The 288,358-nt window shown below is 37.8% G+C and overlaps 1 protein-coding gene, 1 long non-coding RNA gene and 1 pseudogene across 2 annotated transcripts in view; 1 reads left to right on the top strand and 2 right to left on the bottom strand.

The window, feature by feature from the left end:
- The window catches only part of DACH1 (dachshund family transcription factor 1), a 477,329-nt gene extending 454,963 nt beyond the window's left edge, over positions 1 to 22,366 (bottom strand). The window contains exon 1 of the mRNA XM_055542628.1: positions 21,352 to 22,366. Coding sequence (XP_055398603.1) covers positions 21,352 to 22,184 — 833 coding nt within the window. The 5' untranslated portion in view covers positions 22,185 to 22,366. The remainder of the gene's footprint in view (positions 1 to 21,351) is intronic.
- Positions 22,367 to 40,997: 18,631 nt separating this feature from the next.
- Positions 40,998 to 227,002, top strand: LOC129624562 (uncharacterized). The gene is made up of 4 exons (XR_008701011.1): positions 40,998 to 41,111; positions 213,802 to 213,858; positions 223,890 to 224,061; positions 226,718 to 227,002. It is a non-coding gene; the product is annotated as an uncharacterized LOC129624562 (long non-coding RNA).
- Positions 227,003 to 244,177: 17,175 nt separating this feature from the next.
- Positions 244,178 to 245,831, bottom strand: LOC129624234 (testis-specific Y-encoded protein 1-like; annotated as a pseudogene).
- Between the last annotated feature and the right edge of the window lie 42,527 nt (positions 245,832 to 288,358).

Raw genomic sequence — 288,358 nt, forward strand, 5'->3', positions numbered from 1 at the left:
AGCCCTTCTTGTCTTTCCAGAGAAAAGTCTCTGCTCTGAATCCTAGCACTGAAAGTTACAAAGAAAGAATAAAGATTTGAGAATCTAAAGAGAATGAACAATTTAAAACAGAACAAGTCAATGTACTTAAAATTTGTAGCAGAACTAGTGAATGAATTTACATCCATGAATTTACTTTATTTCATTTAGTATTGTTTGTTTGAAAAGACAAGATTGTGAGGAAATAGTTCAAATCATGCAAGACAGGCAACCAGGGCCAGAATGGGAGGCCATGGGAGAGCTCTGTAATGAGTCCACTAGAAGGGTCAACGATAGATGGACATAAAGCTATAGAAACATCAAGGCATGTGCTACTTGTTCAACATATATTTGATGTAATTTAGCAAACCACCATTTAAAATACAGAAGTCATTGAGAAATACTATATATAAATTCTATTATCTTCTCTCTTGAATGAATAAGAAATGACAGTGTTGTTCCTGATTTATGCCATATATCACTTATGCGAGACTTTGATGAGACACTAAACAGTAACAGAAAAACTCAAAATATTTAGCTCTTACCACAATGAATTCCTTATTTTAACTGTAGATATACTGAAATAATAAGAGTCCCTTCATTTTCCTCACATGATACTTACCTGGTGAAAAAAACATTATTTCCCATACTTGAATTAAAGTGAATAGATGTAAATGAAAAAAGTGATGCACTTTCTCCAGCAAGGAACTTGCACATTGCAGCAATGTGCCAATCTGATAAACGACAAGTTTTTCATACAGAGTACAAAGATGCCAAAATACCAAGTACTTTTTTGTGTGTGAAAAAGAAATTAGGGGAAAAAAAAGATCTAAAGACATCAAAAAGAAGGGGAAGCTACTTGAATGGAAGAAGGTATCCAGATGGATAACTGAGAATGGATGAGGAAGTTTATTCCTAAGAACAATAAATGCAGGAAAACAGATACCGCCTTAAACTGCCCATGGCTACCTCCCAGTTTAAAAATGGGAAGAGTTGTCACAAACTCTGCCTATAGTAGGCTTTATCTCCTAATACAAGTTATGTTTAAATCCCAATTACACGCTCAGATGAATAGTTTTCAAGCTTTCAAAAATAACGTATTTATATCCATTGGGAGTGATAACCTCTCAGCAATAGGAGTGGCTTACTCAGAATGGCTGGCCACTCTAGTATTTTTGCTCGGAGAATTACATGTACAGAGGAGCCTGGCAGGCTACAAGTCTAGGGGTTGCAGAGTCAGACACGACTGAGCAACTAACACTTTTTTTTATACTTCGCTCAGTCGTGTCCGACTCTTTGCGACCCCATGGACAGTAGCCTGCACCAGGCTCCTCCGTCCACAGGATTTTCTAGGCAAGAGTACTGGAGTGGGTTGCCATTTCCTTCTCCAAGGAATCTTCCTGACCCAGGGATCGAACCCAAGTCTTCCGCATTGTAGACAGACGCTTTACCGTCTGAGCCACCAGGGAAGTCACTTACTCTGACAGTACTGTTCAAATGGAACCATAAAACAGGAACAGAATGGGAATTAGAATGTGTCAAAAAAGGACTGGAACTACAACTGAATTAAACCCACTTACTCAAATATTTTCTCCCCACAGTTAACCATTGATCTAAAGGCATGGATTAATTAAATTAAAATTGCAATTATTTCAAATTTTATCTATGAGCAAAATTTGACCTTATCTATACAACTTGTTTTGCTGTAATTGTCCATTGATGGTAATGAACTAAAGAACTTTTAAAATACACTGTAACAGATTTTTAAGAAATAAAAAGGGAGTAAGAAAATATACTTTGTACTTGGAAGGACATACCACAGGCTTCTAACATTTAGTTAAAGAGACAATGAAAATTAATCTACAATGTTAATGAATACAAAATTTAATGTCATGCCTATATTTCTCATAAAGAAAGAAACTCTAACTGGCTTACCCTACATCTTTAATGTTAAAAAAAGTTAATGTTTTCCAATGAAACTACTAAATTGCTACAGATTCACAGAATACACTTGTTATCTCTTGAATATTTTTGATAAAATTATATTATTGCCATTATTTTCAAATAACTTATGATCTTCAAACTTCAGTCTAGATTAGAGTCATTAGTTAATAATTATTTGAATAGAAAAATAGAAAATAAAACTCCCAAAATGAAACTTCTTGAGTTCTGTTCACTCTACTTGCTATGTAGTAGCTAGTATCTTTACCCAGGTACTAGTCAAGTCAATTGACTGCTCTGACTTCCTTTAAAAGCAGGTAGAACCTACCTCTTATGGCTATTATGGGGAGTGAAAGTGATAACATCTAGCAAATAGTAATCACTAATAATAGTAACTATAATTTTTAGTAAAATGGTAATGCTTTAAATTGCATACATATATACTCTTACTTTTTGTCTGGCCTCTCAATTAAAATTTTTAGGTACTTCAAAAATTATATTTTTATGATCATTCATAATTAATCGGATAGATTAACTTCAATTAATAATTTGATTGAAATAATAAAGATAAAATATCAATCTTAGTAAATTAAACATGTATGAAGGAAGATTCACAAAGTTTAAATATTTGTGCTTAAACTACTGTAAGAATATGGGACACATTCCAGAATTTAAGACATCTTCTATTATGCTGAAGAACTAATGTTAAATATACTTTCATTTTGTTTTTTATTTCTACATAAAAATCTAGAACATATATACTGTATCCATGCTTTAATTTCTTGGTTATAACTAAAACACTCCAAAATTAAGAATCTCAAAAGAGTATTTTAATAAAATTCAATAATACCCAAAGAAAAATTCTATAAGAAAGTCAATTATATTTGTAATGAATGTCCACCATGTGCCAGAAAGTACCAGAGAATTTTAACAAGATAGAGACAAGATAATAGCCTAGAAAAATCATGGGGAGGTAATTATTAGTCACCAGAAATTAAATTCCTTCAAGTTTCAAAATTAATTGATGAGTTCAAGAAGTAATGAGATTTTCTATCAGCAAGCATCTCCTTAACTGTATTTAAAGCTGTTAACAGCAGATCACAAACATTTCAAAACTTTAGCTATTCATACATAAAGGAAGAATGCTGCAAGAGACATCCACCTGGATTTCCCCTCCACTGGTGAATTTTAGACATGCAATGTTTTTGTAGACAAATGGCAAGGAGAAAATCAATCAGATCCAATTTCAACAGCCTACTAAATTTCACAATATAACAATGGAAGAAACAATGTGTGTTACATAATTTACAAAAATGTCAAGACGTGTCATAAATCTAAAGACAAAGCAGAACAACAGTATTCTGAGATAGAGAACATTATATTATATTGATGAGTTCACCATATATTTGGCAGACACCAAACTTTATGATAAGATGCTTGAATGCCTATCCCAAATTTATTTTCAAAACAGGAGACTCTAGAAAATAGCCATTGGGAGGATTTTGAGATTCTTGGTAGAGAATAATTATAAGTTATGTATTTGGTTAAAAAATCCTACAGACTTAACTAAAATGGAATGCTCTAGGCAATTTAAAAAGAAATCAAAGATTCATAATACCTGACTTAGCACAAAGAAAAGGAAGAAAAACCTGATGTAAACCTCACAGAATCTCCTGCTTTCATAGAGAATTGCATAGCAGTTACTGCAGATATTGGATGTCATACTCCTCAAAACAAAATAAGTTATTTCCTTTGCAGATGCTATGGCTATATTTCATCTTTTCTTCCCTTTTAAAGATTCTGTCATGTTAAACTGTTACTTAACATATGTTTGAAAGTTAATGCCAATAAAAATTTAATAACCTTATATTATAAAAAGGCTGTAACTTTTCAGAATTCACAAATTCTCCTTTTAAGAAAGAAGATTTAATTGTTATGATTTTACTGTTACTCCCTTAAAAAGAGAAGAACATGATAGCAAGAATCAACATAGGTTTTTTTCTTTATGTTTTGTGCATTGTTCTGGTAAAAGAGGTTTTAAAACACAACTGGGTAAGAACATTTAAGATCTAGTCTCTTAGCAACTTTGAAGTATATATTAATATTAATAATTCTACACATAACACTTTACACAAAATGTAGGTTATATCTCAATTTTAAAAAGGGAATGGGAATTCTGATGGCTTAGATGGTAAAGAATCTGCCTGCAATGCGGGAGACCTGGGTTTGATCCCTGGATGGGGAAGATGCCCTGGAGAAGAAAATGGCTACCCACTCCAGTATTCTTACCTGGAGAATTCCATGGACAGAGGAGTATGGCAGGCTACAGTCCATGGGGGTCTCAGAGAGTCAGATACAACTGAGCAACTAACAAACCCACACAGTGGGATTCTAAACAGATAACAACTCTTAAAAAGCACTTTACTATTTCTGAAGTGCTTTCAAATAATTACTATCACATTACTATCTTCACAACCTTCTTTTAAAATAAATAGAAAAGTTATTTTCACTATCCCCATTTTACATTTGACAGTATGAAAGTTCCAGTTGACTAATCCAACATCTCCCATGTAGTCACAGATAGAATTGAAACTTGAAATCAAGTTTCCAGACTGTTTTTATAAATCTGAGTTGTCTATAGATTAGTAAATCTCAGATAATAGCTATAATAGCAATGAAATACTTCTCTCAGAGAGTCAAAACAATTTCTTCTTGACATAACATAATGATATTTTTGTGGAAAACAACTCCCAAAATTACAGCTGATAAAGCTTTCAAAACTTAACTTTCATATATGTATTGAGAATTACAATTCCTTGCTAACTAATAAAAGTGAACTAGAGAAGACAAAAATGTATTAGGTGATGTGACCCAATCACAACTGCTTTATTCATCACAGCCATGTTCTTGAGATCTGAAAACATTCATTTCAACACTTGACAGCATATTAACAGTTTCAATATTGTGGACTTCTGTTCAGTTTGCTATGGGCAAGAGACCATGCCTTTACACAAGCTGGTGGATCGATTGGTCTTTGGTAGAATCTTAGTTTAAGACTCTTTAAGGCACTGATTTATGCACAATTGATCTGATCAGCCATCCAGTCAATGTGATTTATTAGCCAAGATGGCCAAAACCCTTTTTTCTCCTTTTTCATGCAGTAGTAATTCACCTCATTAGAGGTAGAATCATTATAGGAAGTTAGTGAAATAAGAAGTTGAACCTGCCAGCCTGACTCCTTATTTCCCCACAAACTATGGACCCACGAAACAAAAATAGCTGGTCGCTAAACGCAGATCTTCTGTGCCTGCACTCGGAAGCCAGAGTACTCTCACTGTGGCTAGAGATGGATGAAGTGGATTAAAGGCAGTTCTAACCTTCTTCCACTATGATACATTTCCAGAGAGCAAACTTGTCCATTTACCTTCCTGGGAAACTCATTCATTTAGTTTCTAGCACACATTTTTGTCTTTATTTAACCACAGTAAGACAAATGACTTATATTATTTTGTAATTATGGTGTTTAACTAAACATAGGACTGGCAATGTGTATAACAGGGGTTGTCAACCTACAGTATACATGTGGATGCATGTGTACACACACACACACACACACTCCCAGTGTTACAGGAAATCCGATTCTGAATAATTCACCTATGGGCAAAATACACATTTGTGTTTGCCAAACACTTCGATTTTTCTATAATATTTGGAGGGAAAGTGTCTATAGATTTTATTTGTATAAGAGCTCCTTTACTCTCTTTAAGCTCTATCCCCCAGCCAGATCCTTAATCTTAAATTTCCACTGACCACTGCTTACCTCCTTAAATATTTGTTGTTGTTCAGTTGCTAAGTCATATCTGACTCTTTGGGACACCATGAACTGCAGCACACCAGGCTTCCCTGTCTTCCACTATTTCCTGGTGTTTGCTCAAACTCAGATCCATTAAGGCAGTGATGCCATCTAACCATCTCATCCTCTGTCACCCCCTTCTCCTCCTGCCCTCTATCTTTCCCATTGGGTAAGATAGTCATTCCATGAGATGGTTTTGGAACAGAGTATTAACTCACTATCATCTCTTTTTCCATTCAATATGCTGCTGAGAGCTCAAAACTCGGAACCTTTACTCTAGTTGCCTCATCCATGCATTTCCATTTGACTTGGTAGAAATTCCACATATCACAGTGATTTCAGGGGATGGGAGCTGCTAATAGCTGCTCCCTCAGATCTTATCCTTCTTTTTTTTTTTTTTTTTTTTTTTTTTTAGATCTTATCCTTCTTGAAAAGAATAAACACCCTGCCACTTCCCTGCCTGCCCTCACCCACACGATGGAGGTGATAAATGAAGATGCAATACTCTAAAACTAAAGATTTGACAGCCACACATCAGAGTGATTAGGCAGTACCACAGTGTTGTGAGGTGGTCCATTTTTTCACTATGTGCTATAAAAATTGTGAATAGCTTTGATCTAAAAATCCAGATTTGCTTAAACTCCAGTTATGTAATTTCTGTACAAAATTCTACTATGAGCTATACCTTTGATTCACTTGGATGAATGGCTCCTTAATAATATGCTGAATGAGTGCACAATTTTTATGCTGTTGCTGAACACTGTTTCAGTAAGACAAGCTTTAAAATAAAGCAAAGAACAAGGTAAGCTACAAAACATATGAATGTTTTTTTTAACTCTCACAGAAACTACAGCCCCACCTGTCCTTATTATTACTAAATCAGCAATGCCAAAATGCCAACAAGTTTAGATATTGAACCAGTTCAAAAGAAACATGATATGCTGTGTATGGATGAATTTGTGGGACTGCATATTTGTAACCATGGGCTTTCCAGGTGGCATTAGTGGTAAAGAACCCACCTGTCAATAAGGAGACGTCAGAGTCTTGGGTTCAACCCCAGGGTCAGGAAGACCCCCTAGAGAAAGGCATGGCAACCCAATCCAGTATTCTTGCCTGGAGAATCCCAAGGACAGAGAAGCCTGGTGGACTAAAGTCCAAAGGGTCACACAGTGTTGGACACAACTGAAGCGACTTAGCACAGCAAAGCATATTTGTAACCACATATTCAAAAGCAGAAACCTTTACTGAAAGAATCTCAGATAAAAAATTTGCAATGTCAAAAGCACATCACTAGGACAAAATATAATTGGGGACCTGGAATTCTTATTCTCATTTAATATTTGGGGCTAACTTATCTAAACTTTTCTTTACTCTTCCCTATTAGTAGAGATTAGTTGAAAGCACACAGATTTTCCTGATTTAGATTTTGTTTCAAAACTTTGGCTGAATTATTTTGATAATTATTGCTGTTGTTGTTTAGTCTCTAAGTTATATCCAACTCTTTGCGACCCCGTGGACTGTAGCTCACCAGGCCCCTCTGTCCATGGAATTTCCCAGGCAAGAATATGGAGTCAGTTGCCATTTCCTTCTCCAGGGGATCTCCCAAGCCCAGGGATCAAACCCGTGTCTCCTGCACTGGCAGACAGATCTTTTACCACTGAGCCACCAAGGAAGCACCATTTTGATAATTACCTACTTATTAAGAGAGTTAAAATTTCATGTTTATAATACAGTTTTAAATTTATATTGTAATTTACATTTGGTCTGTTGTAATAATATTAGTAAAATTCCATTGATTTAGATATGTTCAATTTTCCAAATAAAACTTTGCCTAAGTTATTAATGGCTTAAAAGCATATTTTCTTTTCCTTTAGTTAACTGTATTTTTCTTAGCACCAGTTTTATAAATAGAGTAAGACACTCCAGGGAAAATATTGAGCTGTACCTAGTGGCTCTCTGGTTGTTGAAATCACTCACTCTTTAGACTTGTGAACCACAAAGCACCCACAGCTCAGCAACTCCCAGAATAGCGCATGCCACGTCATGTCTTACTGCTTTAACATAGTCTTCGAATTCTATCCTCCCAATATAGCTAAGCTCAATATTGATGAGCACAGCAACAACTGACATCAGTCTACAGAATACAGTTCTACCATAAACATATGCTGCTAATATTTAAAGAATACAAATTTATCTTAATTTGGAACTACTTGGGATAAACATTTTAGTTTGAGACCCCAGATGTTCTAACAATTTTGTCTTGTGTAACTTTGTTCTAAAGTGAATGTATGGTCTAGTAAAATTGTCAGTGGGCTTCTGCACTGGGTTAAACAGTGAATGTACAATCTCTGCCTAGTCAAACTACACACTTACATGGTGAGAGTGCCAATGAGTATGTTTCATCAGACGTTCCTGGAGGCTGTCTGGCCAATAGGAGGGGTTTGAAACAGTTCCCTAATCACTGTTGAAATCACTGATAGTACTGTCTGTCCACACTATGACAGACAAAAGCTGAAATGTATTAAACATAGCAATCCATCATCCTGCAGATGGAAAGCAGGAGCCAGGCGAGTTCAGAGGCAGTGACTACCCGCTGCTTAACAAAGGCTGGAGTCCTGACAGTTCAGTCCCTTCCTACCTCCTCACTACCACCCCTCCATCTAAGATGAATGAGTGTAATCAATGAGGGAGAAAGCCTGCTGAGGACTTCAAATTCAAACATTGTTACATTTAAAGTGCTGCTTTTTCCCCCTAATCAGAGCTGTTATTGGAACAGTTTTCTCCAAATATAAGCAGATAGGTATTTAAGTACATGAATTAAATGAATAAACTGTATATTCAAGAAAGCACATCCTTAGAAAATACCGCATTGGTATGCCATGAAGTTTGGAGAGCCAGTTTTGAAATAAAGATTTGATACAAACATAAAGGAAGTTTCTTCCAAAAGTCACTGAGTTAAGGTTACGTTTACGTGGTTTAAAGCAACTTAATAGTGATGGTCTCTTTGAATGACCAAGGGTTTATTATCTTTAAATAAGCACCAAATAGAAATGAAATGCTATTTGTTAAAGTTTAGCTCATTTCTCATACTTGCATCTAATATGGGCATGAGTCACAAAATTGCCAAAGGGAGGGAAAAAACCCTCAACTGCTAACAGCACATTAACAAAGTGTAGAAACGAAAGACACTTTTCTTTGGATTTCAGCCTTGTCATTTCCAATTTTCTGCTCCTTGGACATGCTTGTATTCAAATTCTGGAACATCTATTCAGCATATCAATCCTAATTAGACAATCTGGGTCTGGAAAGGATGAGAGCTAGGTCATTTGCATAATTTAATCATAAATACTCAGTGATACATATTTCCAAATGCATTTGTACAATTATCTTTTCATCCTTGGGGCAATGGTATTAATATGATTAGGCAATATTTCTGGAAAAAACAGACAAGTATGCACTCTTTTTAACTGCAGCTTAGGGCGATATGAAAAATTAATTAATTTCTGAAGAAAATCAATTTCTCTACGTGACCACATTAGACATTGCTAAACCAAGACTCAGAAAGCTCTCTCAATCACTACATTTTATCAGATGCTTCCAAATTCTGATTAGTATGTGAACAATTCAATAGAAAAATTAGTAATATATCAAAAAGTAGCTCAAATTTTGAAGAGATCTGTCTACTTTTCATTTCAGGAATACTACCATGCTTTACTTTAATGTATTGTGATTTAACCAGTCAATGAAAAGCCTGTGCTTTTGGTGTGAACTTATCTTGAGTGATCTTTTATTAATGCACATTAACCAATTTCAAGGACAATAGGATAAAGTTACCTTTGAAATGCTTTCTCAAGCAATGGATTTATGTTTATCTAAAATAATCTTCACACGAGACTGTTTATTACGAAAAAAATTAGGTAAACAAATTTATCCCAAAGAGTACCATTGCTATAAGAAAAACATTTTAATAAACTTAATAGAGATATAAGAACCCAGGTGGCTAATCTGATTTTTTTTTAAGAGATTCAGCTTTGTATGTTGATTAGTACAAAAGAAAGAAGTCACATTTGTGAGTTTAAATGTGCTATTCTTCTCTTTTCAATCAAATGAAAAAGTATAAATGCATGCAAATATTCAATATTCATTTAATTTGCATAAAGGTGCTTGAACAAATTTTTGATTCTAACAAGCTCATTTTTCATGCGTTTTGTCTTTCATCCTAATCTAGCATCTGTCATTCCTTTTTGAAGTTATTATCGGCCCAATTCCCTCTTGGACATGGTTGCTGGGTGACCGGTATCTTAGCACCCACTTTGACAGGAACAGATGTGAATCTGATCAAGAGATTTCCCAAGAGTACCTGAAATCACAAACAACTTTTGTGAAAAACAAACAGCGTCCCTGTCATGGGCCCTTATTTAACCCACTCCCCAAAAGAAAGAGCAAAATAAGTATACCTCAGATCAAATAAATACCATTTGAATTTTATTTCCTAAACTTAGGAGAAAATAAACAAAAATCAATTCTATTTTCACACTGTTGAATTGGAGGAATCCAATTTAAATATCAACAGCTCAAACACCCAGCTTGGATAGATATTTCCAGGTAAATACGAATTTACATTTCATAAAAGATTTCACTAGAGTGTCTGCCAAACAAAAAGAGGATTTATTATGAGGACAATTTAGGTGATAAAGGTATTTAAGAGAATGAAAGTCCAAAGACTTCTTGTATTAGGTATGATATAAAATTCCATGAAACATCAAGGGTCACTCTACTTAAAGAGAGTTACCTAAAATATAAAAGTTCCACCTCTCTTTCCATGCATTATATAGCAAGATCTTTCAAACTGTTTTTCTTTTTTGCAGTTCACTTGGTGCCCTATCAGTCATTATTGGAAATAGGGCTGCAAAGTGCCACTGAAAGACGAAGAAAGAAACTACACATTATCACCAGTACAAAAGTCAGAATAGGTTGCCTTTCCTAAACTAGGTTCTTTGTAAGATGTGGTCGAGTCACATGATCTATCTCCTTTCCTTCCTTTCACAGTCACGGAATGCGCAGAGCAACAGCCATGTCAAATCCCCATGAAACTAGTTGGGTCAAACTTTGAAATGAAAAGAAATATTTGTTGCCTTTAGAAATATGACATCAGAGTGATCTTAGGAAACATCCAAACGATGGACTTAATTTTCAGCTTCATTCAAATGCTGTGTGAAGGCAAGGCAGAAAAATGTTAGCTGACAGTGAAACTTAATTTTGTACCACATGACAGCCAATAAAAAATAATAAGCAACACATGTTTAAAATCCTAAATATTTTCTCCCTGATGATCATGACTTATGATAGTAAGTGGAAGGTATACCTTCCACTGGAAATCTCTGTGTTTTTCCTCCAAACTCCAAGAATTGATCGTTATAATCATTCTTACTAGGAATTTTTACGTTTGGTCCTTGTTAATAAAGTAACTAATTATCCAAATGACTTTATTAATGCTAAGTGAAAAAAAAGTGAAAAGTCTGAAATTCTTTCTAGTTTTTATTTTAGAAGGAACCTGCTAACCTCAATTTCAAAATCAATCATGGAATTATTTAACCATTATAGTGGTCATTTCATATATGTGACTGGAGGGTATATATGTATATGTGTTGCTTTACCATTTATAAAATGTTTCTATGTATACAAGATTGAGAGCAAGTCATTCCATATGATGAAGTAGGTTCTAAATCTAATGGTGGTCATTTAATGTTGCCAGTTATAAGCAAAGAGATATTATAATCCTACCATTTTATATTAGTCACTATTTGCATATGTGATATGGCATTTTGATATTCCAGAAATTAAGCAAATGATTAACATCACTTTTCCAACTTAGGCCCAGTCCACATAACTAAAACAAAACTGGCTTTTATGTGTGCAATTTGTCAATGATCTCCTTCATTTGTTACTGCTAGTGGCAAAAGTAGCCTTCTGGAAACATTTTCAAGTGATTCAACTAAAAATAAAATAAGAACTTTAACCTTTTAAAATTTGAGTCTAAGAAAATAAAAATATGTTCATATAAAAATTTGTATTCTGAAATGTAATCACAGGGAATAACTCCCTGGGAAAAAAGTTTTTTCACCTACTAGGACTGGCTTTTCTGTAACAAGAAATTAATAAAAAATACAAGGTAACTGTTTTACTCTAGGATGCATATTCAAAAGTTAGATATTTTACTTTAAAAAGTAGCATCATAGTCACATGTGAAAACGAATAGCTGCAAAATTTTGATGGCACTTTGTCTTAAGTGTGAAATGTCCTTCATGAACAGTATTTTGTAAATTTCCTAAGAATATATAGTTACGAAATTTGGGAGCTAAACAGGTGTTAACAGAAAGAAAATCAAATTCGACCCAGAAGGCTCCAATATTAAGGTTTGAATTGGGATCAGTTCATTCCTTTCCCATGGGGTAACTTGTATAAATGTAATTCTATGGTTTCATAAAAGCAGGTCAAGTTTCTATCCCTGGGGGTCTTTTGGCAATTTGAAGCATGGAAGCACTGTTCCTGGCTACAAGTTCAAATCTGCATGTATTGTCAATAGTGTGAAGACCAAAAAAAAAAAACAATCTGTCAAAAGAAGACATTATTCATCTTTGATTATAATATACATTTGTCAGAGCATTCTTAGAAGGTATGAATAAAGGTGTCAGAGGTCACAAGTCATAAAATATTTTAAAACCACTTTTACTAACTTATAAAATTATATGCATATAAGATGATACAAAAAGGAATGTGAAATATTTTTACTTAGATAACTAAATGCAAAGATGAACTTCTTACCAAATGTCATTTTACAGTTACTATGTCCAAGTGTTTTTATTTTTATTTTTTAATTCTTCAAGTTTTTAGATGAGGTAGTCTTTTAAGCAATCACTATTTTATTAATATAAGCTCCTTTCTACTTTGCAAAAAAATGCGTGCATGCCTGCACTTTTCTCAATGACGTAATGACTTGACAAATGCCATGGAATGATTGAGAAAGTAATGGATTTCAATTTCACTGGACCTCTACCAGGTGTTTTCAAAGACAATTACAGTCCACTGCAAGAAGTGGTAATACACATCTCCTTATGTAGACCTGCAGATTAACCCATTGACCTCATTCCTAACTCATCTCATTGATGGCAAAGCTTTTAGAAGAGCAATCTTTTTTTCTTAGATTATGAAATTGTTTTCCTAACATTTATCCACTGATTTTAAAGGATATGCTTGCTCTAAAGTGCAAGCAGCAATGAAATAAACCAATAAAAGATGTAGTGCGATGACATCAAGCACTTTAAATGTTCTTCGATAATGTACATTAAACTACCTAATAGTTTAATGTCAATTTCATACAAAAAAATTAAGTATAAATATTTTTCATAGAGAATTAAAAGTATATCTTAGTTATAATAAAATATAGGTCAAGGAAAATCAAGATGTGTTTAATCACTATCTTAATCACCATATAATGTTGCATTTATAATTATATTTTAAAACATTTAAATATAAGCTGCATCTTTCACCCTAAATTAATTTTAAATACAGTTTTCTGTGGTCATTCACTAAAGTCAAATTGGCTTTTCATGTGTCATCTTATATTAAATAAATTATAGAAAGCAAAATTAAGCTGTTTTTATAATTTGTTTGTCCTCTGTCTCTATGCTCTATATGCCTTTTATGTGCATATGTGTGTAGGTATATACACATATACATATACGTAAAAGCTTTTCTAACAAAGATATTACAATTCCTTAAGCATAAGCATATAGACCACAAATGGGTTAAACTTAATACAAACGAAAACATCCATCACAAAGATTCCTAAAACACTGATAAAAATTTTACACTTGTTGCACACACAAGAACATCCATCCTAGTATAAAATGCGTGATTGGTGAGACTACAATTAAAAATGCTCCAAGTTATTCATTTAAAATCCAGAGGCACTATTAAACTACAAACTGCCTCACTTAAGACATAAATATCATTTTCAAAAAGTTAAGCTAAAAAAATCAAATATTTTAAATATAAAATAAGAATTAATACTATAGATATAGACTACATCAGTATTTAGCAGAACTGTGATGGGTTCAAAGACTAGTTACACCTTCAGTAATTTGTTTAAATCTAAGCAAAATGTTTTTTAAAAATAAAATAGCTCACCTACTGTTGCTATTAATACAATTTCAGAAAACAATCAGCTTAAGATTTTAACAAAACACTCCTCTGCTTGATGCGTAAAAGTAACGAAATATTTCCTAATTAACATGTTCTCGAGATTTTTAATTACCTTTACTTTAAAAATGACCATATTTTTTAAACTGAATTAGTAAGTTTTTGCTAGAAATGCTTCTATGTGTTTCTATAATATAAAATAATTCTCTGTCAACTAGCACTCTTTCTTTCCTGATACATTTTCCTTGTCTTTGAAGTAAAGTCTTTCTTTTTTCTATTGTGACTGGAGAGGTAATCTAATTATTTAGAAAGTTTTGATATCATATATAAATTCAAAGATAAGTTACACCGTAACTTTTAAATACTTCTTTTAACCCTCTGTTAATTTATTCTAAGGACAGGAAAACATTTCTCAGTTCTTCAATGTTACTAACCAAAAGTAACCAATCTAATTTGCTGTCCATTTCACATTTGCTTTGAGAAAATCATGCTTGAAAAGCATATCCAATTTTTTGTCAAACATATACACTACCTTCAAAACCACTGCATAAATCTACTTATAGTTAAATTATTGTTATTCTCAAATTATAGTCAATAATTTCTATTTCCTGCAAGAAACATGCAATATACTCTAGGTACTGTGTTCATCTTAGACAACAACACATTTTAGATGCTTTAGTTAAACAGCCTTTTTTTTTTTTTAATCATTACTCTGAAACTTTTTTTTAAGGCAACTGGCTATTCAGTGTGTTGCCATGCTGCAGAGTTTTAGACCCTTGAATATATTTTTAAGCAAAAAAATATAAGACAAATTAAACACATAGACAATTTTCCAGTTTAGTAAGACATCTTTGACAACTTTCACTCAAGTCACATATGTTTAAATGTGTAAAAGAATCCCAGCTTGATATCCTGGATCAACTCCAAACTAATATGAATCAGAAAGAAATAGGGCCACACCTTTAACAAAATTTAGTCGTTGAACATTTGGATATCCTATTTAGAAAAACCTACATGCAAATTTTTCCTAATGAGTGACTTAGAATCCTCTTATCTTATAAAATAAGTCCAAATAAGAATACACAAGAAATTTAAAATGCACTCGGCTTGAGGTTTCTGATTTTGGATCAGGTTGTGATTAGCATTATTCTCTATTTATGGTTATATGTACTTAATAATTAAAATAAATATGTACATTCAAGTTAGACAGGTATCTGTAACAGGCACACTCAAAAAATTCTCAGAAACCTTCTCAAAGTAAATAGGTGCATCAAAATAAAATGATCCACCATTTAATCCAATAATAACTAATTACTAGACTTAAAATAATAACTAATTACTAGACCAACTATAAATATACTATCCTGGTATTCTGGTTTTCCAGGGAAATAATTTGGTAACCTAACTTCACTATTCTAATTGAGTCATTTCTATTCTGTGACATATTCTAAAAAGGAAATGTCAGCAATTAAGTTATTTAAAGGACAGCTAATGTAGCAAAAAATTATTTTTGATTGGAAATACTTCTGACCAATTGAGGAGAAGACAAGTAAAGGAATTTGAAGACAATGTGGACTCACAGAGGCTCTAGTATGCAGAGATATATGAGATTTATGCAGATCAAGACCTTTGATATTCCACTTACCTAAGCCCCATTTGGTGGGTTTTTAAAAAATTCAGGTTTTCTTCATTAAGAAGTAAATTATTGAATATAACGAATATAATGGAAAAGAGACTACTTAATGTAGTCGCTAAGTCTGAAAATATAAATACAAATGTATTTTTAATGTATTCTTAGCTAGAATTTTTAGCTGCAGCAGTCACAGACACACACACACACACACACACGCCTGACCAATCACAGTGCAGTAACTCAGTAGTTAAAAGAATGGCACATGCTGAGGTCATTCCATTCTCATAATAATTCAAACATAAAATGATAGAACTTAATATTAAATACATATTAAAGCATCCAAACAGTTAACATCAAGTTTGTCACAATTTTTGTTTATTTTAAAGGTATATAACATCATGTGATTTCTCCCCCTGGTGAGCAATCTGAAAATGAAATCCTGGAAAGATTAAATTCAGGCAAAGTTGAACTTTTTATAAGAACCAAGTAATGAAGACCTTAAAACTAAAATGTTTAGTGAAATCTAAAAGACTCACCTGTACCTATTCAGAAGGCATATTTCAGACTAAATTCCTCAGATAAAGATTCAAAGGGAGACATTTTACAACCTGTGAGAGTTTCATATCTTATTGAATTTTGTAATACATGTGTTCTATGTTGCTAACACAATGCAATTTAAATGATTATTTTATGTGATTAACAGAGGCAACTGTGTGAAACAATTTAGTAAAATAACTTGGAAAGATAAAATAGTACTAATTGACAGTCAAAGCACAAACTGTTCTTAAAATAACAACTACTTGGTTGCACATTAAGCTAATTTACAAATGCTACTTACATTCCAAAAACAAAACAGCAAATGAGAAACAATAAAGCGTATTATGTTTTCGTATGCTAGTGAATCACACATGGTAAATCACCAAAGAGAAGAGTTATTTATGCTCAAATCCAGCCAAGACTTTAATCAATACTGGGTGTCACATCTCAGGAGGCTGAGGGAGGTAGTGAGGCAAAAAGAGAGTGGCTAATATTGGTCTCAATAATTTATACTCAATTTCCGTGATATGTGGTAGATTAAGCAAAAAAAAAAAAAAAAAAGCAGATTTAGACTAATAAAATGAAGTTTAAAAATTCTGTCTTATATGTAAATGCAAAAATTTTATGCATGAAAACTCTGAAAATCAGCCTATTTTGCAGTTTATTTTATATAATACTTGAAGCTTCACAAAATAAAATACTATATACAAATCAAATTAAGTGTCTCCCCGTATTAACTGTGGAACTCAGAAAGTAAACAAGCATGATCTTTATAACTATGTCCACTTTGTTACAATAATGAATATAATATTATTGGAGACTAACTCCAAGAGAAAAAAAAAGTAGGTTTTTAAAGATATTATCTAAATAACGCAAAAATTTGTATTTTGCAACATAATTTGATTAAGTAAGGTAAACCCAAGGTTAGAATACTCTTAGATTTTATGTATTAGCCATTAAACTGGAATTGACTAATATTTTAAAAGCGTTCAGAAATAAGTGATAAGACCAAGCAAACTTTCACATTTTAGGTCTTATTCTTTAATTATGCCATATTTTTTTTGAAATGTTATAAAATGAAACATTAGGCTTTATAGGAGCCATTAATCGACTGTAATACAAAAAACTTCAAAAGCATAGTCTCTTTTCATTTGAAGTAATTTTTTTAATTTCTCTGTGCCAAGTATCATAATTATCTGTGAGAAGTGAGTCTGTATTGTGTTGAAACTTTCTACACAGAGGCATAAAGGCATAACTCCGTGCCATGCAATGAAGGAAATGTTAAATAAATATTGCCATTTTCTGTTAAAAAAAACTTCTGACAAAAAGAAGCAAGCCAAGAATTAGAAAATAGTTTATACTTCTTATACTAAACTTGCATTCATATATTACTACTGAACAAAAAAAGACATGTAAATTCTCTCAATTTGCTCTCCATAGATGGCATTGACTTTTAAGACAAAAGAATACTGTCTATAAATAAATGTGTGATCAAACTAACTGGAATCTTTTCAAGTTAAAAACTCCACAAATCTAGGTCTATGTAGGACCCAAATCACAAGCTGGTTTGGAAGATCCTGAGACAAAATCATCTTCTGGTAATATTCAAAGAAAAATTCATTTTCGATAACAAAATAGAATCAAGTCACTTTTCATTACCTGAATTCACAGAAAATCGAATCCTAACACAAACCTCCAAACAAGCAACTGACTCAGATAAACAGAGTCTTGACCATCTCCATAAGTACTTTTCTTTTGTTGTTGTTGTTTAATGGTTACCAGTTAAATAAGTGACCTCTGTTGCAACAGCCATGTTCATGCAACTAATGTTTAGTTTAAAAATAATAACTGGAGGAAGCTGATCAAGGTCAGATTTTGTCCTTTGACAACTTTTAAATATATTTCCTTATATTTTCTTTCATGTTTTGAAACCCCTATTTTATTTAGCTTTACTATCAAGGAGGTGACAGTCTCTGTTTCATCTCCTTGTGGTAATGACAGATGGCTTCAACATTTATTCTAGTGTTCATAGATAGCACACTAATGCAATAGCCCCAAGCAAATTAAACGCACTCCGAGTTTTTTTTTTTACTAACTTACTGAGCCACTTTGAGTAAGTTTATGAACCTTTCTTTAACATCACTTTGATTGCTCAGATTTCCTGGTATCTAGATGCTGTTAAAAGACATAGTAAGATATATATTCTATAAAAAGTTGAGAGTGCTAAGATTTGATGTTTCTTGCACACTATGTGTGTATTATTTCATATAGTTTGCCTTCTTGCACCGTTCTTCTTCTGCATAAATTATTCCTTTAGATAGTCTCTTAAGTAGCCAGAGGAGAAAGAAACAAGAATGAAAAAAATCAATATATATAGATGAATGAAAAAGGATCTTAATAGTAAGGGAACAAACTGGACTTGAATGAACAGGATAATTTTAGTTTGGGAAATTCAAGATGAAAAATATTTTAGCTATCGCTTCCAATGTAAAGAAATAAGGCAATAACACTTGTAACTATCACTAAAAAGTAAGGCATCACAATGCAAACAGTGTATTTTGGTGAGAGTTCAGTGATAAGTTTTCTATCTTCTTAGTCAATGGCAGAATTAGGGAAACCTAGGAATATATCTGCAACTACACACCCCTTTTCAGTATTTACATGTTATTTAGGCTTGAGAAAGTCCTATAGTTGATAAAAAGATCAAAATGTAACAGTAAATCAACAAACTTACCACATTTAACCTCAAATGGAGTTCTGGAATAACACATTTCATTGTAAAGTATTAAAACTTTAGAGTACTGATAAGATATTTTTGAAGGGGTAAACAGTTTTACTGAATTTAACTTTTCTTGGTTCTGAAAGTTTTAACTTCAGAGCCTTTGTTAACCTCAGGGAAAAAAATAAATATTTAAAAATTCTTTCCTGGTAACTTTAAGAATATTCTCCAACCATATGGTGAGGACTTCAATTCCAAAACCTAAGCAGAAATTTTAGAAAAAACAAAAGCATCAAGGAAATAATTGTAAGAAGTGTAACACTACCTGTTTTAAATTGAGCATAACTTCGTAATCTTTGAAGCAGTTTTCTCCAGCAATTTTTTGTGTGTTATCTGAAATAGCCATTAATTATCTAGTACAGTGTGTGCTGTGAGAAACACACAAAGAAGATTCAAGAGCAGAGTGGTTTGGTTACTAAAAGGAAAAAGAGCGCTTCACCAATTTACTGGATAGGTATTTTATCACAATCTTATTTTATCACAGTCTTATCTGAACTGGCTTCAGATTTCAACCAGCATTCTTCATAACAACTCCGTAACAATTTTCTGCCCTGATTTAAACAGCTTTAACAGCAGATTTTTGGCAAATATTTTATACTCTGTACACCCAATTATCTCTGTAAATGATGTTTAGTGATCAAGATTCACCCTCAATCTTTACTGCCACCTGTCCATATTCTTGGGCACGCGCGCATACACACGCGCGTGTTCAGCATTCACCGAAAAAGAGTAGAAACGAAGGTTCAAAATCTAGATAAACACCCATGCCCCCCATACAAAGAATGAAGTAAACACGGAAAAGAGTTTCTGGCTGGGTCAGGGTAGGACATTTACTGGATTGGAGTTGGAGCCTTTCTCCTCTTATAGTGTTCCCAGGGCACTAACTAGCCAGAAGTCTTCCTCCAAGGAAGAAATAGCTAGGGGCTTTTCTACCCCGGTTTCTTTCTGGTCTAGTCCTGCGCCTCTCTCCTTCCCGCCTCAGTTTCCTTAGTTATACTAGGGGCACACATAAAAAGAAGTAAAACTCCGTTCCTCCTCCCATTCTTTAAACTTGTTTGGAGGGTACCGAAGTTTCCGCACAAATTTTGCGCGCAGTTCCCACGCGCTCACTTCCAGACTCCAACTTTCCCTGCTTTTTACTCGGCTTCTCTGAACTTCTCCCTCCGCAGCCAACGGTAGGGACAAGTCGGTACAGTGAGAGTGGGTGGAAAGGATCACTTCTACCCCGAAACTGACAAGTTACCCCACTCCCGCCCCCTCTCGGTAGATCCTCCCCCATGAGCGTTCATTAGCATAAAACTGGTCCGGCCGGGCTCAGGGTCCCGTGGCCTCCAGGGTTCGCGCGCTTTGCGGGACTGGGGGAGCCACGGCACCGGTATTTAGGTCCACAGAGCATCCCAGAGCAAAACCTGCACCTGCTCATTGCGTGAGCTACTAACCTTAAAAAAAAAGAAAGGAAGGAAAGAACAGTTTGGAGAGAAAGCGAGACAGCAAACTGCTGTCTTCCCTCCCCATGTCTCCAGTTCAGCCTCCAAGAGTCCCAAGCACCCGGTCACCTCCCCCAACGGCAGGAACATTGCCGGTACCCTCGCGCCTGCCCCGGGCAAACGTACCCCTTTATCTTCTTTGCACACACACGCTCGCGCGCGCGCGCGCGCGGACACACGCACAGATGCGTGCACACACAGACCCCTCCCTTCCCCTCCGCAGGCTTGCCCTCGGGTCTTCAGGGCTGAACTCAATGTGAGTCCCCCGGGATTACTCTGGCCTCTCGGCCTCTAGGACCGTCCCCCTCCCGACCTCCAAGTGACCCACGTCCTAGGCTACCTCGCGGGGCGCTCACCCCTAGCGCGTCTTCCCTCTCCACGAACCCCGCGGGGCAGGGTTACGACCTCCCTCCGCCCCCAGGATCTAGCCCCGCGTCTCCGAGCAGCCGGACCGGTGCCCGGCGCCTCGCGGTGGAACCCGGGTCCGAGGGAGCGCGCAAACACTGGCAGCAGCGCTGAAAGCGTTCCCCAGACGTCCGCGCAGCCCGGGAAGGGCGCTGTGGCCCCTGGAATGGCACCATCCGCCTCCTACCCGCCCAGTCCGCCCCGAGACTTGGGGTTCCCGCCAGCCACATCTGTCGAGCCCCAGCGTCCGGGCGAGCAAGGGGCGGACCCGGCCGGAAGAGCGCGATCTGGGCAGGGTGAGGTGCCAACTTCTCAGAAAGGTCGGGAGCGGCCGGCGAGCTCCGAGGAAAGGGAGCAGAGGGCCGCGCTCGACCGGGGCGCGCGGAGAGAACGGAGCCAGGCAGAGAGCGAGGGAAGGGCGAGGGGACCGGTTGGGCAGGGACCACAGGCGGCGGAGACTTCCCTCCCCACCCCCACCGTCCCCCTGGCTCTTTACCTGGCGTTGGTGCAGTCATTGTAGAGGGTCTCGAAGTCCTTTCTGGAGATGAGTTTGCAGCGGTTCACTCCGGGCTGGATGGCGCCCAGTCCCCTCAGGATGCGAACCTGCTCCACATTGCACACCACCGGCGTGATCTCCAGCCGCTTCAGCTTGGTGTAGACCGTGTGCAAGCCCCCCACCAAGTGCTTCAGGAACAGGTCGAAAGCCTGGGGCAGGCAGATCAGCTCGCAGCCCTCCACCGTGAAGGAAGCCACTTTGGCCCCCCTCAGATCCACCATTTTGCACTCATTATTCTGGGGGGTGTTTTCCACTGGGGACGGGGTCGAGTACACGGGTTTGCCGGGGAGGGGGCCGCAGCTGCTGCTACTGCTACTGCTGCTGCTGCTGCTGCTGCTGCTGCTACTGCTACTGCTACTGCCGCCGCCGCCGGTGCTCGCGTTGATGGGGGTGCTGGAGGCGCCAACGCCGCCGCCGGCGCTGATGCTGCCGCCGCCGCCGCCGCCGCCGCCGCCCGCGGTCGCCAGGCTGGGGTTGCAGCCGCCGCCGCCTCCGTTGCCCGCGCTGCCGCCGCCGCCGCCGCCTCCGCTGCCCACGCCGCCGCCGCCGCCGCCGGTGGAGGTGACTGTGCCCGCCGCCGCCGCCGCCGAAGCGATGGGCTCCGGCCGGAACAGAGTTGGCCCCGAGGACGCCGGGGGCCCGATAGACGGAGCTGGAGACGAGGTCGCAGAGGAGGTGGAGGTGGTGGTGCCGGAGGAGGAAGCAGACGTGGAGATCGGGGGTTGAGGGGGGACCAGCTGGGTCGGAGGGATCAAAGCCGCCGGCACTGCCATGGTCACATATAAGGGGGAAACAGAAGGAGGAGAAGCGAGGGGAAAAGTTGCCACACACACAACCCCGGGGAGGGCGAGGGAGGGAGAAAAGGGGGGAGGGAGAAGGAGCTAGGGGGCCACAACCACCACAACTCTGGGAGAGAAGAGAAGAGAAAGGGACAGAAGAGGGGAAAGGAGGTGAGGGTGAGAGAGCGAGCGAGCGCAAAAGGGGCGAGCGCGAGAGGCGCTCTGGAGAGAAACGCACAAAAGTGTCCCGCAAGTCGAAATGTGAGTCCTCTCCGGGGGCTGGGATCGGGGGTTGGTGGGGAGGGGGGGGGGTCGGGCGGGGGCGGGAAGGGTCGGCTGTGGTTGTGTGGGTCCCGCTCTCTAGCACAAAGTTAAGGATGAAGGTGAAAAGGAGGAGGTTTGAAGGACTTGGGTTCTCCCTGGCAAGTACATTGATCAAAGATTGAGAGGGGAATGACAGAGAGAAAATGAGCTGAAAAGTGCAGGCTGCCGGCTGGACGAGTTGTTGTTGTCACACGGTGCAGAGGGGAGGAGCTCCGGAAACTTGAAATACCCTTTGAAGCCGCAAAAACCTCACTCACTAGTATTAACCCAAATTATCCAACCAGGAACTCGGAGCAGAGACTCCGAGAGCGCGAGACCCAGAGAAAGCGAGAGAGCGGGGGGGAAAGGGCGGGGAGGGGGGAGAATAAGGAAAGAAACTATGGGAGGGACCGCGAGGAAAAGCCGAGACCCAGAAGTGGCGATCAGAAAGAGAGACCATCTACTTTTCTACTACCGTTAGATTGCATGTCTTAATATTACATTTCGTCTGAGAAGACTCGTAATTTTTTCCAAAACCGTCTAAGCAATCGCCTGCCAACTTAAAGAGGAGCCAGAGCGCTCCGAGCTCTCCTTCAAGGGATTTAGGATGTATCTTGGCTTGTTTGGGGTTTTTTTTTTTTTTTTTTTTTTTGGCAAGAGACATAAATGAAAACACATCCCTTGACTTCATGATTATTAAGAAATTATTTTGAGGAAAATCCACATGAAGCAAAGCGTATGTTTTCTGTATCTGATTATTTTATCTGTCGACTCAACTATTTATTTGTTTAAAGGTAGTGAAAATTCCAGGAGAGTTTTCAATTTGGGGGGGAAAAGTCAGTCTGAAATAGCTTAAGAATCATGGAATGCTCTGTATTCAATTCTTTATTTCCTAATAGATTTTGGAAAGAAAGAAATGCTTGCTACAGAAATGTGGATGGTTCAGGATAACTTCACTTTCGCCCCAAAGGTCAGAAATGCCAATCATATGAAGAGAATTCAAGGAGATCAGGCCTCCCTGAAGATTTAGAAAGTGGGGGAGAGGATGAAGAAAGCCCTACTTTTTCTTACCTAAAACTCTATAAGTAATTAACCCGTCTTGCATAGACGCCAACCATCTTCTCGTCCTTTAAGACCTAAGGCTAGTTGCTAATGTGTTATTTGAATAAATATATATATATATGTGTGTGTACATATATATGCATATGTACACACATATATATATTTATTCACATATATTTGAAGACTATCATTGTATTTTGGGAAAGTCCTTCTCAATTTGCAGAAATATGTTTTGTAAATAATGAACAAAAACAAAGCTCACTTGTTGACTTGAAAAGGCAGAAAGGGTAGCTACGCTTAAAAACATTGGGCTGAGTTAGGGTCACTCTCTTCCTCTTTGCCTTCCTCTTTGCTTTTCTTCTCTTTTCTAACTTGTTGCATGGAAGTGCTATTTATTCAAAAATTTTGACCAATCTCTGATTTGAGCACAAGTCAAGTCTGTTCTCTGTTTATATCACTAGGAATCTTAAATAATTAGGCTTTAAACCTGTCTGCACATGTTCATTAACTTCACAAGATAGAAACAATGCTTTAGCATTTGACAGATTTCAAAAATAAACTATTAGCATCAGATTCACAGTTTAGTATTGAAATTATTATCACATTTCTTTTTATCTTTTTAATTCTTTAACCTTTTTGAAGTCTACTGTCAAAAGGTGTAGGAAATATTTATAGAGAAATAGGGCACTATTGACTAATTTGTCTAAGTTTATACTAAACTTTTGGGGATAAAGCAGTTATATCAGGAGGCTTTTCTGGGTCATAAGAATTCAAAAAATTGATTGTTGCTAAAAAGTAGATTAACTTCTATAAGATAGCTAAAGTGTATACAGTTGTTTTGCCTAGTTAGCCAATGTAGCTTGATATATTAAGAAATAATTTATATCAATTTTCACTCTTCTTATCTGACTTCAGTTAAAAGTAGGGATTGGACATACATTACATAAATCGGAACACTTCTTTAAGTGTTTAAGCCTGTTTTGGGCAACAATACCTTTTTTTTTTTAACTCCAAATGACTATGTTAATCAGTAGAGGTGAGAAAGAAGATATTAAGTCCTGAGAAACTAATTTTATTTTGGAATTGCATGCACAACTTAAGTAAACTTGCTATAGTTTTTAAAATGCTAAACTACTTTCTTCATTTTAAATTCTAGTCCTGCAAATGGAAAAAAATTGAAATTAAATGCCCCAAATCTGCTCTAAGTATTCTCATTTCTCACATTTCCTTAAACTGTCACTCACTCAATACCTGCCACTCTCAGAAGCCATGGACAGGGAGTAATGATAGCTGACCATGCCATAATCCCACCCAACATCAAAGCAAAGTCCAAATTTTCTGCAGGAAAACCTGTGTCTCCCAGCACGTGCTCCATTCAGAGGCAAGGCTTGGGGATCTGGCCCCGACCTGAGTGGGAGCTTCCTCCCCCTTACCCCCATCTCAGGTCTCTGAAGTGGTTTTGTTTTTGTTTTTGTTTTTTAGGAACTACCACTTACCCCTTTGATCAAACAGTAGTATTAGAAAACGCACATAATGCAAATTAAAATATTCAGGAAAGAAAACCCTAGAAAAAATTCAAATTTTTTCCTTTCTTGGTTTTGTTTTTTTTTTTTTTTTTGAGAAATATTACCGATGATTAAGGCAAATGTTATTTCCTAACAGCAGATAAATCAACTGCACAGATTTCAAATTCCCACTCTTTGTATCACATCTTTAGGTTTTCAAGCTTTTGTCTTGTTTGTTTATTGTTTTCCATCTCTGGTTGGTTCAAGTCCTCTCCTTCCATCTCCTCCTCTCCAACCTTCACTCGATTTGCATAAGCAAAACTCAAAGTACTGTAACTGATATTAGAAAATTCTCCCTGTGTGTTGTGAAGACGTATTGTGCTGAAATCAATAAGACTGTTTAAAATTCAAAGACCTGCAAATCGTTCTGTTTGTCCTTTGATAGGGCCTGTGCTGATTAAAATGCTACCAAGAAAGCTTAATTGCTGCACTAATTAAGAAGTCTTTAATTTCTTTCCTAGGATATCGTTTGAAGCCGAGCTTGTACCAGTTCAGGGAAGGTATTTTCTTTCCTCCCTCTGCCCCCTCCTGGCCCCTCCCTTCCCCTTCCCCCTCCTTCCATGGCCCCGACGATATCCCTGTGAATGGAAACTAATAGAGAGAGTGGTCTCAGGGCTCACCATCTATTACTTAACAAAAATCGGCACAGAAGACAGAGTTCCCTGCAGTAGGAAATGCAGTTTTGAGAAGAGCTGTAAGGTTGCAGGAGACTGTGAGGAAATACAGAGTAGCTGTTGCAGCAAAAGTCCCGGTGAATACCTGGGTGACAACAGGCACTTTAGCCTGAAGATGAGGGCATCCTATTTGGTTAAAAGGGACAGTGACAAGGAAATGCTTCTGTTGAAACAGGGAAACATAAAAATGTACTTTCAAACCTGTGGTTTAAAAACGAAGAATAAATCTGTAGAAAGGTGGACTTAGAATTGGGATTTGGTGAGTATCATTTTATTTTCTAAGTTTAAAAACAGGAATTCTATGGGGATTCATTTTTGACCCTTTTTATAACCCAGGGAGGCAGAGCACTGTATTATATCCATTCCATCTTTATCTATTGACCTATTTTATTCACTGATTTCTCAAGTGGGGAAACTGACTAAATGATTTCACAAAGCTTTCTCTGTAATCAATAGTCATTTTTAAGGTTTATTCATGCTGCATTATAATTCTGGTAAATGACTGCAAAGTAGAAGATTGTAAGATAGATACAAATATTGACAAAGCCAGGATAAGTCATGTCTTTAAATCTTTAGGGCTTCAATATAGCAATTGATATAGTTAAGACTGAAAATGGGGATTTCATAGAATATAAAAATACTAAAATGATCGAGTAACTCTTAAAGGCAATACATATCTGAATGTTTCTTGAACATCTCAAAATTTCCTGAAAGCTTTAAGTATCCTCTCTTTACACATCACTAAATGAAACAGAAACAATTTAGGAATATGCAGAAAGGGGAACAAGAAAAGGCTCCCTGCAATTTTATTCTTTTATTTTTTTCCCCAAGTTCAATTAGAAGCATGCACAGAAAAATACAGATGTATATTTCAGATAGATACTGAATTCCTTTCAGTGACAGGACAAGGAGATAACATGCTTAATAGATTCAAAGGGAGACTTACCATTCCAAGCACGACGTCACTCTAATTATGTTTACTCTAATTGAAAGCAAGGTTTTTTGGAATCTGAAATTACTTTCAGAATTTTTTTTTAAATAATGCAAGTGGATCAAATGTTGATCACAAGCATTTCAATCTTTCAAAATGTATTGGAAAATTAAATGAAAAGTGGAGTTTGGTACAAACAATGCCCCAGGGCAAAAAACAACTAACACTAGATTTTCCAGTCCAGCCATAACACAAATCAATTTGAGCACACTTCTATGGCCAGACTGCCAGATTGTTATGACTGCTAATTCACTCAATCAAAGAGTGCATTAGCACACCCGGCACAAATAGCTTTAACAATAGGGTGCACTTCTGAACAATTCTAAGATATAGCACAACGGAGAAGTAAAGAGTAAGATCATTTTTACATCTGCATATGTACTAATGGACCTCTTCTTCAATAGAAAAAAAAAAAAAAATACAAACTTCAGGCAGAGGTTTATAAAACAGCTCTCCAAGTTTGGCAAATCTAGAAAGATAACAGGGTACCAGTAGTTGACTGACTTTGTTAAATGTTTCTCAGGAGAGAGTCCAAAATTGATGTTTGCCCTTCAGTAGTAAATCATTGAAGATGGAGAAATTATGCCAAGTAACTCTCTCAAGCCTTTTTAACTCAGTCACAGGGCCTCACCATCAGCTCATCAGATAAACTCCGACTACCTTAAGCAAAGACTTCTCTACTTTTATGCTTCCTGTCTCTGCTCTCCCCACTTGGGGTTCCAACTTCTGATTTAGAGTCTCACTTCTACAATCTCCCTCTTTTCCAGTTCCTACCTTTCCTCAAACAAGGAATAAGGCTTTTATCTCAAGGATAGTTCTCTAATCAGATGCAGAGAGCTTGGTGATAAATTACCTAAAGGACAGAAGGTGGGAAGCTGAACACGCTATAACTTGAAGCGCTCAAACTTTGTATTACAAACTTCCAGTCTTAATAAAGAAGTGGTTAAAATTATTATAAATAACTCAAACTTGTTTTTCAGCATGGAAATGCATGGGCCATATGTACGCTTACTGAATACATACAGTAATTACCCCATCATATTCACATTTACCTAGATGTCAGAACCAAATGGCACAATTTGACATCACTGTTTCCTCCCTCAATCTTCTATCCTCACCCCCTTTTCTCCTGGTTCAGAATGAAGGGGACATGTGGCTAAAAATACTTTGCTGATTGTGGAGCATATTGTAAGAAATCTCTAAACTCAAGTCGAGGGAGAAAAGAATAGTTAGAGGAGCAAAGAGGAGAACAGTTACAAAGAAGAAAATCATTGTGGACTGGTTTTCCTTATTCCACACTGCACCATTCCTATGACAAGTAGTCAGCTCTGCATAATAATTTAGTTACACTCACCCATCACTACATCCAGCACTAAGCATCTAATTCCATCTGTGGTCTATGGATTTGTATTAAGAGTTGTACAGGCAAATATTTGATAATAATAAAGTGAGATCATTTTAGAGTTGGATTGTAAAAGGAAGCCACAACAAAAATAGTATAAATTGAGATTAATTCCCTTCATTTCTTAAATCAGGCCATGATAAGGATGGCAGACTGTACTGAAGGTCAAAAAGTCAGGCAGATATTTAAATCCCTGGTTTTCTAGGAAACATTGGACCTTCAATTGCACCTTTTCATATATGCATTTTCTAATTGTCATACTCCTTTCTCTTTAAAAAGCCAAAAAGTCATTTTTCTCTAAAGAAGTTCAGTATTGGGACTCACTTGACATAGTTAGACAATAGTTGTACATAGTTGGGAATGGAGGTGGAAAGAAGTCATGTAGTGTAAATGCATGTTTAATTTAAAACATAAATTATGGTATAATTTGCAATGTTAGGAGAAATGTATTAAACTTGATTATAAAAGTTTATACTGATTCACTGTCTGCTTTTCTGAGGTTGTTTGTACTTATTATCGTGGTCTTTTTTCTTTCTCTTTGCTTTATTAAATAAAAGAAGAGGTCATTGTCCAGCAAATAGCCTATAAAAATTGTTCTATTTGAAGTCAGAAATTTCAAGGATTGTTAAAAAAGAATAAACTGTTTATTTATTTATTGCCCTTCAGAACAAAGAGGTTTTTTTTTTAAGTTGAAAGAATAACAATTGCCACCTTCCAGCTCAAGATCTTGTATGTCAAGTTTCAGCCCAGAGCAAATTTTTACAACAAGTTATAAACCCCCTGTAACAGAGGGTTTATTATAATGGAAGTGCTGACACAACCTTAACTATAGCGTTGTAAACGGCTATGCTATAATATCCATTAAGCAGAAAGAAAAATAAGCTGGCTGATCAATAATTTATACAAAGAGTACCAACTGCAGACATAATAACTGTAATGTTTGCAAAGCAATCTCTCTGCTCTCCAGGCCTAACAGTAAACGCAAACTAGCAACGCTGTTAATTTCCAACTCCTACAGATAAGAATACAAACAAATTACTTAAAATTATATTTTGCTCAACATTTAGCATGCCTCGATGGGATAAAATAAAATTTAATTATGATGCAACTTGTGCCGGATGCAAAGCTGTTTTGTTTCCCAGCACATTTTATTATGAAAGGACATTCATTTGGAACATCAATTATGGGGAAATAGTATGTTTCAGTGAGTTGACTTGGGTCAGGCAGGCTCTTCTAAGAGTTATTCAGACATGGAAACAGATTGACACTGTTTAACTTCAAAGAAAGTTACAGGGTTTTACAGAGCCACAACCTGAAATACAATCCTGCGAGCTCTGATCCGAGTCAACTGTCAGTAAAAACACACCTTGTTGTTAGAGTTCATGGGAAAAAAGACATTGGTTTAGAAAATGTGGCCATCATTAACAACCAGTGAATCCTGAAGTGCTCAATTAATGGCCAGCCTCCTTTGCGTAAAGTGAGATGAGTCATTTCTACCTAAAAATGGTAGACCGTAAGATGTGAGCATTATCTTCTTTTCTGGAAAATTCTGAAAAATAGAATTTAGTGGACATCCATGTTTGTTACAGCTTTGCCTTTTGTAGTGTTTATGTAGATGTGTCATTTTGATCATTTTGTTTCTGTTGATGGCTTTTAAAGCAAGAAAAGAGGATTTGAGAAGAGTCGAAGCAGGGAATGGAATTGAAAGATCCCAAAGTGCGCACGATGTACCTACTCAAGGCTGAACCGGACCATACATTTCTGAGGTTCACATATCCATCAGTCTTTTTGTCTGTTCATTTCCTGGGGGTGTGTGGAACCCAGTAGAACGAAGAGACTTTGCTATCAAAGTTGTAAAATGGTATATTACCCTGTGAGCAATTGCACTTGGAAAGGAACCAGTAATTTATATGAGAAGTGTTTAAGATTGCCTGCTCACTCAGTGATCCATGCCAGGTCAGTTCCAGTAATGCCAGAAAACAAAAGGAGGTGCACATCCCTGGGAAAGAGACACCTTATACGCCTTAAGAGCTCGTGAAGGGAAGCACTCAAATGCCATTTTCTCAAATGAACTGGTCATTACCATTTAAAATCCTGAGGGCTGTGAGACTGGGGTGGAGGGAAAGAATTTTTCTTTTGATTTAACAGGGCTCTGAAGTCCTAGTTTTTAAGGGGAACGTGTTTTGTTGTGACTGTCTCAGCCCTGTGCTTTAGCAAAGGTTAAATCCTGACACAGAAGTGCATTTTCGAACAGCAGAATGGAAAAGGATGAACACAACTGCTCTGAGAATGTGCCTGGCCATCTGAAAAATATACCAATGAACTTATTTACAAAACCAAAATAAACTCAGAAGCACAGAAAACAAATTATGGTTAACACAGGAGGTGGGAAGTGATGGAGGGGGAGAGATAAATTAGGAGTCTGGGGTTAAAATATATATGCTACATACATAAAATAGTAAACCACAAGGGCTTTCTGTAGAGTACAGTGAACTACACTCAATGTCTTGTAATAACCTATAATGGAAAATAATCTGGAAAATGTATATATATGCATGTATAATCACATCACTTTGCTGTACCCTTAAAACTAACACACGTTGTAAATGAACTCTACTTCAATTATAAATAAAATAAAACATTCTTTCAGCTTAGGTGTTCAGTCGTGTCCAACTGTTTGTAACCCCATGGACTGCAGCACGCCAGGCCTCCCTGTCCATCGTCATCTCCTGGAGTTTGCTCAAACTCATGTCCATTGAGTCTGTGATGCCATCCAACCATCTCATCCTCTGTCGTCCCCTTCTCCTCCTGCCTTCAATCTTTCCCAGCATCAGGGTCTTTTCTAATGAGTCAATTATTCACATCAGGTGGCCAAAGTATTAGAGTTTCAGCTTCAGCATCAGTCCTTCCAATGACTATTCAGGACTGATTTCCTTTAGGACTGACTGGATTGATCTCACTGAAGTCCAAGGGACTCTCAAGATTCTTTTCCAACACCACAATTCAAAAGCTTCAGTTCTTTGGCACTCAGCTTCCTTTATGGTCCAACTCTCACATCCATACATGACTACTGGAAAAACCATAGCTTTGACTACATGGACGTTTGTTGGCAAAGTAATGTCTCTGCTTTTTAATATGCTGTCTAGGTTTGTCAAAACTTTTCTTCCAAGGAGCAAACATCTTTTAATTTCATGGCTACAGTCACCATCTGCAGTGATTTTGGAACCTAAGAAAATAAAGTCTGTCACTATTTCCATTGTTTCCCCATCTATTTGCCATGAAGTGTTGGGACTGGATGCCATGATCTTCATTTTTTGAATGTTGAGTTTTAATACTTCAATTATAAGTAAAATAAAATATTCTTATACTTCAATAGAGACTAAATAAATTTAGAAATTAACTGTTAAAAATTACCAGCACAGAGAGTAATACATGCTCTGCTAATAATATCTATGCCAGGTTCTGAGTTGTTATTATTAATTTTTTGTTTGACTTGGTTATCTCATATCAACCCCTATATCCACCAGTTTACTGGAGAGGACTGTGGGACACTGGAAGAGTGCTGTATAAAAACTAGTTTCTGGGAATTCTTCACAGGCCTCCTTATTCTGGTGTAACATAATCAAAGTATGGACTCTGAGTGTACTGACATTGAAGGAGAAGGTTGCATCACTGCCATCCTCAGTCTCAAGCTTTCCCCATATGTTATAAAAACATTTTAGTTTTTGAACCAAAGTTCAATTCATTCACATGCCCAGCATAACCCCACTTGAGTGTTTAAAGAAGGAAGTAGGAAAACAATCATTTCCTATATAAGTCAGAATTTATAATTCATTGATTTGCTCAAGACTCAGCACATCCAGGAATCGTTGCAGATAATAACTATCACTGTGCATTCTGGTGGGTAAGGCAATTATATTAGGCTTTTACACTTGTTGATATGTTTCTCTTCAGGTGGTCTCAAGTCATTCCCATTCTTTTCAGACAGAGAATATAATGCTTAGCCCTTGCTGGGTGCTCAATAAAAGTCAGCTGGGTAATTAATACTGCTTCTACATTATGCCACTCATTTCCTTTGTCCCCAAATTGTGTAAACTGCTCATTCCCCAAATCCTATATCATTTGATTCAGACCAGGATATCGAAGACTCACAAAATTTAGTTATGCTCATTTCTGTTCTAATATGCCATCAAGTTAGAAAAATTCTTGAGGCAAAAAGCTAGAAATGCTAATAAATTGGGTTTCAAAGAGCTGGGAAAGATAATCTTAGTCCTATAACAAAGGTTTGCATCTGAGCCCCATAAAGAACATCTTCTTTTTTTAGTCATTCAGGAGTCATTGAGGAGTCTTCATCAAGACTGAAAATATAAATGAAAATAAACTCTAAAGGGGGCTTCTCTGGTGGCTCAAATGATAAAGAATCTGCCTGCAATGCAGAAGACCTGGGTTTGATTTATAGGTCAGGAAGATACCCTGGAGAAGAGAATGGCAACCCACTCCAGTATTCTTGCCTTGAATATCCCATGGATAGAGGAACCTGGCAGGATACAGTTCATGGGGTCGCAAAAGACACGACTGACTAACATTTTCGTTTTTCTTTATACTCTGAAGTGTTGCTACAGATGATGAGAAAAAGTAAGTTCGTGTGTGAAACTCTGCTTCCCAAATGTGAGTAAGCACAGAGGGTAAGCAATTATTTGTATAGTTTTTTTTTTTTTTTTTTTTTAACACTGCCATCACTTCAATATTCTTAACAAAACTCACTTATTTTTTAATATAGGTCACTGAGGATGTAAGAAGAAAAAGATATTCATGCTGATCAGAATTTCATATTATTATCTCAGTTGCATCTTTTGACTACAACATCATTGAAATTTTGTGTTAGGGGAGTCTGCAAATCCTTGGATTACAGAATTCATCACATCATTTCCTCTTCCAATGACCATGGTTTCCTCTTCCAGAAACCATCACAGCTGGTTCTGTTTCTCCTCTCAGAGCTCGGAGGCAACCTCAGAACATTCCCAGTATGGGCAGCCTCTCACCCTCAGCCCGCTGTACCCATCTGTGATCTTGCAAAAGAGGAAACTGACAATTAGCAAAATATGAGAGCTTCCCTTTATACTCACAGGAATTGAGGCTTAAGACAGGTATAAGATTCAAATCCTCATTGTTTTTTCCCCCAGCTATCCTTGAAGGAGACTACTGTGATGTAAGCAGAGGAAAAAGTTTTTTTTTCATTTCATGTATAAGGGAACTGAGACAATAATAGACTGACCTTTGGATCTAGACCAATACTTCTCTACCTATTTCTATCACCTGTATAACGCATTTCTATAAGGTCTAATAGAGCCATGAAATGTGTTCTCAGTGGGTGCTTGGATGTGCTTATGCACTACAATGCATCATGATTAGAAGGGAGACTTCTAAAAAGGAATTGGAGAAATACTGGAATTTTGAAGCTCTGAAATACTGGAGAAATACTGTTGTTTTAGGAACAAGATTTTAGCATCTTGAGAAATACTTAACCAGTACATAATATTAGAAAGTTAGTCAAACTGCAAAAGCCCTGGGGTTCCTTGGTTTTTGTGACTACCCCTGGTTTCCTTAGGTTAGACATGGCATTGTGCACGCCTACTCAGTTGCTAACTTGCGTCTGTCTGACTTTGCAACCCCATAAATTGTAGCCCTCCAGGCTCCTCTGTCCATGGACTTTCCCAGGCAAGAATACTGGAGTGAGTTGCCATCTCCTTCTCCAGGGGATCTTCGCAGCCCAGGGATCAAACCCATGTCTCCTGCACTGGCAGGTGGGTTCTTTATCACTGAGCCACCTGGAAAGCCCCAGAATATGGCAACATCCACCAATGAAAGTGGCTTGTTGAAGTGCTTTGCAGAATCAGCCATTACAGTGGCAGCTGATCTTGTAAATACATTACTTTTCTGTAGTATCTTACCAGACTTGGTTTGCTTTTCCACAGAGGACTAGACAGCCTCTTTCTCTTATCCTTTTTTTCAATCCTGATCTCAGAAAGGTCACTCTGCTTTTCCAAAAGATGATTCAAGGATCGCTCACAAGCAATTCCCAACAGAGCAATATCATGCCCTCCTGCTGCCCCATTTAAATTGTCTAAACTGCAGGGCTTTTTCATTTACTCTCCCTTTAGAGTGAAGCTGCAAAGCTGAGAAGACTTGAATGGCCTTATATCTTCAAAGAAGTGCCTTGAGCTCTGGAATGCCACAGAGTGGGAGAAACCACCGAACACCAGGAAATGTCAACAATGTGACAGGAACGCCTGGGCAGGTGATTAGAGCCTTACTTTAGGTATTTTCTAGAACAAGACTACCAACACAGTTGAATAAGAAATGGGTCTTTTTTCCGACAGAAACGAACTGATTTGGGAACACATTGTTAACAGTGCGTGCATAAATTTAAGGACACACTTTGCAGGTAATTCCTTATTATACTTTGATATTAAGTGATTTGATTGATATATTAATAACTATTACTAAAGAAGAATTAAAATTTACAAAAATATGAATTTCGGTCCTAATGTCAATAGAAAGCTCTGGACTTTGACCACATAAATCATTAAAAAAGACATAAGATCAAACTAATTTTAATAGCCAAAGCTCATTTACATTTATTGGTGGTCTATTTCAAGCTTATCTTAAAGGAGAACTAAAGTGTTCCGAAACACTATATGCCAAGAGTAGCATTTAGAAGTTTAGTTACTTCTGAGCACAGAATATGAAAACACAGAATTAATAATTATAATTGATAAACTTCATTGTAAATATAGTAGGTATTTGACGATGCATTCAGTAACTAAACAAAGCATTTTATATGCAAATATAAAGAAACTCCTGTCTTCAATGTTGATTTTAATCTTAATATTTAGAAATAATCATCATCAGTTTCTTGATAACTTTTCTTAATCAGAATGTCCTCGTAAATCTACTTGCTGAATATCCAAAGAAGCCTCCAATCAGGAACAGTCAAAAGCAAATACACAAAGCGATGTTTATACATACTGGATTTATGTGTGCTAATTTGGTTAGCCATCATAAACCATAAGACATTCAAAATCAACAACAAAAAATGCTGTATTTAAAGTCCTCTAACTATGAACTGTACTTACACTGTTCAGTTTTAAAGATCATATTTTCTATGAAAAGATACTTATATTTTTATAGTGTGATAATCTCATATTACAATATGATCAATAAAATGTCTTTTCATAGTTATTTAGACACACAAAAACAGTTTCAAGGAATTTCTTTACAACACCCATGCACACATGCCTATTTTCAGAATTTTCAAAATAGCAATTACTTCCTTAGATTTATAGCCTATAACCCATAGCAGTTTTGGTATCCAAAGCTGAAATACTTTTTGTTTCTATGTAAGTGATTTTAATCTAAAAAGCACTTAATAATCATAACAACACAGCAAAAGTTTGTTTCATAAACACTTTATTATCAACCTTTGTTTTCTGATACAATGCTTTAAAAATACCTTCTGTTGTATAAAGGACATTGTTGCAAAAAGGCAGTTCAAAACTTGTCCTTCCCTTCCTTTCATTGATCTGTTGCCTCTTAGGTAATATGAACAGCTGTCTCCAGCTCACCCACAGGCAAGCTGAACATAATAATAAGGTTGTATTACTGGCCTGTATCTATGAATGATTATACAGTGGGTGCCAATTCTTTTCCATTAAAGATAAGGTAACAAAGATACCATAGAGAAGTAAGCTGGTTAACAAAAACAAGGGAGTGCTTTCTGACTTTAAGATTTAGTTATTTCTCAGTAACCACAGAGTTTCTCTTTCAGTTGGGTTTCCAATAAGGTGAAGGTGCCCTCTGTAGGAGACTCCCAGTAAATGCTTTTTCTTTATATTTGGTTGACAGTGTACAAGCTTTCGGTCCCATTTTCCAGTTTATAAACAAACACAGTATCTGTGCTAACAAGTATGAGCTCTTTATAAATCTTAGAAGGAAATTAGTATAAAGCCTGCAATAGGCTATGCAAATCTAATGCCTTTCCAAAATGAGAGAAATCGGACACTAAAAAAGTTGTACAGCACATTGGTGTTGGCTATTTACTGACATCATGGTGTGTAATAGACTGGATGCTATAAATTCAGAGGAGTTGCTGAAAGCAGGAAGACAGAAGGTCTTTCTTGGCATGGTTGAGTGAATAGTGGATCTAAACAGAAGAATCCACATGCGGAAAGACACATTCGCCACCTAATAAATACACCTCCCCAAAAGGTCTTCTTATCTTCCCTTCTTATAAAGGTTACCATAATGCAGATTCATTATCAGTCCCACTGGGCAGCATATAGCTCAGTAAGAAATTGCTTTTGTTAGCATGCTCCTAGAAAGAGATTAGCTGTTTCACCAGATCTCTTGGGGCTCTTTGAAATTTTGGGAATTCTCTCTGTAATTTAAAATGGAAGTTAAAGCCAATGTGAATAGACTAGGGAAAATCTCACAAATTAAACCTCTCCATCTGGAAGTTTCTTCATTACTCATTGCAAAAGTACAGGCTGAATCACTTTTGGTCCAGGTAGGAGAAAGTTTACCAGCTATGATGCAATTACGTATACACTAATGCTTTAAGAATTATGCATTTCATTTGCAAAGAAAAAGCCTAAAATTTAAATTCAGAGCAACAATTTGGATTTAATTTTCAGTTTTTATTCACTTTGCATATTGCTTAAAGTTTATCACTAAAGTGATCTATTTATACTTTTCTGGACTATGACTTTAGCCCCTGTGGAATGTGTGTAGGAGAGGCTGGTATCACCTGTATTATAAATTAGAGGATGAACAAATGGGGAATATCTGCCTCCTTTTACCTACCCGACTGCATTTGTCCTTCAGTATCAGTTCAAGCATCCCCTTCTCGTAGATCCTGGGTCCATACCTCAACTGACTGGCACTGGGTCCATACATCAACTTAAGCAATAACACTTACGGAGAGATTACTATAGCCTGGCACTCTGATAAACATTTTATATACATTATTTAATCCTTGCAGTACATGAGACTGGTAGGCAATTACTATTACCCCAAAGAAAACATAAGGACACTGAGGCTTGAGAGGTTGAATTACTTGTCCAGTCTACCTCAGGAACTGCTTTCTCTCCCACTACGATACACTTTCTTCTGAATCTCACTTATTTTCCCACCTGACTGTCTTTCACACGCTCAACTTACTTGCATCTCCGGCTTCCTAACACAACTGTCTGATGAGTCCCCAGCCAGGACTCTCACAGCAATCTGCTGTCCCTCTGGATGATCGAGCATTGCTAAAGATGCTCCCACAGCTATGCAGATTGGTATCCTTAATTACTCATGACTCTTGGATGCCAGCTTTCAATTTAAGCTAGTTTATCCAGAAAGGGTGCTGAGTAAGCTCACATCATGTTAATAGGAGGTCAGGGCTCCAGTTGGTCTCAGAGATGAGTAGAGCCAGAGAAGAAAATTCCACCTCATAGCATGTCTGACCACTAAAGACACATTTTTTTCTAGATGCCTTCCTCAGTTTCTCAGTCTGGCTTCTTCCACATAGCTGAACTCATGGTGCCTAGTGGCTACCATGCCCAGTGCTTCTGATCCACTACCAGAGGATGGACTGAGTTTGGCTTTCCTGATTCCTAAGGTCAGAAATCCAAGATAAGGCTCTGATTGGATCTTCTTGGAGAAGTTATATTCTGGATGAAAGAATTTGTCAAGGGCAGTATTAGATAGTGGTTAAGAATGTAGCGATTCATGGAATCGCAAAGAGACAGACACGACTGAGCGACCGCACTGAACTGAACTGAACTGAACTGAAGAATGTATGGGGTGTAAAGTAACAAAGCTAGAATTCAAAACCCAGTCTGTGTGTGACTCAGGGCCAGTTTACATTCTGTGCCTCAATTTTCTTATCTGAACAAAAGGAGATAATAATTGTACCTACTTCATTGCATTTTTATGATAATTAAATAAGTTAGCTTAAAAAAAAAAAAAACTTTGACTATAGTGCCTGTTGTTTAGTGGCTAAACAATAGTGACTCTTTATGACCCCATGGACTGCAGCACACCAGGCTTCCCTGTCCTTCACTATCTCCTGGAGCTTGCTCAAACTCATGTCCATTGAGTCTGTGATGCCATCCAACCATCTCATCCTCTGTCGTCCCCTTCTCCTTCTGCCCTCAATCTTTCCCAGCATCAGGGTCTTTTCCAATGAGTCAGCTCTTCCCATCAGGTAACCAAAGTATCAGAGCTTCAGTTTTAGTATCAGTCCTTCCAATGAATATTCAGGGTTGATGCCCTTTGGGATTGACTGGTTTGATCTCTTTGCTATCCAAGGGCCTCTCAAGAGTCTTCTCCGGAACCACTCCATAAGTATTATTTGAGAGCATCAATGTATTAGTTATCACTGATTGTTCAGGTCTTGAGGTTGAGAAAAATATCCACTCACAGTTGACTCACTGTAGCCAAATAGGAAGAGTAATTTAAAAGCATTGAAACTCCTTCATTTGAGGGATATGTTGAGTGTGGGGGCTGGGAATTTTTCTAGAAGGGGGACATTTTCCTAGAAGAAAGGCTGAGAAGTGCTAGACAGACAAATTATCAGATGCCAGCTATACAATTATGAAAAATATATCATCTCCTGTACCAATGAAAGGCCATCAACAATCCTTTTGTGTGCCTTTGATCAACTCCATGTCTTCTTTCCTTCAGTGATAATTCTAAAACTTCTTCTAATGCTAAACCTTACTCCTCATGTTGTTGTTTTAGTTGCTAAGTCGTGTCCAACTCTTTAGTGATGCTATGGACGATAGCCCACCAGGCTTCTCTGTCCATGGGATTTTCCAGGCAAGAATTATGGAGTGGGTTGCCATGCTCTCCTCCAGGGGATCTTTCTGGTCCATGATTAGAACTGTCTCCTGCACTGGCAGGCAGGTTCTTTACCACTGAGCCATCATGGAAGACTTATTGCTCATGTACTCAATCTATATTCTCTAATGATAGTCCTTTTGGTGTAACAGGAAATTCATGATTGTCAAGTCTTCACCTTTTCTTGCTTGGATGCAGCTAGAGCCCTCTGCTGACTCCCTTTTCCAACATTGCCCTTCATCCATCTACAGTATTTTCTGATCCATACTGAAACTTCAATAGATCTTCCAGATAAATTTGGTCATGCAGTCCATAGACTTAAAACTCTTCAATGACATTTCTTGCCTTTCAAAACAAAGTCCAAGGTAGTACTGAGCCTGACCTAGAAACCTTTTCCTCTCCTGTTTTGTATTTGAATATTCTCATGTGTGATTTTTATTTTAGAAAGTCTAAAGTACTGAATTTGTAAATTAAAGCATACTATTCCTATGGTTAAAAATACTTCCATTGCTTCTTTTGACTTTGAATAGCACTCTGTTCTCTCTTGATAGTGTTTTTCATAACTTTTAATATTTTTAAAGTTTTAAAGATTGTTAACTTCTTTATTGTGTAACTGTATCTACTAGTAATAAATTCTTTTCTCACATTTCCATTTTATACCTTACTCTGTTCTCTAGTGGAGTGATTACATATAGAAGGTATACAACATTCATTGAATGATAAATAGCCTACTATATATAATATGTATATTCTGTGTTATTTCATATATCTTGTTTTTGTTTATGAGTACTTCTTCCAGAATATATTTGCTTAGCTAACTCTTTCTCTCCCTTCAGGAAAACTCTCTAAGAAAGATTCTGTAAACCTGCAAACAAGCAAATTATCTCACATCTATGCTGTTGCATTTTACTTTATATCCTTTTCTATATCTCTATTTTATTATTTATTATTAAAATTATTATTATTTGTGTGTCTGTCTTCATTAATGATAAGGAATGGATCTCAATCATATTCTAATCATCTCTTAACATGATGCTTAACATATAACAACCCTCAAATTGAAATTTGCTTTATGATACAGATTAATTTCCACCTGAATGACAAATCTTGGATGAATAAAATATTAAAGGATAAATGATCTAAATAGGTGTATTCTACCTCTTCTTTGATAACTTTCTTAATAATTTGAGCCTAAATGCTTTTCTTATCATTTATTTTATATACTATTTAGTTACTAATTCAATGTCTTGTGAAATATACTAATACCATTACCTTCAACTACTATTTTCACCTTGGACAGTGTAGATTTCCAATGGATTTTATCTCATTTTTTCACCCCATCAGCTAGAGAATAGATATAGCTGATGGGGTGAAAAAATAATAAATAAAATGGAAAATGCACACATGCATATAACAACCATGTGTTCATTTGATTCAATCTGGATAAATTTTAAGTACATATAAATTTAGAGACTACTGGTTTACTATTATAGTTAACTTTTCTTCATAACAGTAAAACCCAGAACTTTGTGACTCAAGAAAACCCACAATTTCATTTATTTTTGTGTTTTTATGGGACTGCTGGGATGGTACTTTTGGTCTGGGTCAGCTCAGCTGGGTTGTATGGTCTACAGCAACTTCTTTATATGTCTGGTAATGAGCAAATTAGTTCAGCTATGATTTTCCCAGGCAGTTGTCTTAGCTGTGAGTATTGTACATTTTAACTGATGGACATATGCAAAACATTCTCTAGGTAGGACTGAATTCTGTCTCTCAAATTCACATGTTGAAGTCTCAGCACCCAATGTGACAGTATTTGGAGACAGAGCATCTAGGAGGTAATTAAGATTAAGTGAATCATTAGGCTGTGATCTTAACCTGATAGGATTGGTCACCTTATAAAAAGAGGAAGATAGAGAGAGAGGAAAGGCTATGTGAGGATACAGCAAGGAGGCAAGTGTACACACCAGGAAGGAAGGTCTCCCTAGACGCCAATCTTCTGGCACCTTGAACTTGGACTTCTCAGCCTCCAGAACTGTAAGAAACAAATTTCTGTTGTTTAAGCCACCCAGTCTATGATATTTTGTTATGGCAATCTGAGCAGACTAAGACACTAGGTATACACCTAGAAGCAGACTTGCATGATTGTAGGGTGTACACATTTTCAAATTATTAGGTGGGGTCAGGCTGTTTTCCAAATAATTATATCAATTTACATTCCAAAAGTTGTTCTACATCTGTTATAATACCTGATAATATGAAACTTTTGAAATTTTGGCAGCCAGGTGGATATGAAATGGTGAATAACTGCAGTTTTAATTTACATTTCCATTTTACTAAGATTGAGATTTTTCTCATTTATTAGTTGGGCTTTTGGACTTTCTTCTTTGTCAAGTGTCTGCTTTTTTGTCCTTTAAGAATTGTACCATTTATGGTTTTCTTTTTGATGCATATAATTTATATATTCTGAATGCTAATCCTTTGGCAGTTGTATGTATTGAAAACTTATTTCCCTCAGTCTATGACTTGTATTTTCTTTGGGACAGTTTTTGATGAACATTCTTCATTTTAATGTAGTCAAATGTATATCCTTTTTCTTTACAGATTTCTCTTTTTATGTCTTGCATACAAGATTTTTGCTATGCCAAGAGCACAAAATTATTCTTGATTTTTCTAAAATTTTATTTTTCTTTTATACATTTAAGCCTTTTTAGTACAGTGGAAACAGGTAAGTTTCACAGCAGAGATAAAGAGGTGAGGAGAGATTGGCAAAGGGTGTTGCTACTGGCATCTAGTGAATTGCGGTCAGAGATGCTCTCAAAAATACTACCATGAAGAGGTTACCTTCTCACAGCAAAGTATTATCCAGGCCAAATATCAATAGTGCTGAGATTGAGAAATCCTTAGAGTAATGGTGTCTGTAACTCAATTTTAGCCATTATTCTTTTTTAAAACATTTTATTTATCTTTATTTGGGGCTGTGCTGGGTCTTCATTGCTGCACGTGGGTTTTCTCTGGTTGTGGTGAGAGGGGCTACTCTCTAGTTGTGGTGCGTGAGCCTCTCATTGCAGTGGTTTCTCTTGTTGCAGAGCACAGGCTCTAGGGCATGGGAGCCTCAGAATTTGCAGGACATGAGCTCAGTGGCTGTAGCACATGGGCTTAGTTGCTCCAATATGTGGGATCTTCTAGGACCAGGCATCTGACCAGCACTCCCTGCATTGCAAGGTGGACTCTTTAATGGACCACTAAGGAAGCCCCTAACTAGTATTCTTACATATTTTATGTGTGCTTAAAAAGGAAGTATACAACTGTGAGCATAATTGGTTTCTGTGCTCTATGTACCTTGTTAATTTTGTGGTTCAGTTTTCATAATCTTACTGATGTTTTGACTATATGATTTATTATTAAGAAAATTGTACTGAAATCTCCCATTTTCTGGATTAGTCTAGTTCTTATAGTTCTATAATGTCTTGCTTTAAACACTTTGAGGTCTGTTGTTAGATGATATAAGGTGAGAATTCTATCTTTCTGGTGATTTGTAATGCTTATTATTTTCTCTGCTAATACATATTTCCTCAAGTCTATTTTGTCTAATATATCTTTATAAACACATCTTATCTTTAAAATTTGTTTAGTGTTCATCAGTTATAATATTTATAATCCATTTATTTTATCTTTTCAGGACTGTTATGTTTTAGTGTGTCTCTGTAGACACTATGGAGCTGCTGACTTTGTCCCTTTCTTCCTTCCTGTTTTTCTCCTTTCTCTCTCTTTCTTTCTGTTACCAATTGATATGTTTTTTTAATTGCAGTAAAATACATATACCATAAAATGTATCATTCTAACTATTTTTAAGTGCATACCCTGTGGCTCACTGGTAAAGAATCCTCCTGGCAATGCAAGAGAGGCAGGAGACACAGGTTTGACCCCTGAGTCAGGAAGATCCTCTGGCGGAAGAAATGGCAACCCACTCCAGTATTCCTACTGAAAAATCCCATGAACAGAGGATCCTGGTTGTGTACAGTCATAGGGTGGCAAAGAGTTACACAAGACTGAGCACACATATGCACACATGCACACACAGTCACTTTAACTATATGTATATTTTCATATGTCAGATCTCTAGAACTTTTCATCTTGCAAAACTGAAACAGTTCTCCATTTCCCCTTTGCTCAACCTCTGGTAACCACATTGCCCTTTGTTTCTTCAGACACCTCATCTAGGTCAAATCATTTGGTATTTGTCTTTTTGTGAATGGCTTATTCCACTTAGCATAATGTCTTCAAGATTCATCCATGTTGTAGTATATGACAGGACTTATTTCTTTTTTGAGGGTGAATAATATTTCATTGTATGTATACTCCACATTTTCTTTTTTCTGAAAGAATGCATTTATTATTATTTTAAATAAAAAATTTCCCAAAGTCTTTGCTATGTACTTCAGTACAAATAGCACTTCAATATGGAGGGGGATGTTAAATAGTTTCAAACAGATGGAAATGAAACATATTTGGAAAATGTAAGTTCAGATTTTTTAACAGACACCATTCCCTATATGTGATAGCGAAGTCATGCTTAATAATCTTCATTTAAGTCTTGATCAATTATTTTTAGATTTTTATTGGTGTATACTTACTTTTCAATATTGTATTAGTTTTTGCCATGCTGCTAAGCTACTAAGTCACTTCAGTAGTGTCCGACTCTGTGCGACCCCATAGACGGCAGCTCACCAGGCTCCGCCATCCCTGGGATTCTCCAGGCAAGAACACTGGAGTGGGTTGCCATTTCCTTCTCCAATGCAAAAATTAAATCAGCCATATGTAAACATACATCCCCTCCCTCTCAGATCTCCCTCCCATCCCACTCTCATCCCACCTCTCGAGGTCATCACAGAGCATCTAGCTGAGCTCCCTGTGCTATACAGAAGATTCCTACTAGCTATTTATATATATATGTCAATGCTGCTCTCACAATTCATCCCACCCTCCCTTTGCCTCTCTTTGTCTGCTTGGCCAATGAATTTTTCTAGTACTTTTCAAAACTTAAAAAAGATTTATTTAAGGATAATTAAGTTTGTCTTAAGAAATGACAATTGCCAGCAATTGTACTAGTTTTTGGCAAAAACAAAACATAATAATAATATAGGAAACCAGAAACACCATATGTGATATTTTAATGCAGATGTTTCTTCATTCCCTTTTAAAGAAAAACTCTTGAAAATCTTTCCCCAGGTAGGGGGAGGTCAGAAGTATTTTTAAGAATCTGAGTGGTTCCCTTCTCCTTTGCACAATGGCAACCCACTCCAGTACTCTTGCCTGGAATATCCCATGGACGGAGGAGCCTGGTGGGCTGCAGTCCATGGGGTCGCGAAGAGTCGGACACAACTGAGCGACCTCACTTTCACTTTTATGCATTGGAGAAGGAAATGTCAACCCACTCCAGTGTTCTTGCCTGGAGAATCCCAGGGACGGGGGAGCCTGGTGGGCTACCGTCTGTGGGGTCGCACAGAGTCGGACACGACTGAAGCGACTTAGCAGCAGCAGCAGCAGCAGGCCCTAGGACACATTCTCCTAGCCCTCACTAGGCTGGGGTGGGCAGTTGGCTCCTCCTTATGTTGAGACTCCAAAACCCCGTTTGATTACTTTCTTGTGCAAAGATTGCTTTCTTTGCAATTGTGTCATCTAGAGAAAAAAAAAATATTGCTTTCACTTTAATGAGAGGTAGGTAATGTTACCTGCTTACTCTGCTTACTTTGCTTTTACTTGAGAATGCTGTAAACCTTTTTACTTGAAGTCTTACCTGGGAACAAATTTCTCTCATTAGACAGATTCATAGTCAACATGACAGCATTGAAAGGATAGCTCAAGTCCCATCTCCAAACTCTCATCACCCCTAAAACTTCAGAACAGCTCAGCTTCTGTTCCCATCGAGCCCATGTCATATGATGTTATGAACAGTCAGAATTGGACTGTACCTGGGCTTTTTATATTTTCTTTATTCATTTATACATTGATGGACATTTATATTGCTTCCACCTCTTAGTTATATTCAACAATGTTGCAGTGAACATGGATGTGCAAATATCTCTTCAAGATCCTGCTTTCAATACTTCTGGATGTGTGCCAACAACTGAGATTCCTGGATCACATGGTTTGTTGTTCAGTCACATAGTCTTGTCTGACTCTTTGTGACCCCATGGACTGCAGTGTGCCTGGCGTCCCTGTCCTTCACTGTCTCTGGGAGTTTGCTCAAATTCATGTCCATTGAGTCAGTGATGTTATCGAATTATCTCGTCTCTGTAACCCTCTTTCTTTTTGCCTTCAATTTTTCCCAACGTCAGGGTCTTACATGGTTTACCTATTTTTAATTTTTTGAGGAAATTTAGCATTGTTTCCCACAGTGGTTGTATCATTTTAACATTCACACCAGTAGTGCATAAGAGTTCTGATTTTGTACATTCTACCAGCACTTATTCCCCACCCCCATTGTTTTAGTTAGTAGCTCTCCTATAACATGTGATTTTGATATACATCTGACATATATCAATGTATATCAAGGGAATTTGATATACATTTCCCTGATATTTAGTGATGCTGAACATCATTTCATATACTTGGCCATTTGCGTATCTTCTAGGAATGTATCTTCTAAAAATTAATTTTATTTATTTATTTATTTTTGGCTATGATAGATCTTCATTTGCTGTGCCCAGGCTTTCTCTAGTTGTGGTGAGCAGGGGCTACTCTTTGTTGTGATATGCAGGCTTCTCATTGAAGTGGCTTCTCTTGTTATGGGGTACAGGCTATAGTCATGCAGGCTTCTGTAATTGCAATCCATGGGCTTTGTTGCTCTGTGGCATGTGAGATCTTTCCGGACCAGGGATTGAACTGTGTGTCTGCTGCATTGCAAGATGAACTTGTAATCACTGGAGCACCAGGGAAACCCTGGAGTATATCTTTCATTCTGTTGAGCTGTAGGATTTCTTTATATATTCTGACTCGCAATATGTATGTTTTGCAAATGTTTTTTTTTTCCCACTTTTTCATTTACTTTTACTCTATCCTTCCCTCTGCTATGTAGAAACTTTTAAGTTTGATATAGTTCCATTTATCTATTTTTTGTTGTTGTTGCTATTATTGTAGCTGTTGTGGTTATGATGTCATATCTAAAAAATCACTGCCAAATCCTGAAACTTTGGTCCTGTGTTTTCTTCTTTTGTAATTTCACAGTTTTAGGTCTCCCATTAAAGTCTAATTCCTTTTGAGGAGTTAACATTTATTTCAAATCCAGGTAGGTATCCAGGTAGGTATGCTTTGTCTTTTATATAAGTCATTCAGTCCAATTACATGTACTGAAATCACTAATATTTTGATATTTATATCTATCATCTTACTTTGTGGTTTTATTTGTACCACCTTTTAAATTTTGTACTTTCTTCTCTTGCCTTTTAATTTCTATTTATGGCTTACTTGAATCAAACAGCACTGTGATGGCTGCCAAATAGTGCTCATCTATTTCCATTATTCCTCCTATATTTACAAGTTGTCATTCCATTGTAAAAAGGAGCTTTTTCTTCTTCCCCAAGTATTTATTACTCTATTTAAATTATTGTAATCCATTTATTATTCTTTATTTTCATGTTACAATAGGCCCATTTTGACATGCTGCTATCATTCTTTGGAAGTTCCGTTATTTTTGCAAGTCTGGTTCCATCTTGTACTTTTCATGCCCCAGTCCTGGAGTGAGCTATTTCTCCAAGGAATTCCAGTCCTTTATGGATGACTATATGTAGGGAACCAAGATCTGGACATTCAATGTGTCCATTGTTATGTATGTTTCATTTCTAAGTTCTCTCAGTAAATAAGGTAGGGAATGCATGTTGTATAGGCATATTTATAAAAAATATAATTAGAAAAAAAAACATTTGTCACACACAGATTTATATTTCTATATCTATTTCTATCTATTTCTAATGTCTGAATATTTATATATGTATCTGTATACATCTATAAATCTTTGTATCTATTTAAGTCTCTATCTGTCATTTATCTATCCTCTGAGTTTATGTATTTCCATTCTTAATCCAGTAATAACATTGTGTTAATTCTGGCTTAGTTTCCCCACTCTGTGTTCTGATAAAAAGAAATCTGACTTCCATTATCCTCAATGTTATTCACTTACTTGTCCAATCTTCTTGTATGTAACTGATACCCCCAACATGCTAGCTATCTTCATGGTCTTGGCCTTTCTGTTGTGTTCTCAGATTACAGTCTTGCCACTACCTCCTCTGTTGACTGCTCAGCCAACCCCAACTCCATCTCCTGAGCCAAACTGCAACCTCACCCCCACCAGTTTCTGATATTTCTTTGAACCCCAAGACACCACCACTTTCTTGACTCCTCCACGTTTTTCAGCCTTGGCCATGTTCCACAAGTAGCAAAGGAAAGAAAAAGAGGGAAAAGAAAGCATGGTCAAGAAATCTGAAGCTAAAATTTATCTGTGTGTTTAAATGCTCACAGAATAAGACAGATTTTAGTGTTCTGCTTCTGCCCTGAATTTCCCCTTTTCATTTATTTCTTGGTCTCAGAATATCTTACTTTCTCACCAACTAATGGCTGTGTTTAAGAAGTTTTTTTAAAAATTACTTATCCAGAAGTTTTAGTTGTTTTCAAAGGTTGACCTGGGTATTTGGTTTTCTGTAATGCCAGAGATGGAGTTGGATGTATATATGTAAATGTAATATCTGAGGTTTTAACATTTTAACCAAATGGATGAATTTTGAAATTAGTCTCCAGGGCAACTGAGTACTGGGGGGCAATCAGTATTTTCCAAGGTACCTTGACCACTCTACTGAGTTAATTCTTGGAAGTGGGGAGCAGAACATGAAGGAATGTGTGTAGATCCATCAACATATGACTCATTCTCATATCCCATGAATTAAATGCAGAAATATTTTTAAAATTATTTAAAATTACATTGGGAAGTATGAAACAATTATGATCTCAGGTGGAATATTCCAACTACATAGCTCTTAGTTTAATACTTACAAAGCTTGGCCATACAAACTTTTAATTGTCTAATATAGAAATCTGGGAAGATAGTGATAACATTTGGATAAAGCATGACATACAGATCACAAAGAATGACTCTCATATATTTTCCTGTTGCCATAGGATAAGAAAATAAGATGCTTGAAAAAGCAGAATTTGTCTCTACAAAGAAATATTGCATCTATTCAATCAGTGATCTCAATCTTTATTTCTAGAATTGGAACAGTTTCTCCTAATAAAGTGGAATAAAGAAAAATAAAATGTGAATCCGTGGAAGTTATTGGTTCATTTAAAGTAGAAAATCCAAATTAACTTCTTACTCTTATTCTCCTCCTTCCAACAATGACATTACTCTCTGCTTATTTTTGCAATTAAGATAGGAAGAGGACTAGTGGAAAATTCAGAGTACAAGAAAAAGTCTGGACTCTCAAAATTTTTAGAGTATGTCTTTGGAAAAGTCACTTAGGATAGAATTTCTTTCCCAATTTCAAGGAAGCAGGCCCTTGAGAAGGAAAAGGAAATGGAAACCCACTCCAGTGTTCTTGCCTGGAGAATCCCAGGGACGGGGGAGCCTGGTGGGCTGCCATCTATGGGGTTGCACAGAGTCGGACATGACTGAAGTGACTTAGCAGCAGCAGCAGCAGCATTCTCAGGACTCAGTTGCCCTAAGACAGTTCAGTGCATTCTTCTAGTCTCCTAGTCACTGTCTTATGTGCAGAGGTGGTAGGGATGGACTTTAGGGGTACAAAGAATCTTGGCATTCTCATTTGTGAGAATGAGAATTTGTGCATTCTCATTCATCACATCATTTGTGATGCTTAGACAGAAGTACAGACTCTCTCTGTCTACAGGTGGCAGTGGGGAGATGTGGTCCTGATTGTTTCTGGCACATTTAGCAATCCTGTTGGAAAAGAGACTTGAGTTGAAGCAGGTATCCTGGAGAGCAGAGAAGAAAGAAAGAAAAAGTCTCCACTAAATCTGCCAACCATGGAGCCCACCCTATCTCTGTACTTCCAACTACTGTAGCTAATAAACTCACCTTTTTGTTTGGGTTTTCTTGATCCTCACAACATAAGAAAGTACCCAGTCACAGCAACACTGAAGAAAAAAAGCACAATAGAATGAAACCAAACCAACCAAGGTTATAAATCATGAAAAAATTTTTCTATGACAAGATAAGAATTAGAAAAAGAATATCATGCCTTGCAAAATGTGGTCAAATGATAAATCTTTTTGTAAATAGGTTTTATGATTTTTTGGTCAAAATGAATAATGAGCAACAATAGCTTATTAACTTTCAAAAAACATGCATTAAAGGAGAAACACAATGGCAGATCCAAAGTGGTTTAGGCAAATTTACCCTTATACAATTAAATACATAGTATCTTCATTTTCTGAATGTTGAGTTTTAAGCCAGCTTCTCCTTCACCTTCATCAGGAAGCTCTTTAGTTCCTCTTCGCTTTCTACTGTAAAGGTGGTATCATCTGCATACCTGAGGTTACTGATATTTCTCCTGTCAATCTTGATTCCAGCTTGTGCTTCATCCATCCCAGTATTTCACATTATATACTCTGCATATAAGTTAAATAAACAGGGTGGCAATATACAGCTTTGACATATTCCTTTGCCAATTTTGAACCAGTTCATTGCTCCAAGTCTGGCCTGGGCTGTTACTGTTTAATAGGAAAGCATCTCTGTTTAGGGAGATGAAAAATTTTGGAGATGGATGAATTGTTGGACAATGTTGTAAATGTACTTAATGCCTCTGAAGTGTACAATGAACCATGGTTAAATGATAAACTTTATAGTGCATATGTTTTACCCTATTTATATGATGCATAAATTCAATTATAAATGCTTCCAGTTTTTCCCAACAATGAGAGTCTATGTGGGATGGCCAGCAGGAATGAACAGAAGCCAGATGCAGGCTCATGAAGGGCCAGACAAGGCAACATGTGCTTCGGTCAGGATAGATTGTCTCTCTCTTTCTCTTTTAAAAATGCTTTACTACTTTATTTAATGTGCAGAAAACATCGCTATCTAACTGACATGACTTCAAAGCAACTTACTTAAAAAAAATACTAGACATGATTTGATATCACGTATATGTGGGATATAAAAAAATTATACCAATGAACTTATTTGCAAAACTGAAATTGTCTCACAGATATAGAAAACAAACTTATGGTTACAAAAGAACAAAGAGTGGAGGGAGGGATAAATTAGGAGTTTTGGATTAACAGATACATACTACAATATATAAAATAGATAAGCAAGGACCTACTGTATAGCACAGGGAACTATACTCAGTATCTTGTACCTATAATGGAAAAAAATCTGAATATTTTAATGTGGTTGTTCAGCCACTAAGTCATGTCTGACTCTTTGCGACCCCATGGACTGCAGCACGCCAGTCTCCTCTGTTGTTCACTATCTCCCAGAGTTTGTTCAAATTCACGTCCATTGAGTTGGTGATGCTATCTAACCATGTCATCCTCTACTGCCCCTTCTCCTTTTGCCCTCAATCTTTCAATATTAATATATATATTATATACTCAATATTAATATATATATTCACTTTGTTGTACACCTAAAACTAATACAACATTGTAAATCAACTATCTTCAATTTTTAATTAACTTATTTATTTTTAATTGGAAGATAATTGCTTTACAATATTGTGTTGGTTTCTGCCATATAGCAACATGAATCAGCCATAGGTATACATATGTGCCCTCCCTCTAGAACCTCCCTCCCACCTTCCAGCCCATCCTACCCCTCTAGATTGTCACAGAGCACCAGATTTGACCTCCCTACCTCATACAGTACTGAAATATATACATTACCATACGTATTAATAATATTAGATAGCCAGCAGAGATACAATTCAGTTTTTAAAAATTGCTAGACTTCAATATCTAGATATACTATAATGGGGAACTTTGGCATCAATGAATCTCCAGACAAATGAAAATATTAATTTCAATTTGGGAACAATCATTTATTTGCCCACTTATAATGTGAATTCTAAGTTAAAGCATTGCCAGGTAACCTAGGCTCCAGCCTAGGCTGGAAATTCTCCTGGAATGGAGATTTTATTGCTTCTTGAGACAGCATATTCTATTACCTTTACCTAGCTGGGATCACTGGAATGTGCCTGTAAATTGGGCAGAAGCCCACAGTCCTCATCCCATCCATACATCAAATTCAATTTTCATAGGATAATAATACTTTTATATTTATTGAGTTCTTACTATCAATATATGCCAACACAATGCTAAATGCTTTAAGTGCACCATCTCATGCTATCCTCATAACAACTGTAGGAAGTAGTTGTGTTTTTATCTCTACAGGCTTCCATTTTTATAGGAGAATTGTTAGCTTTTATGCAAAAAGAAGAAGCTACAAGTATATCTTCTCAAGGGGCTCCCCTGGTAGCTCAGATGGTAAAGAGTCTGCCTGTCCTATGGGAGACCCAGGTCGTATCCCTGGATTAGGAAGATCCCCTGGAGAAGGGATTGGCAACCCACTCCAGTATTCTTGCCTGGAGAATTCCATGGACAGAGGAGTCTGGTGGGCTACAATCCATGGAGTCGCAAAGAGTCAGATACAACTGAAGGACTAACGATTTCATTATCTTCTCAAAGAGTGTTCATGATCTGGTCATCTGCTTGCATTAAAGCAAACTAGATCTCTATTCTCTGCTTCAATTTCTTCCAAATATCCTGTATATTGGTAATGCTGGAGGACACAAGCATGAAGAAAATTTATAATCTTGATCACTTTCCCCAAACGTAACATAATGAACCTCACTTGCAGAGTTCACAGCATTGATTCTCCTGATGCATAGAAACAGAGCTCACTTTCTCTTTTTAATTTAAATAAACTATTGAGATCTCCTATTGTATTTCTTTTATTATAGTCACTGCATCTCTGATGAACGTTCTGTTTTCCACATTTAGACTAAACTTCTTAACTTTCTTGTCAGCAGTGACTATTTCTCACTAATCAAATAAATTTTTAATAGTTAATTGGGACTCAATATTATAATTCTTGTGATTTCTAAAAATGCCTGGATTTTATATTTAACTTGTGGTACACAGATGAGACACAATTAAATGAAACAGGTTTCTATTTTCAATCAGACTCAGATATACAAAATATGAAGATACAATTAGATTCTGATTTAAAAATATTTTTCATACATATGCTTATCCTTTATCCCTCTGTGTATTATTATGTAATGTGGATTCATGAGAAAGAAACACATGATACATGGAGGGTTCAAGAAACCCAAATGATTAAAACTTGAAATATTTTGTTCTACCACTGAGAGTACTCTTGACTTAAAATATTTTATGTGGACACCAGTTTCTTTGTATTTCTTTATGTTCCCTCCATTCCTCACTACTAGATTTTTAAGATTTTTTTTAAATGTATGTATTTGTTTTTGACTATGCTGGGTCTTTGCTGCTGTGTGGCCTTTTCTCTAGCTGTGGTGATTGGGCCTACTCTATAGCTGTGGTACATGGGCTGCTCATTGCTGTGAGTTCTCTTGTGGAACATGGGCTTTCGGGTGTGCAAGCTTCAGTAGTTGGGGCACGTGGACTCAGTAGTTATGGGTCCTGGGCTCTACAGTACAGGCTCAATAATTGCGGCACAGGGGCTCAGTTGTTCCACAGCGTATGTGATATTCCTGGACTGGGATTGAAGCCATGTCTCCTGCATTCACAGGTGGTTTCTCTACCACTGAGACGCCAGGGAAGCCCCTCACTGTTGAATTTTTAAAAATCGAAATGAAGGGACTTCCCTGGGAGTCTAGTGGCTAATACTCCACGCTCCCAATGCAGGGAGTCTGCGTTCCATCCCTGGTCAGGAGACTAGATCCTGATTGCTGCAACTAAAAAATGCTGCATGCTACAACAATGATTGAAGATACTGCATGCCACAATTAAGACCTGGTGTAGCCAAATAAATAAATATATAACATTAAAAAATCTAAAAGGATGTACAGATGCGTTTTGTACTCATTTTGATTACTCCATACCAATTTTCTCTTCTGTAAAAATCTTGTGTTAACATTCTTACTTTTGACTCCTGCAACTCCCACAACATGCTGCTCTGTTAAATCTGCCTGACTTTGTTCCCAGAAGGTCAAGCAGAGTCTTGGTTAAAAGCTGGATAAAGCAGGGAAAGTTTACTGAGAATACAGGTTACTAAATTCTTCAAACCTCTTTCTTCAGTGTTGTCCCACAAGCAAAAGGTTCACTTCTTCTGAAGGTAGCTGGTGCAGACTACACTTATACTGTTGTAGTAGTTTGTGGAATAAGCCTAAGAATCTTCATGACTCTTAAGGATAAAAGGAAGTGTTTAGTACCTTTCATCTATTAAATAAGACTTCAAGATTTCATCATTCAAATTGAAAAACAAAAGCTAAATTTAAATAAAGAGGAATTGAAATACATAAAAAGAAACCTGCCCACCCATGTTTTACTGTAAACCAAATTAAAAGTCATTAAAGTTATTTCTTTTAATCCATTTTCTCTGTTATCCACAGTGCCCACCCAGACGAGAGTTTGCAGGGCAGTAGACCAGTGCACTTTTAATGACTCGGTAATCATAACTATTAAAATAATCATAATAACACTTTGCGCTTACTGTGTACCTTTCATCCAAGAATCTCAAAGTCCTTTCTAAACATTAATTAGTTTTCCTAACACTTCTACCAGATAGAGAAATGTCGCTGTCCCATTTCCCTGGTGAGGAAACTGTCACACTGAGGTCGTGACTAGTCTTAGGCTCTTCTGTGGGCTGTAGCTCTTCTGAGGCTGAGATCTTAGGAAACTCAATTCCCATCCGGTGCATTCATCTTTCATGGTTTTACATTCATCCTAAGTAGAGGCTGAGTTCCCACAGTTGCTTGAAAATTGTCAATGAGCTGTGAAATAATTTTAAGAATATACGCAAATCCCCAATGAAACTAATAAAAATAGGACCCCAAGAATAGGATAGCATGTGAACACTTCCCTGACGCGCACTTCGAAATCTTTGTTCCCCAAATGTCACAACAAATAAGACTAAAGTCTATAATCAATTTGTGCTTGCCATGATTCTTCTCCAGGTTTTCTTAATTATACCACGTTACTGTTTTCACTTTTTATACTTATTAGCTTCCTCTGCGGTATTTCATATAGAAAAGTTTAACTCTCTAGCTGATTCAATTTCTTGTAAAAAGGATATTGTAGATAAAAAAAAAAATTGAAAAATATGCATTAATTCCTTTCATAAATATGATGCTAAAAACTTTAAACAGAAACAAATATACATGGGGGTGGGGGACCTTTAGACTTCTAAGATGAAGATTTTGCTTTATTCTTTCTGTCTTGACATCCTACTTACCACTTAATTTTAAGTCTTTCCTAAGTGTTTTTTTTTTTTTTTCCTGTTTTTTTGTTTTCTGGAGCTAAGAAATTTTTCATTTTAGTTGTAGATATTCATTGTGAACAGACATCCATTGCAAATACGGCAGCCCTCACTATATTCAATTATGCAACACAAAAATTTACACATACATGTAATTAAATATGAGAAAGAATTTTGGGGAGTCAGGCAATTATGTCCCAGACAAAAATTTATAGGACCAGAAGGATATAGACAGTGTCATAGATATTCAAATCCTATAAACCAATTCAGAACAAGCTTATGCTAATGGTTTATGGATGTTAATTATAGAGTCTGGTATCTCCTAATGTTAAGTTAGAGTCTTTTAAATAGATAATATTAAGTTTGGGTCCAGAGCACTTGCTTATTTGAGTCTAGAAATTTAGGACAGTTAGGGAAAAAAGTGACTTATCGTTGTTATTTTAACCATTTACTGATAAGGACTGATGCTGAGGCTGAAACTCCAATACTTTGGCCACCTCATGCGGGTAGTTGACTCATTGGAAAAGACCCTGATACTGGGAGGGATTGGGGGCAGGAGGAGAAGGGGATGACAGAGGATGAGATGGCTGGATGGCATCATTGACTCAATGCACATGAGTTTGGGTGAACTCCAGGAGTTGGTGGAGAGGGTGGACCGGGAGGCCTGGTGTACTGCGATTTATGGGGTCGCAAAGAGTCAGACACGACTGAGCGACTGAACTGAACTGAACTGAAACCTAGTCAAGTAAATTCACTTTTATTTTATACATGTGAATCTTGTGTTATAAATTTTTATCACATTCTTCACCATCTTAATATTTTGACCCTATTGAAATGTCTCATTTTTAATCCGCTTTTTCTGCAGTTTCCTTACTTTTCTTGTTTATCTTCTACCTGTCCTTTTGCTAGTCTATTTCCTAAAAGCTTACCATCAAATAGTTGCTTGAGAATATACTCCACCAAATAGTGTGATCCAAAATATTTTTATCCCTTTGTAATGAGATTTATGTCAGTTTTTCTAAACTCCAATGATGTTATCTAATTAGATTGCTTGTCATAATCATTAACATAGCCCTTGTATTTAAGAAGTAACCTAGTTTTAGAAGCCAGAACTGGCATTTTGTTCTAATTGAGCATTCTTTCAGTTTATATATACATAGCTGTGATTTTTTTTGTTTGTTTTTACCTCAAAGCCTTTGTTATCTGGATTTCTTTTTTTGACTACTACAGAATTTCTCATGTCATTAAATATGCATCTCATTTTGTATAACATAGTAATAGAAAACTACATAAACTTAAGTTTCTGATAGGTGAACATGTTAGAAAATATGAAGAGAGCTAGTAACAACTGCAATAACTCTGGCTTATTCAGTTGCTACACAAAATTTGAGCTTGGATATATGTTTGTCTGAGAACTATCTCGCTAAAGCCTAAATTATTCTTCAGTACTGCTGGGACATCTTTCATCTTCTGTGATTGGCTGAAAAAGATGGTGTATGTTTCACACAGTTCTCACTGATTCAGAAATGCTTCAATACTTACCTTCAAATAGTTTCACACATCCAACACTTTCAGCTAACTAAACTCCTGAGTCACCAAGAACAGATTCAGTTCACCCCTCCTTTACCCAACACTCCAGGTTAGCATCAAGGCCAGACTTGTAGGTGGAGAGGCCTCAGGCAATCTTTTCAGCCTCCCACAAAATAATTATTGAGTAATCACTCAGGGCAAGGAGTGAGTTGTTGCAGGTTAAAAGGAACAAGAATGGTGGGGAGAAAAAAAAAAAGTGGGTTCTGCCAGAAGCTTACCTGAGATGCTAGTTTAAAGTACTTTCTTCAGTGGAATATGATATACTCCAGGAATCAAAGTCTCAATATCTAAAATATTTATATTTGAAAAGAAAGTTATATTAAAGTTGACTAGATATTACATAATGTTAGATTCATAAATACTAACAGTGTAAACATATATTTTTTTTAAATCTAGAGTGAAATGGAAGTAAATATTTAAGAAAAAAATAAGAGCTTCATAGAAGTAAGAAAGAAAATGAAAATTTTTGTTAAAGACAAACAAATATATGATACAGTTCACTCATTTAAATAACAAGAATACCAGAGAAATATAGCTGTGTAGATCTTTCAAACCAATATAAGCATGCTTAAGCTCAGATAGCATGAAACTTGAGATGAGACAGAATTGAAGGAGGAAGAAATACAGGTTGATTTAGGCTCAGAAAAAGAGAACAAATATTTGGAAACAGAGATCTAAGGAAACAACAAGGAAAAATGATCCTTTTCTTCATTTCCTCTGATCTTGATCTAGTTCTTTTTAGCTGCTTGCTGTTTCTGCTAACCCCCCTCCTAACAGCATAGGTAACCAACCAAGCCTACCAATTTTAATGTGCTACCTCATCGCCTCCACCCATTCCCTGGGGAATCTCATTTCCCCTCCGTCTACTCCCAATGAGGCTCTGATAACTAAATTTGGCCTCATCTTTCAAGTCTGTGTTATCATTCATGTGAGACAAATAATAAAGGGAGACCTCAAACCTCATTCTATAGGAAGGAGATTTTAAGGAAACTCTTGACACAGTTTTGATTAAGTAATATTTGACTCGATGAATTAAGCTATAGTCAACCAAATTACTTTCCTAACATATAAGATATTAATATCTAATTAGATTTACTTTTTACAGATTTAGTATCTCCAATTGAACTCCTTTATGAAAAGGCTGTGTATTTAGCACATGAAAAGGCTGTGTATTACCTATATTTGTGTGTTTAGAGTCTAGCATAAAACCTAGTACAAAGCAGATACTGGGTACAGTTTTTACCTTAATGAATAAAATGGCAATATTTACTCAGAGGCTACATTCATTTTTTAATTTTATTTCACAAATATTTATTTAGTTCTTACTGTGCATTAGACACGCCTCATGACAGCTGGATGCAGCAAAATATAGTACAGAAGATGCTCTCTCTCCTCTGGATCCTACATGGCAGCTACAGATATAGGAATGTGACTCCTGAACTCTTGTGTAAAACAAGTTAGAAATGTACAAACCAGTGAGAAATCAAAGCATCAGGCTAGTTACTCTCATGACAATAAATGAGCTTCTGGAAATAGAGAGTGTATAAAGGAAAAGACCACCAAAGACATCACTAGTACCCATAGTCAGGGATAAATGTTGCTTTTTTCATAACATTTTTACAGATGTCTGAATAAAAGTAGCAATTCAGATGGTAATTGTCAGTAATAATATACTCCAAGAGCATACACTATTAGATTTGAGAAAAAGAAGCATCATTTGATTCCAGGGTACTATAAGTCTCACAACAAAATTAAAAAAAAAAAAAAGCAACAAAGTTAAATAGATCTGAAATAAAATTTTCTCTCTTTTTCTAAATAGGTAAAATAAAGTAAAATATATTTATCAAATATATCTCAATAAAGTGGTTAAAAAGGATATAGTAATTATGTAATTATGTATTTACCAAATAGTGGTTATTTGAAAGTTGTGTAGCAAACATTGTGATGTAAGTTGTATATTTATTTATAGATCACATTAGCACCTTTTTTTGAACAAATGATTTTATAGGGTAGGGATGAGAACCTTGCATTTCAGGGGATCTTCCTGACTCAAGGATTGAACCCCAGTCTCCCGTGTCTCCTGTATTCCAAATAGATTCTTTACCTGCTGAGCCATCAGGGAAGGTCTCTTCTTGTATCCAGATTCAATACTGTCCTTGAAATGGCTAATTAGGAAATACTGAAAAACATATCCTTATTATCAAAGAGAACAAAGTCAAAACTCCAAAATGGTTATCTACAGAATTATACCAGAATATCCAAATTAATGTCTGTGAGATTGTCTTTGAATAACTCAAAGCAGTACAGGCTATCTATGACTTCAGATTATTATAATTTCCCATTCTGTGGTCAGAGTGTCCAAATATAAACCTTGGCTTTATTCCCCATGGGCCAAGTAATTCTCACTGGACTAATTACTCAATATGTTTATGCCTCATCTATCTCATCTGTAAAGTGGAAATGATAAGATTGTCTGGATGATTAAAGGAGATAATTGGTGGAAGGTACAGCCTGAAGTATACATACATATATTCTGACTTTTAAATTATACATGGGGTCATGTAATATGACTTATTTTAAGACTTTCCTATTTAATAATGCATCTTATAGAGTGAAACAGTAAATATTTGTTGAAAGAATGGATTGAATAAGTGCTTCTTATAATCATGAATCACCATTATTTTTCAATAACTTTGTTAGGCAGAAATACTATGATTGATCCAAAAACTTCTTTTTGGATGGGCATTTAATCTTTTATACTTTGGAGTTTTTATTATTATTAATATTACTAGTATAGTTAATTTGCTGTCTGCATTCTAGAGGTTCAGCACTTTCATTTCACTCACCTATAATGGAAAGCTAAAAACTACACTACCCAGATTCTCTCCCAGCGATGGTTCTAAATGTCAAAGGGATGTACTCATGGGAGTCTTAGAAGGTGTGTATGAGACAGGCCCTGCTATCTGCCTCTTTGGGCCCTTTCTATTAGAAAACAAAGTTGGTGTGGCCTCCAAGGTGTGATGAGTTCTGTCCTTCACTGTCATGTTAATGTCTGATATTGTAAAATTCATGATCTGGCTCCCCCTTGAATTGGTGAAGGCCTTGGCCACCCTAATTCATCTTAGCTGGTGCTGTATGACAGCGACCTTTGAAATCCTCTCTGTAGTCCTACCTCAAACCCTTCAGCTCCATCAATGTTGCACATGTGCACTGGTTGATCTCTGATTCTATGTGTCCCTGCTGGGTGTGCAAGAAAATGCCTGGGTTCCTTTAAGGTTACATGTGACCCAAAGTGAGCTCTGCAGAGCTAAACCTAGTCTTTATTTTCTCTAGCCATGCTGCTGGACCACTGGGCTCACCATGATGTCAATACCACCAGGATGCAGCTGGACAGCCTGGCAAGTGCCCTTCATTAGGAACATTAAGTGGGAAAAAAATGAAAAACAGTAGCTTCCCTGCTATTGGAATTCAGTTCATGTGGATATTCTAAAGAATGTCTAAAGACGTTCTTTCTGTGGAATATAGCTCCTAAAGGAGACAGAAGGAGAGATGGCATCACCATCTCCTTTATTTATTTTACTTCTCTCTCCCTTCTTCTTTACACACTTGAGAGGTGGTGATTTTCAGGTTTATCTCTTCACCTGTCAGTGTCTCTCAAACTTCAGGTTGATACACCTTAGAGAATTGTGCCATTCAGTTCAGTTCAGCCGCTCAGTTGTATCCAACTCTTTGCGACCCCATGAACTGCAGCACGTCTACTCAAAAAAAAAAGAAAATAGAATAGAAAATATCAGGACATATTAACTTTAAAATGGTATTTCAAGAATTTCCATTTCTATTTTAAGACATCATTTTAGCTCCAGTTATATATTTGTTTTACACTGTTTTCTGAGAGTTTTAATCAAAATATGTGAAAGTCAATGTCTTAGACCATAACCACATTCTCCATAGGACAACGTATCTCTGCATTTAGATTATAGCAGGAAGAGAGAACCTCTCTTCACTTTGGCAGAATGTTTATTATATGATTCCACTTGACTTCATCCTAATAGGTTGATGAGCATTAAAGAATTTGGAAAATTAATTTCCTTCAAACAAAACTTACCTCTCAAAATTAATGTCTTGCTGCACATACTTATTATGAATGTTAGAAAACTGGATGTGTGTACATGCATGGTAAGCCACCTGTCTGACTTTTTGTAACCCTATGGAGAAGGCAATGGCACCCCACTCTAGTACTCTTGCCTGGAAAATCCCATGGATGGAGGAGCCTGGTAAGCTGCAGTCCATGGGGTCGCTAAGAGTCGGACACAACTGAGCGACTTCACTTTCACTTTTCACTTTCATGCATTGGAGGAGGAAATGGCAACCCACTCCAGTGTTCTTGCCTGGAGAATCCCAGGGATGGGGAGCCTGGTGAGCTGCCGTCTCTGGGGTCGCACAGAGACAGACACCACTGAAGTGACTTAACAGTAGCAGCAGCAGCAGCATGGACTATAGCCCACCAGTCTCCTCTGTCCATGGGATTTTCCAGGCAAGAATATTGGAGTGGGTGGCCATGCCTTCTTCCATGGGATCTTCCCAACCCAGGGATTGAACTCACGTCTCTTATGTCTGCTGCATTGGTGGGCAGATTCTTTACCAGAATAATGACTGTTTATTTTTGGATTTCTGTTCTAACAATTCTAAACCTATTCTTCTCCCCACTCCACCCCTACTCCCACCCCCATTTACATCCCTACATGGAGGCCAGTAGAATATTGTACAGAGGTCAGTATGAAGAAATTCAAGCAGAAAGTATATCCCAATATTTCAAAAACGTAATTTATACTACACATCACTACACAAGTCCTTCCAAAATGATCCAGTGAAAGGATGATTTTGATGAAAGTTTTTGTTTTACACACTGCATATCGATCACCTTTTGTTTGTCTTCTCACAGAACAAACTTCACAATATTCAGAACTAGATTTTTTTTTGTAAGACTGAGCTAAATATTTAAGCTGTAGAAGAGACACTGGGATAGGCATTTATGCACATGGAAAATTCCTCTATCTGTGAGAGGAAGTAATTTTCACTAACTATTGAAAAGAAGAGTAGAGAGAAAAGAGATCTCAGCCGAAATAGAAAATTTTTTAGTCATGATATTTAAATCTCAATCTTTAAATATACATCAAGTAGTTGTATGAAATGTGTTCTCAGAGAACTGTAAAACTAGCAGCATGAATGTAAATATTACTAAAATTATTAAAATTTAATATTCAAAAGTCCTGAGCACATATATGTAGTTTGCTTCTATTGCCTATCTCAACCTAAGTACCTCCTTCCTTCTCCGAAAGACTACTCTGCCATTTCTACATTTTGTGACTCAGAACAAGGACAAAAAATTCCAACATCTTTAAATCTGTTTCCTCAACTACAAAATACCAATAATAACTGTCTCCAAATCTGCTGGGTAGATTTAAAACACATGGATGTGTACATTGATGACACATAGCAAAATATTGGTGGCTTTTCTTCTCCTCTCTTTCTTTCTCTTTCTTGGCACTCTAGCCTCTCATGATAACATTGCCTGTATGGAAAAGCATATATGTTCAGAGTTCCTTAAAACTAAATTTCAAATAATTGGTGACACACAATCCATTTTACTAGAAATTGCCTGTGCATGAATTTCAAGATAACTACAATGTCATTACATTTGTCACTCACAAGTAAGTGGAGAGAGAAAACAGCTGGAAATGAGATAAGTGGCTTGGTTAGTATTGGGCATCGGGACAGAGAATTTTTTCTTGTAACTGAACTATAAACAACTGTTTTAGGACCCATTTCCCTCTCTAGCATTAAAAAAATTAATAAGTACTAATTTTTAAGAGTAGTTTTAGTTTTATAGAAAAATTAAACAGAAAGTACAAAGAATTCCCACATATACTCTTATGCTCCCTTATGTTTCTCCTATTATTAACATATTGAATTACTGTGGTACATTTGTTATTATTGAAAAATGGATATTAATACATTGTTATTAACTGAAGTCTATAGCTTACTTAGGGGCTTCCCAAAAGGCGCTAGGGGTAAAGAACCCGCCTGCCAAGTAGGGGATTTAAGAGACCCAAGTTCGATCCTGGGTTGGAAAGATACCCTGGAGGAGGGCATAGCAACCCCATGGACAGAGGAGCCTGGTGGCCCACTGTTCACAGGGTTGCAAAGAGTCAGACACAACTGAAGTGACTTGCACATACACGTAGTTTACACTAGGGTTCACTCTGTGTTTTATAGTTCTGTGGGCTTTAACAAATGTACAATGTTATGTGTCCAGCACTACAGGATCATATAGGTGCTACCCTAAAATTCTCTAGTATTTTAATTGTTTAGACAACTGTTCAGTCTCTCTCTCTCTGTCTTTCTCTCATTGACAAATTCTAGATGGGAGATATGTGGCAGAGTAAGAAATGAGAAAGAATTAGGAATTCATTTATTGTTATTTGTTCAATAAATATTTATTGAGCATTTACTATGTACCATACTTTTGCTAAAACTAAATAGATGGGGAAACAGTGGAAACAGTGTCAGACTTTATTTTTGGGGGCTCCAAAATCACTGCAGATGGTGACTGTAGCCATGAAATTAAAAGATGCTTACTCCTTGAAAGTAAAGTTATGACCAACCTAGATAGCACATTGAAAAGCAGAGACATTACTTTGCCAACAAAGGTCTGTCTAGTCAAGGCTATGGTTTTTCTAGTGGTCATGTATGGATGTGAGAGTTGGACTGTGAAGAAAGCTGAGCACCAAAGAATTGATGCTTTTGAACTGTGGTGTTGGAGAAGACTCTTGAGAGTCCCTTGGACTGCAAGGAGATCCAAGAAGTCCATTCTGAAGGAGATTAGCCCTGGGATTTCTTTGGAAGGAATGATGCTAAAGCTGAAACTCCAGTATTTTAGCCACCTCATGCGAAGAGTTGACTCATTGGAAAAGACTCTGATGCTGGGAGGGTTTGGGGGCAGGAGGAGAAGGGGACGACAGAGGATAAGATGGCTGGATGGCATCACTGACTCGATGGACGTGAGTGTCAGTGAACTCCAGGAGTTGGTGATGGACAGGGAGGCCTGGCGTGCTGTGATTCATAGGGTCTCAAAGAGTCGGACACGACTGAGCAACTGAACTGAACTGAACTGAACTGATTCTGTTTGCAATATTAAATTTAAAGTATACCTTGTCATAATTTTAAAAAGAAGTGCTACTTCATCTTTCTAATAGATATTGTTAGTCTGTTTATCTTGTTATAACTGGTGACATTTTCTTAGATCTCTTATCTGATGTGTGCATGCTCAGTTGCTCAGTTCTGTCTAGCTCTTTGTGACTCCCATGGACTGTAGACCACCAGGCTCCTCTGTCCATGGGACTTCCCAGGCAAGAATACTGGAATGGGTTGCCATTTCCTTCTCCAGGGAATCTCCCTCACCCAGGAATTGAACCTGTGTCTCCTGCATTGGCAGGCAGATTCTTTACCACTGAGTCACCTGGAAAACCCCTCTTATCTGGTATGGTATCCTGATAGCTCAGTTGGTAAAGAATCTGTCTGCAATGCAGGAGACCCCAGGTTGATTCCTGGGTCAGGAAGATCTGCTGGAGTAGGGATAGGCTACCCACTTCAGTATTCTTGGCTTCCCTTATGGCTCAGCTGGTAAAGAATCTGCCTGCAATGTGGGAAATCTGGGTTCAATCCCTGGGTTGAGAAGATTCCCCTGAAGGCAAAGGCTATCCACTCCATTATTCTGGCCTGGAGAATTCCATGGACTGTATAGTCCATGGGGTTGCAAACAGTCAGATGACTGAGTGACTTTGACTTCACTTTTTCCTAATTTCAGAATTGTTTTCTTGTTTGTGAAATATTCTCTAGTGGAGAACACAAAAGGCAGGAGACGATTTTAAATTCTAACTGGGTGATCTGGGCATAAACAATATAAACTCGGGACTCAGTTTCTTCATCGGTTAAATTCAAGATTGTATTGGTAGATCCCCAATGTCCCTTTCAGCCCAGTCAACTTGCTCTAGAATATTATAGCAAGGTAGAGAATCAGAGAGCTACATGACAAATAAGGGCTAAAACTGAACAGACATAAAAAAATGAAATATAAATAGCCAGCAGTACATTTTAGTGATAGCCTTACCACTTTTAAGTCATCTAATGATATCTTGTGTTTTATCATCCTGAATTACACTGTGGTTTAGGATATTGCAATACTCAAATGCTAAGGTAGGTCACCACCGTCAACCCTAGCAACAGTAATAGCATTACATAACATCTTTCATCTTAGGCTCTTGAATCACTTGATAAACATCAATTAAGCCCCCAAACTTTCCTATGCTAGTATTACTGTTCCCATTTAACAGATGGAAATGTGAGCCATATTCTTGTTGAAATAACAAACCAAAGCTTTCTCATTTTTAAATCAGTAGACTTCCTTAGGTTAATAATTAAAGTCCTAGCAGAGACCTGAGGTTGAATTTAATGAAAGAAAATCTCTATAGGTGGTATTACCATGACTGTGGGTTTATGGAACTATGAGTGGTGTCTATGAATGTCTATGGGTGTATATATAGAGTGTGAGTAGGTGTGATTATAAGTGTATGTAGTCTGTGGGAAAAACTCGTGCATATGAATACATCTTTGAATAAATATAAAGTTGTGTGTTCTGTAGACACTCAGGTTTTTTATAATTAAAAAAAGCCTTGTTTGTGTTAAAAACTTCTGAAATTCCCTTCACCATACTTTGTGTTCTTTTCTAATATCTTTCTTATTTCTACGTAATATCTTCTCTCTCTGCCAAACTATGCTTAAAGTTCTGCCCTCCAATTTTTATTCCCATCCCACATACTCCCTCTGTTACTCTCCTGCTCCTTACTATGGATTCATTGGTTCTTTATTCAATGACAGTACCCGCATCTATTCCTACACTTGATTGTCTTCCCTAAGTGTATCCACTGGCCATAGACATCACTCTACTTGGATGTCCCACCATTATCTTAAACTCATTCACCCTCTTTCCCTCACAGTCTAAACCCCTATTTCATCTTACTTATCTTAGTAGTATTTATTAACCACCTAGATGCCCAACACAGATATCCAGAACTCATCTTCCTCATCTACACTCAAACACCTAGCAACTCCTATTTGCTAAGTAATATTCTAATTCTGGTTTCCCCAATCTCTTGATTCCTTTTAATGCTCTTACCATATCCTTGGAATAGCCACCATTATCTGCCACTTATGTGATGATACAGAACTTTGAAAAATTCCCTGGTCTGATGTCAGAGTGACTTTCATAAGACAATAAGTTGATCATGATTACCCTAACCCATGGAAAAGAAATGCAAAAAAGCAAAATGGCTGTCTGAGGAGGCCTTACAGATAGCTGTGAAAAGAAGAGAAGCGAAAAGCAGAGAAAAGGAAAGATATAAGCATCTGAATGCAGAGTTCCAAAGAATAGCAATGAGAGATAAGAAAGCCTTCCTCAGTGAATGCAAAGAAATAGAGGAAATCTACATAATGGGAAAGACTAGAGATCTCTTCAAGAAAATAAGAGATAACAAGGGAACATTTCATGCAAAGATGGGCTTGATAAAGGACAGAAATGGTATGGACCTAACAGAAGCAGAAGATATTAAGAAGAGGTGGCAAGAATACACAGAAGAACTGTACAAAAAAGATCTTCATGACCAAGATAATCATGATGGTGTGATCACTCACCTAGAGCCAGACATCCTGGAATGTGAAGTCAAGTGGGCTATAGAAAGCATCACTGTGAACAAAGCTAGTAGAGGTGAATTCCAGTTGAGCTATTTCAAAACATGGAAGATGATGCTGTGAAAGTGCTGCACGCAATCTGCCAGCAAATTTGGAAAACTCAGCAGTGGCCACAGGACTGGAAAAGGTCAGTTTTCATTCCAGTCCCAAAGAAAGGCAATGCCAAAGAATGTTCAAACTACCGCACAATTGCACTCCTCTCACACGCTAGTAAAGTAATGCTCAAAATTCTTCAAGCCAGGCTCCAGCAATATGTGAACCGTGAACTTCCTGATGTTCAAGCTGGTTTTAGAAAAGGCAGAGGAACCAGAGATCAAATTGCCAACATCCGCTGGATCATCGAAAAAGCAAGAGAGTTCCGGAAAAACATCTACTTCTGCTTTATTGACTATCCCAAAGCCTTTGACTGTGTAGGTCACAATAAACTGTGGAAAATCCTGAAAGAGATGGGAATACCAGACCACCTGACCTGCCCCTTGAGAAACCTATATGCAGGTCAGGAAGCATCAGTTAGAACTGGACATGAAACAACAGACTGGTTCCAAATAGGAAAAGGAGTACGTCAAGGCTGTCTATTGTCACCCTGCTTATTTAACTTCTATGCAGAGTGCATCATGAGAAACACTGAACTGGAAGAAGCACAAGCTGGAATCAAGATTGCCGGGAGAAATATCAATGATGTCAGATATGCAGAACACACCACTCTAATGGCAGAAAGTGAAGAGGAACAAAAAAGCCTCTTGATGAAAGTGAAAGAGGAGAGTGAAAAAGTTGGTTTAAAGCTGAACATGCAGAAAACGAAGATCATAGCATCTGGTCCCATCACTTTATGGGACATAGATGGGGAAACAGTGGAAACAGTGTCAGACTTTATTTTTTTGGACTCCAAAATCACTGCAGATGGTGATTAATGCAGGCATGAAATTAAAAGACGCTTACTCCTCGGAAGGAAAGTTATGACCAACCTAGATAGCATATTGAAAAGCAGAGACATTACTTTGCCAACAAAGGTCCACCTAGTCAAGGCTATGGTTTTTCTGGTAGTCATATATAGTTGTGAGAGTTGGTCTATAAAGAAAGTTGAGCACTGAAGAATTGATACTTTTGAACTGTGGTGTTGGAGAAGACTTTTGAGAGTCTCTTGGACTGCAAGGAGATCCAACCAGTCCATCCTAAGGGAGATCGGTCCTGGGTGTTCATTGGAAGGACTGATGCTAAAGCTGAAACCCCAGTACTATGGCCACCTCATGTGAGGAGCTGACTCATTGGAAAAGACCCTGATGCTGGGAGGGATTGGGGGCAGGAAGAGAAGGGGACGACAGAGGATGAGAGAGCTGGATGGCATCATCGACTCAATGCACATGAATTTGAGTGAACTCCGGGAGTTGGTGATGGACAGGGAGGCCTGGTGTGTTGCAATTCATGGGGTCGCAAAGAGACGGACATGACTGAGCGACTGAACTGAACTGAGCTGAACACTTCATAAAGCCCTTCAATGCCCACTGACCTGCCTCATTACTAATAGAATCAAGTCCAATGCTTGCCATGAGTTTCAAGGTCCTGAATGATGACCCCTGAAGACTATATCATGATCATCACTTGCTATTTCTCTTTTCGAATTTTACTACCCATAAAGATACTGAGTAAGAAACTCCTCTCTCTCTCCATAATATAATACATTCTTTCATAGGATATATATATATTATTTCACTCTGGTTCTTGTACATCTCCTCCACTCTTTACATAGTTAAGCTCTACCTTTCCTTAATGGGGTGAGCTCAAAAATCACTTTTCCTGACAAAATTTGCCTTGTATTTCAAACAGCTGTGTATATGCTCTCAAATTCCCTAGGTATCATTTATCACACAGCATCATTATTACTTTTGCTTGCGTGATTTTTTTTCCCTTCGACTTTAAATTTGGGTAAGGCAGAAATGGTGTCTATTTTTGGAACATTGTTCCAGTGCTGACATTTGTTCCTGGCACATACTAGATGCTTTGTAAATATTTTTGGAATGGTTAACGAACTGAATCAGTGACTTACCATAAGTAAGTCGATGATGTCACTACTTTAAGTGAAGTTCATGGGAATAAAAAAGATCCAAGGAAAATGGGCCAGACCAATGTTTCTCAAAACAAACCTTGTCACTCTAAATAATCCAGGAACAGTAGGCCACTCAGGCTAAACAGTGTATTTTCATAGAAAGATATCTATCATGTCCTTAAATCACCTACATGCTTGGTGTGACTGTAATAAGACTGATTTCATGTGTGGTTTATGAAACTAATCTTAGACTTATTCTGTTCATCAGTATCTCCAGGTAGGAGGAATCCCTGCCTTAGTCCTTGTATTTCTTCAAAAAGGTGAGAAGTCCTTGGGATCATGGAGATCAAGTAGGTGTGAAAATTTGGAAATCCCCACCCAAACAAGTGAATTCAAGTTTCTTGAAGCTGGCACATGCCTATTCTTGGGACCTGAAGTTTTGAGGACTGACTGGGGCCACATTTAGGTCTGAAAGTTGACCAGAAGGCTAATATTTAAGGAAGGTAAGGGTTGAGGTTTAAAAAAGTTTTTTTTTTTATTGGAGGATAATTGCTTTCCAATATTGTGCTAGGTTTTGCATACATCAGAATGAATCAGCCATAGGTATACATACATTCCTTCCTTCTTGAACCTCCCTCCCATCTCCCATCCCATTCCACCCCTCTAGGTTTTCACAGAGCACTGGGTTGAGCTGACTGCATCACACAGCAAATTCCCATTGGCTATCTGCTTCACATCTGAGCCACCAGAAAAATCAATCCAGTCCAGTATTCTTGCCTGGAGAATCTAACGGACAGAAGAGCCTAATGGGTTACAGGCCATAGGGTCGCAAAGAGTCAGACATGACTGAAGTGACTTAGCATGCATGCATCTATTTTACATATGGTAATATATATGTTTCCATACTACTCTCTCCATTTGTCCCACTGTATCCTTCCCCCACTGTGTCCACAAGTCTATTTTCTATGTCTGCATCTCCATTGCTACCCTGGATATAGGTTCATCAGTATCATCCTTCTAGATTCCATAAACATGCATTAATATAAAATATTTGTCTTTCTCTCTCTTACTTCACTCTTTACAATAGGTTCTAGCTAGGTTCAGCATCTCATTAGGACTGACTCAAATTAATTCCTTTTTCATAGCCAAGTAATATTCCATTGTACAAACGTACCATAATTTCTGTAGAGCATTGAGTATTCATATGAGGACTAGAACTTTCAAATTCATGACAAGGCAATTCAGGAGGCTGGCAGTATGGGGAGAGAAGCAGTAAGTGATCAAGGAGAGGTGCCAGGGATCAATATCAGCTGTGGCTCTCCAAGGGGTCTACAGAGTCTGTTACACTTGTATCTGATCAGGTTTGTTATGAAGCATGTTTGTCAAGGAGGGAAGATATATTTTACTTAATATTTGTCAACCTGCTTCGGAGCCTTTAACATGTTCTGTGGGTCTTCAGTTATACTCTTGTACAGGCACACAGTTGTTAGGGGCTAGCCTGCTATTCAAAAGGTTATTTTCCAGAAGATTTTTGTTCTTTCTACAGTAGTGTAAACTAATCTATTAAGGAGTTCCTCAATTTTTTGATAAGTAAGTAATATTTTATACCAAGAATATAATACCAATATTATACCAATATAATACCAATATTTTATACAAAGATTATTATTATACCTCAATTCAAGTTACAGTTTTTATCATAATATAGAAAACCAATGTTCTATAGGTTTTATCTGTGTTTTGACATAATGATAATTAAAGTGCATCAGCAAAGTCCCTGATGCTAATTCCCATAATAGGGAAGAGATTGAGGTAATTTGTATCATATTTGCTTTGTTTGTCTGTTTTGGTTCTCCTCTTTATTTTGAATTTCCGTTGCCATGTTTCAGCAGTTTCTCACTGTTTCAAAACTCCCTTCTTGGTAAATGGAAGCCAGAGTTACTATTACTTTGTGCCATAGAGTTTTATTTTTAATATGAGAATGTTACCTATTTTAGACAATAAACATTTTTAGAAATTTGCTGAGTGCTTAGTAAGAACTTTGTAAATATTAACTCATTTGGATTTTACAACACTGTGAAATATATATTATTACTATTCCCTTTATACAGATAAAAAGACATGGTAAAAGGGGCTAAGCTGCTTGCCGAAAGTCACCACATTTCTGTAAAGAGCTGAGTCAGGACTCAAGTGCTAGTCTAGAGAGAGGGCTTTTCAGCTTTGCTCCATCATCATTGGCGTGAATGTTTTCTTCTATTTTTTTCTTTTAGTTTTATTGAGTGTTTACTTCGTAAGGATGTGGATCATGGGCTTTTGTTTAAAAGCAAAGAGTATAAAACTAGAATTTTAATAATTAATAGTCATTAAAGGAACAATTGGAGAATCTGACTTGGGAACTTAAAGGAGTTTAAATTTTGCATTGTATAATTTCAGTTTTTGAAAACGTCTCATTTTCTATCTTAATCTTTGTACTTTATATCTAATAAACAACATATTTTGATCAGGAAAGAGGACATGTTGCTTTAATTTTCTGGGAAAACCAGCTGAGTTCCACTGGAAATAATTCATAATAATAACACATGCATTCTTACGGGTTTCCTTCCTCAACTTGACATTAGCAGAGACGTGGTGTCTTTAGATGTTTACAAAGAGCAACAATCAGCAGTGCAGGTAACTGAGGCTTATGTCCACAATACAAACAAAAGAATTAATGTCAAATCCCTTGAAAAAAATAAGTCTATTTAATAGCTAAAGGAAACAAATCTGAATGGGTCAAGTAATATTGTCATGCTTTCTTCCACAGTATTTGTGCACATTTCTGGCAGACACTGGAGTAGCCCAAGTTTATTCTAGACAAGACAACCGCACATGCTGTAAAGCGAGCTGCAAACTTTCCAAGTTAGCCATCTACATAACAACGATTACTTCACATTCCTATAAAGATTTAAAAGTTTATTATACAACTTTTGAATATAATTGATTCCAAAGAAATAATCTGTGAGGATATGTAACATTCACCTACTTGATTATGTAAAAAAAATCCATTTCACATTATATGACCTTATTTTGCAAGCCAATAGCTAAAGAAAATATGTGATGAATTTCCAATACAATATAAATAGAATGTCATAATCTATAGAGTGAGGACTGTTTCTGAATATTAAGAAGGTTTCCATATTTTCTTTCAATACAAACACAGAAGAATATTATTTGGCCTAGATCAGTTCCTTTTATATAAATTAGACTGGAAAATTGTTTCAGCTCTATTTAGAAGTGTCCACAGAGAGATACTCTGATTATTGAGGTCACTGCTGTGAGTAGAGTAGTGACTTAAAAACCAGTCTCACAGAAAGTTTATTATGGAAAGTAATTAAACTTAGCCAAATTTAGGCAAAATTATAGATAAAGGCTGAAAAACTTTTGTGTTTCTAAAATCAATAACTAAGGCAAAGTGTGTTTTCATTGCAAAGGATCTCTCATCAGTGTGAGTGCTAGAGTTGTATTATTTTCATCATTTAAAAGGGGATTAATTTTTTCAGCACTTGAAAAGGCATATGCTTACCTTATTCTTGCTTTGGAAAGAGAGAACAGAATTAATTTATAAATGGTGCCATTTACACACATAAACACCTTTTCATACATATATATATATATATATATATGAACATACAATGAAATGTATATATATGCAATGAAAATTCCTGAGCACCACGGCTACTATTTCAGCTTTAATTAGGATGCTAAGAGATGATTTTTAATAGAGTGCATTTTAGAATAATGGTTCCCAGGCATTTGGATTTCAGTAAAGAATTACTCCTCTTCCTGCTTCTCTCCCTCATATGTGTATATATATATACATACGTATATATATCAAGAAGGCAATGGCACCCCACTCCAATACTCTTGCCTGGAAAATCCCATGGACAGAGGAGCCTGGTAGGCTGCAGTCCATGGGGTCGCACAGAGTCAGACACGACTAAGTGACTCCACTTTCACTTTTCACCAACTCCACTTTCACTTTTCACTTTCCTGCATTGGAGAAGGAAATGGCAACCCACTCCAGTGTTCTTGCCTGGAGAATCCCAGGGACAGGGGAGCCTGGTGGGCCGCCATCTATGGGGTCGCACAGAGTCGGACACGACTGAAGCAACTTAGCAGCAGCAGCAGCAGCATGTATGTATATATATTATCTATGGACTAATATCAGGTTGCCATCTTTTAATTTTGCAGACTAAAGCCACAAAACCACTAAAAATGAAGCAAAACATACAAAAAGTAAATATCCTATTGTACTATTTACAAATAGACCATCTTTTATGTGCCAGGCTGTTTTGTAGATATGAGGGATTCACAAAGAACAAGAAAGAAAACTGCTGCCTTCATGGACCTTAGCTTTAGTGAGATTAATCAGAAAATCACATCAGTTCTCTCATCATTATGTGTATGTGCCAAATATGTCTACCTTTTTATTTCTGCTGCATCACCATCTCCCATCTGGTTTACTGCAGTCCTCTCCTAATTTGTCTCCAGGATTCCTTTTGCAACCACATTCTGGCCAAAGTCACTATTCTCAACGAACCCGTAAAGAGCTCTTTAAGACTTGAATCAGGTTGCCCCATCATTCTTCATCATTGAAGACAGTTTGGCCCCTCCTACCTTCCTAACATCTCATTCTCTAAATTTCAACCACACAGTCTCTCTTTCGGTTATTACATTTCACAGTTTAGTTCAGTTCAGTCACTCAGTCTTGTCTGACTCTCTGTGTCCCCATGAACTGCAGCACACCAGGCCTCCCTGTCTATCACCAATTCCCGGAGTCCATCCAAACCCATGTCTATTGTGTCCGTGATGCCATCCAACCATCTTATCCTCTGTTTTCCCCTTCTCCTCCTGCCCTCAATCTTTCCCAATATTAGGGTCTTTTCAAATGAGTCAGCTCTTCACATCAGGTGGCCAAAATATTGGAGTTTCAGCTTCAGCATCAGTCCTTCCAATGAACACCCAGAACTGATCTCCTTTAGGGTGGACTGGTTGGATCTCCTTGCAGTCCAAGGGACTCTCAAGAGTCTTCTCCAACACCACAGTTCAAAAGCATCAATTCTTCGGCACTCAGCTTTCTTTATAGTCCAACTCTCCCATCCATACCTGACTACTGGAAAAACCATAGCCTTGACTAGATGGACCTTTGTTGACCAATTAATGTCTCTGCTTTTTAATATGCTGTCTAGGTTGGTCATAACTTTCCTTCCAAGGAGTAAGCGTCTTTTAATTTCATGGTTGCAGTCACCATCTGTAGTGATTTTGGAGCCCAAAAAATTAAAGTCAGCCACTGTTTCCCCATCTATTTGCCATGAAGTGATGGGACCAGATGCCATGATCTTAGTTTTCTGAATGTTGAGCTTTAAGCCAACTTTATTCTCCTCTTTCCACACTTACTCCTATATTAAGGACTTTAATTATTTGCCTGCCTTTTCCCCAGATCTGTAGGAAACAAACTATTTCTATTAAAATGCTGTAGGAAAACATCTCACACAAAAAGAGGCAAATAATGGGGTGGATTTGGGGCTGTTTATTTGAGTTTCTCATTAAGGATGTTCTTGGAATGTACATTCTAGTGAGGGGAGAAATACAAGAAAGATAATACATGTGCAAAATAAATGTAGTACAAAATAGTAGTAGTTTCATGGAGAAAAATGAGTGGGGATAGAATGGAAAGTATATGTTCAACTTTTCACAGTGACACAGTAATTGCTCAATAAATATTAGTGTTGTCATTATCATGGTTTTCTGCTATTGTTGTTGAATAGAGAATGGAAAGATGTCAGATTCAAATTTCTTGTCTCTTAAGCATGATGTCACTTTCTCAAGTATTGTAATGGAGAATTTTGATGAAATTGGGAATGAAAAGACATATATCATATTGGGGGAATCAGTCTCTCTCTTCTACCACTTAATGTCATGCGTCTGTGCTATATTTGTTTCAGTTGTGCTCGACTCTTTGTGAGCCTATGGACTACAGCCCTCCAGGCTCTTCTGTCCATGGGTATTCTCCAGGCAAGAAAACTGGAGTGGGTTGCCATGCCCTCCTTCAGGGGATCTTCCCAACTCAGGAATCAAACTCACATCTCCAGACTATCCTGCACTGGCAGGTGGGTTCTTTACCACTAGTGCCAGCTGAGAAGCCCTACCACTTAATATCAACAATGTCAAAAAGTTTCCAGAAGATGAACCTTTCATCTCACTTTCATCCATCCAGCCACATTTGTTATTCTACATTATTTCCTGCCCAATAACACTTGCCATTATTGAATAGTATTCAAAAATAAAGAAAATGTTTAAAACCTGGGTTAAAAATAAATAAACACAAATTGGAGTTAGTCCTAAGGAATCTACCTTTTGAAAATTAAGAATTCATTATCAAAAAGTGCACCTCTATGTGAATCAGTTTACCAAATAAAGGATAAATATTAAAATGAGACTATTTTTAGAAGAATTAAATGGAATTTATTTTAAAATGTTTTATCTTATAACACGACAAAAGGCTTTAGTATAAAATTGTGTTTATCCATAACTTTAAAGAACATATCAATTGCATAAATTATTATGTAAACTTTTAAAGACTCTTTCATAGGACTGCTGTTGACTATTGAATTCCTTTGTGTCCACAATCATGAAGTAATTGCATACATAATAATATTTGTATTTGATAATATACAATATACAATTATCACTTTTTTATGTTTTTAAATTAGCTCAGCCAACTTATTATTAAATCAAAGATTTTAATTTTTCAAAATTAATTTTTCCTTCACCATATCCTGACTCAAGCCCACAAACACAAGCATTTTCAATAATTTCCTCATTTTCACTTGACATACATATCTTGGTAGCTAGTAGCTAGTAGCTCAGTTGTGTCTGACTCTTTGCGACCATGGACTATAGCCTATCAGGCTCCTCGTCCGTGGGATTTTCCAGGCAAGAGTGCTGGAGTGGATTGCCATTTCCTTCTCCAGGGGATCTTCCCACCCAGGAATCGAACCCGGGTCTCCTGTGTTGCAGGCAGACGCTTTACCGTCTGAGCCACCAGGGAAGCCCCCAACATATCTTGGTAGTCACCTAATTTGCATAAAAATATTAATTAACATTATCACTTTTTTACTGTACATTTGTCAGTATTTTTATTTTTATATCTGTAATAGTTTTAATTTTTAAACCTTGAACTTATTAAATGGAGATAAAAACCCTTATTTGTTTTGTTAAAGAACTTGTCTGGAAATAACTTTAAAAGTCTAACATGTATGATTATTTAAAATATGAATAAAAATATGAGATTTCTTGTGTTCTTATACTTTCACTTTCCTTTTGAATAGTAAAACTCCCCTTTTCTACTGTTTTTACTTTACCTTATGTTAATACTATTTTTAAAATGTGAGAGGTAAAAATATCACTGGCAAAGGATAGCAAGCAAACAGTGCCAAGGGAAATTATAGAGAACTCTGTTAATTTAGTCTTGGAGATGCTTTCTAATCTGTATAGTGTTTGATATTTTCTTTTAGATAATGTATTTTCTTCCTGCCCTCCCTTTCTACAAATTTGCATTGAAAGAAACTTAATTTTTTGAATAGCTTCATCTTTTTTCTTTTGTTCTTCCAAATTGTTGTTTTCACTACCTGTCTCCCCAACTTCCGTTTTCCCTGCCACATTTTAAAGTTCCAGTTGGCTTGCTTACCAACAATAATAAGAAAGAGGGATGTTTTAGATTATAGTTTGCTCTGAGAGGCTATCCCTAGATCATTGCATATTGGATTTAATATGAAAATTGTATTTGGAGTCGTTTGATTTGCAGAAATAACAAGCCTAAATGCTTCAGTTTCTAATGGTAATTAGTTTTCAACCCAGACAGTCTGGATAACTATATATTTACTACCTTGTAAAGAACTATCATAACAAGCCCTTAAGCATTATTTGAAAATTAATAAACTAAAGTGGGAGGAAACCCTTTACTTTCCCATAGCAACATGAACTGAATTATATTATTTTATTGCAAAGTTTTGCTTTTCAATTATAGGTTTACTAAATTAAGAGGCTTGAAAAGCATAAAAAACAATTATTAGTTTCTTAATACTGTAGATGACTAATGCAATGAGTCCACTTTACTATACAGAAACAGGGCTTTGGTTGTTTTGTTTTGTTTTGTTTTAGAGAAAATTCTTTCCTTAAATCTCCTGAGAAAAAAACACTTAATTCAAAAGTATCTTGGGTCGGGGGAGGAGGAAGGAGTAAATTAGGAGTTTGGGATTAACATACACACATTACTATAAAAAAATGTTTTGTTTCTTTTATATTTTTAGAATGCACATATATTTAAGTGGGCTTTCTAAATTAGGTAAAAAGTCAATTTTACACAGAATATTACTTTTAATCTCTTTTCAAGTTTATATTTTCTTTACCTAAAATTGAAACTTGCAAATTTGATTGTTAAAAATCTGCAAGTATACAAGAGATTCAGTAGTCTGGATATGAGCTAAATAATAATTGCCATTGATGATTCTGTTAGTTTTAAAAGATAAAACTGTGCATAAATTGGGTTAATTACTTAGAAGAGAATGTGGAAGACAAAAATTACTTAACCTAATTCTCATCATCACAGAGTGAAGGTAGACTGCCAGTGTTAAGATAGCATAGCAGGAAGGAGAAATGAGGTTCAGACCTGGCATGGTGGCTCTGGGTCATCAGAATGTAAGTTTTTTAGAGGTCTGACGTCTGACTTCGTGTGAAGGTTGTGCATGTGTGTGCATGTGTCAGAGAAGTAAGAACAAGAATTAAACTCTACAGAGACTCATCATTGAGGGTGAAGCAGAACTTGTATTTTCCTCTAATTTGCCCTCCTATCCCAATTCTGCCTGACCCATTCTGGTGGCTCAGTGGTAAAGAATTTGCCTGCATGCAAGAGATGTGGATTCGATCCCCAGGTTGGTAAGATCCCTTGAAGAAAGAAATGGCAACCCACTCCAGTATTCTTGCCTGGGAAATCCCATGGACAGAGGAGTCTGGTGGGCTATAGTCCATGGAGTCACAAAAGAGTTGGACATGACTTAGAGACTAAACAACAAATCCCAATTTTAAGCCCAAATATTTGCTCTGTCTAGAGCAAGGGCTTCCAGAGATGGCCGGGATTCAGATTCTGGCTTCAAAACTTACCAACTGATGGCTCAAATGGTAAAAAAAATCTGCCTGCAATGAAGGAGACCTGGGTTTGATCCTTAGGTCAGGAAGATCCCCTGGAGAAGGGCATGGCAACCCACTCAAGTATTCTTGCCTGGATAATCCCATGGATAGAGGAACCTGACGGTTCCTATGGTCCATAGGTCACAAAGAGTTGGATACAACTGAAGCAACTTAGTATGCATGCATGTGTGATAATAATCAAATCCCTTAACAGTTCTGAAACTCAGTTTCCTCATTTACACAATGAAAATAATCTCCCATGGGTTGTTGAAAGAATTAAATGAGTTATTAGGCACAAGGTTCTTAGAACATAAATCAAAACACACAGGATAATAGGGTCTCTACAAATGACACTGATTTTAGATACAAAATTCTCATTCTTCCAGAACCTGTTTGTATTCATTAAAGTACTTTTACTTTTTATGTTTCCCAGCATATTTAATTTATATGCAGAGTACATCATGAGAAACGCTGGGCTGGAGGAAGCAAAAAGTGGAATCAAGATTTCCAGGAGAAATATCAATAACCTCAGATATGCAGATGATACCACCCTTATGGCAGAAAGTGAAGAAGAACTAAAGAGCCTCTTGATGAAAGTGAAAGAGGAGAGTGAAAAAGTTGGCTTAAAGCTCAACATTCAGAAAACTAAGATCATGGCATCTGGTCCCATCAATTCATGGCAAATAGAAGGGGAAACAGTGGAAACAGTGGCTGACTATTTTTTTGGGCTCCAAAATCACTGCAGATGGTTATTGCAGCCATGAAATTAAAAGACGCTTACTCCTTGGAAGGAAAGTTATGACCAACCTAGACAGCATATTAAAAAGCAGAGACATTACTTTGTCAACAAAGGTATGTATAGTGAAGGCTATGGTTTTTCCAGTAGTCATGTATGGCTGTGAGAGTTGGACTATAAAGAAAGCTGAGCACAGAAGAATTGATGCTTTTGAACTGTGGTGTTGGAGAAGACTCTTGAGAGTCCCTTGGACTGCAAGGAGATCCAACCAGGAGGAGATCAGTCCTGGGTGTTCAATGGAAGGACTGATATTGAAGCTGATGCTCCAATATTTTTGCCACCTGATGCGAAGTGTTGACTCATTTGAAAAGACCGTGATCCTGGAAAAGATTGAGGATAGGAGGAGGAGATGACAAAGGATGAGATGGTTAGAGGACATCACCAACTCTATGGACATGAGTTTGGGTAAACTCCGGGAATTGGTGATGCACAGGGAGGCCTGGCAAGCTGGGGTTCATGGGGTTGCAAAAAGTCGGACACGACTGAGTGACTGAACTGAACTGAACTGAACTGATGTTTACCAGCTTATTATAAAGAGTATTATAAAGGATACAATTGAACATCAAGATGAAGAGGTCAAGTTATGTGGATAGGGGCTCATAGCTTCTTCACTTTCTCTGTACTACCCCCATTTCCATTTGTTCACAGACCCAGAAGCTTGACCAACCTCATCATTTTGAGTTTTTATGGAGGATTCATTATGTAGGTGTGATTGATTAAATATTTGGCCATTGGCAAGTAATTCAATCTCCAGCCCCTCTCTCCTCCCTGGAGGACAAGTGGGTGAAACTGAAAGTTCCAACCCACTAATCTCAGGGTGGGTTTCCCTAGCAACCAACTCCCTTCTTTTTGATGCTTTTCAAAAGTAACCTCATTAACATTAACTCAAGTGTGGCAGAAACAGTTTTGTTATGAACATCAAGGCACCTTTTTCATTCTTGTTATATAGTAATTTCTAAAGGTTTTAGAAACACTGTTCTTGGAATTTGTTTAGTCACTAAGTGGTGTCTGACTCTCTATGACCCCATGGACTGTAGCCTGCCAAATCACTCTGTCCATGGGATTCTCTAGGCAAGAATACAGGAGTGGGTTGCCATTTCCTTCACCAGGGTATTTGAACCTGTGTCTCTGTATTTCCTGCACTGACAGGCAGATAGATTCTTTATCACTGAGCCACCAGGGAAGCCCACATGGCAACAAAGCCACATAGCCTCATTCCACTTACTAACTAGTGTGAATCTCCAAGCGGAGAGCTACAAATATTGAAAACAGGGCAAGGGGAGGGGCAAGGAATTATATCATGATGTAGAGATTTTCAAGCGTATTTCATAATAATATGCAGTTCAGTTCAGTTCAGTTGCTCAGTCGTGTCCGACTCTTTGCGACCCCATAAATCGCAGCACGCCAGGCCTCCCTGTCCATCACCAACTCCCGGAGTTCACTCAAACTCATGTCCATTGAGTCGGTGATGCCATCCAGCCATCTCATCCTCTGTCGTCCCCTTCTCCTCCTGCACCCAATACCTCCCAGCATCAGGGTCTTTCCCAATGAGTCAACTCTTCGCATGAGGTGGCCAAAGTACTGGAGTTTCAGCTTTAGCATCAGTCCTTCCAAAGAACACCCAAGACTATCTCCTTTAGAATGGACTGGCTGGATCTTCTTGCAGTCCAAGCGACTCTCAAGAGTCTTCTCCAAAACCACAGTTCAAAAGCATCAATTCTTTGGCACTCAGCTTTCTTCACAGTCCAACTCTCACATCCATACATGACCACTGAAAAACCATAGCCTTGACTAGATGGACCTTTGTTGGCAGTAGTGTAATATAAAATTTTAAACTGTGAAAGAGCCAATAAAATAAGAGCATTAACCTGGAATGCTGTTGAAGGAGCCACTGGGGTAACATGAAGGGTCCTTATTAGTTGCATTGGTGTGTGTGTGTGTATTATTTGCTCAGTCATGTCTGACTCTTTATGACCCCATGGACTGTAGCTTTCCAAGCTCCTCTGTCCATGGAATTCTCCAGGCAAGAATACCAGAGTGGACTGCCATTCTCTCTTCCAGGCTAATGGGGTCAAAGTAAAGTACTTTAAACATACTTAGTCCTAAGTCCACTAAGTCACTTAGTTGTGATAAAATGGAGATGGGCATAAGTTAAAAAAAAAAAAGTTGAGGAAAAAGAAAAAGAGATGGAAGATATGAGTTGTTTGAGTAGAACATCTCTAAGCCATTAAATTTAGGACCTTTAATTTTCAAAGTACTGTCCCTGAGTTGCTCATTGGGGAATAAGAGATCCAGGTACATGTGGCCATTATAATAGGAAAAGATGCTAAGGAAGTATAATGAGGTCAATTGATCAATTAATTCAAAACACAGTATTAAGAATCATAAAAGAGTCTGCTTGATCCTCAGTGAAGGATACACATTGTAAGATAAACTCACCACTTCAGAATAGTAAAGAATTCTGTGTACTTCTGTATAATCCTAGTTATATCCCCTCCTCACATCAACATAATAGATTCTTAGTTAGTGTCTGTTAAGTGAATGGAAAGAAAGAATAAAAAACTGATGGCAAAAGACTAAATTTGTTTGGTCTTCCTGGTCTATTAAAAATAGAATTAGAAACATTTAAAATATAGGGGACTTCACATTTAAAAGAAAACTAGATTTCTGGCCTCTGAAATTTTTAAAGAAAATAAATTTTTTTAACAGCTCTATTACTAGTAAGCCTTTGTTCCTGCCTGGCTACAAGTTCCTGGAGCTGGACGGTGGCTGCTCCCTTAAGACAAGCAGCATGTAGAACACAGGATCCAGACGGCCTAACTTGCTCATATCACCTTCTTAGACTCTGAGTTTATACTGTCTAATCTAGAATGGCATAGCTTTTTGACATACTTTGGTTCCTGTAAGATTTTCTCATAGCTTAAAACAAGTTGGATGGAACTCTAAAACCATCCAAGGTTTTGTCTCTAATGAAGGATGAGGACTCTTCAGTTAGTTACAAGGGGATCTCAACCTAGGCACTATTGGCATTTGGGGTCAGAAGATGTTTGTTGTGGTGGTGGTCTTGTGCTTTAAGCAACCTATCCATAACCTCTACCGACTAGATACTCTCTCACACAGAGTGACAACTAAAAATGCTCCCAGGCATTGCCAAACATAACCCAGGGATGAGGTGGGGTGGGGCAAAATCACCCCTAATTGAGAACCTCTGAGTTAAATATCAGCCTAGAAGTGGACAGATGCATGAACTCAAAGATGGTACTAGATTTATATTAGAAAGAAAATGGTTAGCTAGCAGATTGGGCATTGGCTGTAATCTTGTCACTCCCCGTGCCCAGGTTCTAGGTTTAGTTGCTGGCAACAGATCCCCAATTGAATTACATTTACTCAGACTTCACCTGTTCAAGTTTGAGTGGGATGATAGTGCTATGGTTTTCTAAAATGACTGATTTTTGATGGAGCCTATAAGGACAAGGAAGCGTAGTTAACAAAGTGATGTTATAAAATGCAACATTCCACATGTAGTAATATCTGGATAGCAGTCAGATTCTAGTACTTCATTCTGTTTCCTACTCACAAGTTGTTCCTGATGAATTATTTTTAAAGTGTGACTAAATTATTCATTACAAAGGATCACCATTATTTATGCAACTGAGGTTTACCACTAACATTCCAATATGGATTTTTTTTTTGACTAGGGGACTTCAATAAAGCTTCTAAAAATAGAAATATATGCCGAGAATTAAACAATAGATGTGGGGCTCACCATAATGGTGGAGGAGAAGCACAAATTGATAAAACCTTTGAATCTTAAGGAAATCTTTAATAACAGTAAATAGATAAAACACTATTTATAATATTTACATATACAGTTAAGTTTTATGTACACATTTCAAGTAAAATATCTCAAAACACATTCAAGCAGATTATGCTGCCAGATCATAACAAATTTCTCCCACAAGTTATCTGCCCCATGTGTTTCATTTAAATAAAAATTGGGTAATACTAGGCAACAATTGGAGAAGGCAATGGCACCCCACTCATGTACTCTTGCCTGGAAAATCCCACGGACAGAGGAGCCTGGTAGGCTGCAGTCCATGGGGTCGCTGGGAGTCGGACACGACTGAGCGACTTCTCTTTCACTTTTCACTTTCATGCATTGGAGAAGGAAATGGCAACCCACTCCAGTGTTCTTGCCTGGAGAATCCCAGGGACAGAGGAGCCTAGTGGGCTGCCATCTATGGGGTCACACAGAGTCGGACATGACCGAAGCGACTTAGCAGCAGCAGCAGCAGCAGGCAACAATAAAGGTACAGCAGTATAAAATTATATGCAATTTAAATTTTATTTTCAAATAAATCAGAAAATATAAATTTTATGCCATAAACCTCTCAGTAAGTTTAATCTGTCTTTATTTTTCTTATACCTTCTCTCCACCCTTTCTTTCTGCCATTAAAGGTATATTCTCTACCGTCTGTCCTGATGCCTTACTCAAGGTCAATTTAAATGACTCAAGTGATGACTTCAAGTACAGTACAATCCTTCCTTGGGGAAGTTACTCCTTTGACTAATATTAAGTGGGTTACTATTGGTATGTTAATTAACTGCTTCACTCAGCATGAACTATTTATGTACAATGTACCCTTCATCCATGAACTGATGTGTGAGAAAGAGCCTAAGATGAAATTTAGGAGTTATTTTTTTTGATAGATTGGATTCTGGTGACTATATTAAAATGTATGCTTTTCGTTTTCAGCTATGTTTATTTCAGCATTGAAAGTTGACCATAACTTACTATTTTGATACACAGTTTTTCAAATAAAAATAAGAAGCTGACTTCTCTCTAAATGTCTCTTTTACCAGTGAGACCCAGTTTTCTCTTTGGAAGGCTCCTCTTTCTCGTGCACTCAGTCATGTCTGACTTTTTGTGACACCATGGACTGTGTTTAGCCCACCATGCTCCTCTGTCCATGGAATTTTCCAGCAAGAACACTGGAGAGCGTTGCCATTTCCTCTTCCAGGGGATCTTCTCAACCCAGGAATTAAACCCGAGTCTGTGTCTCCTGCATTAGCAGATGGATTTTTTACCACTGCACCATCTGCTAGCCACATACCAATGGAAAGAAGAGAAATACTATCATCGATCTTTTTAAGAGTTGGAAAATAGAGCAATCAACATAGATAGAAGTCATAGAAAGAACAAAATATTTGGTCAGAAATTGTAAAAGGGCTAATCTCAAAAGTAATTATTTCTTCTATCAAGCATAATAACAATAGGCAGATTTCAAGACCGGGGAAAGGTTTCTACTTCTAGGGCCAGCAGAAAAGATATTTAACATTGGAAGCTGATATCAATTCAGATTAATCACCTCCATACATTATCAGAATTTCATATAAATAAGTCAACTCTTTCAGTAGTTTCTCTATGAATCAGAAGCTTTTTTAATCTTACTTTTGGAATAAACTTTCTTTTAGACTTTCTTTCAGAAAGTTTTATGTTAAAAAGAGGTCAGTTTCACATTTTGGTGAGCACTCTCTGACAATGAATACGGATTGACCCAGACAATCTCAAGGCATTTTGCTTACAAATATGAAATGACTCAAAATATAAAATGTATTTTCATAAATGTTTTTATAATTAATTAAAACACCATATTTATTAACACAAATAATTATGATGCATTGTAATATGACATTTTTAAAAACAAAGCACTGAAGACAGTTTATTCTCATTAATAAAATTTATTGTAGAAAAAAACAAAAATATTTCTGAAGAACCTAGTTATTAAATCTCAATGTAATTTAATTCCAATATTTTGATGCTATACATATGCCTTTCTATGTTCAAAGTTGTTAGACCAATCTCTGCATTAGGTGATAAAAGTAGCACCTACTTTAGCCAGCCTTGAACATTAAGAGGAGGTATGAAAGATCTTGGATGTGAGAACACAGACCAATCAGTAATGGAGCTCCTGAAGATGTAAAGGCATGCACTGGCAACCTCCACACTGGGTAGCAGAGGTCTCAGTCTGGACTGTAGAGAGAAGACTCTTAAGAAGAATAAGCCACTGAGGGATCTCCTGCCCTCTCATGCCTTGGAGCTGAGAGCATGATGACTGTCTAAATTTGTCTCAATAACTAACTTCAGATTAAATAATTGATGACAGACTTTGAACAGTCTCACACCTCAGTTACAACAACCTTAAATTTGACTTTCACTAAGATAAATTTAAGGAGGCATTATATATTAGAAAATTAGCACAATACAACTGCAATTTCTGGAAGGAAAGTCAGAGATCTGTCAGTTCAAACAAACCAAGGCTGGGAAGGAAAATGGTGTGTTAGCAAAAGAACTTACAAATAATTACACTGGACATTTTTAAGCTGCCACTGGGCCTTTTGTAAGGCTTTATAAACTGACCTTAATTTTGTTATACTGATCCCCAAAGGCACTTCCTATTGTAAAATAGTCTATTAAGCATTGGTCTATATTTTGGAAAGCAATAATATTAAGTTCATTATGGTTTTTGCAGTCCAGGCAATAATTTAGCTTGTGTACTCCTCTTAAGATTTTAATGAGCAAAAGCTATTTTAAGAATTTTTGCAAGTGAACAATGTAGGTATGTTCAGAAAGGTACTTCTATTTCAGACCCTTTAAAATATATATAAGATATTTACATTAAATTGATTCATGTTAAAAATGTAACACCTCCAGTCCGAAAGCTTTAATAAAACAGACTTCTGCATATAAGCTAGTATTATTGCCCAATTTTGGCACCAGAATCTTAACTGTAAAAGCCAAGCATGGACTACATGTTATAAGTATATAATAATATGTCATTATTATTATGAAAGCAAGTTATTTTCAGTGTGGAAAAATAAATTAAAGCAAACAAAACAAAAGTTTAAAATTTCATTATCCTCATAACGGAATCCCACTGAGTGCATATTTTTGAGTACACTTTTAAAAAATATGACAATATATCCTGTCAACAAATAAAATAAAAAAAAACATTTTAAAAGCTGACTAGTCTTCCATTTTGTGTGGTTAAGTCATAATTTATTTAACTCATCTGCTACTATTTCTTTCACTGTTACAAATGATATTTCAAGGAATGTTCTTTTATTCTTTAATGCAGAGGCAACTTAGGACAAAGGGTGGCTAAGAGTGTTGGATCTAGTGACAGACAGACTTGCAAGGCCCAGAGAATGAACAGGTGATTGCCAGAAGAGAGAGGGTTGTGGGGAGGAAAAAAATAGATGAGGGAGATTAGGAAACACCTACTTCCAGTTGCAAAATCAGTGAAACATGGGTATGAAAAACATAGTGAGTAATATAATCAATAACCATGTAGTGCCTTTGTATGGTGACGTATAACTAGACTTATCATGGTGATCATTTAGAATATAAAGAGCTACTAAATTACTATGTTGTATAACAGGAAATAACATAGTATAGTATAGTTGTACTTCAAAAACAAACACACACAGCAAATGATTAGATTTGTGGTTATCAGAGTTCGGTCATGAGGGTTGAGGGAATTGAATGAAGGCAGTCAAAATGTACACACTTTCAGTTACAAGATAAATAAGTACAAAAGATGAATGTACAATATGATAAGTATATATAGTTATAACTGATATAATATATATATATATATATATATATAATGAAGGTAAGAATTGTTGTCTCTTTCAGACTATGTTGCATCCCCAGTAGTAAAATGATGTCTGACATATATCAGATATATACTGAAAACCCAAGACAATTAGTGAATGCATTAGGTATAAAAACAGAAAATTTTATAACCATAATAATGATAAAAAAAATTTGTGGATGGTTAGGATATTTAAATATTTAAATTTTATACTATTAACTATTGTATTTCCATGCTCTGCATCCCTATACCTAAGTTATAGAGACATACGTGGATTGCGCCTGAATTTTGTACATGCTATCTGGCTTTGAAAAATTGATTTATAATTTTCCTGTAAATCATAAAAGTCTGTAGGGAATGAGGTCAGACTAAATATTAATTTCTGTAATTAATTGTAATGGCATGTGTCAGATCTGTTTACTTTCAATCTTGATAGTGTTCCACTAAAAAGAATTTGGTGTTATTTACAATGAAGGTTGTAAGAGATTAAGAAGAGGTGGCAAGAATACTCAGAAGAATTACATGAAAAAGGTCATAATGACCCAGACAACCACAATGTGTGGTCATTCACCTAGAGCCAGACATCCTAGAGTGGGAAGTAAAATAGACCTTAGGAAGCATTACTATGAATAAGGCTAGTGGAGGTGACAGAATTCCAGTTGAGTTATTTACAGTCCTAAAAGATGATGCTGTTAAAGTGCTGCACTCAGTATGTCAGCAAACTTGGGAAACTCAGCAGTGGCCACAAGATTGGAAAAGGCCAGTTTTCATTCCCAACTCAAAGAAGGGCAATGCCAAAGAATGTTAAAACTACCATACAGTTGCACTCATTTCACATGCTAGCAAGGCTATGCTCAAAATCCAAGTGAGGTTTCAGCAGTACATGAACTGAGAATTTCCATATGAACAAGCTGTATTTAGAAAAAGCAGAAGAACCACAGATCATACTGCCAACATTCATTGGATCATGGAAAAAACAAGGGAATTACAAAAAAAAATCTACTTCTGCTTCATTGACTATGCTAAAGCCATTGACTGTGTGAACCACGACAAACTGTGGAAAATTCTTCAAGTGATAGGAATACCAAACCACCTTACTTGTCTCCTGACAAACATGTATGTGGGTCAAGAAGCAACAGTTAGAACCAGACATAAAACAAAACAAAACAAAACTGACTGGTTCCAAATTGGGAAAGGAGTACAACAAGGCTGTATATTGTCACCTTGCTTATTTAACTTATAAGCAGAGTACATCATGTGAAATCTTGGGCTGGATAAATCACAACTAGAATCAAGATTGCCTGGAGAATTATTAACAACTTCAGATATGCAGATGATATCACTCTAATGGCAGAAAGTGAAGAGGAACTAAAGAGCTTCTTGATAAGGGTGAAAGAGGAGAGTAAAAAATCTGGCTTGAAACTCAATATTCAAAAAACTAATATCATGGCATCTGGTCCCATTGCTGCTGCTGCTGCTAAGTTGATTCAGTCGTGTCCAACTCTGTGGGACCCCACAGACAGCAGCCCACCAGGCTCCCCCGTCCCTGGGATTCCCCAGGCAAGAACAATGGGTTGCCATTTCCTTCTCCAATGCATGAAAGTGAAAAGTGAAAGTGAGGTCGCTCAATCGTGTCCGACTCTTAGGGACCCCACAGACTTCAGCCTATCAGGCTCCTTCATCCATGGGATTTGCCAGTCAAGTGTACTGGAGTGGGGTGCCATCACCTTCTCCCATTACCTCATGGCAAATTGATGGGAGAAAAAGTGGAAACAGTAACAGATTTTATTTTGGGGGGCTCCAAAATCACTGCAGACAGCGGCTACAATCATGAAATGAAAAGTCACTTGTTTCTTGGAAGAAAAGTTATGATAAACCTAGAAAGCATATTAAAAAGCAGGTACATTACTTTGCTGACAAAGGCCCACATAGTCAAAGCTATGGTTTTTCCAGTAGTCATGTACGGATGTTGGAGTTGGACCATAACAAAGGCTGAGTGCTGAAGAATTGATGTTTTTGAATTGTGATGCTGGAGAAAGTTTTGTGAATCCTTTGGACTGCAAAGAGATCAAACCAGTCTATAATAAAGGAAATCAACCCTGACTATTCATTGAAGGACTGATGCTGAAGATGAAACTCCAATACTTTGTCCACCTGATGAGAAGAACCTACTCACTGGAGAAGACCCTGATGCTGGGAAAGATTGAGGGGCAGGAGGAGAAGGGAGCGACAGATGATGAGATGGTTGGATGGCATCACCAACTCAATGGACATGAGTTTGAGCAAACTCCAGGAGATTGTGAAGGACAGTGAAGCCTGGCACACTGCAATCCATGGGCTCTCAAAGAGTCAGACATGACTGAGTGACTGAACAACAAAACTGAAAGTTATCTTTTATTATAATAACCCATATTACTCAAACACTATGTGGAATGTATGATTTGATTATTATAAATACCTACAGGCTTAGATTTTGGAGGAACGTTGCTGCTGATGCTGCTAAATCATTTCAGTCATGCCTGACTCTGTGCGACTCCATAGACGGCAGCCCACCAGGCTCCTCTGTCCCTGGGATTCTCCAGGCAAGAACACTGGAGTCGGTTGCCATTTCCTTCTCCAAGGAATGTTGAAGATAGGCTGAATCAACAATCTATCTTGTTTTGAAACATTATGTCTAATAATGAAGTGGCCATTTTGTGGGTATATATGTTACTGTAACTATCTAACAATTCTGTAAGTTAGAGACTATCATTATCTAGATTTTATAGGAGTGGATATTAAATTCTTCAAGGACACAGAGCTAGTGTGTAATACCTATGACTCATATAAACAGCCTGGTTCTAGGACCAGAGATCCTAGCCTCTAGTGGGTCTACCAATAAATTCCATTAATGCAATGTACTTCCTTCAGTGACTCTAATGATAGGAACCTACTCATTTAATATGTATTTATTGCATGCCACTTCTCTATATACTTATACTAGATTCTGGGGCTCCAACCTAAAATGATATATAATCTTTCCTTCCAGGGAACTTACAGTGTGCTATGATAAAAGGCAGATAAATTAAAGCATGATATATGGTGCTCAGTAAATATTTGGTGAATGAATTGATAACTGCCATCAGAGTTGTACGCAAAAGAAGAATCAGAAGCAAAGGAAGGATATATGAGTCTTGAAGTCATGCTTATCAGGAAAGACTTCCTGAAAATTAGCTGGGTGTGCATGAGAAGGGAAGATGAATTATAGAAAGAGGTAATAAGTGAGAAGGTACAGAGATATAAGAAAACCTCATATGCTCCAGGAAAAAGATGCTGTCTGAGGAAGATGTGAAAACAAGTGAAGCAATGGTCTAAGATGAGGCTGGAAACAAGTCTGGGGCCTAAATGTGAAGGGCTTTGGATGTTCAGCCATGAACTGTGAACTACACAATGACAGCCTTGAGAACCACTTAAGATTTGAACGTCAGCCGGTGACATGATCAAAGGGCATTTTATAAAGGTCACTCTGACAACAGTGAGGAAGGCAGATTAAAGGGTCCAGACTGCATAGAATGAGAGGAGACTGCAGAAAAGTAGAAGAAAAGCAGGAGTGACTGTGGGAAAGAGAACAGAGATGGGCTTGGAGATACTAGGCAGATCGACTGAATCCGACTCTCTGAGCTTACATATATTTTCCTAACATCACATCTGTGTTATTGTCTAATTTCCTTTCTATTCATTTTTCTTCTGTCATAGTACATAACAAGCGCTTGATGAAAGGTTTCTGAACAAATGAAAGAAGATCTTGTGACAGAGCAGATAATGGGGAAAAAAAGAAATTCATAATGACTCTCAATATTTCTGACCTACAGCACATGAAACCAGACCCTGAAATGGGCAGCAAAGGAAGAGAAGGTTCCAGTAGATTGAGTTTAGGAAGCAGTCAGGTTAAGACCTGTGAAGATATTTGCAATGCAGTCTGATACGGAAGGGTAGTGCTCTGATTCTGATATTTCTTGCCTGAAAGTTGAGAAACATTAGTGCACCTGTGATAGCTGAATTTTTAAATTTGGCTAAGGTCCTTCATTTTTGAATTTGGCAGATCAGGAAGCAACAGTTAGAACTGGACATGGAACAACAGACTGGTTCCAAATATCGAAAGGAGTATGTCAAGACGGTATATTGTCACCCTGCTTATTTACATTATATGCAGAGTACATCATGAGAAACACTGGACTGGATGAAGCACAAGCTGGAATCAAGATTCAGTTCAGTTCAGTCACTCAGTCATGTCCCACTCTTTGCTACCTCATAAATTGCAGCACACCAGGCCTCCCTGTCCATCACCAACTCCCAGAGTTCGAATCAGTGATGCCATCCAGCCATCTCATCCTCTGTCGTCCCCTTTTCCTCCTGCCCTCAATCCCTCCCAGCATCAGAGTCTCTTCCAATGAGTCAACTCTTCGCATGAGGTGGCCAAAGTACTGGAGTTTCAGCTTTAGCATCAGTCCTTCCAAAGAACGCCCAGGACTGATCTCCTCTAGAATGGACTGATTGGATCTCTTTGCAGTCCAAGGGACTCTCAAGTCTTCTCCAACACCACAGTTCCAAAGTATCAATTCTTTGGCCCTCAGCTTTCTTCACAGTTCAACTCTCACATCCATACATGACCACTGAAAAACCATAGCCTTGACTAGACAAAACTTTGCTGGCAAAGTAATATCTCTGCTTTTGAATATGCTATCTAGGTTGGTCATAACTTTCCTTCCAAGGAGTGTCTTTTAATTTCATGGCTGCAATCACCATCTGCAGTGATTTTGGAGCCCCCCAAAATAAAGTCTGACACTGTTTCCACTGTTTCCCCATCTATTTCCCATGAAGTGATGGGACCAGATGCCATGGTCTTAGTTTTCTGAATGTTGAGCTTTAAGCCAACTTTTTCACTCTCCTCTTTCACTTTCATCAAGAGGATTTTTTGTTCCTCTTCACTTTCTGCCATAAGGGTGGTGTCATCTGCATATCTGAGGTTACTGATATTTCTCCTGGCAATCTTGATTCCAGCTTGTGCTTCTTCCAGCCCAGGGTTTCTCATGATGTACTCTGCATATAAGTTAAAGAAGCAGGGTGACAATATACAGCCTTGATGTGCTCCTTTTCCTATTTGAAACCAGTCTCTTGTTCCATGTCCAGTTCTAACTGTTGCTTCCTGACCTGCATACAGATTTCTCAAGAGGCAGGTCAGGTGGTCTGGTATTCCCATCTCTTGAAGAATTTTCCACAGTTTATTGTGATTCACACAGTCAAAGGCTTTGGCATAGTCAATAAAGCAGAAGTAGATGTTTTTCTGGAACTCTCTTCTTTTTTGATGATCCAGTGGATGTTGGCAATTTGATATCTGGTTCCTCTGCCTTTCCTAAAACCAGCTTGAACATCTGGAAGTTCACAGTTCATGTATTGCTGAAGCCTGGCTTGTAGAATTTTGAGCATTACTTTACTAGCATGTGAAATGAGTGCAATTGTGCGGTAGTTTGAGCATTCTTTGGCATTGCCTTTCTTTGGGACTGGAATGAAAACTGACCTTTTCCAGTCCTGTGGCCACTGCTGAGTTTTCCAAATTTGCTGGCATATTGTGTGCAGCACTTTCACAGCATCATCTTCCAGGATTTGAAATAGCTCAACTGGAATTCCATCATCTCGAAGAGCTTTGTTCATAGTGATGCTTTCTAAGGCCCACTTGACTTCACATTCCAGGATGTCTGGCTCTAGGTGAGTGATCACACTATAATGATTATCTTGGTCATGAAGATCTTTTTTGTATAGTTCTTCTGTGTATTCTGCCACCTCTTCTTAGTATCTTCTGTTTCTGTTACGTCCATACACTTTCTGTCTTTTATCGAGCCCATCTTTGCATGAAATGTTGCCTTGGTCTCTAATTTTCTTGAAGAGATCTCTAGTCTTTCCCATTCTGTTTTTTTTCCCCTATTTCTTTGCATTAATCACTGAGGAAGGCTTTCTTATCTCTCCTTGCTATTCTTTGGAACTCCTCATTCAGATGCTTATATCTTTCCTTTTCTCCATTGCCTTGTGGGGTCACCCAAGATGGGAGGGTCATGGTGGAGAGGTCTGACAGAATGTGGTCCACTGGAGAAGGGAATGGCAAACGATTTCAGTATTTTTGCCTTGAGAACCCCATGAACAGTATGAAAAGACAAAATGATAGGATACTGAAAGAGGAACTCCCTAAGTTGGTAGGTGCCCAATATACTACAGGAGATCAGTGGAGAAATAACTCTAGAATGAATGAAGAGATGGAGCCAAAGCAAAAACAATATCCATTGTGGATGTGACTGGTGATAAAGACAAGGTCCGATGCTGCAAAGAGCAATATTACATAGGAACCTGGAAGGTTACGTCCTTGAATCAAGGCAAATTGGAAGTAGTCAAACAGGAGATAGCAAGAGTGAACGTCGACATTCTAGGAATCAGCAAAATAAAATGGACTGGAATGGGTGAATTTAACTCAGATGACCATTATATCTACTACTGTGGGCAAGAATCCCTTAGAAGAAATGGAGCCATCAAGGTCAACAAAAGAGTCCGAAATGCAGTACTTGGATGCAATCTCAAAAACAACAGAATGATCTCTGTTCGTTTCCAAGGCAAACGTTCAGTATCACGGTAATCCAAGTCTATGCCCCAATCAGTAATGCTGAAGAAGCTGAAGTTGAATGGTTCTATGAAGACCTACAAGACCTTCTAGAACTAACACCCAAAAAGGATGTCCTTTTCATTATAGGGGACTGGAATGCAAAAGTAGGAAATCAAGAAACACCTGGAGTAACAGGCAAATTTGGCCTTGGAGTACAGAATGAAGCAGGACAAATGCTAATAGAGTTTTGCCAAGAGAACACACTGGTCATAGCAAACACCCTCTTCCAACAACACAAGAGAAGACTCTACACATGGACATCACCAGATGGTCAATACTAAAATCAGACTGATTATATTCTTTGCTGCCAAAGATGGAGAAGCTCTATATCGTCAGCAAAAACAAGACTGGGAACTGACTGTGGCTCAGACCATGAACTCCTTATTGCCAAATTCAGACTTAAATTGAAGAAAGTATCAATTCTTTGGTAGAAAACCACTAGACCATTCAGGAATGACCTAAATCAAATTCTTTATGATTATATAGTGGAAGTGAGAAATAGATTTAAGGGACTATATCTGATAGACAGAGAGCCTGATGAACTATGGATGGAGGTTTGTGTCATTGTACAGGAGACAGGGATCAAGACCATCCTCATGGAAGAGAAATGCAAAAAAGAAAATGGCTGTCTGGGGAGGCCTTACAAATAGCTGTGAAAAGAAGAGACGTGAAAGGCAAGGAATCAAAATTAGCAGAAGAAATATCAATAAACTCAGATATGCAGATGACACCACCCTTATGGCAGAAAGTGAAGAATAACTGAAGAGCCTCTTGATGAAAGTGAAACAGGAGAGTGAAAAAGTTGGCTTAAAGCTCAAACTAAGATCATGACATCTGGTCCCAAGACTTCATGGCAAATAGATGGGGAAACAGTGTCAGACTTTATTTTGGGGGGTCCAAAATCACTGCAGATGGTGATTGCAGCCATGAAATTAAAAGACGCCTGCTCCTTGAAAGAAAAGTTATGACCAACATAGACAGCATATTAAAGAGCAGAGACATTACTTTGCCAACAAAGATCCATCTAGTCAAGGCTATGGTTTGTCCTGTAGTCATGTATGGATGTGAGAGTTGGACTATAAAGAAAGCTGAGCACCAAAGAATTGATGCTTTTGAACTGTGTTGTTGGAGAAGACTTTTGAGAGTCCCTTGGACTGCAAGGAGATCCACCCAGTCCATCCTAAAGGAAATCAGTCCTGAATATTCATTGGAAGGACTTATGCTAAAACTGAAGCTTCAGTACTTTGGCCACCTGATGTGAAGACATGACTCATTTAAAAGACCCTGATGCCAGGAAAGATTGAAGGCAGGAGGAAAAGGGGATGACAGAGGATGAGATGTTTGGAGGGCATCACTGACTCAATGGACATGAGTTTGAGTAAACTCTGGGAGTTGATGATGGACAGGGAGGCCTGGAGTGCTGCATGCCATTGAGTCACAAAGAGTCAGACATGAATGAGTGACTGAAATGAACTGAAGGTCCTTTAGGAAGGGGCATATAATATATTAAATCTAGGTAGAGGAACAAGAGTACAGGAAGATGATAGAAGAGAAAAAATGGATAAAGGAGGGACTTTAGGACAGAAGGATCCAGAAACTCAGAGGGAAGAGGATTTCAGTAAAGAAGGAATGCTCAGCATAATATTAACCATGGAAAGATGAAGTGAGATGAGCACAGCAATTTTTTCATTGGATTTGATAGTATTGAAGGCAATGTTGATATCAGTGCAAGTGGATTCAGGGAAGTGGTGGAGTCAGAAGTCAGATTAGAGTTGGATAAGGAATGAATAGGGTGAAAGTAAATGGAAACAAACTGTAGAGCTTTTTCCAAGAAGTTTCAAGATTTTACCTACAAAGGGAACCAATAAATGGTGGCTAGAGGAGAATATTTTTTTCAAGGGTGATATTGTTTTAAGATGGGAAGGACTTGATCCTTTCAAAAGCTGAATGTTTTGGGCATACCATCAAATAATGAGAGTAAAAAACTAAAGAATAAAAAGGAACTGAAAAAAGGGGTCATGGATTCTAAAGTACCTAGGGAAGGAGGTCAAGTTCAGGTGGGAGACAGAAACTGTCCAGAGGATCGGGGGAAAGTTTGTAAAGAGGAAGAGAAAAGTATGGGTGATGTGAATCAAATAAATGAAGTGAGCTTTGAAGTGAGATGCTTTAGTTTAAATTCAAACAGTGAATCTGGGTAAGGTAATACAAAATAATAATCTATTAACCAAGTATATTTCTTGCTATATGTCAGACTCATTGATGGCTGTAAGAATTATCTAGAGAAGGTATAATTTGGAAATCCATTTCTAAAATACAGCAGAGGAGAAGGAACCTGGAGATATGGAGAGCAAGGAGCCAAAGGCTTAGTTCACAATTTATGGATTATTCAACAATGCATATATTAAATGCTCTCTAGTCAAATGTAGGAAAAATAAAACTCTCAAAAAATGTGGAGTTTTTAAGAAAACAGCAACGATGGACAGAAGGTGACATAGAGACATGACAGGAGACCAGAAGACATGCCTTGTGGGGAGTTAGAGAGTAATTGTTTGGAATAGCCCTGAAGATCAAGACGGTAAATCTAAGTCTTTACTCTGGTACAAGAATAGGGGAAAATGGGCTGTTGACACAGGAGAGTGAAAAAGGGTAAAAGTATGATTCAAGGGAATGTCAGATTTTTGTAGACAAGTAGACAACTAGGGCACTGAGTGAAGTATGTGAAGCTATAGGGTAGTTTGGTTAATAATGTATCAGAGTTTCTAGCAAACAAGTGCAAAGTGTTGACAAAAGATGTAGCCGTGGGGAATTAATTATAAGAGTGATGGGACACAAAGATTGTGGCAATGAGAGGATGATAGGGCCCCCCTAAGACAAGTGGCTGAGGGGGTTCACATTTGGGGCTGGGGAGAGCTTGTCAAAGACTGGGAAGCATGGTGATATAATTGAACTTCAAGTATTCAACCAAAAGGGGCTTCCCAGGTGGTGCTAGTGGTAAAGAACCCACCTACCAATGCATGAGACGTAAGAGACATGAGTTCAATCCTTAGGTTGGGAAGATTCCCTGGAGCAGGGCACGACAACCCACTCCAGTATTCTTGCCTGGAGAATCCCATGGACTGTAGCCTGCCAGGCTCCTCTCTCCATGGAATCGTAAAGAGTCTGACACAACTGAAGTGATTTAGCACGCGTTCAACCAGAAAGAGGCTTCCCTGGTGGCTCAGTGGTAAAGAATCTGCCTGCCAATGAAGCAGAAATGGATTTGATCCCTGGGTCAGGAAGATCCTCTGGAGAAGGAAATGGCAACCTACTCCAGTATTCTTTCCTGGGAAGTCCCATGGACAGAGGAGCCTGGCAGGCTACAGTCCATGAGGTCACTACAGAGTCATACACGACTTAGCAATTCAACAACAACAACAATTTAACCAGAAATCTCATAAAAAGATAGTTCTAGACAAAGACTCTGAATTTAACCAAGGCCAGGTGCAGTAGGCTTTCTTGCATTCCAGAAACAATACGATTATTTTTTTTTCCTGAGGCAGTTCATCTACCCTTGGGCAACTCTGTTTATGAGAAAGAACTTTCTCAGGTTTTTTTTTTTTGTCATTTTTTAAAAAAGATTATTTTTTAATTGAAGGATAAATGCATTACAGAACTATGTTGGTTTCTGCCAAAAATCAACATGAATTAGTCATAGATACACATATGTCCCCTCCCTCTTGAACTGCCCACCCGTCTCCCTCCCCATTCTACCCTCCTTGGTTGTTACTGAAACCCGGTTTGAGTTCCCAGAGTCATACAGCAAATTCCTATTGGCTATCTATTTTACATATGGTAATTTTAAGATACTTATTCTCATATTCCATTCCATTGGGATTATCTACAAGGTTCAGGGTCCTTTTTCCATCAAACTGAACATGCCCAACACTCAGTGTGCTATCTATGGTGAATTTTAATATCCTATTCATTTTTCCTCACTTTAGTCGGCAATACATTCTTATAATATAATATTGGGTAGCTAGAAATGAACCTAGTATTTAAAGCATGTTCTAATGAGCAATGGCACCCTACTCCAGAACTCTTGCCTGGAAAATCCCATGGATGGAGGAGCCTGGTAGGCTGCGGTCCATGGGGTCACGAAGAGTCGGACACGACTGAGTGACTTCATTTTCACTTTTCACTTTCATGCATTGGAGAAGGAAATGGCAACCCACTCCAGTGTTCTTGCCTGGAGAATCCCAGGGACGGGGGAGCCTGGTGGGCTGCCGTCTATGGGGTCGCACAGAGTTGGATACGACTGACGTGACTTAGCAGCAGCAGCAGCTAACGAGCACACTACATAATGAAATTTTAAGGAAATGAAACCAATATTTGGTAAACATTTACTATGTGTCTGGCTCATGTCACCTGTGAACATGCATAATCTCACTCAAGTCTCCATGGTTAAAACACAGGCTCTGGTATCTGAGACCAGGGCTTGGAACTCATGTCCTGTCACATATTAGCTCTGTGATATTGGAAAAAATTAACTTGCTGTCCTGGGACTTAATAATTTCCTGTGTAAAATGAGGATAATAATGCTCTTTACTTAGCAAGGTTACTATGAAGGCTAAATGGAATAAGACCTATAAAGCACTTATTGTCTGGCACATGATAAAACAAAATCAGCTCAGTTCAGTTCAGTCGCTCAGTCATGTCCAACTCTTTGAGACCCCATGAATCGCAGCACGCCAGGGCTCTCTGTCGATCACCAACTCCCAGAGTTCACCCAAACTCATGTGCATCGAGTTGGTGATGCCATCCAGCTATCTCATCCTCTATCGTCCCCTTCTCCTCCTGCCCCTAGTCCCTCCCAGCATCAGAGTCTTTGGCAATGAGTCAACTAACCACATGAGGTGGTCAAAGTATTGGAGTTTCAGCCTCAGCATCAGTCCTTCCAATGAACACCCAGGACTGGCTCCTTTAGGATGGACTGGTTGGATCTCCTTGCAGTCCAAGGGACTCTCAAATGTCTTCTCCAACACCACAGTTCAAAAGCATTAATTCTTAGGTGCTCAGCTTTTTTCACTGTCCAACTCTCACATCCATACATGACCACTGGAAAAACCATAGCCTTGACTAGACGGACCTTTGTTGGCAAAGTAATATCTCTGCTTTTTAATATGCTATCTAGGTTGGTCATAACTTTCCTTCCAAGGAATAAGCGTCTTTTAATTTTATGGCTGCCATCACCATCTGCAGTGATTTTGGAGCTCAAAAAAGTAAAGTCTGACACTGTTTCCACTGTTTCCCCATCTATGTCCCATGAAGTGATGGGACCAGATGCCACGGTCTTAGTTTTCTGCATGTTCAGCTTTAAGCCAACTTTTTCACTCTCTTCTTTCACTTTCATCAAGAGGCTTTTTAGTTCCTCTTCATTTTCTGCCATAAGGGTGGTGTCATCTGCATATCTGAGGTTACTGATATTTCTCCCGGCAATTCCAGCTTGTGTTTCATCCAGCCCAGCATTTCTCATGCTGTACTCTGCATAAGTTAAATAAGCAGTGTGACATTATACAGCCTTGACATACTCCTTTTCCTATTTGGAACCAGTCTGTCGTTCCATGTCCAGTTCTAACTGTTGCTTCCTGACCTGCATATAGGTTTCTCAAGAGGCAGGTCAGGTGGTCTGGTATTCCTATCTCTTTCAGAATTTTCCACAGTTTATTGTGATCCACACAGTCAAAGGCTTTGGCATAGTCAAGAAAGCAGAAATAGATGTTTTTCTGGAACTCTTTTGCTTTTTCGATGATCCAGTGGATGTTGGCAATTTGACCTCTGGTTCCTCTGCCTTTTCTAAAACCAGCTTGAACATCTGGAAGTTCACAGTTCATGTATTGCTGAAGCCTGGCTTGTAGAATTTTGAGCATTACTTTACTAGTGTGTGAAATGAGTGCAATTGTGCAGTAGTTTGAGCATTCTTTGGCATTGCCTTTCTTTGGGATTGGAATGAAAACTGACCTTTTCCAGTCCTGTGGCCACTGCTGAGTTTTCCAAATTTGCTGGCATATTGTGTGCAGCACTTTCACAGCATCATCTTCCAGGATTTGAAATAGCTCAACTGGAATTCCATCATCTCGAAGAGCTTTGTTCATAGTGATGCTTTCTAAGGCCCACTTGACTTCACATTCCAGGATGTCTGGCTCTAGGTGAGTGATCACACCATTCTGATTATCTTGGTCATGAAGATCTTTTTTGTATAGTTCTTCTGTGTATTCTTGCCACCTCTTAATATCTTCTACTTCTGTTAGGTCCATACCATTTCTGTCCTTTATTGAGCCCATCTTTGCATGAAATGTTCCCTTGGTATCTCTAATTTTCTTGAAGAGATCTCTAGTCTTTACCTTTCTGTTGTTTCCCTCTATTTCTTTGCATTGATCACTGAGGAAGGCTTTCTTATCTCTCCTTGCTATTCTTTGGAACTCTGCATTCAAATGGGAATATCTTTCCTTTTCTCCTTTGCTTTTTGCCTCTCTTCTTTTCACAGCTATTTGTAAGGCCTCCTCAGACAGCCATTTTGCTTTTTTGCATTTCTTTTCCATGGGATGGCCTTGATCCCTGTCTCCGGTACAATGTCACAAACCTCAGTCCATAGTTCATCAGGCACTCTATCTATCAGATCTAATCCCTTAAATCTATTTCTCACTTACACTGTATAATCATAAGGGATTTGATTTAGGTCATACCTGAAAGGTCTAGTGGTTTTCCCTTTTTCTTCAATTTAAGTCTGAATTTTGCAATAAGAAGATCATGATCTGAGCCACAGTCTGCTCCCGGTCTTGTTTCTGCTGACTGTATAGAGCTTTTCCATCTTTGGATGCAAAGAATATAATCAGTCTGGTTTTGGTGTTGACCATCTGGTGATGTCCATGTGTAGAATCTTCTCTTGTGTTGCTGGAAGAGGGTGTTTGCTATGACCAGTGCATTCTCTTGGCAAAACTCTATTAGCCTTTGCCCTGCTTCATTCCATATTCCAAGGCCAAATTTGCCTGTTACTCCAGGTGTTTCTTGACTTCCTACTTTTGCATTCCAGTCCCCTATAATGAAAAGGACATCCTTTTTGGGTGTTAGTTCTAGAAGGTCTTGTAGGTCTTCATAGAACCACTCAACTTCAGCTTCTTCAGCGTTACTGGTTGGGGCATAGGTTGTATCACCATGATACTGAATAGTTTGCCTTGGAAACGAACAGAGATCATTCTGTCATTTTTGATATTGCATTGAAGTACTGCATTTCGGACTCTTTTGTTGACCATGATGGCTACTCCATTTCTTCTACAGGATTCCTCCAACAGTAGTAGATACAATGGTTGTCTGAGCTAAATTCACCCATTCCAGTCCATTTTAGTTTGTTGATTCCTAGAATGTCAACGTTCACTCTTGCCATGTCCTGTTTGACCACTTCCAATTTGCCTTGATTCATGGACCTAACATTCCAGGTTTCTATGCAATATTGCTCTTTGCAGTATCGGACCTTGTCTCTATCACCAGTCACATCCACAACTGGGTATTGTTTTTGCTCTGGCTCCATCCCTTCATTCTTTCTGGAGTTATTTCTCCACTGATCTCCTGTAGCATATTGGGCGCCTACCAACCTGGGGAGTTCCTCTTTCAGTATCCTATCATTTTGTCTTTTCATACTGTTCATGGGGTTCTCAAGGCAAGAATACTGGAGTGGTTTGCCATTCCCTTCTCCCGTGGACCACATTCTGTCAGACCTCTCCACCATGACCCGCCCGTCTTGGGTGGCCCCACAGGGCATGGCTTAGTTTCATTGAGTTAGACAAAGCTGTGGTCTGTGTGATCAGATTGGCTAGTTTTCTGTGATTATGGTTTCAGTGTGTCTGTCCTCTGATGCCCTCTCGCAATACCTACCATCTTACTTGGTAATCTCTTACCTTGGATGTGGGGTATCTTTTCATGGCTATTCCAGGAAAGCACAGCTGCTGCTCCTTACCTTGGATGAGGTCACCCCTCCTGACCTTGAATGTGGAGTAGCTCCTCTCGGCCCTCCTGGGCCTGCACAGCTGCTGCTCCTTGGAAGTGGGGTTGCTCCTCTCGAAAACACACAATAAATAATAGTTATTATCAATATCTCCATTCTGCAGATGAGAAATCTAGCTATAGTTAAGGTCAGATAATCAAAATTCAAATCTAGATCATGAAATTCCAAAGCCTATTATATCATGTTGTCTTAAATTCTCTATTTTTATTTTTTAAAATTTTTATTGGACTTTATAGTTGGTTTTACAATGTTGTTTTAATTTCAGATGTATAGCAAAGTGAATCAGTTATATATATAGATACAGATATATGCAGTCTATATCTATATATAGCTATAAGTAGTCTTTTTTTTTTTAGGTTCCTTTCCCATAATAGGCCATTACAGAATACTGAGTAGAGTGCCCTGTGCTATACAGTAGGTCTTATTCGTTATCTATTTACTATATAGTATTAAATAGATAGTAACCTCTTTTTCCGCTGGTAACCATAAGTTTGTTATCTATGCTTGTGACTCTAATTCTGTTTTGTAAATAAGTTCTTTTGTATCCTTTTTTTTAGGTTTCGCATATAGTGAAATCATACAATATTTGTCTTTCTGTGTCTGATTTCCTTCATTCAGTATGATAATCTCTAGGTTCATCCATGTCACTGCAAATGGCATCATTTTGTTCTTTTTGTGGCTGAGTAATATTCCACTGTATATGTGCATCACATCTTTATACATCCCTCGGTTAATGGCTATTGTAACTAGTGCTGCAGTGAACAGTGGGACATGTGTATCTTTTCAAATTATGATTTCCTCTGAATATATACCCAGGAGTGAGAATGCTGGATCTATATTCAGTAGAGCTATAGTTAGTAGCTCTATGTTTAGTTTTTTAAGGAACCTCCATACTGTTCTCTATAGTGATTATACCAATTTACATTCCCACCTTCTCCAGGAGATCTTCCTAACCCAAGGATCAAACCCAGGTGTCCTCCATTGAAGGCAGATTCTTTACACTCTGAGCAACCAGGAAAGCATCAACACTGAATGTATAGTCAGCCACTATTCTTGTGCTTTTTCATACATGTTACTGCTGTTAAGCATGATCTTTTTATTTTGCACTTGTGAGAATTTAGTTTTGGATCTAATGGAAGCCATTGTATTGTCAAGTCTTACTGATATGAGCAACAGAAAAGATGGCAACTGTGGAGTTTAGAATAATATGAAGAATATAAGAAATGTAATAGAAAAAATAGCAATATAAAGAAACAAGTTGGAACTGGGTGTTGTTGTTGTTCAGTCACTAAGTCACATCTGACTCTTTGTGACCCCGTGGACTGCTGCACACAAGTCTTCCTTGACCCTCACCATCTACCAGAGTTTGTCCAAGTTCACAGGGCTTCCCTGATAGTTCAGTTGGTAAAGAACCTGCCTGCAATGTGGGAGACCTGGGTTCAATCCCTGGATTGGGAAAATCCCCTGGAGAAAGGAAAGTCTACCCACTCTGGTATTCTGGCCTGAAGAATTCCGTGGACTATAGTCCATGGAGTCTCAAAGAGTTGGACATGAATGAGTGATTATTTATTTAAAGTACATTAATATGGGGGCTTCCCTGGTGACTCAGTCTGTAAAGAATCTGCCTGCAATGCAGAGATGCAGGTTCAATCCCTGAGTTGGGAAGATCTCCTGGAGAAGGTCTTGGCAATCCACTCCAGTATTCTGTGTGGAAAATCCCATGGACTGAGGAGCCTGGCAGGTGACAGTTCATATGGCCGCAAAGAGTTAGAAAGGACTGAAGCAACAGAGCATGCATGCAAATACATTAATACTATTGACAGCAGAGACACAGCAGAGACATTACTTTGCCAACAAAGGTCCATCTAGTCAAGGCTATGGTTTTTCCAGTGGTCATGTATGGATGTAAGAGTTGGACTGTGAAGAAAGCTGAGTGCAGAAAAATTGATGCTTTTGAACTGTGGTGTTGGAGAAGACTCTTGAGAGTCCTTTGGACTGCAAGGAGATACAACCAGTCCATTCTAAAGGAGATCAGCTCTGGGTGTTCATTGGAAGGACTGATGTTGAAGCTGAAACTCCAATATTTTAGCCATCTGATGCAAAGAGCTGACTCATTTGAAAAGACCCTGATGTTGGGAAGACTAAAGGCAGGAGGAGAAGGGGATGACAGAGGTTTTCGTCTGGGATGGTTGAATGGCATCACCGACTCAATGAACATGAGTTTGGGTAAACTCCAGGAGTTGGTGATGGACAGGGAGGCCTGGCGAGCTGCAGTTCATGGGGTGACAAAGAGTCAGACATGACTGCGTGACTGAACTGAACTGAATTGACAAAAATGGAGAATGTATTTGCTTAGGGGACAAAATTGACTTTTAATGAGAGATTTGTTGAAAGTATACTTAAACTGAGTCTTACCTACATTAAACACTTCAAAAAAAAATAATAATCTTTTTTCCCTAGGTAACAGCCTACATGAATGAAGCTTATAGCAAAAGCTTGATTTTCTTTAAGAACTAAAAATGAGTACATTTCTTTTATGATGCAAGATCAAGGAATTTGTTAATTCATTAGAAAACTAGTCAGAATTATAATAATAGCTTGAATGTGAACCCAGAGGAAGTGAAATATCTGGATGTGATTTTGGCTTTACTGTCCTGTCATTTTGAATGAATTTAAGAAAAAGTACTATGTGTGTATCCAAAAAGATGATATTAGACAATAAAAAGGGCCTTAGTGTTCTGCAGTGAATTCCAAACCTCCAAAAGCATAGTGAGAGACAGAATGTGTTAACTTGGGCTTCATATAGAAGAGAATCTTACCTGAAAGAGAATTCTACTGCACTAGAATCTCAGGACACGACTGAAGCGACTTAGCAGCAGCAGCAGCAGCAGCAGAATCTCAGGAAGGACTTGTGAGAATGATTATCAATGTTCCATGAGAAATGATAATCCCATAATCCATAAAAAGTAATGACCTGCTCCTTCTTCATTGACCACTGTTAATCTATTAGCAACTTAATTCCTTTAAAATGTATCTTGTTCAAAATACTTAAGGTTGTCATTTTTATCACTGCTCATCAGAGTCCATCAATCATTGTCAAAAGCTGTCAATCACAGTCAAATGAGGGCATTTTCAGAACTAATGGATAAGAACTTTTTGACCTCATATTTTTCATAACCTTAAAATCACATGCAAAAGAATAATAACTCAGACTATATTCTTTGTCATTGGTAACCTTAAGTCAAATCCAAATCTAAAGTAAATTTGGAGTACATTGCACTGGCTTTGTTTGATGGTTTATATTTTAAGAAATTAGAAGCATATATACTAAAAATATTAAGGAAATGAGAGATATGAGACCTCTACTCCACTCTTTTACTTCTCCAGGCAAGAATACTGGAGTAGGCAAACCATTCCCTTCTCCAGGGGATCTTCCCACACCAGGCGTTGCACCCAGGTAGACTGCACTGGGGGCAGATTCTTCCCCATCTGAGCCACCAGTGAAGCTCATACACTATTTCACTGTCACCCCAGTGAGGGAACTTCTTTTACCTCCTCTGAGAGGTCTCTTGTTGATTTTGTATAACAGGTAATATCTGCCTGGTAGGGAACTGAGAAGACAATCTTACGTGTTTTCATCCCACTCTTGAGATTTACTACTGTAAATCTTTAAGCAGTTGAAAACACAAAAATAAACTAAAACCAAAACAAAATAAGCCAAAAGATATTCAAATTACTTCTCAGACATATTGATCTATGAAATAAACCCTCACCTTCTATGTGCTGTCTTAGTCTACTTTTACCCCACCCTCACCCCTATTTCCTTTCAGCTTTCAGGAGCTCTAAATGAGAAAAATATGGTTAGATGGCATCACCAACTCAATGGACATGAGTTTGGGTGAACTCCGGGAGTTGGTGTTGGACAGGGAGGCCTGGCGTGCTGTGGTTCATGGGGTCGCAGGGAGTCGGACGTGACTGAGCAACTGAACTGAACTGAAATGAGAAAGATCACAGTTCCCAGAATTTCTGGTTGGGGTTAACTAGGTTAAATCAGGAAACTGAGTATCTCAGAAGAGCACCTTTTTTTGATGATTTCCCAAAATCTGACTCCATCTTGCATAAAGACCCAGGATTACCAAGATATGAGGAACATACTAGAAAATCTGCTTCTCCTTCTTCCTGTCTACTACCACACCATCCTGGGTTGTAACTTATCGTCATGTTTCAGAAATGCTGTCTACACTCTCTTGCAAGGTATATACCTAAAAAGTTAGTATTCACCTGTTAAATTTAAAACCTACCTGCTGCCTTATACCCTTCCAAAATTTCAAACTACAGTTTTATGTTCAAATGCTACTTTTCCCACTTTTCAATATCCACCTTTTATATCTTTCTTTATATTCTTACAGTTCTGTCTATGTAACTTCAAATATTAGAGTGAAGTTTCTACAATTGGTTTCAAATTCTTTTTTAAATTTTTCTTTATTGAAGTAGATTTGATTTACAGTGTTGTGTTAGTTCCAGATGTACACCTCAGTGAAAGGTTTTACATGTGTATATAGTACATATATGTTTATAATACATAAAAACACATATTCTTTTTCAGATTCTTTTCTCTTATAGGTTATCACAAAATATTGAATATACTTCCCTGTGCTGTATAGTAACTCCTTGTTGGTTATCTATTTTATATATCAGTCAGTACAGTTCAGTCACTCAGTTGTGTCCGACTCTTCGCGATCCCATGGACTGCAGGACACCAGGCCTCCCTGTCCATCACCAACTCCAGGAGTTTACTCAAACTTACATCCATTGAATCCATGATACAATCTAATCATCTCATTCTCTGTCATCCCCTCCTCCTCCTCCCCTCAATCTTTCCTGGCATGAGGGTCTTTTTAGATGAGTCAGTTCTTCACACCAGGTGGCCAAAGTATTGGAGTTTCAGCTTCAACATCAGTCCTTCCAATGAATATTCAGGACTGACTTCCTTTAGGATGGACTGAGTGGATCTCCTTGCTGTCCAAGGAACTCTCAAGAGTCTTCTCCAATGCCACTGTTCAAAAGCATCAATTCTTCAGTGCTCAGCTTTCTTTATAGTCCAACTCTCACATCCATTCATGAATACTAGAAAAACCATAGCTTTGACTAGATGGACCTTTGTTGACAAAGTAATATCTTTGTTTTTTAATATGCTGTCTAGATAGGTCATAACTTTTCTTCCAAGGAACAAGTGTCTTTAAAATTTCATGGCTGTAGTCACCATCTGCAGGGATTTTTGGAGCCCCCCCAAATAAAGTCTGCCACTGTTTCCACTATTTCCCCATCTATTTGCCATGAAATGATGGGACCAGATGTCATGATCTTAGTTTTCTGAATGTTGAGCTTTAAGCCAACTTTTTCACTCTTTTGTTTCACTTTCATCAAGAGTCTCTTTAGTTCTTCTTCACTTTCTGCCATAAGAGTGGTGTCATCTGCTAATCTGAGGTTATTGATATTTCTCCTGGCAATTTTGATTCCAGCTTGTGCTTCATCCAGTCCAGCGTTTCTCATGATGTACTCTGCATATAAGTTAAAGAAGCAGGGTGACAATATACAGCCTTGATGTACTCTTTCCCAATTTGGAAACAGTCTGTTGTTCCATGTTCAGTTCTAACTGTTGCTTCTTAACCTGCATACGGATTTCTCAAGGGGCAGGTAAGGTGGTCTAATATTCCCATTTCTTGAAGAATTTTCCATAGTTTTTTGTGATCCACACAGTCAAATGCTTTGGCATAGTCAATGAAGCAGAAATAGATGTTTTTCTGGAATTCTGTTGCTTTTTTGATGATTCATTGGATGTTGGCAATTTGATCTCTGGTTCCTCTGCCTTTTCTAAAGCCAGCTTGAACATCTGGAAGTCACAGTTTATATACCGTTGAAGACTGGCTTGGAGAATTTTGAGCATTACTTTGCTCTCATGTGAAATGAAGGCAATTGTGCAGTAGTTTGAGCATTCTTTGGCATTGCCTTTCCTTGGGATTGGAATGAAAACTGACCTTTTCCAGTCCTGTGGCCACTGCTGAGTTTTCCAAATTCGCTGGCATATTGAGGGCAGCACTTTCACAGCATCATCTTTTAGGATTTGAAATAGCTCAACTGGAATTCCATCACATCCACTAGCTTTGTTCATAGTGATGCTTCCTAAGGCCCACTTGACTTTGCATTCCAGGATGTCTGACTCTAGGTTGGTGATCACACCATCATGATTATTTGGGTCATAAAGATTTTTTTTTGTACAGTTCTTCTGTGTATTCTTGCCACCTCTTCTTAATATCTGCTGCTTCTGTTAGGTCCATACCATTTCTGTCCTTTATTGTGCCCATCTTTGCATGAAATGTTCCCTTGGTATCTCTAATTTTCTTGAAGAGATCTCTAGTCTTTCCCTTTCTATTGTTTGCTCTATTTCTTTGCACTGATCACTGAGGAAGCCTTTCTTATCTCTCCCTGCTATTCTCTGGAACTCTGCATTCAAATGGGTATGTCTTCCCATTTCTCCTTTGCTTTTTGCTTCTCTTCTTTTCACAGCTATTTGTAAGGCCTTCACAGACAGCCATTTTGCTTTTTTGCATTTCTTTTCCATGGGGATGGGCTTGATCCCTATCTCCTTTACAATGTCATGAACCTCCTTCCAATGTTCTTCAGGCCCTCTGTCCATCAGATCTAATCCCTTGAATCTATTTTTCACTTTCACTGTATAGTCATAAGGTATTTGATTTAGGTCATACCTGAATGGCCTAGTGGTTTTCCCTACTCTCTTCATTTTAAGTCTGAATTTGGCAATAAGAAGTTCATGATATGAGCCCATAGTCAGCTCCCAGCCTTCTTTCTGCTGACTGTATAGAGCTTTTTCATTTTTGGCTGCAAAGAATATAATCAATCTGATTTCGGTGTTGACCATCTGGTGATGTCCATGTGTAGAGTCTTCCCTTGTGTTGTTGGAAGAGGTGTTTGCTATGATCAGTGCGTTCTCTTGGCAAAACTGTTTTAGCCTTTGCCCTGCTTCATTCCGTACTCCAAGGCCAAATTTGCCTGTTACTCCAGGTGTTTCTTGACTTCCTACTTTTGCATTCCAGTCCCCTATAATGAAAAGGACATCCTTTTTGGGCGTTAGTTCTAAAAGGTCTTGTAGGTCTTCATAGAACCGTTCAACTTCAGCTTCTTCAGAGTTACTGGTTGAGTCATAGACTAGTATTACCGTGATATTGAATGGTTTGCCTTGGAAACAAACAGAGATCATTCTGTCGTTTTTGAGATTGCATCCAAATATTGCATTTTGGACTCTTGTTGACTATGATGGGTACTCCATTTCTTCTAAGGGATTCCTGCCCACAGTAGTAGATATAAGGGTCATCTGAGTTAAATTCATCCATTCCAGTCCATTTTAGTTCACTGATTTCTAGAATATCGACTTTCACTTTTGCCATCTCCTGTTTGACCACTTCCTATTTATCTTGATTTATGGACCTAACAAGAGTGGCGGCTGCATGGTGCAGGAGTGTCCGAGAGGAGATTCCCCATGTCCAAGGTAAGGAGCAGCAGCTGCTGTTGCTGGAGCAGCCATGAAAAGATATCCCACATCCAAGGTAAGAGAAACCCAAGTAAGACGGTTGGTGCTGAGATAGGGCATCAAAGGGCAGACAGACTAAAACCACAATCACAGAAAAGTAGCCAATCTGATCACATGGAGCACAGCCTTGTCAAACTCAATGAAACTAAGCCATGCCCTGTGGGCCCACTCAAGATGGATGGGCCATGGTGGAGAGTTCTGACAGAATGTGGTCCACTGGAGAAGGGAATGGCAAACCACTTCAGTATTCTGGCCTTCAGAACCCCATGAACAGTATGAAAAGACTTGAAGATAGGACACTGAAAGATATCACTTAGATGGGATATATAAAAACATAATGCAGATGAACTTATTTACAAAACAGAAACAGACTCCCAGACTTTGAAAACAATCTTATGATTAACAAAAGAGAAAGGTAGTGGGGCTGGGATAAATTAGGAGTTTGGGATTAACATATACCCACTACTATATATAAAATAATCAACAAGGACTTACAATATAGAATAGGGAACTCTACTCAATATTCTATAATAACATATATTGAAAAAGAATGTGAAAAAGAATGGATATATGTGAAACTGAATCACTTTGCTGTACACCTGAAATGAACACAACCTTAAAGTCAATTATACTGCAATATAAAGTAAAAATTAAACAAAAATTGGGCCAGTCTTCTTGGATGCCTCTATGACTAGAAAGCAATGGAAGTGAAGCTCTGTGATTTTGGAGGCAAGGTCATTAAAATGAGTTGGCTTCTACGTGGGTCCCTCTCTCTTGTGATGCTGTGCATTAATCCAGTCATGATGTTGTGAAGAAACTCAGCACACATAAAGAAATGTTATGGCTGACAGCTTGAGTTAAATTTCTAACTGACAGCCGTCATCAAGCTCCCAGTCTGTGAGACAGCAAGTTTCAGAAAATTCCACCAGCTAGTCATGCTGGTCCCCATTCAAATTTCAGATTAATGAGCAAAATCTAAATTTTCATGGATTTTAAACCACTATATTTTGGGGTAGTAGTTCATAGCCATATTTCTATGGTTTGTTTCATATATTGAGTATTTGCAAATGTAGCTAGAATACAGGAATAAGTAAAGACAACAGAACGGAAAATATGATGATTCAAAGGACAGAGGGGCTTCCCTGGCGGCTCAGCTGGTAAAGAATTCGCTTGCAATGTAGGAGACCTGGGTTCAATCCCTGGGCTGGGAAGATCCCCTGGAGAAGGGAAAGGCTACCCACTCCAGTATTTTGGCCTGGAGAATTCCATGGATTGTATCGCCCATGGGTGTTGCAAAGATTTGGATATGACTGAGCGATTTTCACTTTCACTTTCAAAGGATGATATAAGATCTAAAGTACAGTGGGATGATTAATCATAAAAGATCTAGGACATTTGTCTGAGAAAGGAAAAAAAGAGGGTTGACAATATAAATATAGTTAAAGTATAAGGAAATATATTCTTAAAAGAAGTATTTTTCAGATATAATGTTTATGAAATACTGAAACCTTTAACTTCTTAGAAGTTATGTGTTAGTTTTATTTCACATACTTTATTCATGGTGATAAATACTACATATCTTCTCAATTTTACAGTGTTCCCGGTCTACTGCATATTTTAATTCAAATTTTAATTTTTTTTTTAAAGGCTAAGATAAGCATAGCTTGCTTTAAAAGGCAAAAAACTTCTAATGCATCCACCCCAAATTAATCATCATGCCCCTTTTCTCATATTTCTTTCCTTAATCGTTTAGAGATGAGCAGTCACATTACCATTATGTATGAATACTACTAAGCATAAATAAGTGGGACAGGTTACCCTGCAAACAAATTTCATTAAAGTACCTAGATTAACACATTTTAAAGGTCTCTTTAATGAATCTTTGTCCTTGTGATACAGTATAAGCAAGAATAGGGCAAACTAAGTTGTAGGATTTCATACCTCCATCTCTAGCTTCAAACAATTAAGGGAGTTATAAATAAGCTCTACTATCTTTATCCTACTCAAAAATAATGAATGAGCCATCTTCATGAATCACAAAACTATCCCATCAACCCATCACAATCAGAAGAACAGGAAAGCAAGACTTTAAAGCAGCATTATATTTTGGAATAAATCATGGACTTGGTAACTCTTTCAGAATTGTAAATGTTATGATTTTTAGAGTTATAGCATAATTCATATATCAAACTGTGGCATCTATGAACCCCATCATAGAATCACTAGAGCCTTTCCAATTTTCAAAACAAACCTTTGTGAGTTCAGATTAAAAAAAAAAAAATTACTGCCATGAGAGAAGTGATCAAACAAGCACATTTAGAAATGTGAAGAAAATGATTTTGTATTAAAACCAACAAATATAAATAAGAAGATAATTTTAAAATTGTGAATTATTATCTAAATAATTAGGAAATTATTACTGAAACAAAGGATTGTTTTTAGTTTCTATTGACAAAAGATATCAAAAATTAAAAGGATTTTTCAAAACAAAACTTTGCATCCTGGTAGAGCTATTTTTTAATTTTTATTTTTTGGGAGGAAGATGGATATAGATATGCAATCAGATTAGTAAATATAAAAATTTGTTTACTTAATAATTTAATATCCATTATATACTAATGGAAAATTCCTCTTTGTAAATTGTATAATATGATTTCTATAACATATTGCTATCAATCAACAGTCTATCTTCAAAAACATTTTTTAGGATAATATTACTAAATTCTAAAATGCCAAGTGAATAAGATGAAAAAACAATGTTACTCTTATTTAAACTTACTACTTATGAGGCTGGTTAGAGGATTTCCCAACCTGGGGATCTAACCAGGGTCTCCTGCATTGCAGGCAGATTCTTTACTAACTGAACCACCAGAAAAGCCCATATAATTCTATACCTATGACATAATCAAGGATTCCCTGGTGGCGCAGTGGTAAAGAACCTGCCTGCCAATGCAAGAGACATGAGTACTATCTATGATCCGGGAAGATCCCCTGGAGAAGGAAATGTCAACCCACTCCAATATTCTTGCCTGGGAAATCCCATGGATAGAGGAGCCTGACTGTCGACAGTTCACAGAGTCGCAAAGAGTCAGACACGACTTAGTGACTGAAGGAACAAACAAGGATGGCATAACATCAGGAAAAAAGGAAGACTATGCTACCTTTCAAAACTCTTAGTCTGTCTTTTAAAACTTTACACAGATTTTCAGTAGACATTCCAGACAGTTAGTATTTATCTCTTTAATGAGATTGCAAAAGTGTGAAGCACATTGTACACACACATGAGGCAGTTTTTCAGCTGACTTAAACTCTAACGTGAACTGATACAGTAAGAGTCCAACAGTCAGCATCAGAATTTGAAACTCATATTATTCTTTGTTACATAATGCATTTTTGCTAGCAGTTTAGATTTGGCTTTATATTATTGGTTTCACATCGTTTCTCAAATATAGAGAAATGTTAGGTACACCATTCTTTTACACACAGAAAATCACTTCAGCTTCATAAGATGCCTAGATCCTAATGCAGTATAACATTTTTCTCAGTTGATTTCTTCCACAAATGAGACAAAAATAATTCCCTGTGGAACAGAAGATTTTTAAAATTCAATGAAATTAATAGAAAATTTCAGTGAAAGGTCTTAGTCTAGCCAGAGAAAGTAAATTTTCCACCTAGAGAATACAGTGCAACCAGACAACTTATTGATGTGTTCATAAAAATGTTTTTTGCTTTCCTTCTAAAAGAGTGTAGCAATGAGAATTCAAACACAAAATAGAAAACCAGACTTACATTTGGCATTTAATATAATTTATAAGAAATGCGATTTAAAGGAGCATTCTATAAATTCAACCTATTTTAACCTTTCCTTTCAATTTCTAGCACTTCAGGACTACTCCTGTTTGAAATCCAATTTGTGATTACTTTCTTTATATTACCAACCCCTTGTCTCTTTCTGAAAAATAAAAATAGGACATCACAGTTGCCGCCATTGCTGCTGCTGCTGCTGCTAAGTCGCTTCAGTCGTGTCCGACTCTGTGCGACCCCACAGAGGGCAGCCCACCAGGCCCCCCTGTCCCTGGGATTCTCCAGGCAAGAACACTGGAGTGGGTTGCCATTTCCTTCTCCCGTGCCTGAAAGGGAAAAGTGGAAATGAAGTCGCTCAGTCATGTCTGACTCTTAGCGACCCCATGGACTGCAGCCTACCAGGCTCCTCCGCCAATGGGATTTTCCAGGCAAGAGTACTGGAGTGGGGTGCCATTGCCTTCTCCATCAGTACCACCAGCAAAAACAAGTGTGTGTGCCTCCTGCTGTATATACATATATATAAACATGCGCACACACACACATATACACAAATACACTCATCCATAAAACCTACAGGATTCCCAAACTAGCCATGATCTATCAACTAGTAATTCTAATTCCACAAAATACTATATGCCATAGTATTTTTCTGACTTCCAAGATGCTTATAGTATATTTTCTTCAGGATTGACATATTCTAATATAGCTCTTAGTAAAATGTGGAAAGAAGAATTTTCTTACATAAATTCTGCTGTTTTAAAAGATGATTCAAAAATCATTTGTGACCAAGATATGACAAAACAGTGGGAAACAGAATTATAGATAAAATACTGAGGAATTCAGTTCCACAAGGGACAAAAAATAAGACAAGCAACCAAATGAAACAAGCATTCATTCTTTAAAAAAAAAATCTAGATTTACAGCATAGATTACATATAATTAAATATAAATTAAACATAATATTTGCATATAAGTTTGAATGCTAGTTTCATCATAGGAAAAACTAGCAAACAAAAAATCTGAGAATAACAGTGTTTAAATGACCAAAGGCAATAAAGTTTCCCACAGCCTACAGCAAATATTTCAATTGCCATTCATCCCTTCAATGTTAGTTACATGTTCTATGAAAATGTATTTAGAAATTTTTTAAAATTCTTAGAGTTTAATTCAGTTCAGCAAACATATATTGAATAAATATTATGAGCTAAATGTTGTATTAAAGTGAGAGATTATAAAAATGACTAGAATATAACCCTCATCTTCTTTCTTGCAATACTTGTTTCTCTTATATTACCTGTCTTAAAGCAATATAAGACTAAAAGCATGGAATGTTTAAAGGTAATTGAAATGTATCAATGTTTATAATCAAATTCTTTTATCATTAGAAAAAGAAATATTTGCCCTTCTAGAACTTGCAGTCTAATGATTGAAGTCACATGCATGAATAGACATAATTAAAATTTATGTTGAAATTCTAGAAAAGGATCTGTGAAATGGAAAATAAAAAGCATGGTTGAAGAAATCAATACAGAGTGAAGTAAATCAGAAAGAGAAAAATAAACATTGTATATTATTGCATATATGTAGAATCTAGAAAAATGATACTGATGAACCTATTTGCAGGGAAGGAGTAAAGACACAGACATAGAGAATGGGCTTGTGGACACAGGGGAAGGAAAAGATGGGATGAATTGAAAAAGTAGCATTCACATATATACACTACCATGTGTAAAATAGATATCTAGTGGGAAGCTGCTGTATAGCACAGTGAGCTCAGCTCGGTACTCACTGATGACCTATGTGGTAGTATCGGGATGTCTGGAAGGGAGGTTCAAGAGGGTGGAGATATATATATATATATATATAGCTGATTCACTTCATTGTACAGCAGAAACTAACACACTATTATAAAGCAATTATACCTCACCTCCCAAAAGACTATATTATTGGCTCCTCTGTCCTTCACTATTTCCTGGAGTTTGCTCAAATTCATGTCCATTAAGTCAGTGAGGCTATCTAATGATCTCATCTTCTGCTGTCCTCTTTTCTTTTGTCTTCAGTCTTTGCCAGCATCAGGGTCTTTTCCAATGAATCGGTTCTTTGCATCAGGTGGCCAAAGTATTGGAGTTTCAGCTTCAGCGTCAGTCCTTGCAATGAATACTCAGGACTGATCTCCTTTAGGATGGACTGGTTGGATCTCCTTGCTGTTCAAGGGACTCTCAAGAGCCTTCTCCAACACCACAATTCTAAAGCATCAGTTCTTTGGCACTCAACTTTCCTTTTAGTCCAACACTCACATCCATACATGAATACTGGAAAAACCCTGACTTTAGCTATCTGGAACTTGGTCAGCAAAATGTCTCTGCTTTTTAATATGCTGTTTAGGTTTGTCATAGCTTTCCTTCCAAGGAGCAAGCATCTTTCAATTTTATGGCTGCAGTCACTTCATGGCTGCAGTCACCATCTGCAGTGATTTTGGAGCCCAAGAAAAGAACATATGTCACTGCTTCCACTTTTTCCCTTTCTATGTGGCATGAAGTGATGGGACCAGATGCCATGATCTTAGCTTTTTGAATGTTGAGTTTCAAGTCAGTTTTTTTACTCTCTTCTTTCACCTTCCTCAAGAGGCTCTTTATTTCCTTTTCACTTTCTGCTATTAGAGTGATATCATCTGCATATCTGAGACTGTTGATATTTCTCCTGACAATCTTGATTCCAGCCTGTAATTCATCCAGCCCAGCATTTCGCATGATGTACTCTGCATATAAGTTAAATAAGCAGGGAGACAATATACAACCTTGTCATACTGTTTTCCCAATTTTGAACCAGTCAGTTGTTCCATGTCCAGTTCTAATTGCTGCTTCTTGACCTGTTTACAGGTTTCTCAAGAGACAGGTAAGGTGATCTGGTATTCCCATCTCTTTAAGAATTTTCCACAGTTTGTTGTGCTCCACACAGTCAAAAGCTTTAGCATACTAGAGTACATAGTCTCCATGGGGTTCTCCAGGCAAGAATACTGAAGTGAGTTGTCATTTTCTTCTCCAGTGGACCATGTTAGGTCAGAACTCTTCCCTATGGCCCATCTGTCTTGGGTGGCCCTGCCTGGTCTGGCTCATAGCTTTATTCAGTTATGCAAGTCTCTTACCACAACAATGCTATGATCCATGAAAAGATTATATTACAAATATAAAAAGAGAATACACAGGTGAAGATGGGTGTGTTAAGTGAATTGTAAATTTAAATGAGGTGGTGAAGATAGGAGCTACCACAAAATCAGGATTCAGTCAAACACTTGAAAGAGGAGTAAAAGAGATGACCTTCATTTCCTGGGGAGTGTTACAAATGAAGAGATCAGCCAGTGCAAAAGCCCTAAGCTGGGAATATTGCTGATGTGTGTTGTTTGTGTCATCCTGAAATTTATGTGTTAAAATCTAAACTCCAGGATGATTGTATTGGGTGGGACAGACTTTGGGAGGTGATGTGGTCACGTCGTCTCCCTGGCACTGTAAATCAACTATGTTGTTGCTGTTAGTCGCTCAGTCATGTCCAGCTCTTTTGTAACCCTATGAACTATAGCCCGATTTCCCAGGCAAGAATACTGGAGTGGGTTTCCATTTCTTCCTTTAGGGGATCTTCACGACCCAGGGACTGAACTCACGTCTCCTACATTGCCGGCAGATTCTTTACCACTGAGCCACTGGGGAAGCCCACAAATCAACTACACTCCAATATAAATAAGAAACCAAAACAAACAACAAAAAAGTACAAATAAGACAGGTCATGGGAGAAGGAGGAGGGCTGTTCTTAAGGACTTGTTAGGAATTTGGCCATTACTCTCAGTGGGATAGAAAACCATCAAACGAGTTGGGCCTGCAGGTGACATGAATCTTACTTTTAAACAGTAGCACATTGGTCAAGTGGTTAGAATCCACCTGCCAATGCAAGGCACACGGGTTCGATCTTTGGTCTGCGAAGATTCCACTTGCCACAGGTCAACTAAGTCTGTGCACAACTACTGATCCTCTGCCCTAGAGCCTGTGCTCTGCAATAAGAGAAGCCACTGCAGCGAGAAACCTGCACGCTGCAGAGAAGAGTAGTCCCCGCTTTTGCAACTAGAGAAAGCCCATGCAGCAACAAAGACGCAGTGCAGTTAAAAATAAATAAACAAAATAATTTTAAAAAGTAGCACTTTAGCTGCTATGTTAAGAGTACTTTAGAGAATCGTCAAGAGTGAGGGCAGAAAGACCAGATGGAAGAATATCACAGGAGAAATAATGGTGGTTTAGAGTAAGGTGGCTTTGGCTGTGTTATAAAGAAGTCTGAGCTCTTTACTGATCCATGAAGTTTTAGATCAGTGTCAGGAAATCAGGCTGGATTGATGGACTGATGCCAAAACATAAATTAGATTCTGCTTTTGTTCTATGCTTTTGACTTTTTTTGTATTAAGTGGAATCCCATTATTTTTTACAGCAAAATGTTTTCATTGAAAGCTCAGTTAAAACGTAGTGTCTTTTGGCATTTCACTATCATTTCCTTTTACTTTGAGTTTCAATTTCCCTTCCCCATGAAGACTCTTATACTTCACTGTCCTGTACTCATTCCCTCAGTAATTATATGTCCAATTGGTTTCATGTTATTTTGAGTTTGTTACTTTGCTTCTGTGATAGTTGCTTTTTTTGTTTTTCCAGGTTGGTTCTCTATATAGTGCAAGCAAATGGAAAATACTCCTATACCCTCTAGGATAATTAGGATATCATCAAGAGTAAAAACAGATACCATCCTAATTATCACCTTTTAAGAGGCAACTAAAATGATAAATTATTTTCTAATCCTTAGTCACAGGTTTAATCAATGACACAATAGTCTTCATGCACAGTGGGTCTCAGAAACTCACACTAAACAGGCAGAAAAAAAGTTCTGAATGATGAACTTAGGCAGTAAAGAGTTTGGTACATTTATTTATTTTTTCTCATATGAAAAGTCAGGGATTGAAAAGGGAAGTTGCATTGCAGCAAATATTTCAAAGATGATCCTTCTCTCTAGCAAAGACATTTCCCTTCTTCATCAGGCAATAAACATAAAGATGTTTTAGTTTTTGTTTGTTTAATGGTTTCAAAATTCTGACAAAGAAGCAATAAGGACACATTAACTTATTACAATGATTTAAGCTCTTTGAAGGTATTTTTATTGGTTATATGTTCAAGACATTCTTTCTGTCTTTGCAGTTTTCTCTCTCATAAAAGAGATCCTCCTTCAAATAGACCTAAACTATCAAATGTGTTTTCACTTAGGTTGACTTCATATCTATCTGAAGTAATAACCTCTTTGTTAAAACTTTCTCTTTGAACAAATAGTAAAACCAAGAAAGTTTAACAAATCAAGTGCATGATATGCTATCATATGTGAATTGATCACATTATTGATTCATGGTGTCTTGAACCATCCCCCTTTGCCCTTCACCATATCTCAATATATACTGGATATGATCACCTTCTCCTAAGTATGTCTATGCGTATTGTAGCCAAAGACTAAACTGCGGACAATTAACTGGTCCATTCCTCTGCCAAGGCTTGAAATAAATCTTTGTTTCAGATATTGGAAAGACAGAAACACCCTTTGTCCTCGACATGTGATTCCTTAAATAGTACCCCAGTGGCCTAAAGGAGTCAATGAACTTCTTTAAGCCTAATTTATTCCCAGAATATGACCTGGGTGCTGGGGAGGATAGAACACATTATCTGATGTTCAGATTGTTCAACTGTACCCTAGAGAATCAAAACATTAAGAAGCATATGGTATGAATATTGTCTTGGTGAAGACGCACTGTTCCACTTTGGAATTTAAAACAAGCAATGCAGCAATTGTTATGAATTAACTCAGACTCTTACTTCCCAATCAAAGACTTTATGAAACTTCAGGAAGCAGTATGGTAGATTACCTATAAAGGTTTTCTCTCTTCCACACCAGTGTCAGTGATCCAACAAAGAAAAAAAAAATCATCTTAATAACTGCTTGTAAAGACCAAAAAACAAAATCACTTTAGCTTGGTCTTTCTCCCACCCTCACAATGGCCATGACAGTGTGTTTAGTAAAATGACTTTGAGCTGCTGGCGGATGCTGAAGTTAAATGCATATGACAGAACTCCCAGCACTGATGGATGGCTCCAGACCCGCTGTGCTGACAAAAGACTGGAGTGTTCGCAATGGTTGGTTATCAGTGAAAATGGGCATTACCTGATTTGGCATTTGAACACTTTGCATAACCTGAAGTGATGGTCAGCACTGAACCCTGAAGACACTTGCTAGCAGGGTTAATATTTGGTAGAATCTGTCTATCCACTGTGGTGACATATTATTTACTGAATCTTAGAACAGACGTTTTGATAAAACTCTCAGCTGGGAATACTAGCAACTACATAGATTCTTACTGGTTTCTAGTAGTATTTTTTTGTTTGTTTGTTTGTTTTTTAATGAGGTCTTATGAAAGGGCTTCCCTGGTGGTTCAGATGGTAAAGAATCTGCCTACAGTGAAGGAGACCTGAGTTCGAGCCCTAGGTTGGGAAGATGCCCTGTCTCCAGTATTCTTGTGTGAAAAATTCCATGAACAGAGGAGCCTGGCAGGCTGTAATCCATGGGGTCTCAAAGAGTCGAATGTGACTCAGTGACTAACACTTCACTTCACAGAGTGAAAAACCTTCCAAAATGTTTTCATTTCCATCACTTATTTTTCTGCTAAACCACTATACATTTATATTTTGAAATCCATTTGCCCATTATAAGCATTATTATTTTTCTCAGTCTGTCTATAAATATAATGATTTTGCATGCTACCTTCATCTAGCATATTTTTATGTATTTATATGTATTCAACCTACTAAAAAATGTATAAACTGGACGTAGTGGCTTTTTTTTACAAAAATAATACCAGGGATCCTAACAGTGAATAAAATTGAGAATCAAAGCAAGATATTTTATAAATCATGCTAAGGTGTTGCAATGAAGAGCAAATGTAACTCTGGGATTCCAACTGGCCCAAGCAAAAAGAAAATGTCACAGAATACATTTTTTTTTCCCCCTTGATTAGGAGAAATCAGCTTTTTCTGGTTCCAAGGTTCTGAAAGTAAAATATCCAAGTTTTTGCTCTTTTTTCTTTTAAAATAAATACCATCAAATATAATATTGCCCAGGGTTCAAAATGGAAGGTTTTTTATTTGACCTTAACAGGAAACAAGAACATAATGGTAAACTAGAATTCTGTAAAGAAATAAAGAAGAATGATTTAATTATATAACATTTGGCAACCTGACTTAAAATGAGGCTCAATTTCACTGTAATTATAAGAAGCAAAATAAGCCAAAGTCCTCCTGAAATATCATTCATAATTACATTGAAAATATAAGCAATCTTTATTTACAAATTATTTTTCACCTAACTATACTATTTTTTCAGAGTATATTGAATAAACATTAATAGCAAAATTAAATGATTGATCATAAAATAAATGAAAATAAAATAAATAATGCATCTGAAAGTTGTATTAGATGGATCTCTATTGATATATAAAAAGAAAATTCATACCCTTTCAGAACTTCCTGTCCCTCACCATCTCCCAGAGTTTGTCCAAGTTCATGTTTATTGCATCTGTGATGCCATCCAGCCATCTCATCCTCTGATGCCCTCTTCTTCTCCTGCGTTCAATCTTTCCCAGCATCAGAGAGTTTTCCAGTGAGTCATCTGTTCCCATCAGATGACCAAAATACTGGAGCTTCAGCTTCAGCATCAGTCCTTCCAGTGAATGTTCAGAGTTGATCTCCCTTAAGATTGACTAGTTTGATCTCCTTGCTGTCCTTGGGGCTTTCAGGAGTCTTCTCCAGCACCACAGTTTGAATGCATCAGTTCTTTGACTTTCTGCCTTCTTTATGGTCCAGCTCTCACAACCGTCCATGACCCCTGGGAAGACCATAGCCTTGACTCTATGGACCTTAGTCAGCAGAGTAGTATCTCCACTTTTCCACACTCTGTCTAGGTTTGTCATTACTTTTCTACCAAGAAGCAATAGTCTTCTGATTTCATGGCTAAAGTCACCATCCGCCGTGATTTTGGAGCCCAAGAAAAGTAAATTTATCACTACTTTCACCTTTTCCCATTCTATTTGCCACGCAGTAATGGGGCCGGATGCCATGGTCTTAATCTTAGTTTTTTTTTTTTTTTTTTTTTTTAATATTTGGTCTTAAGTCAGCTCTTTCACTCTTCCCCTTCACCCTCATCAAGAGGCTCTTTAGTTCCTCTTCACTTTCTACCAATAGAGTCGTATCATCCACATATCTGAGATGTTAATGTTTCTCCTTGATGATTCTGGCTTGTAGCTCATCCAATCTGGCATTTCTCATGATGTGCTCAGTGTACAGGTTAAACAAACAGGGTGACAGCAGACAGCACTGTTGTACTCCTTTCTCAATCTTGAACCAATCAGTTGTTCTCTACAGGGTTCTAACTGTTGCTTCTTGACCCACATACAGGTTTCTCAGGAGACAGCTCAAAACCCTAAACCAGTTACTATTGGTTTTTTCAAGATCTGCAGTAAAGTGGAAACACATTCTTTCAGAAACATGCTTTTTTTTTTTTCACTTCATTGCTTTATTTATTTAAAGTACACACAGAGATACTTTCTTAGTCAAAACTAGTGAGGATACTCAGGGTTTCTTTCCATTTTTATAATATACAATGAGAAAATCAAATAAGTAAATGAGAGAAAGTTGGGTAAAACAGCTGAAATATCATTGAAAAGGTGCGGATTCTCATACACTGAAGAGTCAAAAATTGCCATTTTTTGAAAATCAAAAGAAATCGATCATTCTCAATTCACATGGTTTTGTCTCTGATAGATTTTATTTCCTCAACCATGTATGTTATGATAGAAACAAAGTTAGAATTTCCTCTACATGTGCATGCTCAGTCACTCAGTCCTGTCCAACTCTTTTCTGACCCCATGGGCTATAGCCCACCAGGCTCCTCTGTCCTTTGGATTTCCCAGGCAAGAATACTAAAGTGGGTTGCCATTTCTTCCTCCAGTCTCCTGCATTGGCAGGCAGGTTCTTTACCACTGAGCCACCTGGGAAGCCCTTTGTTCTACACAGTATACACCTAATTTAACCTTGGGGGGTGGAGCTAAAATATAAATCAAATAAATTTATCTGTAAATCTACTTTTACTATGAAACTAAACTCTATTTTTGAATCTTATTTTAAAAAGTAACCTAATATTGGGCTTCCCTGGTGGCTCAGTGATAAAGCATCTGCCTGCCAATGAAGGAGACACAGGTTCAATCCCTGATCTGGGAAGATCCCACATGCCAAGGAACAACTAAGCCCATATGCCACAACTACTGAGCCTGTGCTCCAGATTCTGGGAGCCACAATTACTGAGCCCACGTGCTGAAACTACTGAAGTTCAAGTGCCCTAGAGCCTGTGCTCTGCAACAAGAAAAACCCCATAATGAAAAGCCCACGCATGGCAACTGGAGAGTAGCCCTTGCTCACAACAGCTAGAGAAAGCCCACACAGCAATGATGACCCAGTGCAGCCAAAAATAAATACTGAATAAATACAGTTATTTTGAAAAGCAAGCTAATATTGTGCAAATTGAAATTCATAAAGCAACACTTTCCAATTGGTGGGCTGAATAACAAGAAATACATATTCCAAGAAATTTTTCCATGTTTAAGTGTGAGAAAACACAGGTTCAAAAAAGTCAATCAGATTGCTTTACTGAAGCATTTACTTATGTGTTTTGTTGGATAATGTACTTTGCAATTACTCTGGAAAGGGTCTTACTACACAGAATTTGTCACACATGTTTGTTTAAAGAACACTTGCTTAATCGAATACATGTGCTTCTTGGGTTACTGTTTGAAAATAGCTGTCCCCTGATGGCCATCATCTCTCTGCTCTTGACTGAAATCTCGGTTTCCATCCTGGGCTGCTGGATACGACCATGCACCTCAGCAAAGCCTTTAGCATCTTCTCTGCTTGTCTTCCAGTCCCAACTGGCCTAGAAAGCTGTTTTATCAGTTTTCTATGTGCATATCAGCCACAGGATCCAATCCGTTGCCAACCTGGGCATTTACAACTCCAACCTGGGTTCATAGATGAGCTTTGGACTGTGCAGGCATAGAGGATAATCATGGTTCTTGGTAATTACGTTAAACTTGCTTATTGTAATACTAGGAATATACACTGTAAATTTGTAGGTAAAACAAGAAAAATAAAAATAAATGAATTCACTTTATGATTCCTCTTTAAAAATAATGACCAATAAAATGGAGGTAGAAGTAGCTTTAGTAGTAGCTATAAGAAGAAACATTTTTAAATAATGAGGTCCTTCATTCTCTTGGACAAATATAGTATTCAGTTACCAACTACATGTTAACAGAATGTTTTCCATTAAAATAACTACTAATAAAGTAAATTAAGGAGATATTGGCTCCTTGTTTCCCAAACATTTGTGTAATATTTAAAATAATTATTCCAGTTTTTGTTTGGCATAAACATCCTTTAAAATAATTCTAAAGATTAAAAAAGAAAAGTCTTTATCTTTTCCCTTTCTCCTTCCACACAATAACTAAAAAGGGTACAAGTTCTGGACTTTGTGGTTCAGAACATTGTTACAAGATGCTGCAGTTTGGCTTCAAGTTTAAATTTATAGCTCATTTAAATATCCAGCATGCAATGATGTTGATATTTATTTTACTGCTTCCTTACCGAACACTTCAACTCAACCAATCTGGTAAAATGCATCTCAAATTTCATAGGACAACAACGCCTGCTTTATATAAATATGTTTCATCTAAGAAACTAACATAGAAAATATCTGTTTAGAAAATGAAGTTATGCACATTCTTCAAATATGTATGATAATTGATTAGAAATTAACTTGCTATAAATACTGTTTAAATTTGAAACATGCAAGCATTAAAGTATAAGGGGAAGCTATTTTGCAATCAGTGTTCTAAAGAGTTTTGTCAGAACGCCTAAATTTCTAGATAAATTGTTTGTTAAGAATGTATAAGGAAAAAGAAAATGCAAAAATCAGTCTTTGCCTTGCTGCTTTACTGTTAGAAAAATTTCCGATTAAAATACATAAGCTTCTCTGTCTGGCTGGTAGAGGCCTGAGAAAGACCTTCTACCTCTTTGCTGATGTTCCTGACTCAGCATGGAATGTCCTCTCCTTTGCTACCCAGCAAGTTACTACATCTCTTTCAAGCCCCTTTTCAAAAGCTCTTTTCCATGGAGCTTTCCCCTCAGTACAAGTCAGAATTAATTACTTCTTCCTATGGGCTCTCAAAGCACTTTGAACCTCTAAATGGCAATTACTTTATTCTGCCTTGCACTATTTACATGTTTAAATATGTCTGCCTCATAAGACTTTAGGCTCCTTGAAGACATCTTAATCAACTTTTTCACCCCCTCACCTCACCAAATTTCTTCCATCCCTGTGTATTTACTTATGATTTGGAAAATGGTTACCAGTTACAGGATAGGTGCCCAATAACTTTGGGTTAAAAAACGCTGAATTGAAATTATGTTTTCTTATTGTCTTCTAGTGGAATTCTGATTGTAATTTTGGCTCTCCAGGTTGATCATTTTGTACCTAGGACAAGAAGTCAGCAATGTTAAAACTGCGATGTGTGGTATTTTCCAATATTTCTTGGCCTCCTAAATATACCCTTTAATATGTCATACCTGTAGAATTCTAAAAATGTCAGTTGGATAACTATCTTTTCTCTGTGCTTTACTAAGATTAACCTTTTGAGTCACATAAATCAGAAATTCAAGGAAAAAGAAAAAGCTGAAATGGATGTCGTCTTTGTCTCCTTTGTGAAACTTTCAAATTGAATGCTGTGTTATTGGTGATGTTTTAAAATCTGAGCTATATTTCTATGATGCTTCTCTTCACAGTTAAGAGCAAACATTATTCACTCTCAAACATCCTTTTACTTGGTTACTGGCATTTTGCATTTAGAAAAATATGGACATGCAATTTTAAGAATCCCCCAAGGAGTATAAATGGTGAGTATTGGTACTGAAAACAAACTTGAAATTTTCACTTGTAATCAGTGCACTAGTCATTAGACGAGTGCTGTTGTTGTGGTTTAGTTGCTAAGTTGTGTCTGACTCTGCAACCCCATGGACTGTAGCCCTCTAATCTCCTCGGTCCGGGATTTTCCAGGCAAGAATACTGGAGGGAGTTGCCATTTCCTTCTCCAGAGGATCCTTCCAATTCAGGGATCAAACCTGCGTCTCCTGTGTTCCCAACACTGAAGGAGAATTTATTACCACTGGGCTACCGGGGAAGCCCAGTCACTTGACCATGTTAACATACAAATGAAGATTTGAGCATGTATGTGTTATATTTCAATTGAGTCTCATTGTTCAGTTCAGTTCAGTCTCTCAGTCATGTCCGACTCTTTGCAACCCCATGAATCACAGCACGCCAGGCCTCCCTGTCCATCACCAACTTCCGGAGTTCACTCAGACTCAACGTCCATCGAGTCAGTGATGCAATCCAGTCATCTCATCCTCTGTCATCCCATTCTCCTCCTGCTCCCAATCCCTCCCAGCATCAGAGTCTTTTCCAATGAGTCAACTCTTCGCATGAGGTGGCCAAAGTACTGGAGTTTCAGCTTTAGCATCATTCCTTCCAAAGAAATCCCAGGGCTGATCTCTTTCAGAATGGACTGGTTGGATCTCCTTGCAGTCCAAGAGACTCTCAAGAATCTTCTCCAACACCACAGTTCAAAAGCATCAATTCTTCGGCGCTCAGCCTTCTTCACAGTCCAACTCTCGCATCCATACATGACCACAGGAAAAACCATAGCCTTGAGCTAGGTAAATGTATTGAACATTGTTTTCTAGGTAAACCCTGTCATGTTTTTACTGATAGCTAGTTTTAAATACAGGGAAGGCAATGGCACCCCACTCCAGTACTCTTGCCTGGAAAATCCCATGGACGGAGGAGCCTGGTGGGCTGCAGTCCATGGGGTCGCTACAAGTCGGACACGACTGAGCGACTTCACTTTCACTTTTCACTTTTCTTGCCTGGAAAATCCCAGAGACGGGCTGCCGTTTATGGGGTCGCACAGAGTCCTACACGACTGAAGCGACTTAGCAGCAGCAGTTTTAAATAAGGTCAAATAAATTTCTCCTTCCATATAAACATCACATTTATGTCTTCACAGTTTTCATTTAGTTTTTAATCAGCTGATTTTCTATGACAATCAGATAAGATGTATATCTATTCTCAAACTGCAGACAGAAGACACTGAGTCTCAGAAGTTTAATGTCAAAAAAATTTTTTTCTTCCCTGTTCCAATGATCTTTTGTCAAATTTAGTAACAGGAAAAGAAATGTCAGAGACGTGAGTGGGTGAAACTTAGAAGCACTTTAGAATAATTTGCCTTCAAATTGTCTGATTGTTATTTGATTATATATAGATTACTTTGACATGTTCTGGTATTCAATTTCAAATATTATTTCTTATTTATAAAAAACTGCAGGAAACAAACACAAGCAACTAACTGTAACGCTTAGATTTTTAATATCTCTATTTGAAGTATTTACATAAAACTTTTGTCTCTGTACACCTCTGTCCATGTTCTGAAATATGTTTAAATGAAAGAATGATATATTTTAAACATTGACTATAATGTTATATTATTCTTTTAAATTTTGAATATTCTTAAAAGTTAGTGTCATGCTTTGGTACATAATTCAGATATCATTGTGATGTTGTATCAGAAGTTACCCAATGGCAGGAATTCTAAAATATTAATATACATAACCAGAGTGGAAGTCGCATTATATATAAGGGACATAAAGCAGTATTATATCTGTATGAGATCAGGTCTACACTTACATTTCCAAAATGTCGGTTGTTAGCATCTGTACTGCTGCTGCTAAGTCGCTTCAGTCATGTCCGACTCTGTGCGACCTCATAGACGGCAGCCCACCAGGCTCCCCCGTCCCTGGGATTCTCCAGGCAAGAACACTGGAGTGGGTTGCCATTTCCTTCTCCAGTTAGCATCTGTACATGATGTAAAAGAAAAAAAAAAATGGTGCAGTAGTAGGAAAAAAAGCTGCTATTTACTTTTAAATATTTTTTCACCATTCATGTTTAATAAATAGGAAATAAAATAAATTTAAGGAAAATAGAAAAGTTCATTATAAATTTAAAGACATACACAGATATATGTCTGCTTAAAAGCTAAATGTAACATTTTTTTCATATCTCAAATTATATTGGTATTTGAGTAATTAAAATTGTGGGAATGAGGTAGGGTCTCAGTTTACTCTAGAGAAGTCACATTACTCAGATTTGTAGTTTACAAAGCAACTTTGCATAATTATGTGATCTTCTGGGATGCTAGCATAGGTCTACCAATGAAATCAAATGTAAGAACTGTTTAACAAGTGAATATGAGCAGATGTTCCAAGAACTTGTGTAAATGATTAGAGTGAGTTTCCTCTTCCTTATAGAGGAAACATATGCTTTTGTGAAGCTTTATTTTAGATCAAAAGGGAAGAAAAACTTAGAGGTTTTTTGTTTTTTAGTTGTTGTACTAAACTGGCTGCTAGCTTCAGTTACTATTAAATGCCATTTTGCCACTTTGCTTGGAACAATCAAACTACCTACACTATAAAATCAGCCACTAGGATATAAATTCCATGAAAAAAATTACAAAGAATAAGTGAGAATGGGGGGCGCGGTGCTAAACTTTGTCAGCACTGTTTTTGAGAAAAGAGTGCCGTGTATTAAATAGTTGAATGAGATTGTATAATTGAATGAGATTTTGAGTTTTACAATAAGATAAAGGCTTATTGGACTAAACTCAACCTAGTTTGATTTTAATTGTATCAAAGATGAAAGAGTTCAAAACTGGAACATTAGATTATGTAAATCATTTTAAAAGTACAAAGGTCAAATCCAGTCCATGATTCTTTTAGACTATGTGTCAGTATCTTCCTCAGGAAAAAAAAAAATCACATTATTACTAAGAAGATATGTTTAATTAAGTGTCTACAAATTGTAAGGTCGGATGATAGGTGCCAGGTAAGATACCTGGTGAAAGTGCAAGTGTTAGTCACTCTGTAGTGTCCAACTCTTTGTGACGGCATGGACTGTAGCCCACCAGGCTCCTCTGTCCATGGGCTTTCCCAGGCAAGAAACTAACACAACTCTGTAAAGCAATTATACTTCAATAAAAAAATATAAATGAATAATGTAATTCCAAATGAATTATATACTAAACAGGGAGCACATTAGTAATATGAATGAAATTTTAAAAGAGCCATGAGATAGAGTAGTATTAGGACGGTCCTTGTGGAAGGTGTTTAGTGGTTGCTTTCACTGTGCTTAGTCACCCAGTCATGTATGACTTTTCGCGACCCCATGGACTTTAGACTGCCAGGCTTCTCTGCCCATGGGGATTCTCCAGACAAGAATACTGGAGTGGGTTGCCATTCCATTCTCCAGGGGATCTTCTGGACCCAGGAATCGAACCCAGGTCTTCTGCATTGCAGGCAGAGTCTTTACCATCTGAGCTACCAGGGAAACCCAAGATACCTAGAGGGCTCAGATGTGACTTTTTTCTTATAGGAACTTACAAATAATAGAGCTATACTTTAGTTGTAATAAAGTCCACAACCTAAAGCAAAAATTAATCCTATAAATCCAGATAGTAGATAGGAGAAAAGGCTTTATATTCACAACATATTCTTATTAGTAATCAACTGTGTGAATTCAGATAAAACAGTGCCAGTAAGTAAATTACAGTAAGTGTATGATATTTGTGAAAAAACAACCTTACTATGTTTCAAAATGGACAAATTGTACTGTGATTGAAACTTCAAGAAAAAAATCCAGAACATTCCACGGCTATAAAAGTGTCCAAGAATTGAGCCCATTCTTGAAATCCTCTCCACACTGAGGATTCAAGTGGAATTTGAGAAGAAAGAAATACATAATGCTCTAAATAAAAAATGTTCTACATCCTAATCAACTTTTGCATCTTGGCAAACTTCACTTAAAAAAAATTCAATGAAAGTTATGCTACCAAGTTATTTAGATATTTGATGAAGGCAAGTAGCTTTACGTCTTAATCCATAAATTGAAATTCAAAGAGTCTATCACTTTCTGTAAGTTTTAGCTAAAATTTTAGTTAATTTTATAGAGAAAGCCAAGTAAATTGGATGACTAATTGTATTTGAAACATTTAATCAACTGTTTTAAAAGTATAAATGCTTTGTATGCATATATACATATACAAATGTATAGTGTCAAATGCATTGTACATAATCAATATGTTTTTCTTGGAACTGTAGGAGATATATATATCATTTATGTCATTCTGGAATTTATGATAATAATGCTCTCTTAAAATTAAAAAAAAATCTTTCACTTCTGGTTTCCTCAGTGTGTATGCCCATCAGTGGGATTGCTGGGTCATAAGGCAATTCTATTTCCAGTTTTTTAAGGAATCTCCACACTGTTCTCCATAGTGGCTGTACTAGTTTGCATTCCCACCAACAGTGTAAGAGGGTTCCCTTTTCTCCACACCCTCTCCAGCATTTATTGCTTGTAGACTTTTGGATCACAGCCACTCGGAGTGGCGTGAAATGGTACCTCATAGTGGTTTTGATTTTCATTTCTCTGATAGTGAGTGATGTTGAGCATCTTTTCACGTCCAGGTTTGATGCACGATACTGGATGCTTGGGGCTGGTGCACTGGGACAACCCAGAGAGATGGTACGGGGAGGGAGGAGGGAGGAGGGTTCAGGATGGGGAACACGTGTATACCTGTGGTGGATTCATGTTGATATATGGCAAAACCAATACAATATTGTAAAGTTATAAAATAAAATAAAATTTAAAAAAATTAAAAAAAAATCTTATTTCCCTGGACATTGGGGAAACTACTTTGTGAGAAGTTCTTTGTTTTCCAAGGAAATAAAAACATCATGATATTTAACAGAATTCTAGAAAATATAATAAAAGAAAATGTTCCTAAGCCATTTCTTTTTATCCTGAAGTCTCAATGACCATCTTGTGTTTTCCTATATTCTCCTATATCTTTGAGAAATAACTAAAGTTTAGCAACTGAGAGGGTGGTTTTTTTTTTTTCCTTTTTTTACTGCTGAACACAAGTTAGTCTCAGACTGGGGTTCCAGTTCTCAAAGATGGGCAGATTGAATGTATTTGTCACCACCTGAATACTGCTTAACTTCAGGTAGAAGTGATGGCTGGTTAGTCCATGAATTGAGGACAAACCTTGAGTTGTTATTTTGAAACAATATTCAAGAACACCAACTGTTTATTTTTGTTCTAAGTTGCACTAGATTTGCTAGTTTCATATTAAATAAACAACTGCTTCTTTATCTCCAGCTTACCCAATTATTGCTTTAGTCACTGTGCTGATGTTCTATTTCTTTTATTGCTTTTTAAATAGGTAGAATGTGACAATCTCTGTATAAATCTTTTATTTCTGCTGGATAGGTTAGTAAGACAAATATCTAGAATTTATTTTAGGTAAGAGTCTACTACTTCTTTTAAGTAAAAAGAATTGTAAAGTTGTGAGCTCTCATAAATGGGTAGCTTTTGAAGATCAAATAAGCCAGGGCCAATTTAGTGCATATCAAGTGAGATGTCCAAGGTTTGCATTTAAAAATGAATGTGCATTTGTCTTTTGTCTCTATTTCCTAATTCATTTTTAGGACTTTAAAGATCTGTTGTAACAGGACTCTTGTTACATTTAATAAGTGCCATGTTGATTGGCGTTCTCTAAGTAGGCTTTTCAGTTTGCCTGTGGGGAAATTTAATATAAAAACATTCAACATTCTTTTATTAGTGTTTTTTACTATTCCCAGTCCCATCAGACCTTTGGTACAAGCAGTGTATTATTGAAAAGCTTATCTGTAAGAAGTGAGCCAAGGGGAAATTCAGCCTTTATTAATATTGACATCATGTTCCCACACAATGGCTGTCTGAAGAAACTTTTCAATTGGTTTTCAACTGCTTTGATGCAATATAAATGGAAACAACTCAAAGCATGGTTTAACACCGAATAGTGAATGATGCTGTATTTTACACATCCAAACTCAAAGTTGGAGTTTAGAGGTATTTCACAGAATTTAGCAGTCTCAATTTATAATGGTGGGTGGAATGTTAAGTTATGATCATTTGGTAGATTCTTGAATACATGTAATGTTTTCTTTGGGTTCTCTTCCTCTTCCCATTGCCAGTTTAAAGTAAAAGGACAATTAATATTTATTTTTAAATGGGACTGATAAAGACATAGAAAATAAACTTATTGTTGCCAAAAGGGAAGGAGAGAGAAGAGATAAATTAAGAATGCGGAATTAAGAGATACACACTACTATATATAAAATAGATGATCAACAAGGATCTACTGTATAGCACTGGGAACTCAGTATTCTGTAATTATCTATATGGGGAAATAATCTGAAGAAGAATGGATATATATACATGTATAACTGAATCACTTTGCTGTACATCTGAAACTAACACAACATTGTAAATCAACTATACTTGATTTTTTCAAAAAAAGACTCAGTAGGTAATAAGTTTAGTGTGAGGATACATTATGTGGAGTTATTATTTCTATATTTATTACTACATAGTATAAAAGCTTAGAGTTTAGAGGTACTTCAGGCCAGTATGTTGAAAATACTTGGTCCTAGTTATCCTACTTCCTTTTATCTTAACAAGTAAAGGGTCAATGAGTCAAATTGCTTTTTGTAGAAATTTAGAGTCTGGCTCTCAATTACCTAAAAAAAAAAGATATTTTTAAGGGAAATATGTATGTGTCACCTCACGACAGAGCTGAACTTCAGTTAAATGTATAATGATTAGCACCCCCGTTACTCACTCGCTGCAGTACAGTAAGCCAGCACTGCGGGAAAAGGAAATGTGATCTCCAAAATTAGGACAAGTCATTGCAATTTTGCTCAGAGCTTCAAATGTAAATTTATTGTAGAATAAATTCTTGACTCACTGAGCATTATCACTTCTTGGGTTTCAGCGGTCCAAATCTGACAACTAGAACATTTCTTTAGAGCCACCATTTTCCTGGAAACACTCTAATTTTGAGGAGTCTAGGGCTATATTTAGCTTTTGAAGAGTAGTCTTTTAAAAAATATGGTTATAAAACAGATTGATTTAGAGGAGCATTATAATTAGCTGCTGAATATGTTAGAAGGATAGATTATTCGACATGAATCACAGAGCTCACTTTAAGTGTCGTTCCCCATTCTAAACTGTCGGCTTAATTTCTTCTCATTTTTCACCAGAAGAGCCTTTTTCTATTATGCCAATAATAAAGGTGTAGTTGTCATGAAATAGGCTTACCTTTGTGAAATAATGAATTATAAACTGTTTTGTTTCCATTTTTAAAGGAACTGAGTCATTATTATCTGATTTGACAATAACCAGGAAAACCCACCTGGAAAAAAATTTCACTTAAAAGAACATAAAACTAGATTTAGTAGCTTTATGAGATGCTGGTAAACATTTTTAAGCTAATAATCTGTAGCATAGACTAGCATAAATGATAACAAGTTTGGTTGGTCCAATAATATCTTTGGGAATGTCAGAAAATTATTATATAAAGGACAACTCTAACAATACTGATGGTCCATATTGAAGAAAAAATTAACATGAGACACATAATTAGATATGTTGAATCAAAATGTAATTAATGTAACAATATGTTATTAAAAGATAATTCTAGAAATTAATGATTTGATAATAAATATCAAAATGTTACCAATCTTTGAAACCCATTCAAAATTTCTCAGCTAAAAATAATGGCATCATACTGGGTAAATTTTATAAAAGAGCCTGCATTATTACAAAATAAGAGAATTACCTTGTTAAAAGCTGCTTTGTGTAAGACTATAAGGTTATAAATTTTATAACCTAGGTGTCCATCAGTACCATAGATAAAAATGTTGAATATACATTGGAAATGTTCAGTTATCCCTAACATATGCTTTGGGCCAGATGAATATTTAATGTTCAGTAAAGTGAAAGTCATGTCCAACTCTTTGTAACCCTATGAACTGTAGCCTGCCAGGCTCCTCTGTCCATGGGTTCTCCAGGCAAGAATACTGGAGAGGGTAGCCATTCCTTTCTCCAGGGGATCTTTACAATCCAAGGATCAAACCTGGGTCTCTTGCATTGCAGGCAAATTCTTTACTGTCTGAGCCACTTGGGAAAACCTTAGTGTTCAGCAAACACTTTATAAATTGAATACTAAAATACAAATTATTGTTCTTTAGGAGTACCTATTTTCTTCCTTTTTCAAAAAATGTTCCCTAATATAAATTCTGATGGAACAAATAATAGCAAATAATGGGACTTGTGATTAAAATGATGAGGTTCTAGAACCCAAAGAGATAACCAATAAAGAAGCCACACTGCTCTACTAGAATCACCGTGGGCTGGGCTTTTGCAGTGTTGTCAATCCATTGGTAAACTCAAAAAATAAACGTGAGGGGAGGAGTGCAGAAGCAAATCTGCACAGACAGACACAGAAGCACACTTGCGGCTGCTGTAGATGCAGATGGAGGTGCAGAGTTCTGTGGGGAATAGTCTCAGCTTTCCTTTGAGAGCTCCTTGAGGACCTGATGTACGGTACCTTACTTGAGAGTTTCTAATTCTGTGAGCCTAGAGTGCTTACAAGAAACTTTCTAAAGCAAGTTCTGTGGTATTGCTAATGCTGCTATTGAAGACACAATTTAAAAATTACTGTTAAGAATGGGTTTGTTATATACAATGATATTTTGAATTGGGTTTGGTATATATGACAATATTTTCACCTTTATCAGACAGGGAACTCCTTTATCCATGGATGTTAAGAAGAGTCATGTTACCATAATGTGAATGTTTTCTTTTTCATGAAGCTATATATTCCATTTAAAGGAGAATACAATCACTGATACAACCTACCACATACATTCTCAGGATATTTATACTTCTAAATGTCAAACCTCTAGTTCATGAAGTTGAAATAGGCATAATACTGCAGTTCTTACACACAATTTAAATAGACCATGAAGGTGTATGAATATAAGTGTATTTTTAGTTCAGTCTTAGGTCTGTACACTCATATCAATAATCAAGATGAAAATACTTTATTCTCCAGTTATTTGTAGGACTATATGTCACCATAGTCAAACATTTCCAACTTCAGTTAAAAACAAAAAGAGAAAAAAACAAGAAAGAAAAGCTCTGTCAATTAATCTCCATTTAAACAACTTCTTAGGTTAACCACCATTGAGTATTCCTTTGTTACAATGCAGGGACTGATGCCACCAGCACAGGTCATGTTCACAACTGTTGTGAATTTCTAGAACTTTCTCCTTCTGCTGGATGAGCTGAGTACTTATGCAGCATCAATTGCTTGTTCTTAAATCGGTTTTTGCAATTGTACCTATTATTGTAATACAATTTAATAGTACATTGCATAAAGATTTTTCTCACAAGTAAAAAAACTAAAATTTAAAAATATCATTAAAATGGTTTTAGCTTAGGTGGGAAACAAGACAATTGCCAAAAATACAGAAAATATAAATCTAAAATTTTTTGTATTCATGTTGCTTTGTACGTGAGTTTAATTCACTACAAGAAAATCAATACATAATATCACAGAAATGCATTATGAATACATTAATAATTCATGGAAGAAAGACTATGTTGAGTTTTATTGAGGTAGATCCATTTTCAAAGGAAAAGTATTCTCTGTGTATTAAAATATTTATAAATAAATATGCACTTGGTTAAGTTAAAATGGTCAAGATTGGTATGTTTTTCATCATCATCATCATCATCATCATTATCATTCTCTGCTTTAACTTACTCTGGCAATGACTGATAATTGTCTAGCCCAGTCAGTTGTCACCTTCTTGAAGAATACTAAAGTAGTAGCTAACACGTCTCTATAGAAACACATTCCCTGTTCTCCCCACCCACTTGCAGTTAGTTGTCATCATGTGACTAAATTCTTGGCAATGGCTTGAGGCCTTCATCGGTGGCTGCCAATTTCAGACCTAGTTCTTAAAAGATTGCAGAGTCAAAGCTGTGGCACAGCTTGTCTCTGAGTTCTTGCTCCTTCATACTTGTACTCATCACAAGTGTAAGAACACAGAAGTTAGAAACACATGCTATTGAGTAGCAGAAAATGGAGGAAGCATAGACTTCTGAATAATCATATGAAGCAAGGAAGCCTGGCCACATGAAAAAAGAAAACAACACTTTAAGCAACTTCTGTTGGATTTTTTGTTGTTTTTGCATCAACTTAACTCTTTGCTCTAATGCTTCTACTTTTTTATTATTAAATTACTAAATATAGCTCCTGAAGAAAAAAGAGAATTTCTACTATATGGGAAGAACTCTACAAATTCTCTAAAATTAGAAAATTTGAACTGTTGAGAATTATGCTAAAATTTTCATTTCTCATTTTTATTACATTTTTGTAGGATACAAGAAGTCTCTTAACATAAAATTATTTTAAAAAATTTAAAAAAATCTATGAAGAAAATTAGAAAGGATCAATGGAAAAACTGGAACTAATGAGCAATTATAGCAAGGTTAATATCAACAATCAGTTGCTTTCCTATACCAACAACAAAGTGGAATTGGAAATTTAAAACACAATACTGTTTACATTAGCATCCAAAAGATTAAATTCTTGGGTATAAATCTAACAAGATACATACAAGATCGATATGAAGAAAACTATAAAACTTTGATGACCAAAAACCAAGAGTCAAATAAATGAAGAGAAATTTCATGTTTATGAAAGGGAAGACTCAATATTGTCAGGATGTTGGTTCTCCCCAGTTTGATCTATGGATTTAATGCAATCCCAATTAACATCTCAGCAAGTTATTTTATAGGAACTTCCTTTTAGCTCAGATGGTAAAGAATTTGCCTGCTATGCAAGAGACCTGGGTTTGATCCCTGGGTCAGGAAGATCCTCTGGAGAAGGGAATGGCAACCCACTCCAGTATTCTTGCCCGGAGAATCCCATGGACAGAGGACTCTGGTGGGTTACAGTCCATGGGATCACAAAGAATAGGACCTGACTGAGTGACTAACATTACTACTACTAAGTTATTTTATGGATATCAACAAACTGATTCAAAGTTTATATGGAGAGGCAAAGACACAGAATAACTGACATAATATTGAAGGAGAACAAAGTTAGAGGACTGACACTACCTAACTTCAAGACTTACTGTAGTTACAGTACTCAAGACAGTGTGGTATTGGCAAAAGAATAGACAAATAGATCAGTGGAAGAGAACAGAGATCACAGAAACAGATCTATGTGATTATAATCAACTGACCTTTGACAAAGGAGCAAAGTCAATACAATGAAGCAAAGATTGTCTTTTCAATAAATGGTGCTGGAACAATTGCACATCCACATGTTAAAAAATGAATCTAGCACATATCTTCCACTCTTCTCAAGCTTAAATCCAAATGAGTCATAGACTAAAATGTAAAATGCCAAAAAAAATAAAACTCACTATAAAGTTCCTAGAAGATAACATAGGAAAATACCTACATGACCTTGGGTATGGCAATGACTTTTTAAGTACAACGCCAAAGATAAAATGCATGAAAAAAAATGATAAAATGGACTTCATTAAAATTAAAAACTTCTGCTCCTCAAAACACAACGTCAAGAGAATGAGAAAAGAAGCCATAGGGAAAAACAAATTATTCCAAAAGACACATCTAATAAAGAACTATTATCCAAAATGCACAAAGAACTCTTACAATTCAACAATAAGAAAACAAACAATCAGATTTTAAAGTGGGTTAATTACCTTAATAAACATATTGCCAAACAAGATATACAGATGATAAGTAAGCATATGAAAAGATGCTCCACATCATATATCATTTAAGGAAATGCAAATTAAAACAACAATGATATACCATTCCATATCTATCAGAAAGGCTCAGTTCAGTCAGTTCAGTCGCTCAGTCGTGTCCCACTCTTTGCGACCCCATGGACTGCAGCACGCCAGGCTTCCCTGTCTATCACCAACTCCTGGAGGTTATTCAAACTCATATGCATTGAATTGGTGATGCCAGCCAACCATCTCATCCTCTGTCATCTCCTTCTCCTGCCTTCAATTTGTCCCATCATTTCCAATGAGTCAGTTCTTCGCATCAGTTGGCCAAAGTATTGGAGTTTCAGCTTCAGCATCAATCCTTCCAATGAATATTCAGGACTAATTTCGTTTAGGATTGAATGGTTTGAGTTCCTTGCAGTCCAAAAGACTCTCAAGCGTCTTCTCTGACACCACAGTTCAAAAGCATCAGTTTTTTGGCACTCAGCTTTCCTTATAGTCCAACTCTCACATCCATACATGACTACTGGAAAAACCATAGCTTTGACTAGATGGACCTTTAATATGCTGTCTAAGTTGGTCATAGCTTTTCTTCCAAGGAATAAGCACATTTTAATTTCATGGGTGCAATCACCATCTGCAGTGATTTTGGAGCCTGAAAAGTAAAGCCTGCCACTATTTTCACTGTTTCCCCATCTATTTGCCAGGAAGTGATGGGACTGGATGCCATGATCTTAGTTTTCTGAATGTTGATTTAAGCCAGCTTTTTCACTCTCCTCTTTCACTTTCATCAAGAGGCTCTTAAGTTCTTCTTCACTTTCTGCCATAAGGGTGGTACTATCTGTGTATCTGAGGTTATTGATATTTCTCCAAGCAATCTTGATTCCAGCTTGTGCTTTCTCCATCCTGGCATTTTGCATGATATACTATGCATATAAGTTAAATAACCAGGGTGAAAATTTACAAACTTGACGTACTCCTTTCCCTATTTGAAACCAGTCTATTGTTCCACGTCCAATTCTAACTGTTGCTTCTTGACCTGCATATAGGTTTCTCAAGAGGCAGGTCAGGTGGTCTGGTAGTCCCATTTCTTGGAGAATTTTCCACAGTTTGTTGTGATCCACACAGTAAAAGGCTTTGGCATAGTCAATAAATGACTATTTATAAATCAGATGTAGATGTTTTTCTGGAACTCTGTTGCTTTTTCTGTGATCCAACAGATGTTGGCAATTTGATCTCTGGTTCCTCTGCCTTTTCTAAATCGAGCTTGAATATCTGGAAGTTCACGGTTCATGTACTGTTGAAGCCTGACTTGGAGAATTTTGAGCATTCTTTGCTAGGGTGTGAAGTGAGTGCAATTCTGTGGTAGTTTGAGCATTCTTTTGCATTGCCCTTCTTTGGGATTAGAATGAAAACTGACCTTTTCCAGTCCTTTGGCCACTGATGAATTTTCCAGATTTGCTGGCATATTGCGTGCAGCACTTTCACAGCATCTTTTAAGATTTGAAATAGCTCAACTGGAATTTCATCACCTCCACTAGCTTTGTTTATAGTGATGCTTCCTTAGGCCCACTTGACTTTGCATTCCAGGATATCTGGGTCTAGGTGAGTGATCACACCATTGTGGCTCTATGGGTCATGAAGATCTCTTTTGTACAGTTCTTCTGTGTATTCTTGCCACCTCTTCTTAATATCTTCTGCTTCTGTTAGGTCCATACCATTTCTGAAATGGCTAGTGTTGGGGAAATGTCAGATGCTGGCAAAGATATGTAGCAACAGGAACTCTCATTCATTGCTGATGGGAATGCAAAATGGTAGTCACTTGAGAAGACAGTTTGGTGATTTCTTACAAAACTCAACACACTTAAACTGAATGATGCAATAACTGTATTTTTGGTACTTATTCAAAAGAGTTGAAAATTTGTCTCCACCAAAAAAACAAAAACAAAAACAAACCTGCACACAGATGTTTATATCAGATATACTCATAATGGGCAAAACTTGGAAGCGGCAAAGATGTCCTTCAGTAGGTACATCCAGAAAATGGAATATGATTGATTCAGTGCTAAAAAGAAATGACATGGAGGAGCTGTAAATGCAAATTATTACTTGAAAGAAGCCAATATGAAAAGGTTACATACTGAATGATTCCAAGTATGTGATATTCTGGAAAAGGCAAAATTGAAAACAGTAAAAGATCAGCAGTTTCTAGGAGCTGGGAAGAGAGATGCAATATTGTTGAAATTTTTTTTAAAGCACCTCTGTAAGTCATATCTTCTAGTTATCCAAAGTCAACTAGCAAATTAGCAGGTGAAATGAATGTTCTGAATTTAATGATGTCTAAGATCTCTCCTTATATGAACTCTAATTCCAGATATGAAATCAGTTCTCATGTTATAAAACATCATCCCTTCTTTCACTCTTCTAGGTTCTCATTTTGATTTGGGGACTAAATTAGGAAATTTCTCTTTAAGTGACTGAGATATATTTAATGGCTTATGAGACTTTGAACAACAGATGTTATTCTAGGGAAGAAAAGAAATCCTCAAGTTTAGGCATTTTGCCTATGATTCTAAGTTTTTTGAATATCATGAAAGTGAACCATAGCATTTATTTATGATTATGTCATACACATATGGAATATGGTATGGCTGTGTTATCAGGTTCTCTATGAATTCTTCTTATGATCTTGCAACTGTATCTGATAACCTAAGTTAGAATGGCCTACATTAAGCAGAAAAGAAGTCCATGAAAGGGCAGCGAGAGGAGAGAAACATGAAGTGGCATCTTCTTGTTTAAGACTGAAATTTTGTTTCACTGCACTGGGTGATTGACTTATTTTCCACAGTTATAAAGTCCAAGTTTAGCCACTTCTACTCCAAGGTAAAAATTCCCAATTCTGTTCACTCAGATTATATTTTAACCCTTCAAACATCTATCATTTTCTTTATTTTCTTTAGATTGGAAGATCTCTAAGATCTAAAATTAATATTCTTTATCATTACTCAATATGTCTTCTATATCTTATTATGAAACTGGATAATAAAAGCTATTTCAAATTTTGGTTATGTGTCACAAAGTTTAATGTGTTTATAATGATCAACTCTTTGTTAAATATATTATATAAAGTATTTAATGATTGTTTTAAATATATTTGAGTTCATATTTGAATAATGACAAGAATAAAAAGTTTTTGCAAAAAGAGTTTGAGCTGAAAAAATTTTAGTAGTGATTAAGATAAGTAAAAGCTGAGTTTATAAAGCAGGTTGGGTAGCAAAACAATAGACAGTACTGACTGCAAAGGAAATCTCATTCTAAACAATGAGCCAACCTACAGAAAAGACACATAAAAAGAAAGGAAATTACTGAAGCTGTTACACATACAACATGCCCAGCTGGGAGTCCAGCTGCTCAAGGAAGCTGGTGATTCTTGATCTTTGGGAGTTCCTAATTAGAATACAAGTTAGAAATATAATAGAAAACATAAAAGAAATTTAAAATTAGTCAGCTCTTATTTTGTCTCTTTAAATGTTAGCAAAGACAGAGTTATAGAAGCTTGGTTAAGTAAGCAATAAATAATTTTTATAACTACTGACTTTTGATACCAATTATACTTTATCAAAGCTTCCCATATTCCATCACATATTAATCCCTACTTTCAGAATAGGCATGCTTACCAATAGCTTGTGAATTGCATACTGTATTTGAAAGCTGCTGTATATGAATCAAATAGCATGCACTTAGGATGCATTTATATATTCCTTAAAAAGCAGATTTTTCTTCCATTTGGCGCTCACTACATGCTTCTCTAAAGGTTTTTGCAATAGATGAGCCTTCACAAGATTATAAATCATAGTGTGCTAGAATAAATGTTATAGAAATTGAATCCACGGTACAATATTTTGCACTGTGATAATCACCTATAACCTGAGAGCATATAAATATGTGATTAATTTATATTTTTATTTTAAAGAACCCAAATAAATATATGCCATATATTCTGTTATTTATGGTATTTCAAATTACTCCTTAACAGGTTTATAGGACTAATATGACCTTCCCAAGGTCAGGGAGAGCAAACGGAAAAGATTCAAAGCAATTACCCAGAAAATTAAAATCAAAACAAAACCAAAAGTGTAACGATTCTAACTTTTACGCAATTGTCTGGATATTTGAGGTAAATTGTGTTTCAGTTCAAATGTAAATAGATGAGTGCTTTCGTTCTCCATTTTACTGCTAGTGAACCTTATTTTTCAAAGCTGATCAGTATGCAAGACAATGTATTCTCTGATTGATCAGTATGCAGGGTTGGATTACTCCAGAGAACATTTGGGCATTTTCACTATGTCCTGTGGATTAACCTGCAGAGTATGCACTTTGGAGGGCAGATACTGAGGGAGGAAGCAAAAATGACTTAATGGTCTGGCACTGTGGAAGTTTGATCTACTCTCCGAGTGTAGGTCAACTTTCCCATGAAATCATTTGCCATATAGCAATGATCCTAAACTCTTTTGGAAAATAAATGTTCTACATCATTAGGGTAGAACAAAAAGACTTACTAAACAGGAAGTAGTAGCATTTATTTTTAGTCTTTGAATTATAAGATCATACTAATATTTATTCAGCTTTATTGATATTCTAATGATAACGGTTGTTCAATGGTTGTGTGATACTTTTAGGATTAGAAATATGGGGTTATCTACTGTATTAAATTCTATTTTAGACTTTTGTTGTAAGAAGTAAGATTCTTTCTTCAAGAAATTTCTGTCTTGACACTGTTTATTGGTCTTCCCCCTATGACATGAGAAGGCACTCGAGATTTTCTATAGGATATCTAGTATTTTTCCAACATAGTTTTTTAAAAAACCTTCTGCTGCAAAAGGAACTAAAGAAGTAAAGAAATCCTTCTTTAAAAATTTAGTGTAGTTTCCACTACACTAAAGTGAAAGATGACTATTCTAAATTCTAAGTTGAATCTTATTTATGAATCTTGATAAAATTCTTGAATTTTCACTTATTCTTTGGATTATCTTAAATCTTTTAAATTGAATAATCTCAAGCGAATAGAAAAAGTGGAGGGAAAGAAACAGGTAGGAAAAATGTTTGAAGTGTTTTATTATGTTGTGTAAGAATGAGTTGTAATATGCTGGTATATAGAAAATGCAACTGTAGAAATTTATTAATATAAAAAGTAAATGGGTTTAAGGTGTCCTATACAAGAAATCTAGAGAATCAGGTGAAAATGAATATTAAAGGCTTCATAAATTTGCATTATGGCAGTTTGGGATTGACATGTACACACTGTTGTATTTAAAATAGATAACCAACAAGGACCTACTGTCTAGCAAAAAAAAGAAAAAGAAAATTGCATTGTGAAACAAATGCACAAAATAAAAGGACTCATAGCAAAATATTGATCTGATTGAAATGTATTTGATCAATAACTATTGAATTCTGAGAGCTGGAGCACCCAGTTGTAAAACAATGTGTATGCTTAGTCATTCAATCATGTCCAACTCTTCACAACCCCTTGGATAGAAGCCCACCAGGCTCCTCTGTCCATGGGGATATCCAGGCAAGAATACTGGAGTGGGTTGCCACGCCCTCCTCAAGGGGAACTTCCCAATCCAGGGATCGAACCTAGGTCTACTACATGTATAGTAGTACCTATAAAATATAATTCCTTTTCCATGGCCACCAAAATGAGCTCCAAAGCAGCACCTGGGTAAAAATGGAATTATATTAATCATAACCCTAATAGGCCAACCCACTCCAGTACTCTTGCCTGGAGAATCCCATGGACATAGAAGCCTGGCAGATTACTGTCCAGAGGGTCGCAAAGAATTGGACATGACTGAAGAGACTTAGCACTCATAACTCTAACAATTCTGTTTTTTTTTTTTTTTTCTGATTCCAAACTCCATCTCTACAGTGGAAAAACTTTCAAAAGTAAATATGTTACCTACAAAAGTCTGACACATTCACCCACCATTAATATCCACATATGTATTAATATTTTGCTTTATCTTATTAATTAACATCTCAGATGCCTGAGGATGGTAAGTGTCATGAGCAAGCACACTAATAAGGAAAATAGAAAAGATTTTGAAAGATGTACAAGATAAACACTAAAGAATTTATTTTTTACTTAAAATTTGACATTTGGGCTGATTTTATCTCCCCTGGGGGAACTCTAAGGTTACAATTACTCAGATTCTTTTAATGGAACAGGGTTGATCAAGTTACACTAAGTTATAGAGATATGTATTATCTGGATATATTTTGGGATAAAGAATTAAGACCTTTAGCCAAGTAGATCCTACCCAAAATGAACAAAAATAGACACATCCCCAAATGAAAAAAAAAAAACAACAACACCTAAACCCTGGAAAACGAACCAAGAAGACCTCAATGGCAGCTATAACCACAATAGAGTTGATCTTTACTGTTATAAGAACTGGTGCTGCTGTGGGCTTCCCAGGAAGAGCTAGTGGTAAAGAACCCACCTGCCAATGCAGAAGAGGTAAGAGATCGGGTTCTATCCCTGGCTTGGGAAGATCCCCTGGAGGATGGCATGGCAACCCACTCCAGTATTCTTGCCTGGCATAGCCCATGGACAGAGGAGCCTGGTGGGCTACAGTCCATAGGGTCGCAGGTCAGACACTACTGAAGCTACTGAGAGCATTGGCATGTGCCGTGGGTAGCTTTTGAAACTCCACTGGCCTCTGAAATTCTAACAGTGAGAGAGCATGTCTATGGCTGCTGGGATTTGGAACTCCCTTCAGCCTGCTCTTCTCTGAGTTTGTGCTGCTTTTTCTCAGCACCACACCTTCTGCTTTGCCTTAGAGCGTTTAGCCACTCATATTCTGCTTCCATATATTTGACTCCCTTGTGACCTTCAACCCTCTTTGTTTCTTCTCTGCATAATGGTTTCTGTTGGCGTACTCTTTTAGCTACTTCTTCCACCACTAGTGACTAATTCTCTTTGTGTTTTCAAATTCCCATCTCTTAAGTCAGAATCTCCATTTCCTTCTGGGAAGTGTCATCCGTAATAGCTGACCATATAATCAGAGCCACTTCCCTTAGTTCAAGTTTTGGTCAGGCAGATGTTATAACTAGCACATGGTGGTAAAGCTATTGGAAGACCAGTAATTTATTTTTCAAATACTATTGTGATTTAGAGCTCTTAAAGCAGGCGTGAGACTTAAATGTTAAATGGTTTCTGAAAGCTGACATATATGTTTGCTGCTGTTGCTGCTAAGTTGCTTCAGTCGTGTTCGACCCCACAGATGGCAGCCCACCAGGCTCCCCTGTCCCTGGGATTCTTCAGGCAAGAACACTGGAGTGGGTTTCCATTTCCTTCTCCAATGCATGAAAGTGAATAAAGTCGCTCAGTCATGTCTGTCTCTTAGCGACCCCATGAACTACAGCCTACCAGGCTCCTCTGTCCATTGAATTTTCCAGGCAAGAGTACTGGAGTGGGGTGCCATTGCCTTCTCTGACATATATGTTTAGTGATATCTAAAATATAGTTGCATTATCCAGTTTACGTGAATTGGGAAAGTTTACCTTCAACACCAGACTTTGCTATTGTTCAGTCACTAAGTCATGTCCAACATGTTGCGACCCCATGGAGTGCAGCACACCAGGCTTCCCTGTCCACTATCTCCCAGAGGTTGCTCAAACTCATGTCCTTTGAGTCAGTGATACAATTTTCTTACCAAGAAGCCTGGACTGACTTGTGACTCAATACAGAAAGACTTTGGAAGTCATCACTTCCAGCCTTACCAGAAGAAACTGGACAAACAGAAAATCAAGGACTGTTCTTTGACTCTTCAGGAAGCTGAGGTTTCAGAGCAAACAGACAGGTGTGTCCAGAAAGATATAGCAGTTGAGATCTGCTGATCTGGAGCAGAAGCTGTTGGAGCCATTAACTGGTAGGAACGTTTATGGTGATTTTGAAAAAAAAAAAAAAATGAAAGTGACTGTAAAGCTTTTATCATTTCCATAAGAAAAAGAAAGAGAGCTGCAGTGCAATAGAATGAAGTTCTTCCAGTACAAGCTTTTAAAAAAGAATTTCTTTGTAGGTAACAGGTAGGAGACATTTTCAAAATAAGCATTGGAATTAATAGGATTACCCAGACCTGTGAACTATTACATTAGTACTTTGGTAAATACACTGAGTGAATAGTCTGACCTAAAATGGAAACTTTGAATATTTGTTATCAGGGAGAATAAAAATATTTTAAATGGGTATAAATGGCTAAACATGTTGAAAACCAGTATTGTCTAGAAAGCTCAATAAAATCTAGAACAATGTAAGATATGGGAGATGAGAAGATGGCATAGACTCAGTGAAAACAAGCTAAATGACTAGCTAAAAACAAGGAAGAACATTTTCCATAGGTACAAGATTATGATAATTTCTTAGTGAGACTAGAAGTGGCTGTCAAAATCCTACTGAATATTATTTATCATTAGTTGTGTAAACTGGCTAAACATTGATGAATTTATGGCTTTCAATTCCTAGTCAATTCCTAGTATAAGTTCAATCATTTTCAATTTGAGAAAATTTATTGATTTAGATTAAAAAGCAAAGACATCTCTTTGCCAACAAAGATCCATATAGTCAAAGCTATGATCTTTCCAAGAGTCATGTATGGATGTGAGAATTGGACCATAAAACTGGCTGAACACCAAAGTATTGATGCTTTCAAATTGTGGCACTAGAGAAGACTCTTGAGAGTCTATTGGATAGCAAGGAGATCAAACCAGTCAATCCTAAAGGAAATCATTCTTGAAAATTCATTGGAAGGACTGATTCTGAAAGCTGAATCTCCAATGCTTTGGTCAACTAATGTGAAGAGCTGCCTCACTGGAAAAGACCCTGATGCTGGGAAAGATTGATGGCAGGAGGAGAAGGGGGTGGCAAGAGGATGAAATGGTTAGATAGCATCATTGACTCAATGGACATGAACTTGAGCAAACTCCTGGAGATAGTGAAGGACAGAGGAGCCTGGTGTGCTACAGTCCATGAGGTTGCAAGGACTTGGACAGTTCTTAGTGACTGAACAACAACAACAATTGATTAAGATAGGCTTAACACCATAGAATAATTTCAAGTCTTTGTTATAAGTGTATTTTTTTAATTATTATTATTTTTTTAAAACTTTACAAAATTGTATTAGTTTTGCCAAATATCAGAATGAATCCGTCACAGGTATACATGTGTTCCCCATCCTGAACCCTCCTCCCTCCTCCCTCCCCATACCATCCCTCTGGGTCGTCCCAGTGCACTAGCCCCAAGCATCCAGTATCGTGCATCGAACCTGGACTGGCAACTCGTTTCATACATGATATTTTACATGTTTCAATGCCATTCTCCCAAATCTTCCCACTCTCTCCCTCTCCCACAGACTCTTTTTTAATTAAAGAAATATTTTTTCAGATCCTCATATATGTTAGACATTCCATGAGACACTGAGCAAACAAAGATGTGTAAAGCATGGTTCCTGTCTTTAAGGTACTCCTAGACTACTGAGAATGTTTGGTATTATAATTCTTTTGGTTATAAGTGAAAAAACAAAACATAATCACAGATCCAGACTAGCTTAAGCAAAAGATATTCTGGACTAAATCCATCCATGTCACTAAGATGAAGGAGTTGATGACTCTGTTTTCTCAAGTGGAACCTATCCTTGGTTATATCAGGTGAGAATGAAAAGATATGTGCATATTTGTCAGGTGCAGTGGGTGTGGAATGGGAGGACATTCCAGAAAGAAAACGCGGCATGAACAAAGACATAAACTCAAGTTAGGAATAGCAAATTGTATACAAGGGAAGAGTATATAGTTTCATGACTCTAAAGACTACACTTGGAACAAGGAGTGGGGGATGGTGAAGGGGGTACATTTAAAAGTGCCAGCCTATGGTAGGCTATGTCACGGCAATGACAATTAATCCTGTGGGTGTTAGCCAAAAGTAAATCTTCAGAATGGAGAATAGAGTCCATTTGTTTTTAAATTAGTAATTCTGACTAGAGTGTAGAGGATGACTTTGGGCCATTGAGTTAGGGCCTAAACTAGGGCTCAGTGATTGTAAAAACAGAGAAAATGGAGAAAATAGTTAGGAGGTAAAAAATTTACAGGCTATGGAACTTAATTGGTTGAAGGAATGAGGGACAGGGTCTGGAAAGCACATTAACGATCTGCTCTGAATTTCTGCCTTAGTTGCCCTAGATCAGGGATTGGCAAATTCTTTCTGTGTAGGACCAGGCAAGATCTTAAGGTTGTAGGTCATAAGATCTCTGTTTCAACTACTCAGTTCTGTTGTTGAAAGTGCAAAAGCATCCAGAAACAATGTGTGAATGTATGAGATGTCTATGCCCCAATACAACTTTATTTTCAAGCAGGTAAAATTCACTGTGGGCCAAATTTAACCCTCTGGCTGTAGTTTGCTGACTCTCGTCTTAGATTAAGAATGATATCGTCATGTGGTTGAAAAAAACAGAGAAAGAATAAGAATTTGGGAGGAGGTCAAGAGATTCCTGATGGTAAGACTATGTGCAGAACACAGGTGTTCGGACCTCCTAGAGGTTCAGTGGAAAAGAATCCACCTGCCAATGCAGGGGATATCAGTTCAATCCTGCTCTGGGAAGATCCTACATGACCCAGAGCAGCTAAGCCTGTGTGCCACAACTACTAAGCCTGTGCTCTAGAACACATGAAACCCCCCAAAATGGGGAGTTCGTTTCACAATAAGAAGCCTATGCACTGCAAGTGGAGATTAGCCCCTACTCAACACAACTAGAGAAAGCCCACACACAGCAATGAAGACCTAGCACATTCAAACATAAATACATAAATCTTTAAAAATAAAAAGCAACTTGCATGGACTTGGGCTATGGTAAGTGACATAAGTTGGACAGAGAAAGACAAATATTGTATGATATCACTTATACATGGAATCAAAAAAATACAACAAACTAGCAACAAAAAAGAAACAGACACAGATATAGGGAACAAACTAGTGGTTACCAATATGTGTAGAAAGTGAAAGCAAAGTTGCTCAGTCATGTCCAACTCTTTGTGACCCCGTTGACTATAGCTTACCAGACTCCTCTGTCCATGAGATTTTCCAGACAAGAGTACTGGAGTGGGTTGCCATTTCCTTTTTGAGGGGATCTTCCCAACCCAAAGATTGAACAAGGTTCTCCTGCATTGCAAGTGGATTGTTTACTAACTAAGCTATGATGGAAGCCATTTGTGCATGTTGGGGGGGTTATATAATGAGGGGGAATAGAGGCACTAACAACTGAGTATAAGATAGGCTCAAAGATATATTGTAAAAAATGGGGACTATAGCCAATATTTTGTAACAATTGTAACTGCAAAGTACCCTAAACATTGTAGAAAAATAAATCTAAAAAAGTATCTGTAGAAAATTCAATAGGCTCTGTACAAAGCCAGTTGTTGGGTGTGGAAATAGGTGTATGTATACATATCAGGAAATCAAAAGATCAGGAGATGCATACTGTAATTTATTCTGTAAAAATAAGTTTCAACCTTTTTTTTTTTTTTAATGTTTTATCAGTTCAGTTCAGTTCAGTTGCTCAGTTGTGTCTGACTGTTTGCAACCCCATGAACCACAGCACACCAGGCATCCCTGTCCATCACCAACTCCTGGAGTTTACCCAAACTCATGTCCATTGAGTCGGTGATGCCATCCAACCATCTCATCCTCTGTCATCCGTTTCTCCTCCTGCCCTCAATCTTTCCCAGCATCAGGGTCTTTTCGAATGAGTCAGCTCTTCACATCAGGTGGCCAAAGTATTGGAGCTTTAGTTTCAACATCAGTCCTTCCAATGAACACCCAGAACTGACCTCCTTTAGGATGGACTGGTTGGATCTCCATGCAGTCCAAGGGACTCTCAAGAGTCTTCTCCAACACCACAGTTCAAAAGCATCAATTCTTCTGCACTCAGCTTTCTTTATAGGCCAAATCTCACATCCATACATGATTACTGGAAAAACCATAGCCTTGACTAGATGGACCTTTGTTGACAAAATAATGTCTCTGCTTTTCAATATGCTGTCTAGGTTGGTCATAACTTTCCTTCCAAGGAGTAAGCGTCTTTTAATTTCATGGCTGCAATCACCATCTGCAGTGATTTTGGAGCCCATAAAAATAAAGTCAGCCACTGTTTCCACTGTTTCCCCATCTATGTCCTTTGAAGTGATGGGACCAGATGCCATGATCTTCGTTTTCTGAATGTTGAGCTTTAAGCCAACTTTTTCACTCTCCTCTTTCACTTTCATCAAGAGGCTCTTTAGTTCTTTGCTTTCTGCCATAAGGGTGATGTCATCTGCATATCTGAGGTTGTTGATATTTCTCCTGGCAACCTTGATTCCAGCTTGTGCTTCCTCCAGCCCAGCGTTCCTCATAATGTACTCTACATATAAGTTAAATAATCAGGGTGACAATATACAGCCTTGACGTACTCCTTTTCCTATTTGGAACCAGTCTGTTGTTCCATGCCCAGTTCTAACTGTTGCTTCCTGACCTGCATACAGATTTCTCAAGAGGCAGGTCAGGTGGTCTGGTATTCCCATCTCTTTCAGAATTTTCCACAGTTTATTGTGATCCACACAGTCAAAGGCTTTGGCATAGTCAACAAAGCAGAAATAGATACATACACCCATTTCCACACCCAACAACTGGCTTTGTACAGAGCCTATTGAATTTCCTACAGATACCTTTTTAGATTTATTTTTATACAATTTTTAGGGTACTTTCTAGTTATATACCAGGAAAACAAAAGATCGGGAGATGTATACTGTAAGTTCTTCTGCAAAAAAAAAAAAAAAGGTTGAAATAGAGCGGATAAAATTTGCTAGTGTGATAAGGAATGAATCCAGAATAGAACGCTAGGAATGTGTTTTTACATAGTTCTCTTCCAGAGGCTGACAACATGGAGAAAGATACAGGCCTGGTTTTTGCTCTCTTGGAGTTCCTACGGTAGATGGAGAAAAATGATTGAGACGATATCTAGAAAAGTCACTCTACCTGAAAACTATTATCAGAATTGCAGTGTTTTGCTGGTCAAACCAAGTAAGCAGTGCCCTTTTAAAAAGGTGTCCCATTATGTGTTAGCTCTATGTCAGTATATATCAGAGTTAACTGCGGCATCACAAAACCTGAAAAACAGGAAAATAAAAAATAATATACTAATAAGAGAAACAGTATCCATACTTAGCACTGTCATATACATGATTTAATTTTATCCTCCCATGATCAATTTTATTATATGAATATCCATATCATTAATCCTTGTGATTCAAGTATTACTAATGTGTTCAATTTATAAATGGAAAATAGAAGCTAGGAGATGTTGACAATGGTTCTCTTGTTTATCTGGTATTTAAAGGAAACAGAAAAATAACCACACTTTTCCAACAGCGAAACCATTATTTTCCATCACACCACATTACTTCACTACTTAAATTAAGGAAGCCAACATTAGTGTTATTTATGCTGAGTCCTTATATCTCCAATTTTAAAAGAAGCAATATACAAATGCGAATGTTTCCAGATTTTCCAGTTAGGAAACACTGTGAGAGAAACTGCCATAGAGTGATTCATTAAGCCATGGAGAGAATTAAAAAATATCTCATTGTTTTGAGACCACATCTCTCCTTGCTGATTTGCTCTGAGGAAAGAAAAATCAGTAACCTCATTGTTTGGAGTGCTACAAATGGACTCAAAAGTGGATTTCTATGCCCCCAACCTTTTCTCTGTGTTGCTCCCTATTAATTGGCTTGCCTCCTCTCTTCTCAAAAAAGCAAAAAGACCCCAAATAGACCCCTATAATATCTGTTCATATGGCAGATTATAGATCTCTAAATGGATGCTGTTTTGCAAAGACAACAGATAGATAATAATGGCTTCATTGTTTGAATGTGAGTTTCTTCCAATAAAATTTGGGGGTCATTAAAGAAGAAGAAGGAGCATTTCTTCTCTATGACATGTTATTATTTTAGCTTTCACATACCACAATCTTCAGACTGAATTTAATGGAAACCAGAGCCACAAAGCTGCTGGAAGTTGGCAAGATCTGGTGAACCAAAGTGAAAAGTAGGGGGCTGTAATGTGTTATAATGTGTGTGTGTGTGTGTGTGTGTGTGTGTGTTGTGGGGAGGGGTAGGAGGATCCTCCTGGAACTGCTTAAATACAAACAACAGGGGTGCCTTTGACAAGTAAATTACCTACAGAAAATGGCTTACTATAAAGAGCAATGGCTTTTAGTCCTAACTTAAAAGTTCTATGGTTTCTTCTGTTGGAGAAACTAGCACATCACACATCTATTTGGAAAGATTTGCTGCCTTCATTGAGTATATTCTGAGTAGTTCCTTCCAGTAATATATAGAACATAATAGGAGCAAGTTGAATCAGAGTGAACTTTGGAGTCAGACACCAGAGTTCAAATCCTAGATCTATAATCATAGGCTATATGACCCTAGATGGCCAACTTAAGCTCTCTGAGTCTGTTTCCGTCAGAAAAAAAAAAAGTGAATTATACCTACATAAATCTGTGACAAAATACTTGACAAACAACTCCCAAATATTATTATCTTAAGATAATAAAAGTTCATTTTTCACTCACTCAGGCATCTCCCATGGGTGGTCCTATTGAGGCAGCTCTCTTGAGCATTTCTTGTTTAAGTGGCAACTCAGCAACCCAGATTCCTTCCAAATTGTGGCTCTGCCCTCCTGGTGTCCATAAAGTCCTCTGTGTTCAGCTGGTAAACAGATAAAAACATGGAGGCTGGCACTTTAGAGCAGCAGTTCCCAAATTTTGGCACTGGAACTGGTTTCATGGAAAACAATTTTTCCACAGATCATGAGCAGGCAATCTAGATCCCTCACATGTGCAGTTCACAGTAGGGTTTGCACTCCTATGAGAACCTAATGCCACCACCGATCTGACAGGAGGCAGAGGTCAGGCAGTAATGCAAACAATGGGAAGCGGCTGTAAATACAGATGAAGCTTCCCTCAGTAACCTGCTGCTCACCTGCCACTGCTCCATCCATTTCTTAAGAGGCCATGGACAGGTATTGGTCCAGGGATTGGGAACCTATGCTTTAGAGGATTTTCCGGGTCACAACTGGAAGTGGCAAACACTAATTCCATTTGTATTCCATGGGACAGAATTTGGTCACAAGAAATCTTCTAATTAGGGAGGCTGGAAAATGTAGTCTAACTACCCAGAAAGAAAATTGCTGGAACTAGGGTGAAGTAAGAAAGGTTCCTAGCATGCAAACTTGAGTCATTCATTTTCAAGGTCAGGCAAGAGCAGGGTCCTATGAGTGCGGAACTGCTCTTTGAAGGAACTTGAGAATGTCTCCTGGCATCTTGCATCCCTAGATTCTTCTCTTGCCCTGCCCTAGTCCTTGCCCCAAAGAAAGAATTTGAGGACGAAACACACTTTCCACATCTACCTACCCATCAGGACTACTGTGAAAGCAAACAATGTTCAGTATCTGATGGTTACTTATTTCATTATCCCATACAGAAACAAAAGTTTTCTTTTTCCCTTCATTTATTTTGTGTTATTTATTGTGTTATTTATTATATTATATTATATTATATTGTGTTATTTATAATAAGAATTTTAAAATAGCAAATAACTTAAAATTTTTGAGTTTTTATTCCAACCACCAAAGTATTTAGCAATGGGGTATGAACTAGCCCAGATAGTAGACAGAAAGGCTCCAGGACAGAAAATAAGTTTTCTGAAAAGAACTTCTCTGAAAAGAAGTTTTGGTCTATATATCTTGATTTCTTAATGATTGTTGAACTCACAGCAGTTCTTTCAACCACTGCTCCCTTACAAATGCAGTGAGGCATTGTTAGGGTGTGCTTTTCCATAATGAACACATTATGGAAATTGTTACAGAAGAAAAAAGACAAGAATGACTATAGTGTAATCTGCAAAATGCTCCCATGGTTCTAATGTTGGTCATTTTAGGGAAACTGCCAACAGGCTCCTGAAACAGTACACATGCATTCTATACTTAGAGAAGTAGTTTAACTTTCAGGATAGCCAATTCCACTTCAGTTTATCTTACTTTATGTCCCAAAGAGCTGTTTGGATTTTGACAGTTTATGAGCAAACCATTCTACAAAATGTGGCTATTGATCTGCTATTGAAAGCAAAGGAGATGCTCTATGACAAAGCCGCAAGTAAAACGAGCTGCTATTGTGGGTTGATGAAGTTTTTATTGTTAATTAAGTCTAGAAGACTCTCTTCATCTGTGAAGACTACTTTCCAGAAATCCAAAGTGATGCTGTTGTTTTGCTTTTGCTTTTCCTTACAAATGTTTCCTGCAAACACTTTGCTCACTATTTGTTCATTTAAATTAGCCAGTCAGTAGACATTCGTTGAGGCCCTCCTCAGGCCAAGCAAAGCACTGGATGCTGATGAATACAAAGACATAGCAGCTTGGACAGGACCCGGTCTTCAGGAAGCTCCTGGTTCTATAGAGGATATGAACATGTACAGACACATTTACAACATGCTGCAGGATGTGTGATTGTCATAAAAGAGGTCAAGACAGAGTCTCATCCATAGAAGGGAACTATACTATACAAGGCCTCTTGTAGGGATGGCGGCATTTGAGCTGGAAGAAAACAGCATTTGAACTTTCAGAGATGATGGTGAAGTATGTGGTGGGGCTGACAAAGAGGGTGCAGAGAAAGAGCAAGGACAAAGATATATTGGTCAAATCTTCATATGAAGGACTTTTTACCTAGGCATTCTTAGATAAATTATAATTAATATTAATTACTGGAAATTAATAGAGACCTCTGAAATATTAACACATTGGCACACAAAGAGCAGGATTGATTCTCTTCATAATCATAGAATCAGAACTTCTGTGGACCACCCATTTCAAGACCAAGTTCTCAACAAACACTCATGTTTTCCTGGGCCTTGGAAAATTTATCATTTACCTGAAACTGCCTGTTATATGACTTTACTTTGAAGGAAGTCTCAGATATTATATAATTTCACCCTTAAGCATTTTAACATGTATGGCTGAAAGATAAGCACTCTTTTTTAAAATATGTTCCAAAACCATCATACCTCAGGTAATTCCTTAATATCATTAAATGTGGGGGAAATCAAATTCCCTCAATAGTCTCATACAGTTTTTATTGATTTAATTTGTTCAAATTAAGATGAAAGTCCATGTATTACTTTTGGTTGACATATCTCTTAACCCTTTTACTGTACGTGTTTCCACTTGTAAGTTAATTGTCAAAAAAGTGAGAATCTGTGGAGTTTCTCACATTCTGCATTTTGCTGATTGCAGAGGTACTCTGATTGGCCACAAGCCTGAGTGAGAGGAAACCAACAAATTGAGCAGCCACTTTCCTTCATTGACTCCTTGTTGTGCTATGAAACACAAATCTTCTGATCTGGCACCATTCCCCTTTCACCCCAACACTGACAAATCCTCCCAAACTCAATCTCCAAAGCTAATCCAATGTTTTCCCAAATCTCTCTTAGTGCCAGCTTAGATGCATTCACTTCTGCTAAAATCACTGTTATTTTCTGAATCTAATGTCTGTATGTTTTCCAGCTTCACACTGGGTTTTTGCTGCTTCTGTTCAACCTAATGAATCTTATACATGATTCCAACAATTGTGCTTGCTGGGGTTTGCTTTCTATCTGGCTGAATCTCAGGCTCTGATTTGTCTTTTGACGACAATTCCTTTTGCGCTCTCAAAATCTCATTTGCTACTATCATGTTTAATTCCAATACCTTCTTTGTATTTTAATGATGACGGTTCTCAGCTTTTTTACTCCAGGTTCTTCATAATGAGAATAAAACAACAATAATACATGTGGGGTGTACATCAAGCCACACTTGTATGTGCACCAATTTGTCATTTACAAGTGAAACATGTAAATATCACTTACCTAAGAGTCAAGGTCAGCTTATGCTGTAAAAGAAGAAAGGACTAATATTAAATGTCACTAAAACAAGATTGAATTTGTTTAATTATCCAGTCAATAGCAAAATTCAAATTCTAGACTTTGAAACCAAACTTTGAGAAAGGGAAACCCCCTTCAGCTCACTTTTCTTCTAATACCCTCAATATATACTGCATATATTAATACAGAGGATAGATCTCATTTTTCTAGGTTCCCTGGGCAAAAGGACAACATCAGCAGTGTTTATAGCTACATGGGAAAAGCTTTCCTATTGGTCAAGTATCCTGATATACTGACTGGTACACTTTTGAAAAAAATATATTTTGTTTTTTAAAAAAAAAAGGAGTGTATGATCATGTGGAAAGTATACACATATACTTACAGACACAGAGATTGTACATGAAAAGAGAAAGACCTCTATTTTACTCTCTTGTATTTCTTTGAGTTTTTTAGGCAGACTGCCTCTTAACCCTTTTTGTCCAGGCAGCTCTAGACAGGGTTCTTCTAACTGCAAATCTCAAATCATAGGTAGTGTAGTAAATGATTTTAATACATTTTTTATATTGAAAAGGAATAGAAAATAGTCTTTATCATGTGCAATAGCTTTACATTTTGTTGGTAAATTTTTTGAGTCAGTGGTGTGTGTTCTCTGGGATATCTATATCTATCTATCTATATATATATTTAGAACAGGTCCAAGGCAACCTTAGCTCTAGCTTGTTCCTAGATCTTCCCAGGATTTTGAATTTGGGCTTTAAGTGGCTCTGAGTGGAGTAGCATTGCTTGGAATGGGAGGTGCTTACCAGTATCCCATTATGGGAGAGAGATGAATTTAAAGGAAGTTCATAGCAAGTGCTCTTTCACATGTCCTTTGTTTTTCCTTACATAACAAAGGAAAGAAAAAGGAAGGTAGAGAGTTGGGGAGAAAAAGGAGAAAAGCTAGAGATAAAAAGGATAACAAGATTAAATACCAGCAGTAAAGTCTAATCACCTAGAATACTTGCACATGCTTTTCTCAGCAGGCCTGATGATGATCACCCTGCAGTGTAATAATGAATTGGCCGTTATCCTGAGAATGTATAGGTAATGGGAGAGATGCTTAAAGGACATGAGAGATCTTTAAAAGATTTGTTTAAATTTTTTCTAAATGCTAGAAATTGCAGACCCATACATGTTAAGCTTTAGTATATGTAAAAATACTGGAGCACATCATCAGAAAATCAATCCTAAACACTAAGATTGCAGAGAAATAACTAACCTGAGTTAAAAGAGCAAATTACCAAAGACCAATCTCACAGCCTTTGCTGACAGAGCAAGGCATGTTGTAGATAACAGAAAAGCAATAAAGGCAATACATCTCAACCTCAGGATGGCCTTTGATTTTGTCCCATATGACACACTCATCAACCAGCAGAGAAAATATAACTTAAACCCGTAAGTCTCCAACTGTGAATTGTGACCCCCCCCCAAGGTTATTAGGGAAAGTTGCCACAGAGGTCAGAGAATTTGCAACTGTATTTCTTGTCCAGAGTCTCTGAGCCAAAGGAACTCCCAAATTTGTGGAAAAGAACAGCAAAAATTCCTAAGAAGACTATATTATTTTCACAGAAGACCCTGCCACCCCTGCAACTTTCTCTGGCCATTACAGAATCATCGATTTTGTGACTGGCCAGGAAGAAGGAGGGTCTAGTTAAGCCAGACCTCTAAGTGTCGAGTTTCATTCCTGCTTTAATGATTTTGTTTTTCAATTTTCAAATCTGTCAATACTATAAAAAATAATATACCCAAACACAGATTAGGGCTTCCCAGGTGGTCCCAGTGGTAAAGAATCTGCCTGCCAACACAAGAGATGCAAGATATGTGGGTTTGATCCCTGGATCGGGAAGCTCCACTGGAGTAGGAAATAGCAACCCACTCTACCATTCTCTAGCAAGAGCATTCCAGAAAAATGTATACTTTTGCTTTATTGATTATGCCAAAGTCTTTGATTGTGTGGGTCACAACGAACTGTGGAAAAGTCTTCAAGAGATGGGAATATCAGACCACCTGACCAGCCTCTTGAGAAATCTGTATGCAGGTCAAGAAGTAACAGTTAGAACTGGACATGGAACAGCAGACTGGTTCCAAATTGGGAAAGGAGAATGTCAAGGCTGTATATTGTCACCCTGCTTATTTAACTTATATGAAGAGAACATCATGTGAATCCTGGGCTGGATAAAGCACAGGCTGGAATCAAGATTGCCGGGAGAAATATCAATAACCTCAGATATGCAAATGACATCATCCTTATGGAAGAAAGTGAAGAGGAACTAAAGAGCCTCTTGATGGAAGTGAAAGAGGAGAGTGAAAAATCTGGCTTAAAACTCAACATTTAAAAAGCTGAGATTATGTCATCTAGTCCCATCACTCCGTGGCAAGTAGATGGAGAAACAATGGAAACCGTGACACACTTTTATTTTTTTGGGCTCCAAAATCACTGCAGATGATGACTGCAGCTATGAAATTAAAAGACACTTACTTGCTCCTTGGAAGAAAAGCTATGACCAACCTAGACAGCATATTAAAAAGCAGAGACATTAATTGGTCAACAAAGGTCCATCTAGTCAAGGCTATGGTTTTTCCAGTGGTCATGTATATCGGATATGAGAGTTAGACTATAAAGAAAGCTGAGCAAAGAGTTGGACATGACTGAGTGACTGAACTGAACTGAACTAGCATTCTTGTCTGGAAAATTCCATGGACAGAGGAGCCTGGCAGGCTACAGTCCATCAGCCTTCAAAGAGTTGGTCATGACTGAGAGAGAGACAGAGAAATACATATTAATAATAACTAAGTGCTTATTAAAAATTCGTTATATTCATGCATTTCACAAGTATTATATTTAAGATATTAAGTATTCAATCCATGTAAGCATATTTTATTTAACAAACACAGACACTATTAATAACTCATTTACTCCTCATAAGTGCCCTAAGAAGTAGGTACTATTATTTACAGACAAATACACTGAAGTGAAGTAACTTGCTCATGATGACATGATAATAATTGGCAGAAAATAACTGGCAAGATTTCAAACCAAGCAGTTTGAGTCCAGAGTCCAGGGCTTTAGCCACTGGACCATGGTCCCAGGTTTAGGCAGCAAAAGGTGCTCGGCACATAATACATTCAATACATATAAGCCTTTGGGATAGTTAATTTTGTATGTCAACTAGACAAGATGTCCAGATACCTGATTAAACATTTTTAGGGAGTGTGTCTATGAGGATGTTCCTGGAGAAGATTAGCTTTTGAATCAGTAAAGGAAACCATCCTCCCCACCAATATCCCATCCACTGAGGACTTGAACAGAACAAAAAGGCTAACAAAGGGAGAATTCTCTCTCTCTCTCTTGAATTGAGACATCGATCTACTCCTTCCCTCAGATATCAGAACTCCTGATTCTTGGACTTTTGTATTCAGACCAGGACTGACAATATCAGTCCTGGGTCCTAACACCTTTGAACTTAGACTAAATGACACCACTGGCTTTTCTGACTTTTCAAGAGCTTGCAGACATCAGATCATGGGACTTCCCAGCTTCCATAAATGTATAAGCCAACAGTTCCCAAAATAAAACCTCTCTCTCTCTCTCTATCTCCTCTCTCTCCCTCTCTCTGTCTCTCCTACTGATTCTGTTTCTCTGGAAAACCCTGACTAATACACCCATTATTATTAACACCAATCAATTCAGATACCATCCTATATTACCCCAGTTTATAAATGAAAAACTACCTTTAATTTGTAAAGAAAATAGGATGTTTCCAGATATATGTAATAAGGTAAAATGAAAAATAGTGGACTCCTGATAAGTTTACTTAAGGCTTATTCCTGAGGAATTCCTTTACAGGAGAAAGAGGAGACTGGAAAGTTATTAAGCAGTGGTCTTGAAAAGGTTGAGAGTCATAAAATGGGAATGGGAGCTATCCAAAGGCAAAGAAATGTTTTGCTGGGTGGAACACGTTCAGATAGGCTAAAGAGATCATGCCATTTTTGATAGCAACAACCCAACAATTCTGTGTAGGATTTTCATCAGAAATTTCTTTCTTCTTGAAAAAAAAACCCGTAAAGAAAAATAGATGAATTGGGGAGTTTCTCTGAAAAGAAAGCTAATTTGATATTCCAATTGAATTTTAACTTTAAAGTGTTTTGGAAAAAAGAAGCTTCTTCTATTGAACTTATTTCAATAGAAGACTGAAAACTCTTGTTATCTTAAAGGGATGAAAACATAATTTCAAGCTCTCTCTACACATTTCTCATATTCTTCAGTGGTAAATTAAATTTACACATTTGCTCTGAATTTGCCATGTCTTCATTTCCCCCTCTATTGACACTTGTATGCTCCGTGTTTGGAAGTTTACAGAGAACTGTGGAAGAAGAATAAAAGCAAGAGCATTCTAGGAGAAATTATTGTTCCTTCCATATGTAGAGGGTTCATCTGCAGTAGTGGTCCGTTCATCACAGGCTCGCTGCTCGATTTTGTATGTGACAGATTGTCAAATGAAATGTTTATTCTGCCCCTTTTCATTTCTCTGTTCGTTTGTTGTTTTAAAAATAGAGCATTTAGCATTTCTCCAGCAAAAGAGGTCATTCTTTGATTTTTAATGTTGCAATTTGTTTCCCTAAGTGAGCAAATCAAATATGGAAATATCTAATGCTTCACAAATATTTTTGGGGAAAATTAGGATAAGGTCAAAGGAGGATATATACATGTCTCCTTCATGTTCTTTCAGAAGACAAGAGTAAAGATTGTTCAATATGTCTTAAATTCCTTTTCTCTGATATCTGAAGTGATCTTAAGAGAAGATATAGTAGGTTTTTAATAAGTGTTGAACAAACAAATGTGTAACTCCAACATACCTGGGGTTTGTGAGAAAATCTATGTGGATTTTCTTAAAAAAAAAAAAAAGAATCCATCAGCCAAAATAAATTACACACAATGTAGTTCATTACTGACTTATCTTTAGGACTATTAATAGAAGAAAATGAATTTATAGTACAAAGCAAAAGATTTTGAAAAATTATCTCTGCTCAATTTTTTATTATTCTGAATATTTTCTACTTGAGCAGTAAATGCTCTCCCCAAAATTTCTCTTTGCTGCATTTTTCACCCTCTGTCTAAAATTTACTCCCAAGTCTAGACAGCTTACCACTTTACAGTCCTTGTCTCCAATTTCCTCTTTTATTCTACTCTCTTCCTTGCCAACAGCTACTTTCATCTTGTTTTTTGTGGTAATATATATATATATATATATGTATATATACACACACACACACACACTCACAAGATAAAACATTGTTCTTAAGTGTACAGATCTGTGGCACTAAGTACATTCATAATGTTCTACAATATCATCATTATCCACCTACAGAATAATCTCATCTTCCCAAATTGCATCTCTGTACTCATTAAACAATAACTCCCCATTCTCCCTCCTCTCAGCCCTTGGTAACCACCATTCTTTCTGTCCCTATGAATTTGACTTCTCTGGTGCCTAATATATGTGGAATGATACAATAGTGGTCCTTTTGTGATTACATTATTCCGCATAGTACGTGCTCAGGCACTCAGTCAAGTCCAACTCTTTGTGACCCCGTGGACTGAAGCCCACCAGGCACCTCTGTCCACGGGATTCTCCCAGAAAGAATAGTAGAGTGGGGTTGCCATTTTCTTCTCCAGGAGATCTTAGTGACTCAGGGATGGAATCCATGTCTCTTATGTCTCCAGCACTGGCGGGTGAATTGCTTATCATTAACACCACCTGGGAAACCCTCATTTAGCACGTTTACAAAATTCATCCATGTTGTACTATGTGTAAAAATTTCTTTCTTTCTTAAGGCTAAGTAATATTAAATTATGTATATGTGTGTGTGTGTGTGTGTATGCATATCATATATACCACATTTCATTTATTTACTCATGTGCAAATGGAAACTTGGGTTTCTTTTAGCTTCTCAATAACATTTTAGCTATTGGAATTAATGCAAAACATGGGTGTACAAATATTTGTCTAAATCATTGCTTTCAATTATTTTGGGTATATACCCAGAAAAGCAATTACCGTATATTGTGGCAATTCTATGTTTAATTTTTTGAGGAATTTCTTTACTGTTTCCCTTAGCAGTTATAACATTTTATATTTCGATCAGCAATATGCAAAGGTTCTGATTCCTCCACATCCTCACCAGCACTTGTTATCTTCCTTTTTCTATATGTGTGTGTGTGTGTGTGTGTATATATATATATATATATATAAAATTGTCACCCTAATGTGTATGAAGTGGTGTCTCATTGTGGTATTGATTTTCATTTCCCTAATGGTTTGTTGAGTGTTTTTTTTTTTTTTTTAATCATGAAAAAGAGTTGAATTTTAACAAATGATTTCTCTAGAAGAGTTTCTGGTCACTTTCAATATTTACCAGGCATCTCAGATGGAATTGCCTGCAATAGTCTGACAGATAAGTGCATGAAGTATACTGTCATAAGATAATGAACAGTGGTGATGACTCTGGCAAATGAGGGCTTTGAGGCCCATTTCCAGGGAAGCCATTACTTGGTTCCAACTGACTATTTATGTACAATCACGTTGGGAGAAATTTTTGTTTTTCCCTTGTTTCTGTTTTCTTCAAAAATCCTAGTCCTAATAATCAGAATGGTTTAATTCAGGGTTCAGGTGTGCAGCAAATTTCATGGTGAAGCACAGAAGGAGCACTAATTTCAATTTGTTGAAAAGATATCTAAGTACTGAGCTGAGAATAAAGCATGTGGAGAAGGGTAATATAAACTAACTTCTACCTAGGCAAACTCTTATATTTATCAACACAATATTATATATCAATATATGTATATATATATATATATATATAGACAATACTTATATATACACTTAATATGTAACTTATATAAACATTATGGGCTTCCCAGATGACTCAGTGGTAAAGAATCTGCTTGCCGATATAGGAGATGCAGGAGATGTGAGTTCAATCCCTGGGTCAGGAAGAGCCCCTGGAGAAGGAAATGGCAACCCACTCCAGTATTCTTGGCTGTAGAATCCCATAGACGGAAGAGCATGGCAGACTACAGTAGATGGGATCACAAAGTTGGACATGATGGAGTGACTGAGCATGCACGCACATAAACATTGTATGTGTATACACACACACACACACACACACACACACACGTGCTTGTTCATAGAGAAGTGAAGATGTTAGAAGAGGATAAGAAAAAATCATAAGGAGGCTAATGATAAAATGAGGAAATAATTACTCTTTTACGTCATCTTATAGGTAATTATATACTTAGGAGGATACTGATTGCTTGGAATCTTGAATAGTTTTCTGTAAAGCCTTCATAGAAATCGACGTTAAAATTTCATTTTTGTTGTAGTTTAGAATGCTAAAGCTCTGTATTATCTTTGTGCATTTATAACTTATAAAACTTAGTTGTTCAGCAGTATATAGTCTGGCTTCCCTGGTAGCTAGGCTTTTCTGATGGTTCATATGGTCTGTATAGTCAAAGTTATGGTTTTTCCAGTAGTCATGTATGGATGTGAGAGTTGGACCATAAAGAAGGCTGAATGACAAAGAATTGATGCTTTTGAACTGTGATGCCAGAGAAGACTCTTAAGCATCACTTGGACAGCAAGGAGATCAAATCAGTCAATTCTAAAGGAAATCTACCTTGACTATTCATTGGAATGACTAATGTTGAAGCTGAAGATTCAATACTTTGGCACCTTATGAGAAGAGGCAACTCATCAGAAAAGACCCTGATGCTAGCAAAAATGAAGGCAGGAGGAGAAGGGGATGACAAAGGATGAGATGGATGGCATCACTGACTCAATGGACAAAAGTTTGAGCAAACTCCCAGGAGATGGTGAAGGACAGGGAAACCAGGTATGCTACTGTCCATGGGGTTGCAAAGAGTATGACATGACTTAGTGACTGAACAACAAGGATATAGTCAAAAGTGAACTGAAATTAGATCAGATATTACAATCTATATCTCTAGTAATAAAGCATCATTTGAATCACAAATAGTATCTTTGGACTTTATGTGATTGGATGGTCCTGCCTATTAATAAGTTGCATAATCTTGGTCAGACTCAAACATCTAAGTCTCTCAGTTTCTTATGTTTAGGGGAAAATTTTTGACTCTATTCAGAAAAATTATTTAAAATTTAGAAATAAGGCCAAAAGTTGGGAAGTATGTTCTTTAATATCATATTGGGACAGTGTTTAAGAAGCTTTGGCTATTAGCTCTTTGATTAGGTCCCAGTTTAGACTACTGGAAATGTGTTTTTTTTTAAACCTGCTATATAAAATCTATATGGGGGATTTGGGAAGTTTATTTGACTCTATTTTGATACATCTACTTTTTAGTGATCTAATTCTTACATTTTTTTTCCTACATTAAAGCCTAAAATACTTGCAATTGTGATTTGAATTTGACTTATTTTACAGACTTTGGCAGCATTTCTTCTGCAAGAAACATATGAAATTATACCGGGAAAAGAATCCACACTTCCATAAAATTTTTAAAAAACCACTAAGGGCATTTGTTTTTTATAAACAATATATGCAGCTGGTAGCAATGTTGGCAAAGACATTTGCCAGAGAGCTGTGTATTTGCAACTACAAACTGTTCTGTTCACCCTTTATCCAGTAACAGCTGGTAAAATGGTATTTAAGAACAGTTTGATTTAATTTAATGAGAAACTATGCTGCAATGCATGATACTGCCTGCAGAAAATAATTGGACAAACATTGATTTTTTATGTTGCCATAATAGTTACATTTTCAATAAATAGGAGTTTATATGCACACTTATTTGGCAACATTCCTCTCTATATGAAAGCTAGTGATTGGTTCTTAACAAAAACACACATATACATACACACACACATGCATATGTATACATGAAAAATACACATAAGTCAATACAGTGCATACAACTATAGTACAGAATTTTAGTGTTACTGCTGCCAAAGGGGGAAAAGCTCTTTGGAATGCAGTTTTAGATTTCATGGCTGTCTTTGAAACCAAAATTATCCATAGAAAAAGCACTAGTTTGTGGAAGACCCAGCAACCATAAGAGCAGCAAACCAATCAGAAAGCCCTGGGGTGAAAATAACAGAGGAGCACACACCTCCATCTCTTTAGGATGACCAAGAAAAGAAAGAACCTCCAGACTGTTGCGTATTCGACCCTGGCAATGTCTGGAAGAACAATAACAACGTGCACTGCTTGCGTGGGTACACACGTACACTCCTCTGTTTACCTCTCTTCTATCTTCTCAACTCCAAATTCTGTAGGCACTGGAACAAGAAAAGCCACCTAGTGCTATTTCTGTCATGAATTGCTAAAGGAAGTCCTTGAGACCGTAGATGACTACATCTTGCCAAAATCTGTGTCAGGTTTTACTGACACACAAGGTTCAGATAATTCACATAAACATTGAAACTTTTGGATAATATCCAAGACATTCTGCTTTTGGGAGTCAGTGGAAACAATCTCTAATTCGACTGTGATGATAGCTATATTAATTTGTCAAAACTTGAAACTATACACTTAAAATGAAGTTTTTATTATATTTATTTGTTCCTTAATAAGGTTGATTCTATAATAAGGCAAACAAGAAAAGAATCTGCCTCTAAAAGAGTCCTTAATTGGAAACTGATTTTGAAGAAATATAATGATGAAACATGAAAGAGAAAAAGAAAAAAGTAGTTACCAAAATTTAGAAATAGGAAATTCAGGGCAGGAACTTTGACTTGGGAGGAAAAAAAAATGACAAATTCATAACAATAGGATGTGTTTTTCTGAAAAAGTTCAAACAGTGTATGTTACTATATAACCTATAAGACAAATGCTAAGTTTCTGAAAAATTTCATCACAAACTTCTTTACTTATGTCTAAAAAGAACAGAAATATCCACCATTATCCTATGCTATGCTAAGTCACTTCAGTCATGTCCAACTCTGTGCGACCCCATAAACGGCAGCCCACCAGGCTCCCCGTCCCTGGGATTCTCCAGGCAAGAACACTGGAGTGGGTTGCCATTTATTTCTCCAGTGCATGAAAGTGAAAAGTGAAAGTGAAGTCGCTCAGTCATGTCTGACTCCTAGTGACCCCATGGACTGCAACCTACCAGGCTCCTCTGTCCATGGGATTCTCCAGGCAAGAGTACTGGAGTGGGGTGCCATTACCATTATCCTAGAACCCTGCAAAAATCTAGTGCAAATCCTGAACTAGCAAAGTGAAGTAAAAGTTGTTCAGTCGTGTCCAACTCTTTGCGACCCCATGGACTATACAGTCTGATAAATATCATTTTATGCATATAAACAAAAACATCCATAAACTTCTGAACCTGAAAAAATTTTAATCCTTACAACAAAACAACAAAGTCACTGTTATCATCCCGAACTTAGAATGGGGAAAAGTGAAACTCAGAAAAACATACAAACTGAAACTGAGAAAAATATGCAATGACCTCATAGCCAATAAGTACTAGGATCAGAATTAAAACCTTAAGCCTTCATTGAGTTTTCTCACACAGCTGCCAGCTTAAAGTTGACCCTTTTCAGGAACTTTTATCAGAAGTCTCTGGCAGAGTTAATCACTCTCATCTGTATCCCCAAAATATTTTGGGCACAGTTTTATTAGTTAACTTTTACTATTCATATGCCTAAGTCTTTTTTAATAGACACAGCTCCTTAGAGGTAGGTTTTAAGTCTCAGTCTTCCTTTCTATTCCCAGCAGGCAACCGTGTCTGGTACATCTTTAGTGGACAATAAATGATGTTTTAAGTAATGGATTTCTAAAAAAGACATAAAAGTGAGCATTCAGGAAAATAGGAGGCAGATTTATTTACAATACACAAAATGATATTAAAGAAGGAAATATTAAAAACTATTAGTAAAAACTACATATCATACCAAATCTCATAGCTTGAAAATAGCTGTAGTCAATAAATATTTGCTGAATTAATGTGTAACAGAACAATATTCTTTAATATTGAAGCAAATATGGTTTTATAACTGAGTAACTCCCAAATGACATTGGGAGTTAAAAGACACACACACAAGAATTTGAAAATCACAGCATTTGGAGAAAGTCACTAAAATATCAAACTGACATCTTCATATTTGAATAAACCTTGAAGTTTCTTTTTGTTGCATTTCAACAAGGCATTTAAAACAATAAGGCTGTTTATAGGCAAGACCTTTCATTTTATGCTGAAGAATGATGGAGTCCCAAAGGATTAAACTATTTGCTCAAGAATGCATCCGTTTAAGTTGTGCTTCTAACCACGACTGAGTCACTTGTACTGGACTAGCTCTCTATTAGTAAACACATAGAGAAATGAAAAAAGATATAAAATAAGAGTTTTCAGGATAGGTCACAAACATTACAGAACTTTGGTCCTTGACAGAAGGGAAACAAACAAGAAAAGTCCCACAATCATCCAATTCTCAGCTAGGGGACTCTTATCTAACTAGAAGGACAGCTGCAACCAGAGCAAAGACAATAGTCTCCCTAAACTCAGGGGATAAAGATAAGAGTATGGGGCAGATGAAGTGTCTAGAATCTTTGCTGCTGCTGCTAAGTTGCTTCAGTCGTGTCCGACTCTGTGCGACCCCATAGACGGCAGCCCATCAGGCTCCCCGTCCCTGGGATTCTCCAGGCAAGAACACTGGAGTGGGTTGCCATTTCCTTCTCCAATGCATGAAAGTGAAAAGAGAAAGTGAAGTCGCTCAGTCATGTCCGACTCTTAGCGACCCCAGGGACAGCAGCCCACCAGGCTCCTCCGTCCATGGGATTCTCCAGGCAAGAGTACTGGAGTGGGGTGCCATTGCCTTCTCCACTAGCATCCTTAGGGAAGAATATTTGTTAAGAGATCAGTACACAAAGAATTACAGAAGTCCATATAAAAATTTCCTTTGCGTCTATAGGCTTAGATTATATATGAGCAAGGAGAACTTCCCACGGATTACTGGAAAGCAGCTCCGATGAAATTGATAGTGAAATGAAGAAAATGTTAGAGGTTGAATGGTGCCAATGTACTAGCAGTGCTGGATTTCTAGTATTGACAAAGCAGAGACCTAATGTTAATGCCTTATTATCAAGTCTGGCATTCAGTAGGAATACCAGAAAGGTTCTACCTTGAAAGTGAGGACCACATCGTAAAGGAAAACATACTCTAAAACACACAGTAGCAAAACTTAAAGCCACATCCTAACAATTTTCACGGGGAGGCCGTTTAGAGATTGAGTCCTAATAAGGTGGATAGGCTTGAGAAAAAATTTAAACTTTTCACAGAGTATATCTGTTAGCATAACTGACACCATTGTGGGCCCTTTAGTTTCTCCTTTCCTTTTGCTAACCCTCCCAGGACTATACTGTTTAGTAAATAATTTCTCTGTCATAAAGGACACACACACACACATATATGTACACATATACATATATGTATATATTATGTATATATACATGCATATATACATATATGTGTGCATATATGTTTCTATATACATATACATGTGTATATACATATATACATATACATACACACATTATTTTTTCCTAAATTATTTATTTTGGTAGTGCAGGGTCTTTGTTGCTGTGCACAGGTTCTTGTGGAGAGTGTGGATTTTCTCTTCGTTGCAATGAGTGGGCTTCTCGTTATGGTGGTTTCTCTTGTGCAGCACAGGCTCTAAGCACAAGGGCTTCAGGGGTTTCAGCAAACAGGCTCAGTAGCTGTGACTACAGGCCCTAGAGTGAGGACTCAGTACTTGTGGTGCATAGGCTTAGTTGATCTATGGCACGTGGAATCTTCCCAGACCAGGGATTGAACCTGTGTCCCTGCATTGGCAGGGGGATTCTTATCCACTGTACCACCAAGGAAGTCTTAATATATATTGTTTAATAATTACTAAGATGAGGTGCGGCTTCCCTGGTGGCTCAGATGGTAAAGCGTCTGTCTACAATGCGGGAGACCTGGGTTCAATCCCTGGGTTGGGAAGATCCCCTGGAGAAAGATCAGGTGGCTTCTATGCTCTCTTAGCCCCCAAACAATGATAAAACCCCAAAACAATGATAAATGACTATTCCCAGTGCCCACAAGATTAGTTACCTCATTCATGTGGTACACATCCTATTTCCAAGCACCAACCCCCATATGCTAGGTTAATAGTAGAATTGTCCCAATAGCCCTTTCATAGTGAAGAGTGCAGCTATAGATGCTTCCAGATCATTTTCTGTCCAATCTCAATCCACCCTGTAAGTAATAAACTGATCCATTGGTTATATAGGGCTGCCTGCCTCATTTTTCAGTCTCAAGATGCTTGCTCAGTTAGGTGGGAACTTTTCATTCCTTCTGTCCTCCAACACACAGATTTACATTATCAAAGTAAAAACTAAGATAACATAAATTCAAGATGATCAGGAAGTAATTGAACCATTCAGTGAAATAAGATCAAAACTCTCAAGTGGAAGATAGCAGAATACAGAATCTAAATATCATGTTATCTGTAGTATTCAGTGTTAAATAAAAATCACTAGACATGAAGACAGAGCAAGTGCAGGCCTGGGACTTTCAGCTTTGATTCATCCAGTCTCACTGGATATACTCAGGAACATCCCAAGGTTGTTATTATTACATAATCCTGGAAAGCAGGTAGGCTCATAAACAGATCTCCCAAATAACTGGGAGGAACTAAGAAGGAAACAAATTCTCTAAGAATGGCAAAAGAAAGTTCTTAAAGAAACTTAGATTTTTCTTGTGAGTTCTTGAAGCCTAGGGAAATTCACCCCTTTGACTAGGAATACTTGTTCTCCATAGCCATCTTTAAGCAGTTAGGTTCTTGTATGTTTTACAAATAACAGATGAACTAACTTAATCTAATCACATGAACTTTAAATCACTTTGAAAGAAGAATATGTATTTTCGTCAGCTGGCAGCAGACAGATAAGTCAGAAATTCAAAGCACAAACAGTAAGCACTTACTGGACTTGAAGATGGATAAAGCAATATATAGGAATGAAAAGTGGTGCTAGGAGCTGAAAGTGACCTCTAGTTTATACCTACAAGGAAACTGGAACTTCAGTCCTATGCTATGCTATGCTAAGTCATTTCAGTCGTGTCTGACTCTGTGTGACCCCATAGACGGCAGCCCACCAGGCTTCCCCATCCCTGGGATTCTCCAGGCAAGAACACTGGAGTGGGTTGCCATTTCCTTCTCCAATGCATGAAAGTGAAAAGAGAAAGTGAAGTCACTCAGTCGTGTCCAACTCTCAGTGACCCCATGGACTGCAGCCCACCAGGCTCCTCCATCCATGGGATTTTCCAGGCAAGAGTACTGGAGTGGGGTGCCACTGCCTTCAGTCCTATAACCACATGGAAATGGATTCTAACAACAACCTGGATAAGGGAAGTGGACTCTCTTCCAGAGCCTCTATACAAATTCCTAGTCAGGTTGATACCTTAATTTTGACCTGGTAAGACCATATAAAGGGACCCAGTTGAACATATACCAGGTCTTCTGATCTACAGAGCTATAAGATAATAAATAGGTACTGTTTAAATTATCCAAGTTTGTGATAATTTGTTACACAGCTTTAGAAAACTAATACAGATAATACAACAGATGTAAGTGTAAAAAGGTAATGACAATATTAAGCCCTGTTGCTTTTTCAAGGTTTATGGAGATATAACTGACATATGATGCCTTCCCAGGTGGCACTAGTGGTAAAGAACCCACCTGCCAATAGAGGAGACATAAGAGACATGGGTTTGATCTCTGGGTGGGAAGAGCCCCTGGAGGAGGAAATGGCAACCCACTCTAGTATTCTTGCCTGGAGAATCATGGACAGAGGAGCCTGGCAGGCTGCAGTCCATAGGATCACAAAGAGTCAGACATGACTGAAATGACTTAGCAAAAAAGCAAGCAACCGACATATAACATTGTGTTCAGTTCAGTTCAGTTCAGTCGCTCAGTCGTGTCCGACTCTTTGTGACCCCATGAATTGCAGCATGCCAGGACTCGCTGTCCATCACCAACACCCAGAGTTCACCCAAACCCACATCCATTGAGACAGTGAAGCCATCCAGCCATCTCCTCCTCTGTCGTCCCCTACTCCTCCTGCCCCCAATCCCTCCTGGCATCAGAGTCTTTTCCAATGAGTTAACTCTTCACATGAGGTGGCCAAAGTACTGGAGCTTCAGTTTTAGCATCATTCTTTCCAAAGAACACCCAGGACTGATCTCCTTTAGAATGGACCGGTTGGATTTCCTTGCAGTCCATGGGACTCTCAAGAGTCTTCTCCAACACCACAGTTCAAAAGCATCAATTCTTTGGCACTCAGCTTTCTTCACAGTCCAACTCTCACATCCATACATGACCACTGGAAAAACCATAGCCTTGACTAGACGGACCTTTGTGGGCAAAGTAATGTCTCTGCTTTTGAATATGCTATCTAGGTTGGTCATAACTTTCCTTCCAAGGAGTAAGCGTCTTTTAATTTCATGGCTGCAATCACCATCTGCAGTGATTTTGGAGCCCAAAATAATAAAGTCTGACACTATTTCCTGTTTCCCCGTCTATTTCCCATGAAGTGATAGGACCAGATGCCATGATCTTAGTTAAGTTTAAGATATACAATGTGATGATTTGATACATGTATAATTGTGAAATGATTGCCATAAAAAGGTTAGTTAATATACCCTTCACCTCATATAATTACCATATTTTGTTGTGGTGGTGAAAACATTTAAGCTCTACTTTCTTAGCAACTTTAAGTATATGGTAGAATTGCTAACTATAGTCACTGTGCTGTATATTAGATTCCCAGAATATTAAATTTTGATTCTATGTAAGCTCTTTGAAACATTGATGCAAATGTTAAGGGAAGAGAGGATGGAGAAAATTCCAAAGTTACAGTTGAAACAAAATAGCAAATAAATAAATCCCTTTGAGTTGATTGAATTACTATTTCCACCACTGAGCAGAAGAGGTATTGAAACAGACCCTGAATTGAGTTGACAAAAATAAAGAAAAATAAAGGAAAAGATGTCTTGCCTTGTTAATGTCACTCTTTACATGATAGTGGTAGAATAATAGGTATTCTCAGCACTAATACTAACACACAATATAAAATCTATAATTTTATATAAAAAGAAAATTTTTAAGTCCTTTTCTGCTGGTTTTAGACAGAATGTCTCACAGTGTTATTTTTGGTCATTTTACTTTTGGAGCTGAGGAAAGGAAAACAGGAATCAATCTGGTTAGAGACTTGTCATGATTATCTCACTCATGTCAGAAGGGAAGTAGAAATCACAATCAGTGTATTTGGCCTTAAACATTGACTTTCAAATTTGCTTTAAACTGTCTAATAATTCATATTAGTCAGCTCAGGTCATCCACTGCACATCTTTGTTAACAAGCACACCATGTCCACAAGTTTGAGCCGGATTGCTGCTTCAATCAGCACTTGCAAATGGGGAAGCATCTTGAGAGAGAAGGTACCTTCATTGTTGGAAGTTTAGGGCCCTGTATGCTGTCCGAATCAAGGGCTGGCCAAGTTAGCAGCAACAGTTACTGGCACCCAGAGGGAGGCAGCAAGGGCCAAGGAACAAACGCTTAGCAGCATATCCCAGGAGCTGTAGTAGAGCCAGACTCCATCCCTAAGGTGTCAGGGAACTCCTTGTTAAGCATCAGTTTCCTCACTGGTTAAAATAAAGGAAATATACTGAGTTATTTCTAATGTCCATTTTGGTTTTAACCATTTACAACAGGGATCCCCGGTCCCCAGGCCATGAACTGGTTCCAGTCTGTGGCCTGTAGGAACCAGGTCACACAGCAGCAGGTAAACAGTCAGTGAGTGAATGAAGCTTCATCTGTATGTACAGCCTCTCTGCAGTGCTTGCATTACTGCATTATCACACACAATAATAATATAAATAAAGCACATAATAACTGTAATAAACTTGAATCACTCCCAAGCCATTCCCTAGTTTGTGGAAAAATTATCTTCCATGAAACTGGTCTCTACTACCAAAATGGTTAGAGAGTGCAAATACATGAGACAATTTTTGAGGGTCAGTGTGATTCTTCACAGTCCATTTTTGCCAATGTAGAGTTTCTCATTCATCATCATTAAGTTTCAAAATAAATATATTGAGGTTTATTTTAAGGTTCCAGTCAAGGAAGCATTAAGTTCCTGAGGACATGGAGTTGAACAAAACAGAAACCTTTCCCTGAGAGGATGTATATTGGCATTTTTTCTCTTCTATTACCAAAAAAATTACAATTTACTCAATGAGAGAGCTGTTGGCAGTGTTTTCAAAAAGTGGCTTGAAAACAGCAAGTGGATATTTTAAAAAGGGCTTGAATTGTAAGTTGTGTTGCTACCTGAGTCCTGACTTTAGATTTAAACTTCAAAATTACCCATGTTTATTTAGCACAAAGAAACATTCTAGTCAATAGCATGATTCTCTTTTTCTCTTTTATCCTTGTAGTATGTAAGTAAGAAGTACTTCTACCTTGAAAAAGTTGAAAGCATAATGGATAGAGGTTATTTGTTTCTTTGTATCATTGGGTCCATTTCTGTACTGCTGTGAATCAGTGAGCAGGTATTTGTTTTATCCAGTTTAAGTCATCAGTTGCCAAATCCAAAATGTATTAGTGTTTTTTTTTAATTGTTTCTGTGCATAGCATTGAATTTCATTCTGTAATTATTCTGTATGAGACACTTTCACTGAAGTAAATGGATATCTCAGAATAAATTTGATTAAAAGGTTTCCATTCAGTAAATGAAAGACTTTTAGATTTTTATCAACTTGGTATTTCTCGAGTAGGATCTCAACTTCCCAAGCAGCTTAAAGATATGTTTCTAATGATGCTTCTTGGTGTCCAAAATGACAAGGAGAAAAGATATTTTTCCCCCTTCTGTGGAAACATGCTGATTCCTGAGAATTTTTTTCCATTTCAGGAAAAAAAAAAAAGTTTTCTGAAATGTTAATTGGGACTAAATTCTTAGACAAGAAAAAGGAATAAAATGACATCTTTCTTCCATTTCACATTAGTAAAGTATAAAACACTATATACCTGCAAAAATTGTTCTCTGTTGCTGATGAAGCTTGTAATTATATTTTTCAGGTTTGGTTTGAAAAGCTAAGACATCTGTTTATCCAGTGCATACAGAATAACTCTCATGTCTCCTTATCTCTGAAGATTTCAAAGGCTTTCATTCTGGTTTAAATCCTTTGAAGAAGCAGTAATCAAAGACAAAAATTATCAGAGGTACATTTTTGTTTCCCAAACAATGAAAATAACAACACTCACTCTCCTTGGAATTTCAAGCCCTAGCATAAAACTTCAAAATTGCAGATTTGCCATTTGAATCAAAAAATGATATGGATAAATAGAGGCAAAAAAGCAAACTAAGAGAGCATTTTCTCTACTTCACATTATTGCATAAATTTAAATTCAATATGTGAATAATTTAAAAAATACTATGATGCACAACATCAAACAGCATATACTAGCAAGATGTGACAGAATGCATCTGGCTGGTGTGTGAGTTCAGATAAAAAAATTAGTTCGAGTGCTAAGTTTTTTATTCTAGCGTATTTTGCAAATTGAAAAGATTAACACAAGGGCTGCAAGAATCTTACGGAAGATAATAAAATGACTTGTACCACACAAATAAAGCAAAAACACTCAATAAGGCTGTGTTTAGCAAAGTCATGAGGTACCAGCAGTCTTAAGCTCCCTTCATCAGCTTCAGAATATAAATTTTGTCTTTCAGTACATGTAAATCCATATATTAAAGAGCTGTTCTAACTCATTCTATCACCCTCTTTTCAAAGACAGTGGTATAAAAATAATATCTACTGCCCTTTTGATCCTGTTTAGTTAAAGGTTAAGATTTTAAGCTCTGACCTCCTTCTGCATTAGGAAAATTGAAAGTAGCCTTCAGAATAGATGGCTGATGTGGTTGGTCCCAGGTCGAAATGGTAGTCATCTTGAATCAAAGAGAAGACAAGGGAAATTTACTTTTTCTGCCCAGAGATCAAAAAGAGCAATGAGAGAACAACCAGAGCTCTTCTTAATATTTCTCCCCTCTCCAACAAAGAGGGAATGGAGTTTCACATTATGTTATATGAGGCAACCATCATGGATTGTTAGTGGGAATATAAACTGGTACAGTCACTATAGAAAACTATACAGGTTCCTCAAAATATTAAATATAGAACCACAATATGATTGAGCAATTTTCCTCCTGGGTTTTCATCTGAAGGAAACAAAAATATTAATTTGAAAAGATATATGCACACCTATGCTTGTTGCAGCATTATTCACAATAGCCAAGCTATGGATGCAATCTCAGTGTCCACTGACCGCCAGGTGAATTGCCAGATGAATGGATAAATAAGATATATCTGCACATATACATCACATATATAATATATGTATGTAATATATATAATATAAAATTATTCAACCATAAAAAATAAAATCTTGCCATTTATCATAACATAGATGAAACTGGAAGGATTGTGCTTAATGATAAAAATCAGATAAAGACAAATACTGTATGCTTATATGTGAACTTATATGTGGACTCTAACAAACAAAACAAATGAACAAATATTAACAGAAACAGACTCACAGTGAATAAATTAATGGTTTTCAGAGAGGAGGGAAGTAGGGGATGGCTGAAATAGGGGAAGGGGATTAAGAAATACAAACTGCCAGTTATAAAATAAATAAGTCACAAGGTAATGTACAACACAGAGAATATAGTCAATAATATTATTAATTTAATAAATTTGGCATGTAATATATTGAAAATATTACTTCACTGTGTTGTACCCTTGAAACCAATCTAATATTGTAAGTCGATAATACTTCAACTAAAAAAAGATTTGAAGCAGTGTGACATGACACAGTTTTTATTCTGTGCCTATTGTGTTTCAGCTCATGCTAATGGGTTCAGGTTTACCTTGCTCTACACACTTCACATCACTTTTCCCTTCCAGCTGTCTACCCTGCAGACTTCAAACTCCACAATAGGTACAAAGCCAACAACCTTGTGGGGGCTTAGCCAGGTCCTACAATCATGTAATTTGAAATCTCTGTTCCAAATACACACACATACACACACACACACTCATCTAATTATATCTGTTATATATCTGTGTATTAGTGCTTCTGCTTCTCTGATTGAACCCTAACTAATATGGTCTTAATTCAATATAAAATGTTCTCCATCTTGTTATTAAAGAATATGTTAGTTCTTCTTGTCCCTTAGCATTTTTATATTCAACCTAGGACTAAAGTAGCAACTTTAGCACACACACACACACACACACACATTCACACTTACATGTTCACATATTAGAATTTTGATTGAGATAGCCCAAATCTATATGGCAGTGTAGAGAGAGTTGAGATCTTGCCATATTGGCTTTCAGACTTTCATTTATGCATGCAATTGACAAGGTGATCTTGTTAAAATATAATTTCTGATTGAGTAAGTCTGGGATGGAGCCCAAGATTCTGATTTTCCATTTTTTTTACAAACTCCCGGATACTGCTGATGCTGCTGGTCAGTAGACCACACTTCAAACAGCAAGAATCCACACCGGGTATATCTCTCCATTTAATTTTTATAGTTTTAATGTTTATAGTTTCCTGTATAAAGGTCTTGAATGTATTTTGTTCCTAGGTGTTTGAAAGTTTATAAATTATGTCTATATGCTATATTTTTAATTATATTTATTGTTGATTTATGACAATGTAATTGATTTTTATGTGACTTTGTCTTGCTAAACTCGCTTATTAATTCTAATAATTTATCTCTATAATCTTTTGGTTATTCAGCAAATATAATCATCACATTAAAATGACAATTTTATGTCTTTATATCTATACCATTTATGTTTTGTTTCTTTTTCTGACTTGCTTTCCCTGGTGGAAATCTCTAGGACAGTGTTGAATATCACTGAATGGTGATAGCAGATATTTCTATTTTGTCTCCAATATTCCAATTTCAAAGGGAAATTTTGCCATCTTTGATTATTAAATGTAGTTGATCTAAGGTTTTTGTGTCTTCTGCTTACATAAATTCAGTAAATTCTCTTTGCTTCTTACTTTCCTATGAATTTTAAACACAAATTGCCAATTTTGTAAGATGTATTTCTGCATTTAGTGAGACAATCTAATGTTTTCCCCTTTATTCTGCTAATACAATGAAATAAGTTAATTGATTTTCAAATGTTAAATCAACATCTCATTCCAAGAATAAACTCGACTTGGTCATAATATATATAGACTTTTTTTTTTTACATTTTCCTGCCTTTGTTTTATTTGTACATAGTTTAACAATTTTGCTTTTATGTTACTAGGTGAAATTTTCCTATAATTCTCCCTACTTTTGTTGGCTTCAGGCTTCTTGATCAAAATTATATTGGATATTAGCCTTATGAACCTATTTCAGGTTCAATAAGATGTATCTTAAACCTCTCACACTGTCTTTTTGACCTCTTATTTTTTTCGTATTTTCCTTCACTTTGTTTCTCTGTCTTATCTGGTGGATGTTTTGTTTTAACCTATCTTCTAATCTACTAATTTCTTCTTGATTGTTGTGTAATATGATGCTAAACTCATCCATGAAATTCTCGTTTCAATTATTTTAAAAGTCACTCTTATGATTTTTTAGTTTTTTAAATTCCTTTCTTGCATTTGCTGAATTTTTTTATTTCCTTGTACATGGGAGAGATGATCATTTGGAACTCTAGATAAAAAGTGATTACATCAATATCGTTCTTGTTGTTCACTTGCTAAGCTGTGCCCAATTCTTTGTTACCGTATGGTCTACAGCAGCCTGGGCTTCCCTGTCCTTCACTGTCTCTTGAAGTTTGCTCAAATTCATGTTCATTCAGTTGGTGATGCCATCCAACCATCTCATCCTTGTTACCTGCTTCTTCTCATGCTCTCAGACTTTCCCAGCAAAAGGCTCTTTTCCAATGAGTTGACTCTTTACATCAGGTGGCCAAAGTATTGGAGTTTCAGCTTCAGCATTAGTGCTTCCAATGAATATTCAAGGTTGATTTTCCTTTAAGATTGACTGGTTTGATCTCTTTGCTGTCCAAGGGCCTCTCAAGAGTTTTCTCTAACACCATAATTCAAAAACATCAATTCTTTGGTGCTCAGCCTTCTTTATGATCCAGCTCCCTCATCTGTACATGACTATTGGAAAAACCATAACTTTGACTCTATGGACCTTTGTTGGTTATGTTCTGCTTTTTAATATGCTGTCTAGATTTGGCATAGCTTTTGGTCCAAAAAGCAAGCATCTTTTAATTTTGTAGCTGCAGTCAATGTCCACAGTGTTTTGCAGCCCCAGAAAATAAAATCAGTCAGTTTTCATTTTTTCCCCATCTATTTGCTGTGAACTGATGTGACTGGATGCCATAATCTTGGTTTTTTGAATGTTGAGTTTCAAGCCAGCTTTTTCATTCTGCTCTTTCACCCTCATCAAAGGTTATTTACTTCCTCTTCACTTTTCTGCTATTAGAGTGGTATTATCTGCATATCTGAGCATGTTGATATTTCTCCTGGCAATTGATTCCAGCTTGTGAGTCATCCAGCCTGTACTCTGCACATAGGGCTTCCTGGATGGCATTAGTAGTGAAGAACCTGCCTACCAATGTAAGAGACATACAACATGCACGTTCCATCCCTGGGTCAGGAAGATCCATTGGAGGAGGGCATGTCAACCCACTCCAATACTCTTGTGTGGAAAATCGCATGGATAGAGGAGCCTGGCAGGTTGCAGTCCATAGAGTCACAAAGAGTCGGACAAGACTGAAGTGACTTAGCATGTACTCTACATAAAAGTTAAATAAGCAGGATGACAATATACAGCCTCGATGGGCTCCTTTCCCTATTTTGACCCAATCATTGTTCTATGTCCAGCTATAACTGTCACTTCTTGACCTATATACAGGTTTCTTAGGAGATGGATAACGTGGTCTTGTATGCCCATCTTTTTAAGAATTTTCCACAGTTTGTTGTGATCCACACAAAGGGTTTAGTGTAGTCAATGAAGGAGAAGTAGATGTTTTTCTGGAATTCCCTTGCTTTTTCTATGATCCAGCGGATGTTGGCAATTTGTTACTTGGTTCCTCTGCTTTTTTAAATTCAGCTTCTATTTCTGGAGTTTCTTGGTTCAATACTGTTGAAGCCCAGCTTGAAGGATTTTGAGCATTACCTAGCTAGTATGTGCTGCTGCTGCTGCTGCTAAGTCGCTTCAGTCGTGTCTGACTCTGTGTGACCCAATGGACGGCAGCCCACCAGGCTCCCCATCCCTGGGATTCTCCAGGCAAGAACACTGGAGTGGGTTGCCATTTCCTTCTCCAATGCATGAAAGTGAAAAGTGAAAGTGAAGTCGCTCAGTCGTGTCCGACCCTCAGCAACCCCATGGACTGCAGCCTTCCAGGCTCCTCCGTCCATGGGATTTTCCAGGCAAGAGTACTGGAGTGGGGTGCCATTGCCTTCTCCAAGCTAGTATGTGAAATTACCACAATTATATGGTAGTTTGAACATTCTCTGGCATTGCCCTTCTTTGGGATTGGAATGAAGACCAACCTTTTCAGTCCTGTGGCCACTGCTGAGTTTTTCAGATTTGCTGGTTTAATGAGTGAAGCACTTTAACAGCATCATCTTTTAGGACTTGAAATACCTCAGCTGAAATTTCATCCCCTCTGCTAGCTTTGTTCATACTAATGCTTCCTAAGGCCTACTTGACTTGACACTCCAAGATGTCTGGCTCTAGGTGAGTGATCACACTATTGTGGTTATCTGGGTCATTAAGATATTTTTTGTATAGTTCTTCTGTTAGTTTCTTGCCCGTTCTTCCCTTTATTGTGCCTATCTTTGCATGAAATGTTCCTTTTGTGTCTCTGATTTTCCTGAAGAGATCTCAGTCTTCCCATTGTATTGTTTTCCTCTATTTCTTTGCATTGTTCACTTAAGAAGTCTTTCTTGTCTTTCCTTGCTATTCTCTGGAACCCTATATTCAGTTGGGTACATCTTTCTCTTTTTCCTTTGCCTTTTGTTTCTCTTCTTTTCTCCACTATTTTTAAGCCCCTTCAGACAACCACTGTGCCTACTTACATTTCTTTTTCTTAGGGATGGTTTTGGTTACCACTTCCTATACAATGCTATGAACCTCTGTCCATAGTTCTTCAGGCACTCTTGTCTATCAGCTTTAATCCCCTAAATTTACTTTTTACTTTCACTGTGTATAAGGGATTTGATTTAGGTTATACCTGAATGGTCTAGTGATTTTTCCTAGTTTCTTCAATTTAAGCCTGAATTTGGCAATAAGGAATTCATGATCTGAGCCACAGTCAGCTCCTGGTCCTGTTTTTGCTGACAGTATAGTTTCTTCATCCTTAGCTGCCAAGAACATAATCAATCTGATTTCAATATTGACCATCAGATAATATCCATGTGTAGAGTCTTCTCTTGTGTTGTTGGAAGAGGGTGCTTGCTATGACCAGTGTGTTCTCTTGGCAAAACTCTATTAGCCTTTGCCCTACTTCATTTTGTACCCCAAGGCCAAACTTTCTTGTTATTCCAGGTATCTCTTGACTTCATAATTTTGCATTTCAATCTGCTATGATGAAAAGGACACTTTTTTGGTGTTAGTTCTAGAAGTTCTTGTAGATCTTCATGGAACCATTTGACTTCATCTTCTGTGGTATTATAGACTTGGATTACTATGATGCCAAATGGTTTGCCTTGGAAAGGAATAGAGATCATTCTGTCATTTTTGAGACTCCACCCACATACTGCAGTTTGAATCTTGTTGACAATGAGGGCTGCTCCATTACTTCTAAGGGATTCTTGCCCACGGTAGTAGATATAATGGTAATCTGAATTAAATTCGCCCATTCCCATCCATTTTAGTTCACTGATTCTTAAGAAATCAATGCTCACTCTTGCATCTCCTACTTAGTATGTCCAATTTACCTTAATTCTTGGACCTAACATTCTTGATTTCTATGTAATATTGTTCCTTATAGCATCAGACTTTACTTTCACCACCAGACCATCCACAACTGAGCATTGTTTCTTCTTTAGCCCAGCCCCTTCTTTCTGTAGCTATTTTTCCACTGTTCCCCAGTAGCATATTGGATATCTTCTAACCAGGGGGATATCTTCCAACCAAGGATATCTTCCTTTTGCCTTTTCATACTGTTCATGTGGTTTTCAAGGCAAGAATACTGAAGTGGTTTGCCATTTCCTTCTCCAGTGGACCAAGTTTTGTCAGAACTCTCCACCATGACCTGTCCTTCTTGGGTTTCCCTGTGTGGCATGGCTCATAGCTTCACTGAGTTACCCAAGGCTGTCCATGTGATCATTTGGGTTAGCTTTCTTTGACTGTGGCTTTCATTCTCTAGTCTGTGAGATTGTAGCTTTTTTGGTGCCAAGACAATAGAGTAGAAGGATGTGCTTCATTTTCTCCCATAAGAACACCAAAATTTTAACTAATTGTTGAACAACCATCAACTGGAGGACATTGGAACCCACCAAAAAAGATATTCCATGTCCAAAGACAAAGGGGAAGCCACGATGAGACAGTAGGAGGGGCACAATCATGTTAAGATCAAATTCCATACCCACCAGGTGGGTGATCCACAAACTGGAGAAGAGAAATACCAAACATGTTCTCACACTGTCGTGAAGTTTCTAGGCCCCACATCAGACTCTCCAACCTAGGGATCCAGCAAAGGAACTGGGAATCCCCAGGGAATCTGACTTTGAAGGACAGTGGGATTTGATTACAGAACTTCCAGAGGACTGGAGCAAACAGGGACTCCTGGAGGACACAAACAAAACCTTGTGTGCACTGGGACCCAGGGGAAAGTAATAGTAACTCCACAAGAGGCTGAGCCTGTGAGTGTTTGAGGGTCTCCTGAGGAGGCATGGGTCAGCAGGGGCCTGCCACGGGGATATGGGCACTGGCAGCAGCAGTCTTGAGAGGTGCGAATTGGCATAGTCCTCTTGGAGGACTAGAGCACAGAGCCTGCAGACTCTAGGACTCTGTCACCTCAGGCCAAACAACCAATGGGGAGGGAGCACAGCCCAACCCATCAGCAGATGATTGGATTAAAGATTTACTGAACATGGCCCTGCCCACTAGAGCAAGACCCAGTTTTCCCCCACAGGCAGCTCCTCTCAGTCAAGAAGCTTGCACAAGCCTGTTACACTCATCCATCAGAGTGCAGACAGAAGAAGCAAGAACTACAGTCCTACAGGCTTCAATATTTAGAAACCATATAGGGCTATTTTTATTATTTCTTGTTTCTACTCATTTTAATTTATGTCTTATCTCTCCGTCTGTCTTAATTGTTTTATTCTGTGAAAAACATTGTATTTGCAGAATTACACATTAGAAATACTCTGAGATCTAAGAGAGTTCTCCAGAGATCATTTGTGTTTGAATCAATAAAGGACCCATGACAATTAGTTATCTGGATAACTTTAAAGCATTGTCTTAGATGGAAATTATTTGAAGCAGAACCACCCTTCCTGTGAAACCCTATATTTTTGTTTCATCTTTGCTGCTATAGAGGAATCTTTTGGAATTCCCAACTTAATGTGATTGGGGTTTATTTGGGATCTGTTTTCAACAGTTTCTGTACTCTAATTCCTAATCCTCAGCTCCATAGGCTTTCAAAATCATTGTTTAGCTTCTCTACCTCAGATCAGCCCCTCTGATTTACCAAGTATCCTCTTAATAGGTGTGGCCATAAAATGCTAGTATTGTTCCTTCCCAAGAGCCTCTGTTCTCCCATTGGCTCTCATCTGCTTTTCCTTTGCTATCTTGTAATGTTTCTGATATTTACAAGTAAATTTAAAAAATCATATTTTGCTGCTGAATTTAATGAATTGTGTTCTGAATTACCTAATAGCCATTAGCCGAACCAGAATTCCTCTCATATTCTTCTCCTCATATTGCCCTTGAAATGAATTTGCAAATTCATTTCAACCCTAGATTTTTATATGAATTGTGTGTGTGTGTGAGTGCACGCATCCTAAGTCATGTCCAACTCTTTGCAACCCTATGGACTGTGGCCCACCAGGCTCCTCTGTTCATGGGATTCTCCAGGCAAAAACACTGGAATGGGTTGCCATACCCTCCCACGTCACTTATGTCTGCTGCATTGGCAGGTGGGTTCTTTACCACTAGCATCATCTGGGAAGCCCTGTGTGTGTGTGTGTGTGTGTGTGTGTATGTGTAAATATATAAAAAATCTGGAACTTCCTAGGTGGCTCAGTGGTAAAGAATCCGCCTGCCAATGTAGGAGAAGCAGAGACTCAGGTTCTATCCCAGGTCAGAAAAATCCCCTGGAGAAGGAAATTGCAACTCACTCAAATATTCTTGCCTGGGAAATCCCATGGATGGAGGAGTCTGGCAGGTTTCAGTCCACAGGGTACAAAGACTCAGATACAACTTAGCAGCTAAATAAGAACAGCAAATGTAATTTCATTATATATATATGTATATAGAATGTGTGTGTGTGTGAGTTGCTCAGTCATGCCCTACTCTTTGTGACCCCTGAACTGCAGCCCACCAGGCTCCTCTGTCCATGAGATTTTCCAGGCAAGGATACTGGAGTGTGTTGCCATTTCCTTCTGCAGGGGATCTTCCCTACCCAGGGATCGAACTCAGGTCTCCTGCACTGCAGGCAGATTCTTTACTGACTGAGCTACAAAGGAAGCCCATGTAAATATAACTATAACTATATATATACATATATATATACACATATATATATACACACAAACATACACACACATACGTGTGTATCCTTTCTTCTCTGTCTTGACAGCTAATGTGGAAATATAAACAATTTCTAATTATGATTTTTGAAATTAAATCCTTGGGTATAAAGTGGGAAGTCTTACTCCGAAGTGAAAAGGAATGCATTGAATAAGTATAATTACCTGGGGAGACACCTGTGCTTTCTTGTTGCCTAACATCCACATGCTTCTCTTAGTTGGGAGAAAGCCCCTCTGTATGAGTTTTGTTGAAAGCCGTCTTTCCTTTCACCTCTCCCTGTAAAAACCAAAGAGGAAACACTAGTCTCTTCTTATCTACTGGAACTGGGGCAAAAGTGGCCCCAGTAGGGCCAGATAATCAGTTTCTCCTTGTCAAAAATTTGGCTTTTAGGAGTATAATAAAATGTTGAGGAACTCTGAGAAATTATTCACAGTGAAGACTGTGTGTCTAGAGCCTGGAGATAAAAGATTCATGTAGTGTTGAGCATCAGTACCTTCGTGAATGGACATTCAGGCAGTGTCCAGAGTTGCAGTTGCCTAAAATATTACCCGAGTTTGGTTGATTGGTTTTCAAGCTTCCCTTTTCCTCAATATTTGTAGAGTCTAGCTATTCAACAAATGGCCTTTCTCTAAATTAGCCAGCTTTAAATTTGTTACTTGTAAATTGGTTAAATGAAGATCAATTAATAAAATCTCTACTGAAAAATATAAAATAACTCAGTATTTCTTATAATGAGTATATTTCATTTGTTAAGATATATGTGATCTAATTCACATACACATATTTCAATAATAATCCAATTGTTCTGATTTAAAAGAAATACATTACTACTTCAGAAGCTGTTATGCATATATTTTATTAAAGATTCTTATTTATGGATTTTAACAAATTAAAATTGTGTTAGAAGATACATAATCAATCATGGAAATAATTTCCTCAGTGATGTGGCTTATTAACAGATGAAGGTATAGATTCAAGAGGAGCTATTAAGTTACATTAAATTCCATTTCCTTAAATTTATTGCAAAATGCCATGTTAAATATGACATTGTATTAAATTCAAGCTTCAGGATTTGAAGTTCAGCTGATTGCAAGTTGCTGAAGAGCTAGGATGCTACCCCTCAGCTTGATAGTACAGAAACACTGACCTAAATTAAGGGGCTGAGAAATGAGGTCCTATTTAGATAAAGCAAGTTATTCAATAACTTGTCTAAGGAATAACACTGTCTAGGCATTTTTCATGCAAACAACTGAAATGATGATCTGTGATCCAGGAAAGGGGGTCAGCAAGCCAACGGTATTAATAGGCTTTTAGAACAGCAGCTGATATTTGGGGGTTTGGGCTATATTTGGATGTCAATCAACAGAACAAGAATGGGATTCTGTGGGGAGGGGAAGGAGTCTTTGTAGGATAGGAGTCAGGTATAGCCAGAAAGAAAAGACCATAATCTTAGGAATAGAATAAACATTCTCTGTCTTTGCCATCTCCCACCCCCAATAGAGACTGGGCTATCAGACAGGTTCCCAAAAGTGGTTTTTGAATAACAAAAAGAAAATAAAAAGTTTCAAGTAATTAATTTGGAGGTACATAGAGGAAAGGAAGTCCCACAAGAGGTACTGATCCTGGATTTCAGCACATATCATCAGAATGGAGTATTGTCCTGTCCTGTCTGCAGAGGACTCCCACAGCTGGCTGGTGATCAGCATAGCCGGCCTCCAGGGGAGTTCTCCAGTAGCCTCTTTAGTCTATGAGAATCTATGCCCCTGAGTCAAGGATCACAATATAAGGTCTCCTGCTCCCTGATCTCTGTCTCTTTTTATTGATGTTTCTATGTGGAAAGAGATAGTAGGGAGCAAACAACCTTTGAAAAAAGGTTGTGCCTTTCTTCTTGCTCCTTAAGAAGTCCTGGGAAAAAAACTGGTTGATACAAACAAACAAAAAATTAGTGAAATGTCAATGGGAGTTTTCACTTCAATCACACTAAATAAGACATTGGTCATCTTCTAGGCACTCAGTGAGTGGAAGCTATTTTTCTGGGTAAGTTGTAGATGATTTTCTCCTCCTACAGCCTCTGTTAAGCCATCCCAATTAGTCTGCTTCTAACCCTTCGAGTGATAAGACTGACAAGCTTAGATGAGCTTTATCTACAGAAGTTCCTAAAACAACAGAAATTAAAGCAGAACCCATTATCAGAAATCATACTATAGCTGGTACACAGCTCTGATCATTGCAAATGAGGTTTCAACCAGACCCAAGAGCACTTTAAGTTCTTTTGAAGTGTTTTCCAAATCAGAAAATCTTTCTCTTAAAAGCTTCTCTGAAAATTAACATAGATCTTGACCAAGAATGTTTGGTGTCTTCCCAAGGAATTGTTACCTTCCCTTAAGCTATGCTGAGTAGTCTGGTGTGTGCTGTACACTCCTTTAACATGTTTTCTGTAAGAAAATTAACTTATAGTCATCAACATTGATTTTAACCAAAGCATGCATGAGAAATATGGACTGAGTATAGTGTGGACAAATGGACATAATTATTCTGGAGAATAATAACAAGAGTTGTTTTCTAGACAGAAAAGTCATTTTGACATGTTAGAAATGACTTGTAATCTAGATTTCTCTGATTAACACCCTCTTAACTTTCAATGATGCTACATGAACATATATGCAACTTTGTGCAGTTAATCAAATACTTTAATTAGTATATGAAGTGGTTCAGAGAAATCCTACTTTTGCATTACAAATTATAAATTTTTTTTTTAAGTAAAGAAACTTGATGGAAAAAAAAAATCCGCCAGAGTTTCATTATCCCATTAGATAATTTTTAAACCTTGAGGAATCACTCTAGAGTTTTAAACGTACTCTGTTTTGTTTTTAAACAAAGTTATAACTACACAGTATATACATAATTTTGTGTTTCCCTTAATACTTGTACCAGGTACCATTTTAATAATTTTGCATATAGTATCACATTTGAGTCTCATAATATTTGAACATTATTGTTATCTACATTTTACACATGAAAGCAATAAGGCACAAATTGGTCAAGTAATTTACTCAAGGTCTTTGAAGAAAGTGATGGAGTTAGAATGTAAACTTCAGCTGAATTCCAAATTTCTGTGTTGGAATACGAGCATTTTGAGTGACTGTGCAAAATTCCACTGAATAACACAACTCTCTTTATTTTTACATGTTTATTGTTTGCCAACTACACATAATATTGGGAAACATGACCAGAGACTAGATTTCTAAGTGTAGAATGACTAAATCAAAAGATTTGAATTTTTTTTTTTTGCTATTCAGAATTTTAACAATTTTAAGTAATTAAATCTATTGATCTTTTTCCTGATGCTTATTTCTCTTCCTTCTATGCTTATGGAGAATAAACCAATATAATTTGGTTTATGTAGATAGTACAGAGGAGCCTGACAGGCTACAGTTCATAGGGTTGCAAAGAGTCAGACACAACTGAACCAACTTAGCACAGCACAGCACAGATAGTAAAAGATCTTCAAAAGCATAGAAACAAATCTTGCACTGTATCATGTATTAATAAATCCATCATTGCATGCATGCTTATATAATCAAGAATGCAACGTTATCTACAAAGGATCCTCAAAGAGACTTCTGATCATATCCTATGTATATATTACACAGACAGAGTATAGAAGTGATCTTGAAACTTCTTGACTCCTGAGATAACTACAAAGTCTCCTTTGTCGATATACATATCGACCTGTTCTGAATGAGACACTATTCTCAATGCTCATTGACATTTGGAGATTAAGCAAAGCTCTGACACTTGAAGGAGATATGTCAATGGTAAAAATTAATGAGAAACTTTTTGTTTCAGTTAGAATTCTTTGGTGGTATGGAACAGAAAGAAAAGTAAAAAGGGCTTTATGGAAAGGACACTGGGCAACTCACATGCTGAAAGGAAAGGCTTAACAGCAAACTGAGTATTGAAAAGACTTATATGCAGCTTTGAGGATCTCAGTCAGGGACTCAAGGATAGCTTCTTTTATAAACTGGTAAAGGAATACATTTTATAATTTGTAGCTTCATTAGAAATTCAGATTCCTGGGGAAGTTTGACTGGCTTATTGCTTAATTAAGGCTGGGAGGGGAGGTTGGGCAAGACTGGATTTCACAGTCCCAGTGCTACCACAAGGATTTGTAGAAAGCTGAGCAAGCAAGAGCAACAGATGCCAAATTCAATTTTCATCTTAATGTGATAACAGAAGCTTATAAGTCAGTAACTTCTTAAATAGCTGGGAAGCATCTTCATGTTGGCAAGCCCATGCCACAAAATGTCTTAATCAGTAGACTATAACACTGTATTAACTTTAAAAAGACATCACTTTGATTTGTTGCAGATTTTCAAATTTAGTCAAACATAAGCCAAATAATATTGTTATAAGCTCTTAGTTCTAAAATGGAAGCCAAAAACACAAAATCAAAGATGGCTTGGCAGTTAATGAGAGCGGCAAAACCTAGCTCTTGAAAATTCAGGGCATGGCCAAGATCAAAATACGGGGAAGCAGAGTTACAAATATCCAACGTATGTGGGATACATGACAGACTCTGACTCCAATGGTGGTCCAAGCTGGTGAGAAATAAAGAGGATACTGGGGTAGTAATGAGTAGGATATGGAAAAATATGTTGCAGTTAGTTTTTAGTGGTTTAGTCACTAAGTCAAGCCCAACTCTTGGGACCCAGTGGACTGTGGCCTGCCAAGCTCCTCTGTCCATGGGATTCTTCGAGCAAGAATACTGGAGTGGGTTGCCATTTACTTCTCCAGGAGATCTTCACAAAAGAGAAATTGAACCTGGGTCTCCAGTATTGTAGACAAACTCTTTACCAACTGAGCTATGAGGGAGGCTCAGTTTTTAGTAGTAGAACTTATTTTAAAAGGCTCAGTCCCAGGAAGAAAAATGAGCACATCCTTGTAGCACCATCCAAGAAAAAACTCCAAGGATAAATGATTAGAAGAATCTTTTTCTTCTTTCTTAAATGAATTGAAATGGTCTTCAGGATTATTTTATTGGTTTAGAGTTGCTTTCATTGGAAATCCCACTTAGAAATGGGCATCTAAATTTTTTTAATGTTTAGGTCTCTGAATGTCTTCCTTTGGTCTTGTGTAGCCACATAGCTGATAACTAGTGAAATCTGGATTTGAATCTTGGAAATCTGGATAAGCTGGTTTCACTCACAACACTCTGACACCAGATGTGTGGGATTTTTCCTCATACCAATGGATTCTCCAACTCTGTACACCAATTGGATATCCTACAATTTAATCCAATTCTGACACTCACTACCCAGATTGGTGTCTGACTTCACAGGTTTAAAGGCTCAGACCCACACAAGCTCCCTCACTGCAGATGACAGTCTTAAGTATTAGAGTTCTGGGTTACCCACATTTCTGACTTGGCCACAAATTGGGGTTTCCCATGACCCCACCCCTACATTCAGTAATTTGCTAGAAGAGTTCACAGAACTCAGGAAAGTGGTTTTACTTATTACTACCAGTTTGTTATAAAGTATACAACTCAGGAGCTGCCAAATGAAGAGTGAATAGCGCTAGGAATGGGGGAAAGAGCATCGAGCTTCCAAGCCTTCTTCCAGTCACTGTGTCCCCCACACAACACCTCAAGGTTACTCACTGATATAGTAGCTCTCCAAGTCACAGTTGTTTTTTTTGTTTGTTTGTTTTTTTTTATTTTCACTGTCTTTATTTTTTTATTTTTTATTTTATTTTAATTTTATTTTTAAACTTTACATAATTGTATTAGTTTTGCCAAATATCAAAATGAATCCGCCACAGGTATACATGTGTTCCCCATCCTGAACCCTCCTCCCTCCTCCCTCCCCATTCCATCCCTCTGGGTCGTCCCAATGAACCAGCCCCAAGCCTCCAGTATCGTGCATCGAACCTGGCCTGGCAACTTGTTTCATACATGATATTTTACATGTTTCAATGCCATTCTCCCAAATCTTCCCACCCTCTCCCTCTCCCACAGAGTCCATAAGACTGTTCTATACATCAGTGTCTCTTTTGCTGTCTCGTACACAGGGTTATTGTTACCATCTTTCTAAATTCCATATATATGCATTAGTATACTGTATTGGTGTTTTTCTTTCTGGCTTACTTCACTCTGTATAATAGGCTCCAGTTTTATCCACCTCATTAGAACTGATTCAAATGTATTCTTTTTAATGGCTGAGTAATACTCCATTGTGTATATGTACCATAGCTTTCTTATCCATTCATCTGCTGATGGACATCTAGGTTGCTTCCATGTCCTGGCTATTATAAACAGTGCTGCGATGAACATTGGGGTACACATGTCTCTTTCCCTTCTGGTTTCCTCCGTGTGTATGCCCAACAGTGGGATTGCTGGATCATAAGGCAGGTCTATTTCCAGTTTGTTAAGGAATCTCCACACTGTTCTCCATAGTGGCTGTACTAGTTTGCATTCCCACCAACAGTGTAAGAGGGTTCCCTTTTCTCCACACCCTCTCCAGCATTTATTACTTGTAGACTTTTGGATCGCAGCCATTCTGACTGGTGTGAAATGGTACCTCATAGTGGTTTTGATTTGCATTTCTCTGATAATGAGTGATGTTGAGCATCTTTTCATGTGTTTGTTAGCCATCTGTATGTCTTCTTTGGAGAAATGTCTATTTAGTTCTTTGGCCCATTTTTTGATTGGGTCATTTATTTTTCTGGAGTTTAGCTGTAGGAGTTGCTTGTATATTCTGGAGATGAGTTGTTTGTCAGTTGCTTCATTTGCTATTATCTTCTCCCATTCTGAAGGCTGTCTTTTCACCTTGCTAATAGTTTCCTTTGATGTGCAGAAGCTTTTAAGGTTAATGAGGTCCCATTTGTCTATTTTTGCTTTTATTTCAGCCTTGGTATGAAGGGCTTCCCTGGTAGCTCAGACGGTAAAGCGTCTGCCTACAACATGGGAGACCTGGGTTCGATCTCTGGGTTGGGAAGATCCCCTGGAGAAGGAAATGGCAACCCACTCCAGTATTCATGCCTGGAAAATCCCATGGACCAAGGAGCCTGGTGGGCTACAGTCCATGGAGTCGCAAAGAGTCAGACACGACTGAGCGACTTCACTCACTACATGAAGGTTTTATCATATAGCCATGTTGATTAAATCATTGGCCATTGGTGATTAAGTTTGAGGCAGGAGACTTCCCTGGGGGCCTCTCTGGTAGCTCAGATGGTAAAGAATACACCTGCAATGCAAGAGGCCCTGTTCCATGCCTGGGTCCGGAAGACCCCCTGGAAAAGGAAATGGCAATCCACTCCAGTATTGTTGCCTTGAGAATCCCATGGACAGAGGAACCTGCCCAGCTACAGTCAGTGGAGTCACAAAGAGTTGGACGCGACTGAGCAAGTGACACAGGAGGCAGATGGCCATTCCACACACCCCGCCCACCCCTCCCAGGGTAAAACAATTGGAGATTCATTCCCTATGGACTGAAATTCCAGGACAGGAATAGAAGAACTAAGGGAGGAGGCTGGGCTCTCTGCCCAGACCACAAAAGTGCAGAAAGGCTCCTTAGAGGTCAAAGGGGTATGATGCCTAGGGATGTTCACTACCCATACAGCTTTTCAGTAAAATCCATCTTGGCCAACAGATGCCTGCTCACACATAGGAGGATCCCAAGATATATCAAATATGGACTGTGACCAAGCAAATCAAAATGATTGGCCAAAGGAGACCCAGAAGAAATGCCCCATAAAAGTGATTCAAACTTCCATGATGGTGCAACTCAGCAACTCTCTCTCTCCCTGAGTCTACCTGTGTGTCTATCCACACCTACTGTTCTCTTTTTCCTCTTAATAAATACTTTACTTGCTTCAGTACTTCCTGTCTTTGTGAAAATTCTTTTCTACAAAGCCAAAGGCCCATGGCCTTGTCATTCACCACTGGTCTCATGACTAAGATCTGGTGCTTTCACCACGGTGACCCAGCTCAATCTATGACTGGGAACCCAAGCCCCACTCACTCCAAGCTGTTGCAGGCCGAGGCTACCGGAGATAAAGTCAATCTCCAGGCCCTCTCCACTTCCTGGAGGTAGGAACTTGGCTTGAAAGTTTCAATTCTCTAATCATGTCTTGCTCTTTCTACTGACCAGGCCCCATCTTCAAGTTCTCTAGGGGCCCCCAGCTATCAATCACCTCATTAGCATACAAATGTTTTAGAAGGCTTGTACCAGGAACCAGGAAAAAAAGAACAAATACATATTTCCCATTGTACCACATGGAGTCTGTGTTCTTTTTTTTTTTTTATGTTTTATTTCTTTGTTTGGATGCATTGACTCTTAGTTGTGGCACATGGAATCTTTGTTCCTGGGTGCAGGGTTTTTAGTTGCAACATGTGGGATCTAGTTCCCTCACCAGGAACTGAACCTGCTCTGCCTGCCTTGGGAGCATGGGGTCTTAGCCATTGGACCACCAGGAAAGTTCCAAGCTGTGTTTTTAATTGCAATGCAATACTGCCTCTTAAGTAAAGATAGTAGCATAGTCAAGGTTAACAGAAATTCAAAACTTAATGTGGTACATCCTCATATTTAGTAAGTACACAATTAAATATATCAATTCAGAGGACTCTATCCAAAATTAGATTTGGAAGTTACTGGATTACATGAAAAAGTGTGACAAAAGGCCCTTGACTAGGACGGCGGTGCAAGTTGACATAAGGATTGGATCAACAACCAGGGCACAGTGGGACTGTGGCCAGGAACCAGGACAAAATACCACACCTAAATAAAATTAAAAAGGTCAAGTTAGAGAAATGGGTCCAAGGTGTAAATGAACATCCAGAAGGAAAAGTTATAAGTAAGCATGTGTTTAAAGATAGGGCTATAGAAATAGAAATAATGAAAAGAAGTTAGTTGAAAGAGCCTGGGGTGTAAGCTATCAATAGATCTGGGCTGCTCATGGCTCTCTCTATTGGACACTGAAGATGTAGTTAGTAAGGGTAGAAGTTATTAAGGTTAGTAAGGGTAGAAAATATTGGGATGGGGTGAACTAGCTGAGTTTTTTGGACTTGAGAATTCTTTTTCTAGGACAAGCATACTTTGCTGCAGAGTGATTTCATGGAAATAATCTAACTGCAGGTCTTGTGGGTGTTTGTGAGGACACTGCCATCAGAGTGATTTGGGGGTGTAATTAGTTTCCATGAGCATTACAACATTAAAGCTGTGATAGACACAGATTTCAAAATAAGGAAACTCTGATGGGGCTCCATCGAGCCTCAAGCCCCAAGTAGAGAGGAGACTTAGCATTCTTCCTAAGCTGGGAAGAGCAGCAGCACTGTGGCACTGGTCATAGGAATCCTCCTGCTATTATCTCTGAAGGCTCCAGTATGATGGATCGGAACTAGAAAGGAATGGAGAGGCCCAGAGGAGTCTCCCTAGAATTTATAATTTTGCATTAAACCAAAAAGCAAAGCAACAAACAAAAAATACAAGGAAAAAGAAAAAAAAGATTCAATTTGTCTGGGAGACTGATCCTAGACAGGTGAAAGATAAGATTTCATCTCACAGGAGGAGACAGGTTGTGGTTGCGAAAGAAGGCAAGCTATACCGGTATTTTGAGTCCTAAATTTATAATGGTGGCATCAAAACCCTATAATTTGGAAAAGTAATTGTGATGAAGATGTTTGCATTTCTGCGATAATTTTTTCTTTTTTTTTCTATTTAGCATGTGGTAAGTTCTTTAAGAAATTACAGTGTTTCAGCAGTGAGAAAGAGAACCGAGGGAGATTTCATTTGTTTTCTTTTGCCACACTTGGTCAAGCAATTCATTCTAGGGATGACGTATAATGGTGTTTATAATACTAAAATGAAAATTATAATGAAAAAATGAAATTTAGGACCTTCTTTTAAAGTCACCATATTTTGGTCAACATTCTCATCGCCCTGCCTCCATGAGCACGTGCAGTGCTGCTGCTGTGTGACGTTCCTCACTGTCACCAGAGCTTGATCGGGTTGTACTAGGCTAGCTGCACTTGCAGATCCCCAGTCTCAGTCATTGAGCTGAATCAGCACCTTCCTTGTTCTGCCAGATTTTCTCCCACTTCCTTTGTTACCTTAGCATTCCATGTCTCTGCTGTCAATGGCATGACTCTGCGGCCAAGGGCATGGTCACAGCTAGTGTTTTCTTCTCGGAAAAGTTCATTTTCCCTTTGGGTGTTTAGAACAGCATTGATGGTAATACCTAGGAGCATAAACATTGAAAAAACATTTGGTAGATACATGTGGTGGGATATAGAGAGGAAAGGATTCAGTATGACACCCAGGACTCTGGAGTGGGCCAGCTGGGTGAGTGGCAGTGAGTTACCTGAGCTGGGAGGATAAGAAGGAAGGACAGATTTGGTAGGGATGGGTGATGAAGACTAAACTCTGTTTTATTGATCTCTATTTCAGACAACATGCTGAATGCTTTTGAGTGGATTAGTTCTCATTCTCAGAGTAATCCTCTAAGTGCACTCTAAGGTTGTTGTGATCTCTAGGACACTCCAGTGACTATAGCTAACAGGTAGTTAAGGGCTTCCCAGGTGGCACTAGTGGTAAAGAACCCACTTGCCAATGCAGGAAACATAAGAGACGTAGGTTCAATCCCTGGGTCAGGAAGATCCCCTGGAAGAGGGCATGGCAATCCACTCTAGTATTCTTGCCTGGGGAACCCCATAGACAAAGGATCCTGGTGGGCTACAGTCCATAGGGTTGCAAAGGGTTGGATATGACTGAGGAAACTTAATACACAACAGGTAGTTAGTTTCAAGTTTAAGATTCAGAAAGAGGTCATCACTGGAGACATAGAACTGGGTATAAGTGAAGTGAAGTTGCTCAGTTGTGTCCGACTCTTTGCGACCCCATGGACTGTAGCCTACCAGTCTCCTCAGTCCATGGAATTTTCCAGGCAAGAGTACTGGAGTGGGGTGCCATTGCCTTCTCCGAGAATTGGGTGTGCTGCTGCTGCTGCTAAGTCCCTTCAGTCGTGTCCAACTCTGTGAGACCCCATAGATGGCAGCCCATCAGGCTCCCCCGTCCCTGGGATTCTCCAGGCAAGAACACTGGAGTGGGTTGCCATTTCCTTCTCCAATGCATGAAAGTGAAAAGTGAAAGTGAAGTTGCTCAGTCGTGTCTGACTCTTAGCGGCCCTATGGACTGCAGCCTACCAGGCTCCTCCATCCATGGGATTTTCCAGGCAAGAGTACTGGAGTGGGGTGCCATTGCCTTCTCCGGACAACTGGGTGTAGATGGTAGTTAAAACAATGAGAGCCAGTGTAATCACCAAGATGTGCATGTCAACTAATGAAAACTATCAGCCAAGGACAATAGCATCATATAATGGAATGGAGGGAGCATGGACATTTGGGCCAGATGAAAGTAGAATTTCAACTGAACTCTTTGTTTCTTTGTCCAACTAACCTAATAGTTAGGTTTGAAAAATTCTTTTTCAAAATTAGCTGCTATTATCTAGTTTTAACCAATGTCTCACCCTATTCATTCCCCTACCAGAATTTACTGGACCAGAGATAAAAATCTAGCTCAAGAACTCAGTGTAAAGGCTAAGCTGAGCTAATCAAAATTTCTCTAAGGCATTTGAATCAAGTGACTGGAAAACTGTTTCTCAACTGTCAATTTTTCCTATCCCCTGGTTTTATAAGCAAGCCACTTTATAATGACTCCAAGTAAGAATTGCTATGAAAATATTGTTTACAAGTGTGGATTGTTGAGTGCTAAATAATAGAAAGTTATCTGAATTATAAGAAATTTCCCTTTGGTAAGCTAATTAAGTGTACATCCATAAAGGATAGCAGATAGTATAGTAAACACAATAGGGGCCAAAAAAGCACTGAAAAAGTGAATTTTTGTGCAAAATAAAACCTAATAGAGAGGAGACCCAGAGCACAGAGAGCCTAACTTCTCCCATTTCTGCTAGCCAGAAGTCTCACATTCCTGATTCCTCCTCCAAATCTTAATATTCCTTCAGGCAGTCTGGGTCTACATTTTCCTTGGATAAATACAGAATATTGGAGCCCAGTGCATTAAAACTTGTTCATTGCATTAGCTGGGTACATATGTAATATTATTCCTCTGTAATATGCTTAAGCACTCAACTTTGTAGGTCAGTCTATCAGTCATCAGCAATACATTTTAAGTTTCTTCAGTGAAGCATCTCTTGAAAAGCAGTTGAATAAGTGATAGTTCTTATTTTTCTAAGATGATAAAAATTTATATTCACTTTCTAGCAAAAGTTTTATTTTTTAAATCATTCCATAAATTTTAAATTTCAGAAAATTTGTTTTTGGCATAGCACAGACAATTAAAATCTACACTTTTATATTCAAGTGTATGATTTATTTATAGAATTTTTAGAGCCCTTCTACCCAGTTAGCGTCTGTTGTTTGGATATTACAAACTATATTTTTAAATGCCTACTTCTACAATTTTCAGCCTTTTCCTGGGTACAGTAGTAAGTGATAAGTGATATAATTTTTGTTAGGAGATGCAAAGGACTTCAACATAAACTCTACCTGCAAGGAAATCTTAAAATGTGTCATCTAAGAAATCTTCAAAAATTGGAATACTAAGAGAGTATATAGATCTTTAGGGTGAGTGCTTGTGCCTTCTCGAGGTTTTGTGATTCCATTTCTGAGATTGGACAATGACTGATGGAGCTGGTGAGTAAAGACCTCTTCATAACCCTGGAAGTTCAGCTCCTTTCTTAATTTTAATTATATGAAACACCTTATGTAATATTCAGTGTGTGTCTGTATGTGTATGTGCACATGTGCCCCACAAAAGAAGAGGAAATCTGAATTCACAGGCAGGTCTTTGTTATTTTGACTTGCTTATGTCATCGTGGCTTCCAAGTGAACTGATATCCATTTAGTATATGAGTACTGAAAGCAGGTTGATTCAATCAATATTGCCAATGTCCTGCAGAGAGGCATTCAAAACAGAGGCTCTCCTTGGTTCCAGGGCTGACTCTATCATCAGTTATTCACCTTTGTGCAGGAAACCGGATCGACACTGTTTCCTGTTTCAAGTTTTTATTTAATCAAATGACTAATCTTTTACCCAGAAGATGATGTTCTGGAATTTGAGATATCTGTGTCTGCTTGGTAAAAATCTTAAAATTATTAACTAAAAGATCTATGTGCAAATGATTGGGGTCAGACAAGGTCATATAGTCTAGAGAATCTGAAAATGTGAGCTTCAGAAAGGCAAGGTTATCTCCCTTGCCTAAGATAATGTCTCCTGTATTTTTTTACTTAGATGTGAAATTCTACAGCAAGAAATTTATTCTCTAGTTTAAGGCTTTTTTTTCTTTTTCAGATAAAATGCAAATCTTATTCAGGAGGTATATTTTCCTGCATGAACTTTAGCTTAATATTCCCAAGGTGCTGTTTATTAACAGGTATTAATAGATTTTCATCTACCAGGTCTATGGATTACTAAGACAGAAAGATGAAAACACCCAGAATAGGAGTGGGGATGGGTTAGGACAGAGCCAAGACTTAGTGTACTAGAGATGGGGAGGAAGATGCATGAACTTGCCTTTATTTACTCATTCTACAAATATTAATTGAAAGTCTATTATGTGATAGTCATGCTAAGATCTTAGGATACAAAATTAGACAAATTCTTTTCCTTTCCTTACAGAGCATATTATCAAGTAGGTTAGCTTCCTGAGGCTTATTTAACAAATTACCCCCAGCCTTGGTGACTTAAAGCAACAGATATATATTCTCTCAAAGTTCTGGAGGCCAGAAATCTGAAATTAGGGTGTCAGCAGGACCATGCTTCAGCTGACATCTCTAGCGAAGGATTCTTCCTTGACTCTTCTGGGGTCTCAGAGCCTCAGGCAATCCTTGGGGATCAATCCAATATCTGCCTCCATGGGGACATGACCTTGGTTTTTCCATTTGTCTCCATCTTTCTTCTTGCCTCTGTGCTCCTCCCCTTCTTATAAGGACACCAGTCATTGGATGTAAGTCTCACCCTAAATCCAGGATAAGCTCCTCTCCAGAACCTGAGATAATTACATCTATAAAAACCTTTTTTTCCAAATAAGATCACATTCAGAGGTCCTGAGTGGATCTGCATTTTTGGAGGATATTATTCAATCCTGTATATCAAGGAAGAAAACCAAACACATATACCTTCAGTTTTAATACAGGATGGTTCTGGGAAAAGTTACGTGGGACACAGAAGGGAGGCAAAGAGGAGAGTGAAGAGTTTTAGGCAGAGAATATTTTAAAAGATCCTAAGGAAAAGATGTGGAATGGTTCTAAGGAAATTCAGTGTGGTGGGAAACCATGAGAGTACAGGTGAGACAGAAGGGAAGTGGGCAGGATAACCATAGAGGATATGACAAAAACTGGCTAGAACCTACTAGGCTCAAGATGGCAGAGGATTCGATTTCCAGCAGACCTTGAGCTTCATCATGTGCCCATTGTAAAGCATTAATATATAAATTAAGAGACACTTGAACCTTGTAAGAAAAGTTATGACCAACTTAGACAGAGTTGGTCATTAAAAAGCAGAGACATTACTTTGCCAACAAAGGTCCGTCTAGACAAAGCTATGGTTTTTCTAGTAGTCATGTATGGATGTGAGAGTTGGACCTTAAAGAAAGCTGAGCACCAAAGAATTGATGCTTTTGAACTGTGGTGTTGGAGAAGACTCTTCAGAGTCCCCTGGACAGTAAGGAGATCCAACCACTCCATCCTAAAGGAAATCAGTCCTGATGGCAGCCATGCAATTAAAAGACGCTTACTCCTTGGGAGAAAAGTTATGACCAACCTAGATAGCATATTCAAAAGCAGAGACATTACTTTGCCAACAAAAGTCCATCTAGTCAAGGCTATGGTTTTTCCAGTGGTCATGTATGGATGTGAGAGTTGGACTGTGAAGAAAGCTGAGCACCAAAGAATTGATGCTTTTGAACTGTGGTGTTGGGGAAGACTCTTGAAAGTCCCTGGGACTGCAAGGAGATCCAACCAGTCCATTCTGAAGGAGATCAGCCCTGGGATTTCTTTGGAAGGAATGATGCTGAAGCTGAAACTCCAGTACTTTGGCCACCTCATGCGAAGAGTTGACTCACTGGAAAAGACTCTGATGCTGGGAGGGATTGGAGGCAGGAGGAGAAGGGAACAACAGAGGATGAGATGGCTGGATGGCATCACTGACTCGATGAATGTGAGTTTGAGTGAACTCTGGGAGTTGGTGATGGACAAGGAGACCTGGCGTGCTGCAATTCATGGGGTCGCAAAGAGTCAGACACGACTGAGCGACTGAACTGAACTGAACTGATTCTTTGGAAGGACTGGTGTTGAAACTGAAGCTCCAATACTTTGGCCACCTGTTCGGAGAACTAACCCATTGGAAAAGACCCTGATACCAGGAAAGATTGAAGCAGGAGGAGAAGGGGATGACAGAGGATGAGATGGTTGGATGACATCACCAACTCAATAGACATGAGTTTGAGCAAGCTCTGGGAGTTAGTGATGGACAGGGAAGCCTGGTGTGCTGCAGTCCATGGGGTCACAAAGAGTTGGACATGACTGAGCAACTGAACTGAACTGAACAGAACATCTAAATGAGACACCTACCAGCATCATGACTGGCAGCATGACAGTCCTGAGGGTGACCATAAAAGACCAAAAGGTGGGCACTGAACCAATCCCTGGAAATCTCTGCCTCCTTGTCTAGAATAGTTGGAATAATCCTCCCACTCATTAGCCTGTGAAATTAGCCAGCCTGTAAAAACTAACCATCCCATATTTCAGGGATAATATTGCCATCTGAGATGCACAGCATTCTGCCTATGAAATGTGTCCAACTCTCATATCCATACCTATTTTCATTTACTATGGCTCATGCTTGCATTCTTTCCTGCATGAAGCCAAGGATCATCATTTGACCCTCACCTGACCCATCCTAGGGACTCACCTGAGATCTAGGACATGACCAACCTCTCACACCCCATTTTCCTGAACATATTTACAAAAGAAGGGAAAAAGTTGGTTTTCTCTCCCTCCCACTTTTCCTTTGAAAATAAAAATGTAGCCCACTTAGTTCTTGGGGCAGAGCCCTCTTGTCTGCCTGCTTTTATCCTTTTTTTTTTTTTTTTTTTTTGCTTTTATCCTTTATTTGTTGTTCAGTCACTGTCATATCCAACTCTGTGACCCCATGGACTGCAGCACCCCAGGCTTCCCCGTCCTTCACTATCTCCTAGAGTTTGCTCAAACTCATGTCTATTGAGTCAGTGATACTATCTAACCATCTCATCCTCTGCCCTTTATCCTTCATAAGTGTCCTGTACTACTAAATCCATTTCTTATCTACCAGTTTGTTCCTCACTGAGTTCTTTCTTCACTGAGACATATAGAATCTGAGTGTCACTAAGTCCTGAGACAAGTTGTGTGGTTTCATAGGGAGAAAGGGGGATTAATTAGTAAAAAGTGAAGATGTATGTTTAAGGCGTGCCTCAAGTTCATGAAGCTGTGAAGACTTCTTGTCCTGAGATAAATCAGCAGCCACTGCAGCATTTTAAGTGGAATAGCACTTTATACATGTGTTTCAGGAATGTCACTGTGTGCAGAGCAGGAAGAAGGGAGGGTAGAAGTTCAGATTGGAAACAAGGATGCTTGGGAAGGAGGATATCACATCTTATAGTGACTTCCTGCTTGGCATCTAAAGCCCCTTCAAACTGTGGCACCCAGAGCTGCTTAGTATTGGGCACCAGGCTTGTTAGGAAAACCATGTTCAATTCATGGAATTTAACCCTTGCGATAAATTTCCAAAAAAAATTCCAACAATTTTTGGTGTTCTCTCAAATCAACAGAGGCACCATTCACTCCTTCAGCCTCAATTCCTCTTCTTTCTCAAGCCAGTTTTTTCAGCCTGCCTTGTTATTCTGAGAGCTACCTTCAACCTTATTCATAAACTCTTGGTCTTTGCTTCAGGAAGTTGAAGTCATTTCTCTTGTTTGAAATAAAGATATCCAAGTGAAATGCCCTTTTTAGGAAAAGAATGGCAGTGATATAAACTAGGATAGGGGACAAATTTGAACAACACTTAGGAATTAACACTGTTATGACCTGCTGTTGGAGTAGCTGCGGGTAGTTAGCTTTCTAACCCAGCATTCTAGGTGAATACAAAGCCACTAACTGAGATAAGATGCAACAGGAGAAAGTTAGGGAATTTAATGCATTCAGTTTCAGATAAAAGATTTTGACGAGCCTGTCTGTCATGAAATTGCAGGTAACCTGTAAACATTTGAATATAGGTCTGAAATTTGGGACCAGATCCTGAGTGGGAGAATATACATGTGGTGGTTGTTAATCCATAGAAGCTGACACCTTAAGACTTGGCTGCTTGTATCACCAAGTTCAACAGACAAACTCCATTCAATGATCTGACACCTCAGGTTCGTAACTTTTCTCTTTTCAACTACTGAGTTTCCAATCACCTATTTTTCTTCGGTAGTTTTCTTTTTCATGAGTATTTTTTAAAGTCTCTCAACACCTACAGAAAAAAAAAGTCCATAGGATAGGTAATATAAACACAGATTTGAAAAATTCATTTTCTTCCCCTCTCTCCTGGTCAATATCATTTTTCTCTGAGAATATGTCTATTGTTTTCAGTATTTGGTTGAGACTGTTTTTGTTTTCTTATTAAGTTCCAAACAGGATCTATTAAAGTGGAAATCATCCAATGGGCTTTCACATGCTCACTGATGACAATTTTAATATGGAGGTGTTTCTAAGTTGAAACAGATACCAGAAGAAACACAATATGACTTAAATTTTCTAAGATTGTAGTTATAATTATATAACACAAAAAGGAAGTGAAAAGAGACACCAAACACAAATATGATTAGTGGATCATTTTGCTTTCTTTTGCAAATAATTTTTCATGCACAATTACACTTACACCTGCATGTGTTAAATTAATTTTTCCGTGTGGATGAATAAGGGATGATGAAAACCATCTGAGAAATACTCTTCCATTTCAAGTGCAGATTGCTTTATGCTGTCTAGTTCAAGATCAAAAGGCATGTGAGATGGAGCAGCATGAGAAGTTTCCTCTTTATAATTTTGTCTTAAATTTCTAATTTTGTTGAACTTATGTTAGTGTCAGAAATATAAACCTACATGCATCAAGAATAAATTTTCTCTTCGTTCAAAGTTAGCTTTAATTTTTCTGATATTTCTGCCTGGGTTTAGGCTTGTGATCACAAGAATTTAACACATGAATCATGTTCTTTATCTTCAAAGAGCATGATAAACGTTCATTATTATTCCTCACAATGCTTTGGCAAGATAGGTATTTTTGTTCCCATCCCATTTTACAGACCTGAAAACTGAGGGGCAGTAGCCATGTAGGTATTTGATGATACCAACAGGTTACAAAATAACAACCTTTTGAATATTAATCACCTTTTCTCTTTCTCTTTCCATTCTTTCTAGTTCTTTCTATGGACATGAAGGCATAAGAAAAGAGAATAGGGAAAAATTTTCAAGCTCTGTGATGTTTTCAAAGGAAAGAAAAAATATCACACCTTTTAAACAGCCGTTCAGCTGCAGGTAAAGAATTTAACAGCTCGCGGAGTGCTAATTAGAGCCCATTATAACTTGATTGACCTGCATTGGCAGTCACTCTCCTTACGTCCTTGCATGATGGAGATTTTGCCTCTTTGCAGAGTTCTGATTCACATAACTCAGTTTCCTGACTAGGGAAGCAGTGATAATTCAGAGGCAGCAATCAGAACTAGGCTGCATAAATCAATATTTAAAATGGAATTTCCCCTTTGCGTATAATAAGCAACAGATCCCGTTCAATACTTCCAGTGGCCCAAATGTTTTCACAGTTAACTTGCATTGGGATACAGAAAATTGAGGTTCATTATCTGTCTTCTTAATTAACAAAGTCAAAGAACATATTGAAGAAATCTGTATTTGGCCTTCGTGCCTTTTGCTATTTACTATTTGTAAAAGAAATCAAGTATGTGTATTTACAGGGTGAATGCTTTATACTCAAGTGGTAAAATTAGCTTTTCTGGATAAGTACATATTTGAGTGAAAAGTATTTTCTTCTTGCTTCACTTGATGATTTTCTTGACGATCCAAGGGGATTTTCTTCTGTCTCTGATAATTATATTTAATATTGTTCTATAGACTTCTTCTCTACAATTTCCTCCACCCACATCTCAATTTGCTTACTGTACAGAAACCTGTGTGGAAAGGCTTTCCTATTTCATCCACCCCCTTTCTTCCCACAAATAATTCTCCCATTTCCCTTCACTTTTTTTCATTGTTAAAATATGTGTTTAATTTGAGAATATAATGGACATATAACATTATATTAGTTTCAGGTATGCATAATGATTTGATGTTTGTATATATTATGAGATGATCACTGTAATAAGTCTAGTTAACATCCATCATATTCTCCATTTCTAGCTTACTAATTACTTCTAAGTCTTCAGGCTAAGTATTTGAATGAATATTGGAAATTAACACTGGAAAATCCTAATGTCCATTCTACTTACTTTATCTTTTTTAACCTTATTCCCAAACCTACCTGCTCTAATCTACTCCATATTTTGATTTTATAAACATTTTCCTTGAAGACAATTTTCTTCTAACACTTGTTAAGCACTTGTGCTATCCTCAGATGATGACCTTAGGATGACAGAGCAGCTGATTTTCTCACTCACCTCTGTCTCTACTCTTCAGGAAAGTGCCTAGGGACTTCCCTGGTGGTCCAGGGGTTAATAATCGCCTTCCTATGAGGGGATGCTGGTTTGATCCATGGTCAGGGAATTAAAATCCCACATGCCATGGGGCAAGTAAATCAGCACGCTGCAAATACAGAGCCTGGGTGCCTCAACCACTAGCCTACAAGCTCTAGAGTCAGTGCTCTGTAACCAGAGAAGTCCAGATGCCAAACGAGGCCCAGCACAGCCAAACTAATAAAAGATTTTTTTTTTTTAAAAGACGGTGTCTGGTATGTACTAGAAGCTCAATAAATTCTTGCTATCACCTTTAAGATTCTCCTTTTAGACTAGCTACCTGCCACCCTCCACAAACACGGTATTAATTCCATCTACTATGGAATTAATTGTCATTCAGTTTCATCAGTTAGTGTCAAGTTCTTGTGAACACAAAAGCAGAAATTAACCTGGTGTTGAAGACAGAGGAAGGAAGAGATCCAAACAGGTGCAATCAAATGCATGCCATCTTCAAAACTGGCATCATTTTTCAGCCAAAGTAACTTAAACATAGTGTTTCCCCTTTTCCATATATTTCAAATTGATGCTATGACTTCCCCCCATCCATCCAGTGAAATCAGTTAATGTATGATTGATCTTAGATTTATCTTTTTCCTGTGGTAAATTCATAGTGTACAGTAAAGATATACAATGTTGAATTATTTTTGAATAGCTAAAAAAAAGGCAAAAAATATGTGTACACAATTAAGGCATCATCAGTAGCAAAGTTACTGCATAGAATGATTGCCATAATACTGTTCTTTACACTTCTGAGCAGTGTGTCACAAGTTGATATTCCTGGTAGCCATTCTGTAGAGTGACACCGGGATCCTTCTGTCTCTTTGTAACCTTCATCTCTGTGACTCTGTTTCTGATCTACTAACTCAGTCCCACTTTCTTGAGTTCTCTTTGGGGGAACTGATTTTGAGGAAATTGAGCCTCATCAGAACATTATGGCTCAGTCCTAGGAGATGGTGCTTTTGGAGGGAAAGCACAAAATAGAATCAGACAATTCATTCAAGGAGCTGTATACCTTTTCCTCTATCCAAAACAATCTCTTCAGTTACACTTCCCATCAGCCAAATCAGATATTTTTCCAGTTAAAAATAATCATCCAATCTCTTCTACTTTGAGGGTATCTTCCTTTGTTAACCCTTTTTTTTTTTTTTTGGATTAGCTCTTTATTTTATATTAGTTTAAGTTTGATGCACAGAAATGCTCTAGGGTATGAACTTTTGTATCAAATATTAGAGGACTCACATATCTAAATGGAAAGTAAATTTTCCCCAATGATTGTACATGTATATGCATATATATGTGTATAAGTATATACATTTTTTGACAGTTTTTTTTAAATAATTTCATTTACTGATTTATTTTTCAGTGTGTTGGGTCTTTGTTGCTGTGTGGGATTTTAACCACTCTTGGAGAGTGGGGGCTATTCTCTAGCTGTGGTGCATGGTCTTCTCACTGTGGTGGCTCCTCTCTTTGCAGAGCACAGGCTTTAGGGCACACAGGCATCAGTAGTCGCACACATGGGCTCAGTAGTGGTTCCAGGCTTTGGAGAGCAGGCTCAATAGTTGTGGTGCAAAGGCTTAGTTGCTCTTTGGCTTGTGGGATCTTTCTGGATCAGGGATTGACCCTGTGTCTCCTACATTGGCTGGTGGGTTCTTTACCACTAGTGCCACCTGGAAAGTCCCTTAAATATCATAGTATTTATTAAAAGTTTAATGTGCATCTTTTAAAGGCAAACTTGAATTTTTAGGAGACAACCAAAAATCATTTTGAACCTTGGGTAATGGTTATTTTCATCAAAACATCTACAAAATGAAAATAGTTTCACAAGTCAGTTCAAAAAAATTGTTCCAAAGAGAGTATGAACAGGTTACACGATGTGAAAAGTCGCTATAATAATACAGGTTTATAATAATCCCTTCATCCAATTTATTCTATTTACCTACTGAATTATTGTTATATTTGTTTGTTGCTTGTGCATGCTAAGTCACTTTACTTGTGTCTGACTCTTGTTACCCTATGTCCTATAACCTGCCAGGCTCCTCTGTCCATGGGATTCACCAGGCAAGAATATTGGAGTGGGTTACCATGCCCTCCTCCAGGGGATCTTCCTGACCCAGAAATCAAACTTGTTTCCTACATCTCCTGTACTGGCAGGTGGGTTCTTAACCACTAGCACCACCTAAGGCACAGTAGAAGTTTTAATTAATTTATTTACTGTACATCGTTTAACCTTTCATCAAAGGCTTGAAGCTTAGGTATATAGAGTTCATATAGTTTCTATAGTATGTTTGTTACCAAACCAAACTTGGATCCTCTCCCTCATACACAGTAAAGCCAATCCACTGACACTGGGCTGCAGTGTAAAAAGGTAGTATAATTGCAAGGTGCTCAACATGGGATCAAGCAAGAATGGGCAGATTATGCTTAAAGGACCTAAACTCCCTATGGCTTTCAGAGAAGACTTTTTAAAGGCAATGTGAGGAACGGGTTGTGTGGTGCCTGATCAGCTTGTAGATTTTCTTCTGTGGGGGAGGTGCAATTTGTCCTCAGGAAGGCCTCACATGGTTCTGCTTCTTTACATGTTGAGATTAAATTAGTGAATGCAAAGTCTTTTTTAAAATTATCAAGCAGTATTCAAAGGCTAGTTATTGATGAAATGCATTGGAGAAGGAAATGGCAACCCACTCCAGTGTTCTTGCCTGGAGAATCCCAGGGACGGCGGAGCCTGATGGGCTGCTGTCTATGGGGTCGCACAGAGTCGGACACAACTGAAGCGACTTAGCAGCAGCAGCAGCACACTGATCCTAGTACAGGATGAGCCACAGTCTGTATATTCAATTTGTTGACTGACCAGGGAACACAGTGATCAAGATTGTTTTTAAGGTTTTGGTATTGACTAATGATTCTTCTATGGGCTTCTCGGTGGCTCAGTTGGTAAAGAATCTGCCAGCAGTGTGGGAGACCTGGGTTCAATCCCTGGGTCAGAAAGATTCCCTGGAGAAGGAACTGACAACCTACTCCAGTATTCTTGCCTGGAGAATCCCCTGGACAGAGGAGCGTGGTGAGCTAGAGTCCATGCAGTTGCAGAGTTGGACACCACTGAGTGACTGAGCACACACAATGATTCTTCCATAGACGATTTCCCTGTGTATCACTTTAAAGAGCAAGAATAAATTTAATCACACTAAAAATGAACTCAGGACTCTCAACCCTCCATTGTTCTGTCTAACCCATCATGCTGCATTCCATTGTATTTTAATATATTACTTCCCTTAAAAAATAAAAAGTCAATTTAAGGAAAACTCACACATACCAGAGTGTAAACTTGCACCAGTGAAAGAGTTCGAGTCGTCTTTGCTTTGGTGCATAAAGCACAAATATATGCTTTGATGTTAAGAAAGTTGCCCTAATGACTGGCAATTATGGATAACTATCCTTTGATAGTAAATTGTCCACATGGTATTCTCATATTCTTGGGGCCAAATGCCTTCATGACTCCCACATTTCATGAAAACCAGGTTGCAGCCAGCCAGAGTTGCGGGGTTAAGGCAAGAGGAGGTTCTTCTTTAGAATTACCAAATAATACAAAATGAAGGAAAGTATATTATTTTCTTGCTTTGCCTCCAATTTAAAATAATACTGTCTGAAAATTCAGCATCACATAGAAAGCAAGGAAGTAATAATAGAATTGTATCCCAGACTGATAGAGAATTATTTTTTCCAAATTTTCTTAATATTATGATGTCTTTTAAAAAGGTATTATAGTAAAAAGATACAGTTATTTAGCCATTCGAATGTGAAAGTGTTAGTCGTTCAGTAGTGTCTGACTCTGTGACCCAAGACTGTAGGCTGCTAGGCTCCTCTGTCCATGAAACTCTCCAGGCAAGAATACTGGAGTGGGTTGCCATTCCCTTCTCCACGGGATCTTCCCAATCCAGGGATTGAAGCCAGGTCTCTCACATTCCAAGCAGATTCTCTATCATCTGAGCCACTAGGAAGCCCTATTTAACCCTTTATCCCTTTTTAATTAGACTACTGTCCTCATTGTCTTCCAAAGCACATCAACCTTGTATTTTCCATCAAACCTCTCCTCCTTTCTTCTTTCTTTTCCTGTAGGTTCAGTAATAAACTCGCTTTTCCTGGGTCGGGAAGATCTGCTGGAGAAGGGATAGGCTACCAGCTCCAGTATTCTTGGGCTTTTCTTGTGGCTCAGCTGGTAAAGAATCCACCTGCAATGCAGGAGACCTGGGTTTGAACCCTGGGTTGGGAAGTTTCTCTGGAGAAGGCAAAGGCTACCCACTCCTGTATTCTGGCCTGGAAAATTCGATGGAATGTATGGGGCCCCAAAGAGTTGGACACGACTGAGCAACTTTCACTTTTTTTTTTCTTTTTAGCTTGACTGGCTTGTATTTAAAGATTGCATCATTTTCCCTTCCTCTTAAAAATCTGTCAAGTATATTTCACACAAAATATCCAGAAAGAGAAAGTTATACATATATATTTACTTACTTTAAAGTTCTTTTTGTGTCTAAGGTCATAGGGATACAACTAAGTCTGTAAAAATGATAAATTATACTAACCTCTATTGAGAGAGTTCATTCAACTTCCAAAGTGCTCAACTTGTTTCCAGGGAGTAATTTAATTTATATTCTGGTAGTATCCGACTGAATTAAAAATGAGAGAGAGAGGGATTGTAGAGAGCAGTAAAAAGACACCTGTCTGGATGCATGTTAATTGTTTCTTTCATTCAACTTTTAACATGGATGGATGTACTGTATAGTATGAACTCATTACCTCACTAGGGTTTTCCATATTTACACCTGGGGTCATTTTTCCTCCACCTAAAAATAGTTATACTTAAGAAAAATTGACACTATATTTTTTCCTTTTTGCTTTCGTTGCCTTTGCTTTACAATCTCTTCCACCCAAACTTGAGTCTTCTGGAAATCTGACCATCTCTCTATTCTGCCCCACTCTCATAATTTTGGGCATAAGGTTCGACAATTTGTCTTCTAATTTTCTTTTTCCTACATTTATCCTATCTCCATGCTCTTTCACTACCAGTTCCCAATGTTTAAATAATTGATCATTGATATCAGTGTATGTTAAGTCACATCTAATGTGGCAACTGAATTATCTCTCTTTTACACAGTTAATTTAATAGGATTTTATAATTGTTATCCACATGGTTAATTATTTCAGGTATCTCAAAGACCAGCTTTGAACTTTTAGGTGAGTTCAAATTTGTAGTATTCTTGGCCAAAATTCTACTCTGATAAAGTTTATGTGTCAGTTAAGGGTCACCCAGAGACCCAAAGCTAGTAAGAAATAGATTAGATAGAAATAGATAGAAAGAGAGAGAGATAGAGAGAGAGAGAGATTTATTGGATTGGCCAAAAAGTTTGCTCAGGTTTTTCTGTTAACATCTTACAGATCTGAACAAATCTTTGGTCAACCCAATACTATATGAAATAGTCTTACAAAAATGTGGAGACTAGCTAAGCAGGCCTGTTATCTGTAGGGCAGGCAGTCAGGAAGGTCAGATCGTGAGGACGTTAGAACTCCACAAGGTGAAGCTTGGATCTCATGGATGGGCAGCCAAGAAAGGAAGATTTCAACAGGATAAAGTCCCAGGAGCATGAGCAGAAGTCTGGATTTATGAAAAATCTAAGCCCTCTTTCAAAGGACCTTGCTTTCTTTGAATATTGTGGTCCAGTGTTGAGGAAGCCATGAGAGACGGGATAAATGTGGGATAATAAAAATTGCAAAACAGACTATGAAAGATTGGGTCAAAAATTGTAATAAGAGAAGGTGAAAGTGAAGAAATTATTAAGTTGTCAGGCCCACTTATAGCTTATTTAAGGTCAGTTGATCAGGGGCTTTTGATTACATCTACAAAATTCCTTCATAGCAGCTCGTAGGTTAGTGTTTAGGGTGTACTTGAATAACTGCATGTACAATTTGAAAAGTGTCTGCTGCTTCCCCTCTGTCCTCCAACTCTACTGAGAGAATATCCCTCTTAGCCCACTCTAACTGGGAACCTTCCAGAAAGGCAAGTCTGGGACTGAAGTCCAGCTGCCCCAGGTGGACACCTCACAAATCTATCTTCCTAGAAGTCTCTAGGAAGAAGGTTCGACCAGATGTTGCTCTGTAGTGCTTTAATTCCCCACAAACAAGTGCTCGTAAAGGATGCTGAAAAATAATGACCATAACTAATTTTAGCTAATGTTTATTGAATGAACACTTATTGTGCTAGGTATTGTTAATGCATGTACATATATAGACTCTATCTCCCTAAAATCCCGTTTTGTTTTTGTTTTTGACTGTGCAGCATGTGGGATCTTTGCTCCCCAACCAGGGTTTGATTCCATGCCCCCTGCATTCAAAGGGCACAGTCTTAACCACTGGACCACCAGAGAAGTTCCCCTAACAGCTTTATTAGGCAAGATTCTACTTTAATCCAATATTCAGGTGACAGGACCAGTTTTTGAACATACAGAATTGAGCCCCAGAGCCTATAAGCTTTGCTACCATGCTAGGCTTAACCATTACCAAAGCCTGGATTTTTAAATTTTATCACAAAAATTTTAAATGTCCTAACTCAACTAAAATTCTTCAGACTCAAATGATTAATCCACTTATTTCCTATCTAATAAGACAGCAGTTAGGATAAGAGTGTATCTTTACTTTTCTACGAAATGCTTGTACTTTTTTGTTTTCAAACTATGGATTTACATTTTGTCACCTATCTGGGTGTGGAGAGTCCATTTAGTTAAGGAAATGCTTCCTGCAGGACTAGGACAGAGCTGTCGCATTTCCAGTCTCCAAGTGCACACACTCTCCCCTGAGTAAGACCTGGTTTCCTGCAGGATGTAGAGCACTTTATATTATACACAGTTCATCCCAACAAAGCCAGATGCAAACATGCAATGAAGGATGAAGGAGGCATCAATAAACTGAAGGATTTTAGTGAAACCACTTACTGTAAGTGGGACAGACTTGGATGGGGTGGTCGGCAGTGTAAAGTACTCTGAAAAATCACCGGCTCCCACTGTTTTATCTCACTCACGCTGGAGTTATTCCTAAAATGAAAGTACTTGGTGAGGCCAAGGATTTCCTTCCATAAGGCTAGTGGCTATTAAGGAATTGAAAGATGGGGGTGTCATTAGGCAGAGACTTAAGGGGGGGATCAGTCCAATCACTCTATATCATGTTACCAGGATATACAAAGATTACTCTAATCCTTAGCACATCAATTAACAACCAACCTGTCTTTTTTTTTTCCCTGTATTTTTTTTTCATGGAAGCAATATTCACAGCTGATGTCTGAGCTCTTAGACAGTAAAAAGCTTGCCATAAAACAAGAGATGTTGGGGGCTTCTTATGGAATAATGGAAAAATGGAAATTAATGTCAAAATGATGTCATGGCTTCAAAACATTGTTGGTACAAGTGCCTGACAGGCATCCTTGACACACTCTGTAATGACATAGTAAGAAAGCAAAAATAATGTGACAATGGCTTTCTATAGGACTTATGAAGAATGACTGGATGGGGGCTGCTCTCCATAGGCTGATCTCAAGGAGAAGATGCATTTCCTCCGTAAGACATCAATATTTATGAGGTTTATTGATTATCTTGTCATGCTTAAAATATGTGCTTAACAGTATATTTAAGGGTCAATGGGAGTCACAGGGACACATATGAGAGAGCAGCAGCATTCACCAGCAGGACAGGAGGGAAATTGTGACATCTTTTGTCAGTTCTTACTGGTTCAAGCAAATTGTAGTTCTCACTCTAAGAAAATAAATCATTACAAATTTAAAATAATTCTCCCAGGGAAAGTAACAGGTCAACAGCATTTTGTAGGCAAGGTTAAAAATATTTTAAAAAACCAACAATAATATTAATCTTGGATACACTCTTCCAATAATCTTCTTTAAGAGTATTATTAGGGAGTGTCCTGCTTATTTGCCATTTATTCACTGTGTGAATCATCAAATCACAATAGCTGGAGAAAACTTTAGCAGTCATCTCCTCAGAGATACTTGGTATCATAGAGCTGGTTTGTGGTAGAATGGGTGCTGATACTTTGAATAACAAGGATGGAGTCATTTCCTTTACGCCAGGTTAAATCACTTAGCCCTGCATTTGGCTGCAAGCATTGTATAGTGTACCAAGAAGCCCAGAAATAGGCAGTTCTAGGCAGATTTACAGATCATCAATGCCTTGGAAGATCCAGGGCCCTTCCAGCTCTCCCATCATCTTTCAATGTTTCAGGGAAGAAAGGAGGAAAAAAAGAAAATGAGCTTAACAGATGTCAGCTCTTTGTCAGATCTCAATCATATGGCCTCCCCTAGTTTTAACCAACAATTTTAAGATTCAGACAATGGGGAAGAAGAGGACTGAAAATGAAAGTTGAGGTCCCCAACCAAAAATGTCTGCTTTCCCACCTCCTATAAACTGAATTGTGTTTCCCAAAAGTTATATGTTGAAGCCTTAATCCCCTGGTTTCTGTATTGAAGATAGTGCCCTTAAGGTGAGGATTAAGATTAAATAAAACCTTAGGGCGGAGCCTGGATTTGATAGAACTAGTGTACTTGTAAGAAAAAGAAGAGATCTTAGAGCTCTTGCTTCACCGTGAGAGGCAACTGTTTGCAAGCCCGGCAGATGGTCCTCACCAAAGGACAAAGTCTATCAAAACCTTCATCTTGGGCTTTCCAGTTTCCAGAAACATGGGAAAATACATTCCTGTATTTTAAGCCGCATAGTCTATGATACTTTGTCATGGCAGCCTGAATGGACTAATACACCAGCACATACAGATACGCGCATTCATGCATTCATTTAACAAGCGCTGAGGATATCCACAATGCTGCAGTCACTGAGATACATGCACGGACTGAAATGAACATGGCACAGGTCGGTCCAGTAGGCAGGTGGCAAGACAAACAATCAACAATAGCAACTGTGTGATAATTGCCCTCATAGGGAATCACATGTTGTTACTGAAATACAAAGGGAGTAAACAAGGTTTTAACCTAACGTCCCAGCAGCACAGCCTCAAAGCAGATGTTTAAGAGAGGTTGATCTCTAAGTAGTCTAATTACTTAACCTCTCTAAACTTCAACTGTGAAAATGAAGATAAAAACCAAATCAACTGCATAAATTTCTTGTGTTAATTTAATGAGACAAACCTTATAAATGAAATGAAGAGATACACCACAGTACCTGACCTATGCTAAGCATTAAAAATCATTATAATCACATCAACTATATCAGAGGTTACCATACTTTTTCTGTAAGGGACTTAATAATAAATTTAATAAACACTGCAGGCCGTATTGTGTCTGTTTCAATCTGCCACAACAGTGTGAAGTTAGCCATGTCAATACGACAGTACATAAATAAATTAGGATGCTGCTTCCCAATGAAGGGCTTCCCAGCTGGTCAAGAATCCGCCTGCCGATGAAGGAAATGCAGGAGATTAGGGTTCAATCCCTGAGTTGGGAAGATGCCCTGGACAATAAAATGGCTACCCACTCTAGTATTCTTGCCTGGGAAACCCCATGGACAGAGGAACCTGGCAGGCTGCCGTCTATGGGGTTGCAAAAGAGTCAGACACAGCTAAGTAACTGCACATGCAAGAATTTCAACAAAACTTTATTTACAAAGACAGGTGATGGTCCAGATTTGACACATATCATCACAGACGAAGTGAAGTGAAAGTTGCTGATTTGTGTCCCATTCTTTGTGACCTCAGGGACTATACAGTCCATGGAATTCTCCAGGCCAGAATACTGGAATGGGGAGCCTTTCCCTTCTCCAAGGGATCTTCCCAAACCAGGGACTGAACCCAGGTCTCCCTCACTGCAGGCAGATTCTTTACCAACTGAGCCACAAGGGAAGCATTATCACAGATACATAGCTGCAAGTATTTTTAGGCATTATTTTGAAAGATGACTTTTTGTTTGCCTTAGAAATATTTACCTTTGATCATCAACAAAGTGAAAGACAATCTACTGAATGGGAGAAAATATTTGCAAGTCATATATATTACAAGGTGTTAATATCCAAAATGTATAAAAACTCATACAACTTAATAGCAAAAAAAAAAAAAAAAATCAAACAATCCAATTTAAAAATTGGTAGAAGATCTGAATAGGCATTTTATCAAAAAAGATATATAGATAACAAATAACTATAGGAAAAGATGCTCAACATCACTAATCATCAAGGAAAGGCAAATCAAAACCACAATGAGATGTCACTTCACACCTGTTTTGAATGGCTATCACCCAAAAGATAAGAAACAACAAGGGTTGGTGAGGACGTGGAGAAAAGAGAATCCATGTGCCCTGTTGGTAGGAAGGTAAATTGGTGCAGCACTACAGGGAAAAGTATGAAGTTTTCTCAAAAGTTTAAAACTAGAGCTCCCATGTTTCAGGAGTTCCACTTCTGAGTATTTATCTAAAGAAAATAAAAAAAAACTAATTTGAAAAGATATATACACTCGCATGTTTCTTCCATCATTATTTACAATAGCCAAGACATGGGAACAACCTAAATGTTCATCCGTGGATAAAGGAATAAGGAAGAGGTGATATACAATGAAATATTATTCAATGGTTAAAAAAGTAAATCTTATTATTTATGACAGCATGGATGAATCTTGAAGGCATTATGCTAAGTGAAATAAGGCAGATAGAAAAAGATAAATATCATATGATCTGACTTGCATGTGGAATCAAAACAAAAACAAAAAAAAAAATGAAAACAAAACCAAGCTTACGGATAGAGAGAGCTGACTGATGGTTGCCTAAGATGAGGGGGTTGGGAGTGGGCAAAATGGGTGAAGGAGATCAAAAGTTCCTAAAAAGAGAGAGAAGGAAATGTGCATTTACTTTAAACTTAAGAAAATTGTGTAGACATATGAGTAGTGGGGGCATACACATGCGCCACAGCTGAGGACCCTGAATCCCTCAAATGTTTTCTCTTCTAGATTTATATCTCAGGATAAGCAAGGAGTTAGCAGCAAACCACGATGTGAAGTGAGCCTGGCTTTCTTGCAGTTACAGTTTTGTGTTTGCACTTAGGAAAAAAAAAACCCTAATCCCTGCCTCAAAAGCTTAAGAACTAGAAGGCTGAGGATGGAACAGGGAGCTTAAAATAGGATAATATGGGGGAGACTTCCCTGGTGGTCCGGTGGCTTAGATTCTGCACTCCAAATGCCAGGGCCCCAGTTTGATCCCTGGTCTGGGAACTAGATCCCACATGCCCCAGTGAAGATCAAAGATCCTACCAAATAAGTAAATAAATAAATATTTTTTAAAATGTATGAGTACTCCCTCAATCACCGCTTAATCCAAGCACGGTGACTTGTATATGGCTCATTCTTAAAATATATTTTTTAAAAAGATAATTTTCACTAAGTTTGTTCTGAGTGCCAGACCCTAAACTATGTACTCTGGAAACAAGAGAAAGATGTGAACTCCAGCCCTCAAGAAGCTTCCAACACGTTGTGGATTCAGAGGGCCATAGGAATTGTTCTCTAATAACACAGCAAACGTTTTGTCTAGTTTCTTAAGAAATCATTGAAACTTTCCTCAGGAGTACCTGTATAAAAGTAGTGACTATTTCACTACTCCCTTTGATGACAAAGGTTGAAGGCAGCTTTTAGGGATGGGCTATAATTTCATCATAATTCAAACGGTGTCTGTTAAATTTTCAATTTCATAATTCCATAGTCCCTTCCCTTCAATTAGCAAAATCAATCACTGGGGAGCCAGGGCTGACAACTGGAAGTTTCCAACTTGTATGAGCCATGTTTTTTTTTTTTTTTCCCCAGAGAGGAACCTTGACATTCTCTTCTCATAAGTTTTAAGTTTTCTCCTCCAACTCTCTCACCAAAGTTTTTTTTTTTAAAGAACTAAAGAATTGTGGACAAAGTAAAATTGTTGGGAGAGACCTTAAGGTAGAACATTATTATCTTGAGAGACAAGAAGCCTGGGGATTCATTTTGCTTTCTTTTATATAGAAATAAAACACCAGCACTAAGCTTGTCTTCACAGGCAGCCCAGATGCTCCTCTCTCTTTCCTTTTGATGTATATTTGGGTATGAAAGCTTTATTTTCTTTGTTCCAGTGATTGAGGGAGTTTGGTCCTTTCAGTATAAAGCATCTACTTTCATTTCCTTTATTGAAACGGATATTTATGCTACAGAGAATTGTCCATATTTGTCTGTGGGTCCTCCTTTCTCTATTCACATATCTCCTGGTTATATCTTTTTTTTTTTTCTTTCTTTTACCAGAAATCCACATGGCATGCTTCCAGTTGTGTTTATCCACTCCAGCTAATTGACAGTCACGTAAGTGAAGTAATGTGAGGTATTATTGAAAGAGATTTGTTTGCCTCTTTAATTAAGCAGTTGTTCACAGGTGCATACAGTTACAACAAAATTAATTGATAGCTTTATATCACACTTCTTGAGCCCACTGCTATTTGATGTTTGCAAACACAACTATTAAATTTGTCTTATCTTGTATATAGGGAGTCTTTCTCATTTTCTTCCAACAGAGGTTAGGACAGTTTGCCCTGAATGCTAGAAAAATCTATCGAAGCTGCAAAGATAATTTGACTAAGAAGGAAACAAAGTGAAATATTTATTTCTGGAACATTTTATCACTGCTGAGCAGTACAATAGAAGTGGTTTAGGTTTTTGTATGTACTGCCATTTTCCTGCATGTCAAAGATCACTGCTACCCAAACTAAGTAGCTTCCTGCGAAGACTCTGTGTTTATCTTTCAACGATACTGTGGAGTTACACTCACTTACAGCAGGCAACTAGTATTTCCTGGGATTAGATTTTATTAGCAGTCATTTTTCACTCTTTTCTACATTGTATCTGAGTACCAGCAAGGCGCAGTCCCCTTCTCAGCTCATAGTGGGGCTTCCCCCCAAGGAGATATAGAAACAGATGCGCTGTCATTATGTCGCCCACTTGCTAGAAGGAACAGGGGTTGCTGAGTGGGGAGGTACCTCATTTTCAGTGTTCCTTTTATAGGCAGCTTGGTAGAAGAATTAAAATGCAGCCTCTGAGTGAAACTTTCTGAATTTGAGCCTTTTCTGTTATTTATTACCTGTGTGTTGTGAACTTATCTGTTCTTCCGTTTACTTCTGAGTGAATGGTGATAAGAAGTAAGTATTCATAGAAATGTGACAATAAAGTGTGCTAATGCAGTTAAATCTTAGAATGGCAAATTCAAAATAAATTACAGCTACTATTACAAAAATAAAATAAATTACAGCTACTATCGGTAAAGTATTGGACTTGAGCAGTTTATATAAACTCTTTCAGCCTCAGTTTTCTCATTGGAACTTCTAGATATGAATACCAATTTGTTAAGTGTATAAAATGATACGTGTGGATGTGTGCTAAGTTGCTTCAGTCCTATCTTAATCTTTGTGACATCAGGCTCCTCTGTCCATGGAATTCTCCAGGCAAAAATACTGGAGTGGGTTGCCATGCCCTCCTCCTGGGGATATTCCCTACCCAGGGACTGAACCCACGTATCTTATGTTTACTGCATTGTCAGATGGGTTCTTTACCACTAGCACCAACTGGGAAGCCCATAAATGCTATCAGCATGATGCATGTTAATAACTGTTACTACGCTAAAGATTCCTCAATAGTCAGACTCATATACATGATGTTTTCCAGAATATAGAATGCATTTTTTTAAATTTTTACTAAAATTGATTTGATTTACAATGTTGTATTAATTTCAAATGTATCACAAAGGGATTCAGTTTTGTATATACCTTTTTAGATTCTTTTCCATTATAGGTTATCATAAGATATCGAGTACAGTTCCCTGTGCTATACAGCAGGTCCTTGTTAGTTATCTGTTTTATATGTAGTGGTATGTACACTTTCATTTCAAACTCCTAATTTATGTCTTCCCTTTCCCCCTTTGGTAAATTTGTTTTCTGTATGTCTGTGAACCTATTTCTCTTTTGTAAACAAGTTAGTTTGTATCATTTTTTTAGATTGCAAATGCAAGCTATATAAGTATTTATTGTTCTTTGACTTATTTCACTTAGTATGATAATCTCTAGGTCATTCATTCTGCTGCAAATGCACAGCACCTATTTTTAACAATATTGTTGATTTACAGTCATGTGTCTCATTGTATTCTTTCTATCCTCATCTGCTTTACTGTCTGTGGATTACTTCAGTGGTGAAATAGGTAAAACAAAAAACTCACCGAGTGGGTGACTCTCCATCCTGAAATGTTTAATAGCCCCAAAGTCCCTCTTTACTAACAAATTACGTGTTTTCATGCCACTTAGAAATTTTAACACTTAAGTAGAAAAATCCACAGAAGACCAAATTAAAATATATATTTAACTCTTAGGAGAAATTCCACTAGCACACTTGAATTAGTGACAGATTGGATTAGATGGCATTAGCAGATCCTCACTTAAACAAGAGCAGAGTGTTAAGGGAATATTATGCCAAATATAAGTTAGATTAGATAAAGGGGACTTGTTTATTAATCCTCTAGGTGAAGGATTTAACTCTGACTACTGTAGCTAGGTGAAAGCCTAGTAGTGGATTTGACTGGAGGGTAGTTATTTAGTGTGCGTACACCAATAAGCACATGTAGACAAAGATCAGCATAAAATCATATTTGAGATGAAAACACAAAAGATCATACTTAAGACACTAAATCTGTCATCAGGTCGAAGGAATAGATTTAGGGTCTGGAGTGGAAGATGAAATCTAAAAGGTCAGGAACTAGATAAATTCAGGAGTGGAGTTAGAGACAAGTAACAGGCAAGAACAAGGCAAGAAGCCCTAAGTAAACCTTTGGCTGAGAACAAGCCTGGATGATACGCCTAGCTCTCTCTCGGTGCTGTCTGCAGGGTGCTTGGATGGGTCTGACTGAGTAAAAGACACAGTGTGTTTGCACACACACAAAATTCATAAATATTTTGCTTTTGTAAATTTTGCACTCAGTACAAGTTAAATTTTCCTTCTTAATTTTGGCTCTAGATTTGTGAATTAATGAGACATAATGAGAGTATTAAAGGGGTTGAAGAAGGTAACGCACCTGTTACTGTGTTTATAAGTACAGCTGCCACTGCTAAGTCACGTCAGTCGTGTCCGACTCTGTGCTACCCCATAGATGGCAGCCCACAGGCTCCCCTGTCCCTGGGATTCTCCAGGCAAGAACACTGGAGTAGGTTGCCATTTCCTTCTCCAATGCATGAAAGCGAAAAGTGAAAGTGAAGTCGCTCAGTCGCGTCTGACTCCTAGCGACCCCATGGACTGCAGCCCACCAGGCTCCTCCGTCCATGGGATTTTCCAGGCAAGAGTACTGGAGTGGGGTGCCATTGCCTTCTCCCGTTTAAAAGCAAAGATTAAGTAAAACATGGAACTTCTTTACTTAAAAAATGCCAAATCTGATGCTGAGCAAGTCTAGATATTGGCCTGCAGGGAACAGGACCTGGGTACCATTTGAATTAGTATCATTTAGAACCAGACACTGGTTGTATATATACCTTCTATCCTTATCATCTAGGAAAGTGAAGTCGCTCAGTCATGTCCAACTCTTTGCAACCCCATGGACTGTAGCCTATCAGGCTCCTCCATCCATGGGATTTTCCAGGCAAGAGTGCTGGAGTGGATTGCCATTTCCTTCTCCAGGGGATCTTCCTGACCCAGGAATCAAACCCGGGTCTCCCGCATTGCAGGCAGACGCCTTACCGTCTGAGCCACCAGGGAAGCCTCTCCCTTATCATCTAAGTTCTACCCAAATATAGGACTCCCAGCTCCTCCACACACAGGCAGTAATATTTCCAACTTCCACCCCACCCCATTTCAATATGCTCTTCTTTACTTGTACTTATTATTACAGCAACCCTTTCACTGTTACCTCTGCAAATCACCTATATCTTAAACATCTTTTCTTAAAACACCTTTTCATCTTCTTGTGCATGAGACTTGCCCATTTTATGCATTTACATCCCTCTCATTTTCCTTGTGTGGACTTGCCATGCACTCAGCAACCAATGATGGTCTTCAATCACTGAGACAGTTAACTCATCCTATTCTCTTTCACTCTGACTACTAGTATCATATTAAACAATTTCCGTTTCATGCATAACAAAGCTAAGACTACAGCCTCAGTCTTGAGCCTCTAAAGATCTTCAGCTCCACTCCTTGTCAATAACTCAATCCTGTGGTCGTGTTTTATTTCACATACATTATGAAAATATCTTACTTAAAATGTTGCATTCCTTAAACATTATCAGATTACTACAACACACAGAATAGGACAAAATAGCAGATGAGGGAAGGAAATCAAAAAGCAAATGAGATAAAAATAAAATAAAGCCAGTAGCAAGGTTAGTATACAAGAGTATATATCAAAAATTCTAGTTGCTAAAAGTGAGTTGATTCCCAAAATAAGGAAATTTGATCATAGTTCCTGTAAGGGAAACAGTATTGTTTGATCTCCTTTCTGTGTGATAAAAGTGTCTTCAATATCCCTAGTGTTAGCCCTGCTAATGATTGTTGTTTCTTATTATGTTTTTATTATGTCCCCTAATGATGTCAGTGCCCTTCTCCTGAGAAAATGCAGTGAAAGCAATCATTATGGTCCCAAAACAATGTATTCTAAATATGCAACTGGATTGACCCCAGAATAAAATTTAGAATATCTACAATAAACTGTGGATCATATATCTTTCATGAATATTGTTTCTTGAAATGAATCCTTAAGAAGATTTTGACACTAGCGAGTTCAAGGTTAATATTGTTTGGGAAAAAAAGGAAAATATGAGAACTCTGTGTTGAAATTTTAAAGTGGTGTTATATGCTTGACACTTGACTGACAGAGGAGAAGCTTGAAATATATTTACTTTATTTGGAGGTGGGTCAAAGAAGTGACCATGAGAAAAGTTAAGATTTTTCTCAAAAATGTTTTCTCTTTATGCCTCAAAAATAGACTTACAGTCCAGATAATTTCCAAGGTGGTAGTTACTAATTCCCCCACCCCTATGCCTCCCATCATGGCCATAAAACATCTCACACAAAGTATCTATAAAACATATCTCATTTTAAACAATGTAATTCCTGGTAAACCTTAGAGGTAGATTAATTGGCAAAATGTATCCATAGATAACTGAATGATTTGACCTATTACATAGAAGTGTTGGCTAGAAGCCATTTACCGCTAGAGGACATCTGCCAAAACTTATGATTTGAGTTTGGAATAGTTGATCCTGTGCCACTATTTCTGACAATAATTAAAAGGCAGGATCAATTATATGCTGAGGTCATTTCTAGTACATGACAATCAAACCATTCCATCAACATAGAAGAGAGTACTTGTTCCCCTATTCTAAGTACCAGGATGGCATGTAGATATCTCAGCCCAAATCAGACTCAAGTCACTAAAATACAAACAGCAGGATCTAAAACATGTTCTTGCTTTTGTCTCATTTGAAATGAATTTTCTTGTCTCTCGAGAGAACATACCTGCAGACTTTGTCACTCAGTCAGTTCAGTCGTGTCCATCTCTTTGCAACCCCATGAATCGCAGCACGCCAGGCCTCCCTGTCCATCACCAATTCCTGGACTTCACTCAGACTCACATCCATCGAGTCAGTGATGCCATCCAGCCATCTCATCCTCTGTCGTCCCCTTCTCCTCCTGCCCCCAATCCCTCCCAGCATCAGAGTCTTTTCCAATGAGTCAACTCTTCGCATGAAGTGGCCAAAGTGACTTTGTCACTAGGGGGGATATTAAGATGAAAATTTTGGGTAAGCAGTAAACCATGCAGTTCTTCTACCGTGACCTGCTATATAGCTTCACTTGTTCACTAACTCCAAAACTGAAGAATGATGCATAAAAGCTGCAGATCTTTTTAGGTCACCCTAGTCCTCTACATTCCAAGCTACAAAAATTCTCAGTGCTACCACAACTGTATGACAATAAAAGTGTCATTTGCAAAGCATCTGGCACACAGTTGGTGCCCAATCTTGCTTTGTTGATTTAAAAAATGAGTTCTTTGTTAAATTGTGGATTACTGAGTCTGAAATTTATTCTTATAGAGACTGTTGTCTTGAGAAACTCATATTTGTAATTTATCAAGGAGAATAGTGGAACAAAATTGAGAAATAATTTAATTAAAGCTTTATATAGTTTTTTCAGGAGAATGGTAAATAATAGTCCTTTAAATTATAGGACAGATTATGCATTAGGTCTAGCCCCTAGAGATCTGAGCCACAGGGTGAAAAAGGCAGATAAAGGGTCTAGGATGAGGACCTATCAGTGAAAGTGTATCTTTAATAATTCTAAAGGTAAGAATTTTATCAATAAATCTTAACACATTTTTTTCTATTTTTTTTTAATTGAAGGATAATTGCTTTACAGAATTTTGTTGGTTTTTGTCAAACCTCACCATGAATCAGCCATAGGTATACATATATCCCGTCCCTCTTTAACCTCCCTCCCATACCCTCCCCATCCCACCCCTCTAGGTTGATACAGAGCCCCTGTTTGAGTTTCCTGAGACATACAGCAAATTCCCATTGGCTGTCTATTTTACACATGGTAATGTAAGTTTCCATGTTACTCTCTGCATACATCTTACCCATTCCTCTCCTCTCCCCATGTCCGTAATTCTGTTCTCTATGTCTGTTTCTCCATTGCTGCACTGCAAATAAATTTTTCAGTACCATCTTTCTAGATTCCATATATATGCATTAGCATTCGATATTTATCTTTCTCTTTCTGACTTACTTCACTCTGTATAATAGGCTCGAAGTTTCATTCACCTCATTAGAACTGACTCAAATGCATTCCTTTTAATGGCTGAGTAGTATTCCATTGTGTAAATGTACCATAACTTCTTTATCCATTCATCTGTCGATGGACATCTAGGTTGCTTCCATGTTCTAGCTGTTGTAAATAGTGCTGCAATGAACAGTGGGATACATATGTCTTTTTCAATTTTGGTTTTCTCAGGGTATATGCCTAGGAGTCTGGGATTGCTGGGTCATTTTTTGGTTTTATTTCTAGTTTTTTAAGGAATCTCCGTACCATCTTCCATGGTTGTATTAATTTACATTCCCAACAGCAGTGCAAGAGGGCTGCCTTTTCTCCACACCCTCTCCAGCATTTATTGTTTGTAGACTTTTTGATGAGGGCCATTCTGACTGGTGTGAGGTGATATCTCATTGTAGTTTTGATTTGCATTTCTCTAATAATGAGCAATGTTGAGCATCTTTTCATGTGTTTGTTAGGCATCTGCTTGTTTTATTTGAAGAAATGTCTGTTTAGGTCTTTTTCCCACTTTTTGATTGGGTTGTTTGTTTTCTGGTACTGAATCATATGAGCTGCTTGTATATAAAAGGAAATTAATCCTTTGTCAGTTGTTTCATTTGCTATTAATTTCTCCCACTCTGAGGGTTGTCTTTTCACCTTGCTTATAGTTTCCTTTGCTGTGCAAAAGCTTTTAAGTTTAATCAGGTCCCACTTGTTTACTTTCATTTTTATTTCTGTAACTCTAGGAGGTGGGTTACAGGGATCTTTCTTTGATTTATGTCAAGTGTTCTGCCTATGTTTTCCTCTAAGAATTTTATAGTTTTTGGTCTTACATTTAGGTCTTTAATCTATTTTTATTTTATCTTTGTGTATGGTGTTAGAAAGTGTTCTAAATTCATTCTTTTGCATGTAACTGTCCAGTACTCTTGCCTGGAAAAATCCCATGGATGGAGGAGCCTGGTAGGCTGTAGTCCACGGGGTCATGAAGAGTCAGACACAACTGAACAACTTCACTTTCACTTTTCACTTTCATGCATTGGAGAGGGAAATGGCAATCCACTCCAGTGTTCTTGCCTGGAGAATCCCAAGGACGACGGAGCCTGGTGGGCTGCTGTCTATGGGGTCGCACAGAGTCGGACACGACTGAAGTGACTTAGCAGCAGCAGTCCAGTTTTCCCAGCACCATTTATTGAAGAGGCTGTCTTTGCCCAATTGTATATTCGTGTCTCCTTTGTCAAAAATAAGGTACACATGCTTGGGTTTATTTCTGGGCTTTCTGTCTTGTTCTATTGGTCTGTATTTCTGTTTTTGTGACTGTATCAAACTGTCTTGAAGACTGTAGCTTTGTAGAATAATCTGAAGTCAGGAAGTTTGATTCCTCCATCTCCATTCTTCTTGACTGCTTTGGCTACTCAGGGTCTTTTGTGTTTCCACAGAAATTGTGAAATTTTTTGTTCTAGTTCTGTGAAAAATGCCATTGATAATTAGATAGCGATCACATTGAATCTGTAGATTTTCAGTTTGTAGTATAGTCATTTTCACAATATTGATTCTTCCTACCCAGCAATGTGGAATCTCTCTCCATCTGTTTATGTTGTCTTTGATTTCTTTCATCAGTGTCTTATAATTTTCTATATACAGTTCTTTTGTCTCCTTCGGTAAGTTTATTCCTAGATATTTTATTTTATGTTGTAATGGTGAATGAGATTGATTCCTCAATTTTTCTTTCTGATTTTTCACTGTTAGTGTATAGGAATGCTGGTGGCTCAGACAGTAAAGTGTCTGCCTGCAATACGGGAGACACGGGTTCAATCCCTGGGTCAGGAAGATCCCTGGAAAAGGAAATGGCAACCCACTCCAGTATTCTTGCCTGGAAAATCCCGTGGATAGAGGAACCTGGTAGGCTACAGTCCATGGGATCGCAAAGAGTCGGACATGACTGAGCGACTTCACTTTCACATAGGAATGCAAGTGATTTCTGTGTATTGATTTTGCATCCTGTGACTTTGCTAAATTCACTGATTAGCTCTAGTAATTTTCTGATAGTATCTTTAGGGTTTTCTATGTATAGTATCATGTCATCTGCAAACAGTGAGAGCTTTACCTCTTCTTTTCTGATCTGAATTCCTTTTAATTTCTTCTTCTTCTCTGATTGATGTAGCTAGGGCTTCCAAAACTATGTTGAATAATAGTGGTGAAAGTAGACACCTTTGTCTTATTCCTGATCTTAGGGGAAATGATCTTAGGGGAAATGCTTTCAGTTTTTCACCATTGAGAATAATGTTTGCTGTGGGCTTATTATATATGACTTTTACTATGTTGAGGTAGCTTCCTTATATGCACATTTTTTGAAGTGTTTTAACCATAAATGGGTTCTGAACTTTGTAAAAGGCTTTTTCTGCATCGGTTGAAATTATCATATGGTTTTTATCCTTCAGATTGTTAATACAGTGTATCACATTGATTTATTTGCATATAATGAAGAATCCTTGCCTCCCTGAAATAAACCCAATTTGATCATAGTGTATGAGCTTTGTAATGTGTTGTTGAATTCTGTTTGCTAAAATTTTGTTGAGGATTTTTGCATCTGTGTTCATCAGTGATATTGGCCTGTAGTTTTCCTTTTTTTGTGTTGTCTTTGTCTGGTTTTGGTAATTTTAACTTAAATTGTGTGTTCAATTAACAAACACCCTGAGTCTAAAAGATAAAGGAATAATGTTCGTATTATTAAGCTAAGTAAATTAGAGATTTTGTTTCTGAGAATTCCGTACATATTACCTTCCTCAACCACATCCACTGGAGTTGTGATGAGTATATGCATTATTCTTCATCTAAATGAACAAGACTAGCTCCTCTAGCAAAGAGTTAATGTACTTAAACTTTCTGGACAAAATCAGAAACTTTTTGCCCAACTTAAATTTTGTTAAAATGCAATGACTCTTTTTATGAGTTATGAATTTGTTTTCAGTTCCCTAACCAAGCTTCTTACTGAGGAACTACATTATACTGAGAGTAATGCAAGGACTTCCTAAGAGTGAAAGTGCAGATAGTATTAAGGGAATCAATGTCTAGGTCTGCAGTTTCCAAGTATACTTTTTGCTACAACGAATTTGCCTGAAAAAATGCCTATGAAGTGGAATCAACCTAAGTGCCATGGACAGATGAATGGATAAAGAAGATGTCATATGTATAACTCAGGCAAAACTATAATTCAAAAAGATACCTGCACCCCTATGTTCATAATAGCACTATTTACAATAGCCAAGACATGGAAACAGCTTAAATATCCATTGGTAGATGAATGGATAAAGAAAACATTATATATATATATATATATATATATATATATACACACAATGGAAAATTACTCAGCCATTAAAAGGAATGAAATAATAACATTTAGCAACCTAGCAATTATCATACTAAATGAAGTAGGCCAGAAAGAGAATGACAAATATCATATGATATCATTTGTACATGGATTCTAAACTATGACATGCATGGGTTAGCGCTAAGTTGCTTCAGTGGTGTCTGACTCTTTGCAACCCTATGTACTGTAGCCCACCAAGATGCTCTGTCCATGGTATCCTTCAGGCAAGAATACTGGAGTGTGTTGCCAAGTCCTCCTGCAGGTGTTCTTCCAGAGCCAGAGATTAAATCTGCGAGTCTTATGATCTCCTGAGCTGGCAGTTCGGCGTCTTGACCGCTAGCGCCACCTAGGAATCCCCTAAGGTATGACATAAATGAACATATCTACAAAACAGAAACAGACTCACAGAGAACAGACTTGCAGTTGCCAAAAGCGGTGGTGGGGGAGGGAAGAATTGGGAGTTTGGAATCAGCAGATACAAGCTATTATACATTGGACAGATAAACAACAAGGCCCTACTGTATAGCACAGAGAACTATATTCAGTATCCTGTAACAAACCATAATGAGAAAGAGTATAAGACAAGATATACATGTATAATTGAGTCATTTTGCTCTACAGCAGAAATTAACACAACATGTAAATCAACTATACTTCAAAAACATTTAAAAAACAAATAAGAAGTGATATATATATATATATTACATATACATGCACAATGGAATATTACTCAGCCATAAAAGAGAATGAAATAATGCCATTTGTAGCAACATGAATGGACTTAGAGATTATTTTATTGAATTAAGTCAGAGGGAGAAAGCTATCTGTGATATCACTTAGACATAAAATCTAAAAAATATTACAAACAAACTTATTTACCAAAGAGAAACTGACTCACAAGACATAGAAAACAAATGGTTATCAAAATGGAAGTAGGAGGAGGGATAAGTTGGGAGTATGGGATTAAGAGCTGCACAATACCAAATATATTTTTAAAATGCCTACAAAGGAGGGCAAGTTCTTCTCTGTCTCTCATTTCCCAGTTCCCCTCAGCTTGCATTACAAATGTAGGCATATCTCTCATTGGCCTTGATCTTCACTTAAGGTGCATGGTCTGCTGTGTGAAACCCTTTGGGAGCCAAACAAATGGATAATGGGAAGGACTGTAATTGTGTGTGTGCTGCCAGAAAGAAAATGGTCTTAATGAATATTATGAAAACCTTTGCAAGCTAGGGTGTCCAATTCTAGGTTTCAATTCTTGGCCTTGAATGAAACCTAAGGAGGATTCTGGACTATAGTCAGTTGAAAATCATGTGAAGTTTTAGTGATAATAGCTACTGAGTAGTTTCTTTTGCAATATACCGCAGGAATGTTTTCAAAGAATCAAGTAACATTACCAAGGTCAGCTTCATGGGTGTAAAACCCATTGTTCAGTCACACAGTCATGTCCAACTCTTTGTGATCCCATGGCCTGCAGCATGCCAGGCCTTCCTGTCCTTCACTGTCTCCTGGAGTTTGCTCAAACTCATGTCCATTCAGTCAATGATACCATCCAATCATCTTATCTTCTGTCACCCCATTCTCCTCCTTCCCTCAATCTTTTCCAGCATCAGGGTCTTTTCCAGTGAGTTGGCTCTTCACATCAGGTGGCCAAAGTATTGGAGCTTCTTCAGCATCAGTCCTTCCAATGAATATTCAGGGTTGATTTCCTTTATGACTGATTGGTTTGATCTCCTTGTGGTCCAAGGGATTTTCAAGAGTCTTCTCCAGTAACACAGTTAGAAAGCATCGATTCTTCTTCCTTACGGTCCAGCTCTCACATCCATCCATGACTACTGGAAAAACTATAACTCTGACTATATAGACTTTTGTGAGTGAAGTGATGTGTCTGATTTTTAATATACTGTCTAGATTGGTCATAGCTTTTCTTCCAAGGAGCAAGAGTCTTTTAATTTCATGGCTGCAGTCACCAGCCAGTGATTTTGGAGCCCCCAAAAATAAAGTCTGCCACTGTGTCCATTTTTTCCCCATCTGTTTGCCGTGAAGTGATGGAACCAGATGCCATGATCTTCATTTTTTGAATGCTGAGTTTTAAGCCAGCTTTTTCACCCTCCTCTTTCACTTTCATCAAGAGGTTCTTTAGTTCCTCTTCACTTTCTGCCATTAGTTAAATAAGCAAGATGACAATATTCAACCTTGATGTACTCCTTTCCCAATTTGGAACCAGTCTATTGTTTCATCTCCAGTTCTAACTGTTGCTTCTTAGCTTGCATACAGGTTTCTCAGGAGGCAGGTAAGGTGGTCTGATATTCCCATCTCTTTAAGAATTTTCCACAGTTTGTTGTGATCCATGCAGTCAAAGGCTTTAGTGTAGTCAATGAAGTAGAAGTAGATGTTTTTCAGGAAAAACCCATACAGTAGCACAGGCCCTATGCTCAGGAGAGTCCCATGCGTGGTTTATTGCTTCTGCTGTTAATGTTTTGACAATTTTAATAATTTAATCTTTGAACTTCTGTTTTATAAATGACATCTGATGGAAGAATAAAATGTGAAAATGAGTAGAGGAGATACACACGCAGTATGTGTGTCTACCATTCTTATGGCCATTTTTCAAATTGTGTTTGTGTTGCCATGGGCACTGCTGAAACTGCGATGCCTGAGAATGCAGCAAAACAAAATAACTACAGGTAAGTGTGTTACAGGACAACTGATTAAATGGAGGCCATTGATGGCTCTAAGAGGACACACTTTCCGTTTGAATCAGAACTTGCTTCACAAAAAGAAAGAAGGTAATAAAAGGACATTTTAACAAATGCAAAGGACTAAGGAACCCTATCGTATCTACTCCTATTTGAGTTACTTCTCTGTAGTGACCAACTATTTATGCTAAAATTTATAACTAAGAAGGACCCTATGGGACCTGCCAGGATAGTCCTTTCCCCATATCCTCTGCCCTAGATCCTCTCTGAAGTATTTAGATAATAGTGTTTGATGCAAATTTCCTGAGTTGTTTTTCAGATGAGAAGCCCCTGCCCCTCCTCAACCAGATGGAGGATCTACTTGATGACCATGAGCACACAGCCTCAGGCCTCTGGAGCCTAAGAACTCCACGCTGCTGCCTCACCACCAGCCAATCAGAGAATTGTGTGCAAGCTGATCCCACACTCTGTGACCACCCCCCTCACCCTAACCTGCCCTTTAAGACTACTTTGCCAAAATCCTTTGGGAAACTAAAGGCTTTTCAGGACATGAGCCACCTCATGTCTTTGCATGACCTGGCAATAAATCTTTTTCTTCTTCCAACAGATATTTCAGTTTGTTTGGCCTAACCCTGTGTTGAGCACACAAACTTGCATTAACAAAATGATGACACTGAAGCAAAGGGAAAGATAGAGCAAGCCAGAGTTTGCTTTTGCTTTCAATTTTTCTTTCTTCCCTCGTACACCAAAGGTAGAACAGGGGTATATATCAAAACCAAACAGCAAAGCAGTAACAGTTGCTAATTTGTATAGTTTTTCCACTACTCTTGTAAGAATAAAATATATAGATACTTATGAGCTACAAAATACAAATTGTATAATTCAGGTGATTCAGCTTACAAGTGAAATGTTTCTATAGTTGTATGTAAAATTACCTTTGCATATTATAAAGATGAATGGTAAAAGTCACGCTAATACTTTAGAATTTCAATGCCTTTACTTAGAATGACATTAAACAGCAAATAAAAAATGTCATGATATATCAAAAGGAAGTCTCAAATAAATTAAAAACTATATTTTTAATACATTTACCATCATTTTTTTCTGCTTTCTGAATAAGGGCCCACATTTTTATTTTGCACTGGGCCCAACACAATATTTAGCTGGTCCTAAACTTTAAGCATCCATTTCCATCTACTTCTCTATGTAGATAAATAAGCAAAGTTCATAATGCTTTTACTCATAAATATGATCAAACCAGACAATCCTAAAGGAAATCAGTCCTGAATATTCATGGGAAGGACTGATAATGAAGCCAAAACTCGAGTACTTTGGCCACTGGATGTGACGAGACAACTCACGGAAAAAGACCCTGATGCTAGGGAAGATTGAAGGCATGAGGAGAAGTGGACGACAGAGGATGAGATGGTTGGATGGCATCACTGACTCAATGGACATGAATTTGAGCAAACTCTGGGAGATAGTGAAAGACAGGGAAGCCTGGTGTGCTGCAGTCCAGGTTGCAAAGAGTCAAACATGACTGAGTGACTGAACAACAACAATGAACATTATCACACATTAAATACAGTAGTCGTCCACAGATATGAGAAATCACACCATTGGCTCTTTAAGAATTGAATTTTCAATACAAATTTGCCTTGTTGTTTTTAGTAATTACCCATCAAATACATAATTTATAATATTTTAGGATTATACCAGAAGTATAATCAATCTAAATTACTATCAAACAATGAGAGCTATGGTCACAATAATTAAGAAGTAAATATTAATTTCAATTTATCAACAATTTTGTTGAAGAGAGGCACAATAAAGAGATCAACAAATGACTTTCATTGCTAAAATACTTGAACTACTTCACTCTTATGGAACAGTTAACATCACAGAAAAGTAACAAACATTTCCAATTCCCCAGTTTCTGTGGGCCAGGTATCAGGTATGACTTATCCAGGTACTTCTGGCTCCTTGTCTGTCCCAAAGCTGCAATCAATGTGTCAGAAGTTTCATCACCTGCTAAGATTCTGTTTGGGGAAGAGGCATGTTTAAGCTCACTTGTGGGAGTTGGTTCCTCTGGGGCTATTGCATGGAGGGCCTCAGTTGGTTGTTGGAAGGAGGCCTCCCTTACTTCCCTGCTGCTTGAGAGGCAATTGCTTCCATGATATACACACACACATTCTTTTTCATATTCTTTCCTATTATGGAAACCATAGGCTTTTGGGGATCAAACATCAGAAGTGCAGTCGATCAACTTTGCTGCACTCTGTTCATCAGAAGTGAGTTCCTAGTTCCACCCACACTTGAAGGAGGAGGGTTATACAAGTGTCTGAAAATCAGGAGGTAGGATGACTGAGCTTCTTCAGCCTTAGTGGTTGCCAAAGAAGCTGAAGTTGAATGGTTCTATGAAGACCTACAAGAACTTCTAGAAGTAATACCCAAAATACATGTCCTTTTCATCATAGGGAACTGGAATGCAAAAGTAGAAAGTCAAGAGATACCTGGAGTAACAGTCAAATTTGGTCTTGGAGTACAAAATGAAGCAGGGCAAAGGCTAACGGTATTGCTAAGAGAATACACTGGTCATAGCAAACACCCTCTTCCAACAACACAAGAGAAGAACTATACAAAAAATATCTTCATAACCCAGATAACCACGATGGTGGAATCACTCACCTACAGCCAGACATGCTTGAATGCAAAGTCAAGTGAGCTTTAGGAATCATCACTACAAACAAACTAGTGGAGGTGATGGAATTCCAGTTGAGCTATTTCAAATCCTAAAGTATGATGCTGTGAAAGTGCTGCACACAATATGCCAGCGAATTTGGAAAACTCAGCAGTGGCCACAGGACTGGAAAAAGTCAGGTTTCATTTTAATCTCAAAGAAGGGAAATGCAGAAGAATGTTCAAGGGACTTTCAAGAGTTGAAGGACTGATGTTGAAGCTGAAACTCCAATACTTTGGCTACCTGATGTGAAGAACTGACTCATTGGAAAAGACCCTGATGTTGGAAAAGATTGAAGGCAGGAGGAGAAGGAGACAACAGAAGATGAGACAGATGGCATCACCGACTCGATTGACATGAATTTGAGCAAGCTCCAGGAGTTGGTGATGTTCAGGGAAGCCTGGTGTGCTGCAGTCCATGGGGTCACAAATAATCAGACGCCGCTGAGCAACTAAACTGAACTGAGGATAACTGAGAGTGTCTTAGAGTCTGCCTTCCACAACTGGACAGGGGAAGGAATTTTTAAAGACTCAAATAAATGACATTAAGTTCAAACTTTTCTGTTTTTTATTTTTCTTTATCTCTAACTGCTGAGTAAGAGTTATTTTAATGGTGGGAGAAACAACAAAACAAACCAACAAAAACTATAAACTATTCTTGGAATGGAGACTTTTTCACTTCCCAAGTAGCTCTTTAAATAAATATAGCCCTATACATATTTTATGATATGGCATATTATAAAAGGCATAACTATTCTTAAAATACATAAAATATAATCTCTCTTTATAAAAAGATATAATCCCTAAAGAAGGGAAAGTCTACCCATATCAGTATTCTTGCTTGGAGAATCCCATGGACAGAGGAGCCTGGCAGGCTACAGTCCATGGGGTTGCAAAGAGTCAGACATGACTGAGCGGCTCAGTGCAGCACAGCAAAGTATATATATACTGGTTGAATTGGGGAGCCCAGCTCAGAACCTGTGAATGTGAACTTATTTGGGAAAAGGGTCTTTGCAGATGTAATTAGTTGATAATCTTGAAACGAGATTATCCAGGATTTGAAGTGGGCCCTAAATCCAACGACAGGTGCCATTATAGGAGAAAGGCAGAGGGAAATTTGAGACACAGAGACACAGGAAAAAGGTTTTGTGAAAACAGAGGTGGAACTGGAGTGATGTGCCCGTAAGTCAAAGATCACCAGAGATTGATGACTGTCAACAGAAGCTAGGGAAGAGACTTGCTCAGAGCCTCTGCTGCTGCTGCTGCTGCTAAGTCGCTTTAGTTGTGTTCGCCTCTGTGCGACCCCATAGACGGCAGCCCACCAGGCTCCCCCGTCCCTGGGATTCTCCAGGCAAGAACACTGGAGTGGGTTGCCATTTCCTTCTCCAATGCATGAGAGTGAAAAGTGAAAGTGAAGTAGCTCAGTTGTGTCCAACTCTTAGCGACCCCATGGACTGCAGCTTACCAAGCTCCTCCGTCCATAGGATTTTCTAGGCAAGAGTACTGGAATGGGGTGCCATTGCCTTCTCCCTCAGAGCCTCTGGAAGGTACCAAACCCTGATGACATTTTGATTTGGGAGTTTTGGTTTCCAGAACTACTGTGAGACCATCAATACACTTCTGTTGCTTTGTCCTAGTTTATTATAACAGCCCTAGGTAACTAATTTGGAGAGGGCAGTGGCACTCCACTCCAGTACTCTTGCCTGGAAAATCCCATGGATGGAGGAGCCTGGAAGGCTGCAGTCCATGGGGTCGCTGAGGATCAGACACGACTGAGCGGCTTCACTTTCACTTTCCACTTTCATGCATTGGAGAAGGAAATGGCAACCCACTCCAGTGTTCTTGCCTGGAGAATCCCAGGGATGGGGGAGCCTGTGGGCTGCCGTCTATGGGGTCGCACAGAGTCGGACATGACTAAAGTGACTTAGCAGCAGCAGGTAACTAATATATGTATATACATATAGGTATGTGTGTGTATGCATATATATATATAAGTACATTATGTGTGTTTAGTCACTCAGTCATGTCCAAATCTTTTGTGATTCCATGAACTGTAGCCTGCTAGCCTCCTCTGCCCAAGGGATTCTCCCAGGCAAGAATGCTGGAGTGGGTAGCCAATCCTTTCTCCAGGGGATCTTCCCAACCCAGAGCTGGAACCCAGATCCCCTCCACTGCAGGCAATTCTTTACCATCTGAGTCAGCAGGAGCTCATGTACATATATGTGCACTATATGTGAAAGACAAAGTGGTATAGATAGCCTGTGGACATTAAGTTGTTTCTCTCCTCCATGTAAGATGCCTTCATCATAAAACTTCATCATAAAAGTAAGACACAGACTGTCCCATGCTCATTAATGTCATTTCATGACCTGTAGCTGAATTCTGTATCTATTCTTCCCAATTCCATTCGCTGTCCTCTCTTCCTCGCTTTGCTACTTCTCTCTGTGTCCTCCTGGCACTGTCTTACTCCTCAGCTGGCACACATGTGCACCCCATAAGCTCCATACTGCTCTGAGTTGCCTCTTGATTCTGAATCCTTGACGTGAAACAGGTAGGGACCCACAGGTCTAAAGCCCCTGAATTTCCAACAAGGATTCTGTGCACTTTGGAGTTTGCTTCCCCCTTTCTTGACTGAATTTTACAGTCTCTGCCATCAAGTGGTAGGCTCTGAAACTACACCTAACATGAAGAGGTCACATTGGCCCTGGAGATGACACACCTATGTAGAGTCCCTGTTAGTTGTTGTCAATGATCAATAAGTGATCAATAGAATGCAAGCTGAAATGCTGAAAAAATGAAGAAAAATTACCACATTTGGGCTATACTTTAAAAGAAGAATAGTGCACTATGCTTGTGTTAACATCTCTATTTTTAAAAAGATAGCATAAAGATTTCTGTGACTGCATTTCCATTTCATTGGTCTATTATACTTCATCTAGTGACTAATGTAAATGAAAATTTCAAGTTGTCAAAATCTGCAATTCCAGTAGGAAACACTGACAAGGATTTACTTTGTAAATAAAAGTGTAAGCAAAAGTACAAGTCATATATTTAAAAAAATTTTTTAGATACTAGCTAGCTTTTTATTCTTAGGTAATACACAAAATGATTAACATATTTTTAGAAAGAATTACAAGAGGAGTTAGTACAAAATCATACTGTACTTTAATCTAAGAAAGAAATATCTGTCTATTTTGTGAGATTAAAAGGGGCGATTCTATTAACCGAAAGTTTTAAAAGCTTTCTTCAAGTTCTGTTAATTGTATAATAAGACTGATTTGTCATAGCATCATACCTATGCAAATGATTTCCAAGGGTAATAAATCATCTAACCCTTTCCATAATATATATATACACTTATATTTTGCTAGTAAAAACTCTATTTAATTACATTTTAAGAAGTATAACAGAACATACAGTCACTTAATGTACAGTATGATACTATAACCTACCACATAACCTTATTTCTAAATGCAATTTAAACTAGGCACCCCTACTTCACGTGATGGTTTTCTTGCAGATCTCCAGTCTTTTGCAGGAAGGGTAAGGGCTTAGACTGATGCAGAGACTTAGCATATGTGAAAATAATACTGGGTCAAGAGTCACAAGGCCTGGCTTCCAAATGCCACTTACAGCTCTAAAGCCTTCTTAGAGCTTTAGTCTTGTCATCTGTAGAATGGGAATGGCACTTGCCTAATCATGCACTTCTACTCACTGTTGGGTAACCCTCCCCTCGCATCAGGCATCCTCACGGCTGTGTACTGATGAACAGGGCACATGTGGTTTATTCACTCACTCACACACACTAACTGGGGATCCAGATAGTTAAACTTGCGGTTACTGTGCTGTGGTGAGAATGAAATAAGTTAATGGTATGAACGCACTTTGTAACCTGTGGAGCATTGCACTAAGGGGAATGCTCAGTATTGGGGGACTGCTTGAAGAGAAGAAAATCCTAGCTGAGTACAAGGAAGGGAACCAGTTACTATTGGTGTAGTGGTGGGGTGGGGGAATTCTTTAAAAGTTCTTAAATTTATTGATCATTTTGTATCAACAATTTATTGAATACTTCCCTCTGGTAAGGATTATTTTATCAATGTTATACTCAAGATTGATGAGATTATCTCTTTCTTCCTTAAACAACAAAATCTACTAGAATGGGATAAAGGAAAAATGAAGAAAAAAATGAAAAAAATGCTCAGCTTTATCATCACAGCTGAATTCAGAAGGGAGTCAGACGGAATGTGAGTCACATCACTGCCAGTTTCTCGAGCTTTATTATTTTTAATTTTATTTTTTAAATTGAAGCATAGTTTATGTACAATGACTTCCCTGGTGGCTCAGACAGTAGAGTGTCTGCCTACAATGCAGGAGACCTAGGTTCAATCCCTGGGTTGGGAAGATCTCCTGGAGAAGGAAATGGCAATCCACTCCAGTACTCTTGCCTGGAAAATTCCATGGACAGAGGAGCCTGGTAAGCTACAGTCCATGGGGTCCAAAAGAGTCGGACACGACTAAGAGACTTCGCTTTTATGTACGATGTAGTTCCAATCTCTGCTGTACAGCAAAGTGACTCAGTTATCCACATATAGACATTCTTGGGGGTTTTTTCTATTATTTTCCATTATAGTTTATCACAGGATATTGAACATACTTCCCTGTGCTATTACCTTGTTGTTTATCCATCCTATATAATAATCTGTATAATAATTTACATCTGCAAATTCCAGACTCCCAGCCCTTCCCTCCCCACCTCTCTCCCGCTTGGCAACCACAAGTCTGTGGGACAGTGTGGACAGGCTTCTTAAAAAACTATTTACTCATTTTTTTCTTGACCCCTCATCAGCCACCTCTCAGTGTTTGGTATTTCTATGTTTAATTCTTGGCAACATCTCATAAGGAACCCTTTAAAACAGTTCCCCAAGGATGGTCACTTTTTTCCTTTGACCTCTTTTCTTCCTCTCTTGCTGCGAAATAAAACTCTCAGAGCTATTTGAATACATTGGTCAAAGAAACAATTATCAGTAAAATTGATGAATTATAATAACAATATCTTCCCATTTTGTAATACTTTTCCATTTTTATCATAAGAATGAATCATCTTGTCTAGGCAATAATGACTAGATGACCAACATCTAAACAATTGTAATAGGTATTTTTGGAAGAATTCTTTCTAGAAGTTTAGATAACAGTTGCCTACTTATTGGCCAATGTTTTTTTTTTTTTAACAATTTTTTAATTTTTCAAATAAATACCATTTTTAAAAATTACTTTCCATTTGCAGTTGTCACAAAATATTGGCTATATTCCCTGTGTTGTACAATATATACTTGAACCTATCTTACACCGACACTTTGTATCTCCCAGGCAATGTTGTTTTCTGAAGCTTAACTTTTGTAAACTAGGAGCACTGATGACCTTCAAAAGGCTGTTGTGAAGATTAAATGGTAAAATGGATATAACGACATGTTGTGAATAATAACGTGCTGTGCACACCTGAGTTACTATCACTCTCTCCTCTGTAGAGGAGACATGCTCCTCTGTAGACATGCTCTCCTCTGTCTGCTAACACCCTTGATAACTCTCTCATCCTTTCTTTACCTGGATAACACCAGTGGGCTGTTCTGGTGGTCAAGTGCTTTGGAAAGCATCAGCAGTTAGAGCTACAATTTAGACCTTACTTTGCTGAAAGGATGAAAGCAATCAGAAGGGAACTTCCTTAGACTTCACCACATTGACCACCTATGGGCATCTTCATCTCCACCCCCTGCTTCTGTCTAGAGCCAGCCCTGCCCTGGTGTCCACATCCCACCCCCTCTCTCATCTGAATAACACTCTAGGAACCCTCCCTCTGCTTCATTAGTGTTTCATTCTCTACTCGATTGTTATCATCAGCAAGTAAACATCTAATTTCTCTCCTTCCATTCTGTCTTAAACTCACTTTGATGATCCATCTGACTTTCATCTAGCAATGCCGCTTGGTTAGTTGCCAGGTTGCTAAAGCTGGTGGTCAGTTCTCAGCTTTCATCTCCCTGAACTATTAGCTGCATTTGACATAGTCACTCACTCCGTCTATCTTGATACACTTTCCTCCAATGGCTTTCTCTACAGTGAACAGATTTTCCTTCCATCTGTTAGCCTTCTTCTTTGCTGATTCCTTTCCTAAGGACTTTCAAGGATGAAGCAAAGGTGTTTGGACTCATCGCTTCTTCATCTACACACACTCAGTAACTCCAGTTTCACAGATTTAGAGATCATCTGGATTTAAAGAGTTGGACACAGTTGATCACAATGCAGTGGTTAGATGCCAAAGACTTCCAGATTTCTGTTTCCATTTCATAACTCTCTCCAGACTCAAATCCAACTGCATCCCCAACATTTCCACTGGGCCATACAGAGATAGCTCAAACACCACAGGTCCAATTTGCAACTCTTGCTGCCTGCTGACCTAGCAAGTGACGGTAACTCCATTCTTCTAGGTATTTAGGCCAAAACCCTTGGATTTATTCTCACCTCCATTCTCTCACTCACACCTTATTTTCAGTGAGTCAGGAAACCCTTTCGAATTTATCTTTAAAATATTTCTAGAATTCAGTCACTTTTCACACCTCCACTGCTACCACCCTGATGAGCTGCTCTCATTTCCTGCCTGATAAACTGTAATAGTCTCTATCTGGTCTCATTACTTTTCCTCTTGATCGCCTAACAAATCAGTGAATTCCTAATACAGAAGACGGAGTGATCCTGTAATATACAAGTCAGATCATGGTGATCCCATGCTCACAACCCCAAAATGGCTCCCCGTTTCTTACAACGGCCTTGTTCTTTACAATGGCCCATGAGACCTGGCATCCCAGCTCCTCTCTCTGAACCTTCTCTGTTGCAATGACACTGACTTGCTTGAAGTTCTTCATCATGCCAGGCAGAGAGGGGCAATTTAGGGGCATTTGACTGGTTGTTCCCTCCATCTGGTTTACTCTCCTCCCAAATAATATTAACTTCCCATCTCCAACCTTTGTTCAGATACCCTCTTGTTAACAAGACCTGTTCTGACAACTACTTTCATGACTGCCCACTCCACTCTCCTTACCTCACTACTTTTTTTCCTTTTTTTTTTTTAAGATCTTTCACTTAACTCTTTGTGTGTGTGTGGAGTATAATTGCTTTACAATGTTCTGTTAGTTTCTGCTGTATGACAAAGCTTTATGTATACATATATCTCCTCCCTCTTGAACTTCCCTTCCACACTCCCATCCCATCCTTCTAGGTCAACACAGAGTACCAAACTGAGATTCCTGCACTATACAGCAATTTCCCATGAGCTCAGACACGACTGAAGCGACTTAGCATGCATGCAAGTATTGGAGAAGGAAATGGCAGCCCGCTCCAGTGTTCTTGCCTGGAGAATCCCAGGGACAGAGGAGCCTGGTGGGCTGCTGTCTATGGGGTCACACAGAGTCAGACACGACTGAAGCGACTTAGCAGCAGCAACAGCAACCCACGAGCTATTTCACACATGGTAGTGTATATATATTAATGCTGCTCTCCCATTTCACTTCACCTTCCCCTTCCCCCCACCCATGTCCACATGTTCTCTACATCTGCATCTCTATTCCTGCCCTGCAAATAGGTTTATCTCTACCATTTTTCTAGATTCCACATATATGTGTTAAGATATGATATTTGTTTTACTCTTTCTGACTTAATTCACTCTGTTTAATAGACTCTAGGGCCATCCACATCACTATAAATGACCCAGTTTTGTTCCTTTTATGGCTAAATAGTATTCCATTCTATGTATGTTCCACATCTTCTTTATTCATCCATCTGTCCATGGACATTTAGGTTGCTTCCATGCCCTGGCTACTGTAAACAGTGTTGCAATGAACATTAGGGCACAAATTCTTTTTGTTTTTAAAAAGCATTTTCACCTTACAATATGCAATAAAATTATGTATTTGTTATATTTATTGTTTACAGACTATTTCCTCCTATTAGAATATAAACATGATGTGAGGCAGAATCTTTGTTTTGTTCACTGCTTTATATTAAAAATCTCTGAACAGTGCCTGACACATGGTAAGCACACAGAAATACTTCTGCATGAAAGAAAGCAGGGATTTCTTGTAAAATGCATCCTGTGTTTTAAAGGGACTTTAGCAGTTGTCCTCAATCACTCAATTGCAAATTCCTTTAAGGACAGATTTTTATCTCTGTATCCGCATGAGTAAATGATGGACTAAAACAAGAAAGGAGGGAAGATGGATGTTGATTGCTAATTACACAACTGCTCTTAACTTTATTCACTATTCAGATGCTTCTAAAAGAGAAGATTTTTAAGAACAGAAACCTGAAGGAATGAAATTCACACATAGTCAAACAACACTGTAAAACAGATTTGCTAAGACAAAAGTAATACAACATTCAAAATACTTAGGCATTTTTCATGCTTATATGGTACTAGATTTATGTTTAAATTTCTTCATCAATAGCAATAAGATAATTCAGTAGTGATAGATGAAATTTCACACAAGATAGTCATTAATTTTTACAGATATCATCTCATAATGACCTTGGAAAATTTGGTTTCTGTTGTTACTAGACAAAATTTTATAATGCACAAGTATTACACTATATGTCATGTGAGCTTTCGATTAAGGTTAATATTACTGAAATAACTACATCTGCTTTCCTCTCACTGTGATGTTTATCACCTAATAAAAATGCTAAAGTTACCAAGGAAAGATGTTTAATTTGTTCTCACTGCTCAGTTGTATGTTGCATCCTATTTTGTCGTAAATGGCATAATGTCCCAAGTGAGCTGCCATACTGTCAGATACATTATTTATACATAACATTACTGGTTAATCAATGAACAACAAATGCAGTAGCCTTCTCTTGTCTTCTTTATTTTTAAAGTGATAGCGAGAGGAATTATGTAGAAAAACATTCCATTTTCTGATATTAAATAATCTTTGACTATTAAAAAAGTGAAGTCTACAAATATGAACATAATAATTAAACCACATGCCCTAGTGCATTCCAATGAAGAAGACCAATTAACTAGTCAAATCTAAGTACGGGTTGCTTCTTTTTTCTAGAAAAACATGGAGAAAGCACCTTTTACTATGGTTTACAAACTATTAAGTAAATAAGACTTTCTCCCCAAAGGGATGTATGAAATTCATCTTAGAAAAAATAAATCAAAAGGGCATTAATGGTCCATTTAGATTCACAAATTCTGTCATAATGTGCGATATGACTGCAAACAAAAGAGTGATAAGTATACATGGATAAAACACCTCCCTTACAACCTTATTGATAACTTGACAATGAATCAAAATATTGTTAACTTCAGTTCCTATGTGGACAAAACTTTAGCTCTCTCTGTGTTTCCTTGCCTGATGCCCTGAAAACGGAAGCTAGGGGAATTGATGACAATTTCAGAGAAACGGCTACAAAAGCTCCTATGGAAACCATCCTTGTGCCTGTTTCTGTGAGTCACACACCTGATGATATTGTCAGAGATATTTCAAACTGCTAAAGTTGTTTCCCCCCTGGCATCTAGGAATCTCCTTCACAGACTCCCCTCCTTCCCCACTGCTTTATAATCTGCTCCAATGACAAACCTTTGTGTTTCCTTGGTAAAGTAGTACAATTAGGATAAACTGCCTTGTGTTTTGGAGAAGGCAATGGCACCCCACTCCAGTACTCTTACCTGGAGAATCCCATGGACAGAGGAGCCTGGTAGGCTGCAGTCCATGAGGTTGCAGAGAGTCAGACATGACTGAGCGACTTCACTTTCACTTTTCACTTTCATGCATTGGGGAAGGAAATGGCAACCCACCAGTGTTCTTGCCTGGAGAATCCCAGGGACGGGGGAGCCTGGTGTGCTGCCGTCTGTGGGATTGCACGACTGAAGTGACTTAGCAGCAGCAGCAGCAGCAGCAGCCTTGTGTTTGGCACTTTCCAGGTGGCACTAGTGGAAAGAACCCGCCTGCCAATGCAGGTTAAGTGTAAGTTACACAGTTTGATCCCTGGGTCAGGAAGATCCTCTAGAGGAGGATATGGCAACCTACTCCAATAGTTTTGCCTGGAGAACCCCATTGACAGAGAAGCCTGACGGGTTACAACCCATAGGGTCACAAAGAGTCAGACATGACTGAAGCGACTTAGCCACACACACCTTGTATTCAGACATTCTTCTCTTTTACCAGAAACAGTGCCATGAAGTTAAATATTTTTAGTGGGGAAAGTTATATTAAATTGCTTAGCCTTTTTAAGTAAATCTTTTTTTTTTTTTTTTCCTGGAAGGATATGAAATGAACAGTAAAAACTTAAAATTCATAATATAAAAAATAGAAATAATTTAAGTAGAGAAAATAACATTGTACTGCTTGAGCTATATATATAGAAACAAAACTATAAACAGATATCCAGCTAGACTCTCACAGGACAGATAACCTCCTAATCTAGTAGGGTCTGGAAATATCCAGTTTCCAACAGGAAGCCATATGCCTAACCAGCATATCTGAAAAAAAACGACAAGACAAAGAAATACTTATATTACCACTGATAAAAGCATCATTTATTAAGCCCTACTATGTGCAGGGTACTGAAGTCATGTATATACATTCTCTTACAAGTCAACTTCAAATCGACCGATTTAATTAGCCATAATTCCCAAATACATAAACATTTTTTCCTATGAGAATGATAACAGCATTTAGAAGCTCCTATTAAAAAAAATAAAAGAGGAGGAAAAAAAGAAAGATGGTTTGTTTTCACTTTAGCTCATTCTGTTGTGTTTTTATTAACAGAAGTTTCAGATCGATACCAAATATTCTGCTCAGTTCCAGTGATTGAATATGAATACATTATGTGCATACAAAAATAGTGATAATCTAAGTTGATACAATAGTTCATTTTGCATTAGTGTCCTAGATGGGACAATGTTAAGAAGCAATTTAAATGAAATTCATTTAAATGTCAGCTCTCATGCTTGCGATTTTTCTATAATTGGTTATTTAATTAAAATAATTCTCATAGTCATTAATTTAGACTAAAACTTGCTGTGCACTGACATGTTTTAATTACATGGTATTAACAAAATTGATATGCTTTAAAAAAGCATGGTTAAATTTTAAACAAGAATAAATTAGAAATCTCATAGATCATCCTACTTAGTGTATTTATGAGAAAGTCGGTCATTTTAAATGTTTATTGCAAACAAAGTCACACAATTATTTTGCACTCAGTGCAGTTTCTACCCCATGTCTTTTAGAAAGATTTGATGCACATACAGCACTCCCGTCTTTAGCAATGTGTAAAGTAAACTAGACTCTAAGAGAAAAACCACAAAGTGACCCAGGGATAGAGAAAGAGTTGATGCTTATGATACAGAAGCTTATGGAGACTTCGCATAAAGAATATTATTTTGTACATAAGGAGATAACTCCAAACTTATATTAAAGATCGAAAAATAAATGATTTTGTTGTAAGCATTTTGTGAATCCTCCTTGCAGAGACAGAATAAATAAATATATTGACTCAGCCTTATTTTTTTTCAAAACTGGTTTTCACATTACATTTGTAAGGTTACATTTGTGACCAGTCTAATTCACATTTCAATCTTTGTCAAAGGACTAGATAAATATTTTACCCTTTTCAAATCACGATTACAATCTTTGTCAGGAGCATGAGAAATCAGAATTTTAGTGTTTTCTATGAATTAAAGGACTTCTATATTGCTTTGACCTTTTTAATATTCTGTAATTTAATTGGATGGACAGTCTACTTTTACCCAGGATTGCCAGGCTTCCTATTTAATAAACTTACTGACACAAAGCCTCATTTTAAATGACTGCTTCTTGGTTCCCTGAGTATAAGATTTTGGGCTGGTTAAAACATTGTTTTTACCAAATAAAATTTTTCCATTTTCTTCTGGTCAGCAGAAATTTAAAAATTCTTGTGGCCAGCTGGGTTCCCTCACTTTGTGTGTATTTTTGATGCATAGCAGGGGCAGAATCATGTTTCCAGTCCAATTTCTTCCCCCTTACTCAGCATCTGTCTAGGCCTAATATTCATCTAAGCCTGCAGTATGATACCCAGTGGATAATGTAAAAGAAAATGGGAGGTGTCTACTTATACCTTATCTCCGCCTATCTTTCTATGCTTTTAAATGCTGGGTCCAGTCAGGGTACATCTGTTATTTTGGATCTTCTTCACCATCTGTTTGAACATGGCATTGGTGGTCCTGTAGTCAAAGAAGAAAAAGAAAATAGCAATTACTCACCAATTTTGGCTTTTGTCACTTAAATTCTATTTAAATTATCTAAGTACGTGACAGCTAGTTTCCAGAACTCATTCTGATCCCCCATCATTATGACTTTTTTTTTTCTGACATGTCTCTTTCTCATTCTAGAAATTGTAAGACTGTATTAAAAATGGGTTGGTAAGAAGAGAAAAGGTTTGCCTTGGTCTTTGTTACAGACAGTTTTAGGATTAGAGAGCTTGGTGTAAATATATTTTTCTCTTTTCCATTGTTTCCTGTATTTTATTATTTTTTTTTATTGTGAAGTGACTTTATTCCATTTTCAGTACACAAATAATACTAGATTAACCCAATGAGGAGAAGCTGTTAATTCATTGATGTGTATTTGAATAGTACCTGAGGAACTAAAAATAGTTCCTCAGTAAATATTAATGGACTCAAAGAGTCAATGACTGAATATAATGATTAAAAAGTACAAAATTCTAATTCGAAGTTTTAACATAAAAGGGAGAATATTATTACTTACAAAAGGCAGAAATTAGCAAATGTAGAGAGAAACCCACAAGAATATAATCTCCATAGGTTTTTTCCCCATGATTTGTGGTGGAGATGCCACAGTTCAGATGTGCTGACTCGCTACTCAAACCATTTCATTTTCAAATCTTTTCTGGTTTCCTCATACTGCTATTAAAATGTTAAACATATAAATAAATAAAATTTTAAAAGTTCCCCTAACCTGTTTTGAAATCTGGGATATCAGCACAACTGAAGGTCTTAAAGTTTGACATGCAAATTATTTTAATAGTTCCTTATGCTAAAAGTTGCAATATGTTTATTTTGAGTGAAGATTAGGATTGAGATGAATTTTTATTGCATCTAACTCTCTTTAGGATTAGAATTCATAAGAGGCAGTGAAAGCAGAGATTTGAATCCTGGCTCAGACACGTGGGTCTCTGTCTTTCATGAGTCCCATGGCCTTTAGCAAATTATTTCTTTATTTCTTCTTTATCTTAAAATTTTTATCTACTTAATAATTCCTACCTTATAAGGCTGATAGTTTGTTACTATTATTATCCTGATTTTTTTAATTTAAATTACTTTTGCAATCTTAATGTTTTCCTATCTACTTTCCCTTTGATTCCCTATAAGAATGAAAAAATATAGTAGCTTGGCTGTCTGGGTGACATGGGCAGTGTTCTAGGACAAGAACAAATGTGTCTGTGGCAGTTGATAGACTCACCCACATGGGCCATGATTAAACACATCATCTCAAAACCACCCCCAAGGGTAACAGACAGCATTTTTTTTTTTTTAACTAGAACATTTTCTTTAAATCATGAGATTATGGTTTTGACTGTTTGTGGTGATGAACAGGCACAAAAATACTGACATAGAGTATTAGGATCATTCAGAAGATCATGCCATTATTATAGACTCTGAGTTTCAGGATCATGCTAGACAGCATTATATTAATAATATGAACAAGAAATAATAACAAGTAACTAAAAACTCAACAGCGTGTCTGCATAGATATTTTAGGGGAAAAAACAGAATAGACTTTTTTCTCAAGTCCAGGAATTCACACACATTTTAACCAGGAGTTCAATAGTATTATTGAAAGGATAATAAAATATATAATATCCTTATCCATTTTTTGGTATTAAAAATATGCCCCAAAGTAAAAGAGAAACAATGTTAAATCTTAGTTCCATATTACCTTATACATAAGTTTACCCCTTATAAACAGACACTTTAGTAAATTAAATCTTACTGTTACATAATCATAGTCATTAGTATACTTGGTATTACAATATGAATAATTTCTCTTAATTTATGTTTTATAATAAAGTTGGGCCTCCAAGGTGGCTCAGATGGTAAAGAATCTGCCTACAATTAAGGAGAAAACGGTTTCATCCCTAGGTTGGGAAGATCCCCTAAAGAAAGGAATGGCAACCCACTCCAGTATTCTTGCCTGGAAAATGCTATGGACAGAGGAGCCTGGAAGGCTACAGTCCATGGGATAGCAAGAGTTGGACATGACTGAGAGAAAGATTTTCATATATTTGATTTTCATAAAGTGCATCAGATAATTAAATTTAATGATAGCTTTTATTAAACAGGACTGAGTTTTAATATGAATCAGCAATGGATGGTCATCTTACCCATATACCCAAGGGCCTGCAATTATCTTTCCATTCAGTGTTCTTTTACCTACTTTTCCACTTCCTTTTAATAAATGGTGCATCAAAGATGGAGTAAGACAGTGATAATGATAATAGCAGTTTTACCTAACAAGTTCTTGGAATCCTCACCATAATTGAAAAAGTGCCAAACTCAGGACCAAGATTCACAAGATTTAATTTCATGTTAGTTTCAATTCAATATCCCACATAAGTAATTTATTAAACTTGTTTTCTTGTTTATGTCTCTCTCTCTCTAGGTGTCATTCCAGGTATGTGGGGCCCTCTCACTTCACCTATCATCAACCATCCTTACCTCATTACTCCCCTGGGCAAGAGAACCCTTAGATACATCCACCTGTCTCCTCTATCTATAGATGCCTCCTGGCTCTTGTTCTATTTGGCCAAATTCTGGTGCTCCATCAACAGCATCTCTGGGTCTCTTCCAGTGGGGCCTTCCTCCCCCACATAGCAGGGCAGAGGATTGGGCTCTAAGTTCTCTCTGATGACCTCAACAATCCTGTTAGACCTTGGGCAGATGTGTTCAAACATCCAGTTGAGAAAATTAAGGCTGGTGGTGTCCTGGCTATAGCTGGGACCTCCCCTGTTCATAATCCCAGAACCACTGGGCTAGAGTCAAGTGAGACGCCATATATCCAATGATGCTAAGGTGATACTCCTTAACAATCACTTCCTTCCAGAAGTAGGAGTTGGTCTAAAAGAAAAACATCAACTTGCAGCAGTACCTGCGCTGGCCCAGTTCCTGCACCTCCAAATTGATCATGTAGTTAAGCATGTCTTTATCTCAGTCACCGATCATGGCCAACTTATGGAGGTGGTTCATAATAGCTTGACCCAAAAGTCAGGGATGCCACGGATGATGGTCCTTCTATGATCCAAGTGAGTTTTCCCTCTCTGACAGATCTTGCGCTTGAGCCGTGTGTAGGTCCCACTAACTAGGGCAGTGACAGAGCCCAGCTCTAACTTCAGGGCTTCCAGTGCCTCCAGCACTGAGCTGGAACTGTCATGGGTCCTTGCCCTGGCTCCTCCAGACCCTGGGCTTCTCCTTCTGCTCCTCCTACACATCACCTCCACCACCTCCATGATGTCCTCCACTAGCAGCCCCAACTCCTCTCTGATCCCTGCCACCTCTCCCTCTACCAGGGCCATTGCCTTCTTGCACAGCCTTCACTCTGAAGATAATAGCCTCTGTGCCTGTCCCACCTGCTAATGCCTGCACCACTTCCCCCACCTTGGTGGTGGGGGAGGGGCAGGCAGGAGACCCCTGCCGCCTGAAGACCAGTTTCTACCAGGGTCCCTGGGCCACCCTGCCTTCCCTGGCCCCATCTCACTGGCAATGTGGTTTTTGCCCTGAGCTGCCACAGCTATGTAAGAGAGGGAAGTAAAAGCATGGCAAATGGCCCGCAGAGCAGGCCTAATGGCTGGGGTCAACCTGTGCCCAGAGCTGGGTCCTTCCCTGGGACCCTGGGACTGAGGAAGGTCAGAGGCAGGGGATGGCTGGGGGCAAAGGGGAACCCCACACAAGTAATTTTAAAAAATAATTGTGGCAAACCATAAAACATAGAGAACCTCTGGAGATGGACTCAAGTGACAAAAATCCAATGGAAAAATTGGCAAAAAATTAGAAAAGATTGTTCTCAAAAAATACTAATGAGTTATAATAAAAAGAAAAGATAATGTAACTAGCAATCTGGTAAATTAAAACAAAATATTGAAATATTCTAATCCATCAAACGAACAAAAATTATACACAGTTTGTGTGAGGATATGGGGAACTAAGGGCTTCCCTAATGGCTCAGCAGTAAAGAATCCGCCTGCAATGCAGGAGCTGCAGGAGATGTGGGTTCGATTCTTGAGTCAGGAAGATCCCCTGGAAGGAGGCACAGCAGCCGACTCCAGTATTCTTGCCTAGAGAATTTTCCTTAATCTGTTTTTTCAATGAGGGAACAAATATTTACTGAAACTTTAGTTATAATCTTCAGTTCGGTTCAGTTCAGTCACTCAGTCGTGTCCAACTCTTTGTGACTTAATGAACCACAGCGCACCAGGCCTGCCTGTCCATTTGGCCCTATATAAAGTACTAGAAAGACAAACTTGGTATCTAACCTTGAGTAAGTTACAATTTGTGGAGGAGATAGATCATCAAGCTTTTGTGCTGTAATGTGAATAACTGTTCCCACCCACTTGCTACAGTGCTCTGAGAGTACCTCAAGAGGCATCGAATTCATATTTGAGGTAGAAATGGGGATTTGAGAGATAGCTATGAAGTGTCTGCCTACAATGCAGGAGACCTGGATTCAATCCCTGGGTCGGGAAGATCCTCTGGAGAAGGAAATGGCAACCCACTCCACTACTCTTGCCTGGAAAATCCCATGGATGGAGGAGCCTAAGAGGTTACAGTCCATGGGGTCACAAAGAGTTGGACATGACAGAGCAACTTCACTTTCACTTTCACTTTATGAGGTGGCATCTAATTGACATCCAGTGGTTACCTTCAATCAAAAAAGTCCAGAAACATATCCTTATTACAGCTATATTGCAAACATGTAGATCTGTAGGTCTAATATACCTCATAATAGGTGCTGTGAAATAAAGCAAGTAATATGAACAGAAGGACAACAGCAATTTTTAAGTGTGTGATATTTTTTACTAGAAGGCAGAAACTAAAAGAGATATAATGTAGTGTTGACAAAGACTTACTTATGAAATCCCTCAATACTAGAATAAAAGAGATTGTCTTTGAAACTTGACCTGGATAACTTTCTTTACTAAGTAAATAAATTTCAGTACTCATTATCCTAAAGATGATGCTGAAGCAAATATTAATGGAAATTAAGATTTTAGAGAGTGCCAAAAAAACATCTATTTCTGCTTTATTGACTATGCCAAAGCCTTTGACTGTGTGGATCACAATAAACTGTGGAAAATTCTGAAAGAGATGGGAATACCAGACCACCTAACCTGTCTCTTGAGAAACCTGTACGCAGGTCAAGAAGCAACAGTTAGAACTGGACATGGAACAACAGACTGGTTCCAAATAGGAAAAGGAGTACGTCAAGGCTGTATATTGTCACCCTGCTTATTTAACTTATATGCAGAGTACATCATGAGAAACGCTGGGCTGGAAGAAGCACAAGCTGGAATCAAGATTGCCTGGAGAAATATCAATAACCTCAGGTATGCAGATGACACCACCCTTATGGCAGAAAGTGAAGAGGAACTAAAAAGTCTCTTGATGAAAGTGAAAGTGGAGAGTGAAAAAGTTGGCTTAAAGCTCAACATTCAGAAAACTAAGGTCATGGCATCTGGTCCCATTACTTCATGGGAAATAGATGGGGAAACAGTGGAAACAGTGTCAGACTTTATTTTTCTGGGCTCCAAAATCACTGCAGATGGGGACTGCAGCCATGAAATTAAAAGACCCTTACTCCTTGGAAGGAAAGTTATGACCAACCTAGATAGCATATTCAAAAGCAGAGACATTACTTTGCCAACAAAGGTCCATCTAGTCAAGGCTATGGTTTTTCCTGTGGTCATATATGGATGTGAGAGTTGGACTGTGAAGAAGGCTGAGCGCCGAAGAATTGATGCTTTTGAACTGTGGTGTTGGAGAAGACTCTTGAGAGTCCCTTGGACTGCAAAGAGATCCAAGCAGTCCATTCTGAAGGAAATCAGCCCTGGGATTTCTTTGGAAGGAATGATGCTAAAGCTGAAACTCCTGTATTTTGGCCACCTCATGCGAAGAGTTGACTCATTGGAAAAGACTCTGATGCTGGGAGGGATTGGGGTCAGGAGGAGAAGGGGACGACAGAGGATGAGATGGCTGGATGGCATCACTGACTCAATGGACGTGAGTCTGGGTGAACTCCGGGAGCTGGTGATGGACAGGGAGGCCTGGCATGCTGCGATTCATGGGGTCGCAGAGTTGGACACGACTGAGTGACTGAACTGAACTGAAGATTTTAGAAAGAGTACCAAAATAATCTATTTCACACTTAAGGCTCACAGGTTGCGCTAGTGGTAAAGAATCCATCTGCAGTGAAGGAGATGCAAGAGATATGGTTTCCATCCCTAGGTCAGGAAGATCCCTGGAGGAGGAAACAGCAACCCACTCTAGTATTGTTGATTGAAAAATTCCATGGACAGAATCCACCTGCAGTGAAGGAGATGCAAGAGATATGGTTTCCATCCCTAGGTCAGGAAGATCCCTGGAGGAGGAAACAGCAACCCACTCTAGTATTGTTGATTGAAAAATTCCATGGACAGAGGAGTCTGGTGGGTTACAATTCATGGGCTTGCAGAGAGTCTGACACAACTCAGTGACTGAGCACAGCACTACCAAGGGTAGCCAGTCTTTATTAGTTGGGGCTTCCCAGGTAGCACTAGTGGTAAAGAACCCACTTGCCAATGCAGGAGACGTAAGAGACTTATCTTGCATCTCTGGGTTGGGAAGATTCCCTGGAGGTGGGCATGGCAACCCACTTCAGTATTCTTGTCTGGAGAATCCCATGGACAGAGGAGCCTGGCGGGCTACAGTCCATAGGGTCTCAAAGAGTCAGACACAACTGAAGCAACTTAGCACGCATGCCGCCTGGGGAAATAAACCATCTCATACACTTTAAAGTATCATAGATCAAAAATTTTAAATGAGGATATATTTTCATTTTGCAATTTGACTTTTATAAATTTAGCCAACAAAAAAAAATATTCACCTCTGTGCACAAACATACATGTACAAGACTGGCCATTACAACATTTTTAGCAAATTTATAGTCTTGTAAGTAAAATATGTTATTTTTGAGAAGCCTGTTATATTTATACGGGCTTCCCTATTAGCTTAGTTTGTAAAGAATCTGCCTGCAATGCAGGAGACCCCGGTTCAATTTCTGGGTTGGGAAGATCCAATGGAGAAAGAAATAGGCTATCCATTCTAGTATTCTTGGGCTTCCCTTCTGGCTCAGCTGGTAAAGAATGCACCTGCAATGCGGGAGACCTGGGTTGGGAATATCCCCTGGAGAAGGGAAAGGCTACCCACTCCAGTATTCTGGCCTGGAGAATTCTATGGACCGTACAATCCATAGGGTCACAAAGAGTCAGACACGACAGAGCGACTTTTCACTTTATTATATTTACATAACATTGTGAGAAATGGAACACATTGAGAAGATTAAATAAATAAATCTAGAATCTTGGCTTAGAAATTGAGAAATATTAAGAAATGTTATATATAGGAATTTTCTAAAGATTGTTTTAAAAAATTCTTTGCTTACTGAAGTTTCATTGGCTAACTTCCATGTGGTAAAAATTATGGTATTAAAATTATTTGTGGGACTTTTGGAATTTTTCCTGCAAGTCCTATAAATATAGTTTTGCTTCTGTGAGTAAGGACCTTCTGCATTCCTCAGATGTGAGTAGTAAAAACAGTTGCCAATCTTATCAAGGAAACTTCTCCATGCTAAAAGATGACATTTTTTTCACTTCTGAGAGGATTGAAAGGAATTAATCAGAAACTGCCTATTTATTCAAGAAGGATATATTACACAAGTATATTGTGTCTGGATGTGCAGGGACATCCTACAGATGCAGACATAGTCCTGTCTTTAAGACTCTCACAGTTTAGACACAGATGTATAACTGGAATGATTATACCATCCCTTACATATATAAAAGGCTTCCCAGATGGGGCAGTGGTAAGGTATCTGCCTACCAGTGCAGGAGATATGAGAGATTCAGGTTCAATCCCTGGGTCTAGAAGATCCCCTGGAGAAGGAAATGGCAACCCACTCCAGTATTCTTGCCTGGAAAATTCCCTGGACAGAGGTGCCTGGTGGGCTACAGTCCATGGAGTGACAATCAGTTGGATATGACTGAAAGGAATTAGTCAGAAACTGTTTATTTATTTATATATAGGAGGCTATATTACACTCGTACATTGTGTCTGGATGTGCAGGGACATCCTACAGATGAAGACATAGCTCTGTATTTAAGACACTCACAGTTTAGACACAAATGTGTAACTGGCATGACTATACCATCCTTTAGGTATATTAAAAGCCCATCCTTTTTTCAAGTTAAAATCTACTCAGATCCCTATTTAGCAAATATTGAAAATGTTTAGTATCTCTCGGGGCCTCCAACTTTATCTATAAAGAGTACAAGAACAAGAGAGAGTTCCTCAGCCCAAAAGTGCCAGGTTTGTCTCTAATTGCCTCCCAGAGAAGAAACTGGAGAACCTCAGTTTCCTGATGGAGCCCTTATTTTTTTACTACTCTGTTTCTCTAAGACATGGTATTGCTGTCAAATATGGATGGCTCAGCTTAGCTTGGTATCATCCCCACCAACTATTGTGGTGATTCCATGGTGGCAATGTAGTAGAGTTGGAGAGAGATCATGATTAGGATGAGATCATATATATAATAACTCTAGTAGCTTTATCTAACAAGTTCTTGGTATCCTTACACATTTAAGGAATGCCAAACTCAAGACCATTACAACTACAAGATTCAGAGATACATGTTAAATAATTTAAATTCAATATCTGAGCTTCTGATGATGGTGTTAAACAGTTTAATACCTGCTCCTAGGCTGTATGCAGATGGTTCAATGAGGCAAGACACTCTGACCTCCTAGATACTGTGATGAGCTAAGGGGTTTTCTAACTGTAACTCTCAATGCTGTGTGTGCTGTACTTGTTACTCAGTAGTGGCTGACTCTTTGTGACCCCATGGACTGCAGCCCACCAGGCTCCTCTGTCCATGGGGATTCTCTAGGCAAGAATACTGGAGTGGGTTCCCAAGCCTTCCTACAAGGGATCCTCCCAACCCAGGGATTGAACTCGGGTCTCCCACATTACAGACAGATTCTTTATCAGCTGAGAATCAGGAGAGCCCATAACTCTCAACAGTTATCCTCAACTCTTGAAATGATTGCTCCTTTAGATTCTTTTCACGGCCACTTCTCCCAGGTACCAGTCTGTCCTCTTTCTCTGATTCAGATCCTCACTGATTTCCTGTCATACAATGACTGACATTTTTCTCCTCCTGGGGAGCTACATGACCAGAGTACATATGTAATAGCAGAAGAAAAGTGGAGATAGCAGCTCAGCCGTCATCTCTGGACTGGATAATCCATGCGAGGTTCTGGATGGAGAAACTGCTTCTAGATAGAGGCTGCTGAAGAAGAGTGTCACATAGTTTTTTAGGGAGAATGGAAAACTGCAATCTCAAAGCTTTGGAGACGTTCTGTTTTGTAACAGCAGGAGACTTGCATTCACATTTGTTGTACATGATTCCTTTGTTGGGGAAACTACTTGAGTGAATTTTTCAGTATTCAAAATGAAATAAGAAGCATGTTAAAAATTATATTTGTGGATTTTTCTTAGTTCAAAGACTAATTTTCTAGTTCAAGGATACTCTTAAACTAAGAACACATACATACCTAATTTCTACCAGGTAAACAAATTCAGGTTTTATTGCTATCTCCTACCAGCCCCAGAGCTTCCCAGATGGCACTAGTATTAAAGAACCCATCTGCCAATACAGGAGATGTAAAAGATGTGGGTTTGATCCCTGGATTGGGAAGATCCCCTGAAGGAGGAAATGGCAATCCACTGCAGTATTCTTGCCAGGAGAATCCCATGGTTAGGGAAGTCTGGTGGACTACAGTCTGCAGGGTTACAAAGAGTTGGACCCGACTGAAGTGACTCAACGCGCAAGCACAACCCTTAGGCTTAGTGGTGAGGATAGAGAAGGGTGTGTATGTGTATATTTCATGGGAGGTTGATGAGGCTCTGGACTGAGAAGAAAGGATGGACCTTCCAGGCACATCAGCAAAGACCAGAGTATCTATTGTATTATGTCAGGCTATCTGACGGAGAGGCCCAGCGGGGGTTTTTGATGTCACTGTAGCATCCCTGCAACAAAATTGAAACTATGGATAAATTTTAGTATTTCTTTTCTAACTTAGAGCCCATGCTGCTGCTGCTAAGTTGCTTCAGTCGTGTCCGACTCTGCACAACCCCATAGATGGCAGCCCACCAGGCTCCCCAGTCCCTGGGATTCTCCAGGCAAGAACACTGGAGTGGGTTGCCATTTCCTTCTCCAATGTATAAAAGTGAAAAGTGAAAGTGAAGTCGCTCAGTCGTGTCTGACACTTAGCGACCCCATGGACTGCAGCCTGCCAGGCTCCTCAGTCCATGGAATTTTCCAGGCAAGAGTACTGGAGTGGGGTGCCATTGCCTTCTCCGAACTTAGAGCCCATACATTTTAGCTAATTTATCAGGCAATATAGTAAAAGACTGGGCTTCCATGGTAGCTCAGATGGTAAAGCATCTGCCTACAACACGGGAGACCTGGGTTCGATCCCTGGGTTGGGAAGATCCCCTGGAGAAGGAAATGGCAACCCACTCCAGTATTCATGCCTGGAAAATCCCATGGACCAAGGAGCCTAGTGGGCTACACTCCATGGGGTCGCAAAGAGTCTGACACGACTGAGCAACTTCACTAGACTTCACTCACTCATAGTAAAAGACTATAGGAAAAGACTTCATTTAATGTTGTCAGATAACACTGAAGACTCAGTTAAATTTCAAGTTCATATAAACAATAATTTTTTGGTATAAATATGTCCAAAATATTGCATGGATATGCTTATATAATAATTAAGAACAATTCATTGCTTACCTGAAATTTGGATGTAACTGGCTATCAAGTATTTTTAACTGCCAAACCCAGTCTCATTACATAATAAATCCCCCCTCCCAACCAAAATTGATTTTCCTAGTGTTTTAGGTTCAATAGATAAATTCATTCAGCATTCACATCCAGCCATTTTTCTCCCCTATTTTACTTTTGGTGTCTGGAAAGATAAGCACTCAATTTTCTTGGCCATATTTGCATAAGTAGCCAAGTGACTCAATTACTGTCAGGCATATGAAAAGGTCTTCTAGGAAAAGTTCCCTTCCAGAATAAAAAGACAGTACTTCTCAAGGAAAAAACTTTTTTGTCTTTCTTCTCTTTTCCTGTCTGTGACCCAAAAGTAATGACTGTGAGAACAGCAGCCCTTTTGTACTCATGAGAAAAGCACAAGAACAAATGTCTACACATTGATGGAGAAACACTGGATCTGAGATCATCTAGTCACCCTACCTGCTCTGGATCAACAATCTCCAGACTTCTTCTTACTGAACAGGAAATAACTCCTATCATTAACAGATGTTATATTGGATTTCTATTATTGCAGGTGATTGAGAACCTTACTGATAATTCTTGGAATAATGACCAATCAGATCAGATCAGATCAGATCAGTCGCTCAGTCGTGTCCGACTCTTTGCGACCCCATGAATCGCAGCACGCCAGGTCTCCCTGTCCATCACCAACTCCCGGAGTTCACTGACACTCACGTCCATCGAGTCAGTGATGCCATCCAGCCATCTCATCCTCTGTCGTCCCCTTCTCCTCCTGACCCCAAACCCTCCCAGCATCAGAGTCTTTTCCAATGAGTCAACTCTTCGCATGAGGTGGCCAAAGTACTGGAGTTTCAGCTTTAGCATCAGTCCTTCCAAAGAAATCCCAGGGCTGATCTCCTTCAGAATGGACTGCTTGGATCTCTTTGCAGTCCAAGGGACTCTCAAGAGTCTTCTCTAACACCACAGTTCAAAAGCATCAATTCTTTGGTGCTCAGCCTTCTTCACAGTCCAACTCTCACATTCATACATGACCACTGGAAAAACCATAGCCTTGACTAGATGAACCTTTGTTGGCAAAGTAATGTCTTTGCTTTTGAATATGCTATCTAGGTTGGTCATAACTTTTCTTCCAAGGAGTAAGCGTCTTTTAATTTCATGGCTGCAGTCACCATCTGTAGTGATTTTGGAGCCCAGAAAAATAAAGTCTGACACTGTTTCCACTGTTTCCCCATCTATTTCCCATATAGAGCTTCTAAGCTTTAAATAACTAAAAAATCAAGTTTTGGAAAGAGAGAATGGCATCACAGACAAACTAATTTACTTTTCTGAAGACTCTTTGGGACTGAGGAGAAACGGCAGAAAGGAAATCTGATGTCTCACATCATAATCTTAAAAGCCAATGGTTGAGCCTCTATAGCCAGAGGGATATAGGTGGACAGAGATTTTTATGAGAAACTTGGTGAGATTGCAAGTAAGAAAAGAGGGTCAGAAGCAATCGAATTGTTTGAGGAAATTTGTTAAATTTTCAATACCAACAGAACTGCTCCTGGGCCAAGTGACAGACTGTGGACAGAGTTAGAAGAGGCTGTTCTTGGTCCCATAACAAAGAGGACATCCCATCTCCCATCTCTGACACTCAAGACTGGTGGTTTGGAGAGTGTCTAGGGGCTACATAATATTAAACAGCATATTAAAAAGTAGAGACATTACTTTGCCAACAAAGGTCTGCCTAGTCAAGGCTATGGTTTTTCCAGTAGTCACATGTGGATGTGAGAGTTGGACTATGAAGAAAGCTGAGTGCTGAGAATTGATGTTTTTGAATTATGGTATTGGAGAAGACTCTTGAGAGTCCCTTGAGCAGCAAGGAGATCCAACCAGTCCATTCTAAAGGAAATCAGTCCTGAATACCCATTGGAAGGACAGATGTTGAAGCTGAAACTCCAATATTTTGGCCACTTGATGCGAAGAACTGACTCATTTGAAAAGACCCTGATGCTGGAAAAGATTGAAGGCAGGAGGAGAAGGGGATGACAGAGGATGAGATGGTTGGATGACATCACTAACCCAATGGACATGAGTCTGAGTAAACTCTGGGAGTTGCTGATGGACAGGGAAGCCTGGCGTGCTGCAGTCCATGGGGTCGCAAAGAGTCAGACATGACTAAGCGACTGAACTGAACTGAGGGGCAACATCATTGGCATGACCACTGGCCTTCTCACGAGGGTCACATCAGCTGAGGCCCAAGTGGGGGGCCTCACAGGACCCTAGACTAAAACATGCTAGAGCCAGAACAAAAGAATAAGCACCGTGTAGTGAGCAAGGCTGCCAGGCTGGTTTGTGAACATAAGAGACATGTCTCTTCAGGCAATTCCAGTAATAACTGGGGAACATTTTGAATTTCACAGAAGTCCAGTTATTCTGCAGGTTGAGGAACTTGATCCACTGTATTTAGTTTTATAAGCTCGTGAATATTCTGGCATAGCGTTTTGGTGGGGCAATATTCCTGTTAGAATTTTAGATTTATTTATGCTCCTCTAAATCTAAGATGTATGTGTGGGATGTGTCTATATTCTTTGAAGAATTTTGCAAATTGCACTACAATTATTTAATGGGGTGTCTACTTCTTTTATTTATTTCAGGTGCTGGTATTATTTATCCAAATTTTCGTAGGAATCTCCTAATAGATCTCTATGAATCCACTCTCAGCCTTTTCAAATCCATCCTGTACTCTGCTATCAGATCATGCCAGTTTCATATTAAAACCCTTTAAATTGCTGTCTTTTGCCTATAAGGTCCAAGTTAAATACCTTCCACAACAAGTTCTTTGCTGCTTTTACAACCTGATCCTCCAACATTCCCAAAGTGCTCCCGTGCACTCCAGCCATATAACTACTCCTGAACACTTTATGTCCTTTCTTTTATGGGTGCATTCTTTTCCTACTGCATGGAACACTGTTTTTCTTCTTGCTTGCTTCACTTACTCCTGAAGATTCTTCCCAAAGTGATCTTCTTTACTAAGTCTTTCCTGGGATCCATTAGGGAGAGTTCGTTATGCCTAGTGTAATGCTCCCATAATAATTTGCACACATCCTCAAACTAAACTCATAATTTAGGATTATAGTTATTTGATTGCATGTTTCTTTCATTATATCATGAGTTCCTTGAAGACAACAAATCTGATTGTGACCTCTTCTTAAAACCAGATTCTAAATAGTAGGTGTTTAATAATTTTAATTAAGTAAATGAATGATTCATACTCTTTAAAATGAAATTCACTTCAAGTCCTGTTATTTCTACAGGCCAAGTGTTTCTCAGTTTGGTTGATGTCTCTCCATTCCAATCACCACTATCATAGATTAGAATTTCATCTAGTTGTTTCAGGATTAATTCTATGGCCAATACTTTTGTCTTCTTTCTATCAGAAGCATTTTAAAAGAGAAGCTATTTGAACAGATTTGTGGTTTCAGACAAATAAGCTTGGTGGCTATGTAGAAATTGGACTGTGGCTGGTGAAGGAGAGAGAAAGCAAGCCAGACTGATTTCCACACACCTGTCAGAGTCATTTTTCTAAAACCCACAATTCTGCTCACATAATTTCCCTTTTAAAAGTACTTCCAACTCAAAATGATGAACTAAGCATGTTTCTCCTGTAGTTTTCTGTTTTGGTTACTTGATTCACATAGAGGGAAAAATTAGTGTCACAATTAGAACCCAGTGCAAGAGTTTAGTTAATTACAGCAAGTTTGGTGTTATAATTGAGTATGAGTGATCCAGACAGACACAGAGAGCCTGTTGCATCACAGGACTCCCTTGACTGTCTCTTATCCACTGCTGGATACACCAGAGGAGGAAAACAGACTCCTTTGTCATCAGGTACACTCAATAAGATAGTTATTATTATTCGAGGCCTTTGTTAGGACCTGTGACCCTTCATCAGCCAATCTTGCTCAAGAAGGACCAGCCTCCTGAACTGAACTGATCCAAATCAAGTGGCTGGCAGAAGACCTAGCCCTACCATCCTGCCTTGCCCTCAGTTCAGTTCAGTTCAGTCACTCAGTCATGTCTGACTCTTTGCGACCCCATGGACTACAGCACGCCAGCCTCCTTGTCCATCACCAACTCCCAGAGTCTACTCAAACTTATGTCCATTGAGTTGGTGATGCCAGCCAATCATCTCATCCTCTGTCATACCCTTCTCCTCCTACCTTCAATCTTTCCCAGCATCAGGGTCTTTTCAAATGAGTCAGTTCTTTGCATCAGATGGCCGAAGTATTAAAACTTCAGCTTCAGTATCAGTCCTTCCAACGAATATTCAGGACTGATTTCCTTTAGGATAGATTGGTTGGATCTCCTTGCTGTCCAAGGGACTCTCAAGAGTCTTCTCCAGCACCATAGTTCAAAAGCATTAATTCTTCGGCACTCAGCCTTGCCCTGGGAAAAGCCTAAGAACCACTGGGCTGTCTTCAAATGAGATGCCAAGGTGATTCTATCTAACACATTAAAACTGGAAGCTCTCTCAGACCACTTCCCCAGCAACCATCTATCTCAATTTAGGCAAACTATCTAACCTTCTCATTTACTCATGTCCAGCATCCCTGGAGAGAAAATTGTCCTTATTTGCTGCAGATCTGATAGCAACTAAGTCTCCAAAAATGCTGCAAGCCGGCCTACACTACACAGGGAACAAAGGAATGCACTATTGCCTTCCTGATAACAATCTGATAATTATCATGACAGCTAGCACTATTTGAAGGCTTACTACATACCAAGCACAGGCTAGGTGCTCTATATATCTAAGCATCACAACTTTTTGAGTTTGGTACTATTATTATCTTTATTTCATTAAGGAGGAAACAGAGGTCCCATACCCAGGTAGTAAGTGAAGATCTGGAATTTAAACCAAATGAGATAAGTAATTTCCCTGCTGAAAATTGCATGCCTATCATACACTGGGCTTTCCCAGGTGATCCTAGTGGTAAAGAATCCATCCGCCAATGCAGAAGACATAAGAGATGGAAGTTCGACCCCTCGTGTCTAGAAGATCCCCTGGAACAGGGCATGGCAACCCACTCCAGTATTCTTATTTGAAGAATCCCAAGGATAGAGGAGCCTGGCGGGCTACAGTCCATAGATATACAAAGAATCAGACAGGACTGAAGTGACTGAGCACACACACACACAGACACATCATACATTGAAGAATCACTGGGTATATAATGGGAGTCAGCAATAAGCAAGAGGGAGATTGACTTCCACAATTAGATCTAGTGTCACCCACTGACCTAGTAATGCATTAGGTAGGAGAGAACTTGAAATATCAGTCTCAGTGGCAACTGAATGATTATGGCATTAACAATTTTATTGATTGGATCCAGGCCTCCACATCAAGGACAAACTTAAAAAACAGAAAGAAAGACTTTTCAGAATCAAGATTTTAAAAATAAACTCTTCAGTGGAATGAGGAGATAGTGGGATGGGTGTAGCTCAAATCAGAATTACAGATTCTAAAATCCAATGATATCAGACTATAGAGTAAAAAAGAATGAACTGCAAAGTAAGAGAGAAAAGATAAGGCTTAGATAAAAACAGATGAGATGGAAGAAAGAAAAGCTTGAGCATAGAATTATTTCCTGGACTGAAAGAACCAGTGAGACTTTAGATACCAAAGACTCAACAGTGCCAGGTGATAATATTTTTCAAAAGTATGTTTTAAAAAAAATTCAAGGAAGTACTCTAACCCAGTGAAAATTTATCACAGTAAAATTTTCAAGACAGAATACAATGATCAGTCAATGAAAAGATATTTCTGTGGGCCAAGAGCAAAGATTTTAAAGAATGCTAATATTCTTCATTAACAAAATGTCAGGAATTTATATTTTTAAGGTCAATTTTTTCATGGCCTATCAATATTTATTTGATCTAGAAAATCCACTTATAGGAATTTTTCCTGCTGAAATACCTTTTTAATTCTTCAATATGGAGATTTTTATTTTTAAAAACTGCCACATTTTTATAAAAGTAAAAAATAAACTGATCACATTTTATATACAAAAATATAGACAAGGATATTGAGCTAGATTCATAGATATGTTTGTGGTACACTGAAAATAAAAACTTACTTCTATGATTATTCTTAGAAGGTAGGATTACATATAATCTATGTGTTTTCAAAATGTTTGAAACCTTATAGGAATATCTAACTCCCTATTATCGGTGAGAAAATAGGAAAGACATGCTTATAATGTTGATAATTTGTAAGCTAGTTTTGCATCTCTGAGGCTTTCTTCACGGAGGATCTATTAGTCTTTTGTATTTTTTTTTAATGCACTACTGAGTTCTGTGTACTGGTGTCCCTTTCAGGATGTTACATCTATGTTCCTAAGTGGAATTACTCTACAGCTTTCCTTTTTTCTTCTGCTGTGTTAGTCCAGTTTGGGTTAACAGAGCTACATTTGCTCATAAGATGAGCTTTTCTCCTACCATGCCCCATGCTGTGCTCAGTGTATGATCTAATCCCTGGAACCCTTTTTATAAAAAGTGCCATCTTTTTTATGCCTCTGTGCCTTTGTTCATGATCATCTCTCTGCCTGGCAGACCCTCTGCTGTCTTCTTCCTCCAGAAGCTTCAAATTATCTTTTGAGACATAGGTTAAATGTTCCCTCTCATATGAAGTCTCCTCTACTACCCCAAGAGATTTCTTTTTCCTCTGGTCCTGACCCATTTTATAAATAATGTTATCACTCAATAGCATTTATCACATTGCAGCACAATAATTTTTTTACCTGTTTGTCTCTCTGATCTGAACGGAGACTATCTTTGCATGTCTAGCCCAGGTACATTGTCTAGTTCATCCCACTTTCTCTCAATAAACAGCATTTGAATAATGCAAAGATACTCAGGACCACCTGAGAGTTAATGAGTTAAAAGTAAAAGTTCACCACCTCCTTGCTCATCCCTTTGAATGATTATTTAATTTTCCAGACTGATAAGGTCAACAGTTACTGTGTTATAACAAAGAGTGAGGTGGGGTTTAATGTCATCTCTCCTCAGCCCTTCTATTCGTAGAAACCCAGAGAGGATTTTCCGACCCTTCTGAGACACGTTAAAATGTCCTTCATCCTTCAGTTCTTCCTTGTTATGTTCAGTCCTGCTGTCCCAGTTGATTATTCTTTTGGATGCCCTTTTCCATTTACTAGAACACTATGACTTTTGGTTCCCAGACCCAGTCTCACAGTCCATGTCTCTACTTGTCCCTCAAATACCAATGTTACTTGGATCCAGCCAGTAAGCTGGAATTAGTATGATGAAAATGGTCATAACTGAATCTGTGCAAGTTCCTAGCTTTTCCTATAAATCTTTTATTTCTTAACACTTTCATTGGTTTTGACTGATTGTCCTTTTTGAGTTGCTGTATGATTTGCCTCAATGCTCGGAGCAGTGGTGCTAGCCTGAATCTGAAGTGAAATTTAAATGTATCTGGGGTCTCTAGAAGTGCCTCGTCATTTATGTGTTTCCCAAATAAGAATAAAGATGGTTCTTGTTATTCATCCAAGGAAAGTTATAAGGGTTGTGGAGGAAAACATGAGTTCTGATTGAATATTTTGGTCCATACAAAACCTATGGATTAACCTGCAGTCCCTGTGGAAAGGAGGGCCCTTGGCAGAGGAAAATGCTTTGAGTGGATGTCAGTGAGGCATTAGGGTGACATAAAAACTTCTTTGCCCCTAGGACACTGCAAAGCTTGCCATGGGCAGCAAGGGCTGCTGGGGCAGACACCTCTTGTGTTGGCAACATCAGCATAAATAAACACCAGCCTCAGTCAATCAAATGTCTAATAAGTTCCTTTATACTTATCTCTTAAAGTATTTTAGTTTAAAAATAATGTCCATTCATTTTGAAAATAATGAACTGTAGCTCACCAGACTCCTCTGTCCATGAAATTCTTGAGGCAAGAATACTGGAGTGGGTTGCCATTTCCTTCGGCAGAGGATCTTCCTGACCCAGGGATGGAACCCAGGTCTCCTGCATTACAGGAAGATTCTTTACTGTTTGAGTCACCAGGGGATAACATATTTATTTCTTAAAGTATTTTAATTTAAAAATGATGTCCATTCATTGCAAAAATAATGGAAAAAATATATTTTTAATGTAATGGAGAAACTAATGGTCCCTGCTAAAATTCCACAACACAGAAATAGCTATGAGTTTTGGTTACTTTTCTACTTAACATCATGGAGCTGCTTTTTCAAGATTTACTGCCAGACTTGTCTTCTCTAGAAAACTTTTTCCTGAGTGCCTCTCCACTTCTGTCCCGGGTAGAGTCACTGTAGTTATCTTTGTTTCTCAATTGTCCAAAGTACATTCTTGTATCAAAAAAAATGTATAAAAATTTAGTCAAGCTATAATTTATTTTTTTGTGTATGTTTCTCCCTCTTAAAGATTGAATGCATTTTTAATACAAACCCAGTGATCTGGTACATATTAGACTTTTATCATGTTAGTTATGTAAATGCATGAATAAGTAATCATAATTATTTTAGCCACAGGATAAATATCTTTTGGTAGACAATATATTAACAGCTTAATGATAATCTATCACTTGGATGTAAGCATTAATTATTCTCCATTCATTAGGATACTGATGTTATATCAAATTATTGTTATAAATAACATTGATAGGAGATAGTTTTGTGTGTAAATTGACATCTTTCTACAATTCTCTTATTATACAGTAGAAGAGGAGCTGTCAGATTAAAAGGTGCAAATATTAGCCATAACAGAATTATTTTCCAAAAAGTCAGTATCATTTTGCATTCCTAGCAATGTATGGGCTTCAATTTCACCTCATCTCTGCTAACATTGATTTATATATTCAATTGTTTATGAAAGATGGCTTTACTTACTCATGTACATGTTAATCTGATTATAATTTTATATATATACATATTTACATATGATGTTTTAAATTACATATTCATAAATGTTAAGAAAAATAATCACATTATTTTAAAAATTTTTGACTGCATTTTTAAGCTATCAAATTTTAGAAACTATTTCTTTTCAGATTATCAATTTTAAAGGTGGCAGTAGTGAACAAAATCAAATATATATGTATGTGTGTGTATTTAATTATCTATTTAGATATATATTTGTGTGTCTCTGTGTATATATCACACTATTAAGAATGCTGTTGAGTTCCTGATATATGCAAATATGAACATTGTGATTAATGAACCAGATAAAGGCAAAAATACAATTAAACTGTATATTGTAATCCAAACTACATTCTTGTTTCTTTCCTACTTCTAATCAGACTGTCAGCAACCACATGGTACAGTCTTCTCGATTTCTATTTCTGTCAGCTATGTTTCACCTGTTTTACTTTGTTTGTAAGTTCCTATGATTTGATGGATCCTGAGAGTTTCTGAAGCATAGTTTCTTCCTGTTCTCTAGAGAATAATTCACATTTTTGTTCTTACTATTTGATTGGCTGGGTGCAAGTGTGGTATTTGGAAGACCAGGGTTTTAATTTTACTTCATTTTATTTTCATTGGTGAAAATGAAACAATTTCGGCCTAACCCTGGGCATTAGTCTTTTTCTTAAAAGCTGTGGATTGTCATTAACTGAGAAAATATTCTGCTGCCAAGAGCTTGCAAATACTGTATTTGTTGTCTGATGCCAAACATCCTCTTTAAATGCTAATGAACAAAGTATGGCATGCATTCTGTTCTTGATAGATTATGCCTATACCTTCTGTGGTCAACAGAAGGGGAATTCCCGGCCCATATGATTTCCATTCTGGCACACTCATCTCCTTAGCACTTACAAGCCAGTTAACATTTAGATGTATTACTCAGGCTTATAGTTACAATGAACAGAACAGCCACCCTTTAGTGGCATCAACTAAAGCTGAAAAAAACAACACTTTGAAGCAACTTTCCTTTGCATTTTTTCCCCACTGAACAAATACGGTAAATATTCAATTTCACTCCTAAACTTCCATTGTCTGAACTTAAGCATCCAAATTGCAGAAAGCCTTGAACACTGTAGGGGAACAAAATTTGCCACCCCAAAGTGTCTCCTTGGCAAGTGGATTATTTTGATCTAAAAACTATAAAGGCTCAAAAGACTCAGGAAGAAACTTTGACCTTCCCGCAACTACTTAGAGAATGTAGATGAAGGACCTGTTCCAGGAAGGCGCTGTCATCACCAATGACTATAGTATAAACTCATGGTGTAGGCTGAAGGGAACCTGGCAAAGTCTGCTTGTTGAAATTCCTGTGTCCCACTGTCTCTAGATGTCCCAGCAAACATTAGCAAATATTTGCTTTTCCACCTCCATGTGAATTGCCTTCTTCCCCTTTGAAGTCCCAAACTACATCTTCTTTTGTTTTTAGCAGAACATGGTATTTAAAGTGAGAGTTTCACCATTTTGGTGAATTACTGTTTCCCTTAGTCTTGCCTATATATCAGTCAGTCAGTCAGTTCAGTCACTCAGTTGTGTCCGACTCTTTGAGACCCCATGAATCACAGCACACCAGGCCTCCCTGTCCATCACCAACCCCCGGAGTTCACTCAAACTCATGTCCATTGAGTCGGTGATGCCATCCAGCCATCTCATCCTCTGTCGTCCCCTTCTCCTCCTGCCCCCAATCCCTCCCAGCATCAGGGTCGTTTCCAATGAGTCAACTCTTTGCATGAGGTGGCCAAAGTAAGGGAGTTTCAGCTTTAGCATCAGTCCTTCCAATGAACACCCAGGACTGATCTCCTTTAGAATGAACTGGTTGGATCTCTTTACAGTCCAAGGGACTCTCAAGAGTCTTCTCCAACACCACAGTTCAAAAGCATCAATTCTTCAGCACTCAGCTTTCTTCACAGTCCAACTCTCACATCCATACATGACCACTGGAAAAACCATGGCCTTGACTAGATGGACCTTTGTTGGCAAGGTAATGTCTCTGCTTTTTAATATGCTATCCAGGTTGGTCATAACTTTCCTTCCAAGGAATAAGCATCTTTTAATTTCATGGCTGCACTGCACCATCTGCAGTGATTTTGGAGCCCCCCAAAATAAAGTCTGACACTGCTTCCACTGTTTCCCCATCTACTTCCCATGAAGTGATGGGACAAGATGCCATGATCTTAGTTTTCTGAATGTTGAGCTTTAAGGCAACCTTTTCACTCTCCTCTTTCACTTTCATCAAGAGGCTTTTTAGTTCCTCTTTACTTTCTGCCATAAGGGTGGTGTCATCTGCATATCTGAGGTTATTGATATTTCTCCTGGCAATCTTGATTCCAGCTTGTGCTTCTTCCAGCCCAGTGTTTCTCATGATATACTCTCCTATATATACATGTTATTAAAATTTGTTTTGTTTTTTTCCTATTAGTCTGTCTCATGTTAATTTAATTCTTAGACCAGTCAGAAGAACCTAGAAGGGTAGAGAAAAATTTCTCCCTCTCTGCCCCCACACAATACACTCTTAAGTAGTGTGGCCTTTTGGAGCTATCAAAGAATTTCAAGATGATGTGGTGACATGATCTGGTGAAAAATTCAGGGCAATGGAGGACAGTGAAAAAAATGTGATACAAAGACAGTTCATAGGCATATACTATAAACCAGGCTTGTACTAAGATAATATGATGCTGGTGCATTTATTAGGAACTTCCCTGGTGGCTCAAATGGTAAAACCTCTGCCTACAATGCGGGAGACCTGGATTCGATCCCTGGGTTGGAAAGATCCTCTGGAGAAGGAAATGGCACCCCACTCCAGTACTCTTGCCTGGAAAATCCCATGGACGGAGGAGCCTGGTAGGCTACAGTCCATGGGGTAGGACTGCATTCATTAGGAAAGGGTCTAGGGAAGATATGGTCTATATATAGGCTTTAGAGCCAAACCACTGATTGTAAATCAGACATTTGCACCATATTTAATTATAAATACATATAAAATTAATTTATAAATCTCTTTAAATGTCTGTTTTGTCAGATTTATCACCTGTGAGATGACTGTAATATTCAGACATAAGATTACATATTGTTATAAAGGTTACATGAGATAATTGACTAAAACTTCTAACAAAGTACCTGGTATGTGATATGTGTTCAAAATCTCTACTGGTTTTCTTTTGCTACCTAACAAATTACCATAAATTTATCAGGTCACAGCACATATTTTTTAATTTCACAAGTTTTCTATGGCAGAAGTCTGGATACAGCTGAGCAAGACTTCTGTTCAGTGTCTCAAAATGCTGCAATCAAGGTATCAGTCAGGCTGCCTTGCTTCCTAGAGTTCTCATCTGAGCTCACTTGGTGGTTGGCAGAATTCAGTTCCTTGCAATTGTAAGGCTGACTTCCCCACTTTCTTCATGCTTGTCCATGGAGGGGAGCCACTCTGCTCATAATGACCAATCACAGTTCCTTTCCAAGTGGTCCCCTCACAGACCCTTTCACATCATGGCTTACTTCTTCAAGGCCAGAAAGAGAATCTCTTGGTCTAGTCCGGTAAAAGTGAAAGTGAAAGTAAAGTCACTCAGTCGTGTTTGACTCTTTGCGACCCCATGGACTGTAACCTAACAGGCTTCTCCGTCCATGGGATTTTCCAGGCAAGAGTACTGGAGTGGGTTGCCATTTCCTTCTCCAAGTCCGGTAAGACAGAGTCCTACATTATGTGATGTAATCAAGGGGGTAACTTTCCCATTGTCTTTAAGATATTCAGTTGACTTGAAGATAGAAGTTTTTGTAGCATCATGTTCAGGAAGAGTGGGTATATGAGAATGTGGACCATTGGGGTTCTTCTGTAGCATTCTACCACAACATATGTGTTAGCTCTTGTATTAGGCAAATACTCTTTGTTATAAGACACAGAAAACCCAAATTAGAGTAATCAAAGTAACATTTAAAAAGGGGATGTTCATTGGAAGTATTCTGAAGTTGCTCATATCATTCAAAAAAAGGCCGTAAGAATCAGGGTTATGACAATGACTTTAGGAACTTGAACAAGGGTCATAATATCCCTGGATACATGATGCCTCAGCATACAAGCAGATTCACAAAAAGCTTTGCCTTTTCCTTTGTGTTAGGTTCACCCTTTCATGCTTCCACATGAAACCTGGGGATTCCTTGCTTTAAGGTTCACAACCTTGCACCTTCTCTGAAGGATACAGACTCTTCTCCAGTAGCTCCAGAAGAAACAAGCTTGTAAAAGATCCCAATCATTTTGTGGCATGATTATTAAGAGACCAATAGCTCTGACCATGTCAGTGAAGTGTCATGACTGACTTAGCTGAGGTCACAGGCTCCACTATCATGGTTGGGGGCCAATATATTCAATTTCCAGAAAATGAGTTAGGTTGGAAATGGAGATGAGCCCAGAAGAGTGATTTTTTTTTCTCACTGAAATATAGGTATTTCCAAACATGTACTTGAAAGAATTACACAGTAAACACTTATATACCTGTCTCTTAACTTCTATAATTATTAATATATTGCTTTGTTTGTTTTACCACATATCTATAAATCATTTAATTTTTTTTCTTGGTCCATTTCAAATATTTTATAGACATCAGTATGATTGGTTTAGCTATGACGTCATGTTCGACTCTTGCTACCCCATGGACTATAGCCTGCTAGGCTCCTCTGTCCCTGGAATTTCCCAGGCAAGAATACTGGAGTAGGTTGCTATTTCCTTTTCCAGGGGATCTTCCCAACCCAGAGATCAAACTTGTGTCTCCTGTACTGAAGGCAGATTATTTACCACTGAGTCACCAAGAAAGTCCAAGACATCAATATACATCATTCCAAACACTCTAGCATGATTATCATTAATTTGAGTTTGAAGCTGAAAGTCAAAGCATAAGCAGTTCAAACCTAAAAGGATAAACTTTACCAGATAGTTATTTCTTATTAACTTGGCTACATTTTCTCATGTATACCTGTGGCAGATTCATTTTGATATTTGGCAAAACTAATACAATTATGTAAAGTTTAAAAATAAAATAACCCTAAAGACTCCACCAGAAAATTACTAGAACTAATCAATGACTATAGTAAAGTTGCAGGATATAAAATCAACACCCAGAAATCCCTTGCATTCCTATACACTAATAATGAGAAAACAGAAAGAGAAATTAAGGAAACAATTCCATTCACCATTGCAACGGAAAGAATAAAATACTTAGGAATATATCTACCTAAAGAATCTAAAGACCTATATATAGAAAACTATAAAACACTGGTGAAAGAAATCAAAGAGGACACTAACAGATGGAGAAATATACCATGTTCATGGATTGGAAGAATCAATATAGTGAAAATGAGTATACTACCCAAAGCAATCTATAGATTCAATGCAATCCCTATCAGGCTACCAACAGCATTCTTCACAGAGCTAGAACAAATAATTTCACAATTTGTATGGAAATACAAAAAACCTCGAATAGCCAAAGCGATCTTGAGAAAGAAGAATGGAACTGGAGGAATCAACCTACCTGACTTCAGGCTCTACTACAAAGCCACAGTTATCAAGACAGTATGGTACGGGCACAAAGACAGAAATATAGATCAATGGAACAAAATAGAAAGCCCAGAGATAAATCCACGCACATATGGACACCTTATCTTTCACAAAGGAGGCAAGAATATACAATGGATTAAAGACAATCTCTTTAACAAGTGGTGCTGGGAACTCTGGTCAACCACTTGTAAAAGAATGAAACTAGAACACTTTCTAACACCATACACAAAAATAAACTCAAAATGGATTAAAGATCTAAATGTAAGACCAGAAACTATAAAACTCCTAGAGGAGAACATAGGCAAAACACTCTCTGACATACATCACAGCAGGATCCTCTATGACCCACCTCCCAGAATATTGGAAATAAAAGCAAAAATAAACAAATGGGACCTAATTAACCTTAAAAGCTTCTGCACATCAAAGGAAACTATTAGCAAGGTGAAAAGACAGCCTTCAGAATGGGAGAAGATAATAGCAAATGAAGCAACTGACAAACAACTAATCTCAAAAATATACAAGCAACTCCTACAGCTCAACTCCAGAAAAATAAATGACCCAATCAAAAAATGGGCCAAAGAACTAAATAGACATTTCTCCAAAGAAGACATACAGATGGCTAACAAACACATGAAAAGATGCTCAACATCACTCATTATCAGAGAAATGCAAATCAAAACCACTATGAGGTACCATTTCACGCCAGTCAGAATGGCTGCGATCCAAAAGTCTACAAGTAATAAATGCTGGAGAGGGTGTGGAGAAAAGGGAACCCTCTTACACTGTTGGTGGGAATGCAAACTAGCACAGCCACTATGGAGAACAGTGTGGAGATTCCTTAAAAAACTGGAAATAGACATGCCTTATGATCCAGCAATCCCACTGCTGGGCATACACACTGAGGAAACCAGAAGGGAAAGAGACACGTGTACCCCAGTGTTCATCGCAGCACTGTTTATAATAGCCAGGACATGGAAGCAACCTAGATGTCCATCAGCAGATGAATGGATAAGAAAGCTGTGGTACATATACACAATGGAGTATTATTCAGCCATTAAAAAGAATACATTTGAATCAGTTCTAATGAGGTGGATGAAACTGGAGCCTATTATACAGAGTGAAGTAAGCCAGAAAGAAAAACACCAATACAGTATACTAATGCATATATATGGAATTTAGAAAGACGGTAACAATAACCCTGTGCATGAGACAGCAAAAGAGACACTGATGTATAGAACAGTCTTATGGACTCTGTGGGAGAGGGAGAGGGTGGGAAGATTTGGGAGAATGGCATTGAAACATGTAAAATATCATGTATGAAACGAGAAAAAAAAATAAAATAAAAATAAAATAAAATTTAAAAAAAAATAAATGACAAAAGAATGAGTGTCATATTCCTCTTTATAAACCCTGTTATCTGATTGATGTCTAGTCAGCCACCTCCTTTCAATTGTAGATTTACCTCCATCTTTCCCCCACCCCCCATTTTCCCTGTCTTCTCCGTTTCCAATTCTATTGCTTTCTAAATTTCTCTCTTCACCTTACTCTAAGCAACAACCTAACAAATTATCTCTTTGACTTAGGTAACTACTGCAAAAACTAATCTTTCTTTTTTTTTATATTTATATATTTATTTGACTGTACCAGGTCTTAGTATTGAGGCACATGGGATCTTCAGTATTTGTTGCAGAATGCAGACTCATAGCATGTGGAATCTAGTTTTCTGACCAGGGATAGAATCCAGCCCCTTGCATTGGGAGAACAGAATCTTAGCCACTGGACAACCAATGAATTCCCTCAACAAACTAATCTCTATAAAACCACCCAAGTCATCTTTCTAAACACAGTTCTGGGTTTGTCACTCCTTAAAACTTAATACTTCTCTTTTGCCTTCTGGAGAAAATTGAACATTTTAATATGATAGACAAAATCCAGTAAAGACAAGGTATTTTGTAAATGGCCTCATCAATACCCTAAATAACTGTAGAGAGTATTTATACCACATCATGGTACAAATCCCCATCATGGCAGTTGTCAATGGGTTGCTTATATCCATTGATCTTGATTATTTCTAGTAAACAAAAGCTATGAGCTGGCCCTGAGCTTCTTCTGTGTCAGGCTGATGTTATAACACATCTTGTAGTGTTATTCCCTTGAGAAGGAAGTGGCAACCCACTCCAGTATTCTTGCTTGGAAAATCCCATGGACGGAGGAGCCTGGTAGGCTACATTCCATGGGGTCACAAAGAGTCAGACACAACTGAGCGACTTCACTTCTTCTTCTTCTGGTAGTGTTATTATGGAATGATAATCTCATATGAGCAAGAAATCATGGAACTTGCCAAGAGCCACATTGGGACTGCAAGTGTTTGATTATGGCCCTTTGCTATTTAACCCAAAAATGGATGAAAATGTCAATTGACCAACAAATTACAATAGGAAATGTATTCTTCCTGGAATTCTATGCTCTCTCTCCATACAAATATGGTAAATAAGCCTTTATAAAATACTATATATAAAAAGGAGCAATTTTTTGTTTTAGTTAGATTTAATTCTGTGTTTATACATTACAATACCCTAATTAGAAAGAGTGTATATAAATTTTCACTATTAGATAAGACTACATTTTATTTAGGCTTAAGTAAATGCATTAACTTCTGACCAAGTAATAGGCCCACTTTGCAAATTTAAAACACAAATTCTGTATAGGATGAGAACTTGAATTAGCATTGGCTTAATGCCACATTGTTTTTGGTTTTTATGAGCCAATGTTTTCACTTTCTGATGTTTTTGGTTTTCATGAGCTTTGCATTAATAGACTCACATTTTTAAACAAAGTTAACCAAACCCACTAGTAGTCAAGATTATAATATATCATGTACACTTCTTAGAACATTCTACTTCAAGTTTGGTCATTTGTAATATCATTTAGATATTGGAAGTAAATTATTTAGATGTAATGGAAAAATGTTTATATGCTTCCAAAGAATTTATTATAAGAGCTTTTCCATGACTCTAATTATCTATCTTTCCTAATAGACTTTACAATGAAATCCAATTTTAATAATTTCAACAGAAAAAAAACACAGTGCTTTATTAGTGAAATTGAAATGCATTGTATGTTCACAAATGAAAGGAAAAAAACTTACAAGATGCATGCATAATTTAAAAAAATCAATTGATATGGATTTCTCTGACAATCAAAGGTGTAGTATGAATACTTTATTATCTAAACTTGAAGGCATTGCAACCACTGTTTCCAAGGACACACATGTTTTCATGGAAACAACATGGTTTTTAAGTCAGAAAGACCATAGTCTGGCAACTATAGAATTCATAAACTAGGGCAAGTTATTTACCCCTTTGAACCTGTTCTTATGAAAAACTAAGTCTATCATACTTACTAGATAAGGCTATTAAGAAGATTAAAAGTTTCAGTGTATGTAAAACACCGCACATACATAAGCTTATAGAAGGCCCACCAGAAACATTAACTCCTTTCTGATGATTTACTGTAAAGTAATCAAAAGCAAAAGTTCTTTTGAAAGGACTAATGATTGGATATATCCCAAGACAAAACAGGTTTAGGATTTGGAACATATGGAAGTCAAACATAAAGTCTAGAATATAGCTTGACACCAATGATATGGCAAAGCAGAGAAGCTAGATAGAGACATGGATTTTAGACCTATTCTCTCCCAGTTAGATCTGTGACTTTGAGATGATGCTACATTTCAGACTCTCAGGTTTTCCAACTATTATATGATAACATGAAGGTGTGGAGAATGACATTTCTCTTTAGCACTAAAAATTAAATTTTTCAATTTCTTTTCTGTTTGTCAGAAGAAAGTTATGTAAGATCTGAGTTGCTGGTAAAGCTTAAATTTATTTTTTCTTAGATAATGAGAGCAGCTTATTTTCTCTTTTGTGCTTTCTTTTTATTCAGTAGACTCCTTATTCTAATATGAATTAAATGATAAAATATACTCCTCACTTCACAAATCTCCTACTCTTTTGCTGTTTGGACTCTTTAACTGAGTTCCTAATTTACCAAATTCACGAAAACATTTCTTTTCAAAATACCTCTAAAAGGATCATGGGAAAGCTGACATTTTCACTACTAAGGTACAAATTCTATATATTTCTCCAATTAATTCCTCTCCTTAGTGTCATTACCTACAACCAGCTTGTTAACTGTAGGCCAAGTATAAACTTTTAAGACATAAGCTCCTCTACAGGCCTCTATATGTATATTGAATTATGCAAAGTATTGGATGGTAATAAGTACATTCATAAGCATTATTTCTATAGTCAGAAAATGGTTAATTTGAAAGTCATTCCTCCATTCAAGAAGAACAATTTTCTCCAGTCTTCTGACTATTTATAGAAAGACCTTTACATGTGCAAACTAATTAATAAATGGGATCAATTTCAAGGTATTTTTTCTGGTTCATCACCACTTAATCATTCAATTTAAAAAACATTTTAAAGGCCAAGTCTAAAATAGATTTGCACCCATGCCCCCAGTGTGAATTTTTCATTCTTTACAACATGCAGTAGGTACTGTATAATGACCTTTTCTCTGTTTGGAACAGGGATTAGAATAATACATTTGACCCTTTACAGTCACCTGGGAGAGATGTTAGTCTCCAAGTTCAATAAACTGAAATATGTCTCAAGTGTCCCAAGGTTAAGGCCATGACTTTAAACTATTTAACACAGAGTATCACACTGATTCACTTAGACTCTCAGGCTTTTAAAAAAATTATTAGGCTGAATTTTATATACTTTATCAGAACTATTTCTTTTCTTCACACAATCAAAGCAAATATTTTACATTGCAAATAAAGCAAGTTAACCTAAGATGCCTTGTGCATTATAATAAAATTTATAGCTGCATAAATAGCAGTGTAAACTTACAGAAAGACTAGTAATTATAGTGCCATTGATGGTCTTTGTTGCTTTAATTCTGAGGCAGCCAGAATGATTAAACTGAATCTTAATCGACTTCTCCATTAAAAATGCTGGCAGAGGAGCTCCTTTAACCTTTCCCATTGATTGAACACAACAATCACCATTCAATTATAATGCAAAAGGACATTTGTTATAATGTAGAAAAGATGCATGAGCCATTTCCTTTTACTCAAGACAATCAATGAGATGACTCCTACTTCTGCAAAGGTGAGAATGCTCTACCTGGGAGTCTGATAAAGTCAAACCAAACAGAAACCTCCCAACTGTACAGAGGAGCAGGAATGCACAGATGAAACTCATCTGGAACAGATTCATTAGGGGAGAATGTATTTTCTATTACTATTTACAATAGCTACATCTATCCTTGATATATTGTTTTTCTTCATAGAGTTTCAAAGTACTTAAATTACCATGATCAAAGGTTTAATGGTGAATTAATGAGGGTGGTTACTGGACCTTTTATATGTGTTCTTGGTGCATGCTTAATAAGACAAATCAAGGCAATACTGGTAATTGGAGTAACAGAATTTTAGAGTAGAAAGGAGCCTTCAAGATTAACTAGTTTATTTAAGGACAGTTAATTGCAAAAACCCTGCACTAGGATTCGGGTCAATCAATTGCCAATTGAACACCTGTTGCATCTGTCACTTCTGAAGTATGGTTCATTTTCAGTTATGCTTTTTACCAGATTTCATACTTGTTTGAATGGGTTTCCCTGGTGGCTCAGACAGTAAAGAATCTGCCTGCAATGTGGGAGACCTGGGTTCGATTCCTGGGTTGCAAAGATCCTCCAGAGAAGGAATGGCAATCCACTCCAGTATTCTTGCTTGGAGAATTCCAGGGACAGAGGAGCCTAGTGGGCTACAGTTCATGGGGTTGCAACGTGTCAGACATGACTGAGCAACTAACACACACATAAACTTGTATGGAAGACACAAGTAATGTACTTGCATCGTATAACCTCCAACATACATCTGAATATGCAAGTATAGCTGTTTTGCTCCATTTATGTAATAGTGGTAGATTAAAGATGGCCATGGGTTCTTTGGAAGGAATCCCCCCTTTTGCATCTAGGCTAGCTTAGTGATTTGACCAATAACCAAAGATGGAAGCAGTATTCTGGGACTTCAGATACTAGGTCATGAGCAGTATTGCAGCTTTTGACCATGTTTCTCAGAAAACTTGCTCTAAGGGAAGCTAACAGATGAGAAATATGATCACCAAGAAATCACCACATTACAAGGAAACTGATGCCACCCTATGGAAAGCCTGTAAGGAGACAGAAACCCAAATACCTTCACTGTTCCAGCTGGCCCAGGCCAGGACACAGATGTGAGTAAAGAACAGAGCTTGAATATTCCAGGGCCAGCAGACATAATGTAGAGAAGAAATAGGGAAACCAATTGATATCTAGAAACAAGGCGTTAGACTTACAGCCCAGGTCAAACTATGACAAATGATTAAGACAGACTTAATATTAACTTCAGCTTGACTAAATGTTAGAAAGATGTCTTCTTGACTGTAAGCATCACCTATATTTCTTTTCTTAGAGCATTTACTTTAGAAATAGAAATTCTTTGCTTTTTTGAGAAGTAAGTCTCTCAGACTTGTGTGCTTTATGACTCAGGAATATCTTTCTCAAGTACTAGGGAGCCATCTTTTTGAAATGGAAAGTATCAAGAATAAAAGAGCCTTTATTTTCCAGTCTCTGTGGGGAGAATTTGAAATAGCTCAACTGGAATTTCATCACCTCCACTAGCTTTGTTCGTAGTGATGCTTCCTAAGACCCACTTGACTTCACATTCCAGGATGTGTGGCTCTGGTTAAATGATCACATCATCATGGTTATCTGGGTCATGAAGATCTTCCTTGTATAGTTCTGTATTCTCACCACCTCTTCTTAATATCTTCTGCTTCTGTTAGGTCCATACCATTTCTAACCTTTATTGTGCCCATTTTTGCATGAAATGTTCCCTTGGTATCTCTAATTTACTTGAAGAGATCTCTAATCTTTCCCATTCTATTGTTTTCTTCTATTTGTTTGCACTGATCACTGAGGAAGCTTTCTTGTCTCTCCTTGCTATTCTTTGGAACTCAGCATTCAAATGGAAATATCTTTCCTTTTCTCCTTTGTTTTTTGCTTCTCTTCTATTCACAGCTATCTGTAAGGCCTCCTCAGACAACCATTTTTCCCTTTTGCATTTCTTTTTATGGGGGGATTGTCTTGATCACTGTCTCCTGTACAATGTCACAAACCTCCATCCATAATTCTTCAGGCACTCTGTCTATCAGATCTAATCCCTTGATGTATTTGTCACTTCCACTGTATAATCATAAGAGATTTGATTAGGTCATACCTGAATGGTTTTCCCTACTTTCTTCAATTGAAGTCTGAATTTGGCAATAAGGAGTTCATGATGTGAGCCACAGTCAGCTCCCAGTCTTGTTTTTGTTGACTGTATAGAGCTTCTCCATCTTTGGCTGCAAAGAATATAATCAATCTGATTTCAGTGTTGACCAAACTAGTGGAGGTGATAGAATTCAGTTAAGCTATTTCAAATCCTAAAAGATGATGCTGTGAAAGTGCTGCACTCAATATGCCAGCAAATTTGGAAAATTCAGCAGTGGCCGCATGACTGGAAAATGTCAGTTTTCATTCCAATCCCAAAGAAAGGCAATGTCAAAGATTGTTCAAACTACCACACAATTGCACTCATCTCACATGCTAGCAAAGTAATGCTTAAAATTCTCCAAGCCAAGCTTCAACAGTATATGAACCATGAACTTCCAGATGTTCAAGCAGGATTTAGAAAAGGTAGAGGAACCAGAGATAAAATTGGCAACAATCATGGAAAAAACAAGCGAGTTCCAGAAAAGCAATCTACTTGTGCTTTATTGACTATGCCAAAGACTTTGTATGGATCACAACAAACAGTGGAAAATTCTGAAAGAGATAGGAATACCAGAACACTTGACCTGCCTCCTGAGAAATCTGTATGCAGGTCAAGAAGCAACAGTTAGAACCAGACATGGAACAAGAGACTGTTTCCAAATCAGGAAAGTTGTATGTCAAGGTTGTATATTGTCACCCTGTTTATTTAACTTATATGCAGAGTACATTGTGCGGAAGCCAGACTGGATGAAGTACAAGCTGAAATCAAGATTGCTGGGAAAAATATCAATAACCTCAGATACTCAGAAGACAACATCCTTATAACAGAAAGTGAAGAAGAACTCAAGAGTCTCTTGATGAAAGTGAAAGAGGAGAGTGAAAAAGTTGACTTAAAACTCAACATTCAGAAAACTACGATCATGGCATCTGGTCCCATCATTTCATGACAAATAGATTGGGAAACAACAGAAACAGTAAGAGACTTTATTTTCTTGTCTCCAAAGGCACTGCAGATGGTGACTGCAGCCATGAAATTAAAAGACGCTTGCTCCTTGGAAGAAAAGCTATGACCAACCTAGACAGCATATTAAAAAACAGAGGCATTACTTTGCTGACAAAGATCCTTCTAGTCAAAGCTATGGTTTTTCCAGTAGTCATGTATATATATCAGAGGTGGACTATAAAGAAAACTGAGCACTGAAGAATTGAGGCTTTTGAACTGTGGTGTTGGAGAAGACTCTTGAGAGTCCCTTGGACTGCAAGGAAATCCAGCCAGTCCATCCTAAAGGAAATTAGTCATGAATATTCATCGGAACGACTGATGCTGAAGCTGAAACTCTAATACTTTGGCCACCTGATGTGAAGAGCTGACTCATTTGAAAAGACCCTGATGCTGGGAAAGATTGAAGGTGGGAGGAGAAGCAGACGACAGAGGATGAGATGGTTGGATGGCATCACTGACTCAATGGATGTGGGACATGAGTTTGAGCAACAGTACATTCCAGGAGTTGGTGATGGACAGGGAAGCCTGGCGTGCTGCAGTCCATGGGGTCACAAAGAGACAGACAAGGCTGAATGACTGAACTGTGAACTGTTGTGGGGAGGATAATCTAATTTAGCAATCACAGATAGACAATCACATTGAATAGCCTCCACTTTAATGTTGTCCAGTACATTTACAACTCACTTCAGTGTTTAAACCCCCCCACCCCCACCTTTCAGTGAAGTTAAGTTCAATTTCTTTCCCTTATTGCAGTCTGTGGTTGTTCAGTCACTAAGTCCTTTCTGACTCTTTTTTCGACTTCATGAGCTGCAGCAACTTTCTGCCATTGGAGTGATGTCATCTGCATATCTGAAGTTGTTGACAGTCATCCAGCCAGGCATTTCACATGATGTACTCTGCATAGAAATTTAATAAGCAGAGCTACAATATACAGCCTTAACATACTCCTTTCCCAATTTGGAACTAGTCATTGCTCCATGTCTAGTTCTAACTGTTGCTTCTTCACCCATATAGAGGTTTCTCAGGAGGCAGATAATGTGGTCTGGTATTCCCATCTCATTAAGAATTTTCCAGTGTGTTGCAATCCACAAAGTCAAAGGCTTAAGCATAGTCAATGAAGCAGAAATAGATGTTTTTCTGGAATTCCCTTGCTTTCTGCAAGATCCAGTGAAAGTTGGCAACTTGATCTTGCAATAATCTTGAATAAAGTTATAAATAAATAGTCTTGAATATATTGAATATCTTATTGCAGTAGTCTTGAATAAAGTCTTCATTGCCTGTTTAATGTTTCTTAGACATGGCCAACTTTTTCATTTGTTCCTCCTCATCTGAGGCCCTAATCATCAAGAGGTAGGAATGAGTCATTCCTATAGTTCCCTGCTCTAATTCCAGACTCTTAAAATCATGTGCACGAGAAAATGAGTGTTGCTTCGTACCAATTTACTTTGGAGCACACATTAAGGGTCCAGTGCATCTTACTACTTAGGAAAACATGCACAACTCTTTAAGTACTTTGAATATGTGTCTAATCCCTAAAACTCAAAGATTATTAAATGCTTAATAATAATTTTATATATACGTAAACAAGTTCTTATGTGTCGCCAGTCTTATATCCCCTGATTGCTTCTTTTAACAGTCATCTCGTACAACTGATAGCAATTAGGATTTTTTAAAGTAAGTTATGAAAGTGAAAGTGAAAGTCATTCAGTTGTGTCCGACTCTTTGTGACCCCATGGACTGCACCCTGCCAGGCTCCTCCTCTGTCTGTGAAATTCTCCAAACCAGAATACTGAAGTGGGTGGCTTTTCCCTTCTCCAGGGTATCTTCCCAACCCAGGTCACCTGCATTGCAGGTGGATTCTTTACAGTCTGAACCACCAGGGGATAGTCTATTGAAATAATCAAAGAACATGGAGACATAAGGTGAACAAAGCAAGGCAATCTTTCCTTTGAAAAAGACCTGGATTTGAAATGGCAGCCTGTCAAATTAAGGACCATTGTGTTTCAAATTTAGGTTCAAGAGAGTATTTAAATTTTTAAAGTAGAAGTGAAACTTCCAAGAAAAGCATAGTTCCAAGAAAAGCATAGTTCATTTGATGGAAATCATCTCACTGTATTTCCAAATTAACATGCAAATTTCTATGAGAAGAAAATAATTTTATATTGAGGGAAGAACTTGCATATATCTTAGTATAACACCAACCTTATTTGGCTAGTGACCAGTTACTTCTGCAGAACTTGCTATCATGGAGTCAGCTTTAGTATTCATGTTTGGCAACCCAGTCCTTCCAGAGGATGTATCCAGAGACCTTTTTAATGTCTGGATCCATTATCTTATAAACAGAAAAAAAGTCACGATCTATAATTTTGTGTACAAGATTTAAGTATTTCTTCCTAGCGCATTTTGTGCTGACTCTGCTGGCCTTTTACTGAAAATTACAACATTTCATGTATAAATCTCTAAAGTGTGGCTTTTATTGGTTTCCTTATTTTCATATATTACATATTTATATTACACTTTATTAATAATTTTCCAAGTCATAAAATCAAAACTGCTGCTTTATTATGTTTTCTGAAAATATGTTGACTGAAGAATATATATCCCCCTACATATCACTTACGGGAGAGCAAGTATCACAAAAAGAAGACCCCAAATGCTGCAATCATGGTGGGCCACAGCTCCAAAGTGGTTGGGAATATTAAGATGAGTGTTCAGACTTAATGTGAAATGCAGTTGGAACGATTGATTGTTCTCCTTTATTTTTGACTATCAACTCTGTTCAATGTTTGAACCATAAAAATTTTCAATATTAAAAAAAAGATGAGTGTTTGCAGAAGGAGGAGCTTAGCTAAAAAATACTAGACAGATTATGTACTTCATCAGACTAAGTGTGGATATGGAACTACTCAAGGTAGGTTCTGGGCACAGGGACTTCATGGCAGCTCTCGACGTTGCATGGGAGGGAACTGATAAATTCTTTTCTGTGTGCTAAAAGATATGCCTCCAAGATAAGGACAGAAAGCAAGCTTTGTCTAGTGTAACAAGTTCTGATTGTATCACTCATGAAGCAGAAACCTTTGATGGGTGATTGCCCCAAGAATTAAAGCCCTTCCAAAGTCAACCTACTTGCTTCATTCTGCACTGGTGCTGTAAAGGTAAGATGGGCCATTTAATGACAGGGCTGTGCCTTTGGCTTCCCACTGTTACCTCCTTAGTTTTATAAATATCCTAGGATTTATGCATTCTAGGACCTAGCTTGTGCCTTTCTTTATATTGATAGATGACAGGTGTAACTGTGAATAGAATTTACATTAGGCTTTTAAAAAAAAAACACCTTTTTTACTATCAAGTGAAAAGATTGTTTTAAAAATACATTGGAATCTCTTTTCTCTGAAGGGCTTTGTCTTGGTTAACTTTCTTGGAGAAGTTCAAGGAACTCAGAGAAACAGGTATTATATTTCATTACTTTCTACAGACGCATGAGAAGAAAGCCTAGTCAGACAAGAGACAAAATGCTCCTTGGACTCTGAAAGGGTAACCTGGACACAAGCAAGCTGGTTTTCAAGCTTCAGAATCGGATTCCCAGCAGTTGCTGATAATATTTCTAGAAAGTACTTTTATTTCAAATGTATACTGTTTTTGTATTATATTTTGTTTTGGTAAATACTGTCATTTTTCCTGACTTCAAGCTTCCTTATATGCTGGTCTAATTTTTTGATACATTAGGCATATTTGGAAGCTGTGACATCCTAGATCTGAGAGATTAACTAAGTTACGTCATGCATTTACATTCATTTACTAGACTAACATTTGTAATGTCAGAAGTTGCTAAGTCTGGGAATACCATTGAATTGATGCTGAGCAGAGCCCTGTGGGCCTCCTGGTTCAGAGGCCTTTTTGCTCCCACAGTTCTTGCAGACAACGTTCCAGCCTCCGTGACTTTCTCTGATTTCCAAAGAGCGGAACAGTTGCTAATCAAAGAAAAAGCAGCAATGAAATAACCTGAGGCAGTGAAACCACTAGAGCCAGAGAGGCTCATCAAGATCAGGAGACAGGCCCCCTGAGATCCTGCACACAGGCTAATCATGTCAGCAACCCCACCCTTCTGAAACTTTGCAGAAGAAGACAAGACTGTTACTGTCTTGATCCTTATCACTTACCCCTGCCTGACTATATGCTTCCCTTGACTGTAAGTCCCTTCAGTCATGTCCTACTACTGTGGCCCCATGGACAGTAACCCACCAGGCTCCTCTGTCCATGGGATTCTCCAGGCAAGAATACTGGACTGGGTAACCATTCCATACTGCAGGGGGTCTTCCTGATCCAGGGATCAAACCGATGTTTCTTACATCTCTTGCATTGGCAGGCAGGTCTTTACCACTATAATGACCTCCCACCTGACTATATAACCTCTCCTTATTCACCAGGGAAGGGGGCACTGTTCTTGAGGTGCTAATCTACTATATTCCCCCTTTGCCCGGTAAAGTAATAAAGCCACTCTTTTCTTCTCAACTCTTGTCTCCATATTGCTGTTTGGCATTGATGCACAGAGAGCCAGGATTTTGTCAACAGAATTATCAGTTGAAGAAAAGCTAGGTACAAAAGAAAAATATAACATGGAAAGGAGGAAACAAAAACTCAACCTGGATATCAAGAATTTCTAAGGGAAAGTGATTTAGGGAATGAACAGGAACTTTACGAGAATGAAAGGTAGAAGTTTGCCAAGTGATTTGCTAGATTGGGGGTCAAGGTAGTACACTGTAGGATGATGAAAAAAGAAGACCCAGGAAAGTCTCATCTTTGAAAATGAATCAAGAAGATTTAAATATTTTTCTATTCTACAGAAGGGTTTATATACACAGGAAATATGTTTTTCTGGAAAATGTTAAAGAACTTTTTCATGAGTCCATCTGAGCTGTCTCAGGAACACAAAGAAATAGATACCCCTTAACTGTTCATGGCATTTTGGGTCAGCACCAAAACTGTATGAGTCAAAGCTGAACATCTTAGGTTATTTAACTGAGGAAGCTCTGCCCAGCCTGGCAAGACCAGGAACTGGGGTATGAAACAGGATATGGAGAAACCTTAGCTTGATCCTTTCTTACCACCTCAGTGTTTGGGTAGGGTTCGGGAAGGGGACTTTCTAGTCCCTCTCCTGGCTTAATTAAGTGCCTGAAATTCTAACCCAGTGTTTCCAGCTGTGGGAAGAGTCAAGTCATGGACAGGAGTCGCATCTTTGTCAATGATTTTAATCAGCCACCCTTCCCTGGCATGATGGATATAGAGAGCTAAAATCTAATGCTTGCCCTTAGCTGTATTTGATTGCCTCTGGGCCAACTTCTTCCTTCAGAAACCAGCCCTCAGTAGGGTCAGTCTTGAACAGCTTAATCTGAGGTCTCAGTATTAATTGAAAAAGAGTTCTCAGGTCAAAAATTCTGGACTACATTAAGATGGGATGTTGCTACAGAATTTCATAAATCTATGATATACTAATTTGAGGAGCAATTTTTAAAGAGGGAAGTATAATAATAGCTAGACTCCAACCAAAAAAAAAAAAAAAAAGAGAGAGAGAGAAAGAGAAAGGAGGAACAAACTACAGTAATGAAAGAAGTGTTATCACTACAGATACCGCAAACATTGAAAGATGATAAGGAACTACTATAAATAACTCAGTGTACATAAACTCAACAACTTCAGTTTCTCTTTGCATTCCTTTAGTACTAAGGCCCCTGGAGAAGAGCATGGCAACCCACTCCAGTATTATTGCCTGGAAAATTCCATGGACAGAGGAGCCTAGCAGGTTCAGTCCGTGGGATTGTATACAGTCGGACACGACTAAGTGACTGAATTCCCAAAGTTGAAATCAAGAGTGCTGGGAAAAATATCAATAACCTTAGATATGCAGATGAGACCACCCTTATGGCAGAAAGTGAAGAGGAACTGGGGAGCCTCTTGATGAAAGTGAAAAAGGAGAGTGAAAAAGCTGGTTTAAAACTCAACATTCAAAAAATTAAGGTCAAGGCATCCGATCCCATCACTTCATGGCAAATAGATGGGGAAATAAAGGAAACAGTGACAGACTTTATATTCTTGTGCTCCAGAATCACTGCAGATGGTGACTACAGCCATGAAATTAAAAGATGCTTGTTTCTTGGAAGAAAATTATGACCAACCTGGACAGCATATTAAAATGCAGAGACATTACTTTGCTGACAAAGGTCCATCTAGTCAAAGCTATGGTTTTTCCAGTAGTCATGTATGAATGTGAGAGTTGGACTAGAAAGAAAGCTGAGCACCAAAGAATTGATGCTTTTGAACTGTGGTGTTGGAGAAGACTCTTGAGAGTCCCGTGGACGGCAAGATCTAACCAATCAATCATAAAGGAAATCAGTCCTGAATATTCATTGGAAGGACTGATGCTGAAGCTGAAGCTCTAATACTTTGGATGGGAAGAACTGATTCATTGGAAAAGATCCTGATGCTGGGAAAGATTGAAGGCAGGAGCAGAAGGGAACAACAGAGGATGAGATGGTTGGATGGCATCACCGACTCAATAGACATGAGTTTGAGCAGGCTCCGGGAGTTGGTGATGGACAGGGAAGCCTGGCATGCTGTAATCCATGGGGTCACAAAGAGTCAGACATGGCTGAACATCTGAACTGAACTGAGCACTAAGGCCAAGCCTGGAAGGCTTCCTTACTGCCTTTCTCTTTTACGTAACTTTTCTCCCTGTTGAGTTTATACTTAAAATGTCATATTTAAACATTTCTGACTTTCTTCAAGATTTAATTAATTTGTAACAAAGAATTTCCCAATTATAGGGTATTTATCACTTTTTAGAACTAATATAGATCTCTACATGCTCAAGAAAAAAAAGATTCAATATTATTTTCCCTTAATTCCTAAAGAAATTCATTGTTTTGGATATACAATTCTGAGCCATAGCTTTTTTCTTCTGACAGTTAAAAAATGTTGTATCACTACCCTCTGGTCTCCAAGGGTTCTGATAAGATATCCACTGTGTTCTAATTACTTTTCCCCTAAAAATAGTGTCCCTTCTCTCTTTCAAGTTCTTTCTAGATTATTTTCTTTGTTTTTAGTTATCAAAAGATTGAGTATGATGTTTCTTGGTGTGAATTTCTTTTAGGTATTATAATTGTTTCACTGAAAAAAATTGCTCTGTTTCTGTTTTTAAGGAAAAAATGGATATTAGGAAGGAACTGATTATTTCTGCAATGTAATCTGTTTTGTAATCATGTTTGCACCATCTTTTTTTTTTTTTTTTATTCCCCCAGTCTCCTTCCCTCTGGCAACCATCTGTTTGTTCTCAGTCTATGACTATTTCTGTTATATTTGTTCATTTGTTTTTCAGATTACACATATAAGTGAATATATATGGTATTTGTCTTCCTCTGCCTGATTTATTTTACTTAAAATAATACCTTCTAGGACTACCCTTTTGTCACAAATGGTAGGATTTCATTCTTTTTTTTTTTATAGCTGAGTAATATTCCATATGTATACATGTATACACATACATACATATATGTCTAGGACTACATATATGTCTAGACCTTCTAGGACTACCCTTGTTGTCACAAATGATAAGATTTCATCCTTTTTTTTAATAGCTGAGTAATATTCCATACGTATACATGTATACACATACATACATATATGTCATGTCATCCTTATCCATTCATTTGTTGATAGCCACTTAGGTTGCTTCTATGTCTTCCCTGTTGCAAATAATGCTGCTGTGAACATTGGAATGCATGTATCTTTTCAAGTTAGTGCTTTTGTTTCCTTTGGCTATATACCTAGTAGTAAAAATGCTGGATGGTATGGTAGTTCTAGTTTTAATTTTTTGAGGAACCTCCATACAGTTTTCCGTAGTTGTTCAATCAATTGATTCCCACCAATAGCACACTAGCACTCTTTTTTCCACATCCTCGCCAAAACTTGTTTATTGTATTTTTGATGATAGACATTCTGACTGTGTTTAACCATCTTTTATAAATTTTATATTTACATAGTTCCAAGTTTCCAATTCTGTGGTAGATGAAATGCCAAGAGGTTATTCAACCCGGAATGCTTTCAGAAACTCTGTGAACATTCTTTCATATTTTGGTAGACTGAAAAATTTCACTAGTTCTTCAATGTTCCTTGTACTAACACCTTTTGCCATGTAAACTTAAAATGTAATCTTCTACTGTCCTTAGATTCTGGGCTATGCCATGCCAGCTGTTTTGAGCAATTGAATTTGCAGAAATAAAAGTGTACCAGTATTGAACTAGGCTGAAAAGTCTTGTGTGTTTCTGCTTCTCCTCTTTGGTTCTACTCTCAAGATATGCCTGCTGAAAGATGGGAAAAACATAAAGCAGAATTCAGTATCCCAAACTCCTAAAACCAGCCTAAAAAAGCAAATAGCCAAAGGATCCTCAAAGACATTAGCAAATCCAGGCAAGATTAAGTAAGCCTAATAAATTCCCATTTGATTCCAGATATCCAAACAACAACATTTATTTTGCATTATCACTGAAGTTTTGGAATTGTTATTAAGCATTATTAGAACAATTGATAACTGATACATATATGGTAGTTGTTGTTGTTTAGTCACTATGTCATATTCAACTCTTTGTGACCCCAAGGACTGCAGCACAGCAGGCTTCCTTGTTCCTCACTATCTCCTGGAGTTTGCTCAAATTTATGTCCATTGAGTCAGTGATACTTTCAAACCATCTCATCCTCTGCCCCCTGTCCTTCTTTTGCCTTCAGTCTTTCCTAGAATCAGAGTCTTTTCCAACGATTGGCTCTTTGCATCAGGTGGCCAAAGTGTTGGAGCTTCAGCTTCAACAGCACCTCTTCCAATGAGTATTCAGGGTTGATTTTCTTTAGGATTTATTGGCTTGATCTCCTTGCAGTCCAAGGGACTCTCAAGAGTCTTCTCCAGTACCACAATTTGAAAGCATCAATTCTTCAGTGCTCAGCCTTCTTTATGGTTCAACTCTCACATATGTACGTGACTACTGGAAAAAACATAGCTTTGACTGTATGGACCATTACCAGGAAAGTGACATCTCTGCTTTTTAAAATGCTGTCTAGTTTTGTCATAGCTTTTCGTCCAAGGAGGAAGCATTTAATAATTTCATGGCTTCACTCACCACCCACAGTGATTCTGGAGCCGAAGAAAATAAAATCTCCCACTGTTTCCTTTTCATCCCCATTTATTTGCCATGAGTAATGGGACCAGATGTCATGATCTTAGTTTTTTGAACATTGAGTTTTAAGCCAGCTTTTTCACTCTCCTCTTTCACTTTCATCAAGAGGCTCTTTAGTTGTTCTTCGCTTCCTGCCATTAGGGTAGTATCATCTGCCTATCTGAGATTATTGATACTTCTCCCTGAAAATTTGATTCCAGCTTATGATTCATCCATTTTGGCATTTTGCATGATGTATTCTGCATATAAGCTAAATAAGCAAAGTGACCATATACACCCTTGTCATACTCCGTTCCCAATTTTGAACTAGTCTCTTTCATGTCTGGTTCTAACTGTTGCTTTTTGACCCACATAGAAGTTTCTCAGGAGGCAGGTAAAGTGGTCTGGTATTTATTCCCATCTCTTTAACAATTTTCCATAGTTTGCTGTGACCTACACAGTCACCAACAACTACTCTGCCTTCTTGCATTTAAAGAAATGATTTTGGAATGATTTTGGTCACTGCCTCCTGTACAATGTTATGAACTTCCATCCATAGTTCTTCAGGCACCATTTCTACCAGATATAATCCCTGGAATTTATTCATCACCTCCACTGTATAATTATAAAGAATTTGATTTAAGTCATACCTGAATGATCTAGTAGTTTTCCCTACTTTCTTCAATTTAAGTCTGAATTTTGCAATAAGGAGCTCATGATCTGAGCCAGTCAGCTCCAAGTTAGACTTACTTTTGCTGACTGTAAGAGCTTTTCTATCTTCATCTGCAAAGAATATAATCAATCTAATTTTTATATTGACCATCTGGTGATGTTCCTGTGTAATGTTCTCTCTTGTGTTGTTGGAAAAGAGCATTTGCTATAACCAATATGTTCTCTTGACAAAACTGTTAGCCTTTGCCCTGTTTCATTTTGTACTCCAAGGTCAAACTTGCCTGCTACTCCAGGTATCTCTTGACCTCCTACTTTTGCATTCTAATCCCCTAGGACAAAAAGTATGCCTTTTTTTTTGTATTAGTTCTAGAAGATCTTGTGGATCTTCATAGAACCGGTTAAATTCAGCTTCTTCAGCATTTGCAGTTGGGGCATAGACTTGGATTGCTATGATGTTGAGTGGTTTACCTTGGAAACAAACCGAGATCATTTTGTCATTTTGAGAGTGCACTCAAGTACTGCATTTTGGACTGTATTGTTGACTATGAGGGCTACTCCATTTCTTCTAAGGGATTCTTGCCCACAGTAGTAGATATAATGGTTGTCTGCATTAAATTCCTCCATTATCATCTATTTTAGTTCATTGATTGCTAAGATGTCATTGCTCGCTCTTGCCATCTCCTGTTTGTCCACATCCAATTTACCTTGCTTCATGGACCCAGCATTCTAGGTTCCTATGCAATATTATTTTTTATAGCATCAGACTTTGCTTTCAGCACCAGACACATCCACAACTGGGCATCGTTTTCACTTTGGCTCAGCCCTAGTAGCATATTGGACACCTTCTAACCTGGGGGATTCATCTTCCAGTGGAATATCTTTTTGCCTTTTCATACTGTTCATGGGGTTCTTGCAACAAGAATACTGGAGTGGTTTGTCATTCTCTCCTTTACTGGACCACATTTTGTCAGCACTCTCCACTATGACTCGTCTGTCTTGGGTAACTCTGCCAGGCATGGCTCATAGCTTCATTGAGTTATGTCAGTCCCTTCACCATGATAAGGTTGTGACCCATGAAGGGAATACATAAACATATATGGTTATGAATACATATACATGTAAGAGGATACTTAGGCCTATATGGTTAGTATTTGTCTTTATTCATTTGAGCTGCTATAACAAAACATCACAGCCTGGGTGGCTTATGACCAACAGAAACTTCTTTCCCACTGTTCTGGAAGTCTGAAATCAAGAAGCCAGCACAGTGGGGTTCCAGCAAAGGCCTTCTGAGCTGCAGCTGCCTCACAACTTTACTTCCTGATGGAAGTAAAGGGGCAACTTGCTCTCTATCCTCATGACCGAATCGCCCACCAAAGGCCCCACCTCCTAATATCATCTTCTTGGGGGGTTAGGATATTCAACATGTGCTATTCATTCAACATATGAATTTAGAGTTTGCACACAACCATCAGGCCATAGCAGTATTATTTCTTTATTTCTAATAGCAAAACAGATTTGACCTCTTAAAATATTTATTTGGTTATTTCAATTGATGCAATTTGATGCCTTTTTATCTCATCCAAAACTAGTATCGTGCATTTTTTATGGAATTTTCACACCGTGCCTGTAAAGCTATATCTCTGGATGCATACTATTTTTCACATATAATGAAAAATAGAACCATTATTTTTAAATTATATAGTTGGTATCTGTCCTATTTTCTGTGTAAACATCCACAGATTATCAGTTAAGACAGCAAGCCTTTCCTGAAATGATAGTTTTCCCTTTACTGCATTCACAAAAATGAAGGTACCTGACAAATCCCATGTCATTAAAATGAAAAAAATATGCAAAACAGCTTCCCTATTGAGGATTTTTAAATGCATAATATAACTTAAGGGTACATAGAAATGAGATAATAAAATAATTTAATATAAGAACCATGAAGTCCCTAGAGATCAAATTATATATATTTGCATAGGCACAATACACATTCCTAAAGGATATTATGGTAAAAAAAAAACTGGTTTTGGCCATTTAAGAAACGTGTGATATGTAAAATCCTAGGTGGCTTTCTTCTTTCTAGTTTTGAAACTTCTAATACTCTCTCTTCCTTTTTGCTTTTGGGTTCAATAGATTAAAAGGCACTTGGTCATTAAGTACCTTTGAAGATAGTTATGTGCAGATTTGACTTTGGGGTACAAATATACAGGAACAATTTGTTAGCTGGGAAGGTGGTAGTATTAAAGAGTAATACTTGAACAAGAATTGCTGGAGGAGGAATTTCCTACTTCAGACAGGCATCAATAGCAGATGGTAGGATCTACTGGGAAATAAGCACAAGTATTGGGAAGGGGAGTTCTGTATCGTGGCAAATAGAAGATCTGATGCAGCAGAAATCTCTCTCTGGAAACTGAAGTTAAATTGCCCATTAATGTTTTATAAACTCTTTTTTTATGGAAGAGCTAAAAATTAATCAGAAAAGAAGAGGTGTTTTGGATAGTAAGCTTTGCGCAGAACTTTCTCAGGACCTGCTGGAAACAATTGATTATCTCCCTAGAATCTGTAAAATGTGCAAGTTTACAAAGAAACTTTTTATGTGTTTTTTTTTTTTGAGTTTAAGTATTTTTAGATACAACAATGAATAAAATGGTTGAATGTTTTATTGAAGAAAAAAAGACAAATTAAAAAAATAGCATTGACGTTTACTTTTTGTCAGTTACACAGTTTAAGATGTTTACTATTACATGTCAAAATTTCATTATTAATAAATGAAAAATAAATTTATTAAAAATAGATTTTATGAGCATATGGTTGCCAGGGGGAAGGGACAGTTAGGGTTTGGGAAAGTCATATACACACACTGCTATATTTAAAATGGATAACCAACAAGGACCTACTGTATAGCACATGGAACTCTGCTCAATGTTATGTGGCAGCCTGGATGGGAGGGGGACTTGGGGGAAAATGGATACATGTATATATAAGGCTCGGAGAAGGCAATGGCACCCCACTCCAGTACTCTTGCCTGGAAAATCCCATAGATGGAGGAGCCTGGAAGGTTGCAGTCCATGGGGTCTCCAAGAGTCGGACACGACTGAGCAACTTCGCTTTCACTTTTCACTTTCATGCATTGGAGAAGGAAAGGGCAACCCACCCCAGTGTTCTTGCCTGGAGAATCTCAGGGACGGGGGAGCCTGGTGGGCTGCCGTCTGTGGGGTCACACAGAGTCAGACACGACTGAAGTGACTTAGCGTAGCATAGCATATATAAGGCTGAGCCCGTTTGCTCTTCAATGAAATTGT

Source organism: Bubalus kerabau, chromosome 12 (assembly GCF_029407905.1).
Source record: "Bubalus kerabau isolate K-KA32 ecotype Philippines breed swamp buffalo chromosome 12, PCC_UOA_SB_1v2, whole genome shotgun sequence".
NCBI classification, from domain to species: Eukaryota; Metazoa; Chordata; class Mammalia; order Artiodactyla; family Bovidae; genus Bubalus; species Bubalus kerabau.